Source organism: Pelodiscus sinensis, chromosome 6 (assembly GCF_049634645.1).
Source record: "Pelodiscus sinensis isolate JC-2024 chromosome 6, ASM4963464v1, whole genome shotgun sequence".
In the NCBI taxonomy this organism is placed as follows: domain Eukaryota; kingdom Metazoa; phylum Chordata; order Testudines; family Trionychidae; genus Pelodiscus; species Pelodiscus sinensis.
In genome coordinates, this window is record NC_134716.1 from 109,470,028 (window position 1) to 109,709,581 (window position 239,554).

At 43.1% G+C, this 239,554-nt stretch overlaps 3 protein-coding genes across 17 annotated transcripts; all 3 read right to left on the bottom strand.

Annotated features, from left to right (window-relative positions):
* Positions 1 to 14,474: 14,474 nt before the first annotated feature.
* On the bottom strand, positions 14,475 to 28,129 carry SEC11C (SEC11 homolog C, signal peptidase complex subunit). Of its 2 annotated transcripts, XM_006116530.4 has the most exons (6): positions 27,578 to 28,061; positions 23,390 to 23,499; positions 20,794 to 20,943; positions 16,792 to 16,911; positions 15,204 to 15,261; positions 14,475 to 14,690 (listed from the first exon to the last, which is right to left on the bottom strand). In XM_006116530.4, exons 1-6 carry the CDS (start codon positions 27,617 to 27,619, stop codon positions 14,637 to 14,639), a joined length of 534 nt encoding a protein of 177 aa, XP_006116592.1. In that variant the 5' UTR covers positions 27,620 to 28,061; the 3' UTR covers positions 14,475 to 14,636. The 2 variants fall into 2 exon arrangements, with proteins under 2 accessions (XP_006116592.1, XP_006116593.1); XM_006116531.4 differs by lacking the exon at positions 20,794 to 20,943 and having other exon boundaries at positions 27,578 to 28,129.
* Positions 28,130 to 78,528: 50,399 nt separating this feature from the next.
* LOC102450315 (O-acyltransferase like protein) lies at positions 78,529 to 113,270 on the bottom strand. The gene is made up of 15 exons (XM_006116608.3): positions 113,123 to 113,270; positions 111,350 to 111,489; positions 105,924 to 106,002; positions 102,647 to 102,785; positions 102,317 to 102,555; positions 100,149 to 100,328; positions 97,205 to 97,307; positions 95,852 to 95,953; positions 93,797 to 93,962; positions 90,687 to 90,766; positions 87,770 to 87,883; positions 84,205 to 84,334; positions 81,066 to 81,252; positions 80,277 to 80,419; positions 78,529 to 78,870 (listed from the first exon to the last, which is right to left on the bottom strand). Exons 1-15 carry the CDS (start codon positions 113,268 to 113,270, stop codon positions 78,763 to 78,765), a joined length of 2,058 nt encoding a protein of 685 aa, XP_006116670.2. The 3' UTR covers positions 78,529 to 78,762.
* Positions 113,271 to 123,613: 10,343 nt separating this feature from the next.
* On the bottom strand, positions 123,614 to 220,879 carry ZNF532 (zinc finger protein 532). 14 transcript variants are annotated; one of them, XM_075932610.1, is made up of 10 exons: positions 220,660 to 220,879; positions 203,168 to 203,309; positions 173,877 to 175,654; positions 165,639 to 165,820; positions 160,961 to 161,137; positions 145,828 to 145,990; positions 142,846 to 143,124; positions 138,279 to 138,391; positions 129,730 to 129,877; positions 123,614 to 125,922 (listed from the first exon to the last, which is right to left on the bottom strand). In XM_075932610.1, the coding sequence occupies exons 2-10, from the start codon at positions 203,247 to 203,249 to the stop codon at positions 125,428 to 125,430; spliced, it is 3,417 nt and encodes a 1,138-aa protein (XP_075788725.1). In that variant the 5' UTR covers positions 203,250 to 203,309; positions 220,660 to 220,879; the 3' UTR covers positions 123,614 to 125,427. The 14 variants fall into 14 exon arrangements, with proteins under 14 accessions (XP_075788725.1, XP_075788724.1, XP_075788720.1 ...); XM_075932609.1 differs by lacking the exon at positions 203,168 to 203,309 and adding an exon at positions 190,341 to 190,411 and having other exon boundaries at positions 123,615 to 125,922; positions 173,292 to 175,654; positions 220,660 to 220,877; XM_075932605.1 differs by having other exon boundaries at positions 123,615 to 125,922; positions 173,292 to 175,654; positions 220,660 to 220,877.
* Between the last annotated feature and the right edge of the window lie 18,675 nt (positions 220,880 to 239,554).

Genomic DNA, 239,554 nt, shown 5'->3' on the forward strand with positions numbered 1-239,554 from the left:
ACCTAGCCACAAGTACCAAACTTGCTTTTGAAACTCTGAGTTGGTCTTCTAAGTCACTTAAGCAACATCTCCACTTATGGCGTGTACAGTGCAGGCGCTACACAGGTCACTACCCAGTGCAGTGGCAGAGAAGCTACATCCATCTACAACCACATGCATAAGAAGGGCAGGGCAAGAGGGGTGCTTGCTCTGGGCACATCAGAATCAGGGGCGCAAAGACGCAATAAGTAAAAGTAATAAGCTTCAAAAGTAAAGAGCTCAACGCGTGCTAACCTCGGGAGAGGGGACACAAAATTAATATTTTGCCCCCCGCACAAAAATACTTAGTTACGGCACTGTCCACCGTGAAAGACTCCAGCTGTATCCCCACCCCACTGCCAGAGCCCTTCCCTTTTCTCAGAGCCTTTCGTTGCAGTAGGGAAAGGTTCTGGCAGCCGGACATGACGTTATTAAAAATAGCAGTGTATACATGGGCACGTTGAGAGCTGTGTAGGGTGTATACCCTGGGGGCTGTGGTGTGCAGGGCACTCAGTTCTATTCTACCAGTCTCTGCTGTGCCTCCCATCGCTCCTGCTATTTAAACCTATGCTAGCTGCATGTCTGTATTCTACATAGATGTACCTTTAGACATGTCTGAAAGTGTTACCCTAGAGTTCAATATAATGGTCACATCTGGCTTTAAAAATCTCTGAAATTAGACAAATATCCTTGTCAGTTAAATAGGCACCTTCCAATCTCTTATTACTATTGTTTATTGTTTGTATTATTATGTGCCTAACAGCCCCAATCACAGACCAATACGCCACTGCATTGATGCTGTACACAGAGCAAACTAACATCATGTCCTGAATAGTTATCAAGACTCACAATAGACTCAGAAAATCACTATCTGAAAAAGGAGCCAGTCATACATTCATGAAGACAGTGCAGGGAACAATGATGGTAGAGGTAGGACAAAGAACATTTGACTTATTTCCCCAAAGAAGATGCAGAAAGAAATTATGCTAAACACTCCATTTCCCTTCAAACAAATATCCCCTGTCCACCTGCAAGTGAGGCTGAGGTTATTTTACTCGCATTTTACTGGTGTACAGCCCACTAAAACTTTTGAAAAGCCGTCTTTTCCTTTGTTTCAAGCTTTTAAAAATATTTGTAGCAGCACCAGCAAAAATGGCATAAAATAGAAGAAAACTTGCACCATCAATGGATTTATTGTACCTACTCATTTTATGACAACTGGAATGATTAATTGTTCTTTCTTCTCTGCTAGATGATTGGCATAACTTCAGGTAGGAATAGCCAGTGGCAGTCTACAGAGCACGCTGCTGAACGTAAAATGTCAGAAGCCAAATGCCACTGACAAAACATCACTAACAAAAATGCCATGCAACAAGTTGGGTAAGCCAGCACCCCTCCCTCCCAATACACTCTTTTAAGTGTGATCAGACTTCTGTGTTGGAATGATTATTATTTAGAATGGGATGAACTCATTCCTCTGTGCGCTGTTTTATGTCTTAATATTATTCCTTTTATCTCTGATCACACTAACATCAGAAAAAGTGGGAAAATAAATCTAGTCAAAATCATGTTTTTAAAAACAGGCCCTCTAGTGAACTTAGCCAAAGGACAATACATGAAGCAGCAAGCATTGCCCAAATCCTTTTCTTGTCTCATGGTTCTTTTTCATTCATCACTGGCTTGCACTGGTTAATGGTAAGAGAGTCTCCACGTTTCCCCTAGAGATCATTATCAGATTCAGTATTTCCCCCTTCCTCTTGCACCCACGTCTACCTGATACTCAAGGCTACACTTCCCATCATTCTGTAGAAGTGTAGCTAGATGGAAAATAGCTTCAATTAAAGCATTAGGGTTTTTCATTTATCCAATTAAAATGTTCCTTCTGATACCTGTAGTAATCTTGATCACTTTGAACCCCTGTACCCCTTACAATCCAGCTGGAGGCCTTGCTGGAATGGAGTCAGTTGCATTAAAATGATTTCACTCTTTTTTTTTTGATAGATCCTTAATTATCATGATGGAGCGCTATAACACAAAGAAATGGAGCTGCCCACCCTACCAACCTTATTCAACATTTATGTCAGACCACTGGTTGGGCTGTAGGGACTCATACACCATTAACTTCAAAGCTGCTAGAATTCTACTGGCAGGCAGCTCCCCCACCTCCAATCTCTTATATCAAGTGCAGACAATTTTGTCTCTGATCTATCCCAGCTTCTAAGGGAAATTGCAAGTTTGATGAAAAGCCGCCTGTTGGAGACAGAGGTTATGCGAATAGGAAGGAGAAAACACTTTGAGAAACCAAGAGGGCTATGACCTCACCTTTCAATGCAGTCATTTGTCTTCTGACAGTCAAAGTCATGCACACTCTTAGAATTCTAAGAGATTATTGCTACTCCCACATAGCTATGTGTGTGGTATGCACAACGGGGCACTCATCTCTGGATGTTTAGTTGATACTATAACATTATTTTCGGCGTTGGTTGTCTCACTCACTGATTATGGCACAGTGAATTGTAGAAGCACACCTCTGATGATTTTCGCTGTCTAGTAGCTCCCTGTCTAATTTTATATGTTTCAAGATGTTATCTCCAAAGTTGTTAGCTGACCAGGCAAAATTCCTCAGATCTTTAATATCCTGCGCAGAGAGGACCTCCATTGTTAACATGTCATACAATAGACCCCTTCTATTGTAACATAAAGAGAAAAATCTATTTCAGAAGCATGTGCTCTAATAATCTCTGCTAGAACTGGAACCTTTAGTTCTAGAGAATCTTGGTATTTTAACAGTAACAGACTATGATGAAGGTGGGTCAGAGTAGGAGAGGAATGGTACTATCAAACCCAAGGCAGCCAACGGGGTGGGGTGGGGGGAACAGTGTGGGGTAGAGAGGGAAGGGTGCAGCTGCCCTGGGGGGAGGAGAAGGGGAATCAGTGATTTAAAAAGGCTCAGGGATCCCTAAGGTCGCCAACCCTGCTACTTTGGCTTCAGCAGCTGGAGCTCTCAGCCCTTTAGGTTAGCGTTGGAACCCTGGATGGCGTCCACCCCGTAGTGCTGAAGGGCTGGTGGGGGAAGTTAGCCCCCAATTCTGCCCCTTCCACTTGAGGTCCCGCCCCTTCTGGGAGCACAGAGCCAGCTCTCCTCCACACCCCAGACCCTGCAATGTCTGTCCTCAAACCCAGCACAGCATATTTTATGCATATTGGGTGCATCTACACTGCACCATTACTTCAAGATAACTAGTGTTATTTTGAAATAAAATGCGAGCGTCTACACAGCCATTCTGTTATTTTGAAATAATGGACAGCTTCTTCTGAAATCTGTACACCTCATTCTGCAAGGAATAATGTCTCTTACAAAATAGCTATTTCAAAATAAGGTGTGTGTAGACACTCCACTGCTGCTATTTCAAAGATGCGCCTCACCAGAGCCATTCTAAGTTATTCTTCCCCAGTGCCTCCCGGGGCTCCAAATCGAGATAGCACGTCTACATTAGGGAAGCCTGCCTCGGACTAATTTTGGGGCTTGCCTGCAGTGTAGATGTGCTATTTTGAAATATGATATTTTGGAATAACTATTCCGCAATAGCGTATTTCGAAATAAGCGTGTAGTGTAGATGTAGCCATTATGAGCAAAGCTACTTGTCTGTCATGGAGGTTGCAGAAGTCATAGATTCCCTGATTTCCTAAGACCTCCATGACTTTGGCCAGTGTGGCTGTTTCCAGAGCCATCCGAGCAGCTGGCCCCAGGGACCGTGCCAGCACAGACAACTTAAGCAGTCCTTGTATCTCCCTTGGCGTTGTCAAGTGCCAGGAGGTCTCCGGGACTGTCTCCTCCCCCTGGTGGTATCCAGAGAGGCAGCATCACTGAAGGAAAACCCCTCCCCCAGAACAGCTATCCCCAGCAGCTGGTGCCATGGGACTCTCAGCATACTGATTCAGTCAGAGATATTACGATATAAGTGACGGACAAGTCTGGGTTTGTGATTTTTTTCATTCTTGCCTGTGACCTGCGCATGACTTTTTCTAAAAATATTCAAGGAGTACTGCAGAAAGGGATCTAGGGGTCATAGTGGACCACAAGCTAATGTTCTATGATTCTAAGATTCAGTCGGAGCCCTAATTATCAATCTAGTAGGTTGTTTATGAAAAAATTTGCACAGGAACAGTTAAAGCAATGCAAACTCTGTGTGAATGCCCTTCTAGTTGAAGAGTGGCTTCTTGTAGTTTAGTTTAAACCTGTTCCAAAGTGACAATCTAGACTAGGTCTGTTGATTAATCAATTAACGTGAAAAATTGTGATTAATCATAGTTTTAATTGCATTATTAAACAATAGAAGGCCAGTTAAATTTATTTAAATATTTTGGACATTTTTCTACATTTTCAGATACATTGCTTTCAATTACAAACACTGAATACAAGGTATACAGTGGTCACTGTACAATACTAATATTTGCACTGTAAAAATAGTATTTTTCAGTCCACCTCATACAAGTACCGTAGTGCAATCTCTTTCTCATGAAAGATGATTTTTTTTGGTTACATAACTGCACTCAAAAACACAGTGTAAGACTTTAGGGCCTACAGGTCCCCACTCAAGCCTACTTCTTGTTCAGCCAACCGCGAAGACAAACAAGTTTGTTTCATTTACAGGAGGTAATGCTGTGCACTTATTTACAATGTGACCGGATAGTGAGAACAGGCATTTGTGTGGCATGTTTGTAGCCAACATTACAAGCTATTTACTGCCAGATATGCTAAACATTTTTATGGCCCTTCTTGCTTCAGCCACTATTCTAGAGGACGTGATTCCATGCCGAAGATGCTTATTAAAAAGTGCATTCATTAAATTTGTGACTGATCTCCTTGGAGAAGAATGGTAGTCTCCTGCTCTGTGTTTTACCCACATTCTGCCATATATTTCATGTTTTAGCAGTCTTGGATGACCCAGCATGTTGTTCATCCTAAGAACACTTAGTTTTTTCAAATCTGCAGTGAAAGTACCAGTGTGAGAATAAACAGGTGTCAACATGAGTTTGGAATCACTGGCTAGTGGAACATGGGTTTGAAAAAGAGGAGATGGACTAAAGACATCTGAAGATACGGAGAGAAGAGAAAGGTTAGTATTGAGGGCTTCCCCAAGCTACTCCAAACCAGTCCATGTATGTTTCCCGCAAGATCAGTGTTACACTGTTTATGATAGGCAGATGCTATACTTTTCTTACAAAACATATATACAAGTCCACTTTATTAGCCTATCATTCATACTCAGCCTTACTTTTGGGTTTTGTTTTCCCTCACTTTGTGACTGGCAACCGTAGTTGAGATGAGCAGTAACTCGAGACAGAAATGACCAAGTAACCACAAAAGATCAGGGAGACACTTTATTAACTGCAATTTGAGATCCACCACTATTATGGTCACTAAATGATCTAACTTGTAAATGGATCTAGGACATCTTCCAAACTCAAAGCTATGCACAATGGCAAATTAAGCTGCTTTGGGGCCTTGCCTGCTAGACCCCAAACCTGACACCTCTGCATCCTGCTCTCCTTCACTCCAATTGCATGTTTTCAAAACCTAACTCTTAGAATGGTTCCTCCACCTTGCAATACAGTTTCTCCATGATACATATTTTTGGAAGACATAGCTCACAGTGATCTTTTGAACTGGGCAGTGACAGCATAGAATGCAGCTTAGAAGTTGCTACACAGGAAACATTGAAAAGTGGTGGGTGGGCCCGAGAGAGCGTCCTCCATCTTAAATCTTCAGTGTATGACAGAAACTACGGGCAAGTATACACTGAAAACTTGCATTGGCATAACAGCACCCATGCAGCTGCTGTAATGCTTCTGGTGAAGATGATCTAAGTCAATGGGTGAGAGCTCCCCCGGCAACTTAACTCCATGAGGTGATAACTTATGTCACACTTGAGAGTGATGCGGTAATACTGAAGTAAGAGTGTAGTGTAGACCTGGCCTGAATGTCTAAAGACAATATATAGTATGATCAGACAGCACTTAAACCCTGCTCCATCAGCTTCTACTCCAGGAAAGGATTTTCTAGCCTTCTACCTGACATTTCTGCTATATTTTCCTATTCTTCTTTAAGTCTGTAGTTCAAGGGACAAAATCTTCCAAAAAGCAACAAGTTTCAGACTATGGCTTATGAGTAATTGATGTAATATTAACTAATTGCTAACAAAACATAAAATTTAATATTTCCAACGTAAATAATGTGAGTTTCAAGATCATTTTGCCAGGAAAACTTGGTTAACATTTAATTGACCTGTTACCAATTCAAAAGTTACAAGATGCAGAAAATATAAGTAAGAACTGAAATCTTCTATGCTTTCCCTGTTAGAAAAACAAGAGCACACAAGACCTGAATTTCTAATGTGTGGAGGGGAAAAAAAACACCTGCACAAAACCTAACTTCTTTATACATCAGAATGAAACAGCAACAATAAAAAGGGCACAAACTTATTTTTACCCTTGCAAGTCACTTATAAAGGATGACTAGAAACATAGGACTTCACAGCACAGTCCTTATTCAAACAAGACAGACTTCTGTGGAGAGTTTATGTAAGGGCTACATCAGGCCTCTTTTTAAGGATGGCCATTTGAACTCAGTTCACTCCGCGTATGGTGATCATATTTTCTGCCTACACCCCCTGACATCTGTTTACTATGTCACTGACTCTCAGGGTCAAGATGGACACATGACCAGAAGTAAAAGTAACTCTGTCTAAGAACTTTTCCCACCATCCTCCTACCCATACATACTCGAACTCTCTCTTCTCTGGTGCTGGTCTCTGCCCTTCTGCTTCGTCCCCTGAATCCCCTTGCACTGCGCCTTCCCTTACCCCTGAACCCTCCTGATGCTTCCTCCTTCCCTCATTGCCCCGTCCCCTTGCCCTCCTTCTCCATGATGCCCATCCCCTCACCACCCTCTGCTCCAGTTCCTCTCATGCCCCTCTATGCCCACACATGACTTGCTCCATCTCTGCCTTCCTCATGCCCACCCCTCCTTTCAACCCTTCTCCCAGCACCTTCCCCTCCCCTTGCCCCCAATGCCCTTCCTCTCTCCTAGCATCACCTTGTCCCTTCCACCCCCACTAACACCTCCCCTCCCTCTTCCTGCCCTTTTCCTCATTGTCTCCACTTGGCCCTCTGGCATTTGTCACTCCTCCACCGTTCCCTGGTGCCTTCCCCTTTCTTCTCCTGCCCTGCCCTCCTCCCCTCAGCACAAGCCCCTTCATCTCCCACCCTCCTTCCCCCTAGTTCTCTCCGAGCCCCTCCCCCCTTTTGCCTTCCAGTTTGCGGGGCTGGAGTCTGTGGTTGGGCCCCAGAAGTCCCCACAGCCCTGGCCATAGCTGCTTCCAAGGCAGGACTGTGAGCTGGAACCCTAAGTGCAGCATTCCAGTCCCTGCACCAGCTTTGGAGGAGCACAAGGGCGGCAGCCTTGAGGAGCATGGTTTTGGGAGGGGAGGAAGGGCCATGCACAGAGCACACCAGCAGAGCCCGAACGTATTCCACTCTGCAGTGCTCCAGCCAAGCTCTGCACCGTCTCTGCCGGGACTCTGTGCTCCAACCAGCTCCCCTCCCCCTCTGGCAGCAGTGGAGGCCGCCTGTGGATGGAGGAGGCCAGGCTGGCGGCTGTGCACGGCAGAGGCAGTCCCGTAGCGGGAGGGAAGGGCCATGTGGTGGGGGGAGAGGCTTGCCGGACAGTGGTACGTGCTGCATGGGAGCTCAGAGTTCTGGACACTGCGCACCACTGGCTGCGCTTCCGGTTGCCTGCTCAAAGCATCAAGGGAGCCGTTAAGTGCCGGGTGGAGGTGGGGAGTTGCTGCTGCACTGCGCTAGCACTGGGTGTCTCTAAATCCGGGACTATCCCAGAAAAAGAGGGAGGTGAGATCACCATATCTCCATGGCACACCTCCGACTGCCTCGCGGCACACCAGTGTGCCACTGATTATAGTTTAAGAAACACTGCCCTATATGGATTATGGCAAAATTATAATGGACAGATGTGGTTGCAATTTGTGTGTGAATATTTTCCTTGCTTTTTTGTTCTCCACACTTGGCCATCAACCAGTTTTAAAGACATTATACATAATTTTTAAGAGTTTGTGCATGTCTGTCTGTCCATGAGTCCATCCATCCATGAGTCTGTTTGTTCAAGAACGTCTCCTAAATGGTAAGAGCTAAGACCACCAAATTTGACATGCAGCTTCCTCTTATCTTAAAACAAGGGTGGGGCTTGGTTGTGCCAGGAAAACAGGAAGCGCCTATAATGGGATTGTTTTCCATAACACAGAAAGGAGGGAGCTGAGAGCAGGAAAGTTACGTTCCAATGACCCGTAGGGCAGTTAGCACAAGGGACAGTTATACTTCTGAGTGACCACAGGGGGCTGGCTGTACCAGGAAGAAAGTGGACAGTTGGGACCAGAGCTGCATTGGCAGGTACGGGATAGTGGCCCCTCTGCCTCAAACCCTTCACCCTGGCCCTTGGCTACAGCGCCAGATGTGAGCGGGGCACCAATCAGAGGCCCCACTGCCACAGCCCTCCCAGGAACACTGCTAGGGCCAGCTAGCCCCCTGTCCAGACTCCTGTACCCCCCCATGCCGAGCCCCCACAAAGACAGCCTTTGGTCAGTTCTTTGTAGGTCTAAACGAGTGTCTCGTATGGAAGACCAGACTCAATGCTGGTCCCCAGCTGCTCTCTCTCCCATCTGTACTCCATTCATCTACATGTCACTGTCCAGTATTTGTGTTCACTAGAACAAAGAAAGAATGGGGTTTAATGAATGGCCAGGATGTCAAGAGCCCCTTCTAATATCTCACCTTGCATTCCATATTATCAACAACCTGGATTGCCTCTCAAGAAGCAGTCAACTAGATTGCATCTCTTTTCCTCTCGCTAAACAGGAATGTTAAGAATTAGCAGTATAGACATCAGAGAAAAAAATTCTTTTAGTGTTTCTCAAGGCACAACTTTAACCTCAGCATGAGTAAAAGAAACCCCAAGGTGCCATAGGATTTATGAATGTTGTAGTCTATACTTAAATAATGTTGATGCTGTTATAGCAGTGGGATATTCCCTGCACTGAAACACAGTAAGGAGATAAGCTCATCCAAAAGGATGATGCAAGAATCCAAAATATTCAAACCAGATACAAAGTCAAGCAAATGACCATTTTTATGGAAGTTCTTCTTTGACCTTCTGGAGGTGATAATAAATACAACTATGACATTGTTGGCATCACAGAGACTTAGTGGGATAATACACATGATTGGAATATTGGTATAGAAGGGTACAGCTTACTCAGGAAGGACAGGCGGGGAAAAAAGGGAGGAGGTGTTGCCTTATATATTAAAAATGTACACACTTGGACTGAGGTGGAGATGGACGTAGGAGACGGACGTGTTGAGAGTCTTTGGCTTAGGCTAAAAGGGGTAAAAAACAAGGGTGATGTCATGATAGGGGTCTACTACAGGCCACCTACCTAGGTGGAAGAGGTGGATGAGGCTTTTTTTAAACAACTAACAAAATCATCTAAAGCGCAGGATTTGGTGGTGATGGGGAACTTCAACTATCTAGATATATGTTGGGAAACTAACACAGCAGGGCACAGACTATCCAATAAGTTCTTGGATTGCACTGAAGACAACTTTCTATTTCAGAATGTTGAAAAAGCTACTGGGGGGGAGGGAGGAGCTGTTCTAGATTTGATTTTAACAAATAGGAAGGAAATAGTTGAGAATTTGAAAGTGGAAGGCAGATTGGGTGAAAGTGATCATGAAATCATAGAGTTCATGATTCTAAGATATGGTAGAAGGGAGAACAGCAAATTAGAGACAATAGATTTGAGGAAGGTAGATTTTGGTAAGCTCAGAGAGCTGGTAAGTAAGATCCCATGGGAAGTAAGACTGAGGGGAAAAACAACTGAAGAGAGTTGGCAGTTTTTCAAAGGGACATTATTAAGGGCCCAAATGCAAGCTATTCTACTATGTAGGAAAGATAGAAAATATGGCAAAAGACTGCATTGACTTAACCAGGAGATCTTGCATGATCTAAAAATAAAAAAGGAGTCATAAAAAATGGAAACTAGGACAAATTACAAAGAACGAATATAGGCAAACAGTACAGGAATGCAGGGGCAAGATTAGAAAGGCAAAGGCACAAAATAAGCTCAGACTAGCTACAGGCATAAAGGGAAACAAGACGACACTCTATAACTATATTAGAAGCAAGAGGAAGACCAAGGACAGGGTAGGCCCACTGGTCAGTGAGGAGGGAGAAACAGTAACAGGAAACTTGGAAATGGCAGAGATGCTTAATGACTCCTTTGTTTCGGTCTTCACCGAGAAATCTGATGAAAGAATGCCTAATACAGTGAATGCTAGTGGGAGGTAGGTAGGTTTAGGAGATAAAATTAAAAAAGAACAAGTTAAAAATCACTTAGAAAAGTTAGATGTCTGTATGTCACCAGGGCTTGATGAAATGCATCCTAGAATACTCAAGGAGCTGATACAGGAGGTATCTGAACCTTTAGCTATCATCTTTGGAAAATCATGAAAGACAGGAGAGATTCCAGAAGACTGGAAAAGGGCAAATATAGTGCCCATCTATAAAAAGGGAAATAAGCACAACCCAGGAAACTACAGACCAGTCAGTTTAACTTCTGTGCCAGGAAAAATAATGAAGCAAGTAATTAAGGAAATCATCTGCAAACACTTGGATCCGTGTTTCTCAAAGAGCAACTTAGAGGGGGGTTGCGGTATCACAAAGTTTGAGAACCCCTGACTTGGATGATAACAAAGTGATAGGGAAAAACCAGCACGGATTTGTAAAGAACAAATCATGTGAAACCAATCAGATAGCTTTCTGCTATGTACATTGGACAAATGTCTCAGACACTTCACCAAAGGATCAATGCCCACAAGACAGATATTAGACAGGATCACAAAGAAAAAACAGTTTCTTGCCATTTCAACCAGAAAGGACATTGTCTCAACGACTTGATTACCTGCATCCTGCTTCAAAGGCCTTTTAAGAATACACTTGAAAGAGAATCCTCTGAACTGTCATTCATGCTAAATTCGACACTTTACACTTAAGTTTGAATAAAGACTCTAATTATCATACCCATTACAAAGATAGCTTCCCTAATTATCACCTCTAATATCATTAGCTCACAGACATTTACCTCCCCCCACATCCTCCTCCTGTTCTGAAATTTGATTTGTCCTTTTCATGTGTGTTCATTTTTTTAAACTGTATCCTTTGGTATATATGGTTGTGACAAATTTTCTTCCTCTATGTGATCTGAGGAAGTGGGTCTGGCCCACGAAAGCTCATCACCTAATAAACCATCTTGTTAGTCTTTAAAGTGCTACATAGTCCTGTTTTTTTGTTTCAGCTACACCAGACTAACCCGGCTACATTTCTATCACTAGACTTTAGTAAGGCATTTGATACAGTCTTGCATGATATTCTTATAAATAAACTAGGCAAATACAACTTAGATGGTGCTACTATAAGGTGGGTGCATAACTGGCTGGATAACCATTCTCAGAGAGTAGTTATTAATGGTTCACAATCCTGCTGGAAAGGTATAACAAGTGGGATTCCATAGGGGTCTGTTTTGGGACTGGTTCTGTTCAACAGCTTTATCAACATTTTAGATATCGTCATAGAAAGTACGCTCATTAAATTTGCAGATAATACCAAGCTGGGAGAGGTTGCAAGTGCTTTGGAAGATAGGGTCATAATTTAACATGATCTGGACAAATTGGAGAGATGGGCTGAGATAAACAGGATGAAGTTTAATAAGGACAAATGCAAAGTAAGGAAGGAACAATCAGTTTCACACAGACAGAATGGGAAGCAACTGTCTAGGAAGGAGGATGCCAGAAAGGGATCTAGGGATTATAGTGGACCACAAGCTAAATAGGAGTCAACAGTGTGACACTGTTGCAAAAAAAGCAAACATGATTCTAGGATGCATTAACAGGTGTGTTGTAAAACACGATAAATCATTCTTCTGCTCTACACTGCGCTGATTAGGCCTCAGTTGGAGTATTGTGTCCGGTTCTGGGCACCACATGTCAAGAAAGATGTGGAGAAATTGGAGAGGATCCAGAGAAGAGCAACAAGAATGATTAATGGTCTACAGAACATGACCCATGAAAGAAAACTGAAAGAACTGGGCTTGTTTAGTTTGGAAAAGAGAAGATTAAGAGGGGACATAATAGTGGTTTTCAGGTATCTAAAAGGGTGTCACAAGGAGGAGGGAGAAAAAATGTTTTTATTGGCCTCTGAGGATATAACAAGCAGCAATGAGCTTAAACTGCAGCAAGGGAGGTGTAGGTTGGACATTAGGAAAAACTTACTAACTGTCTGGGTGGTTAAACACTGGAATAAATTGCCTAGGGAGGTTGTGGAATCTCCATCTCTGGAGATATTTAAGAGTAGTTTAGATAAATGTCTATCAGGGACGGTCTAGATAGTACTGCCATGAGGGCAGGGGATTGGACTCGATGACCTCTCGAGGTCCCTTCCACTCCAAGTATTCTATGATTGATTCCATTTGAAGAGTTCTGTGTAGTTGAATTTGATCCCATACAAAACTGAAGTTAATAAAAAAAGCCTCACCCATCTTGCTTCTCCCTATTCCACCTAAGCCATTTCAGTACTTCTCAATGAAGGATTTGTTTAAAAAGCTCAAAATGAGGCATCTGCTACAAGAATTAACAATTTCCTTATGGAGTGTTAACTAATGGATATCTTGAAACCCATTATATCCCAGCTCTCTTCCTAATAAGTCCATCCATCTTGTAATGTCCCATGGAACCACTTCACGTTCCCCATCAACACAAAGAGCCCATAACAAAATTTCCCTACATCCAAAATTCAACTTAGAAAATCAGAAGCTAGCACTGAAGACAACTGCATAGCAAAATAAATCCCAAAATACATCAACAAAGTCTTCAATAACCACAGGACTATGTAGCACTTTAAAGACTAACAAGATGGTTTATTAGATGATAAGCTTTCGTGGGCCAGACCCACTTCCTCAGATCAAATAGTGGAAGAAAATAGTCACAACTATATATACCAAAGGATACCATTTGCTGCCTTCAAACACCAAGTTCTTCTAACTTTGAAGACACCCCTTCTGCAAAATAGCATTAAAATATCTGAATTATTCTCATGTACCATTTAACATATGCAATTTTATTTCTACACTATTGTCACAATAGGAAAGCTATAAATTGCAGCATGGGAGGCTGAATATTAAGAAAAACTTCCTGTCAGGATGGTTGAGCCCTGGAATAAATTGCCTAGAGAGGTTGTGGAATCTCCATCACTGGAAATATTTAAGAGCAGGTTAGATAAACATCTGTCAGGGAAGGTTTAGATGATGCTTGGTATTGCTATGAATGTCAGGGACTGGACTTGATGAGCTCTCAAGGTCCCTTCCAGTTCTAATATTCAGATTCTATATTTTAATGTTCAATTTGTTGGGAAAACAGTTTAATGGTTTTGAGGGGCACAAAAGAAATGATACTTAGAAATATTCAGTAATAGACTGCCTTTTAGTATTGTTAATTTCAATAGAAGGAAAGCCATTATTGTTGCAATAGCGTACTTTTAGAGAGACAAGGGATTAAAGCAGAAGTAAAATGCCTGGTGCATGCGGGTTGAGAACCCCATGCTGTTCTCTATTTCCCATGTATTCTTTCTGCAGTTTAATAATAGCTGGTTTATTGAAGACACAACATCAACATTATGAATCAAGGAAAGAAACCCCCCAAAATTGTCACAAAAGATAGGTTTGTAATATTTTTCTGATCGAACTGGATAAGAAGAGAACAATATTGTAGGATAGGAATAGGTAATCTCTCTCAATCCTGTATTTATTAGTAGTGTATAACCAAAGTACCCAGAGTGCTCTTCATTTAGCAATTTATAAATATTAATAAATCCTCACCAGGCCTTTCAAGCTTGAAGGTATTAACACCATTTTACAGATAGGAACACTAAAGCAGAGAAATGAATGGCCTGATTTTCAGAAAGATGGATGCTCAGTACCTCTGAAAATCAGTTTGTGTGTGTCTTGTTGAAGGCCACAATGGCAGTCCATTTTAGAGCCAGGAATAGACTCATAAGCTCTTGGCTCTCAGTCCTTGGACAACTAGACTTTTCCTTATACAAACCAGCAACATTAAGAATTGCTAGCAGAGAGGTCACAAAGTAATTTTTTTCTCCTCTTTAACACTGCTCAGAGCACAACTATGCTAAGTTACTGAGTGAGACTTAACTATTGTTCAAGTCAAATTCTGTAAATAAAACCTATTATTTGGACAGCACTGAGTTCCTTAAGCAGCCAGTTTTACAGTTAAGTTAGCTAGACTCCTCAGTTTATAAATAATTGTTTAGAAGCATATAAACAGCCAACAAGTTTATTAATTAACCATACAATTTAGTTGGACAAAACAAAAAAAATGCACATCTCTGTAACCTTATAAAGAAATTGGAACATTTGAAATATATTAGTTTTTCTAATGGTTTTAACTTCAGTCTTGGGCAAGGCATTTTCCTTCTTGTTTTAGGATTCACGTTTCAGTAATACATATGCTCCCATTACTGCCAAAAGAGCATACTGTAGAGAAAACACACAAAGAATTATTACAGTTCTGCGTTCTAAAAAGATTCAAAACAGATGAACAGATGCTGTTTCAGAGTAAGTCTCTGTTAACTTTTAGACTTGCTAACAACTGTAAGAATTAGAATTGAATATATTTGAGATGCTATTGGCTCATAAAAGAGTTTCAGTTAATAAAGTTTACTCATTTTTATTTCTAAAATGATCAAAAATATAGATTCAAATCTTATCATAATACAAAATATGCATTGTAATTGCACGCTTTATAGACATAAAAGTGAGTCTGTAGGCTAATTGATAAAATGCTATTTAATTGACTGAAAATAAAAAGCCTGCACAAAAACATTCCATAGGGCTATTTTCCCTTCTGGTAACCAAATCCATATACAGTACACAAATATATTATCAATTAACTAGGCATTTTACTTAGGCATAGAAATTGCTCCTTTATCATTTAAAAACAAAATTACAAGCCCTAACAAGTTAATGTTCAAAATAATGTTGACTCACCTTAAATTTTGGATAGTCATTCATTATTATGGTAACCATCCCAACATAAGGCAAAAAGCTAATTGACAAAAGATAAAACAGACAAATGTGAAAATTTCAGAGTTAGACAGATACCTAAATATTGTCCAAAATATACATTAGAGTTAGACATTTAATTTAAAATGTCTGTTTCATACAGTAAGAGCTTTACATTAGGATCACTTCAAAAGGCATGTATTTTAAATAAAACCTAGGAAAGTAACAACCAATAGTCTGGTAGCACTCTATAGACTAACAAAACATGTAGATGGTATCATGAGCTTTTGTGGGAACAGCCCACTTCTTCAGATGACCGGTCATCTGAAGAAGTGGGCTGTACCCACGAAAGCTCATGATACCATCTACATGTTTTGTTAGTCTAGAGTGCTACCAGACCATTTGTTGTTTTTTTCTGTACAGACTAACTCAGCTACCCCCTGAAGCTTCTAAACCTAGGAAAGAGTAATTTGAACATCCCTCAAGTCATCAAACAAAGGCTTCATCCTCCTGCACATTACTCAAAATTTGGTAAGATAATAAAAAAGAAAAGAAAATACAATTGACAAGATATACATGCCCACTTTCTTATACGGTTGCAAAAGCAACATACCATTGTGAGTAATGTAACAAGTTCTAATAGTTCACTTTTTATATTAGGACATTAAAACAAGTGATTTTGAATGCTGAGGAGATGATTGAAAATTTATGCCAATAGCAAAGCCAGTTTCTGGCTATTCTGAATAAGACAAGGCAAACCAATTCAGGAGGATGGGTGACACTTGACATGAGAACTCTACTTTCATCAACAAGTTGCCCTGATGGCCCAAAACAGCCAGAACTCTTGGGCTGGCAGATGCTTAGGAACTGATCAAAAGTTCATAGGAGATCTCCCATTAACATCAGAGAACTTCAGGTCAGGTTCTTAGTAGCTCTAAGCAGGGTTCCAAATAAAAATTGTGAAATGACCAAAAACCTTTATACTCCCCACCACTACAAATTTGTGATTGAATATTAACGGGAAGGAGAATTTTTAAGAGAAGTTTCTTCCACATTTATTATTCTGTCAAGGAGTTAATATGAAACTAATTGAAAGATAACTATTTCTCAAGGTAGGTTTGTGTCTTTATGATCAGAGGATCTGATACACTATTAAAACTGTGCTTCTACCAACAATGATCCTAACTTAGAATTCAAAGTAACTTAGAACATAAGGCTATAAGAATGGACATGAGTCAGACCAAAGGTCCATCTATCCCAGTACGCATTCTGACAGCGGCCAATGCTAGGTGCCCTGAGAGGGAATGAACAGAACATAATCATCAAGCGATACCATCCCTGTCACCCATTCCCACCCTCTGGCAAACAGAGGTTAGGGACACCATTCCATTGATGGACCTGTCCTCCATGAATCTGTCTAGCTGTTTCTTGAATCCTGTTAAAGTCCTAGCCTTCACAACATCCTCCGGTAAGGAGTTCCACAGACTGACTGTGTGTTGCATGAAGTAGTACTTCCTTCTAGCATGTACTTCCTATATTACTGAGGCAGGAAAAACAGAAGAGTACTGCTTACCCTCTCGCTCTTCCAACAACATCTTTCTTTTCAAGCCAGTTCTGACCTTCTTTGTACAAGCCTCTGTCATCAACTTCATTATTATCACCCTTAGTCAGAAATTTGATGTTTCCATTTTCTCTGCAAGGCAACAGTGACAAATTTATTTCTACTTCATTTACAACCTAATTAATTAATATTTGCAATTCTCATTGAAGATGAAAAGTAAAATGCTATAAGATTAGATACCAATCTGTACACCCAGTCCTGCTTGTCCAACCTGTTTAATAAATATAATCAAGGCATTTATGGCTTTCAGTGACAGATTTAGTGGATGTAACAAAGTTTTTACATCAACCATTCAACATTATAGTTGCTTTCCATCAGATACAAAATGTAACTTCTATTATACATATAACTGCTGTTGACACTGTTGGTTTGAAGAACAGAGCCCTACATATTTACAGTAAAGTATACGGTTCTATAATAGTGAAAGTGGCCTTAACAAGAAAGGTCAGAGGTGGAGAGTATGAGAGAGAGAGAAGGATAGAGAATGGAACAACGGCCAGTGAAATATCAGATACACTATTAGGGGATTAATGGATTGTTCTCACTCCAATTAAGTTAACTGAAGTTTAATCATGTGTTCCATTGAAGGCGGGTTGTCAGACCCTGTTATCCTGCCTCGATTGCAGAATTGGCTTAACAGTCTAATGCATTTTAACATCCATGCTTTTGTTTAACTCACAACCATGATTAACACAGATGTTATATGCTATTTCAAAGATACAAATATGATAAAATGGCTCTTTTTGATTAAAAGAAATATTGATGAGCTTTTAAACCCAGGGAAAGGATAACAGATACATAAAAATCAGAACAGTGTTAATAAAATAACAAGACTGCATTGGAAAGAGCCACATAAATGTTTGCTAAGTATTACAATTTTTTCCATCCAGGCTAACAGCTATATAAGATCTGTATAATTTTTTAAATGGTAGGCTAGTATATTGCAATTTTGTTTTGTTTAAAAAAAATAAGCTTATGAAGCACTACCGTGCTATAAGGGGCTTTCACTGTGTTTCATGGAGATAGTGTTCAGATATGCTAGAGACCTTTATGGAACACCCAGGTGCTACAGAAGTTATATTAGCGATTCAGTAGGTGGCACTCTTCCCTCCCAGATAGCACTGAATCAGTGCCAAGCATAATATTACAAAGGACCATAGTGCTACTGATGCCAATTTTCAGACAAGACACAACACCGATGTCCCAATAATCTGTGAGCATCAAAAATCCCTTGATTCTTTTTTGTAAGTGCAGGAGTCTTAAGCACTGTGACGTGGCTAAATTCTATTGTGGTTGATTATACACCTATCTAAATGTTGCCTGTAGTTTCAAATAGAAAAGATATTTTTCATTTTATCCTGCATGTTGCATACTTGCTGTATCCTGTTAAACAGTTGCCATGTTTCACCCTAGAGATGGCTTCATTTCAGCAGTGGGTAAAATGATACCGCATATAGTTGAAGTGTATAAAAGCACTTTGGACCAGGATAAAAACAAATGTAAATGATTACCCTTACAACATTCAATCTTCTTCTATATGGGATTTATAGAGATATTAAGACTGAAAATAAAAGAAAATGTACTACTTTGGGGAATTCTGCGGTCTTCCAGAAAATGGTCTATCATAGAAATGTAGGAATGGAATGGATCATAAAAGGCGATCTAAACCAGGAGTCCTCAATTTTTTTCTTCCTGAGGCCCTCCAACATGCTATAAAAATTCCACACCCCAGCTGTGCCACAAATAGTTTTATGCATACAAAATCCAGGACCAGCATTAGCAAGCAGAGCAATTGCATGTGTCCCCATGAAGCTAAGTTGCTTAGGCTTTGGCTTCAGCTTTGGATGACAGAAGCCTTGCTGTCTTAGGTTATGTCTACACTAGCACTTTTGTTGGTAACACTTGTCAGAAGCATGGAAAAGCCCACACCCCTGACAGACAAAAGTTTCACTGATGAAAGTGCAGTGTGGACAGTGCTAAGTTGGTGGGAGACGCTCACCTGCCAGCATAGAGTGGCTACACAGGAGATCCTAAAGTGGTACCAGTGTGCTGCTCTAAAGTCCATAACAGACATGACCTAAGTGTGTTTAGGGAATAAGGATGTTAAGTATCATGTAACTGACTAATCGAATAGTAGATGCATTTTTGCATCAAATATTCAATTAGTTGATAGGGCAGCGCCGCCCCTTTGAAATGCTGCTGCACCGTTTCAAAGCAGCAGCACTACACGGAGCCCGGGGTCCCCAGCTGACCCCGGGCGCCAAGCAGTGCTGATCCTTTGAAATGCTGCGAGGAGCCAGATGCTGGGTTCCCCACGGCATTCAAAGTGGCAGCACCCCATGGAGCAGCTGACCCTGAGCTTCTTGCCGCACTGCTGCTTTGAAGTACCCTGCTCTTCTCCCCCCGCTTTGTTGCCTCTGATAAAGGCAGCGGGGGATGGGGGGTAGGGAGGAGGGGAGAGGGGAGAGGAATTGACTAGTCAACTATCCTGTACGCATTTGCTTATTGGATAGTCTAGTCTTTAACATCCCTATTAGAGATGTGTGGAATCATCACTTCCATTACCCCATCTCCTTTCCAGCTGGCATCACCCACACTGGTGCTGTGGTTTCTTTTGCCTTCAGAAAACCTCTTATTCTTGCCACTACCAGGATGCCCTCTAAAAGGTAATCCTGAATTTTAGTCAGTTACTCAAAAAGAAGGTGGTTAGATATATGATTATGCATTTAAAAAGGCTAAAGAATAGACCTTTCAACTAGAATCATAAGTTAAATAGATATGACTTGTGTGAAGAACCACCACCATCTCTAGTTCATCTTGTATCAACTAACAGATGGACAACTAGCTCAACACCCGCAGCATCAGTGGAAAATTTCTGCTTTTATGGAGTAATAATATAAACCATGTTAGTTCTTTTAGAAGTAGTTGTCCATCATATACAAGGATATGGGTGTCTGCTTTTTACACATCATTCTTCAGCTATTCCAATAAAATGTGTGAGATAACATTTAAAGGTAAAACACATCCATCTGTCAGTAGTTCAGTTATTGTTTTTAATAATGAATCATCTTTGGGACTGTTTAGTATTGCACAATAGGAAGAATGACAAAAACTTTCTTCATTCACTTTGGGTCAAATTTGTATTCTGACAATCTCCATTTATTGATGGCGATGGATTTGACAGAATTATAAATGGAATTCTTTATATTGCTGCTTTGTACTCTACCATTTTTCAATATTAAAACTTCTGAAAGCTCATGCTGTAAAACTAATTTTTCTGGTAACAAAAGCTCCAGTTCTGCAACAAATACACGTTGAACTTCTCTAGTCCAGCACCCTTGGCTCCTTACCAGTGCTGAACCAGAGAATTTGCGAGACCACTAGAAGTCAATATTGTCTAGCATCATTACCAACGCTTCCACTGCTTACTGGGCTCTTCGAAGACATTAAGGGGTAAATTAGAGCTAAATAACAGCACAGAACACTGTGCACCGAGACTGTTGGGCTGTAACAAACTTTATGGGACTGTGGGAAACTTGGCCACACCCAGGATAAGTGGACATCCAGCTAGCAAAAACCATGCTGGACCACAGATATTGCCGGACTACAGAGTGCCAGATTAGAGAGGTTCAACCAGTACTATGAGGTTGAACTCCTAGTCCCTCACAGAGACCACTGACTTCAAGGATTAGAGCCTCTTATGAGAGTTGTCCTTGGGTATATATGTGTATGTACACTTAATGCAGTGGGAGCTTCACTCAGGTAAAACAGTATGCCTGCAAAGACCTCTTGCAGGATTAGAGCAAAAAGATGTTTCTTTAAATATGAAAAGAAGGTTTCTCTAACAACATACCATATTTGACTTTTTCAGGAGCCAGTATAAAGTTAGAACATAGCTGAAAATACAGCAAAGCAAGAGCATACTTAGAAATAATAAAAACTAAGTTTAATTACTTTTCATGGATTTTGAGTACTCTGTGGACTATAGGAATATCTCTGCCTTCAACTTTAAAAACAACTATTTCACCCGCTCTGATAGGGTCTTCCTGGAAATTTGTTAAGAACAACAGGTCTCCTCTATGAAATGCTGGTTCCATACTGCCACTACAAACAAACAAACAAACAAACAAACAGAGAAAGATTACACTGCAAGTATAATGATGTATGCAAGACAAACTAAAAAGTAAAAATAGTATTTGATACCTATCCAGAAATCTGTAATTTTAATTGATGCCTGAGTTTTACCTTTTCATTAATACTACATTTAAAAACCATAAATGTTACTAGCATCTGATTCAAGTGATGGATCCTGTGAAAAATGAATCCCCAGTCTCAAAGAACAAGCTAACGGACTGTTTTGATTTCATTAAACAGGTTGTATGGAAAAATATTTAGTATAGGCAGTCCCCGGGTTACGTACAAGATAGGGACTGTAGGTTTGTTCTTAAGTTGAATTTGTATGCAAGTCGGAACTGGTACATATTGTAGGGGAAACTCTAGCCAAACATTTCTCCAGAGCTCAGTTTTATTCTCCCACACCTCACTTCCCTCAGTCCTTTATTCTCAAGCTGAGGTGTCTGCTGAGAAAAGCCGCTCCGCGTCTCCCTGGTCTGCTGGGGGGAAGCAGCTAGTGTGGGGTTGCCTCACCCTGTTTGTAAGTAGGGATCCGATGTAAGTCACATCCATGTAACCCAGGGACTGCCTGTACTGTCTGCTATAATGAAGGTCATAGGTTTCACTGTAGTGAATCAAACTTTTGGTCCATCAAATCTGGTTAGTCTGCCACTAGCAAAGCAGTGGCCAATACCTTTTGTGTCAATGACAAGCCAAAAAAATAATAAAAATAAACATAAAAACAACCTTAATAGATTACAAAGCAAAGCTAAACATAGGAACGGATAATTCCTACCAGAAAGTCCCATGGTTATAGGAGCAGGATATCTGATTAAACTTAAATCCTATAATTACACTTTCATAGAATCATAGAATAATAGGACTGGAAGGGACCTCGAGAGGTCATCGAGTCCAGCCCTCCGCCCTCAAGGAAAAGAAAACTTTGGAAAAGTTTGTAGCCATTTTTCAAAGCCAGGCAGTTTCTGACTCCAAGGCAGCAACCTATAGGAGATAAATGTTCCAGATCCCCTTACAAATCTCTTGAACAATGTAGAAACATACATTTTCCAGAATAACTCTAAAATTTACTACAAAAACATGAAGCTCACTGGCTCTGATATGAAAACATTTTGTTTTAAAATATGAGAACAGTTTGTTTTAACTGAAATGCTCCAAAAGCAGGGTCACCTCTTGAATGTTTTGGCTGGGCACTCCAGAAGAAATAAAGGATTCCAACACAAATTTACACAGTTCATAAATTAATATGCTGTTTTACAGTTATATTGCTCCATTAGTCAGGGAAACAGGATCAAAAGCTAAGATGATATGTATGTATAATAAAACTGTACAGGAGAAAACATTTCTCCAGTAAACAAAGAGTCTTTTGAAATATAGCTTAACCTAAAATGGATCTTAAAACATATATAAAACAAATGTTATTTAAGGCTTGTTAAAAGCAAACACAGACATCTGGCTGTACCTAAAGCCTAAAACATTCTCTAATACAAATTTTATTATTGTAAGTTGTCCTTCTTGATGAAATTTTGTAGCACTCAATCTTTGTGTGCTTAACTTTACACATTTGACCAACCCTACTAGGTTTGTAGGATGGGATCCTTATACCATAAAATATTACATTAAATATATGTAGTCCTCCTGAGAGTGGTGGAAGCAGTGCAAACATTTATAAATATGTTGTTCAGAAAAGAAGTTTTTGCCACAATTACTGCCAATCTCATGTAAGAGAGAAAGATGTCATTTTGATGAAAAAAAAGAGAGAGAGTCAATTGACAACTCTGAATATTCACAGCTAATATATACCACCTTTACATATCTTTTCAGCAGGCAAAATATAGCATAATTTAATTAGCTACATAAAAAGGGATGTGAATGTTTACCCAGTAAGTCTCACCGTGAACAGCCAGATTGGAACTCCGCACCCCCGCCGCCTGAAGCTCCTTTAATTGGTTAAACGATATGTTTAACTGGTTAACCAATTAAATAGTATTTTACACATCCCTACTTCATAAGGCATTTTACTACTGAAACAACATTTTCACACCTCATCCCCACAATGCAGTTTGTCCCATCACTAGGGTTCCTAGGCACTATGGAAGTACATAGAAAAGTCAGGCACCTTTTTCCATATTCAGGCATATAAAAACATCTGAACTTTCAAATGTGCTGGGCACCCAGAGCCATTACAAGCATCTGGAAACTCTAAAAATAAGGCCATATTTTATTTACATACACAAATATGGAATGAGAAACCTAACTTTAGGCACCCTAGTTTGAAAATATTGGTCAGGGAGGGTGCTCATTTATCAAGGTGATAGTATTTTATTACTGGATATCAAATAATATGAGATATATTTGTACCACACAAAGATACGGTGTATTGTTATAACAAAACAAGTAGTGATTTAAGTAGACATACCTGAGTACCACAACAATAGGGCTTTCACTTCCAGTGATGACAATCAGACCTTTCCATATCATAAGTGCAGAAGACACAATCATGGCAAAATTTAATACTTGGTAATATAGCTGCAAAAACAAAGATCCCCCCAAAAAATAAAATTGTCCAGTTAACACATTAGATACACAACAGCAGAAATACTTGTAACAAACAGGTTTTCATTAATATTACTGTTTTAATGTAGATTTCTTTCACCAAGGTCATACCTGGACACCGGACACATTTAATCAACTCTTAAACTACTTGATTTTGCAAAACTAAAAGTATGTGATGTATGAAACATGAATATTTAAGGTACACAATAGGGATATAAGCGGCTAGTCGAGTATTCGACTGAGTAACTACTCAACTAATCACTTCCCCTCCCCCTCTTTGCTGCTTCTATCCGGGCAGGAGCCGGTGCTGCGGGAGTTGGCTTAAAAAGCTGGTTCCCCCCAGCACCGTCTCCAGGGGGGAGGAGCGGACAGAGGAGACATAGGGAGAGGCATAGCAGGGGACTGGACATGAGCCAGGAATCAGCTGACCCGGCTTGCGCCCAGTCCCAGACACTGTGCCTCTGCTTTTAAATGCTTTTAAAGCAGTGGCACAGCATCTGGGACAGCTGATTCCCAGCTCACGTCTGATGCCCCACTGCACTTCTGCCTTTTAAATTTAGTAAGAGCCAGGCAGCTGTTACATTTAAAAGGCAGAGCCATAGCAGGGGACTAGCAGGGGGCCAGGAGCTAATCCAGCTGTGGTTCTGCAGTTTCCCCCCTTATCCACTAATCAAGCAGTTGATGGAAATTCCATCAACCATTCGATTAGCTGATTAAACGAAATTTAACACCCCTAATACACAAATACATATGGTAATTTCCAGTATTTGAAGCACCTATAAAACCAGAAAACAAAATTGTTATGCTATATTTTTTAAACAGGCATACAAGAGAGACTAGGGTGAAATCTTGGCCTCACTGAAGTCAAGGTAGAAGACAGCTGCACCGTAGCTTCCTGAGGACCCCCTGCAAACTTTGGAGTAGGGGGCATGTAATGGGCAGGGATAAGAGCTTATCAAAGAAGAGCCTGCAGCACAATGGAAATTCAAGCAGCAAAGTGTTCCACAGAGCAGCCTGGGAAGGCTCCTGGCACTCAGACAAGCCACAGGAACAACAGGAGGGCACGACAGGGTTTAAAACCATTTTAAATACTACCTTGCCCTTGGCTGCAAATTCTGTGCCACACTGTAAAGGAGGAGCACATTCTCAGACCTTCCAATTAAAGCTTGTTTTGCACCTGACAGGTGGACTTCTGAAGCCACACAGACCCCCAGTGAAGTTAAAGAGGCTCCAAGCAAGTCCTACTCCTGAGGGAACTCTTCGTTAAAATGCACAATATTTTGAATTTCAGCATATTTTGTCAAAATAATACAATATAAACTAGGCCAGTTTTAATTATTTTGGTAAGTTATTTCAAAATATCTGTTAAGTATGTCTTTAACAATACAGACAATACAAAAGATTCAAGAAATATTTGTTGACAATAGATACTTTACCAGGAATATTAATACAGAATTGAGTAAGAATTAATGTAAACTACAATAAAAAATGTATTTCTTGCACTCCTTAGAAACGGTGCAAAGACTTGGAGTCACAGGTAATAGAGAAGCTGAAAGAAACAGTTAGGAAGAAGCCTGTGAGTGAACTTGGAGGACTGTTGGGTGTTGGTGGGAGACATATGGAATAGGCTCTTTTTTTTTGGTGAGGGGTTTGTTAAGGAGTTGGGGAGCCTGCCCCATGAAGACCTTCACTGATCCGTACTAAGGATGTTAAAATGTGTTTCTTAGATAACCATGCAACCGCTGAAAATTTAGCGGTTACACAGTTACATGTGGGGCAGCACTCAGCTCCACCTGTCCTCCCTCTCCCCCAACTGCTGCCTCTGATATAGAGGCAGAAGCATGGGACAGCGGGGCACTTCCCCAGGGGCTGGTGTGCACCAGCACATACCGGGAGCCTATGTATAACTGTGAAGGTTAGCCAATGAGCCCAGGCTCATTGGTTAATCAGGTACATGGTTACACTTTCACATCCCTAATACCTAGCTTCTCTAATTCAGTCATGCACAGTAGTCCCTGTCCCCATGTTTCTGCATCCTTCTATCTTCATGTGTCCCTGTACCATCACTCAGCCACCTACCCATCCCAATGTAGCCCTGCAGTCCCTTTTCGCCCCCACCCTAGTCTGTCCCTCCACTAGCTTTCTGAACCCCAGGGTCAGTCTGTGTCACCTATGAGCAGTCCCATGTGCCCTACACGGTCCACCCCCTTCATACCCTGTGCATCCTTCATCTTGCCACATGGGCAGGGCACCGTGTGGAATGCAACCTCCTCTCCTCCCTATCCTCTCTCTGCACCTCCCAAGCAGCTGCTCTCTGTTCTGGCATCATGGCAGCCCCTGGCAGGCAAAAGGCATAACTGCAGCACCTTTCCAATAGAGAAAAAAAAAATCTGCCAGGAACACATGAATCCTGTGTGTGCGCGGGGATGCAGTTCCCACAGTAGTAAAATACAGCTGCCCACCTATGCAGATCACAACGCAGGATCAGGCCTAAGTTTTTTCATATCTTTGCCAATGCACTTCAGTTGTAGCTTACAATACCTCAGTTTACTACTCCATTCCTGGAAATCTCTTGTCAACAATTCCACTGATAATCATGAGGTGCTTTTGTAATGTGTAGTAATGGGGGGGAAAAAATTCTGCTGTTTAAGAAAGTGTTACTGTTCCTGAGAGCTCCTTGCACACATACACAAGAAACTAGGCCCCTTATTTCGAACCATTGTAGTGGTACTTTCATTCTGCAAGAATACTGGAGAGTTGCGTTTATCATTCTCGTACTCATATGTGAAATCTGCATTTGTAAAATATTGAAAACTTTTTTTTTTTTTTGTGCAAATATTAAACCTAAATATGGTTTGGTAGCCTTGGGGCAGAATACTTATTTGTGGGGGAGTGGAAGAGATTCCTCACAGAGTAATTTTACTTAGGGATTCTCTAACTAGAAAGCAGCAGTAACCAGGAGCACACCTCAATATCTACTAGCTTAGTACAAGATACTGATCAAAGGCTAGGCAGGACTCAGGGTTAAGAAGCCCAACATTTCTAATAGGCTCTAAAAAGAGAGCCTGAACTTTGAAATACATACTAGAGACAGCATTGATGTGCATGTGTATTAGCTGTCTCACCACAGTGAATACGTGCAGGGATCCTGTCTTTGTAGCAAGAACAGCAGCATGATGTATTTTCACAAAGTAGAACAAAAGATGGGGCACACTGCCAATCTACCACACAACAAGCACAAAGTAGACTGGCAGGCTGAGAAGTAGATCATCTAGTTATGCTACAAGATAACTATCTAAAAAAAATCAAGGATGTCCTAATTTTTGGTTCTTGTTTGGATACCGTAGGCAGTTTTACAAGAAAACAGGGCTTTGGCCTGATTTTTGGAACCCTCCTCCACAGCTTCTCGATACCACTAATACTGATATCACGTCGTTCATAGGCACATGACAGGAGCACTAGCCCATATTAATACCCAGACTGCCACATTTGCCACTTTACTTTCCACATTCATAAAGGCCTGAGACCTAACTTTTGTCTCATACTTGCTTATTCCGGGGTGGCAGGAAATGCGATACAGATAAGCAACTCTATCAAAGAAGAGACATAGGCACTCTTTCCACCACCAGTTGCCAACAAATACACAACACTCGTTGTGGTGCGACCCTCCCTGTCCGCAGATATTCCAGATGAAAAGTCTGAGAATCCTATACATGGAGGATTTTTGGACCCTCCTTGTTGGACTTCTCGTTGTCTATACTGTTACACGTCTCAGATACCCGGGAAACCCGTGGTTTGACCCTCAGTGGTACGCTGGCCACAGAACACAACAGCAAGCAACGAGCTGCACACTCGCAACACAGGAATGCAGCGCCACACGGGAGAGTGAGTCGCCCACCGACATGCAGCCATCGCTACAAGCAGCACATGCTCCCCCGAGGCCGCAGCCACAGCAGGGCAGGCACACGTCATGGCTAGTGAGGCGCGGGGCTCAACACATACGCTGGCGTGCAACGCGGCGCCAGCAGCTCACTGCGCGCACCCCCTTTACCTGGCGCTTGTTCATTCGCCGCAGGTCTCCGAATATGTCCATCGCCAGCTCCTTCCGCCGTACGGGAACGAGGCACTGGGGAGCGAGGGGCACTGACCCCCACCAGCCGGCGCTACCTAGCAGCTGCGAGGCTGGGGCAGGGTTGAACCCGTCGGGCTGCACCCGAAGAAACAGTGGGGCAAGGCTAAGTCACTCAAGACCCCGCCCCCCCGGAGCAGCGTGAGTGGGGCAAGGCAATGCCCTCCAGGGGCAGCGTGAGCGGGGCAGGGCTATGCCCCCCAAGGTGTCCCTAGCAGCCGAGACAAGGCGGCTGCGGCACCCCCCCAGGCTCAGCTCGGGGTGGCCAGGAGACCCGCCCCCCAAAAAAGCCTGATTGGTCCGAAAAACCGCCAACACCGCCCCCCAAAACGGGGGAGGATGAATTTTGGGGCGCTGTCGTCATGGCGCCGGGCGGGGTTTGCGTCAAACGTCATGACGCTGGGCAGGGTTTGGGATGGGGAAGCCTGCGGGAGACATTAAAAAAAATAAGTGATCCGAAGAAATAGTGGCAAAAGTCTCGGGCCACGACGGCTCTAGGCAGCCCCCCCCCCCCCCCCCCCCCCGATCTCGCCCGCCACCTGGTAACGGCCGGTTGTCCAGGTGGGACGCAGCCATTGGTGGCTCCCTAAGACCCCCTGGGAGTTGTAGTCTAGCTCGTGATCTTCTCTTAGTGCCGCGGAGGGAGCAGCAACTAGCGGGACTACAACTCCCAGAATGCCACCGCGGCAAGCTCCCCGCGGAGCGAGGCCCTCTCTGAGGGGGGCGGGATCTCTCAAACTGCTTAACGGTTGCTTGTGAGACGCGCGCAAAACGGGAACTGGAACCCGACGCGCAACACGCAGCAGCGGCCGCGTGATTTCCGCCCCCGTCTCTGAGAGCAGCTCCGTGTTTGAGCGGCTGCCTCGTGGAGGCTGCTCATTGGCGGGGCTGTGGCGGGAAGCGACGGAGGCTGGAGCGGGGGCAGGGCTGAGTGTCGGAGCGGAGGGCAGTGGAGTTGCGGGTCAGTGAGACCCGGCTGGAACTGTGGGGCCAGCGCCGGGGGCTCTGGGCTTGGGAGCAGGGAGCTCGGCCCAGCAGCCACACACGTACTGCCGGTGGGGGTCCCCGGCCGCAGGGATGGGGTGCAGCCGCCAGGCGCGGTCTCCTGCTTGGCGAGGGAACGTGGGGTCTGGCTCCATCCTGGGGGTGGGTCGGTGGGCGGGAGGAGTAGGGTGGATGGGCTGGGATGGGGAGGACTCTGGGTTGCCCCAGCATTTCATATCTCAGAAGGTGGAGTCCCTGCCTTGTAGCCCACTGTTGGCAGCCGTATCTAGGAATGCGGGGATGGGTGCAGGACTGTGGGCCATTTTTGCGGAAAACAAATCTCAGCTGTTTACAAAATGCAGACTGGCCCTTTTGCCCAAAAGTTTTTCGGAAAAAGACTTTTGCCTGAATGGGAGCAGCATAGTATTTCCGCAAAAGCACTGACAATCTTACATGAGATCGTCAGTGCTTTTGCAGAAATTCAAACTGCTTTTCCGGAAAAAGTGGCCAGTCTAGACACAGCCTGACTGTTCCTTTTCCCATAAAGTACTAAAACAGAAAAGTGGACCCCAATAAAAACATAATCTATGCCTATGTAATTTTGTTCCTAGGACTCACATTTCTGGGACAACAGAACAAACAATCCTTCACAAAATGTAAGAGTTTTCTATGCACATGATTCCTAGTTCAGGTGCTCTTGTGCATAAGATCAGATTCTTTTAACAGCAGTGTTCATTGGCCTGCACTTTCACCATGAATGACCTTCCACATCTCTTCTCCACTTTACCTCAATATGTAGCATATAACAAGAAGCAGGGTTAATGGCCCTTTTGCGCAAAAGGACTTTTGCCCGAACGGGAGCAGCATAGTATTTCCGCAAGAACACTGACAATCTTACATGAGATCGTCAGTGTTCTTGCGGAAATTCAAGTGGCCAGTGTAGACAGCTGGCAAGTTTTTCCGGAAAAGCGGCTGATTTTCCGGAAAAACTGGCCAGTCTAGACACAGTCCCCTAGTATATACAGTAGGCCAAAAGGCTGCTTTCAGAGCTATAACTATTGTCACCGGTATTGATCTGCAAAGGTGCATGGGAAAGCTGATCTGATACAGACAGTGTAGCATGATGGAGCTCCCTTTGTCTGCTGATTTGATACTATCTAGTGATTTCAAGGGCTACACAGGTGTCAAGGTGGAGATTGTTTTGGATGTGATATTTGTTAAGAATTTCAGTCAATTTTTCTTTCCTGCAGCAATCAATTTAAATGATCCATGTAGTTTCATTCATTCTGTGGTGCCAAGTGATTATTTTTCCTTTGATTGTGGGCAGGGACATAGTAATTGGTAGTTGTGTCATCATTGCTGCTAAAGAGAATTCTTTCACAATACCACCACCATTCACATGAAAACCAGACAACAAAAATCATTGTCCTAATAAAGACCACAGATGGACACATTTACAATAGATGTACTATTAGTGTAGTAAATGAAACTCAGAGATTTCGCACTAGTATCTACTGTGTCTGCTTTTATAAAATAGAATTTTAGTACCTAAACCCAGGATCACGATGATCGTTCTTTCCCTATACTCCCAAGAGCACACAATAGGACCGAGTGTGTGTCAGGAGATGGGGTTGGAGCAAGTTGCACTGATAAACTGATGTAGTAGTCATCTAATATTTTACAAGTGTGATGAGCAAAGGAAAATATGGAAGCAAACAAAGAGATATGGGAAGAGAAACTCAAGACAGCCAAGATTACCAGATTTAGTTAGATCCAAGTTAAGGAGTGGGATATGGAACAATGGAAATGACACTGTTAATGAGGGTTTACTATTTAAAGCAGAAAAGGAATACAGAATCAAAATCTGTCTCTTATTTTGTGAAGGCTGTCTGCAATTCTCACAAGACAGGTTCTCTTTACTGAACTGGTTAGAATTCAAAGGGATTTTCCTCCCTTCATTGTGTATGAAATCTTATCCATCTGCTTGAAGAAGTAACAAAATAAAGATTAAAAAAAGTGTTTGTGGCAACTTGATCAGGGAAAACAATCAATAGAAAAGAAGCTGACTTATCACTGTGTCTGTGTTGAATGTTATCAGAATAGTTTGTATCCTCAGCTTGTTTTTCATACATCTTCCAACAGAGTCTTTTTACAGAGTTTAGAGAGAGCACCAAACAAAACAGACGGGGGGGGGGGGGGGGGAGAGAATAGTAAAAGGGAAAACTAGGTAAATATTTGAGATAAGTCCAGACACTCCTGTTGTTTGTTCTGTTCACAATATTGTGATGAATTGTTAATGAGAGGTATATGAGCGATTCAGGTTTCTTCTGAGTTTCATCCTTTACTGTATGAGTAGCTGCTTTTGATTTTCATTCTGCAGAATTTCTCATTGTAAAAGGAGGAACATATGAGAAATGTTTTAAAAGAAATTCTGCAGAATGGTGGTGAGTTACACAGTGATCTATCCATGGTGCACTGCTTTCTCTGTCAATGGAAGAGCACTAATTGTGGACGTGCTCTGCTATCACAAGGAGTCTTGTGTGAACGTGCAAAAGCAGTTTAATTATAGCAGTGAATGATCAATGTAACTTAAATCATCTTATCTTTCCAGTGTAGACATAGTGTAAATTCTGTTTCCTGAATGACTGACTGTTCTCAGGAATACATTTCCCCTCCTGATGATAAAAGGCGGATAACACAGCTATTAAAGTACTACAAAGGTATTCGTATTTCCCAGTTACATTTCTCCGCTGTAAAAAAGATATGGCTCTCAAACATAAATAGGTTAAATAAGTGTGTTCTCATTTTCACTCATGAGAATTTAGAATTCTGTGGATCCTAATTACTATGGTGATACAAACAAAATTAATAAGGCTTGTTACTGATTTACTCTGGTGTAACAGAGCTCCTGTTGAAGTCAGTGGCAGACTCCCAACTTGCATAAAAGAGAGTAGGTTGCAGGCAGGAAGATTAAGAGAACATCAGTTGAAAATTGCTGACTTATTTACTACTATAATTACAAGCAATATTAAGGATTACAGCAATTAAAAGATTAGCAGAGGGAAAAATATTCTCATTGTTTGGTTTTCTCTGTGTATTCGACAGCACATTGTGCATGTGGATGAAACGGCTTTTATAGCTTCCCCTGTATAGTCACTCACAAAATATACTTCAGAGGGGATTAGCATTAAAAATTTTGACAAGTTAATATTGTCCCTTTAAATATTGCTTTTAGAAAAGGTGCTATTTATTAGTGAAAGAAAAGGGTTATTCTTCAAATCTTTCAACATAGTTGCAGCACTTTGGTAAGATTAATGATGCCTCAATCTATACTACCTTTTGGGGGTACAGATGGTATAATATATTTTACAGATGGGTAAACTGAGGCATATAGAAGTTAATGCTTTTAGTGGAAGAATTAGAAATATATAGGAGTCCAGGCTCTGAATCCATATTAATCACTGTTTTCCCTATGTTTCCCCCATTCCCCAATATGATGCATAAAATGAAATATATAACATTTTCAAATAAGCTTTGAATACCTGAGATAAAATAAAAGAACATTTTAAAAATGATGTGTCTTAATGGTCTTGGCTACATGTCACCTTCCGCTTAATAAGAGTAAACATCTCTTGTTCTAATCACCTTTTGGTATTCATGTTTCTCTGGTGATATGAATTGGGTGGAACAGTAATCTCTCTTGTACATTTGTTAAATGAATTTTTGAAGATCTCTCTAGAATGATCTTACTAGTGTGTATGTTTTCTAGTAGTACGGTCAGGTAGTAAATATGGCCCTCGTTCGACCTACACCCACATGTCCTGTTGACTTCAGTGAAAGACAGAGGTCAGGGCAGGGGGCAGTGTGGCATGGCTTGCAATGCAGGCCTGCCCCTTAGTAAAGGGGTGCACTTGCAGTTCCAGGCTAGCCAGACTGCAGAGCCAAGCCATCCACATTATGCTATGCCCATTGTCCCCAGCTGGCCTCTCACTCCAGGGACTATTCCCGCCTGATCCTCCACACCATGCCTCCTTGCTTACATGGGGACCAACAGATGCGTTTGGTGTCAGGCTCACAAAAGGTTAATCAGGCTCCACAATCTTATTTACGTACAAAGAATATACAAAATCCTGAATACAAGGGAATTCAACAGAAGTAGCAGTTTCTTAGCTTATAGCCCACAGCCTCTTTAGCCAAAAGCCCTCTTAGGCTAGGTCTACACAGCTGTGTTATTTCAGAACAACAGACATTATTACAAAATAACTTTACAGCTATATCTACACTGGCATGATTTTGCACAAGAACTTTTTTGCGGAAGAGTTCTTGTGCAAAAACTCTTCCAGAAGAGAGCGTCTACACTGGCATGTGCCTTTGCGCAAGAGACGTGCTTTTGCACAAGAACATCCATGCCAGTGTAGACGCTCTCTTGCGCAAGAAAGCTCCGATGGCCATTTTAATCATAGGGCTTTCTTGCGCAAGAAATTCATGTTGCCTGTCTACACTGGCCTCTTGCGCAAGAACAGTTGCACAAGAGGGATTATTTCTGAGCTGGAGCATCATAGTTCTTGTGCAAGAAGCCCTGATTTCATACATTAGAATGTCAGTGTTCATGCACAAGAACTCACGGCCAGTGTAGACAGACAGCAAGTTTTTGCGCAAAAGCAGCTGATTTTGCACAAAATCATGCCAGTGTAGATGTAGCCTACGAGTGTCTATACAGCAAGCCCATTATTTCAAAATAATTTTGAAATTACAGGCATCTTATTCCAAAACCTGTAACCCTCTGTCAGCCAGGAGGTCATGCTCACCCTGGAGCTGGCACCGCCCCCGTCCCCCCCCGCACACCCAGGATGTATCCTGGGTATTGTCCGAGACTGAGGAAAGTCCCTTAGGTGAGTACCATTACTGTCTCCCCTGCCTTCCCTATGGAACCCCACTCTAGCAGTTCACTGTCCTCCTGGGACAATAGCATGAGAGCACCATACCGGCATGGGCATGGCCCCGACAGTCGATCTCCCCATGCTGAACGGGTTCCTGACAGATCGGTAGCTGTCTGGCATGATGAGCTTCCAGAGGGCAATGGCTACCTGCTTCTGGAGGGGGAAAGTGGGTCTCATATGAGTGTCCCATCACTGGAGGACTGGGGCGAGCTACTCACATAGCTCTAGAAAAGTGTCCTTTCACATATGGAAATTCTGAAGTGACTGTTGGTCATCCCACCACTCCAGGATGCTCTGGTCCCACCAGTTGGAGCTGGTGTCTCTTTGCCAGAAGCGGCCGTGCATGATGTGCAAGGGAGGGTTGGTGGGGTCGAGTTGCATGAGCAGCACCCAGAGAGAGGTAAGGAATCGCCCCACAAGGAGCTGGGGGTTGTGTCTTGCTGCGCCAGGAAGGCAGCTCGCAGAAACTGTAGCAGGATGTGCACCAAGACATATAAAAGCCATTGACTGCTGGGAGGTCAGAGAGGTAAAGCAAAGAAAATCTGCAGAATTTTGAGAAGTTTGAGGGTAACTTTGAATTGGAGACAGAGAAGGATTGAAAGTCAGCTTCTTAGTTTATTCTCACAAAGGTGCAGTGTGTGCCCTGTTTTGGGATACAAAACACACACCTACTGTCCTCTGAGACCGGGTTTTGGGTAGTATATTGCCAGATCACCAGCTGCAAGCTAGAATCATTTTCAAAAAGTATATTTTCTTACACGTGTGACATACTGACAATATCCTGAACAAACCCCATGGAATTAAGGTAAAGTTTATTGAATTAAATTAAACCTTATTGAATTAGGGTTAATACTTTGGTGGGTACATTTTATTAACAATGCAAATGTTTATGTACTATTCTGAGATTATGTGGAATTTCTTTAGCAGGAAGACAAGATTAATGCAATCCCTGGAAGGTATTAGAACTTTAAAGGTCTTTTTGGAACAACGTGTGTGAAGTGGATTTCCTAGGAAGTGCCTTGGGGTAAGGGGAATGTAAATTTTATCATCTGATAAATTTTTAAAGCTCTCCCAAGAGAAAGATCTGTTATGTTCCAGATACCTGCTTTTGAAAACTCCAGATCAAAGACCCCATGAAATATACAAAGGCTGAACTAAATATGTTATAAGTATGCTTGTTCTAAATTGAACCTGTCAACTGGTGACCAAAAGGATCTCCCTTGGGGAAGCGGTTTGAAAGACTGCTGCTGCCAGAATCACTATTAGGGTTCATGTTAAATCTAGTAATCTTATTAGCATGCTGGGGGACATGGATTCAGGGCTACCAATGGGTAGGGGACAAAAGGAGCAGTTGCCCCAGAGGCCAATGATTTAAAAGGGCCTAGAGCTCCAAGTTGCCACCATTACTACTGCAGCAGTGGCCAAAGCCCTGGGCCCTTTAAATTGCTGCTGGAGTCCCATGTAGTGTGGTCCAGATGGTGCTGAGGGCTGGCTGCTTCTAGCCCTGCCCCTTCTGCCTGAGGTCCCTCCCCTTCTAAGACTCCAGAGCCAAACCTCCTCTAGCATTGCCCCAGGCCTGGCAAAGTCTGTCACCAGCCCTGAATGGATCAGTGTTCACGTTACACTCTCAGTCAGTACACAACCCAGGCCAAGGAAGCCAAAGATCCAATCAACCAGAGAACCACACCTGGTGATGAATCCTCATCACATGCCACTTCAGGCATGCTATGCATATGCCAAGAAGATTCGCGTGCATTTAGGCCCTTTTATTGTTTTTTCTCTGTAATGTTCTTTACCTTAAGAATAAAGTAGGTTTGTAGGGGAAGTGCTGCATCGTAACTTGTAACTTGCACCTGTCATCCATATCTACAGAGAAAGCAATCAGGTGTCCTAGGCTACGTCTACACTGCATCCCCCATGCAGTAAAGTCTATGCAAATGAAGTATGGATTAGCATATTGCTGCACTTCATTTGCATAATTAATTAGGGGCCTTTTTTGCGCAAGAGGCTTTTGTGCAAGAGCCGTTCTTCCTGAAATAATGAGGAAGAATGGCTCTTGCACAAGAGGGAGCCTTTTGTGCAAAAAAGGCCCCAAATTATGCAAATGAAGCGTGGCAATATGCTATCCACACGTCATTTGCATAGGCTTTTCTGCATGAGGGATGCAGTGTAGATGTATCCCTAGAGGGCAACATATCTGTGCTTGGAAATATGTAGTGAAGGCAGGGAACTATGTAGTCTGGCAATACTCCAGTGAAAAGGGAGAGGACACACTCTCTGTCTATTAGAGATAACAGCTGGAAGCCTGAGGCTGGGTACCGTTGCTGGACCACTAAGCTGATATATAGGTGTAGCTGCTCTGAATTGTGAGGTGTTATCTTCAGCAAATCAAGACAACCATGTAATGAAAGCTTTTTTCCCCTGTCACAGACATGCTATGGAGCTCTCAGGCTTCTTCCTGTGGGTTTGCTTTCCTGTCTAGGGGCCTGTGTTTTGGATTTTTAAAGGTTACATGTATTTTGAGCTAGGGCTTACATCTAAACATTCGCTAGTTATTAGATTTCACTATTTGTACAGTAGATCTTTCTCAGCACCACAGCTAACACATTATTCTGTTTTTTTAATACATAAAATTATGATTTCTGCTATTCTGTCTGTCTTGCCATGTAGTGGTCTTTGCAAACATCAAGGCTTTATTGCTTTCTATAAAACAAATACATCAATATTTATAGTAGGGCTATTTGCTTTCAAGAAAGCTGTTCATATTCTATTAGCTGCCAGCTTGCTTGTGAGATAAAATGTGTAGGTTAGTAGGCAAAGCTATAGAAATGACAGTTACAGCCTTTTGGCAGCAAAGCAAAGAAAAACAACATTCATAATCACTGGTTTCTCCATCAAGCACCCTCTCAACGCATTGGGAACAATTCTGCTACAGGACACAGGCAGCTTTTGCTAACAATACATCATGTCCTTGATCTCTCAAGTCTTAGGAGGGCCAGGTTTCAACTGTAAACAGATATTACATCTAGGTGCAAATAAAGTTAAACAGGAGGTATAGCCCTCTACCCAGAATAAACGTTGCACCTGTACTCTTAGAAGAGCAGAGTTAAAAGGGATGTGGAGTGTGTGTGTCAGAGAACAGGTATATTTTAGGAGAGAGGAACTTAAGTGTGATTCTCAGCATATAAATAGAAGAAATTTTTTTATGATCTTCCCTTTTAGACCTTACTCTGTCTAGTAGAGAGGTGGCTGTGCAGCAGTCCTCATTAACATAGGTTCAGGTCTCCCTGTGCATTTAGTCCATCATTTTCCCCTTATACCTGTTTGTGCACCACTGAACTCCTGAGTCATACAGGAACAAGTCCCATGACCTCAAAGCAGATTTATCTTTAGCATTTACATGTATAAGACTACAAGCTCCTACTCCAAAACATACCTAACTTTTGTACACCATTGGCATGCCATGGTGCATAGAGCTGATCTAAGGATTTGGGGATGGATTAGCCAGATGATTCTTTGGTATACAACCCAGACTCATTCATTATACATAAAATGATGTTGGGTGGGAAAGATATTAAGGGCTCCACACTTCCGACTGATTTTGCAGAAGAAAAGCCTTAGTCTGTTCCTTTGAGAGCTAGTGACTGAGTAGTATTGTTTTACATTCATTAACTTTCAATAGCTGTATCTTAGCCACATCCACTGATGTCTAATGTGAAATGTCCATTGATGAGCCCAGGGAGTTTTATGTGAAAATATGGAATATCTAGAATATGCCCTAGATGTTGGTTTATATTTTCAAAAGTAACTAGTTATTTCAGAGTCGTCAATTTTTTAAATGTCCAACTGGAAACATCTTAAAGAGATCCAAGCCTCAGAAAGTGCTGAGCACTTTCTGTCTTTAAAATCATCCTTTTAAGGCCTCCAGAGGAGCACCAAAAACCTGACTACACTGTAGTCAGTTTTGAAAATGTAGGTCATAGTGGTTGGGATTTTTAATTGTCTTTACTGGGACAGCATTGTCTTGGTTCAGGCCTTCCAAGAGATATCACTGTTTCTTTCAGAGGCTTTTCCTTCAATTACTGAAAACTGAAATACTAACATTCTCCCTACAGTTTAATGAAGGCCTAATTTTTATTTACTACTTACACAATATATATTGCCATTGGGTATACTTTATTGTCATGGTGTGTCATTTCAGTTTTATGCTGCATTCTAATGTACCTACCTTCCATCTAAATAAACTTCCTTTCTTTGCCTTCAGGATGTTAAACCCTAACTGGAGACCAACATTTTTGCAATTTAAAGCATCTCATTTAAAATTCCTTTGTAACTGGTCTTTGAGGCCTCACCGCTGCATCAAATCAAATACTGTTTTTCACCAGTATTTTGATGTGGTCATCATTCCTTCTAAGCCTATAGCTCACAACTGAAGCATTCTCTTTGAGTCATATTTATCTTTTATAACTTGCATTAATCCAAGCGAGTGCTTGAAAAAACAATGTTATCAGTTAGGCTAGTTCTATATTATTGCTGTTTTTTGGAAAAAGCTATGCAAATTGCGCTCCGCAATTTGTGTAGCTTTTTCTGATTGCTTTTCCAGAAGAGGCTTTTCCGCCATTTGGCCCCATCTAGGTCAAATGGCAGAAAAGCCTCCTCTTTCGGAGGAATGCTTATTCCTCATAGAACAAAGTATACAGGTCTCCCCGAAAGAGCATGTTTGTGGGTTTTTTTTTTTTCAGAAGAACAAAGGCGGAAGAGCAAACACATTCCCTGGATGCACTCTGGTATCCTGGAAAAATCCACCAGTCTAGATGTACCCTTAGAAAGCAGTCTTCACTACCTGAATTGTTTCAGTTTCTATGTGAGAGGCTCTGCTTTATGTATAGCTAGATTTAAATCTTGCAATTCCCTTAGTACAAACCTTCGCTAATTTTAGTTATGACATTGCAGCATGTTCTGACTGCTGCTGTTAGAGGTTTTATTCATTTATCATCTGTTCAGATTTGACCAAGGTCAGCAGCAATACTAAATTACTAACAACAGTTCAGCACCTGACATGATAGTAATTCATGGTTTCAGTCCAAGCTGGAAGCCAAGAACTGCCATACTGAGTTAGGCCAAAGGTCAGTGTAGCCCAGTATTCTACAGTGGTTAGTGGCAGGTGCCCCAGAGGGAATGAACAGAACTGGTAAAATTATCAAGTGATCCCTCCCCTGTCGTTCATTCTCAGCTTCTGGCAAACAGAGGCTAGAGATAAGTTTTAGTGAATGAGCATTCACATCACAGAATTTAACACCTGAATTTGTGTTAATTCACACCTCACTTGGCAGTCTCAGAAAGGAGTGGATAAGGCTTCCGTACCGAAATAGCTACTCATTCCTGCTGCTCCTGGCTGTCCAAGTAGATGGGTTCCTTTATGCTCTCATGGCAGGTTCCATTGCAGGAATTTCTTGTTCTCCCAGGTCTCATGGTTGGGAGAGCAACAGGGGACAGGATTCTGCAGAGGTTCTCCCTTCAAATCCTGTCTCCCGCCAAGAGATCAAAATCTTGGTGTACTCAAGGCAGGAGTTTCCTCCAAACTCACACAAGGAGAAGTTTGGGGAAGCTCCAGAGACCATATTCCTTAAGTGGGAGCCATGTGAAAGGAGATTCTCTGCCTGTCCACATCTGTGGGGTATCCTGGTTGGACCTCACTTTCAGCCTTTGCTGCTGCCTTGACTCCTGGCTCTGCCGGAGAGGAGTCTTTAGACAGTAGTGAATATTAGCAGAGCAGAATTTTAAATAGGAAGCATTCCCTTTCGTCTGCTCTGCAAACCAAGTAGTGGCATAGCTGCTGTAACAGTCACACAGGGATTCCTCTAGCGTGTCAGAATCTGAATGATTCAAGGTGCTAATAAAATACCTTGGAATGGTCCTCAAATGTTTTGCCAGTTGCAGAAGTAACTTACAACGCAAGTGAAACTGATTAATGCTGTACACCAGGGGTGGCCAACCAGTTAGCGATGAAGAGCCAAAATAGCTGTGGATAGAGTGCAAAGAGCCACGTATTGTATATTTATTTCTATCTATCTAGATCTGTCTAGATGGATAGATAGTACACAAAATGTAGTGATAAAAATGACATTACAGGACATTTCGGACAAAAACCAATAAAAAAGTCTCCAGTCACTTAAAAAATTCATGGCCAGAACATAGATCTTCAGAGAAGTTGACAAGGAACAAACATCAAATTTAAAAAAAAAAAAACTCCATCCTTTTAAAATACAATAATATTCTCTCACTAAAAATAAGCATCCCCACCATGTATTTTAAATTTAACACTCCTGCCCTATTATGTCATAAGAGGTTTTTTTTAATTAAATTGAACCGAGAAGTAAATTAGCACAATTTGAAGTGCCTTTTTCACTTCAGCTTGTTGAGCTCTGGTATGGTTTCCCTTTTTTTTTTTTAATACTTATGAAGATTATGGCTTTTTTCTAGTTCTAAAAATTCAGGTCCGTCCCAGACTGCAAATATGAGAGGTTCAAAAACAATAAAGGAGAGACTTATATCTCAGAATAATTGCTTCAGCCTGGCAAACAACAGCCTTTGATTTTTTTAAAAAAGAAATATAGTGTAAATAAGGTACATGCTGATTCTGTTTTGCCCTGGAATTTAAATACGACATCTGTATTGGCTGCCTTACTCTGCATCCATGAAGACTTTGAGTTTAAGGAGCTTCAGCCCCCTCGCTCTAACCCAGGGTTTCCCAACCTATGGGTCAGGACCCAAATATGGGTCACCATTACATTTCAAAAGGGTCGCCAAGTGTCTCCCCAAGTGGTTCTGCCCTCCCTCCTCCCCCCGTTTTTGAATTGCTGTGGGTCACCAAGTCTTCCTGAATTGTTAAAATGGGTCTCCATCTGGAAAAGATTGGGAACCGCTGCTCTAACCCAATGCACCAACCCCTCCTCCAGAGCCAGGCACCCCCAGCTCTCCCTGCTCTAACCCAATGCTCTCCCCCTCCTGCAGAGCCAGGCACTCCCAGCCCCCCGCTCTAACCCAATGTTTTCAAGAGCAGAAGAACTGGCATTGCCCTCCACTGGTCTGGCAAATCCCCTGGTTCCAAACCACTCACGTCCCAAGGGTGCCCGACCAGTGAGGTTCAACCTATGCTAAACTTTGCTTGTTCACCATGTTATCAGACATCTAAGCAGCATGCTTACTCTGGGACCAGACCCAACCCATTGAAATCAGTGGAAAGACACACTGAATAAAATGGGTTTTGGACTGGAACGTAGAGGAGTGTTTAGCAGGGAGGCAAAAGCAAGTTAATATCTATGTGCACTATTCAAATTGTTTTTCTTTGTGATGTAGTGATAGGTGAACTTTATGGGTTTCTTCCAAAATCACATAGCCCATCTCTCCTCCTTTATCCCCTCATATTATTTATCCCACTGCTGTAGGTCTTTCAAGTTCATAATTTATCTGTATAAAATCTTCCCATTGGTTCACTTGCCTCTATAAACTGCATATGGAGCAACCTATCAGCAACTCACTACTGTTTGAGCTCCTTGAACAGATCCAATTATTAGCTTTGTCAAGGCACCCGAAAACCTCTGAGGGTGCCAAAAATTTGTTCCACAAGTGCTCGGAGGGCACAGAGCATACTGTCGCACTATCATCAACTTTACACTAGCCTTCCCCACCCCCCTAAATTTTTTTCCACCATTGCCAGCAATGGTTCATCTCCATGGGTGGAAGAGTTGGTGTAAACAAGGCAGAAGAAACCCTATGGCTGTGTCTAGACTGGCCAGTTTTTCCAGAAAATCAGCCGCTTTTTCAGAAAAACTTGCCAGCTGTCTACACTGGCCGCTTGAATTTCCGCAAAAGCACTAACTTCCTACTGTAAGAAATCAGTGCTTCTTGCGGAAATACTATTCTGCTCCCGTTCAGGCAAAAGGGCCAGTGTAGACAGCTCAGATTTGTTTTGCGCAAAAAAGCCCAGATCACAAAAATGGCGATGGGGGCTTTTTTGCGGAAAAGTGCGTCTAGATTGGCACGTACGCTTTTCCGTAAAAAGCATTTCTGGAAAATCATGGCAGTCTAGATGCAGCCTTCGGGTTTTAACACCTTTACCATCTTGACCTGATATACCAGTGGCTAATCTATTCCCCTGCTCCTAATGTTGTCGTCAATGGTAGGAAATTTTAGGGGAGAAATGTCAAGTGCTGACACATCCTAGCTCTTCCGTTAGTGGGAGTAGCAGAAAAGCATAATTTGCAGATCCGAGTTAAAGGATTAAGGACTCAATCCAATACTGCAGTGAAGTCAATGAGAATACTGCACTTCAGTCAGTACTGGAGGAGGCCAGTTTAATTAGAGGTAGTCCATTGGTGCTGGTATTTTATCTGTTGTATGGGCAAAGCTCTGCATGCTGTACAGCATATCAGGGCTAAATCATGCATGTATCAACTTGGAATCATGCAGGACTTCCCTTTTCCTTCATATTGTTCCCCTCCCCCATTCTCACCAGTGACATATACCCCTTGTACTATTCATTTATTATAAATAGTTCCCACATTTTAAATTTCCACTGTGATGTTGATTATTGAATTTAGGAGGAGTAATTGCTGCAGGGAGCTGTTGGGGAGGTTAACAATTGGTATAGAGCAGGAGAAAGGGGAGAGGGAATGCAGCTGTTTTGCACCCAGGAAGGCATGAGGTTTAATTTGGGGTTTTGATAACAAGGAGGCACTGAGGATATTGAAATTTGGAGGATAGGGGTGTATTTAATACTGTGCATCCCAGCAACCCAGGCAATAACATTGCCCAAATGCATTCTGTCTTAGCACATGTCATGCCTCTGCTGGGGTGATTAAGAGTGAAACAGTATTAGAATTGCAGAGTTGTTATTAATCATATTACTTGATGTGATTAGAAGATCATAGAGGCAAACAGATTTCCATAATAGTTTACATAGTAAGAAACATTGCCAACAGACCATACCAAACCAATGCACCCTGAAGTGGCTAATTTCTCATAGTGGCAGCTGGTAGGGAGCTATTGATGGATAACTACAAGTGGACAATGCTGAATATGTTCTTTGAAGCTTGAAAGTATATTGTTACCTTTATGTGCAGTGCAAAATCCCTCCTACCTGTTGAAATGCTATTTCCCAAAAGTCTGGGAATAATTAAAAGTGAATACAAATATATAGTAATGATTGGTGGCTGAAGCATTTGCTCAGCAAATCGCTTCTTATGTGAAGTCACAGCCTAATTTGTTAGAATTGTAATAAAGAAGAGAATTACCAAACAAACAGATAAATACAATATTTTGGGGAAACATTGACCTGGCTATTGTAAAGGAAAGCATGCCTCACCAATTTATTAGAATTCTTCCAGGGGAGCAAGCACACGGATAAGGCTGATCTAGTGGATATAGTGTCCTTCTATTTTCAAAAAGTCTTTGATAAGGTCCTACTCTAAAGGCTCTTGAGCAAAGCGGGCTGTTATAGGATAAGAGGGAATGTCCTCTTATGGATCAGTAATTGGTCACAATGGAGAGAGGTAAATAGCAAGGTTCCCCACATATCTGTACTGGAATCAACGATTTCATCATTCACTGATGATCTGGAAAAAGGGGTAGATCATGAGATGGCAAAGATGCAGATAACTCAGAATTACTCAAGACAGTCAAGTCGAAAGCTGACTCTGAATTTCATCTGCCATTTTGATGCCCAGTCCTCCAGTTTTCTGAGATTCCTTTGTAACTCTTCAACACAGATAAATTCAGAGTAATGCACATTGGAGAACAATCACAACAAAATATACAAAGTAATGAGGTCTAAATTAGCTGTTACCATGCAATAAAGGTCTGAGTCATTGTGGATAGTTCTCTGAAAACACAGGCTCAGTGTGCAGCAGCAGTCACAAAGCTAACTGAACAATCAAGTCTATTAAGAAAGGGATAGGTAATACAGAAAATATAATGCTACTATATAAATATACCTTGAATACTGTGCATAGTTCTGGCCAGACCTCTTCCCCCATATAAAAAGAAATATATTAGCATTGTCAAAGATAAAGAGAGGAAACAAAACTGGGTAGGGGTATGGAACAACTACCATAGAAGGAGAGATTAAAAAAACCTGGAGCCAGCAACATGGTTGTGAGTGGGACTGGAGAAGAGCTGAGTACAGAGCCAGGCTGGGTGGCTCTCTGTCCCCCTCCTTTTGGGGGCTGGTCTGAGCCCCACTGAGGCTTAAGTGTTCCTCCACTTTGGAGAACTCTGCTTTAATTGTTACATGTTTGGCTTGCTTTAATTTAAGGTTAATTCTGGGTTTCCTGAGTTTGTAATGTTTTTTTGCAGTAATTTCAACTTATTCACTACTTTAACTCTCCCCAGGGAGTATTTTTTCTGGGAATGTCAATGGTCTTACACCAACAGAGAACTTGGCTCATAGGCGGGCAGATTTGCACTTGAATTTTGCTCAATTCCCTTTGAAGATCTTGGGCTAAAACTTTTATTGAAAAAATATAATAAAAATGGTATTATATTATGGTAGCACTATAAGGTCTCAATCTGAATTGAAGCCCTATTGCAGTAGAAGCTATACAAACACAAGATATAACTGTTGACATTGTCACCAAGGTGGTGGAACATCTCATAACGCAGATGTATTTAGTATCTGGTCTTAGGTTTCCCAGTTTGATGCTGCTTATTCCCCAACTTTTCGGAGCATTTGCAGATAAATCTAAAATTTTTAAAAGAGGAAAGCTGTATCTCTGCATCATGTATGGAAACAGATCACATTGCTGCAAAATGCTTTTGGAATCGAAGACACGGTTTTTTGCATACAAACAAAGGCATTGTTCATTCCCTAACAGCAATGGAAGGGGAACATAGCAAGCGAGTGATATTTTGAGAAAGAAAATCCAATTATGGTGAATTAAATTCATCTGAACCTCCTCTGCATTATAAATGTGGAGATAGTGACAGTCACATAAAACAGAAAGTCTTGTTGGCCTTGACCTGGAATACTTATCTGCCATGTACCATGGCACTGTTAGCTAGTCATTAAGCGGAGCTCCAAGCACAGCTCTGCTTATTATGTAGTGCAGCTATAGAAGTCGGATAATATTTGAATCAGTGAATATAAAATATTTGGACTGGAGACTATAAAATAAGCACACTGGAGAGGGACTATTGAATAAGAAAAAAAATCACATTAAAATAACATATTTGAAGATACAAAGCTCATTTTATTTTTCTAATAGACACATTATTACTTATCTCTATCTAAGCACAAAGCAGAGGGTTGGATAAGAAAGATGAAATGGGAATTAAGACTAGTCTTCATGCCTTGGCTTTCCAGTTCTTAAAACTGAATTTGTGCAGCCACAATAAGAGTGTTTGTGCATAGTTTGCACATCTGCTCTCACTCCATCATGGAAGAGGGTTTCCCATAGGCCTCAGTCTTATAAAGTCCCTGAGCTTTTCTGTCTCTGCCAATTTAGGTTCAGTGTCTGAGCAAAAGGAGACTGAGATCTGAAAGATTTCAGGATAGGGGAGGGGGAAGAGACCTTGTTGTTTCCTGCAGTGGAGCGGTACAGAACTATGCTGCTCTGGGAGCTCAACAGACACAACCCTGCTGAGCTCCCTACAATGCAATGGGAGAATGAGCATCAGCAGGAGGATAGAGATATGACCTCTTTTAGGAGAATGCAAAGAGTCCCTGTGCCATCTTGAACACAGGTATCCACACCCTTTTTTCATGGCAGGGATCTATTTGTACCATCTCTCACTGCAGGCCCACATGAATGTCAGGGATAATCTAGCCCTGCAAAAAGACTTTAGGCTTTGGCCCATAAAGATATTTTGGAGATGCTGAGTTAAGGTTTCTGTAAGTTGTCAGTATTTTCTAAGGCTCTATCTCACACTACGGAAACATTCTTAGAGGAAAGGTACAATATCACTGAAGGGGAGATATTTAGTAAGAAGAATAAATGTTGGACAATTCAAAAGTTGGGATCTGAAGAGAGTAGGATAGGGGTGATATTTTCTCTCTGTGGCTCTTTACCACAAGTATTCCAATTACTTCTACCTCCCCATCAACCTTCTTTATATCCAAGCATTCCCTAGTAGAAGTTACTGTTTTGCATAGGAACTGGGTAGCATCTCTTTAAATAAATAGTCTGTGAGCTCTCTATATAGGCCCTCACTGATTTCTGTTTCAGAAGCTAATGAATTTGTACCAGAGCAGCAGCAGCGTAAATACATGAATATGCCTTACGCATTATGGGTGCATCTAGACTGGCAAGATTTTGCACAAAAGCAGCTACTTTTGTGCAAAATCTTGCCACCTGTCTACACTGGCCGCGAGTATTTGCGCAAGAACACTGACTTTATGCTGTACAAAATCAGTGGTTCTTGCACAAATACTCCGACGCTCCCACTCAGGGATAAGCCCTCTTGCGCAAGTATTCTTGTGCAAGAGGGCCAGTGTAGACAGCCAAGTTAATTTCTTGCGCAAGAAAGCCCAATGGCTAAAATGGCCATTGGAGCTTTCTTGCGCAAGAGAGCGTCTACACTGGCATGGATGCTTTTGCGCAAAAGCACATCTCTTGCACAAAGGCACATGCCAGTATAGACGCTCTCTTGCGCAAATACTTTTAACGGAAAAACATTTCAGTTAAAAATATTTTTGCAAACTCATGCCAGTCTAGACGCAGCCTATATGCTTAGTAATCATATTTTTTGCTTCACACTGAGTCAGTCTCATTTCTTTATCTACTATAGATTTGAGTATTTGTCTGTCTGTGCATGAGCCTGTTCATTCAAGAACTCCTAAATGGTAAGAGCTAGGAGCACCAAATTTGGTATGTAGTTTCCTCTTATCATAACTTAAAGGTGAGGATTGTGCCAGGAAAATGGGATGTGCCTGAAATGTGATTGTTCCTCAGAAAACCATACAGAAAAGAGAGAGAATCACCAGGCAGGTGCAAGGTATCCCACCTCATCCAGGACTGCCCCAGTCCTGAGGCTCCCATCCCCCAGGCACACTTGGGGATAATGGGGAGCTGAAACTCACTACCCAATTTGTATGGGGATGTTGCTGGCTGTTCCCCTTTGTTAGGGAGCCTGGGGAAAGTGCACAATTTGCTGCATTCCTCACTCTGGCTGGAGAGTGCAGGGGGCAGACGATCTTGGATCTGGCCTAGCTGAGGGACATGCTTCCTTCCCGGCTTTGCCTGCTGGCACACAGCGTGCAGGTTCCTCTCTCCCTTGGGCAGCCTGCACACTGAACCCTTCATCACCAGCCCCACACCACCACAATTATTTAAATGAAGAAAATAAAAAATTGAGTTGAGTTAAGGACCTGAGCAACACTGGGTACATCTTCTAGTATTATATAGTACGCTATGTAAACAGCAAAAGATAACTGACTATGAAGATGGGATCCTAATCCAAGAATACCGTGAAATGGCGTGCAGACATTTACTAATTGATCACCTCTGCTCTAGGACTCATGTCCTACATAAAATAATTTACACGTGGAGTATGCTCAAGCATTGTGTCACTGCTTTTTCCTCTAGTGGGAAGCTGAACTGAAAGGCCCTAGCCATCTGCTACCTATTGGCAGAGGGACAGTGATGGTGTCAGAATGGGGTAAGAGTATTTTCATTTTGGGAAAGGTTCTAACATAGAAATTGTATATGCCTTCCATTTCCAGCACTCTTCCTTCCTTTGTGGGCATCAATTCCTTCTCCTTTGTAGTAAAATTTACCTTTGTGTAGAGGACCTGGACAAAGCACCTACAAGTAAAGGTGTGACGTAGTGGGGGGTGCTGTCTGCTCTGTAACCCAGGGTCCCCCTGTGCTGTGATGTGTGATTCCAACTGACTCACCCACATGTGTATTAGCCCAGACACCTAGGCCCAGTTTGACCAGATAACAAGGCTCTTCCCCCGGGGAAGAGACAAAGGGAGGGAGGCAGAGATGAACACCCGGTTTGGGGACAGGGTCGGAGAGCGAGGCAATTGCTGACTGGGGAACATGAAGGAAACAGCCTTAGCTGAGGGTCTAGGGGAGACAATGGACTCCCTAATCCAAGGAGTCTGAGGCATCCTGGCTCTGACTCCTAAAACCACATCATGTCTGTGCTGTGCTGTATCCTGGAGAAGCAATAAACCCTCTCTATTCTACTGGCTGGCGGAGTCTGTTCTTGCTGCTACGGGGCTGCAGGATCAGAGGGAACCCCGACTCGCCATCACACAAGGCTCCAGTCTGAGTCAGATTTTAGGGTGGGGGATAAATGTCTACACCGCAGTTAAAAAGGCCCTTAGCCCAAGCCCAAATCGGCTATCCAGGGCAACTGGGAATCTAATTGCAGCGTAGACATACTCTCATCTGAAGTCAGAAGCCTGATCTTCATTATTGTAGAAGAAATGTTAATAAATGACCAGTTCCTATTTGGAAGCAGAAAGGGACTTCAACAATATCAGCTCTAGTAATGTTTTAGTGAGGGAAGGCAGGGAATTAAGCCTTGCATGTTCCTTTCTCCTCTCCTGATCAGTAGCCAGAATGCGCAGCAGACTCCCCAGGAGTGTAGGTCAGCTGCTTTAGGGGCACAGTGTGTTTGCTGCACTATATCCTTGTTTCTCTTTCCGCTCCATTATCCCTTCTTGTTCATTGTGGGAGCTCAGAAAGATAACCTTTTCAATAATCATCTGAAATTCAAATACAGAGAAATTCACTCCTAACATACCCTAATGTTTGAGAAAGGTTTTAGAATAAAGTAGGTGTTTCAGAGTCCTATTATTGCCCTGGCATCTGCGTGTGTACTCTAGGTGCACTGAGGAAAGTAATATTAACAGAATGAAAAGGTCAGAGTTATATAAAAATCCTTTTAAAACTAAACAGGCCTGACATGATGCTTTCCCCACAGACACATTGCTGGCGTTTATGAGCTGATAACATTTGGACCTTTGGGGAAGGTCAAGTTGTACATGTGTAAATGCCCTCAAAACTAAAAAGTCAAGAAGTAAAGAGATAGCTATGAGTCAGATTCTTGCTGAATTGAATCTTATTCCACAAGAGCACTTGGACAAGGCTACTCTCTGATCAGATGCTACTCAACACTGGTAAGAATGGCAGAATCTGGCTTTTTATCCACATCGTGAGGCAAGTCATCATAGAGCGGCTTTTATGCTATCTCTGCTGGAGTTTCTATTTTCTCCTTCATTTTTGCTCTTAAATTTATCCCAGTATGTTCTTCTGCCTCCTCTCTGACAAATAGCCACCACCTCACTTCCTCAGCTGCAGCTGGAAGGTCAGCTACCAATGGTAGTTCATATGACAGCCAGTGAGGGGGATCACAACAGTTGTCTGGCTTCTCTCTCTGTCGTTTGAAGGTCAATTCACCAACCTTTGAATTTGCATAGAGGGTGGAGTCCTGGGTTCCACAACAGGACTTGTGATATGCTTCCAGGCTGGGATGTTCTAATGAGCCCAAATCTTATGGACTTTAAATGGGATTTGGATGCATAATTTTCATCAGATCCTTTGAAACTCCCAGCCCCAGTTAGTCACCGATATAGCACTAATGTAACAGATATCACTAGGGTGCAAGGCTTTTAAAGCATTGTTCTCCGCTTAAAAAATATTACATATTATTATCATAAACAGGCAAATCAGTATCAGAACACCCTGTAAAGGGATCTCTACTGAATAATTTGCTTTTAAATTAATTCATATTTGCAAATGTTAGAAAAGCTGAGAAATTAACATAAGGGGCCGTGCACATGTTTAACAAAACGAGGTACCTCCACAGTGAACACCTGGGACACAATTTTGCTTTTTTCATTGAAAAGTAACAAGTCACTGGAAAAAGTATCTTTTCACATAGCAGCTCAGCTTCCGCTATCTGCGGTTCTGGTTTGGGCCAGATCCTCAGAGGCACTGAACACCTGCAAACCCCAGTGACTTTATATCAGCACTAGAATGGAAGAGACACTAGAAATGTAAATAACACAATGAAGAAGAATGGACTCACTGCTGACATGCCTCCTTGTGGCAGGCTTTCCTAATCTGGCATCCTCTTCAGACAGCCACTCTGGCCCTGCCTCTTCTCATGACTTGGCCAATCATCCATCTCACATTTTGTCCCTCTCCTTCCAGGTGAAGAGTCCAACAGCCTAACACTGACTCTTGGTTCTGTTACCTCAAGGAGGAGAAGGTAATGCTTCAAAGAACTAAGATTCTGGGAGAGGGAAATAGAAATGGGAAACCCCTTTTCTCAGAAGGGCAGACTCGACTTATTCCATTGTCTGTCACCTAGTGGTGACTAATGTGTCCTGCCCCTGCAGTGTGATGCAACAGAAATAAAGAAAAGACTAGCAGTTTGCAAACAAAGGTAAACATATTAGGGATAAAGATACAAAACTGGGTGGAATGGGAGAAAATACAAACATATGTTCAACAGTGAACTGGATCCAGGTGTGTAAAGCTCAGTCCCAAAATAAAATCTCCTATGGATCTGTAAAATAATAAACTGTACCCCAGTGGTCCCCAACCTTCAGAGGATCCCGGGCGCCCGGGAGGTGGGGCCACTCACGTGCCGGGAACCCAGGGGCGGGGCCGCTCGTCCGGGGGCACGCTAGGGGACTGCGATGCCCTTGCACCCGGCGCCGGCATGTGCCCTAGGGCCGGGGCTGGGGCCGCCCGAGCCACGCGCCTGGGGCCGGCACTGCTCGAGCAACGCGCTCCCGAGCGCCTGCATGTGCCCCGGGGCTGGGGCTGGCACAGGTTGTCAGCGGGCGCCCACGAATGCCCCGGCGGGCGCCATGGCGCCCGCGGGCACCGCGTTGGGGACCACGGCTGTACCCCAAAGGGAAACCATTTCCTATATAGTTTCAGGCACAGGTGGAGTGCACAATTGCAAGGTCCAGGACCTTTCACTCTCTGTCTAATTGAAAGTCTTCGAGGAGGAACGCTGGGGAAGCCTGACAAATGGTAGCAGTCATCCGAGGTGAGGAGACCATGCAGATGATGGACACACGGATGACAGGGTCTTCTACAGGCAAGTTGGAAACACTGTACCTGAAATAATGCTGTTGTGGCTAGGCCTCTTCTTCCTCTGTATCACTATGGGAACGATGACATTCTTCTTGGACACGCTGGAACAGCAAGAAGACCCGACTGCACACACTGTCACTCAAATGCATGCCTTATATAGCCTCTCTGGCAGGAAAAGTGCTGAGGTGAGAAATGTTAGGTGTTCGCTCTGGTGGGAAAAATCAGTACTGTCCCACTAGTGTGTATCCAGTTTTTTCGTTGTTTACGGGCAAGATGATAACGTGGAGTCCAGAAGTCAGAAGTCATAGACTCCATGTTGGATCCATAAAAAACAGTGATTTACTTCAGAACCGTATACAAATTTAAAATTAAGTACCAATATTACCTACTATATATTTAAGAGTTTGTCTGTCTGTCCATTTGTTCAAGAACTCCTCCTAAACAGTAAGACCTAGGATCGTCAAATTTAGTATGCCGCTTCCACTTATGATAATTTAAAGCAAGGTAAGGGTTTGGTTGTGCCAGGAAAATGGGATGAGGCTGGAATGCTTTTCATAAAATGGAAAGGGAGGGCTGTGCTTTATAATGATCACATGGGGGCAGTAGGGGATAGGGATGGAAAGCAGGGACAGTTATACTGTATAATGACCATAGGGGGACAGCAAGGGGCCAGAGATGCAATTTGGGACAACTATAACCCCATTGGTACAGCAGGGGACGGGGTGGAGAAAAGGACAGCTATGTACTATATATTTCAGAGAGTTTGTCTATTTGTGTGTCTGTCATCATCTCCCCGCCCTCTCCCCCCCCCCCCCCCCCCGCCCACCCCAGCTAGGGGACATGCACTCCTCCCCTGACTGGGCCCACTAGAGCTGCAGCAGCCATGAAGAGGCTCTTCTTACCTGACCCCAAGCTGCTGTATTGAGAGAGGTCTAGGGTAGTCGTCTGTTACCAGGCAGCCTGCATACTGAGCCCCTCATCCCCTGCCCCACCCAAGAGCAATGATTTAAATAAAGCATCACATTTTCATTTTATTTGCCAAAAAACCCCAACAATCCAAAACTTGACTTACGGACACGAGCAATGCCAGGTAAGCCTTCCTACCTCAGCTTGTCTCAGCAAGCCTCCTACCTCAGCAAGCCTCTTCCTCTGTTCTCCCAGGGCCCACTATGTACCTGCATCCTTCTCAGGTTCATTCAGATTGGGGGTTCCCAGGACTTCTTCCCCCAAGAATCCCAAATGAAAATATAAACGTAAACCACTTCTTCCCTCTTTGGCATTGCCCTCTTAAGTTTCCCCTGCTTATTTTCTCAGCTGATTTCCTCCCAGAGCTTTCTCTATGGTGGTGCCAATTCTTCCATCAGGGTTCACCCACTAGAGCTTTCTTCACCCCATTTTCTTCTCTTCTCTTGACAGAGTTTTCTCCTCAAGGGTGGATCTCAAAACCAACTCTTTCCCTGGGTTTTCACCACACTGAGTCCACGTCATAGAAGGGGGCTCAGGACTAGGGCGGAGGGTCGTGATTGGTGTTGATGTCTCTGACAGTTGTGTACAGACTCTGTGGCCATGGAAGGAGAGTTCAAATGAAGATGTGGGAGGGGCTCAGGGCTGGGGCAGAGAGTTGGGGTTGGGGTAATATTCCCTCTAATTTTTTCCATCCATGTGAGGAATACATTTTGTTACGTACTTCAAAGCATGGGTAGATGTGCACCACCAGTAGAAACACATGCTGCTGGCTACTAATCAGCTGGGCAGCTCCTGAATCTCTCCTGGGAGACTGCCAAAGTGCACAGCTTACAAGGAACGCTGGTCGGGGGGGTGAGGACTCTGGCTTTGGAGCTGGGTATGAGCAGTTCAAACTTCAGGGTGCAGCAGTCAAGCTGCCACAAGGATGGGATCAAAGGGGATGACTCTCCCCAGCCCTCTTTCCTCCTGTCTCCCCACAGCCTCCCTGTCTGAGTCAGGCACTCACCCAAGCCCTAGGAAGGAGTTGCCTGCCGGGGGGAGGGGGAAGGAAGAGGGGACTTCCACGTACCTCCAGAGTGAGTCTTCCCTTCTCGCCTGCTCTGCAGATGCCACTGCCTCAGAGCCAGGCTAGGGGAGAGCAGGCGAAGGAGTGTGTGCAGTGTGGAGCCGCCCGGAACAGCCAACTGCTGCTCAGAGCACAGGTCAGGTGAGGGAGGGAGGACACTGGGGGAAGTCACGTAGGGGGTGGCAGGTGGAAAAGGGGGAAAGACCCAGTCCCAGCATTGGTGGAGCCCAGGCACCACAGCCCCATACAAATCGCTGCCCCGGTCCTTTGTTCACCTCACAGGTTAGAGTATTTCAAAGGCACCATCAGAGAAGGTAATATATGGTTAATTCTAAGCATTTATATAGAGGGTGTCAGATGGTGAATATAGACAGATGAGGTGTCATTTATCCTGGGAGGAAGGAAGTGAGCCAAAAAGGCATGGGGGTGTGGTCGGATTTGGGAGTGGTTGTTTTAAAATAAAATCACATTATAATCAGATTGAAATCCATCTATTTACCTCAATCCTCAGGTGCTGAACGGAAGCTTTTGACTATCAACTGCAATAGATGGTTGAGTTTAATTCCAAACCAAGATGTAACCATGGTTATTAGAGGAAGATGTTGCTAGAGCAAAAGCACAAGATAAGCCACAAAAGTCACTGGGAACACATTGCGCATAGTGATAATAAGCTTTCAGATTTCATCATGGGGAAATAAGCTAATTATTGCAACTATCCTTATTCAAAAGTAAAAAAAAAAAAAAAATTGAATTCCCCTGGATCTCCTCAAACCAGTAAAACACAGAGCCAGCTAGTAACAGATCCATAGATCTCTCATTTACATGGAGTGTCCACCCAGGTAATATCACTGATTTCAGTGTAGTTAGTTCTTATTTACACCAATTTATAGGCAGCAGATTAGTAAGAGTAAAGATAAAGGTGTCTCAGACAGCTCAGAGCTTGAATTGCAGAGAAGGAACTTTGAGATGAGGGAGAAGGAGATTCATTGGGGCAATGGGAAAATCAAACATAACACATTTGGTGAACCAGGAGCTGTTTGCATTTCAAGGGGCAGAGTGGAAGAGAACAAGATCAGGGGAATTGCAAGAGAAGGATAATTACAAGAGAAGGATAATAAAAAAAATGTTGTTGATGAGAGAGACCTGCAAAGAGGGTCTTTCAAGAAAGTGCCTTCACAACATAATGATAACACTGCCAGTGAGACTGTGTGCTATGGTTTACCCCTGTTCTTTCAGACAGCTTAATAAAGACCTCTGTTTGATGTGGACCTGTGGTCAGAAGAGCCAACATGATGTTAGCATGGATGCATAAGGAATAAAACAAAAAAATTCCAGATGAGGCCACCACATTATTATGCCTTTTTATAATTCACCACCCTCAAATCATCAGTTCAGTTTGAGCTGGTTCCTATTTTCCCAGTTGACTCAATTCATTCCTATTCCTGACACACACAACAATGTGTGACACCCAAATAGGGTGACCATATTTCCCTTGACTGAAGACAGCACACCTGGTAAAATGTACTTGTATTCAAGTGAGTTCAATGGCAATCAATCGTGCAAACACTCAAATTTACATTAAGTTAATTGAACCCCTTTAAAAAGAAATAGCACACAGTTGGATTTTTTATTTACCTTCTTATCTTTATGACTTTAGGGTTTACGTGGAGAGGGATGACACACATCCCTATCCCCCACCACACAGAGTTATATATACTCCCATAAACCTCTTTCACATGGAGGCGGGGTATAGATGACTGACTGACCCAAGCCTCCTTGCCTTGCACTTTCCACTCCCTGACTGGCCCTCTGGTACCTGGCACCTCATCTTCCCAAGGCAACATGTAGGCTAGAGGAGTGTAGGGTCACATGCCTTTCCCATCCCTCTCGCCCCCAGATTTCTGCCAGGGTTCTGTTGTGAACATGGCCAGCAGCAGCCTTTCGGTGCTGTGTGGGAGGGAAGGGATGGGAGCTGCTTACAGTTGTAGGGGATAGTGTAGGAAAGTGTTGACCTGGTCTGTGTCTTTGCAGAGCTCCTCTCTCCTTCACCTCCTGGCCTGTGGTGCTGAAAACAGCTTGTCTCTTCCTGCTTGCACAGTGTCAAAAGGCAGCTAACACCCCCAGCCTGTTGCTGACCAGGGACACAACCCAGCTGCCTCCTTCTCTAGTTCATTTTTGAACGCTGTTGTAGTCTTGGTCTTCATAAGAGTTTCATGGGTTGACTGTGATGCAATACAGGCAGTCCCCGAGTTACGCGGATCCGACTTACGTCGGATCTGCAGTTACGAACGGGGCCCTCCCTCTCCCTGGTCTCCAGCAGACCAGGGAGAGGAAGCAAAGCGGCGGAACACGCGGGCAGCAGACAGCCCAGATGCGTCTGGGCTGTCAGCTGGCCGCGTGTTCCGCCGCTTTGCTCTGCTCCCCGTCCCCCTGGTCTGCAGACCAGGAGGACGGGGAGCAGAGCAGAGCAAAGCCGCGGAGCACCAGGGGGACGGGGAGCAAAACAGAGCAAAGCCGTGGAGCACGCGGCAAGCTGACAGCCCAGACACGTCTGGGCTGTCCGCTGCCCGCGTGTTCCGCCGCTTTGCTCCCCGTCCCCCTGGTCTGCAGACCAGGGGGACGGGGAGCAAAGCAGAGCAAAGCCACGGAGCCCGAGGGCAGCAGGATAGCCACGGCGCGTCTGGGCTGTGTCGCTGCCCCCGTGCTCCGCGGCTTTGCTCCGGACGCCTGTGGTACAGCAGCTGGGGTGCTGCCAGTTGGTCCCGTAGAGCCGCTCTGGGCGCCACTAGACCAACCCAGCAGCACCCCAGCTGCTCTGCCCTCGGTGTCCCCAAGTCAGCCGCTGCTGAAACTGACCAGTGGCTGACTACAGGAAGCCCCTGCCCCGGGCTTCCTGGAATCAGCTGCTGATCAGTTTCAGCAGCAGCTGGCTTGGGGATGCCTGGGGTTCTTAAGTTGAATCTGTATGTAAGTCAGAACTGGCCTCCAGATTCAGCCGCTGTTGAAACTGATCAGTTTCAGCAGCGGCTGAATCTGGACACCAGTTCCGACTTACATACAGATTCAACTTAAGAACAAACCTACAGTCCCTATCTTGTACGTAACCCGGGGACTGCTTGTACTTTGGTTCTTTTAATGTGCTGTCTATTAATTTCATTGAGTGAATCCTAGTTCTTGTGTTATTTGAAGGAGTAAAGAACATTTCCTTATTCAATTTTTCCCACACTATTCATGATTTTATAGACCTCTGTTATAGACCCCTCCTAGTCATCTTTTCCAAACTGAGAAGTCTCAGTCTTTTTAATCTGTCCTCATACAGAATGAGTTCAATACTAATAATTTCTGTTGCCCTTCTCTGTACCATTTCCAAATAAAACACATTTTGAGAAAGAGTGACCAAATGGGTACACAGAATTCAATATGTGGCATAGCCTACATTTATAGAGACACAACATGCTTTTTGTCTTATCTATCCCTGTCCTAAAGAGTCTTAATATTCTGCTAGCCTTTTTGATTGACACTGGACATGGAGCAGTTATTTGCAGACAACTAACCACAGTGACTCCAAGATCTCTTTAGTGATGGGTTCAATTTAGACCCCATCTTTTTTTGTATGTATACATAATTTTGTATGTGTATTTGGGATTATAATTTGCCATGTGTATTGCTTTGCATTTGCCAACACTGAATTTAATCTGCCATCGTGTTGCCCAGTCATGGGAAATCCCTTAGTAACACTTTGCAGTTTGTTTTGGACTTAACTATCTTGAATCAATTTTGTATCATCTACAAATTTTGCCAACTCACTGTTTACTCTTTTCCGCCCCCAGATTACTTATGACTATATTGCACACCACTGGTCCCAGTATAGATCTATGGAGAATACTACTATTTACTTCTCTCCATTCCTATCCTTTGTTTCCTATCTTTCAACTTGAATTCCTGACAATGCTTTTGGGATAATCTAATGATCCTTAGTTTAATGGCTAGTCTCTTGTTATCTTTATCACCCCGCCTCTGTTCATAAACAAACTCCCTGCCTCAAAGACTGTGCTGGTCCCAGTTTCCAAGTTCTCCACATATCACACTCTGGCTGTGTTGCACTTAAGAGCTCTGTCCAGGACTATAATGAGTAGACCCTGGTACAAAATTCAGGGGAGGATTAAAGCCCCAGGGGATGCACCCCACCAAGAGGAGATATAGAGGAGCAACAAGGCTGGGAGTGGGGTGTGGGGGGCACGGTAAAGGAGAAAAGCAGAAAGAGGCTACCAAGACGAAGCAAGTAAAGGGCCAATGGGGCCGGGGGGTGGGGGGGCGCAGTAGAGGCAACATGTTACCAGTTGCCCCAGGTCACCTTCACCAGACCAGCGCTGCCTGGAAATGGAATTGGGGGTGGGGACCTCCTGAGAGCTGACCCATAGTGGTGGCTGCAATGACAAGCCAGGAGGGGAAGTAGTGAGCCCAATGTACTGCATCTTTGACCCACAATTAGCCTTACACACCCTCTCCCGTTGTTAGCCACTGGACTCCCACTTACCACTGGTGGGGGGAGGCTGCCAAGTAGGATCCAGTCCGCAGCAGGATACATGATGGAGGAAAACAAAATACAGGGCAATTTGCCCATTTTTAAGGAAAAGTTGGGATCCCTAGAGGAGGGCTAAAATACAAGACTGTGCCTTTTAAAATGGGACTTCTGGTCACCTTACACAAAAATAGAAAGAGATCCCATCAGCTGTATCAAAAACCATAGAACCAAACATGACAGGCCCACAGCTAGCAGCAAAGGAGAAGTAGCCTATGGGGCAAGCATGGGTAGACTATTATGGCATGGCATTAGCGAGGATGACTAAAGCAGTCGTCTTTGAACTAGGCCGTGGCTCCCTTGTGCTTTGTCCTATTTTAATTTCTAAATCATGCAATCTGTCAGCTCAGTAGGAGGAGCACATAGCCTACTAAATGCCTCTCCAAGTCAGAACACCTGTTACTTTATTGTAGTTCTTAGCCAAAAATTTTGCTTCCTATAGCGCTAAATGGCTGATTGCATTAAACAAGGCAACTCTGGATTCTCTTTGTGCCCCACTTCTATTCTCTCCCGTCGTTCTTGAAGCCTTCCTTTTCCATGGGTTCTTTCATTTCCTGCAGATTGAATGTTTTGGAAAGTACATTCATAAATCCATCTGTAAAATGGAAATGTGATTTTGTATTGTTTTCTTGCTGTGCTTTTCTAATTCCACACACTGTCATTTCACATAAACCTGCAAGAGCTCTCTATCACCAAGAAAGGTGCCTTCCAGTAAAAATATATTTACTCAGCATGTTATGAAAGCCTCTGATGGACTCCTTGCCCATACAGTGCTTGTTTTACATGGACAGTGTTCTGTGTTATCCCCACCACTTCATATGATGTCATATGATCAACCATTTGTATTTATACAATGTTTTCAGGATAGCCTGTAAAATCAATCAGTGTTACAAAAAAAGCAGACATTCTGGGATGCATTAACAGGAGTGTTGTAAGCAAGACAATAAGTAGTAATTCTTCGGCTCAGCTCTGAGGAGATTAGGCCTCAGCTGAAGTAGTGTGTCCAATTCTGTACACCACATTTCAAGAAACATGTAGACAAATTGGAGAAGGTCCGGCAAAGAGCAACAAAAATGATTAAAGGTCTAGAAAATATGACCTAAGAAGGAAGATTGCAAGAACTGGGTTTGTTTAGTCTGGAAAAGAGAAGACTGAGAGGGGACAATGACAGCAGTTTTCAAGAGCCTAGAAGAGTGTTACAAGGGGAGGGAGAAAAATTATGCTTTTTGAGGATAGGACAAGAAGCAACGGGGTTAAAATGCAGCATGGGAGGTTTAGGCTGGATCTTAGGAAACTTCCTATCAGGGTGGTTTAGCACTGGAATACATTACCTAGGGAGGTTGTGGACTCTATCAGTAGAGATTTTGAAGAACAAGTTAGACAAACACCTGTCAAGGACGGTCTAGCTCAGTGTTTCTCAATCAGATGTACAAGTACCCTTAAAGGTACCTGAGAGAAGTCTGGGGGGTACATTACTACAACTGAAATTAGTAGAAAACTGAATTTGTGTTAAGTTTTACAGCACTTTATTATTTTAAAAATTTTTTACACCCAAAAATTTCATTGCCCACCCAGCTACAATTAAAAGTTGTTTAAACAAATGTGTTGCAATGGTAGAAAAAAATTGTGTGTGTCTGAAAACTGTAGGTACTGGGGATACTTATTTTTTTTAAAAAGGTGGTACTTATCTTTTTTTTTTTTTAAAGAGGTACTTCATAAAAAAAATTGAGAAATACTGGTCTAGATGGTGTTGGTCCTGCCATGAGTGCAGGGGACTGGACTCACCCTTTTGAGATCCCTTCCAGTTCTATGATTCTATATTCTTTAACCTATTCTTTTCCTCTGACTTGTGTTTCTCCCTTATTAATATTGCATTAAGCACCTGGCTATATTTAACCTTTTAGTGACTATTGAAGCAATATAGGCACTAAACACCTCAGCTTTCTGAGATCCTCCTTTATTAGCTCTCTCCTCACTGAGTACTGGACCTACATATTCTTTCATCTTCCTATCACACCTATTTCAGTCCTTACTCAGGCCAAATTCCCATTAACTTCAGTGATCCAGACCAGGCCCTTCTGATCAGCGTGATGAAAGGTAGACTAACCATCTCTGCAGCAACATCAGTTCTGAACCCTGTGGAGATCACACTGAAGGGGACACAAAAGGAGCTTGGTTAACAAAAAGCGCTGAAGTGATGGATATAAACCCCCTCCCTGCACACAGTGACAATCCCCCCCCCCCCCCAAATGTGATACAGAAAGATGCTAAATAATATTTCCACATCCTCCTTCCTGGGAAACCTGCAGCCAAGCATGGCACTATGGAACTATAGGGCCTCTACATAATTGGTTCTGTTCCACCTTCAGGTTCTCCAACATCCTCCGCATTTGGAGCAATTCATGGGGTTTGAGCCAGACTTGCACTGTCTTACAAGGGGAAAGAGGAGAAACCTGAAGGGAAAAAAAATGTGCCTCAAGGTACCTGACCCAGTGTCCTGCCCATTGTATTACTATTGCCATTGAAAGACCCCAGGATCTGTCCCACAGTGCAGTGCCACCAAGCACGAACTGTGTGTCAGTTTCTGGAAATCATGAGCCCAGCACTTCTGTTTAAGATTCCAGCACGGGCTGGGGTCAGCAGAGGGCCTTTGGTTAGGGCTGGGGTTGTAGCCTGCAAGGGCCTGGGGTTAGAGTGGAACCAGCAGAGAGCTTGAGGCTAGGTTAGGGGTTGGGCCAGCACTGGGATGTGTTTAGGGAATGGGCTGGCAGAGGGCCTGGCAGGGGTTAGGCTTGTGGTGCATTCAGGTTAACATTAGACTCGGGGCCAGCAGAGGGCCCCAGGCTAGGAAAAGGGTGGGTCTGGGGCTGTGTCTAGACTAGAATACTCTAGGGCTGTGTCTAGACTACATGGCTCCATCGACGGAGCCATGTAGATGAGGGTTATAGGCAAAGGGAAATGAAGCGGTGATTTAAATAATCGCCGCTTCATTTAAATTTACACGGCTGCCGCACTGAGCCGACAAACAGCTGATCAGCTGTTTGTCGGCTCAGTGCGCTAGTCTGGACGCTCCCCTGCTGACATCAAAGCCCTTTGTCGGCAGCCCTGTTATTCCTCGTGGGATGAGGTTTACCGGGGAGGTCGACAAAGGGCTTTGATGTCGGCAGGGGAGCGTCCAGACTAGCGCGCTGAGCCGACAAACAGCTGATCAGCTGTTTGTCGGCTCGGCGCGGCAGCCATGTAAATTTAAATGAAGCGGCGATTATTTAAATCGCCGCTTCATTTCCCTTTGCCCAATAAACAAATCTACATGGCTCCGTCGATGGAGCCATGTAGTGTAGACGTACCCTTGGTGAAGATGGCACTGGGGGGAGGAAGAATGTGGGAGGTAGCAGGACAGTTCGCTTTGCAGCAGCCACCACTGACACTAGTCAATATAGTAGAAGCCCAGCATCCCCCGTATCAGTCCCAGTTTCAGAACACCAAACAGTTTATCAAGCACAGTTTGTTTCATAAGCCTGCCTGAAAATCCAAAAGCAATTTCCCTTTCCCTCATGCAGTTTTGAGTTACACCCCAAATGTAACTAACCTGATTTACATAGAAAGTATGGCAGGATGGAGGGAAATTTCAGGTTCCTCTGTTTTCCCCCTGCTGGAGGAAGAGAACCCAGCTCAGTGGTGAACAGCCTGTGGGGCGTATGTGACCACTAGGGTTCTGTGTGTGGTCCGTGAGACATTTTATTTACATTGCTCGTGTGCAGGACTGCCGGATTCCTCTAGTTGCCAGCCGTGTGGTTTATCTCTATAGATCACAAGGGCACATGAAGTGAGGTGCATACTTGGCACACAGCATTGGATGCAGAGGGAGCACACAATTCTCACAGTCAAAGGGCTGCCATGGTTTAATCAGCACACCCTGCAAATTCTAGATACACACGTGCAGTTAGCAAAACTACCCTAAGTCAATCTCTCAGAATTAGTTATGACAATCTTGCAGCCCACTCAGATGGAGGAGGGCGACCAATGCGGCCTACTCACTAGCCTAAGTTGCCCATCGCTTGCCCAGCTGCTTGTTCTGGTCAGCTCTTGCTATCACAGCACATCAGTTTCCAAAGCTCACTAGCTCTCTTCACACTTACAAGGCACCAAGTGCAGCTCCAAGAACGACACGTATTGGTACTGCGTATGATCACCTGCCTATGGCTGACTCTGAAAGGACAAGAGGCCTATTACTAACAGCTTGAGGTAACATTTATTTATTTCAAGTGGGAGAGGCTTCTATTTCTGGTGTTCTTGTCCACAGCTGTGTGAGTAGGCAAGAGACACAGACTGGAGAACTGGCTGTTGGCTTACTTACTAGTATTAGGGACACTGAGGGAGCCTGTTGAATCTGTTTTTTTCCCTCTCAGGTGGAAATATGGTTTCTAAACCATCGTGATAAGATGATTCAGATAATATCACATTGCAAATGGAAACAATCCCTACAAGAACTCAAGCCCATCACCTTCATTGCTTAAAACTTGATCCACTTGGTTAAAAAAAGTTATCTATTTTCACATCCCTAGGGGGAGCTACAGGGGTAGCAGCTCCCATTAATACTAATGGGAGATGCTTTCTAAGCACACCACATATTGAATGAATATAGTCTTAATTTAAAGCTCTGCTATTCAGGTGTTAATCCTGCCACCAGAGGGCACCCAGACAATTCCTTGGATTTTATAACAACAAAGGCAGAGGAAATTATTAGTAAATAGTTTATGCAATGCTTATTTCAAACTGCAACCCCACCTTTTACCAATCTCAGCACATACAAGTGAACAGCACAGCAATATGAGAATTCACTGTCATTTTTGATGCATTAGAAAGAGCAAAATATGCAAAAGTCAGTGCCCCACTTCAATATTGGGCTGTAGCATTGAGAGATGGAGCAGTGGTGACAGAACTGCAGGTTTCTGTTTGTGGAGATGAAACAATCCCTCCCACACAGGTCTGGACCAAAACTGTTTTTAAAATGAAAGGCTGATTTTCCGAACTATGTTCAGGATTTGTTCAAAGCTGAAACTAAGCTGAATTTAGCCCAAATTGGCTCAGTCTCCATACCCAGAAAAAATGTTCAGCAAATGTACTGTGCTAGAAAAAGATTGCCCAGCTCTAATAAGTAGAAGAACTTCAGATTGGGCTGGGTCTGTAGAAAAGAGGTGTAGATCTTGGATTCTGCACAAAGCTCAGGTGCTTCACTTGAATCAGATTCAGGGGTGTGGAATCTTCTCCCACCCAGGTCATGGAAGCTTAGGATAGCTCTCCCACAACTCTACTGCAGCCCCCAAGTAGAATGATATCCCTCAAAAGATACAAGAGCAGATAAGGTGTTGCCTTGGTAAGACAGGATTTACTGTCTGCATCTGACACCCCCCCCCAGCACACCTACACACAGAATGCTCCTCCAGATCTCCTACACTGGCTTCTACCACTTTGTTCTGTAGCCAATTAGTTTAATAACATCACCCAAATGGATAATCAACTAATCACTGGCTGTGTCTAGACTGGCCAGTTTTTCCAGAAAATCAGCCGCTTTTCTGGAAAAGCTTGCCAGCTGTCTACACTGGCCGCTTGAATTTCCGCAAAAGCACTGACTTCCTACTGTAAGAAATCAGTGCTCCTTGTGGAAATGCTATTCTGCTCCCATTCAGGCAAAAGTCCCTTTTGCGCAAAGCTTTTGCTCAGATTTGTTTTCTGCAAAAAAGCCACGATCTCGAAAATGGCAATCGGGGCTTTTTTGCAGAAAAGCATGTCTAGATTTGCACGGACGCTTTTCCACAAAAAGTGCTTCTGCGGAAAAGCGTCCGTGCCAATCTAGATGCTCTATTCCGAAAATGCTTTTAATGGAAAACTTTTCCGTGAAAAGCATTTCCGGAAAATCATGCCAATCTAGACGCAGCCACTATATTTACATATTAGTTAACTTCTATGATTAAAAAGTATGCTTAACATTTAAATGAAACAAGATTAGACATGAGTAAGACAAGATGAAATGCAAAAATTTGTAGGCGGAGGCCTGCAAAAGATGAGCTCTTAGGTCTTAGAGACAAGATATGGTGACATAAGTGACTGGAAAATAACCTGAAGCCCTAAGATTATGGGACAAAAAGTACCAAGTGATAATATTTGTGTAAAAATACTCAGAAGATTAATATAGCAAAAAATACCGTAAGGGTGCATCTCCAACATGTGTCTTAACCATAGGATACAGGTTGTGCATCAATGATAAAACGTAATTGATACAGCCTATAGAAAACTGGAGTCCCGGAAGTTCAGGGCACAGACCAAGAGAAAGGAAGGAGGACACTTTGTAGATATACTCAGAAAGTAGCTAGAGACAGAATTTCATTATAAGAGAGAAGATGCCTACAATGGGGAAGTTAAGCTCCCTATGAGAGACTCCAGTAGGAACCATCCCTCAGTTGATGATCAACCTAAGAGACCCATCAACCCTTGTGCTATTGTTAAGGGTGTGAGTATAGTTATATTTGTAACTTATGCATAGGTCTGTATAAAGCTTCTGTATGTTTGAGTAATCATATCTTTAGTCTGATTTACAACTTTTATTACCTTGTACTTACAAGTGTATTTGTGGTCATACCCTGCATCTATATCAGAAAAACATTAGGGTCGGAAGAGACCTCAAGGCTACATCTACACTGCAGACTTCTTGTGCAAGAACCATTTTGTGCAAGAATTCTTGTGTAAAAGGTCTTCCACAAGAGTGCCTCCACACTGCCATGTGCTTTTGTGGAAGAGATGTGCTTTTGCACAAGAGTACCCATGGGGGTGTGGACGCTCTCTTGTGCAAGAAAGCTCTGATGGTCATTTTAGCCATAGGGCTTTCTTGCCCAAGAAACCCCTGTTGCCTGACTGCACTGCCTTCTTGTGGAAGAGCTCTTGCACAAGAGGGCTTATTCCTCGTGGGGAGAGGAATAGCTCTTGCGTACAAAGCCCTATTTTCTGACGCTTTACTATAAATTTATTTGCACAAGAATGTGTGTGCAATGTAGACACTCTGCAAGTTTTTGCACAAGAACAGCTGTTCTTGCACAAAAAGCCTGCAGCGTAGACATAGCCCAAGAGATCTAGTCCTATATTCTGCTTAAAGCAGGACCAACCTCAACTAAATCATCCCAGGCAGGGCTTTGTCAACTCCAGCTATTAAAACCTCTAAGGCTATGTCAACACTAAGGCTGTGTCTACACTGGCAAGTTATTCTGGAAAATCAGCCGCTTTTCCGGAAAAACTTGCCAGCTGTCTACACTGGCTGCTTGAATTTCCGGAAAAGCACTGACGATCTAATGTAAAATCATCAGTGCTTTTCCAGAAAAACTATGCTGCTCCTGTTCGGGCAAAAGTCAGTCTTTTTCCAGAAAACTGTTCCGGAAAAGGGCCAGTGTAGACAGCACAGTAGTGTTTTCCGCAAAAAAGCCCTGATCGCGAAAATGACGATCGGGGCTTTTTTGCGGAAAAGCATCTGTGGCCAATCTAGACAAGCTTTTCCGAAAATGCTTTTAACGGAAAAGTTTTCCGTTAAAATCATTTCCGGAAAATCATGCCAGTGTAGACATAGCCTAAGGTTTTTGTGCAAAAACCAGCAGAGCATCCACACTTCAAACACATTTTTGCACAAAATAATTGACAGGACAGAGTGCTTTTGCCAGTAGAGTTATTTCTCTCCCCATGGGGAATCCTTTTTGCGCTACAGTTCTTGTGCAAAAAGACAAGTGTGGACTCTCCAGAGGGGTTTTTGCTCAAGAAATCCCTATCAGAAAAAGCACAGGTGCTCTGATGGCCATTCTGTGAATGACCATCAGAGCTTTCTTGCACAAGAATGTCCATGCAGTGTGGACGCTCTCTTGTGCAAAAACACATCACTTTTGCGATGCACTTTGAGGTGCGGATGCGCTTTTGCGCAAGACATTTTTGTGGAATATCTCTTCCAATAAAAGGCTTCTTGTGCAAAAACCCTGCAGTATAGACTAAGCCCAAAGATAGAGATTCCACCACATCCCTAGGCAATCCATTCCACCTTCCTAATGAAATAGTTTTTCCCTAATATACAACCTAGATCTCCCCCACTACAATTTGAGATCACTAAGCCTTGTTCTGTTAACTGCTAATACTGACAATAGCCTGATTCCACCTTCTTTGGAACCCCCTTCAAGTATTTGAAGGCTGCTATCAAATCCCCCCTCACACTTCTCTTCTGCAGACTAAATAAGAACAGTTCCCTTAGTCTCTCTTTGTCGGGTGCCCCAGCCCTCTAATAATTTTCATTGCCATCCATGGGACTCTCTCCAATTCATCCACATCCTTTCTGTAGTGGGGGCCCAAAACTCAATGCAATACTCCAGCGCTGTGTTTAGACTGGCAAGTCTTTCCGCAAAAGCAGCTGCTTTTGCAGAAAAACTTGCCAGCTGTCTACACTGGTCACTTGAATTTCCACAAGAACACTGACGATCTCATGTAAGAAATCAGTGTTCTTGCAGAAATACTATGCTGCTCCCGTTCGGGCAAAAGTCCTTTTGCGCAAAAGCTTTTGTGCAAAAGGGCCAGTGTAGATAGCTCAGTTTTGTTTTGCGCAAAAAAGCCCCGATCGCAAAAATGGCGATCGCGCCTTTTTTGCGCAAAAGCGCATCTAGATTGGCCACGGATGCTTTTCCGCAAAAGCATCCGTGCCAATCTAGACGCTCTTTTCCGCAAATGCTTTTAACGGAAAACTTTTCCGTTAAAAGCATTTGCGGAAAATCATGCCAGTCTAGACGTAGCCCAGATGTGGCCTCACCAGTGCTAAATAAAAGGGAGAATAATCACTTCTCTTTTTTATTTTGCTGGCAACGCTCCTACGAATGCAGCACAATATGTCATTAGCCTTCTTGGCAACAAGGGCACACTATTGACGCATATCCAGCTTCTCATTTGCTGTAATCCCCAGAACTATCACTTAGCCAGTCACTCCCCAGCCTGTAGAAGTGCATGGGATTCTTCCTTCTTAAGTGCAGGACTCTGGAAACAGGCCAGTTGGTGCTGAGAAATTATGCTGGAGATGGGGGCCACGCATGAAGCCTCCCCCCATCAGCACAGAAATCCACACTGAGCAGTCAGCAGCTTTGAGCTGTCTGGGGCTGCTGGCAGTGTCCCACTGGGATGCGGGCCAGGAGCTGCCTAGATAAGCACCTCCCAACCAGAGCCTGCATCTGGCATCCTACCTCCTCTTGTGCCCCAACTCTTTGCACCCTTCCCCTCCCAGGTCACAACTCCCTCTGAGAGCCTGCAGCCCCTCCTACAGGCTAGAATCTGCTCCTTCACCCATATGCCCTCCTAGATCCTGCACTCCAATTCTCTATCCCAGATCACAATCCCATCCTTCACCCAAACTTCCTCAGACTCCACACCCTCTCCTGCACCTTAGTCTCTTATCCTGAGCGCCATTCTATCCCCAGCCTCCACATCCCCTCCATAGAAAAGTGCAGCCCTTAATCACTTACCAAAATCTTGGAATGGCCCCCTACCCCATAAAAAATTATTGCCCACCCCTACTCTAACACAAGTGGCAGAGGTGACTTTCAGTCTGTTAAGCTCAAAACTGTAGTCAGCAGAGCCAAACTCATATTGGTGTAATACTACATTGCAAAATTCACTTCAAACAAAAAAGCTGTAATGTGCAGTTTTGCATAACCTCGTGGTGTCTGCTTCTTGGGAGAGGCAAGGGACCTATGCTACTATGAATAAAGTGAGAGCTTGTTACAGCAATTGTCTAGGTGAGCCTCACGTTTTGATTTTGTTAAGATAGCCAAAGTGATGCTGTTTGTCTGTGCTGGGTAGGTCACTTGTGACAGTCACATGATTTTTAAGGGCAGTGGATTAAAGGCACAGTAGTGTGCTCTGCACACCAGCAGATGGCACCTACTCCTGGCGGTTCTGGGAATTACCTCTGTCAGGCCAATGCACTCCACAAGACTTTCTCTTTCACCATCTACAGCCTCTCTCTCACTCCAGGAGCCGCTGCCTTCTCTTCAGGACTCAGCCCCTCTGTCCAGGTCACTACACAGGATCAGAGTCCTTCAAGCAAACTGTCCCAGGTAGTCTGTGGTCTGCTGCTGGTCTGTGCCACTTCCCCAATGGCTGTGAGAGGAATACAGACCCAACCTCTTCTCCAGATTCCACTCAGGGCCCTCTCTTCAGTAGAGAGGGTCTATGCTATCCTATATATTGCTGCTTTTCCCATTAGCCTTTCTAATTCTACCTTCTCTCCAGGTTTGCCAGACACAAAACTGCCTCCTTCCACGGAACAGCTAGAGGCTTCCTGCCTCTGCAGCTGCTCCTCGCCAAAACACTTCCCTTCTCAGAGCAAGTGACCTTAAACTACTTTCTAGCAGCCCTTCAGCTCCTGTGCTGTATACAGGTCCCTCCTGTTCCTGTTCAGCTGAACTTCATCTTGAATTAGTCTTCATTCCCGGCTTCTCCACCAGGTGCACCCTAGGCAGTTAATTGGCCTGCCTAGCCACCTTAACTTCTTCATACCTTGTTTGGGGTGGACCCCTGTCACTCTCTGGTTTCTACAAAAGCAGATCAGTTTGGCTACGTCTACACTGCAGGCTTTTTGTGCAAGAATGGCTGTTCTCATGCAAAAACTTGTGCAGCGTCTACACTGCACGTGTGTTCTTGTGCAAGTAAATTTACAGTAAAGCATTGGGAAAGAGGGCTTCTTGCGCAAGAGTTATTCCTCGCCCCACGAGGAATAAACTCTCTTGCTCAAGAGCTCTTGCGCAAGAAGGCAGTGGGGATGGGCAACAGGGGTTTCTTGCACAAGAAACCCCTATGGCCATCAGAGCTTTCTTGCGCAAGAGAGTGTCCACACAGCCATGGATGCTCTTGCACAAAAGCACTTCTCTTGTGCAAAAGCACATGGCAGTGTGGACGCACTCTTGCGCAAGTACTTTTGTGCAAGAACTCTTGTGCAAAACAGTTCTTGTGCAAGAAGCCTGCAGTGTAGACTTAGCCTCTGAGTTTGACTGGAAAGTATTTTATCTGTAGGACTCCACAAATGCAGATGTAACCCACACATCTGCTGAGTGTGGTTCCCTGTCCTATCCATTTACTGGCTCTTAGATCACTTACAAAGAAAGAAAGAAAGAAAGAAAGAAAGAAAGAAAGAAAGAGTGTTTCTAAACCTTTTTTATAAAGTACCCCCTTAAAAAAAAAGTACCCCCCTTTAAAGTAAAAATTGTAAGTACTCCCAGTACCTACAGTTCTCAGACACACACAATTTTCTGCCATTGCAACACATTTGTTTAAACAGCTTAATCGTAGCTGGGTGAGCAATGAAATGTTTGGGTGTAAAAAGTTTTACAATAATAAAACGCTGTCAACAAAAATTCAGTTTTCTACAAAATTCAGTTCTGTTGATGTACCCGCCAGACTTCTCTTAAGTACTCCTAAGTATACTTGTGCCACTGGTAGAGAAACACTGCCCTGCAGCCTTAGCTGAGAGCCAGCTGGCTTTTAGCTAACGCTCCAGAAGTCCCTGGTTTGATTCCATCTGTCTGTGTTACACACATGATACTTAAAAAGCCAGGCTGAACTTCTACCTCAAGGAGCCTACATTCAGTCTCATCTGATATCCATCTAAGTATACCGCTTATTTACATTTTATACTCACATAGGTGTAAAAATGTCTATGCATATGACATACGTATCACAGATGTCAGTGTATTGCCAACATGGACATGACAGAACAGAGAAAAATAAATACACCTAATTAAAAATAGCCCATTTGCAAATGTCAGGCAAGGCATGGGTTTCCTTATAGCTCCTGGAAATGTTGATACACAGTTCCTGTCTGTATTTCATGGCACTAGCTGAGCATGGTTTTCAGAGGCATCATTAGATGCAGGCACAGAGCTTTTGAAAGTCTGCAGAGATCAATAAAGTACAACATGAAGGAGAATGAAACAAATCAACTACAGTGCTGGCTTTCTATGCTGACAAGTTTAATTGGGATATTTTGTGGTAGGGGTAAGAATTTGATCAACTGGTGTACCAGGAGCTCCTGTTATTAGTGTATGCCTAAGCTTACTCCAGGTGTGACATTTCAAATGAGTGAAGATCATATTACAAACGTCAGAAATGATAAATTTAAATGTATGGCATTTTATTTACTAGCATCTCTGGGGAGACTGAGTGTTATAACACACTTGGTACTAATCTCATAAACATGTAGGACAACACTGCAATTTCCCTGAAGACTACCATGAACAGAGTGCATTTGACTTAAATGTGGGTCATTTAAGGACAAAAACGTATAGCACCAGATAGGCCAATTAAGTAGCACATTCAGTTTGGCAAGGAGAGCTTCAAGAGCCCCAGAATGCATATTCATCAAAATAAAGCAGTATGTTAAGAAGGATTGCAAAGATCATAGGAGGAAGTTGTTGAATTAGGGTTCTAACTGGAAACTGGATTGTGACAGCACAGTTTGTGTTCCACTCTCACATACAGATATAGACACACACAACTACATTTTAGCCAGGTGCTTCAGTATTGCATTGAACTTCCATTCCCTTGGCCCTTTGCCTACATTTAGAAGTGAACCAAGCCTTTTATTCAATTCTAAATATTTGTTTCTCAATCTCTCTCTCTCTCTATATATATATATGGATATATTTCACCAGCCACTTCTGAAACTAAGAGTTCTGGAAATCTCACAAGCATTTTTTACCTATATATGTGTGTGTGTCCAGTTTTGCAGACTTGGGTGATTCAGATCAATGCATAAAGATTCTCAAAAATACAGTAAAGCAGGGGTTCTCAAGCTTTGTGATACTGCGACCCCCCTCCAAGTTGCTGTAACCCCCCTCTAAGTTGCTCATGACCCCCCTCTAAGTTGCTCATGACCCTCCAGGGGGTTGGGACCCACATTTTGAGAAATGTGGCTGTAAAGGAATTAACTCCAGTCTCCAAACTGTCCCAGGTTTGTTTATCATGGCTACATAGACATGTTTATTGCACCCAACCTATCTGAAAACTATGAATTGCATTCTCTCATGTACACCAGCATAACACCTTTGGCTTCAGTGAAGTTATGATACATACCAATTTTGTGGAGCACAGAATAAGGCCCTCTGTTTTATGACTGAAGTGACTCAGATTATTTTGCTTCTGGGATTTAGGGGAGAGCAAAGCTGTGTGAAAGATCAGACCAATTTTTGAGTCCGCCATGACTGCTTGTACTGCAAGTCAGCTAGACATGCAGTCAACCCAGACCTTGGCTAACGGTGATGGAGCTCAGCTGTAGCAATGCTATGGCAACGTCTTCACTGCACGCCACAGGCAGCAGTGCACAGGGAATGTGTGCACCCATACACTGCAGTGAAAACCAGGCTGCATCCACATTGCAGTCCATACGTCAATGAAAGGCTCTGGTGGGACACAGGCGGTGGGGAAAGGCTCCAGCAGCGGGGAGGCAGCAGGACACGGCATTGCTAAAACAGTAATTCAGTCTAGGGAGTGTGTGGGTGAGTAGAGAGCAATCTTGGGTAGATACCCATGGGGAGATTTTACTCCTCCCACCTAATCAGTGTCTGTCCATCTACGTTGCTATTTGTGCCCTTTCCAGGGGCTGTGCAGGGTATGCACTTTGCACACCAACCTTAGGAGATGCACCCTACATTGCAATCCCACTGCCCCATGCAGGAGCCCTATTCAAAGGGATGAGAGCAGATTCTTGGTGTGGAAGGGTCACTCAGTGGCGCCCCCTTCATCGCCAAGTATGGTCCAGCACCAGCTTCAATTCTAGCACTCCCTGGGAACAGCCTCTCTAGAGCTGTGTCTAGACTGGCCAGTTTTTCCGGAAAATCAGCCGCTTTTCTGGAAAAACTTGCAGTCTAGACACAGCCCAAGAGTCTCTGAAGTCCAGCAACCCAAAAATCACCCAAAGTCCCAAAGGCCAACACCCCAAAAGTCTCTGCCCCGGGACAGTGCTGCCCCAGGGTTCAAAAGTTTACCCAGCAGGGTTTGACCATCCCAACCTGGAGGGAGCGGGGATTGATACACCTTACGTGGTCCGCCGATGGCTCTGCCTCTCCATAGGGTTCTGCACAAGTCACTCCGCCACACTCTACCTGTCATCCAGTGTGCCGCCTCAGCTGTCCCACGAACTGTCCAGCTCCACCAGCCGTCTCAGTCCACGCCCCTGGCCGCCAGCTGGTTGCTCCTGCAGCTGCTCCACTGGCTGTCTGCTGCCACTCCTACCAGTCACAGGTCGTCCCCACCAGCCGTTCTGCTGGCTGCCTGCACCCGCTGGTCGTCCCCGCAAACCGCTCTGCTGTCCGCCTGTGCTTGCTGGTTGTCCCTTCAAGCTGCTCTGCTAGTAGCTCAGCAGCATAGCACCAGGCTCCCCACAGCAATGGTGATTTCAGCTCTTCCACAGCATAGCACCACGCTCCCCACAGCGATTTCAGCTCTTCAGCAAGTTCAGCTCATAATAGAGAAGCCTCAGTGCTAGTGCTCCACTAGCCCACAGTGAAGTCAACTTAACAACTCACAACTAGACTCCTAATGGAATCCAAATTAGTTCATATATTCCACAGTGAAGAGAGGCATGAGTGCAATTGATGTTGTTTAGGCCCTCAGACAAGGCCCCACCACCAGATACAAAGACCTATCCCCAGTCTCTCTCAACTTGACTGGGTTTGGAACCCATGCCCCTTCTCTAACGAGTGCTACTTAGTTTATGGCAAATCCCTCTGTCATAAACAGTTCCACCATTCCATTGTCCTTGATTTACATAATCAGGGTAACAACACTTTTATCCCACCTGCCTCAATAACAGAGAGACTGGGGATCCCACAGTGGCCAAAGTGACCATTTAGGCTGCTGTGAGCACATACTAGATGGGGTGGGTGTGTCTATGCAAATTGGGTGTAGCTATGCAAATGAGATCAGCCCCTGAAGCCTCTTTGCACCACTTGCCACAGTTCACCACTAGATGTCAGGGTAGAGCTTATCCTGACCCTGCTTACGTCTATAAAGATGTTAAATATCGATTAATTTACTAGTCGAGTAGTTGATGGAATTGACTACTTGACTTGTTGATAGGCACTTCCTCATTCTTCCTTTTGAAATGTACAAGAGCCCCAGTGGGGGCTCTTGTGCATTTCAAAGTTGGAACTCTGCATGCAGCCCAGGCCAGCAGGAAGTCCTGCTGACTCTGGGCTCCACATGGGCACTTTCTGCTTTGAAAAAGTCTTGGGGTCTTGTGCATTTCAAAGCAGAAGCACCTGTGTGGATCCCAGAGTCAACAGGACTTCCTGCTGGCCCCAGGATGCATGTGGCAAGCCAGCTTTGAAATGCTACATGAAGCCGGGGTCAGCTGGGAAGCCCCCAGCTGACCCCAGGCTCCATCTGGCGCTTCTGCTTTGAAATGTCGCACAGCTGATCATGGACTCTATGCGGCACTGCCCTTTTGAAATGCCACAACGGGCTGCCTCTAACTAATAGAAGCAGCAAGGGGGAGCGGGGGAGCGACTAGTCGATTTGACTATCCAATAAGCATTTTCTTACTTCTCTAGCCAGGATAGTCCCCAGCCTTGCATGGTAGAGAAGAGTCCATCCAACAAAGATTCTAATGACATGTGCTTCATCCCCATCCTGAGCTCAATAGTCCTTGCTCCCTTGGGTCAGGAGGGCTTTTTACATTCCCTTTTCCTGGTGGCAGGTAGAGTTTATTGTGACATATTGTGATTTTTGGCTAGTCTTTGGATTTTTGGACCCCTTCCCCACCAACTCTAGTGTGTCTGTGACAACTAGTGTGTGTGTGACAACACACCCACATTTATTTGATAAGGGGATTTTGGACCCCACAGCAGGAGCTCTCACACCCACATCAGCATGTCCTCTGTCCAACAATTCATTCTGCCCATCACTCTCATCAGTTCCCCACAGCCTCACCTCTGCTCCACTTGGGGTCCCCTTTGACAGATCTGGTGGGTGGTGGAGGGGTCCATTTCCAGGCTGAGGGATCCAGAGGCTCTTCACGCCCACCCCTGAGTCCTGCAGGACTGAGTGCTGCATTGAGGGAGGGGGAATGAGAAGAGGTGCTTGCATCCCCATTGCTCATATGGGGGTTGGGAGGGAGAAGGAGGTGCTACGGCTTTTTGTTTTTCCAGAATGGCTCTGGAATGCAATGGGGAGAGGGAGAGAGCTCTGCCTGCAGCAGCTCTGATTGATTATTCTGCTCCAGGAGGCAGGAAAGTGGGGCAGGCAGCCAATCAGAGGCTTCATAATTGCTAGTGGGCCAGAGCTTCTCCCATCACTCAGGAGACTGGCTCCGGTCCAGCCAATGTCCTGCCTCCAGGGCAAAATTCTCAAGTTAGCAACTGCCTTTCACAGAGCAGGTCATCCCAGGGCTGTGTCCTTCGGGTTCCAGCTTCCTGAGCTGCTTCCCATCCTGTGTGCGGTCTGCAGAGCCCCTGCCCCCAGCTGCCTGGGCCTCAGCCTCTTATCCCAGCAGTTTGCTGGTCAACAATTAGCCACAGCTGAGCAGGTACCTACTTTGTCCCTCAAACCCATAGGGGCTATGATAGGGCAGGACTTATCCACTCCATCACCCTTGACAATTTTTAGCTGTTGGAATGGGTCCCTGGCCGTGTTACCTGTAAGCTGTATGCTTGTTCAGCTACCCAGGAGAGATTCAGTTGACACCAAGCTAATTAGCAGAGTGCCCATGCCTAGTTTTTTGGGTCTATGGGTGGTGCACATTGGCACATGCCTTGGTGCACATAACATTATTCTGCATATGGATGAGAAAATCCACATATGGACGGAAAAGATTAGAGGGAATATTGATCCTAGGGTCACATTTGGAAGGCATATTAATTACATTATTATCATAATTAGAGTGCCTATAGGAGTCCCAGAGGAGGAACAGGACCTCTCTGTGAAAGGTGCTGAACAAACCCAATTCCTGCCCCCAAAGAGCTTACAAGAAAAATGCAATGTAATTTATGCAGGAGTGTGGACCAACCAGTTTGTCCCAGGGTTGAGGGAATATGATGGGCTTTTAGCAACCTTACTCCTCTCATTACCCAAGGTCCAATAAAGAGCACCATAATATTTAGACTCTTCCTCACTGAACAAATGTTTATGGAAAGGTTAAAAATCTAGGCAATTAAGAATGGATTTTTCAGCAGAAGGTAAATTTCCTGGCAAACCATATGATGGCTGAGATGCATGATGTTACAGACTATAGTCACTGCACAACAATGTCCCCTGTATGGGCAGTAGCCTCTCTCATAAAATGTGGCCTGCCTGTCTGAATCATGAGACTTTAATCAATATGTTAAAAAAGAAACTGTCTGGTTTTGCAGAAACTGTAGAGATTAAATTCCTTCCCCTGAGCAACATCTTTAAGGATGCTAGCTAAACCTAGAAGATTCCTGACTGGTAAACAAGCCACAAACATAGACAAACAGTGGTGCTTTAAAAAATATGCACTCAAGACAGATGCTTAAAAAAGTAAAAACCTTGGAGAGTGATGAATGAGTTTTGCATGTATCTATAAAGCCTTGCAAATTAGTGGATATCTATAAACCATGTTTGGAGATCCCAGATCAGACATGAATATCTCTTTAGGACTCTTTGAGTATGTCTAGACTGCATCCCTCTGTCGGCAGAGGGATGCAGATTAGGCAGGTCGACATTGCAAACGAGGCAGGGATTTAAATATCCCGTGCTTAATTTGCATAAAAATGCCTGTCGTGTTTTGCTGACTCAGCATTTTGTGCAAAAAGTGGCAGAGGGCAATCTGTCGAGAAAGAAAGCCTTTTTCGACAGATCCCTTATGCCTCCTGCACTCTTTAATCCTCACATGAGTATTTTAGCACACTGTAATCTACTGTTATTATCACAGGGAAAATAATGCAAAAGATAAATAAATCAAACAAGAGAACATTCCACATGCAAAGGTATTTCAATAAATTTGCTGTAACCTCCTGAACCATAGTCTACAACATACACAGAGAGGGAAGGAGACATTCACAATGAGCACAAGTGCTTGTACCTGCTGAAGTTAAACTGAATTATTTAATCAGGTATTTGCAAACACCAAATGCAAGCTGGACTATTTACATTTAAGATGTATTTCCATGCTTCCAGATTTCTATACAGCTAACATAAGAGTGGAGATTTGCACAAACCATTCTGATGACACTGAGCCAAAGAAATAATCCAGGCCTGTCCCCTCCCCAAGATGCCATCAGCTTTCAGGGAGCAGGGTCTAACTGCTGCCCACTACCAGTACCAGGGCTTACAGAGAACTAGACAAAATAAATAAATAAGCAAAAATAAATGCTGTTTTGTTCTTCCCTCTCCTGGACACACCCATCACCCCAGCTTCTGAGCACAGGTCTACCTTTACTTCAACTGAGGAGGGCTGGACAGGAGCACTGTTTTCCTTACCCCTTTCGTTATTGACACGGGTCTTCAAACTTTGCCTTTTTTGGCTGCTGGGAAAGTTAAGGCTTTTCCCCTACCCTAAGACACAGTAGCAAAAGTGGAGAGACCATGTAATAAATTAACTTTGTGATATGGTTCCTTAATATGACATGCACTTTGACCACCTCCTCTGCCATCTCCCTCAGGACTTATTCAATGATCTCCATTCCCAAACAGCTTCAAATAGCCACCATTTATACATAAATTATATCAAGCCAAGAGGATAATGCTTCATTCAGCCCACAGAGGTGCAATTTCCATCTTTCACAATTAACTTTAGTCGAAGGTCATTCCTGAGCCAGAGAGAAATGGCTAGAATGGGTGCTTTATCTCAGTGTTTCTCAACCTTTTTTTTTAAAGTGCCTTTAAAAAATTATAAGTTCCCCCAGTGCCTAGTTTTCAGACACACACATTTTTTTTTCTACCATTGCAACACAACTTAATTGTAGCCAGGCGGGCGATGACATTTTTGAGTGTAAAAAGTAAAAAAATAATACAACACTGTAAAATTCAAAACAAAAATTCAGTTTTTTCCAAATTTCAGTTGTGTTGACATACCCCCCCGACTTCTCTCGCGTACCCTGAAGGGTACTCATACCACTGGTTGAGAAACACTGCTCTATCTCACTGTTGGAGGGAGAGTCCCTTCTTTCTGATGAAAGCTAATGCTTACTTCCAGGTGTGGGATAACAGACTTTCAAGTGGTGGGGCCAGAACTTCAGTAGGTGTAAACTGGTGTAGGCCCATTACGTCAAGGGAACTATGCCCGTTCAGTGGAGCTGTGCTGACTTACATTAGCAGAGGATCTAGCCCATGATTTTCTTAAGATTAGAAATGAAATTTTAGGTCATTTGTAAAGGTTTTGATGGCTCTCTCAAAGCCCTTTTACAGGGTTGTATTCATGGTAACTATTGCACTTTGTTTCACAGGCTAATGTAAACAAAAATAGTCCTACTACTTCTAAAAATATAAAACTGTTGTCAAATAGTTTTTTTCCTGTAGTTTATGTGGTATGCATAGAATACATAAGGCCATAATGTGGTGGACAGTTTGATTGCATTTATTTGGGGTGATGTGGATAGTATGTGCTTGGTTTCACCAGTTATGAATAACATGCCACCCCAAATTCAAGCTGATAAAACTTTTGCAAAACACTTACACAAATGCTCAGATAAGAAATCTCCATGGTTCATGGGCCCCAACTTTTATTGTTATATACTACTAATTAGGGCCCTACCAAATTCACAGCCATGAAAAAACACGTGATAAATAGTGAGATCTGGTCTTTTGTGTACTTTTACCCTATAATATAAAAATACTCTACACTATTGTGTAAAATTTTAATGTTGTAAAGGCCAGGACCTTCACAGGTTAAAGAAAAAGAGCTAGATACAGTCATGGAAGTTAGGTCCATTAATGGCTATTAGCTAGGATGAGCAGGAATGGTGTCCCTAGCCTCTGTTTGTCAGGGGCTGGAAATGGATGACAGGAGAGGGATCACATGATGATCACCTGTTCTGTTCACTCCCTTTAGGGCACCTGGCATTGGCCACCATCAGAAGACAGGATACTGGGCTAGATGGGCCTTGGTCGGTCCCAGTATGGCTGTTCTTAAGCTCTTAAAAGTATACGAAAGTACAGAGTGTATTTCAAACTGGGGATCCTGACCCAAAAGGGGGTCACAAGGCTATTTTGGGGAGATCAAGTATTGCCACCCTTTCTTCTGTGCTGTTGCTGGCAACAGTATTGTCATCAGAGCTGAACACCTGGCCAAGCGCATCTGCTCACCCGCTGTCCAGCTCTGAAGGCAGTGCAGAAGTAAAGGTGCAGTACTGTGACACTCCCTCCCCACAATAGCCTTGCATCCCCTGTTTGGGTGGAGATGTCCAGTATGAGAAACATTAAGTCTTAAAAAGCGGCAAGGAGTCCTGAGGCACCTTATAGACTAACCAAAGTGTTGGAGCTGACAAAGTGGGTCTTTGCCCACGAAAGCTTATGCTCCAACACTTCAGTTAGTCTATAAGGTGTCACAGGATCCTCACCGCTTTTGCAGATTCAGACTAACATGGCTACCCCTCTGATAATTGAGTCTTAAAGCTTTACATGTTCATATTTTGCCATTTTAAAATACTTATTCATACTTTTTACACCATGGCTACGTCTACACTGGCCCCTTTTCCGAAAGGGGCATGCTAATTTTACAGGTCGTAATAGGGAAATCCGCGGGGGATTTAAATATCCCCCGCGGCATTTAAATAAAAATGTCCACCGCTTTTTTCCGGCTTTTAGAAAAAGTCCTTCAAAGTAGGAATAAGAGATCCTCCGGAAAAGGGCTTTTTTCCGGAGGATCAGGGCCAGTGTAGACGCTCTTTTCCGGCTTTTCTAAAAGCCGGAAAAAAGCGGCGGACATTTTTATTTAAATGCCGCGAGGGATATTTAAATCCCCCGCGGATTTCCCTATTACGACCTGTAAAATTAGCATGCCCCTTTCGGAAAAGGGGCCAGTGTAGGCGTAGCCCATGACATTTAAGATTTAAGTATCTGAAGCCACGAAATCGAAGATTTGTAAAATGTGATGACTGAAATTTACAAAAAAAAGACTGAATTGGTAGAACCCTATTCATTCCATGTATTTCAGTAGCACTTCCAATCCCCATAGTGCTAGGCACTGTTGCAACACACAAAACAGACCTGCCCCCCAAAGAGCTCACAGTCTTTATTTTAAGACAAGATAGAAGAGGCAGGTGAAGCAAACAACAGCTTGAGGAAACAATTCTTTAAACACGTATTTGCACATGGGTTTCTTTGTTTGTGGAGGAAGAGAACCATCAGTAGTCTCACTTGCTACTTGCCTAGCTATCATGGTAATGGTCAGTCTTGAGGTGGGATCTGAAGTAGGTTGGGCAATGGCCTTGCACATCTTTTTTAGAGCACCCTTCTGCCTTTGTTTTCCCTTCCCAGTGGCATTAACATGCAAGAGACTGCTTTAATTCTTCGAATGGCTTCTCAACCAGCACCGTCAAGGCCAACCCAGTGATGAACGTCATCAGACTGTGTCCGAAAAACAGGTAAAGCTACAGGGAAAAGCATAGGCTTAGTTAGAAGAATTTCATATGGGTTCAAAACTGTAATCTTTCCTTTGATTTGTATGCAGATTGTCAGGTCATTGTAGCCATGGGATGCATTAAGTCAGTAATAAAATATCAGCAGTGTTCAGCCCATACCTAGTCACTATAAAACTGAAGAACAAAATATCTAGAGCAGGGATGGCCAAACTTACTGTCCCTCTGAACTAATTACAACAATCTTTAGAAGTTTGAATGCTGGGGTGCGTCTGCTGGGGCTCAGAGCCTCTGCCCCATAGGGAGAGGAGACTTAGGAGTTCAGCCCCATAGGGGGTACTTGCTAGAGTTCTGGGCTTCGGCCTTGTAAAAAGAAGGGGTCTCATGGCTTCCGTGCCATAGGGCTGAAGCCCCGGCAAGCATACCCTGCAGGCCTGAACCCTGAGCCCCCTTTCCCTGCAACACAGAAGTCTGAGACAATATATGGGGTGGGGACTGTGGGGTGTCATGTGCCCTTGCAGATTTTTGTTAGGGTTTGCTGGCCCCATTGAGTCATATGGTGCCACTGGGCCCACTCCCAGCATGGCAGGGTGCTAGTGCCAGCAGGCTGGGAGCTGAGCCTCTGGCCGTGGGGAGAGGCAGCAGCAAAGAGCTGGAAGCTGCAGGGAGGGGGTCACTGAGGTTGGAGAGGGAACATGACTCAAGCAGTTAGAGGCATTTGTAATTGTGCCCCCACTTGTGCCCTGAGCCTCTAGGCCCACTACCCCGCAGCAGGGCAGAAGCCATGAGCTCTCCTCCCCGCCAGTCTGGTAGGCAGAGAATGGGAGAGGGGCTCCACAAGCCCCTTTAAAAGAGCCACCGTCTAGCCACCCCTACATTACAGCAGCGCAGGAAAGCACACCGGGCCTGGTTCTTCTCTCACAGCTAGGGATGTAAGTACCCATTTAACAAGGGAATCAGTTAAATTATATAATTTAAATCGTTAAACCCATTAACCAAGAGCTGGTGCAGAGTGGCTGGGGTCCCGTGGAGGGGGCTGTTCCAGGCAGGGGCCCCATGGTCCGAGTCCTGCCAGCCTGCCCACTGTCGGGGGCTGCCCTGGCCTGGCTGGCCCTACCACACCACATTGCAGACAGGCGGAGGGCTGCTCTAGCCCCACCGCACCAAAGGGAAGCCCAGCTGCCCCCGCCATACCATGGGCAGGCCAGGGGCTGCATCTGCCATGCTCACTGGCAGTAGTGGGCTGCTCCGACTGGCCTGGCCTCTGGTTAACCAGTTACCCAGTAATATCATTTTCAGCAGAACCACAGAGATTTGATAAAAGCATAAAGGATAATAAATGCTAATAAATCATGTTTCATTTTAACAAGGAAAAAACAGACTGTAACATCACCAAAAGATCGGATAATCCCACTCACCATGTTGATGTCTGAATAGTGCATAAGAGTTTCTTGAAGTCCATTATAAAGTATGATTAATATAGGATGCACCAAATAGCAGGCATAACTAATTTTAGCTAGCAGAGTCCAAATACCCCACGAAAGAACCCAGTTAGCTAAACCTGTTGGGAAAAAAACACAGTATCTGTTTCACTCAGCACCATACTGGCCACTTTTTAAAAGCATTTTTATTAGTTTTTATGCTTAGAATTAAAAAAATCTGTACGAGCTAAACCAAAACTGTACATTTTATAACAAGCACAAAGCAAACGCTAATGCTTAACATAGCAATGTGATGGAGGGAATGAAACAGCTTCCAGGACAATGTGAAGTTTATGCATTCATAGTTTGTTTTCAGCTTTATGCTATTTCCTGGATTGTTTGGTAGGAAAATAATATTTAACCTTATTTTCTAATTATTTTAATACATGTATTTTCAAAAGTTGTCTTAGAGTTTCAGAGGGGAAGGGGGAGGGGAGATCCTACAGATTTACAGCTAGATAGCCTCATAGAATTGAGATTTCCCAGGTATTTTTCAGCACCAAATTGAGACTTTTATGATTCCAAAGCGTCAATCTTCCGGTATATCAAGGCCAAGTTTTTGCTATGTGCTCCTCCTCCATAACAGAGGATCTGGGTCATGTAATAAACTGAGAAAAACACACCAGCAGTAAGAGCACATACACATCAGCCCAACCATTGTTTAAGCCAGTCAGTTTTTTTAAAGAATGCGATTACAGCTAGATCTGTTCACTAACTGGGAAGTACCTCCGTAGCCCTCTTGGCATGCAAAAATGATCCAACCAATTGCTGCAGCCCACAGAGTCCGGTGAAGTGCTTGATAAATCACTGCAGCAGAGGAATAGGAGTTCAAGGAATCTTCTACAGCATATGCCAGGGAGACTACGGCTAGCATGGCAAGCATTGCACAAAGCCACCCCAGAGAAGCCTGCACCTGTAGAGATGGAGAACATCATATTTTGAAACCAATATTCTTAGTGGACTCTCTCAATAACTTTGAATTGGCTCTTCCTTTCCAATGAACTGCCTCACCTAGTTCAGTGCTTTATCCTGGTGCACTGTACTATCTTTTTACTCTATTTCACAGCCAACAAGTTTCAACCTTGTTGTGATGCGTGATGTGACTGCTGTACCTCTTGGTTCTTGGCTCTGTCTTTCTACCTCTTCCCTACTGCCTTCCTGTTTAGTGGCCTGGGTCTTTCATTCTCTGTCATAAGCTTCCTCTTCAGTATGCACCAAAGTGCATCAATCTCTCTTGTCAGATCAAGGCCATTGCTCCTCTTGATGGAGAACGGGGAGCTTCACCCAAGCACAGTCAATGACATTTCACATGTTCTAACCTTTCCCCTGCCCCAAGGGGATTGTCTCTATGTGTGCCAAGCTCTCCATGGCACAAAAAGACAGGAAGAGGCACGGAATCATTGGTTCATCCCAATAGAATTGTTTATTAATGCAATTTCCTGATCAGCCTTGCTGATTACATTGTCTTCCTCCTCCTCTTTACAGAGTGTTGTCTTTTGACTCATTAACCTGGTCTTGTCCTCACACTGAAGCATCTAATTTTTTGCCATTTGATAGAAATGCACTTCACTGTTGTTTCCTTCGAGTCTCAGAGCAAAACCTTCATAAAAATGAGCTGGTAAGTTGAGTCCTTTTACAACAATGCTGCTAGTTTGCTTCGCAGAGCTAACTTGTTCATTGCATGGGATTGGTATATTTACAATCACTTTTCTCCAAGAGAAATAGCAAATTCCTCCCATTGCTCAATCTGGACCATTATGTTTTAACATTTACAAAAACTAACACTGAGAGGTTGGTTTGGGGGCTTTACAGTAGTTCCAAACAGCTGGAATAAGCATTTGTATCTGATTTAAAGGCACTTTTGATTAATCATCTCAATCATCCCAGCGTAAAAAGCAATGAAAAGGCAGCTGTTCAGTTGTGCCTGCTGTTTTAAAGCATCTGTCCTGCACTGGGCCATTTGTATTGCACTGCAGCATGACACTGTCTTATTCTAACAGCAGCCCTCCACAAAATCATGACGTGCATCTCATGAGGCTATTTTCACTGAGTATAAATGCCAATAAGTAAATAAACCCAGTATTCACAACGTTCTTCACCAAATCTTAATAATGCCTGATAATAGGATTTCTATACCATTGACTCTCAGCCTTTCCAGACTGCTGTATCTCTTTCTGGAGTCTGATTTGTCTTGCGTATCCCAAGTTTCACCTCCCTTAAAAACTACTTGATTACAAAACCAAACAAATAAACAGAAGTGTCACAGCACAGTATTGCTGAAACATTGCTTCCTTGCTCATTTTTACCCTATCATTATAAAAGAAATCAGTTGGAATATAAATCTGGTACTTCCATTTCAGCGTGCAGTATGTAGAGCAGTACAAACAAGCCAGTGTCTGTATGAAATGTTAATTTGTACTGACCTTGCTAGTGCTTTTTATATAGACTGTTGTAAAACTAGACCCACATTAGATGAATTGACATGTCCTCAGGAAGACCACTGCTTACCTCTGGTTGAGATATGGTCTAAACAACCATTTCTTTCCAGGGCAAGAGATGGAGAGGACAACCTGACTACACACAATAGCTAAAGTGGCATTGTTACATCGAAATATGAAAGATGTATACAAATGAGTCAGGATAGGGATGATTGATGTCTACCTGATGTTGTGGGAAGGATGATTGATGACGATAAGGACCCTACCAAGTGCATGGCCATACAAAATGTGTCTCAGAGCATGAAATCCAGTCTTCTCCCATGAAATCTGATCTTTTATCTGCTTTTATCCTTATCTAGCAGTGCATGTTGCATGCAGCTCATTACACCTATTGTGATGAAGGGGTGGCGAGTGAGTAATATTTTTTCTGGACATTCCAGCTATTTGGTTAACTAAAGTCTTTCTCACTCTTGGGACCTAGACTTAATTGCCTCGCTTGTAAGGGTTAAAACTATAGATAGTGGGTCCGAGAGAGTCCCCAGGAATGCTAGAGGAGCAGGAAGTGAGTTGGTAGGAGGTCAGGAGTACCAATGGAAACTCAGTGTGGACTTTTGAATTGAAATCAGCAGCCTTCCTGTTCCTGCTGTTGTGTAATTAGAGCAAAACTGCAAGAACATGAATTAAGCCTGGAAGGCAAGCATGGAGTATCCAGCAATATCCATGTGTAGGGAAGGATTTAATCTTGAAACAGATACATGAGAAGTACAAGGAACATTTAGTCAGATGCGATCAGGTTTTAAAATTTTTTATTTTATTTTGGGGTTTGTTAGATTTCTCTGTGCTGAACACATGTAACCACTTCTGCTGTACTTTTCCAAACTGAATCCCAGGGAAACAATTCTCTGTGTCTTAATCCTGGTTTTAGTTGCTCTGTAACACCTAGCGACTAAATAATGATTCACCAAATGTGTTTACTTTGTTAATAAAAACCACCCTTTTAACACCATGATCTGATTCCTGTGTCCTAGAAGGCAGGCGGCTCTGTGCGCACATGCCTAAGTCCGCGAAGTCAAACTTCTATGAGATATGAGTTTTTCAAGCACTCTTCAAGTGGGAGGGTATAAGAGCTTGAGGGTACCACAGGAAGGAATTCCCAAGTGTACCTTCCTGGGATCTCAAAGGGGGTTTTGCATTTGGATGGTGGCAGTGATACCAATCCAAGGCTAGGGAATCTATGACCTTGGGGAGTTTTAACACAAGCCTGTAGTGGAAGGGTATTTTAAAGTCCCTTGCAGGCTCCCACCTTCTGCACTCAAAGTGCCAGAGCGGGGAACAGCCTTGATACTTGTGTCCCAGAGGGAGTTAATGAATAAACCAGAAGAAAACACATATCAACATCATGCTTTACATTGTTTTAGAGACTGTACCTTGTTTCTGAGAATTTGTGCTTTTTGGTGATACATGAAAAGTCCGAGAAGGACGCCAACCAGAAATGGACCATATCGACAGTAAGGTTTTGAATAGTATTCTGTGAAATACATCACTGTGGACATTTCCCTGAAAGGAAATAGGAAATGATTATGCTGAAGTTCTGAGTGAACAAGTAAGATAGTTAATAATTGTTCATAAACAGGCCAACCCTAGTGCATCTGTTCTTCAACTATGGTTCTCCAACCATAACTACTGCAAAAATGGCATCATCTTACTAAACATCTTGATTTAGGGACAAATCTAAACATTAACTACCTGTTACTCCTTTTAAGCAATGCAGAGGCATGGAGCTTTGGGAGAGTGAACAGGGTCCTTTATAATTGTTAGTTTTAAGCTTATATAATTCTCTCTCCCTCCAGCATAAAAATGGAACTAATCATGGTAATGACCATGATTGAAACCATTCCAAACAGGAGAGTAAATTGTTGTCATTGGAGCTGCTCTAAATGTTTCAAATGAAAACCAGACTTTTTTTCCCCTAAAACTAAATTTTTCACGATTTTTATTTTTTTCTACCAATTGGAAAATGGAAAGTTACTCACTTTAAAATTTGTTTGTTTGCTTTCTTCCCTCCTCCCCTCATTTTATCCTCCCTTCCCCTTTTCTCAGGAATATTTTATCATGAGCTTCATGCTATTTTGTTTTCTTAAAGCCCAAGCTCCTAGCGGTATGGGATTAAGACAAAAAATCTTATCTTTCAGTAATAAAAAAGTAGGTTTCTAGCCCTCGTGGTTGCAAAGTAGAGCTTGAAAATGTGACCCAAGTGAATCCTATAAAACCAAAAAGCAAAATAAAAGAACCCCAAGTTTGTTTTAAAACCCACCATACTCATCATTTTAAAAGTGATCCAATCCTTTCAAGGAAGCCTGAGTCATGATTTTTGAAGGGTTGTGGTTGGAAATACTTTTCTTTTCTTTAGTTTTCAGAGTAATGGAAATGTAGGGTTAAAAGGTAACTCAAGAGGTCATCTAATCCTTCACCCTCCAATGACAACATAAGAACAGCCATAATGGGTCAGATCAAAGGTTCATCTAGCCCAGTATCCTGTCTGCTGACAGTGGCCAATGCCAGTTGCCCCAGAGGGAGGGAACACAAGTAGTCATTACGTGATCCCTCCTTAAGGAATCTGTTCCAGTATTTTACCTTCCTTATACAGGTTGAACCTCTCTTAACTGGTACTCTTTGGTCTGGCAGCATCCCTGGTCTGATAGAACCATGGATGTCCTAGGACCAGAGAGTCCTAGTGGTGGGCTGGTGGCTGGGTGTCCTGCAGCAAGGCTGGAGCTCAGTAGCAGGGCTGCCTGTGGCAGCGAAATGGGAGCCTAGTAGTTGGGTTGCTGCCTGGAGCCCAGCAGTGAAACTGCCCAGCAAGACCGGGAGGCAGCAGGACCGTCTGGCAGCACAACCAGGAGCCTGGCAGCCTCGCTACCGCCAAGTGGCACAGCTGCCCGGCAGGACTGGAAAGCAGTGTGGATGTTCCAGTGGGCCAGGAGCCTGACCACCGGGCTGCCTGGCAGTGAGGCCAGGAATCTGGGAGTGGGGCTGTTGCCTGGCAGCACAGGAAAGAGCCTGGCAGCACCACAGCTGCCTGTGGATCTGCTCGGTGAGGTTGGGAAGCAGTGGGACTGCCTACCGAGGCTGGAGCCTAAGTGGGGCTCTCTTCCAGTGGCACAGCTGGGGGGGGGGGGGGGTGCCCCGTGGGGCTGGGAGCCCAGCAGTGGGGCTGTGCATGTTGTGGCCAAGATGCCAAGATGGAGCCAGGAGACCTGAGTGAAGGGGGACCGGTGGCAGCGAGGCCATGGCAGAGGGTATCCGGTGACAGGGGGGCCCAGAAATAACCTTCTCTGGTCCGGCAAAATCCCTCATCTGGGATCAGTCAGGTCCTGAGGGTGCCAGACCAAGGAGGTCCAACCTGTAGTCAGAAAGTTCTTCCTAATATCTAATTAAACCTCCCTTTCTGCTAATTAAACCACTTACTCTAGGTCAGGCCTCACCAGTTCCAAGTGGAACAACTACTCTATTTTACACACAATACTCTGTTAATACAACTGCCCCATGACAACAATCCAGAGTGACATTTACTTTTGCACAGTTGCATCACAGTGTTGACTCACTCAGTTTGTGATCACTAGAACCCCTAACTTCTTTTCTGTGGTATCACTGCGTTGCATTTGCACATTTGATTTTTTCTTCTGAACTCCAGTGTGTCTTTCTTACTATTTGCTATACTGTCAACACTACCCGATACATACCTAAAAAAATGATTTCTCCTTTTACAAAATGTCCATATGTTTTGTTTTTAAACCCCCAAATAGACTACAGAGCTTAGCTACTTGAGACTGAATGCTCTTTGTCTCAGACTGCTTTGGGTGAGTATTACTTGTTATTAAAGCAATGCACTTTGTTTATTCACATTTAAATACTAATTACCTAGTGCTATAATACTGATCTAAAGAGTTAAGATAATAGGAATGACTACATGGACTTGATTGTGATTGAATGTTTGTGTTAGGAAGAACAGGGGTTAAGTAACTGTTGAGTTGGCCATGACTGGCTTAGGGATGTAAGTGATCAGTTGACTATCCGAAAAACATAAGCTTATCAGATAGCCAAGTAGTTACTCAATAGATATATAGATAGAGACTGCAAAATAGGAGAGCAAGAGCCAGTGCTAGGGGGAGTGGGCTTAAAAGTCGGTTTCCCCCAGCACCATCTCTGTGGGGGGAAGGGGAAGCAGAGGCGTAGCATGGGGACTGGGTGCCGTGCCTCTGCTTTTTAAATGTATTAAGAGCCAACAGGCGCTTAATAAATTTAAAAAGCAGAAGAGCAGTGGGGGGACGAGGCATGAGCCAGACCAGCTGATTCCCGGCTCGCACCTGGTCCCCACCACTGCGCTTCAGTCTTTTAGCAGCTCCTAATACATTTAAAAAACAGAGCCACAAACTGAAGACTTGTATATATTGGAAATGTCTTATTGTTATGACTTTGCAGAAACCATCTTTTGAATAGTTATTCATTCTGGCTGCGTCTAGACTGGCAAGCTTTTCTGCAAAAGCAGCTGCTTTTGCGGAAAAACTTGCCAGCTGACTACACTGGCCGCTTGAATTTGCGCAAGAACACTGACGATCTCATGTAAGATTGTCAGTGTTCTTGCGGAAATATTATGTTGCTCCCGTTTGGGCAAAAGCCCTATTGCGCAAATGCTTTTGCGCAAGAAGGCCAGTGTAGACAACGCGGTATTGTTTTGCGCAAAAAAGCCCCAATGGTGAAAATGGCGATTGGGGCTTTTGCGGAAAAGCGTCCATGCCAATCTAGACGCTCTTTTCCTCAAATGCTTTTAACGGAAAAACTTTTCTGTTAAAAGCATTTGCGGAAAATCATGCCAGTCTCTGAGTATCAACGTAGCCACTGAGTATCAACATTTTGACTGAATAGCTATTCAAAAACTAATTTCCATATAAACCTAGCAGTAAGAGATGAAAAGTATTTGTAGACCCTTACCTCATATCTGAAGGAGATGCAACAGGAAGTCTGAAAAGTGCTGACAGCAGGGCTGTAACAGTGAAAGATGCTACGAACAAAGTGGTTCCTAAGAGAATCAATCCACATTTGCTTCTACAAGTGAAATGTGAAGACAAACAGGTTTAAACACCCAATTTTCTGATCTCTTTGCAAACATTTCTTTTATACCATGATTTTTATTCCGTGTATTCCTTTTTCTGAAGTGTCAAAATCATTTCCTATAACTGTGACACACAGTCATTTCAGAGATCCATTATAAAATCTTGGGGCATAAGACTACAAATGTAATAAAATCTGAATATTAATGCCACAGAAGTACAGTTCTAAGACCCCTATGCATTACAATACTCAACCGTTATTCATCATTGATTCAGCGTCATATTGCTTGTCGCTGTTCAATTTATTTACTCAATTTAAAACATCTTCAGAACATGGTACCAGTGATAAAAATGTGGAGATTTATACAGAAAGCTGAACAGACAGATACTAATTTTTATGGTTAGCAATTCAAAACCACAGTTGAACTGAGAGCTTTGGAGGCTGAAACAGAAACAGTGAGTCTTCTGATTAGCCAGAAAACTCAACTGGAGTCACACCTCTGAAAATCAGGTCAAAAGTGTTTCAAGATGGGTACCCCAAACCAGTAGTCACCTATTAAAATTGAACTACAAGCTTATCACATGCTACAGAGCCTATTGGAATAGATGATGGCACGATGTGATTCTCACCTGAAGGATCTGATCAGTGTTTCCACTTCTACAAAGCAATAATGGAAAGCATCTAGCTCATACTTAGCCCAGTTCTCTTGAGATAGATCCTTCTGTGAGATGTTCATAATATCTTAAATCAGATCTTTCATCATTTTCTTTAAGACTCCTCAGAAGCCATATACAATTGAAGCTTATTATATTGTGTTCTTTGGGGGAAATAGAGTGGCCAAGAAAATTAAGAGGATGAGAAATGTGTAGTCTCCAAAGCATTGTTCAAAACATAGAGAATTTGAAATTTTATGAGAAACAGAAATTCTGATGTTTATTGAGTAAGGGTGATTGATTTCAGGGTATTGCTTTCTTAACAAACAACAGGAGTCGATTTTGAACACACAAAAAATACAGTGTCAGGATAAAATATTGGCCTCCTTAAACTCAATAGGAAAAATTCATTTGACTTCAGTGGGGGCCGGATTTGATTCTAAATTTCCAGAGCAGTATATATACTTAGGGGAAATCTGGAGATGTTTATTTTAGCTACTCTTGATGTGCAGACAACAGGCAAGATTCATCTAAACACAACCTTGACAGAGTTTGGGGAGGCTATTTCCTGATGTTAAGATTAAAAATGGAAAAGCAGACAAAATGTTGAAAATACTTTTTTCTTTTCTATACACCATCATGAATCAAAAAAGAACACCAGTCCAATTTTTAAAAAATCAGTATTAGAATTATAACTTAAAATTTAAGGACCTACACTGACACAAAACAGGTAAGGCAATATTTTACTATGCCAACTTCCGTTGGTGGGTGAGAGACGTTTTTAGCCAAACAGAGCTCTACTTCTTGACCTGAAGAATAAAAGATTTTCCCTCACCCACCATGTCTCTTTCATATCCTGGGACTAGCATGGCTACAACTATATAAGACAGCTATTGACATACAACATTTGCAGAAAAGACTTGTCCAGTAACAGTCAACCCTTCAGTTCCTTGCAGTTGTTGTTGTATATTGTGGAAGAATAGATTACCCAGAAGCAACAGTAATGTAAAGGCCACTCCTTCAGTCATAAGTGCTGGAACTAGGGGTGGTAGGGATGCTGCCACACCCCCAGGCTTGAAGTGGTTTCCATTATATACCCGGGTTACAGTTTGGGTCAGTGGATCTCAACATCTCCTCTACACAAAGTTTTCCAGCTCTCCTAACTGCAGTGACAGCACAGGAGCAAACTGTTCATGCCACATAATGCCTGTTTGACTTCAAAACCTGTCTCTTGATTACAGCCAGTCCCCAAGTTGCGAACAGTTGAGTTACGACTGTTCACATTTACGATCAAAGCTCCCATGGAGCAGTCATAAAGGCGGTTCCCGAGTTACGAACGCGACCTGCGCTTACCAACAGCACAATCGCTATGTAACTCAATGGGGTCCGAGTTACAAACAGATCGAGTTACGGCCAAGTGTTTGGTCCGTAACTTGTTTGTAACTCGGGGAGAGGCTGTATACAGATGCAAAGTATTCCAGGTTGTGCCTCTGCAAACCGGGACTCTCTGGTCTGGCAAAATCCAGTGCGTGGCCCAGCTGGGTTGCCTGCAGGGACTGGGAACTGGTGCACGTTTCAGCTGGGCTAAGGGGGAGGGAGAACCAGGAAGGATGGTGTGCGGCCCAGCTGGGCTGGAGGGGAAGCCAGAGAGAGGCAGAAAACCCAGAGTGTGACCCAACTGGGCTGCCAGGAGAGCCAGGCAGCCCGGTAGGTTCACAGGGAAGTGGGTAAGGCCAGGCGCAAGAGAGAAATGACCTCCCTGGTCTGGCAAAATCTCTAATCTGGGACCAATCAGGTCCTGAGGGTGCCAGACCAGGGAGGTCCAACCTGTATTTTTTTTTTTTTTGCTATTAATAAAAATATTCACAGACTAATATCTGTATACAACTCTTTCTCTTATTTTTTCTGTTTCAATCTTCTGTATATACAACGTGCCTACCTCTGAAGTCACCTGACTGCAAAAAACACCCTTGCATAATATTCAAACCTATATTCAGTTTGTAAAAAGAAAGGCATATTACTTTCTCCTGGAGAGAGTGCTTGTCAAGTGCCTTTTAATGAACTGAAGCTTTCTACTGGAAAAATATCCCACATCTACTGTGCCATTTTTATGGTAAAAAAACTTATTGCCAAAGAATACTCACTTAGTGTATAAAAAGATCACCAAAGGTGTTGTAAGATAGAACTGGAAGTCATTAGCAAGATACCATGTCCATCCATTGCACTGAAAATAAAAATGTTCAAGCTTTTATCACACACTGTTTTTTTACAAAAACAGTTTCCCACCAAACAGCTTTCTGATCTGATTTTGTCATTAGTGTCCACTGAAGTACCCAATTGTGCCAGAACACAATTCTTGGATTTGCTTAGTTCTTCTAGAGAGACTGACCACTCTTTTAGACTCCCTAATTAAGGGGAGGAGATAGCTCATTCCAGAGAGATCAAATGCATTGCTTTGTTAGGCCTACAAAGAAAATATTTTTTACAGGGTGTGACTTGCAGAGTAGAGTTAGAGAAGCAATGTGTTTATAGTCCCTCCTTTGGACCCTAAACCCTAAAAACATCTAACGCTTGTATCTTGAACCCTCCTCCAAATCCATAATGAGTTTACATCTTGTCTAAGGTTCAAATATAGAAAGACAAGGCCTTCTTGCTGCTCTCTGACCAGGCTAATCTTTCCATCTATAATCCATCAAAGCCTTTGTATTCCTTGAGGACATGAAAATGCTCTGGGTATGTCTAGACTACACACTCAGCAGGCTCTGACTCAGGTTTCTGACGAACTCTCCCTTCAGTCCACACATAAATCAATCTGATTCAGGTAATCAAACACTCAGGATTTGGGTCCTAGGAATGTGCTAAGTGAGCAGGTCAGAGCCCAGATCTTGCTGTGACCCAGCCGCAGGCCTCTTTTCAGAACCCAGTGCAAAGCCCACCTTTTTACAGATGTGAAACAGTGAGAGACACTGAAGAAAGAGGTTGAAAAGGGAAGAGGAGGAGAAAGGGAAACCTCTCATAAGATTATGTAATTGAGGACTTTATCATAACCTTATTTCTGACATTTCCCAGCTTGTGGTTAATACCACAACTGTACCATTCTTTTCACTGAGTAGTTTTTTTTAACTTTGGATGCATTAGTATCATAAGTGAGTATGACCCATCACAGACAAATAAGACTATCTATTTATCTTTTCAATCTAAAATGGGTAGATAACAAACTGACAAGAAACCATGAAGAGAAGAAAGTCATGGAGCAGGAAGAGCAAATAATGGAAAGGAAATTCAGTTGTTAGGAGACTGGTATTTTCCAAGGACTGTAGCTCATATATATTTCTTTGGGGTAGGGATCATCTTCTGAGACTGTGTTTGTAAAGTGCCTAGCACCATGAGATCCTGATCCATAACTGAGGCTGCTAGAGGGGCTGCTGTATTAATAAATAAAAGAAGAATACATGTCAATGTATAGTTTTTTGTATTATTTCTAATATGGAGGAGGAAGCAGAAATTGGTGTAGAAAGTCAGCAAACAAAAGATTAGTTTGGAGGAGAGCTTTTGAGGAGGGCAAAATCCTTTTGGTTCATGAAAAGAGGGAATGTCAGAGAGAGAGAGCGAGAACATGACTGAGTGTTCTTAAGAGACTTCTAGGCTAGGTTTCTGATTCAAGAGGTTTGGAGAAGCATCCAAACTTTTGGTTGCCTGTCTGAATTGAACACAAACTGTGATCTCCAATTCACCCATGGCTAGCTGACAGTGGTCTTATAGCACCTATGTGCCAGGTTACATTCACTAACTGCAAGTATAGAACCAAAACTTTACCTTCTTTATTCGATTTTTACTGTTTACTTAAGTAAAGCTCCCTGTCATGTCTAACTCTATAATCCTCTATAATCCCTGTGATGTCTTACTCTTTAATCGAGGCTGCAGGTATGAGGTAAGAACTAAAACTTAGAGCTAGAGACCAGACCAATTCACATGTATATTCATTTGCTCAAAATAGGTATTAGTCTTAAAAGGAAAGTTTGTTAAGGGAAGAGTATAGACTTCCTGGCAAAAAAAAAGGGCTAAATGTTTTGCCTTTGGGTGAACTTCCTGTGACTGTGCCTCTGGCTAAAGTCTGCCTTGAGAGGCAGATTTAAGGGTGATGTTATTATAGTTATCAGAAATTTGCTGTTAATAGGTAATAACATTGTAGCCATATCTAAGCAAGCTAGTGTTATAGCACAGTCCAGAGAGAATGTGAACCTAATCTACCTACTTTGTTTGTGAACAGCAAGGAAGTTGGTGAAGAGGAGGGAAATGCCCTCTGTCTGTTGTCTGTTAGGGTGTGTCTAGACTACAGAGTTTTGTCGACAAAAGTGGACTTTTGTCAACAAAACTATACCTGCGTCTACACTACCGCTGAGTTCTGTCGACATAGCGTCGACAGAACTCAGCAGTTTTGTCGACTCTGGTAAACCTCATTTTACGAGGCATAACGCCTTCTGTCGACAGAGTTCTGTTGACAGAAAGTGTTATTTGCATGTAGGGTTGTGTCTAGACTACAGGGTTTTGTCGACAAAGCAGCTTGCTTTGTCGACAGAACTGAATGTAGTCTAGACGCTCTTTGTCGACAGAAGCTTTGTCGACAGTATCTGTCGACAAAGCTTCTGTCGACAAAACCCTGTAGTCTAGACGTAACCTTAGTAGTTGCTGTTTGCCTTCTCAGGTGGAATTTGGAAATCTTTTAGAGTCTGCTCTGAATTTAAGTGAGACTCAAAAGGAGTTTGAGAAGGCTCAGCCAGCTGACTGATCTTTGGACCAAGCTGGGGTTGCAGCTCAGAATAATGCCCTGACTGTGAAAGCAAGAAGTAGCCAATCACTTTTGTGAACCACTCCAGACAGTGCGGCAACTCCCAAAGACATCAATGTCAGTTTTGCCTAAGAAAGGACATCAGGATTTGACCATGTATTACTTGTTATACTGAATCATCTCAAGTGTGATATCCTGCGACAATGGGGAATACTTGATGCTTCAGAGATGACTATCAACAGTTTCATAATTTTTCTAGCTAGTAATAAAATGGCCTTATTTCTTCTTTACCATGTAGCATTACCCATTAGACCAAAAGAGGAGATTTGGTTATTAACTTAGCATACATGACCACAGTTGATTATCATAAAATTATCCACCTTCAGCATTTGACTTCTTGGTATTAGTGAATTTATTGGATTAAATAAATGGTGTGTGAAAAAATATGTTCTTATTTAGACTTACTGATTCTGTTACAGAAATGAAGTTGTTTAGGAGAAAAAGATTGGACCACCACATCCTTCTGCAGTTATCCAGATTAAATTTGGAAATCTCCCATACCGATCCCCAAGGAATAACCGAGTAAAGTGCAACTAAAAGACATATGGAATACATATGGAGTGGCTGAAGTCTGAAAACACAGCAAAAAGAGAGTTGATTAGGTTTTATAAAGGTTCTTTATCTATGATTTAAGTAAGGGTTTCCAAAATTTTAAGGTGATTGCAGTTTCCGGAGACACTGCTATAGAATTATATTACTGTATGTTTGTAAATATAACACAGTCAAAACAGAGCTATTAAAGTGTATACATGGTGGATAAAATTGTTTGGAATAGCTCTGTAATTTCCAAGGTTTTTGCATTTATACTGTGACTCCAGGGACTTTGCAGGTCATATTCCCCGGGGGGTTGTTAACTGTATGTAGAAATGAAACTTCCCATGAGGGTAGCAGACTCAATGATTGCCACTAACTTCAGTGGGAGACTCTTTCACAAAGAGGATTGAATTGAGTCCCTAGCTGTTTAGGTCCTGGCACAGGCACTGAGGAGCAGTTACTGGGGATGGGGGGGGGGGGGGCGCAGAGTGTGATCTATAAATGTTCAGTCCCAGCCTTAGCCATGAGTTGACTAGGAACACCACCAACTCAGCTCCAATGATAAAGCCCTAAAATGCTGTTTCACTAGACTTTCAAGAAAAAAAAAGTCTGAGGAAGTGGATTTTACCCATGAAAACTCATGATTCTGTACATTTTTATTAGTCTCTAAGGTGCCATAGGACTACTCGTTGTTCTTAAATTTACTGACTAACACAGCAACCCTTCTGAGTCTTGAAAAAGAAGGGATTTCAGTTAAAAAAAATATGCAGAGACCAACATACTGTGATAAGTCTACGGGGTGATCTGGAGTAAGGAAGCAAGAGGGGCACTTCCCCAGCTCCACCAACATTATACAGACCCATAAGAAAAATTAGTTGAATTTACATTGCGCTTTCAAAAGATTTAGTGACCCGAAGTCTCTGCTACACCCATGCTGTGCATGAACATAGTGAAGAAGAATGGCCTCACGGAGCCAGATGTGGCTCTCTGATTCAGAGCTGTGGGATCTTCTTCTGATTTATACATCTGATGCAGAGGGTATAAAATCCCTTACACTCAGGCTACGTCTACACTGCAGGCTTTTTGCGCAAGAACAGCTGTTCTTGCACAAAAACTTGCAGAGCGTCTACACTGGACGCACGTTCTTGTGTAAGTAAATTGACAGTAAAGCATCGGAAACCAGGGCTTCTTGTGCAAGAGTTATTCTTCTCCCCATGAGGAATAAGCCCTCTTGTGCAAAAGCACATTTCTTCCACAAAAGCACATGGCAGTGTGGACGCACACTTGCGCAAGAGCTTTTGACAATCACTCTTGCACAAAACAGTTCTTGCGCAAGTAGATGTAGCCTCAGAGATCTGGGATTAGTGTCTTGCCCCAGTCCCAAACTCACATGCCTCCTTCATCTTCCATTAGGGAGCATGCTGGTTGATGTAGAAGGGAGCCATGCTGTCTGCACTATCTCCACACCCACACCTGGAAATCTTTGGCTGGGTGAAGGCCATGTTGAACAGAATGTTCGAAGTACACTGCCACCATGAGTGTGACCTTGTGAGATGTCCATCACCCTCAATACACTTTGAGCATGATTTGCATTCACATTCAGGCCCATTTACACCACTCGGGCATTTCAGGTATTTGACCCCACTTTCAGGGCAAAGAGGCCTCAGTGTATATGAGACTCAGACCAACTGCCTTCATGACAAATTAAAGGCAAAACTCAGTCTGTTAACATTTATTTCTGTTACTATGATTATCTGTAGATAAGCCCTTAAATAATTATTTTAAAAGAAAGCAAAACATCCTCCATATAAGACGCTAACACTTTTTTTCCCCTTTTTGTTTTTTTTTCTTCTTTTCTTGCTTTTATTTTCTAAATTGGGAATTTTTCTTCCGGAAAATTGTAAGAAAAATGTTTGTCAAACATACCTGGCTAGTCGATTACCAAGATATTTCAGTGTGACTTTCAGGGTGATTCCCTTTTCCGAGTGATGAAGCATGTTTAGAAGTGACCTGGAACTCAACCAGCCACTGGAAACAAATGAATATTATGTTTAATATTTCTCCAAATTTTGAAGACAGTCCTTATTAATAGGTTTCTTGTGAAAGTGCTCAGAAGCCCTGTATCCAAAAGGTAGGTACAATGCAGACAGCAGGCATGCAAGTTTTGTTCCACTGCCCCACCGGTGATACAGACATTACCAGATTCTCCATGCCTGCCTGGCCCTATGCTTCTGTTCCAATATTTCTGTCTCTCAGACTTGGACATCTGTCCAACAAGAATTAGATCAAGTACACTAATCCATTGTACAGAGGCATCAAACAGCCTCTAGATATTTTAAAAATACAAAATACAAATATATTTTCTTTTAGCTAGAAATTATTATGGAGGCACTGGATAGAACTCTGTACTCAAGGCTGAGGTCTGGTTTGCACTTAGAGCAGGGAATGGACCTCTTTGGCTTTGTGTGAAAAACAGAACATCCTTCCCAAAATTGCAGCACTTCTGCATATTCTCAGAATGAATCTTCTGAGAATTTACAAATAATGCTGTTAATTAGTTTATGAGTTGCAATTAATTTAAAACTTGGACCCAGATCCTCAAGGAAATTTGCATCCTCCCTTTCATTGATTTCAGAGAAAGTTAGGAGCCTAAACATCTTTGATAATCTGGAGCTAGATCTTTTAAGGCATTCTGTATATGTATCAGACTTTTTTGTATTTATTTTTTTATCCCCAAATGATATTAACAATGAAACAACACAAGCAATTCAAATGTTTCACACAGTTAAAATTAATTGAAATCTTATGCATGGGCTATATTTCCTAAGTTATATTGGTGATGACTGAACTTAATGGTGAAAATGACAGCAGCAAGCCACATGGCCCTACAGCACATGAGAAAGCTGAGCTTTTAGCAGCATAGGTCTTTGACATACAGTTGAGCAACCATGAGACAGCTTATTAATACAAAACAAGGGATATGGGAATACAGAGCTGGATTCACCATTGCTTTGTGTAGTTATCTGTATTTGTGCAGAATGAATCTGAATTTCTGTCAAATTAGACTTTGTCACTCTCATCAATGGAACCATTTGCATTCACTTTGCATAGAAGTAAATGACTATTCAAGGTGCAAGGGAGTGAAGAATTGGACCCATTATTTTTAGAGTCCAATCAACCATGATTGCTAGTAGTTTAAATGTCAAAGCAGCCTTTATCAATTCACTAGGATGCAAACAGTCAGAGCTTAAATAAGCCCAGATAATTTAATCTTTTTACCTGATCAGAAAAAATGTATCAACACTTAGATAAAAAGGTCCACTCCGAGAATAAACATATATGGGATTTTTTAGCACTCGCGCTTTCCATTCCAACACGTTGTCTGCAGTGAAATATAAAATATATAGTAAAAAAGTAAGAAACATAAGTTGTGTTTACATAACATGTACATCACACACGGAAGACAATGTCATCTAGTAGATAGAGAAGCACTAGGATGGGAGTCAGGATTCCTGGCTTTTTTCCCCTGCTCTCTTAGGGTATGTCTACACTACAAAGTTAGTTCGAACTAACGGACGTTAGTTCGAACTAACTTTCCTAGGCGCTACACTAGCGCTCCATTAGTTCGAATTTAATTCGAACTAACGGAGCGCTTAGTTCGAACTAGGTAATCCTCATTCCACGAGGATTAAGCCTAGTTCGAACTGACTAGTTCGAATTAAGGGCTGTGTAGACCCTTAATTCGAACTAGTGGGAGGCTAGCCCTCCCCAGGTTTCCCTGGTGGCCACTCTGGCCAACACCAGGGAAACTCATCTGCCCCCCTTCCCGGCCCCGGACCCCTTAAAGGGGCACAGACTGGCTACGGTGCCCGTGCCAGGTGCAAGCCTGCCAGCACCCAGCCAGCAGACCCTGCACCTGACATGGATCGAGCCACCCACCCGATGCCCCCCAGCCTTTCCCCTCTTCCCGGGACCAGGCTGGCGGCTCCCAGGAGCTTGCCTGGGACCGCAAGAGGCGGGCACCCGCCTGGGCTAGTGCGGACATCGTGGACCTTGTCCACGACCTCCGCACTAGGCACAGGAAAGTGGCCGGCTAGGGCAGAAGAGCTGCCAGCCTGGCCACCCAGGAGCAGGTGTGCATGAAAATCAAGGGGGTCCACTGAGACCCCCGACCCTGAGCCCTGAGCTTACAATGGCCATCCTGGGTCAGACCAAAGGTCCATCTAGCCGAGTAGCCTGTCTGCCGACAGTGGCCAACCCTAGGGACCCTGGAGGGGATGGACCGAAGACAGTGACCAAGCCATTTGTCTCGTGCCATCCCTCTCCAGCCTTCCACAAACCTTGGGCAGGGACACCACTCCTACCCCTTGGCTAATACCACTCCATGGACCCAACCTCCATGACTTGATCTCACTTCCCTTTGAACTCTGTTCTAGTTCTAGCCTTCACAGCCTCCTACAGCAATGAGTTCCACAGGTTGACTCTTTGCTTTGTGAAGAACAACTTTCTGTTATTAGTTAGAAGCCTGCTACCCATTCCTTTCCTTTGGTGTCCTCTAGTCCTTCTTTATGGGAACTAATGAAGAACTTTTCTGTATGTACCCTCTCCACCCCACTCCTGCTTTTAGAGACCTCTATCCTGTCCCCCCTCTGTCTCCTCTTTTCTAAGCTGAAAAGTCCCAGTCTCTTTAGCCTCTCTTCATATGGGACCTGTTCCCAACCCCTGATCATTTTAGTTGCCCTCCCAGCCTCTCTCTTCCCCTCTCCCACCTCCTTTTCCCAGTCTCCCCCAGTTTTGTTCAATAAAGACAGATTCCATTTTTGAAAACAATTGTCCTTTATTTTGTACATCAAGAAGAGGGGCTAGGGAAGGGTAAGTGGAAGGAGGTGAGGGAGGAATGGGGTACGAGCCCCCGATGGGGAGGACTGGGCTGGCTCTGCGGGCTTTTGGGGTGGAACCTCTCCTGCAGCCCCCTGATTGCCCCCTCTCCCCAGATGGCAGCCTGTGGCAAGTGCAGCCGGTCTGATGGCCGAGTGGTGTGATGTGCCCAGTGTGGGTAGTCCGGGCACTCCAAGCCAGGACTGCTTTGCAAGCGGGGCACCCCTGAGAACTGTCTTACCGGGGTGGGGGTTGGGACCCTTTAAGCACAGCCCTCGGTTAGCCTGAGACAGCATCTCCACGCTCTAAGTCCCCCTCTGATGCCCTGCTGTTACTGCTTCCGGCCATCCTTAAGCCTGGTTCAGGGTCCACTTAATGTGGACATGCTAGCTCGAATTAGCAAAACGCTAATTCGAACTAGTTTTTTAGTCTAGATACGTTAGTTCGAATTAGCTTAGTTCGAATTAACTAATTCGAACTAAGTTAGTTCGAATTAACGTTGTAGTGTAGACGTACCCTTATTGATGTGCAGTGCACTCTTGGACTAGTAGCTACCCTGGGCCTCTGTTTCTCTATAGATTAAATGGTGACAATAATGCTTATTGTCTTCTCTAAAGTCCTTTGAAAGCCATGGACAAAAAGCAATACATAAGTGCTAAGCCTTATTATTATCATCCTCTTAGGTTTGTCTATGCATCCATCATCATAGTGTCTAAATACTAAATTACTTATTATAACAAATTATTATGTATTTCCCTGGGAATTCTTGGTTTGACACCAGCCATTCCGATATGACCAATTCCAATTATATTTCTCAAGCTTCTCCATCTCTTTTTTCTTTATTTTTTTTGTCTTTTTTCCTCTTGGATACGTTTATCTGTGACAAATTTCCACCTGAATTACTCCTATCCAGAATATAAGACTTTCTCTATAAACGTCTGTCATGCAGACAAATGTGGAAAATAATCTTCAGTATCTCTATGATCTCTTTGGTGGACCTCTTTGCACTCTGGCTGGTCTAGAAGATCTATAGACTTTCTGTTGGGCATCACCCTTATCACTTCCTTTAAAGAACTTTTTTTACTTCTTTACTAAGGAGTATATAGCCTTTTAGGGTCCCTCTTACCCATACTACTTCCCCATAATTATTTAGGCACCCTAATAAAAAACAATCTGCTGTCAGCAAGTTGTCCTCCTGCTGCCCTGGTAGGATGTCTACAGTATGGAGAATATACCCAACTTCCAAATATGTTATAAAACAGTGATTTGTCTGTGAGCACACAAAATAAACACTAGTCTTTCTTTAAATCCAATAATGTATGCTAATTTGTCACATCACACATACCTAAATTCTGCCAGGCTGTCATCTGACTAGTATGTCCAGAAATTATCCATACAAGACTCAAAACTCGGATACCATTTAGTGCAGAGCAGACACCATTAGAAGATTTTATTGTCCATACAGTTGGAAGATTCTTTTGCAAGGAAAAGCATTTTAGAGTGCGGTCCAACACTCCTAAAAAAGCTATAACAAAGATGAATTCACCTGTAATTTTTAACCAATTAATTTTCTATAATCGATATAAAATGTTTTTTCTTATTTTCTAAGGGTTCTTATTTCCAATGAGTTAATGATGTATTTTGCCGTCAATGAGTGAGTGTTTGACATCTTTAAGGTGCCACGGGACCCCAGGTTGTTTATGCAGATACATGCTAACGCAGCTATCCCTCTGAGACTTATTTTGCTACTGTCTTTGATCCTGATCCCCACACCAGTGTCGTCTTCAAGTCGTCGTTGTCAAGTACAAGTCGAGTCTCAAGTCACTACAGTTCAACTCAAGACGAGTCTCGAATCCCTAAAGTCACTTTCGAGTCAAGTCCCAAGTCGAGTCTTAAGTCTTAATTTAAAAAATGTCAAGTCACTTTTGTACAAGCCATCAATATCGGCATTTTGGGACAATTTTTTCACAAGTCAATTTAACAAAATTAGCAAGTCTCAAGTCAAGTCTCAAGTCACAAACAATGAACCTGAGTTGAGTCTCAAGTAGAGTCACCTACGTGACTTAAGTTGGACTCGAGTTCAATTCGTGGGACTCAAGTCAACAACTCTGCTAAATACCATTAAAATCAATAGAAAGACTTCTACTGACTCATAAGGGATTTGGAGCAGGTCTTGTAGAAAGTGGAGGATTAGACCTAAAAACATCAGGGAGGTGTTATCTAATGACACTATTGTTTTGATAGTTTGGTAACATGTAACTGTCTAAATAATTTGATATGGCATTGTAAAATACAGAGGTATAACTAAAAGCATCAAAGAAGGAATTTCTAGAAATATGGAATAAATTTTTCAAATTATCTAAGAAAATTGGATAGACTTTTCCTGAAAGATAGTTTTAGCCCCAAAATATTACAGATTATAATAATAATCAAACAGTTACAATACTGTCAATGAGTAGTTTCAGTGAGATATTGTTTCACTCAATTTATACAGATTGTCATCAGTATTTTTCCCCACATATCCTTTCTACATGGTACTTCGACTTAGATACTTTATAGTCAAGGCTGATCCAGGAATTAACACACCTTTATTCAAATTACATAACAATTAAACAAAAAACTGTTGCACATTAAAAAATTATGCAAGTGATCACTTGATTTATATAAATATTCCACTAGCCAACAACAATATTCCCAGGGGAAAAAACTTACATATGTGATCAACTACTGTTAGCACTGATACATACAGCACATGGCCTTTCACATTATATACCCCTATGTCTAGTATGATTTTTAAGATGTAATCATATATCCATTAAGAACCAGACTTAGACCACCTAATTTAAGGCCTAATTCTGCAGCCATTATGCATCAGAATTAATCACCTTCTGCAGTTCCACTTACTCCATTAGGACAGCTCATGTGAATAAGAATTCATCCTCTGACATAGCTTAGAGGATTGGGCCCTCATTGATTGTCTTTTTTGATTTTTCTAAAAGCAGACTTCATTGTGGGACTGAGCCAAAGCCCACTGAAAAGTCTGGGAGTCTTTTTATTGACTTGGATCAGGCCTCTTCTGCTTTTAATTTCTTTTTAATATTTGGGCATTGACCTTCTTTTCAAATGAATGTCTGTTATATTTATATATGAACCATTGACATCACCAGAACCCTTGATTTGACTATGGCAATAAACTGACTGTTAGAATATAATAACATTTAGGTATCCACGCTCTAAGGCTAAACAGGTTTTTCTTGCTATGTATCCAAACCTTGCACAGGATTATTTTAAGCCCTTTTTTGTAATATAAAATATGGAAGTCAATATTGAAGCATTTGGTACATTTATGATCCATGTTTGATGGACTCTTTAAAAGAGATATCTCCAGGTGATGTAAAAAAATCAATTCTGGATTTTGTCACAGTCTAAAATGTAGTCTATTATTTCCCAAATGTGTACTATGTAAAGTATGACATGGTATGTATGTGGTCTTCATGTAGAGGAAATACTTACTTTTCGTTGTGTAGTAGACTTCATCAGAAACAACTGGCAGCACTAAATTCATTTTATAATGTTTCCATCTGATATCTCCCTTTGATTCACTGTTATATTTCTCATTTGAAGATGTGCTCCCGTAATTTGCAGAAGGTAAACTATCTGATGGTGATTCATCAAGTTTCCCTTCCCATTTCACAGCAGCAGCATAAACAGTTCCAGTGATTGGTAAGACTATAAACAAAATGCTAACAAACCTGGAGGAAATAAAGTTCATTACCGCAGAGTGACAATCACTTTTATAGGACACGTTTTTAAAACTGATGTCCCAAACCCACCTATACTTACAAACAAATAGCAGCAAATGCATCAATAGAAAAAAGGCCTTTAGCACATCTGGCTACACTCACAGCTGAGATTGTAGAATTCAAAGTGAAGAGAGATGGGAAAGGTGATACAAAAGACATGGTCTTGAATTTAAATATATCTGTCAAGAAAGAATGAATTAATATGACAGTCCCAGATACGACAGCGTTTGAAATTATAGATCTTGGCAGCTTATTTAAGACAGTAAATGGAAAGATTTGTTCCTTAAGGCCCAGACAGTATTTCTGTTTAGTACAAATAGCTTTATTAAACAACTGCCCAAGCTGGAAATGAATTTTCTCTTCCTAGAATATTAAACTTTCAACAATTATTTACTGAGACTTACCGTAGAGAGTAACTGCAAAGGATTCAAGATGAGCATTTGGCTCTTTTTGAGAATTCTCTAAAGAAGGTGAGTGAAACCTGACTATGATACTCCATTTTTACTTACTAGTTCCCACACGTAGAGCTGTCCTTTCCCAAGAGCATGGTCATGTTTTTTTAGCCTGAGTCAGCTGACTCAGACCCGTTGACCCAGGGAAGCTCAATGGGAGCAAAATCAGAACTTTAGTAAATAAGGCTGTGTCCACACTCAGGGGTTCTTTCGAAAAAAGTACCCTTTTTTCGAAAGAACTTCCCCTGCATCCAGACTCAAGCCGCGTTCTTTCGAAATTATTTCGAAAGAACGCGGCTTTTCTTTCGATGGCGGTAAACCTCGTTTCACGAGGAAGAACGCCTTCCTTCGAAAGTTCCTCTTTCGAAGGAAGGCGTTCTTCAATGTAAAGAGGCCGTCTTCGAAAGAGAGCATCCAGACTCGCTGGGTGCTCTCTTTCGAAAAAGTGGATTTCTCTTTCGAAAGATCCGCCTGCAGTCTAGACGCGATCTTTCGAAAGAGGCTCTTTCGAAAGATGCTTTCGAAAGAGCATCTTTCGAAAGAAGCCTGCAGTCTAGACATAGCCTAAGAGACTATGAAAAAAATAAAACCTGTTTAAGACTCACACACCCTTCCTGCCATGTGATTTGATCCTACTGCACAGTGCTCCCTCAGAATACCATATAAGTGTCAGAAATGTATTAGGAATTATTGTTTATCCAGTATGAGTAGACATGGACTCCCCATTGGTGGAATCCAGGTCATTTTAGCTTTTGGAATGTACATTTAAATTCTGAGTTAGCAATATTGGCTCCACTTCAGGAGATACAGCTCAGGAGGAGTTGCTGGAGGGAAAGCTGTCCCTGAGACTAAACTGATTTCTTGTGGCTTTCCACCATTGGCTTCCTGGCTGCATGCTCTGTGGCTGAGCTATACTCCTTCACTTCACCCCCAATCCTCGCTGTCCATCCCTCACAGCAGTGCCCTATTCCATGACTGTCTGAGGAACACTGGCCACAGGGGTATTATCTGGACATGCTTAAACTGGTACAGCAGTCACAGCACAGCAGGTAAGCCACGGAAAACTATAGCTGGTTGAAAAAACAGGAACAAAAAAATCATCAAATACTTGTAATAGTGTTATTAGTAGGTTGGTTTTTTTTTAAATGCTAATGAAATTTCTTGACATCAAAACATTTTCATCATGTGGACTGCCAGGGGGCCACGGCACAGGCTAGAGCAAACCTTTATCTCCAGAAGTTTGTTTTCCTCCAGATAAAGTACTATAATTAATAATTTTTTAAAGAGACAGGAATCATCTGGCTGGATCAGGCCAGTGGACCACCTAGTGCTATTTACTTTCTCTGACGGGTCAGTATCAGTTGCTTCAGAGGAAGAAACCCTGCCTTAGTCCATAATGGAATAATCCACCCTGCTGCCCCAGGAAAATTCCCTTCTACCACTAATAGCTCAAGGGTGGATTATTCCAAAATGCTTATGTTGGCGTTGGTTTAATATTTACTGTAGTAACCCTGGATATTCTTGTTAGCAATATAAATGTCTAGTTCCTCTTTAAGTACAATGTTGTTGTAGTCATGCCTGTCCCCCAAAAGAGCTCCGTGTAGTCCAGAAGCTTGTCTCTCTCACTACCAGGAGCGGGTCCAGTAAAAGATATGACCACCCCCACATTTTCTGTCTAATTCCTCTTTAAACCTTTAACACAATGTTCCAGTGATAATTCCCCATAATGATAGAAAAGTGGCCTAAGTGTACAGAATAGCAGCACAGCTTGATAGTATAAAGTGTCCATTTTCTATGAATATGGAAATGCAGTAATACCAGTAGAACAGTACAATTAAACATAAGGAAGGCCTATTAGGTTATCTAGCCCATCCTCTTCCAGCAGAATCTGAATAGATACACTGTTTGGCATGAAATGTATAGATTATAGGGTGTTGCAGGCTATGTATTTAGTGCTGGAAAGTTTGATTTTTAATTAGATTAAGTAGCAGCTAATGGATTTAGGGCAGGTCGTCAGCTGGCATCAGTCACACAGCTCCATTGTCTTGAGTGGAGTAACACCAATGTGTGCCAGCTGAGGATCTGGCTTGTTATAGAAGGGTGATGAGGGGGCACCCTGGCAAGAGATGTCTTGAATAGAAATTCAGTCTATAACATTTGTTAATAATTATTTGTACTATGATAGTGCCAGAGGCCCCATCAGTATGGAGGCCCTACTGTGTTAGGCACTGTACATATATAACACAAAGATGGTTGTATCTCAAAAAGATTATAACCTAACAACAAGAGTCAATGGTGGAGAAGAAGGGGGAAAGGCAGAGGTTTACAATAAAAATAGTTATCAGTGTATTAAGTAGCGTTCAGAACATACAAGCTATCTAGCCACTCTCCAGTGTTTTGTAGCCATTCTGGAAGAGGTGCTAAACAGTGTGTGTGGTGGGATTATACTCAGTAATAATTGGTTCTTTTGTATGCTGCATATGACAATATTACAAAATGTAGGGGCGAGATTCAAGTTAGATGGGCAGTAAAGACAGGCAGGATTATAATGAGCGAGGAGGGATTATACAGTGGTAGGGATCTGTCTAAGATCCTTTCCCTATTTGCTGCCAGAGGCTGCTGGATGTGATTAGCAAAGCTGCCTAAGGGATATGGACACAAAATCTTCATTACAATTAATGTGAGCTGGATCCCCAGATCTCATAAGTAGTTTTGAAAGATCTCTGAATTTAACACTTGGGATTTTTGTAATTTTTTTAAAGGAAGAATAATATTGTTTCTAGATGTCAGCTGGACTCCACCAAAACATACTCTCAACCTCAACTTTTTGCCTTCTAAAGGTTAATAAAAACATGCTTCTCTTACCTCGTATTGCTAATGTTGTAACGTCTTCATCGTGGCAGGAGTCAGGAACACATACACCAATACTGTAATCAAACCCTTCCTGGAAGACATAACTCTCCTTAGCACTCTTTGCCCAAAATGTTTACAAATAACTTGGGCTGAGAGGTAGTGACCTAGGCAGATGATGGACCCCAAGGAATTTAATTTCCCTAAATTGAGAGAATTGCAATGGAATTTAGTGCACTTTCAAAAAGCCTACTCCTAGTCAATATTTACAAGATATCTGTGGAGATTTAGCTCTTCATATGATTGTGTTTAGTCCTTGGTATGCACGTGAAAAAGGCACAAGGAACTTCCAAACACCATTACAGTGCAGGGGACTGGTCCAAATGCATCCTGGGCCAGTAACACCAGGGCTGCGTCTAGACTGGCATGATTTTCCGCAAATGCTTTTAACGGAAAAGTTTTTCCGTTAAAAGCATTTGCGGAAAAGAGCATCTAGATTGGCACGGATGCTTTTGCGCAAAAGCACTTTTTGAGGAAAAGCATCCATGCCAATCTAGATGTGGTTTTGTGCAAGAAAGCCCTGATCGCCATTTTCGCCATCGGGGCTTTTTTGCGCAAAACAGTCCTCCCCTGTCTACACTGGCTGTCTTGTGCAAATACATTTGCACAAGAGGGCTTATCCCTGAGCGGGAGCATCATAGTATTTGCGCAAGAACACTGACAATCTTACATTAGATCGTCAGTGTTCTTGTGCAAATTCAAGTGGCCAGTGTAAACAGCTGGCAAGTTTTTCCGCAAAAGTGGTTGCTTTTGCGGAAAAACTTGCCAATCTAGATGCAGCCCAAGGGTTCTAGCCACCCCAAAAGGATCAAGGAAAAGGCATAGCCATAGCCTTTCTGTCACTTTTACTGACTAGTGGTGATGGCCTGTAATGGAGAGGGATGCATGTAGTACCCAGGAAAGGCAGGGAAGTGGTGATGCTTCTTAGAGCACTACAACACTCCAGGGCTATGTCTAGACTGCAGGCTTCTTTCGAAAGAGGCTCTTTCGAAAGCATCTTTCGAAAGAGCCTCTTTCGAATGATCGCGTCTAGACTGCAGGCGGATCTTTCGAAAGAGAAATCCGCTTTTTCGAAAGAGAGCACCCAGCGAGTCTGGATGCTCTCTTTTGAAGACGGCCTCTTTACATTGAAGAACGCCTTCCTTCGAAAGAGGAACTTTCAAAGGAAGGCGTTCTTCCTCGTGAAACGAGGTTTACCACCATCGAAAGAAAAGCTGCGTTCTTTCGAAATAATTTCAAAAGAACGCGGCTTGAGTCTGGACGCAGGGGAAGTTTTTTCGGGAAAAGGCTACTTTTCCCGAAAAAACCCCTGAGTCTGGACACGGCCCAGGAGGTGTTATTGTATCTCCCCTAAGGAGAAAGGATCAGGTGATTTCCTATGCCTGTGAAGAGCCAAAGGGATTGATTGGGAGTCTTTATAGCTGGTGACTCTCCCTAGAATAAAAGGTAAAATGAGACAGTAGCCATTTCACCTCTCCAAACGGGCTGGGTGTGAGGGACTGGGGCTCACCACATAGCAGGTGGGGGATTCCTTAAGCAGTTGCCCTACCAACAAGAATAGAGTATAGCAAAAGTAAAGTTTTGGAGTAGCCTGTCCCACAGCCGGGAAAGGAACCGTCACAACTCAAGTTGGCTGATCTGTCTCCTGTACTTAGCCTGATGTTCAGATTTGCTAACATCTAATTTCATCATTGCTGTTGGATGAGTTCAGTGCTCTTGCTAAACGCCAGGCACTGGCCTAATGTTAACTCCAATGTGCTGACCAGATTTCAAAGTAGGTGCCTAAATTCTGCCAATCTAAAGTCTTTCTACCAGTTCAGTTAGTATTTCCTGTTCTAAGTTATTGTCTAGAGTTGATGTGCTGATTCTACCAAAACAGTGACTGTATCACAGTGAGGGGTCAAGTGCTCCCTTGCCTGCCTCTCACATATTTTTGGGAGGCTTAGTTACCTAATGTTAGCTCCTCCGAGGAAAGGTGCTGTAGAAAAGCAAAGTATTAACACAGTCATTACAGTGCACTGTCCGTTTCACAAAAATAATTAAATATAAACAATGCAAATGTCATACAAAGAGCAAAATTGCATTAAAATATTTTCTCAATAATTTATGACAAAACAAAGAAATAATACAATTCTCTTGCTCATGCTAATTGAGGGATATTTCTGTTAAACATAGTGTTTGGCTAGTATTCTGTTTTCCTTCAAAAAGCACTTATCTGATTGAAGACATCAAATATTAGCTGTGCATTTGTTGCTTATTTAAAAAGAATAAATTAATGGATCTACCTCAGCAGATGAGGCTTTGATGATAAATTTGCTGTCTTCTGCTTTTAAAATGCTATGAATCCATTTTGGGTCATATATTTGCATTTACAAAATATTGAAAAGAGTCAACAATTTCTTATCTTTACTATGTTTCTTAAGTTGATCAGAAAATGTATATAATTTTTTCCCTAATGTAACACATTTGAAATGTATGTTGGCAAACAATGCTGGTGGAATATCTCTACATGCAAGTTATGGTTAATGTTGAGATTTCAGTGTCTTCAGTGTTCCTGGAAGTGAGCTGTTTTCAAATAAAGGGTCTAATACTGCTCTTGGAATTCCCACTGAAACCAAGAGGAATTCTACACTGTTCATTTTACTATTACTATTCGGTAAATCTGCCCAACACCTATATTTTGCCTCTCTGGAGAAGGGACTATTATCTTGTTTGTACTGTGCTTAGCACAATAAGGGCTCAGACTTCACTGGGATTCCTGCTCACTACTGTAATAAGTAAATAATGGCAAAAAAGACATAGAACCAGACATCATACATCATACTAGAGGAAACTAGGACAAATTACAAAGGATGAATATAAGCAGACAATATAGGTACGCAGGGGCAAGATTAGAAAGGCAAAAGCACAAAACAAGCTCAAAGAAGCTAGAGACATAAAGCAGAACAAGAACACATTCTATAAATATATTAGAAGCAAGACGAGGACCAAGGACTGAGTAGGCCCATTGCTCAGTGAAGTGGGAAAAACAATAACAGTAAACTAGGAAATGGCAGAGGTGCTTAATGACTTCTTTGTTTCAGTCTTCACCAAGAAGTCTGGTGATGAAGGAATACCTAACATAGTGAATGCTACTGGGAAGATGGTAAGTTTAGAAGATAATATAAAAAAGAACAAGTTAAACATTACTTAGAAAAGTTAGATGTCTGAAAGTCACCAAGGCCTGATGAAATGCATCCTAGAATACTCAAGTAGCTGATAGAAGAGGTATCTGAGCCTTTAGCTATCATCTTTGAAAAATCATGGAAGACAGGAGAGATTCCAGAAGACTGGAAAGGGGCAAATATAGTGCCTATCTATAAAAAGGGAAATGAGAACAACCCAGGAAACCACAGACCAATCAATTTAACTTCTGTGCCAGGGAAGATAATGGAGCAAGTAATTAAGGAAATCATCTGCAAACACTTGGAAGGTGGTAAGGTGATAGGGAACAGCCAGCATGGATTTGTAAAGAACAAATCATTTCAAACCAATCTGATAGCTTTCTTTGATAGGATAACAAGTCTTCTGGATAAGAGAGAAGCAATGGACATGGTGACTTACCTAGACTTTAGTAAGGCATTTGATATGGTTTTGCATGATGGGCTCATCATTAAACTAAGCAAATACAACTTAGATAGGGCTACTATAAGGTGGGCGCATAACTGGCTGGATAACCATTCCCAGAGAGTGGTTATTAACAGTTCACAATCATACTGGAAGGGCATAACAAGTGGGGTTCCTCAGGGGTCTGTTTTGGGGCTGGTTCTCTTCAATATCTTTATCAACGATTTAGATATTGGCATAGCAAGTACACTTATTAAGTTTGCAGATGATGCCAAGCTGGGAGGGGTTGCAAGTGCTTTGGAGGATAGGATCATAATTCAAAATGATCCGGACAAACTGGAGAAATGGTCTGAGGTAAATAGGATGAAGTTTAATAAGGACAAACACAAAGTACTCCACTTAGGAAGGAAAAATCAGTTTCACACATATAAAATGGGAAGTGACTGTCTAGGAAGGAATACCGCAGAAAGGGATCTAGGAGTTATAGCAGATCACAAGCTAAATATGAGTCAACAGTGTAACGCTGTTGCAAAAACAGCAAACATGATTCTGGGATGCATTAACAGGAGAGTTGTGAGCAAGACACGAGAAGTCATTCTTCCGCTCTACTCTGTGCTGATTAGGCCTTACTTCAAGTATTGTGTCCAGTTCTGGGCACCACATTTCAAGAAAGATATGGAGAAATTGGAGAAGGTCAGAGAAGAACAACAAGAATGATTAAAGGTCTAGAGAACATGAGCTATGAGGGAAAACTGAAAGAATTATACTTGTTTAGTTTAGAAAAAAGAAGACTGAGAGAGGACATGATAGCGGTTTTTAAGTACCTAAAAGAGTGTTACAGGGAGAAGGGAGAAAAATTGTTCTCCTTGGCCTCTGAGGATAGGACAAGGAGCAATGGGCTTAAACTGCAGCAAGGGAGGTGTAGGTTGGACATTAAGAAAAACTTCCTGTCAGGGTGGTTAAGCACTGGACTAAATTGCCTAGAGAAGTTGTGGAATTCCATCTATGGCGATATTTAAGAGCAGGTTAGATAGACATCTGTCAGGGATGGTCTAGACGGTGCTTGGTCCTGCTGTGAGGGCCGGGGACTGGACTTGATGACCTCTCAAGGTCCCTTCCAGTGCTAGTATTCTATGATCACACTCTTGCATAAGCTTTTACATTTTTAGCTTGGTTGAAAACTAAATCAAATTTTCAAGTCTTTTTTTTGTACCATAGAGTCCGCTGTACCAATCCTATATGAGTGCAGGAATCCTAACCAGAAACAGCCATTTTCAAAAGACACGAAGGAATGAAGATGAGTTATTACTGAAAGTCAGTCAACTATTTTGTACCAATAAATTATCAGATGAAGACTGAAGGGGCAGTTGAGTTAAAGTTACAGCAATCATATGAATTCTCAGGCAAAATCTATTTATTCAGTAGATTTTATGGCTTTGTAGTTCAGGTAAACTCCAGTTTCTTGTTCTATGTAGATATAGAGCATATAGAGATATAGAGTTTAGCATAACCAGGTCCTGATCCTTGACTGGAGCGCCTGGGTACTATCACAATTCACATAATAAATAATCATGTCCTGAAATTCAGTTTTGTAATCATTTTGCATATCTAAGGGGCAGTGTCTGTATTCCTGGCATACTCAGTTGATGTCAGAGTGGATTTGATGTCATAGCTGATTGCAGGATTAGCACCTAAGCTTTTATGCAACTTTTAGTCAACTGTAGCACTCCAATATAACATCAATCAAAGTGAGACAGTATTTGAAAGAAGTGTACCTGTTGCACTTGCAATTTGCAATATTGTCCTTGGAATTTACCAGAAGACACCTTGGCAGACAGACACTCCGTATAAGATCCCAGTCTGTCTGTATTTCCACCAAGCACATTGCTACCAAGTTTTCCCAAAGAATCATACACTAAAATTCAAAACAAATACACTAAGTAAATAAAGGCTTTAGACAAAGCTGGGGATCTCAAGCCAGCTGAAAAAGCACATTGACTGTCATGCATTCCATAGGAAATTAACACTTCTTTAAAAGTCAAGCTGTCCAATCAGAGAACTCTTTGATAATACAAAGTATAGTTACCAACCTGACCACTGCCTTGCGCTTGAACTAAAATTTTGCCTCAACCAGTTTAATTAGGTATGAAATAAACTCTGTGACAATATTTTTGTTAGTTTCTAAGCCTTGGTCTACACTAGGGAGTTATTTTGAAATCCCACCCCCCTTATTTCAAAATAATAAGTCAAGCTTCCACACTACCAAGTCTGCTATTTCGAAATTACAGGCTGGTTATTTTTAAATCTGTATTCCTGCTTTCCTGCGGAAATAAGCTTATTTCAAAATAGTTATTTTGGAAGTTATTATTTTGAACTTAGTTATTTCAAAATAATTTCCTAGTGTAGACATGCCCTAAGGTGCTACAGGACTACTCGTTTTTAAAGTTACAGACTAACAAGGCTATCCTTCTGAGACTTTTTAACCAGACTTTTGTTTCTTAAGTAGGGTTATCAGGAGAAAAAAAGTTCATCTCCCAATCTAAACTGTTTTGTATTCCTCAGGCCATAAAGCCAGGTGTGTCAGTTACCAGCAGCCCAACCTAAAATAGCTTGAAACAGAATGACATGTTTAAAGCCCAATATCCCAGAATATTTCAGGCCCACCACAGAGAAGCCCACCATGGAGAAGCTAGGATTATCCCATTGCAATAAAGAGCAATTCCCTCTGCCCATTTGCAAGATGCTTCTAATGTGCAGCACAGACAACTGCAAAATAATATATTTCATTTGCCATCTGTTACCTTCTCAGAACTCAGTCCTATAACTAAATACGCTAGGACAAGCCTCCAGCCCCTCCTGGAGTTCCATTTAACTGAATTTGAGAATCTGTGCCAGTTCATTGAACTGCAGGATCAAAGCTTTAGTGAGACAATTGACTTCACTAAGATGCTCATCTGAAGATGGCAAATAAGATTCAATCCTAAATTGAACGGTTTCAAGGTGGTTTAAAGTAAAGCCTCCCATTGAAGACATTCCTTGCTATAGTACTAATGATCCCTGAGAAATAGAGGGTCCTAATGATAGGATGGTCCAATGTTTGGAGCACTAGCCCAGGGCTTAGGAGAACTGAATTCTCTGCTCCACCACAGAGTTCTTGTGTGACCTTGCATAAATCACATAATCTTTCTTTTCCTCAGTGCTCCCATCTGTAAAATGGGAATAGCTTTGGGAAAAGGGAACTACATCTGTACCTCACAGAGGTGTCATGAGAATAAATACCTTAAAGGTGGTGAGATACTCAAATAGTGTGTTAATAGGAGGCGATAGCATAGGGAGCTAGATCACAGTTAAACTCCTAGATCTTGGATTCCGTGTCCCTCAGCTGTTCATACCTGAGACCAAAACTGTATCAATGGGCTCTTAGAAATATCTGTTGTAAATCAAATAATCCTTTCCATTTCCGCTCTTAAGTTTTGCAGTGTAGTCACTAGGTGGCATAGTCCAATTTCACCCATGACAACATACCAGAGGTAGAAAAATTTACTTACTCATTATGGCATACGCTTTTGGTTCCACGGCATTCAGATCAGAAAGAAATTGATTGGTATCTTCCAAACACCTTAGAGAAACATTCCTCACAGGCGAAGCATAAAGTATTAGAGGGATCAGAAGGAGCAATAACGAGGGCACCAACATTTCTCTACTTCTATTTTCCCTAGGCTGTTCTCTTGTGTCCCTTACATAGATCATGAGTTATATGTAAGGGAAATTTAACACAGGTCAGAGGAAAATGTGATATTTCCTTTTTCTTAATATGCATAGACACAACATGCTTCCCAAAACATCTGCAGAGCGACAAAAATGTACAAGCGTGAAAAACTATTTACGCACCTACTATTTCTTGAATAAAACAGCTCTCCAGTTTCCTGTGCCCTTCTGTCCACCTGTCATTCATTAGCTATGCGGATCAAAACTGACATTCAGTCTGGATACTGCTTTTAACCATGTTCATTGTCTCTCTCTCTGTCTCTCTGATTTACCCAGCATTGCTCGGGTCTTTGTGAGGGCTCTGGGCAGAGAGTGGGGGTGCAGGAGTCAAGGCTGGGGACTGAGAAGGCTGGGGGACTAACCAGGGCTGCCCACATGGCAGCAAGAGTGATGCTGCTCCAGCAAAGGTAGCTTCCCTGGGCACCCTGGGCCACATAGCCTGGCTGGCGGCTCCTACTGGGGACTGGGGCTGTGCTGCCTGGCTCCAGCAGGTAGCTCCTCGGGGTGCAGGAGTGGGGGGGGGGGGGGGGGCGGGGAATCAGTTGCACAATCCCTCTGACCTATGTCTCCTCTGGAGGAAGCAGCCAGGGCTGCTCTGCTCGGCTTCCCTGGCCCATGCCTCTTCCAGAGTGGAGGGGGACAGGGCTGCACTGGCTGGTCTCCTGGCCCGTATTTCCTCTGGAGGGGTCTGGGCTCCATTGCTCAGCCTCCCTGGCCCTTGGATGCTCGGGGGAGTGGAGGTCCAGGCTGTCCTTGGCTGGCCCCAGCAGTGTTCCTGCTGGGGAGTGGGGCAGCACTGTGGCTGAGGGCCAGCTTGGGGCAAGGAGGCCACTTACCCATGACTAGTGGTTGGCAATATGGAGAGCTCTGTCCCCAGCTGGCCATGCTCTTCCTGGTGTGGGTTCTTCTATGGTCACTCTGCAATACAGAGCACAGTCAACCTGTGGAACTACTTGCCAGAGGATATGGTGAAGACTAGGACTTTAACACAATTCAAAAAAGAGCTAGATAAATTCATGGAGGTTAGATCCATCAATGGCTGCTAGCCAGGAGGGGTAGAAATGGTGTCCCTAGTCTCTGTTTCTCTGGAAATAGATGACAGGAAAGGGATCACATGATGATTACCTGTTGTGTTTATCCCCACTGGCACTGGCCACTGTCAGGATATTGGGCTAGATGGAACTTTGGTCTGACCCATTCTGGCTGTTTTTATGTAACTGTCCACGGCACTTACTGCCCCGGTGGTCATTGCAGAGCATGAACATCCCTGCTCTCAGCCCCCTCTTTTGCTGTGTTATGTAAAACAATCCCCTTTCTGGCAAATCCCATTTTCTTGGCACAACCAAACCCTGACCTTGCTTTAAGTTAGGATAAAAGGAAGCTATATACCAAATGTGGTGGTCCTAGCTCTTATTGTTTGAGGAGGAATTCTTGGGACAAATGGACTCAAACTCTCTAAAAATCTATCTAATCTATCTATCTATCTATCTATCTATCTATCTATAGCCAATTTAGTGCTTACTAATGTAACTCTCCTACAAAGTGGAGTCAGCAGAAACAAGTGCTGGGTTAAATAACTAGGAGTTCCTCTGAACAATAAGAAATATAAGCAACTCAAGTCCCCACTAACCTGGAAACATTTACTAGGACACCTTGGGTGCCTCTAAAAGACAATACTTTTCAATTTACAATCATTGAGACCAATGTAGAACAAAAGAGAGTTTTTATTAAAAGGGAAAAGGGAGCCCTGCGTTAATTTAGCGAACACTAAACCCCATTCAAAAACATACTACCATAAGCCCAGGTCCTCAAAAGTAGGAGTTAGTTGCCTATATGCCTGTGAAGATTTGGGCCTTTCTATATAGGAAACTCATATGCCCCCCGCATTACCATTGTATCTGAGCACCTCAAAGTTGTAATGTATTTATCTGCAGAACATCCCTGTGCAGTAGGGAAGTATCCCTTTATTTACAGATGAAGGACTAGTGCATAGAGAGGCAAGTGACTTGCCTAAGGTCACACAAGAAGTCTGAGACAAAGCGAGGACTTGAGTTCAAACTTTAGAGTAGTGCACTAGATAAAACCATCCTTGATCTTTGTATTTAGCTTGGTTTTAATTCTTTCTATGAGATATGATAAGATTGCAATGCTCTCATCTCCTGACCCAACGGATGTGGCTAATTAACTGAAATTAGCATTTCTACATCATTTTAGGAATCAGGTTTCACATCAGCAATTTGTGAATGGAGCATCAGTGTGAAATGTGTTGGCAAGGTGAGTTTGTAGCAGCAGTTTTAACCCTTAATCTGCTGCTGAAGGACAACATCTGTGCACAGAAGACCATACATAAATGAAAACATCTATTAGTGGCATATGAAGAGTCAGTGTTGCTACTTGGCTAAGTTAACATGTTACCTATATGTGTTTATATATTCCTAATAAGGGGCTTATCATTCTGCAGCTGTAAGTTTAATTGTTGGAGTGCTAAGGTTTTATATAAGGCATTTATGGTAGTTTAGATCTAAATAAATACATTAAATAAAACTTTTGCAACAGGCCATTGTGAATATCAGTCTGAGGCTCTCTCAATTACTGAAGAGTTGTGTGTGTTAGAACATACTTAAAACTTTACAAACACAAAGTAATAGTTACAACTACTCTGTTGTGGTAGGTGAGTATGCAGAAGGTGCGATCGGCGCCCCTGCCTGCACTGCCGTCAATGGCTGTGACATAATCACGGGGCGCCCGGCTGCCCTGTGATGTCATCATCAGGGCCCGGGCCAGCAGCGCCCTAGGCGACCACCTAGTCTGCCTAGGCTCAAGGGCTGCCCCTGACAACAGATACATATTTACAAACCAAACAAAATGTTTTTACTCCTGTTACTGAAAGATTATATTTCAAATTGAAATGACCTCCACCACTTATATTCTTTGCTTTCATTTTGCATTTCACTTATTGAATAACATATAAAAATTGGCTTTAGTCTCACAATTTGGAAATGGAATTGAACAATTAAGTGGCAAAGTTTGCACAGATATAAAATTACTCAAGATAGTTCAGTCCAAAGCTGACTGCAAAAAGTTACAAAGGGATTTCACAAAGCTGGGTGATTGAGCAATAAAATGGCAGATGAAATTCAGTGGTGATAAGAGCAAAGTAATGGATGTTGGAAAACATAATCCCAACTGCACATATGAAACAATGGAAGTTAAAGTAGTTGTTACCACTCAAGAAAGAGATCTTGGAGTAATCACAAATAATTCTCTGAAAACATCTGCTCAGTGTGCAGTGACAATCAAAAAAGCTAACAGAATGTTAGGAATATAAGGAAAGGGATGAACGATACAGTAAATATTTTAATGTCACCATGTAAATCCATAGTACATCTGTAATATTGCATGCAGTCCTGGTCACCAAATCTCAAAAAAAGACACATTAAAGTTGGAAAAAGTACAGAGACGGGCAAAAAGGAATTGTTAGGTGAACAATTAGAGAAATTAAAGAGACAGTCTGTTCCTTTTCTAAAAAGAGCTGACTAAAAGATAACATAAAATCTTTATAGAGGAAAGATACGGGTTTGTATGAGCTTGATAATGGGACATACTAACAGAATCCCAACAGAGGTCTATAAAATTATGAATAATGTGGAGAAAGTGAATACAAATATTATTTATCCCTTCACATAACACAAGAATCATGGGACACCCAATTAAATTGATAGGCACAAAGTTTAAAACTAGGGCTGTCAATTAACACACATTAATGACTGAGATTAATGCAGAGCAGAATTAACGCACTGAAAAAATTAACATGCGTTAATTGCAGACATTCTCACAGAGCCTGGGATCAGCCGTGCAGCGCTGCCCCTTTGAAACTCCGCCACGGCGTTTCAAAGGGGCAGTGCTGCATGGTGCCCAGGGTCAGTTGAGGACTCCAGCTGACCCCAGGCTCTGCATTGCGCTGCATAGTGCGATTAAATATGATTAAATTTTTTAATCACTTGACAGCCCTATTTAAAACCAACATAAGACTATGCTTCCTCACACAAAGCACAGTCAGACTATTGAACCAATAGCCAGGAGATGTTGTGAAGGCAAATAATAACAGGGTTTAAAAAAATTAGATAGGTTTATGGAGGGTCTGTCCATCAGTGGTTATTTGATTAGATGGTCAGGGATGCAGCCCTATGCTCTGGGTGACCCTAAGAGTCTGTCTGCCAGAAAACATTGTGCTAGAGTAAATGGACCATGGGTCTGACCCAGTATATATGGCCATTTTTAACTTCAGAATATGATGGTCTTGTCTATGGATTTCTGTGGGAGTCGATGAGGGAGATGTCTCTCGACCAGGTCAGAGAGTAGCAATGATGCAATATCTCCATTACTGCTAGTACAGCTCTGAGACTTCATTAATGCCCCACCATTCCTGCTTCCCCAATCCATAGAGGCAATGGCCCAGGGACTTGAATTGCAGTAGAAAGACTGAAAAATGTGCTGTCATCTACAGAGCATTTTCATACTATATCCATTGTGTAGTACATAAGCATAACAAATAAGAGGGGCCCTAATTTCAGAACATCTTGCTCCCGTAGGTTACAAAGCCCATGCATCATGACCAGAAGTAAAAGTCACAGTGACAGGCATGATAAATTCCAAAGTGCTCCCTCATGAAATGTAAAATCAGTAACTGCTCTTTGAGGAACTCTTTATTTTCTTTTTTACCTTTTATGGTTGGAGTTATTGTTGTCACTGGCACATAGAATAAATATTTCCAGTAAAACTGCTTTGGTACATAAAATCTATATAGAGGGAAGTATAAGGATTGTATTGATTATGAGCTTAATAATGGGATACACAAACAGTATCCCAACAAGAGCAGTCATGCCTAATAGTCAGAGGAGAGAGCAGAGCAGCTGAGGCTTCATGTCACAGGTACAGAGCCTGAGGCAGAGTTCAGGGTCCTGGTCAAGAGACAAAGTTCAAGACAAGGTCAAAGCCGAGTGTTCAGAAGCAGAAATGGTCATGGCAGTCCCAGAGTAATCTCTTGTTGCCTAGACACTTCCTGGAACGTCTCTGGGAATTATAAAGGATGGAGAGCCAATCAACAGCTATGAGATCTGGTTACAGCTGCCATTGGGGGAGCCGACAGCTGCACTGGGCCCTGGGCAATTTGGGAGGGGACGGTTCCATGTTCCAAGGAAGGAGAGAGCCCTCAGGCAGAAGGGGTGAAGCGAAGACCAGCCAGCTCTCAGCACTGCCCAGCCAATTTCACCCTCCCTCCAGTGCTGCCTGGAGCGCACTGTATGATGCCCCCACTACCCAGGCAGGCCTAAGAACTGCCCGGTGGCAATTTAAAGGACTTGAGGCTCCAGGTATCACCACTGCTGCAGCAGCAGTGGCCAGAGCCACAGGTCCCTTTGACTCTCCGGGCCAGGGGGTGACTGCTCTCCCCCCCTTCCATTGGCAGGCACTGGATGGCAGCATAGTATTGCTAGCAGCCTGGAAACTCTGCAGGCCTGCATTCTAGACCCGGAGAGCCTAACACCTAAAGCTTTTTCACTGACTTAAATGGGGCCCAAGCTGAAGTTGTTGTTGGATGGAGAACAATGTGCACAATGTGTTTAATAGTGCCAACCCAATTCTCAGTGGACAAGTGTTCACATCACAGAACCACTACCACAAACTAACATTGATTGACAATTTTGCTGCAGCTTCAGAGGGTATGTCTAACACCGCATTGTGGACCTAGGCTTGGAGAGTTTCAGGATGGCTGAATTGGAAGAGCTAAGGGAGAAAGAAAAATACACAGATGAGGCTTTCTGGGACACTGTAGAGCTATCCATCTGTGGGTCAGAGAGCCCATGTGCTGTTGAGGAGGGTGAAAGGCTCAGGGAAGGAGAACATCCAGAGCATGCCCTTTAGTATTGCCAGGCCACAGGGCAGTTGCCCCCTTTCATCACCCCTTCCCCCGAACCTGCATCAGTGGGCCTCATCCTGCGCTGGGTCGCTGAGTATTTTGCCACTGATTGCAATGGATGCAGGAACTGGTATTTAAAGAAACTTAAAAAAACCCAAAAAACTTGATTGCCAGGCAGGCACAGAATCATTTCTGCCAGGGGGTTATATTTGTACATAGTACTGAGGATTCCCTGAAATACTAAATTCACTCCATCTGTCAAATACTGTGATAGTTGCAATGGTGTCATTCCATTCACACAGTTTCCCTGTCACAAACTCATTTAGCATAATTACTTCATCAAACAACGTATCCATGTTAACTGTCGCGTTCAGACATTTCTTCTGCAGTAACTTGCCTGCTATTTCAATGTTAGCTCTTAAAGGAATGTTCTTCAAAGCAGACACTTAAAATCCCTCAAATCATCTGTCTGCTTTCCCCAAGTATGCATTTATTTATGGCTGTATCAGAGAAACATCTTGACAGCTGAAGATAGCACAGACATGTCACAACCCCACTTCTTCTAGGTTTCTATGTACTTTTCTCACTAAAACAGGCACATTTTTTTGTACCTTGCAAGCAGAATCTTTGGGTTTTTTTTAGATTAAGATATCAGCTGTTTCTACTGCCCTGTGACTGTCTTTTTCAAAAATGTGATTGTGTCATAAAGTGCCATGTCTGTATTGATAAAAGCTAGCTGAAGTTCGCTACATGGCTTTGCAAATATTGTGTGAAGAACTACTGAGCACTTTTCTCTCAGAAGAAAAATGACCACAAATGACTCTCAAAAGATTTTCTGTAAAGCAGGTAACATAGACAGCCATCTGACATTACTGTATCCCAGTATATTCTGATATTCTTGTCCCATGTACTCACAAAAACTTTTCAGCAGCTTAAGGTTTAACGGCTTCTTTGTGGTTTTTTATAAATGTTCTGCCTCTACTCAAAATCAGAAATGTTGACTGGCCTAGGGAACATAACACAAAGGTTTCTTTTTTAGTTGATCAGAAATATGGAAAATTCTTTTGAAGCTGGTTGTTAAAGGACATTTATGGTTTTGTTGACAACACCATTTTCACTTTGCCCCAAAATCTCAAATCACACCTGCTTTATGTCATACCCCATTCAGCCAACTATGACAACTGCAATAATGCTGTAGCATCTATGTGTAACCCTTCTGCCAGGTGGAGTTGGCAGAAGCAAGGGCTCGGTTCAATATCTAGGTCTGGTTTAGTCAATAGGTGGAATATGGGCCAAATCCAGACCGCTAGGTGCTTTCCATGCAGGTTGAAGCCGAGCCAGGGCTGGAGCTGTGTGGAGTCATTTCCATCCCCCAGAGGGGGTGGGCAGCTGGATTGCGAGGCACAATTATGTTGCTGGGCAGCCCCACCAGAAGCACCACAAATATGGGGGGGGGCAGTGGCAATGTTTTGGGGTGGTGGTAGTGGCTCCACCTGTTCCCCCGCAGGGAACATAATGTGCCTCCATAACAACCTTCTCCTCCAGTCAGGGAGTGATGAGGTGTCACATGTTCACTCTGTAGCCCTACAGAGGGCAGTGCTGTGGAGCCCCCATTCAAATTTTTTTCTAGTTGCCATGGAGACAGCAGGATCCGCTGTGCCATGGTGTTGTGGGCCCTATGCCTTACCAGGCAACATTCAGACATGCATTTGCAGTTCAGCTCCCCCCCAGGGAAGGAGGAGAGGCACCGTAACTCACTGTGCCGCCAGTTGCTGTGCTGCCACTCAGTTATCCGCTTGGTCCACCATCGCCTGCTCTGCCACTGGCCATTCTGTGGCTGCTCGTTTGCTCATCAGCCAATCCTGTCTTGGCCACTCGCTGTGTGATCAGCCACTACACTGTCATTCACTCCCCTACTGCCCTGTATCCTGCAACTCCCGAAGTATCTTGAGGTCCCACCACGTAACAGCTCAGTGATTTCAGCCCCTCGGTGACTTCAGCTATTAGTGGGGAAGCCTCACTGCTAGTGCGGGCTGGGCAATCTCTTTCACCAGCCACTATCACCCGTTTCAGCTCAAGTGATCTACAACAAAAGTCTTTCCAAGAGTCTCAATCTGCTCTGGTGTGACACAGTGGAGAGCAGGAGGGTCAAACAGTGCCCTCAGGCAGAACCCACATTAGTAGGTGGAAACACCTGTCCCCACCCTCTCTCATCTCCACCGAGCTTTGGCACCCATGCCCCTGGCCTAGTGAGTGCAGTTCCATTGACTTGGGAACCTCATCCAGGGCATGCCAAGCACAGTTCTGCTGCCCTGGATTGACAGAAGGTTAAAAGCCCTTTATTACCTCTGCCCCGACAATAATAAAGTGGCTTACGATCCAACACCTGCCAAAAGTGATCGCTAGGTATAGAGGCTATGTCTATGCAAATCAAGGTCAGTTTCTGAAGCCTTCTCCCCCAGCTCACCACTAGATGTCAAGGGAGAACTCATTCAGATGGCTTGCCTCTATTATAGCTAATAGTAACAATAACAACAATGGAAATGTTCTGGATATTCCTCTCCAACGCATTTATGCATTAAACATATAAACCATCATAAGATTGAAAGTGAGGGTATTCAGGAATTAGTTTTGCGAACTAGAGACTCTTCTGGAGACTATAGTTTGCCCACGCACATAGACCCTCATCCGGGGTTGTGTGATCATCTTATTTACAGAATCTGCCTTTTTCTTGCCAATTTGATTTGATCCACTATTACTTGGGCCAAGTATCCCAGAATGCTTGAAGTGGGACTTTTGCTTAAGGGTGGGTACATCACAGCTGACAATGCGTAATGCAAAAATTCCCTTCTAGAATCACTGTCTATAGAGTGACTGGCCTGTTCTTTGAGCCCCGCAGCGCACCCAGGCGTTTGGATGCGACAGTAGCACAGATGGACCTTTGAAACAGAGAATAAGTTGTGCCCTGGGTAGTTTTGCATCATTGGCCCATTGAAGGAGTGCATGTTTGATGAGGAAGGAAATGTATCTGACAGAGAAGAAAGATGCCATATTTTCAGGATGCGTGATTAGAAGATTTAAGACTATCCTGGCTTGGCTGATCTAGATCACAGAAGGTGGAAAATGCTATGGCCACCATAAGATACACCTCCATGACATTGCACTTATGGGACAGAACATCCTGGAGGGCTAGCTATGAGGCTGTATGTCCCGAGATATGAAAAGTTTTGGTGTAAATTACCATCCTGAGGAGGTGTTTTCCTGTCGGTAAGGAACCCAACCTTTGTTTGTGCTAACATTGCTCTTAATAGGACATCATCTGGCTTATTTCTACCTGAAAAAGGCTGGCCACTTTTCTAGCCTTCTTCCTTCAAAATTGGCCATAAAAGCTGTGGATGGGGGTGGGGGCGGGGGTGGGGGTGGGGCAGGGAAGAAAGAAAGAAAGTTAGTGACGGCTTCAAGGAGTAGGGTGACACAGTGAAATGGGATGATGGGACAGCTATTATGGTATTCAATGTAACTCTTCTTAATGTATATATATTCAGGGATCATAGAAGACAGAAGTCCTATTTATTTAAATAGCATGCACATTACTAACAGTGATAGATTGTATATCCTTTTGCTGCCTTAGCAATGTGTATAAACTCATATCAAAAAGTGCTTCTAGAAGTTAGGGCAGTTGGTAGGCAACCTGCAGCCCATATGTGGCACATCACAGTAATCCGACTGCGGGCCACAAAACATTTTGCTGACATTGACTGTCCACAGGCATAGCCCGCCCCCCCCCTCCCCCCGCAGCTCCCATGGGTTGTGGTTCTCTGCTCCTGGCCAATGGGAGCTGTGGGATATGATGGCCAACACATGGTGACCAGCACATCCTGGTCATCCCTTCACCTACAGGTGCCATTTCCCACTGCTCCCATTGGCTCGGAACAGAGAACCACAACCACTAGGATCTGCAGGTGTTGTTGCCTGCAGACCATCAATGTCAGCAAAATGTCCTGTAGCCTGCAATTAGATAGTTAGGGGCTTGTTCAATGCCAGTCTTTCTTTACACATCTGCTGAAATTACTAATAAGGAGTGCCAATTCTGCCAGCCTGAGGTTTTGACTAGCACCCATTACCAAATACCTGAGTCCCATCCCCCACTTAATCAATTGGCAAAATGAAATTCCTAATGGGTCATTTGTAGCAAATTTTTTGATACACATGTACACTTGGAAATTGGTCTGTGGCCACCAAAGTGATCTCACATAGGTTACCTAAAGACCTGGTGCCACTATTAAGTTAGCAATTTCATAAAACCACTTCAGGGTTTCTTCTTTGTAGGTGTGCAATAATGGAAAGGGAACAGACAACAAAAAGTATGAATAATGCCTGTGCAAATTTAACCTTTATTCTCTGTTCACTGTATACAAAACACCATTGCTGCATAGTGATAACTTATTTGCTGTACAGTTGACAGTGTTCATCAACAAACAAGTGTTAAAGAGGTATACACTTAACAAAAGGGCAAAGATAGCCAGTACACATAACTGACAAAAACATACCAGGAACCTGCAACTTCAGCTATAAGCTTTAGCATATAGAAGTACTGCATAATCACCTAATACTTGAGTATTGTATAAAGGGGATAACAAGCATCTACTAATCAACCAAATTAGGAACATGGATGGAGAGAAAAGGTAGAGCTAAAGTTTCTGATATACAACACAGAGTGGCAAGAGGATTTTTTACATAGCTCAGGTTTCTAATGTTGTTAAAATTTAATTAAATAACAGAATCTCACAAATCTTTAGAGGCAAAATGCTTCACATTTATTTACATATGAAATGTGTTTAATACAGTTATAATGGACATAGTGTATAGTAACATTTGACAGCAGCAAGACTTTTAAAGAACTGAACAATTACTACAGTATATCATGCGGATATCTATATATACACAATTTTTTTTAAAAAAGGTACAAAATTTGTTTAGGGATACATACAAGGTAGAAAATGCAAAAGCAAACAAACAAAAATATAACTCTCACAGAGAACTCTATATGAAAGGGACAGTATGGTACCTTTTCTGTACTTCAAGAAAACATAACCAGTACATTAGGTATATTTTTTGAAATGAGTGAACTAGTTTCAGATGGTCTGTGCTAATGTTGAAAGCCCAACTTTTACTTAAATAGGCTGGTTTATTACCTTCTTGACAGTTGTGGTTTGACATAACATTGAGCACCAGAACATTTGGCATTAGCATACAGAGATGGGAAATACCAACTCATGCAGCCAAGGAATTAAACTGTTTTCTTTCAAAAGCCAGAAAAAAGGAAAATACACAATGCTGTACAATGCTTTGTACTCACTTCTATATAATGTTAAATAATTTATATGATAAAATCCACCATAATTATAAAACATATTTAATTATACCATATTTGTTTGATCACAGCAGCCCAGCCCTTTTGTAACAATTTTAACTTTGTGAGACCTTAAAGACCCCTTTGCAATGCCCAAACAAATTATGTACTGATGTCCAATTGTGCAGTTACATTTTTTCAAAAGTGCAATGACTTCCTATGGAGTGTGCACCTTGAATAGTAAACACCTGCTATTTCTGGTGCTACTGCCTAAAATCAATACTGTATTCTCTATAGTTACACAGACTATTTCTTGGGGACCGATTTTCAAAACCGCTTGTGAGATTTAGAAGCACAAGTCCCATTGCTTTTCAAAATCTTCCCTATACATTAAAGCACTGCTTTCTGGTGCAGTTTCATTAACTAAACTTTCTTTCAGAATAATTTTATATATAAAACAGCTTAACAGAACCCAAGCAACTGCCCCTGTATTAAGAACTCTGTTTTAAAGAAACTTACTACAAAACAAACAAACAAAAACCAAAAAAACTGATTTTCCACTAAATATCAATACAAACACGTAACAAAGAGTATAAAAATTGTTAGTTTAAATATATACAAACTCTTTTCAACTGAAATACTGTTTTAATGCTTATTGAGCGTATAGACAAGGAGGTGAAGAGGATACATTTATGTAGAATATATTGCAACAGCCTGAACCGTACTGTTAACACTATTATATGGAGAACTTTCTGTAACAAAAATGTCATTTATATTCCAATGTGGACAGGGATTTTTGCTTCTCAGATATCTGATCACTTTTCAGCTGAACTCAATCTTTTAGATTTGATGAAGGCCATGCCATGTGTTCGCATATGAGTATTTAAGGCTGCTTCAGTTTCAAATGTCTTTGCGCATACTTTGCATTTTCGGTCTGATGCCATGTTGTCAGATGAATCATCTTCATGATTGGGTTTATTTTCTTGCTGATTATCTTCCCCAGACCCATTTTGTTTTGATACTGGCTGAGGTTCCTTCAGCTTATGTACAATGAAGAGATGCCTGGAGAGAGATACGTGAGAGGTATAGCAGAGGCCACATTCCCTGCACTGATACGAAGAGCCATCAGATTTATGCTGTGGGATATGTTCATGAAACTGAAGAAGATTTTCCGTTGTAAAGCCACAAACAGCACATTTGTGAACTTTAAAAACATTTATCTTCAACTTCTTCAATGGCTGAGTGATTGCTCCTCTTGGAGGCCTGAATTCTGGAACAGGTTCTTCCAACTTACGCTTTGGACTGGGAACCTAAAACCAAGAAAAGTACATTTTTATGCAGTTATAAATAACAGACCTCCTCATGAATGTTCATCTCTTGTAGACTAAACAAACATCCATTGATATGTTTCAATAATTCCCTGCTAAATCCAACCTCTGAAATAACAGAAACAACCATCAGTGTTAACAAGAATCAGTTCCTTAATATATTGTACTAGAGATTGATTTTGCTAGGTCTGGTACAGTAACAGCATTTGGCACATTGTACGAACATTGATAAATGCAATCTAGTAATCACTGTATTAAAATGTAATATTTAATGATAAAGCAATGGACATATTTAGGATGTCATTCTATTAGTACTTTAATGATTGCTTTCACAATCTCAGTCTTAATTTTATTCCATACATGATGATGACGACTATAGATTACCTCCTGATGATTTGTGGCCAGAAGGAGATACTGAAAAAAGATGAATCACTGAGTAAAACTTTTCATTACTACTTTACAAACCACTCTGTTTCTTCGTTTTACTGCCCAAGGTCTGTATTTTTCAAGAATCCTCCACTTACCTGTTTGGCCCAGAGAATCCACATTATATTTCAAGACTATACACCTAACATGACCCCATTTAAAAAAAGATTTTTAAAAGGGGGGAGGGAAATTTCATAGTAACAAAGTTTTGTTAAACAGTCACACAAAAATTCCCTTTAAAAAAATGTGTGCTGGTATCACTGCTATCAGCCTCTGACTCAGAGATGTATATATTTCTTAGTATACAGAATGAGTTTATCATAAAACACTGAACAAGCATCATTTACATTCACCCTGCAACACAACAGTTCTGATAGCACATACAGTCACTTTAGTTTTCTCTTCACTTCTAATATGCTTCACCACACTGAACACTAATTCCAATATACCATTTATTTCTGGCAAACACAAAGAACAATTTATTCAATATGGAAATAAATTTTGATCAAAAAAATTCAAAGATTTGATTGATGTAATTAAAAATGGGGACATTTCCATTGCTTTGAAAGAAATTCCCAGGCATCAAATGGAAAACGAGGCCGGTCTCAATAAAACCAAGATACTTGATATATACCATGAAAACACAGAGCCGTTTTTTGATCAGCCTTCCTCTGGCCAAGGAGGACAGGTCAGTGCTTGTCAACACTGCTCACCCATCCAGCACATAGGAGGACTTGCCTTATTATTCTAAGGATGACTTCAAATTTTTCATTTTTAAGTTACTATTTTAAAGTAAGCCCTAATTTGTATTATTATTGTGAGATGATTGTTCAGTGTCCTATGTGAATTAGTTTGGAGTCGCCTGACTGCCAGTAAATGTGGGGTCCATGTAATAAAACTATCAGTTATCAATAACTTGGCATCAATGTTTGAAGTCCTACCAGGCACACCAAGGACTGGATAATCAAGGGGACTGTACTATTCTCGCACATGCAGTGGTGCTCCCTCTGGCACAGATTGAGCAGTGGTGGGCAGCCAGCAGCCTATGGGCTGCATGCGGCCCATCAGGATTCTGCATGTGACCTGCATGTGTCTCCTCTATCCCCCCATGCCTCTCTCATGCTGGGAGACCTACACTTATCTACTCCTGTCCCTCCCTCCCAGCACTTCTGGGGTGTGAATCAGCTAATTCACGGTGCTCCAGAAGTGATGGGACGGAGAGGGAGGAGAAAGGATGCTTGGGGGAGGAGGCAGGGAAGAGATTGGGTGGAGGTTTGAGGAAAGGGGTGGAGTGGGGACAGAGTGGAGGATCGAGCAGTTCCTGGCAAAATGAGAAGTGACACACATTTAAAGCAAGGGCACATGTGAGGTGCATGCTGATTGCATATAACATTGTGAGAGCCATGTGCTCCCTTCATTTCTTTGTTACTTTTGCTGACAATTTAATATGTCAGTAAGCATGGATCACTTTGTGTTGAAAAGACATGATACAGAAGGAGAAGCAAGTGCGTATTTTGAGGGTTATGTTTAGTGCACATGCCCAATTTCAAAGGTGTAGCCACTGAGATAAAGGAGGCAACTCATGTGGCCCACTCACTAGTCTTGATTTCCCATCGCTGGGATTGAGGAACACAGACAGGGGATTCTGAGGTGTACTTCTAGCTTCTGCTTCTATCTAAGCTGTAGCTGAAAAAACTTAAAAAACAACTAATAGTCTAGCAGCACCTTAAAGACTAACACAACATGTAGATGGTATCATGAGCTTTTGTGAGCACAACCCACTTCTTCATATGAAGTGGGCTGTGCCCATGAAAGCTCATACCATCTACATATTTTGTTAGTCTTTAAGGTGCTGCTGGACTATTAGTTGTTTTTTAAGTTTTTCCAGTTACAGAGTAACTTGGCTACTCCTCTGAAGCTTTTAAGCTATAGCTGTTTGGTTGATAAAGAATTCTGGTTTTCAGGGCTTCCAACACAGCACCTCTGAAAAGGTGCTAGAGAAACAACTCACCAAGATATATGCTGAATTCTCCATCACTTGAAGTCTTTAAATGTCTACATGTCTTTCTAACAAACATGCCCTAGTTTAACCACAAGATAAGGACCTGAAGGATGACCTGATGGAGCGAAATGCTTTGCCTATATTTTACAGGAGATCAGACTAGACCAGAGGTTCTCAAATTTCAATGCACTATGACCCCCTTCTGACAACAAAAAATACTATATGATCCCAAAGCCTGAGCCCCACCGCCCTGGGGAGCGTGGGGGGGGGGGTGTGTGTGCAAAGTCCCGGACTTCAGCCCAAGTCAGGGAGCCCATGTAACCTGAGCCCTGACATTCATGGCTGAAGGCTTTAACTTCATCCCTGGGTGATGGGACTCCTGCTTCAGCTTCAGCCCCCAGCCCCAGCAAGTTTAAGTCAGCCATGGCGACCCCATTAAAATGGTGGTCCACAGCTACAGAATTGCTGGACTAGATAGTCCCTTCCAGCCCAAAAAATTATGTATAGGGCCCTCCAAATTCACAGCCAAGAAAAATGAATCTCAGACTGTGAAATCTGGTGTCCTGCAAGAAATCAAGTATTTTGTGTACTTTTTACTCTACACTGTACAGATTTCAGAGGGAGACCAGAGCTTCTCAAATGGGGGGTCATGGCCTAAAAGGCAGTTGTGGGGGCAGGGGTCACAAGACTATTAAGAGACATTGTGGCATTGCCACCCTTACTTTTGTGCTGTGGTCAGAAAGCAGTGGCTGTTGGCCAGCACCCAGCCCTGAAGGCAGCAGACTGCCATCAGCAGCAACACAGAAATGAGATGGCAATGCCATACCATGCCGCCTTTACTTGTGTGGTGCTGCCTTCAGAGATATCTGGCTGGAGAGTATCGGCTGCTGGCTAAGGGCCCAGTTCTGCAGGCAGCAGGGCAGAAGTAAGGGTAACAATACCTTACCATGCCATCCTTACTTCTGCACTGCTGGTGGTGGCTCTGTGTTCAGAGCTGGGCTCCCAGTCCGTAGCTACTGCTCTCCAGCTACATAGCTCTGAAGGCAGCACCACCACCTGCAGTAGTTCAGAAGTAAAGGTATCAGTACTGCATCTTACCCCACTCCCAATAACCTAGTGATCCTCCCCCTGCCAAAATTCCTTTTTTGGGGTCAGGACCCCTACAATTACAACTACATGAAATTACAGATTTCAATAGCTGAAATAATGAAATTTACTACTTTTAAAATCCTGTGACCATGAAATTGATCAAAATGGACTGGGAATTTGCTAGGGCCTTATCTATAAAAAAGTGTTACTTCACACAAACAAGAACAGAACAAAAAATGCACTGTTGAAAGAAATACTTCTGAAGTGTTTACCTTTGTGTCTTCTTTTACATCACTTTCTTCTATATTAGTTGATTCTGTCATTTCTTTCACATCAGGGTCTTTGATACCATGCATCAACTGAATATGTTTTTCTAACATCAGCCGTTTAGTAAAAGTACGTCGTGAATCTGGGCAGTGTCTGTATAAGTGCAAAGCAGAAATAGAAATGGTCAAATGTTTACCATTTTTATAAACAATCTTTTATTTTTTATTTTTTTTAAAGACAGATATGAAGTACTGTGTTATATACAGGCATCAATGCAATTTGTTAAAAGAAATACTAATATTTTTCTAGCCAAGTTTGCATACACAAGTATTAACACGTAAACAAAATTGCCAAATACCAAATTAGGCAAAAATATGTGAGCAAATTAACCACTCTCTTGCAGTGAATATCTCTGAGGCATCATCTTAGAAACTGGCATATGGGGAGACCAAGTGAAAAAGGACAGTTACTTTTCATAACTGGTGTTCTTTGAAATATGTTGCTCATGTCCATTCCAAGTGAGGCGTGTGAATGACAGACATGTTCACAGTTGCTGAGAGGATTTTACCCTAGCAGGATTCCATAGGTAGGCAAGGGAGACCCCTAGAGTGGCACCAGTATGACTAGGTACATAGCACCCTGCTGACCACCTCCCCCCTCAGGGTACGTCTACACAGCAGAGCTAAACTTGAAATAAGCTACGCAACTAGAGTTACGCTAATTGCGTAGCTCAAGTCGAAATAGCTTATTTTGAATTTGAGCATGTCTACATAGCACTTATTTCAAAACAGAGCACTCTTCCTCCGACTTCCCTTATTCCTCATACAATAAAGTTTAGAGAAGTCGGAGTAAGATGCCCGTTATTTCAAATTTATTTTGAAATAACGGGCATGCTGTGTAGACACTAAATGCATTATTTTGGAATAATGTTCATTATTCAAAAATAATGCTGCTGTGTAGACATACCCCCCAATTCCTTCTTGTAAGTTACTCTGACAGAGAGGAGTCAGGAGGGTTTTAGAACGGACATGAAGAACACATCTCAAAGAACACCAGTTATGAAAAGTAACTGTCTTTTCTTCTCTGAGTGATTGCTCTTGTGCATTCCAAGTTCTCACCAGCAGAGGGTCAGAGATCACCAGTCTGCAACACTACCCTTCCAAATGCAGCATCCTCCCTAGCCTGCCATTGGATGGCACAGTGGGATGTAAATGTATGTACCGAGGACCATGGGGCCGCTCAACATATGTCTTGGACGGGATCATGTGCAAGAAAAGCCATTGACAAGGCCTGACCCCAGGTCGAATGGGCTGACAACTGAGGGGCTGGCACCTTCGCTATGTTGGAACAAGTACGAATATACCCCATGATCCAGGAGGATATCCTCTGGGCAGTGACCGGTAGCTCCTTCATCCTTTCTGCTACTGCAACAAACAATTGATTAGAATTCCTGAACGACTTAGTACATTCAAGGTAAAAAGCTAAGGCATGCCTGACATCCATGGAATGCAGAGACCTAAGGGTACGTCTAGACTACATGCCTCTGGCGACAGAGACATGTAGATTAGGATACCGGACATAGTAAAATGAAGCGACGATTTAAATAATCGCCGCTTCATTTAAATTTACATGGCTGCCGCGCTGAGCCGACAAACAGCTGATCAGCTGTTTGTCAGCTCAGCGCGATAGTCTGGACGCTCCCCTGCCGACATCAAAGGTATTTGTCATTAAAGGTATGGCATACCTGGGTGGTCGACAAATACCTTTGATGTCGACAGGGGAGCGTCCAGACTATCGCGCTGAGCCGACAAACAGCTGATCAGCTGTTTGTCGGCTCAGCGCGGCAGCCATGTAAATTTAAATGAAGCGGCGATTATTTAAATCGCCGCTTCATTTTACTATGTCTGGTACCCTAATCTACATGCCTCTGTCGCCTGAGGCATGTAGTCTAGACTTACCCAAAGTGAGGCTTAGGGTGAAACACCGGTAGGAAAACGTCTTGTGACATATGAAAATGGGAAACCACTTTTGGGAGAAATTAAGGATGAGATTTCCACTGAATCGTATCTTTAAATAAAACTGTATAAGGGGGTTCCAACATTAACACTTTTAGTTCAGAAACTCATCTGGCTGAAGTAATGGGCACCAAAAATACAACTTTAATTGACAAATACAATAAAGAACAAGTAGTTAATGGCTTGAAAGGTGAAGCTATTAGTTTTGACAATAGCAGGTTTAGATCCCACTGGGGCACTAGGTCCCTCATGTGAGTATACAGACTGTCCAATCTTTTAAGGAACTGGCTCACCAAGCAGTCCACAAATGCTGAAATATCCCCTCCTCCCCTGACCCAGGGTAGACCGCTGAAATTGCGGCATATGTACCCTACTGGAGGAAGTGGCCAGCCATCGTTATTTCAAACCCACAAGGTACTCTAGAGTAAGGAGAACTGAAGCCTGCAATGACTGGGTACCCCGCCGTATGGCCCACAAAGCAAAACTTTTCCACCTGGAAGCATATGTGGCCTGCGTAGGTTTCCTACTAACAACACTGCCCTCACTCCCTCTGAGCACTGCTGTTCCAATGTGCTCAATCATGGAGCCTCCAGGCCATCAGGTGTAAAGCCTAGAGGTTGGGGTGCAGCAATGTGCCGTGGTTCTGGGACAGCAAGTCTGGGAGCAAATAGAGGGGGACCAGCGGCCCTACCGACAGCTGATGGAGCCTCGTACACCAATGTTGCTTGGGCCAGGCTGATGCTATCAAAATGAGGTCCACACTGCCCTTGTGAACTTTGGTCAGCACCCTGTGAATTAAGGGGAAGGGGAGGAAACACGTACAGAAGACCCTTCCTCCAGTGGATTTAGAAGGTGTTGTCTAGGGAGCCCTTTCTCCTGCCCAAGTAAGACCAGAAGGCTCGGCATTTCCTGTTTTCACTCATAGTGAAGAGATCCAAATGGAGACAACCCCACTTCTGGAAAAGCCACTGCACAACCTTCCACCTAAGGGACCACGAGTGAGTTTGGAATGAGCAGCTGAGGTTGTCTGCCAGTGAGTTCTGAGACCCCGGCAGGTAAGAGGCCAACAAGTGCATCTTGTTGCGCATGCTCAACTCCCACAGGGACATCGCTTCCTTGCACAGGGAAATAAAATGAGCACCACCCTGTCTGTTGATATATAACACTGCTGTAGTGTTGTCCATGTGAACTGAGACACGCTTTCCCCGATTTTGCCAAAAAGGCTACAGAGGCCAACCCCACTGCCCTGAGCACCTTTACATTGATGTGCACTGCACATTCTGCCTGCAACCAGATGCCCTAAGTCCAGAGACCGCCCAAATGAGCACCCCATCCCAAAGTTGGAGGAGTCGATTACTAAAGTCAGGGTGGGCCATGGGGAGTAAAATGGAACCCCCGGTACATGTTCAGAACATCCAGACATCACTGAAGGACATCTATCACTGACAGCCGGATGGTTAGCATCCTGTCAAGATAGTGCTGAGATGGCTCATACACGCTGGACAGAGATGAAGCCTCATAAAGGGGACAACGTGGGTGCAGAAAACCATGTGTCCCATCACTCATAGGCAAATCCTGACTGTCGTAACAGGATGGGCCCCCAGACCCCAAATCAGTCTGCACGTGCTCTCAAAATGGGGCTGGAGGAGGAATGCCCTGGCTGCCAGAGAGTCCAAATGTGTCCCTGCGAACTCTGTGATCTGCGTGGGCAACAGAGTCAACTTCTGAAGGTTTAGTAAGAGGTCTAAACCAGCTGAACATGGTTGTGGTGAGTTCCACGTGAGCTCGGACCACCAATTTGTAGGGCCCCTTGATCAGTCAGTCATCCAGGTAAGGGAAGACTTGAGCTCCTCTGTGCCATGCACTTTGTGAAGACCCTTGTTATGGCAGACAGGCTGAAAGGTAACACCTTGAACTGACAGTGGGAACCACCCACTGTAAAACAAAGGAACCTTCTGTGAGCCAGAACTATGGCCACATGAAAATACACATATTTCAGATTGAGGGCAGTCTCCCGGATTCAGTGAAGGGATAACTGAGGCCAGAGATACCATACGGAATTTTAACTTTTTCAGGTATTTATTCAGACCGCATAGTAGGTCTAATATGGGACATAACCTGCTCTTGGCCTTACAGATAAGGAAATCATGGGAATAAACCCCAGTGCCCCTGAATGGTAGAGGGACTTCCTCTACTGACCCTATATCGAGAAGCATCTGCAACTCCTATTGCAGGAGTTGCTCATGAGAGGTGTCCCTGAAAAGGGACAGTGCAGGGAAATGGGAAGATGAGGTACCCACAAGCTGGATAGAATATCCCATCTTCACCATGCCTAGAACCCACTTGTCCAATGTGATTCGGGCCCAGGTACGTTAAAAATGGGACAAGCAGTCCCCAAACATAGGAACAAGATCTAAGAAGGAGAAAGGTATAGTGCCCTTGGGTGCACCTTCAAAAGTTCTTCCTAGGCCCTGGAGACTGCCTGGAAGACTAGGCCTGGTTATTGGTGCTCCCACTGCCACTTCTATTAACACATGGGGGGGGGGGGGGAGCTATTCTGCTCCTGTCGCTGATGGGGAGGATAATATCTAGGAGCAGAGTTGGCTTGAAATGTCTTCACTGTGTTGTAGGTGTGTAAAAGCCCAAGGACTTTAATGTAGCCCTTTTGTCCTTCAAAATGTGCAGCCTAGAATCCATTTCTTCTGCAAACAAGCTGGAACCTTCAAAAGGAACGTCCTGTATCATATTCTGAACCTCTGTAGGAATTCTGGACACGTGAAGCCAAGAATTCCGTCTCATAACTATGCCCGTAGATGTAGACTGGACTGCAGAGTCCGCAGCATCAAGAGCTGCCTGAAGGGACATTAGGGATATTACTCTCCCTTCCTCTAGGAAGGACACAAACGCGGATCTAGAGTCCGACGGGAGGAGTTCTTTAAATTTTGCCCATGGTCACCCATATATTATAATTGTAGGCTACCCAGGAAGTAAACTTTCCTCTTCAACAGGTCTAGCCTCTTCGAATCCTTGGTCTTGGGAGTGGGGCCCTGGTTTACCTTGGTATTCCTTAGCATTAGCCACATCTTCCACCAGGGTGCCAGGTTGTGGGTGTGTATACAAGTACTGATGCTCAACCCCTTCAGCAGTCAAAGGGATAGAAGCTGGGGTCTGCCAGAGGGTTTTCATGGTGGAGAAGATAGTCTTCATAAAAGGGAGTAATCCTGGATGACTGCCCCAGAGACAAAATGTCTTCCAAAGGATCCAAATGCTCCACCATCTCCTTGATTTGCAGACCCATACTCTGTATCATGTGCCTCTTGATGCATCCTATTGTCCATAGGGGGTAGCGATGTTGCTGCCTCCACTTCCACCTCATCCAGAGATGATGAAGATGAGGGGTCTTGCAGCACCCCTTCTTTCTGTCTCATATCCAGTACTGGGACTGGTATAGAGGGCACATGCTCTTGGTCATTGGCATTGCAGTGCTATGACGTGGGCAGTACTGGATGCGGCAACACTCCTGGAACCTGGTGCCATTGGTCCTCACCGGAATGGGAAGCCTGTCCTGACTGTGGGCTTGGTACTGAACGGGACTCCACCGGTGTCCTGAAAGGCTGGGTAGCAGGTATCTAAGACCCTGATGTGGTTTGCTGGGACAACTGCAACACTACAGCGTGCTCTCTGCCTAGGACCACTGAGGGAGTGCCCCTGCTGACAGAAACCACTGAAATGGACCTGGGAAATCCCGCTTGCATCTGGTGGTACACCCAAGGAGTCCAGAAAGGCCACTGAGGTGGGACCTACTACTGAGGAGGCCAGTATTAGGCCAGTTCTGGCCTCTTCTCTGGTTGTCTCTGTGCTGAATAGCACTGCCTCTTGGACCCATGGCCATGCAGTTCTGACTCTGACGTGGATGTGAAACATGGAGAGGTACCACGCTGCAATGGCAGCCTCTGTGCAGGTGTGATGTCACCATGAAGATTCCACCTTGATGAATAGGAGCCCTCCCAGAAGCAGTGCCAAAGCGAACAGTGTTGCCCAGGAAGATTCTGCCTTGAACAGGAGCTCACACTGGAGTGGTGCAGAGATTGTTGTTCCCAGCTCCATGACACTTGCTGTGTCAAGGTGATCAATTTTGGCTCTTTTGGGTCAAAATTCACTTAAGACTTGGAGCTGGGAGAATGAAATCTTGTTATCCATATTGTATGATTAAAAGTTAAAAGACCTGAACTTAATATGACCTGACTTAGGGTCTACCATAACTTGAACACTAAGCAGAGGATAGTGAGTTACATCTAACTGAAAGTCACAGAAGATGGAAACAGGTTTTATTTCTGGTGGTGTAGAGTCTATTTGGGACTCAATTGTATCTGACACTTTACATCTAGTGTTTAAAGGAAGAGGTGACTAGAATCAATTGAGTCCTTGTCTTGTCTCAGTGATCACTTGAGCAAAAATCATTGATAAAATCTTGTGTAGACTGACCTTGGACCCAACATGCAGGCAATGTGTTGAAGGGCAGCGCAAAGGAGGCAATGGTGGTGAGGTACCATATTACCTAGTGAAATCAGTGGCGCTGAAATCACTAAGGACTGGAATTTGACCACAGAACTGATACTTTCATAACAAAGACTCCATTTTTACTATTTAAAAAGTAAACCAATGTAACAGAAAACTGCAATGCTCTCTGGTAACTTTTTAAAAATCAAACTTTAAACTTTATTGAAAAGATTGGATAGTTTGCAATTGAAAATATTTGACCTGCACTTAAGGCAACTGATTTAACTTTGTGTAAAATTTTACATAATAAAGGATGGCATTTTTTTGGAAAATGTTCAACTATATTGATATAATTTTGATCAGTGCTACTTCTGACGTGGTATTTGCGTGTGGTTGTGGTTTATTGTGTAGGTCCTTTTTTATTTCTTCTCAACAAAAAATCCAGAGGGGTGAAGGAGGCTGCCAAAACTGTTTGAATTGGGCCTCACACTTCCTAAAGCCGTCCCTGCTTGGAATGTACATGAGCAATCACTCAAAGAAGAACTGAAGTATTTGAGATCCTCCCCCCTCTCATCTTCTGTCCACATCACCAGTGAATAAAATTAGACATACCCATTCTACAACTCCCCCTCAATCCAAGATTTATCTGGGCAACAAACACCTCTCCTACAGTCTGAACTTGGATTCCAATTCATTATTATTATTATTCATTTTACTGTAGTGCCTAGTCTTATTTATAAACCAAGATCCCATTGACCTAGCCACTATTGAAACATCTCAGTCTGACCTTGCCCCTGGCTTCTTGTAAGTCTCCGGGCTTGATTCACTTTCCTCTTTGAACTAAGCATCTATTCTTAGCTCCCTTTTGACATCACTTGCGCTTGCTGTTCTTGGCAAGCATCCAGGATAGTCAAGAGAGCAGTCTTATCTCCCCATCGGGCTTGCTCTCTCAGCTGGCGGTGGTTGTGGGGCTCACGGCCTCCCAAGTGACATTGGATATTATAGGAACTATCTCTATACCCCAAGTGATGTTTTGGTTGGGGATGGGGTATTCTAGAATGGTCCCTGGAAGGGTGTGCCCAGAAGAGTATAGGAGAAAGAGAGAAAATATACTCCAATATTCTCTTTCAAAATATATCTATTTTCAGGAATTAACAGTTTCTATGATAATTACTTTGCTAATTCAGAATAGACCATAATTGTTGTGATTCTGAAATTAAAAAAAGAACATATATTGTCTTTTAAAGGCTATTCAAGTCCAAAACTTGTTCCACTTGTCAAGTTCATCACGTGACGAGTGGAACAAGTGGAACAGTGGCCAACCAGATCACAAAACGAGTGACTAATACAACTCAATACTGTTTAACAGATCAACTGAAATCAGCTTGAAATGGATACGAGTATGGCAGACCCTGCCTAATAACCAATGAGGTGGCAAACCCCATAATATGCTTATTATTTTAAGTCCATAAAGCAATATGCTGTATCAGTAGTTCTCCAGTTTTCCAAATAACTGAACCCCTATTTAGGAGTCTGATTTGTCTTGCCTACCTTCAAGTTTCACTTCACTTAAAAACTACTTGCTTGCAAAATCAGACATAAAAGTACATAAGTGTCACAGTATGCTGTTACTGAAATATTGCTTACTTTCTTGTTTTTACCAGATAATTATAAAATAAATCAATTGGATTATAAATCTTGTACTACATTTCAGTGTGAAGGATATACACTAGTATAAACAAGTCATTGTCTGTTTGAAATTTGAATTTGTACTGACTCTGCTAATGCTTTTTACAGAGCCTGTGGTAAAGCTAGGCAAATGTCTAGATGACTTATACCCCATGAGTTACATTTACCCTGGTTGTGAACCACTGTGCTATATTATACATAAGTGGGACAGCCCAGCCTGGATACTGACTAACCTAATTAGATTCTTGGTTTTGCATATATAAGCAGTGCACATAAACTGACAACAGCCTCTACTTTTCTCTCTACCTTTGTCTCCATTTATCTCAAAGTACATTAAAAGTAGAACTTACGAGCAGGTATAAACTTTCCTAATGCCTTTGTGTTTGATACGATTGTGGCGACATAGACTATGGGATGAACTGAAAGATTTGTCACATTGTCGACAAGGATGTTTCTTCATTTGCTTTAAAGAAGGGAAAATGAATAAAATATTAACTAGCAAGATAATCAAAAGCAGTAAGTAGATATCTTTCAAAAATAACAGAGTAAGGTTACTTACCAAAATCTTTTATTCTTTGAGGATATTGCCTCTCTAAGATAATAATGTAGGAGTCACTGGTCCCAGTTTCTAAACTCCGTGAATATTAAGAGGCATGCACACACTGAGCAGTATTGAAAATATTAACTAAAAAAAGAGGTGCCCTTGCTCCCTTTTCAATTCTTCTCTGCCACCAAAGACAGAGGGGAAAAAAGGAGGATCAGCTTGAATTTACATATTTTTAGAGAATTCCAGTTAATAACCCTTTCACCACTGTGAAATTGCCTCTGCAGATTTTCACTCTGATAGATTAGCAAGTAGCACACAACTACAGGAGGAAGGATGAGGGGCATCTAATTGAAAATAGACTGAAGCACTGGTCTCTCAAATTTGATTGGTGATGATTTCATCGCACAACAATGACCCACAGAAAAGATCCTTAAATAGGGATATGGAAAGAGGGGGTATAGCATGGCATTACACTGTAGGACATAAGACTTCTTCATAATTTTGAAGATCTAATGGTTTTATATTACAGACTACCATGTAGAAGGAAGTGGGATAAACAAAACTGACAATGAAGGAAAGAAGCAGAACAATCTATGTCAGTTCATTCTGAGCTCTCAGGAGATTTTTTTCAGATTTTACTTGCTTGAAATAGATATAACTCTTGAGAGTCTATATGTACAGATCATGGATCTATCTGTAAAAGAGATGAACTGCCTAGGTGACATTTCTAAATTGTTTGGTCCTATCTAAATTAGGGCTGTAGATTAATTGCAGTTAACTCACATGATTAACTCAAAAATTAATTGTAGTTAATCAGACGGTTACATAATAGAATGCTAATTGAAATTAACAACTATTTTGGGATATTTTTCTATATTTTCAAATATATTGATTTCTATTACCACACAGAATATAAAGCAATACAGTGCTCATTTTATTATTTTTGGTTACAAATATCTGCACTATAAAAATATTAAACAAAAGAAATAGTACTTTTCAATTCACCACTTACAAGAACTGGAATGCAATCTCTATCGTGAAAAGTGCAATTTACAAATGCAATGTTTTTCTTGTTGTTACATAACTGCTCTAAAAAACAATGTAAAACTTTAGAGCCTACAAGTCCACTTAGTCCTACTTCTTGTTCAGCCATTCGCTAAGACAAATAAGTTTGTTTACATTTATAGGAAATAAGCTGCCAACTTCTTATTTACAATGTTACCTCAAAATGAGAATTGGTGTTTGCATAGCACTTTTATAGCCAGCATTGCAAAGTATTTACGTGCCAGATATGCTAAACATTCGTATGTCCAGGGCTTGCCAAGCGGTGATGAGCCCCGCTCGCCAGCCGCGCGGTTCGGCATGCTATGCATGTGCTAACTGCGCTGTGCCAGCTTGTAATCTACTTACCACAGGCGAGTAGATTACACTAATTGTCGAGCCCTGCATATGTCCATGCCCATTTAAAAATATTAATTACATTTGTGACTGAGCCCCTTGGGTGAGAACGGTATGTCTCCTGCTCTGTTTTACTCACATTCTGCCATATATTTCATGTTATATCAGTCTTGGATATGACTCAGCACATGTTCAAGACCACATTCACAGCTCACAGACCTAAAGTTTAAGAATATGAAGTGCTGTCCAAACTATGTGAGGGATGAGGGGTGGAACATGGTTTCTTCCACCAGTCTTAAAAGAGCAACACTCCAATGCAAAAACTATAGAACTCAAACCACCAAAAAAGAAAATCAACTTTTTGCTATTGGAATCGGAATCAGATAATGAAAATGAACATGCATTAATCTACTCTACTTTAATCATTCTCAAGCCAAACCCATCATCAGCATGGACGCATACCCCCTGGAACGGTGGCTGAAGCGAGAAGGGACATGTAAATCTTAAGCACAGTTAGCTGGTAAATATTTTGTGACACCAGCTACAACAGTGCATGCAAACACCTGTTCTCACTTGCAGATGACATTGTAAACAAGAAGACAGCATTATCTCCCGCAATTGTAACCAAACTTGTTTGAGCAATTGGCTATACAAGAAGTAGAGTATTGAGCATTGTATACTATGTTGAAATTGAAATGAATATATTTGAAAATGTAGAAAACACCCAAAATGTTTAAATACATGGTATTCCATTATTGTTTCACAGAACAATTAATTGCTCGACTAATTATTTTAATTGTACAATTAATTGTGATTACTATTTTAATCTCTCGACAGCCTTACTCTAAATATAAAGCCAATCTTTCTAACATCCAAGGCATGACAACAGGTATCCTGCAAAGAACTATGCAGAAAAAACACTGGTAGATGAACAGGTTGGTTAATATGAAACTCCAACAGTACCTTAGGTAAAAATTTAGGGTGTGGACATAAATATATTTTATTGTTTGAACACCATAAACTGATGTTCTACCACCAAGGCTTCAATCTCTCTGATTCTACAGGCTGACATTATGGCTATCTAAAAGGTTTCTTTCACAGATAAATGGAGCAGAGAACAGGTTGCCATTGGTTCGAATGAACATCTCATAAGCTAACTGAAATCCTGGTTGAAGTCTGAGGGTGGGCTGGCAGGAAAGGCTTGGTATTTACCAGAGGTGGTTTTTAATCAGGTAAATCATGTTTTTTACCATGCCTAGAAAAACTAGTTAGTCACAGTATGCAAGATTTTCTATTTAAAAAAAGTCTTCATTTACACTTAATACTAGTTACATATTCATAATGTGATTTCATAAAGTAGTGGCTTCAGAGATTAATTTAGGGTTATAGAAAGCAGGAACCTTGGTCTCTCTGCTACAGACAGACAGGTCCTAACTCCATCTGACCTTAAGTAAGGGAATGGTACTGACACAGTACTGAGGATGCTGTAGCCAAGGCATATGGTATTATCAATAGAGAAGGGGAGGCTAACAACCAATGTTCCCTCTAATCTTTTCCATACATGTGTGGAATACAATGTTTATGTGCACCGAGGCATGTGCAAATGTGCATCAATAGAACAGAAACAACAAACAAAAAACCTAGTTTTGGGTGCTCTGCTAATCAGCTAGACGACATTTGAATCTCTACTAAGTGGCCACACAAGCACACAGCTTAAGGGGAAAACTGCTAACAACACAGATGTCTGTGGTGTGTGGCACCATTGTCTGCTTGTTTCTGAGGGTGCTAAATGGGTAGGTACTTGTAAAGGGCTAAGCCCAATTATGTCACATTTGATGCTTATGCATGTGCTCATTGAGCAGTGGCCCTGTCTGAACCATATCTCTCCTTCAAGCTCTGTGACCTTCCAAATCCACCAGTACTAAGCTGAGAGGTTGAGACTTCAGAGACTATACATCTCGGAGGGCATCTGGGCTGTTTTGGAACTGACTTTTTAAGATGAAAGTCTACATGCCTCTTTTTAGAAACCTTAGCAGAAGCTTCCAAAATCTTCCCTTTTTTTAAGGGGAAGTGTTTGCCAAGGCTGAAGCAGTGTTGGATCTGTTCAGGGACAGGTCTACTGGAGGTTCATCTAATCAGACTCAAAAACTGTCAAAGGGAGCATTCCATCATCAACAGTCTGAGTTTAATCTCCCTTTCTTTCACAGAATCATAGGGTTGGAAGAGACCTTAAACTGGATTTGAGAGCCAGGCAGAAGTTGCACTTCTGGGAAATATGGGACTCACCCAAGCAATGGACACACGTACAATCACTATTAATAACAAGTAGAGACTTTTGGCAGGAGGAGGAGCATTTAAAACTTGGTGAGCCAGGTATGCCCTTCCTGGAAAATAAGGTTCCCCAAGGGAAGGGAGAGGAACAAAACAATCCTCTCATTACTATCTCTAACTAACTAAAACTATCACTAATAACTAACCAAAACTAACTAAACAACAACCAGAAGAAAAAAACTGTATTCATGATGAATACAACATGTAACAGAGATCTGTAATTTACAACAATCACACTAATCTGCTCCCCCTCCCTCTGCAAAAAAAAGTAATTGTTTCCTCTACAACCAAACTGTTAAAGAAGTGGGAAGGGAATGGAAAAAGAATCAGAAATCAGTTTAGCTAATAAAAATTTTATAACTTTTTCAATCATTCCCTCTGTGTTGGAACAACCATTGGTATTGACTAAATAATCCTACAAGTAACTGAGGGCTATGAGAGACTTTCAGTAGAAATTTAAAAAGCTAATCAACATAAAAGGAAAAAGGAAATCAATATGAGAAGAGGAAAGAAAAAACAGAGCACAAAATTGAAATAATCAGTAACAGCATTACTCTTTATAAAGCAATATTAAACTGTTTAAAAACAACTGTTTCTACTTTAGCATTCATTCGTTTAATTTTGAAGTTTCAATAATTTACCTTTCCATGTTCTTTCCTCATGTGGGATATGTACACATCTCTCTGAGTGAAGAGTCGATCACATTCCCAACACGTCCAGCCAGGATTGGTTACTTTTTTGGGTTCTGCTTTCTTTGCGGGAGAGGGAGATTTCTTCTCCAGCTTTTCTGTTCCATTTATGGATTTTGTGTCCTCTTTGTTATGACTGGCTGAGTTTTGAGTTGCAGGTTTAATGCTCAGGGGCAAATTTATACCCAAATTTGGGGGGCCTTCAACACTTTTCAATGTTCCATGCATAGACTAAAATATAAAAAATAAAAATATTACAAAACAGTTGAAGCAAAAACAAGGTTGTAAAGCAAACAAGCAACATGAAAAATGCATAGACAAGTGAGAGGTTTAATCTGCTCTTGAGAGGGGATCAGGTAGAAGCTTTCAAAAAAGGCCTTCTTTATCCTGATTAATTTGAATTTTCATTTTACTTGCACAATAAAGTAGGTCAATCTTCCCTAATGTGAATCATCTGATATAATAGTTTAGCTTATGGTTTCCTGTAAACACGTTCGCTTTGACAGAGTTTGGCTAGTAATATGAGGAAAGAGATACAAGTAAAGATATCTTCTGAAAGATCAGATAATTCAATTAATAATCCCTTTCAACTAAGAATTTGCCAATCAGGAGATCAGCTTCACATATGAAAATCTTGCCTTCCAAATGTTAATACTCCCATGATCTCTTATGGTGTACATTACTTTTGCCTTTCTGGTTTGTGTGTTCAGCCATTCCACATATAATCACTCAATCTTAAATCTGGGCTGAGCAAATAGTCAGAAGCCAAAACCATTCAATGTATTGTTGAACCAGAGGAAAGTGATACTCAGATATAATTCTAATACTTTAACAAAGCCAAACTATCTCATATCAGGCTTTTCTTTGCAGGCTAATCATATGATTCCCATGGATTATTTGCCAGGTACTTTGCAAATGTCATACTCAGCTGTGCTGTGGGACAGAACTTTCTGTTTCAAAACCAAAACTGTGACTAAAAAAAGATAAGGTGCTTTCTCTTTACCAATCTGACACCCAAAAAGAATGGTTAACTTCTTTTAGTGCATCTAAATAAAATACTTGTTATGATAATGAAAACTATTCCCACTGTCAGTTGACAAAAATTCTGTGAAAAATAAAAGAGAGACTTAATTTCTGCAGTGTGGAGAAAAGGTATAAAAGACTCATTTTGAATTATTCTTCATATTTTCAATTTAAGATTAGGATGGCAGAGTCAAATGTGTCATTCTTTACATATCATATTATATACCAAAAAACTACTTTAAAGTTTCAAAGTTAAGCACTCAAAAGGATATGTAGGCAACCTTAATTCAGTCTTTTTATTAGTAGGAGCAGGAGGCCAATTGGGCAATGCCCCACCAGTGGGAACACTCCACAGGTGTACACCAGGGCACTGGTGAATTGCACTCTGACTCTCGCTCTTGGGACCTTCGGACAAGGACCATAGTGGGGTCCTGCATGCCTACTTCCCCAAGTCTAAAGTGCGTACACTCTGCACTGTTGAGAACTGGCAGGATGTTCCCCTGGACAAAGAACAGTGCCGCCGAGATGGGAACCTGTGCGTAGGTCCCCAAATGGGTTTTCACTTTAGACCAGGGAACCGCTGACATGGTGGAACTGGACACCGCATGATGGGCAGCTACAATCCTTGGCCGGGACCAAGCGCCGTGGGGAGCCCGGCTGCTGCAGAGCTCAGCAGGGGTGGCATCTGGGCTCCACATGTGCTTGGCCCCAGCTGAGCACCGCAGTAGCTGGGCTCCACGCAACGCTTGGCCCCAGCTGAGCGCTGCAGTAGCTAGACCTCTACTGAGTGCTGCAGCAGCTGGGCTCCACGTGGCTTTTGGCCCTGCCGAGCACTGAAGATGCATTCAGCAGGGGTCCAGCTGCCGCAGTGCTCAGCTGGGGCAAAGTGCCATGTGGAGCCCGGATGCCGCAGTGCTCAGCAGGGGCCCAGCATGTTGCAAGGAAGCGCTCTGCGCTCAGCTGGAAGATAGCGGCAGGACTAGGTGAGGGGGGCAAGACAGGCACAGGGGACTTTGGGGGTGGAAGGCTCTAAGAGGTGGGGGGGCTGACACTGAGGGACACTGTGACATCCAGGATAGGGAGCTGGCACTCAGGAACTCTGGGGGGTGGGACTAGTAGTGAGGAGGTTAGGGGGGCAGGGCTGGCACTGGGGACAGTGCTAATATTGGGGATTGGGGACTGGCATGGGGGGAGGGGGAACCTGGAGGAACTGGGTGCAATGGGGCTCTGGGAACAGGAGGCTGCAACTGAGGAACTCTGAGGATGAGAGGCTGGCACTGGGGGGGCTGGGTGCAGGGGTCTCTGGAGGCAGTGGCTGACACTAGGGGGTAGTGGAGGATGAGGGGCTCTAGGAATCAGGGATGGGAGTGGGGCTTTTTATTCCGGGGACCAGCAAACCCATTCATAAAGTTTTGGCGCACTGGCAAATATTCAAATGTTACTGGTCTGCCAACAGTTTGAGAATGGGTTTGCCAGTCCCCCATATAAAAAGGTTGGGAACCACTGCTGTAATGGGCTGAGCACCATCAATTCCCAACTGACGTCAATGAAAGCTGATAACTTGCTTACACTATAGGAGATGCCAATCACTTAGCAGAATGGGGCCCATAAATCTCACTGTGATCAGTACTATTTTTGTAATATTATATTTTACGTGCAATACACACAGTCACTGGTAATATATAAAATAAGAACATTCACACATAAATCTAGTTAGTGACTAGAATATACAGATTCTATATTTAAAGTGCTTAAGGAGTACTTAGCTGTGAATATCTCTAAGAATGACCACTATCTAGTTCTTTCAGTAGTCTCCTTGTAATTTTGTGCTTTTCCATGATGATTTCATGTAAGGCTTTAAACATGACAAATGCTGTATAAAAATTCAAATAAAAGGAGATGCCCACACACCTTGATATGATCCATCATAAGTTGCTTCTGTGCATATAAAAGAGAACAGTCTGGACACTTGAAAACAGACACCTTCTGGTTTTCAATGTGTTGATCAAAGTGACGATACAGCAAGGGTTGCAGGGTAAACACAGTGTCACACATGGAACATTTATATATTATTCTAAAAACAGAAAAAGTTCAGTAAATAGAAGTCAGTCGTCCTGATCAGATATCAACAGGAATTACTGTGTTAGTTTTCTCCTCATCACGTGTGAAACCAAGTGTATGTTATACATGAACATATTAGTTGGTTGTGGAAAATCGAAAATGATAAACTAATTCAAGAATATTCCTCAGAATGAATGTAAAGCAGCACTCAAACAACACAGTGTTATAATCGAAACTCAGTGCCCCATGTGACTGATGGAAAAACACGGAGCAATGGTCTTAAGTTATAGTGGGGGAGGTCTAGGTTGGATATTAGGAAAAAATATTTCACCAGGAGGGTGGTGAAGCACTGGAATGGGTTACCTAGGGAGGTTGTGGTATCTCCATCCCTAGAGGTGTTTAAGTCTCAGCTTGATAAAGCCCTGGCTGGGTTGATTTAGTTGGGATTGGTCCTGCCTTGGGCAGGGGGCTGGACTTGATGACCTCCTGAGATCTCTTCCAGCTCTATGATTCTATGATTCACACCCATGTAACTATTATGCAGAAAACCAGCAAATGCTTCTGACAAGATTTCCCCAACATACATATCTTTATATCTTTAATTCACATGTATAATAAAAGGGCTGTTGATCTATCTGACTTTGGAATTCAAAGGCACTAACTTGAAGGGGTTACTGATTTGATCAAAAGTGTTAACATGCTTAAAGCAGAGTTCACTTTTGGTTTAGCAGTGTCTTCTCAATTTCTTAAATTATTTGCCCAATATCTCCAATCTCTTTGTAGCTAATATTTTCCTAGAAGACAACCTCTCTATTTGGAAATTTATAATTTTTGAACTGTTACCTATCTATTTCAAAGCATTGTACAGAAATGACCAAAGCACAGCTTCTACAGGCCTGCTGGAAATAGCAAAAGCCAATTGTGTAATGTTGATAGTACATGGATCAACTTCCTTTCTATATTACAGCATTCTAATCAATATGTTAACTACCAACAGAAGCATGTTATAATGAGTTAGCTGACAATTAAGTCATAAATAAATTCATCCACACTGGTGAAGAATCTAATTTGGTAATTAACAAGGACCAAACCAGGCTGAAATAGTAAGGGACATTGTTATAGTTGTTTCTGAAGGCAAGTTAAAATGACAGCATAAAAATGCTTCCTAAACTTAAGGAAAAGTTATAAAATAATCTTGAAATGGATATAATTTCAGCGGAATTCTGTCAACCCATCAATAAGTAATAAAGCAGAATTAAAACTGGGACATGCTAAAGAAATTGAGAGAACAAATAAGTTCACTGAGAGGGTCTAAGTCAGGGATAGGCAAAAGCCTCTAAGCAGGCTAGATCTGGCCTGTGCCGCAATTCCAGGCCCCGCCCCCTAGCGCATTGCCTGTGAGCCAGGGATGCGCGATCCCTTTTAACAGCTTTTATTTAAAGGGCTTGTGCCTTCCCTGGGCCTGTTGGGCAATGTGTTGCCTGGCAGCCATGGGGAAGGCGCGAACCCTTTAAATAGCAGCAGTTGAAAGGGCTTGCGTGTCCTGGCTCCCTGGCAACGCACTAGCGGCACCAGAGCTGTGAGCCTTTTAAATAGAAGCAGTTTAAAGGGCTCATCTTCCAGCCCCGCTGCTAGCGCGTTGCCTGAGAGCCGGGACATGCAAGCCTTTTCAACTGCTTCTATTTAAAAAGCTCATGGCTGCGTTGCCTGGCAGTCATGTGGCAGGCACAAGCTCTTTAAACAGAAGTAGTTGAAAGGGCACTAGCGTCCCCGGCTCCCAGGCAACGCATTAGCAGCGAGGCTGGGAGCAGTGAGCCCTTTAAATAGCAGGAATTGAAAGGGCTTGCAGCACTCAACCCCCACTAACATGATGCCTGGGAGTCGCAGAGGAGGTGTGAGACCTTTCAACTCCTGCTATTTAAAGGCCCACCCCTTCCACCTGAGGTCCTGCCCCTTCGCCCGAGGTCCCACCCCTTCCAGGGCGCCCCACAACCACATCACAAAGTTTTGAAGTGGCCCGTGTTCAAAAACTATTGCCCACCCATGGTCAAAGTAGAGCTAATATCACATAATAATGGTTTGAGATTATGGCATTTTGCCAATGATTCTGCAAACAAAATGAAATAAGTTATGCACTATTTTTTCCTCATGTTTTTGTGTTTGTTTTGACTATTTGTACGTTTGACTCTATATATTATTTTAACTTTTAAATTAAAAAGCACTGTCAAAATTGGTAGGTCCAAAATTTATCCTCTTTTTTTATATACCGTATTTTCCGGCGTATAGGGCGACTGGGCGTACAGGACGACCCCCTATCTTTTTAATTAAAAGATAGGGTTTCATCTTATACCCCAGCGCCCCTCCGCCTCCTTTGCTCCCGGTGTCCCTGGTCTGCTGGAGATGGTCCCCAGCAGACCAGAGGCACCGGGAGCAAACTGCCAGGAGCGCCTGGGCTGCCCCCCCCCCCCCCCCGCCGGAGCCCCTCCGCGGCTTTGAAAGCCTCGGGGGAAGCCGGCGGGGGGGCATCCCAGGCGCGCATGGGCTTCCCCCCCGCCGGAGCCCCTCCGCGGCTTTGAAAGCCGCCGCGGAGGGGCTCCGGCGCGGGGGCAGCCCATGCGCGCCTGGGATGCCCCCCCGCCGGCTTCCCCCGAGGCTTTCAAAGCCGCGGAGGGGCTCCGGCGGGGGGGCAGCCCATGCGCGCCTGGGATGCCCCCCCCGCCGGCTTCCCCCGAGGCTTTCAAAGCCGCGGAGGGGCTCCGGCGGCGGGGCATCCGGCGTACAAGACGACCCCCGATTTTTGGGGGATGTTTTTTAACATCAGAGGTCGTCTTGTACGCCGGAATATACGGTATCTATTTATAAAGCCCATGTAATTCACTTTTATTTCTTCAGAACTGTTATAATTTTTTACAAAAAGAAAAGAAAGTGGCATATGAAAAGGAAAAATCCATATAAGCATAGAAATTGCCATACTTTATCAGACCAGTGATTTAACTAATCTTGTATCCACTGACAATGGTAGTAGTAGCCACTTTACAGAAAAGATAAGTATCAAAATTTCCCTAACAGTTTTCATCGTCAATGATTCTAAATTTTACTTTTAAATGTTAAACATAATTTTCCAATGTTAATAAATATTTAGTTGAATCTTACTGGTGCTGGCCAGGTACCCAGTCAGAACACCTGAGCTGAATATTGGAGAGAGATGCAGAGGAAAGAAATATTTCCCTTGACACATGGCTATTTTGGACATGTTACCTGCACATTATTTATGCCCTATGGATGCAGTAGCCCTGAACACATCATAGGGGAAGGAAAACCCAAAGATTCACATGGCAATGTGTTCACCTTCCACTGTTTGGCACTGTGTAACTTTTATAGGGGGGTCTATGCTCTCAGATGTAGTCCCACTCTGAGCTCAACAGAAATGCAACAGAGAAAGGCAGTTTAAAATGGTAGTATTTCATTCACAGCATTCCTCATTTTAATCCAAGACAATACAGAGCTACTTACTAGCAAGAGTACTTGAATTTTTCATTTATTCATATATTTTGTAAAGATGATGTATATTTTCCATCAGTAAGCACAGGTAGCATGTATCCAATATCTATATTTTGTGATGTGACTTATCTCTGACAAAATGTTTTACAAAGCTAATTGGTAATTATAACCAGGTTTGGAAACTGAGATACAAGAAGGTAAAGAGACTTGAACAGAGTTACACAGCAAGCCATTGGCTCACTAAACAATTGCCATCCATGGCAGCATTAGTGACAGAACACTTGAATCCTGACACCTATCACTAGCCACTTGACTACACTAAGGCCTTGTCTACACTAAAAAGATTGCCGCTTCTCTTACCAATGTTTGCTAAACCAGCTAACATTCATAGAAGAAAATAAGTCAGAGAATCACAATCACTGATAAAGATTTATCTTTAAAAATATCAGATTGTTAATGTACACATTTTAAATAAACATTTAAGTTAATGTTACTTGGCTTTTGCAGAAGTACATAATCTTCCTAATAGGAGTCCATATTCTGAAGTTTAAGTAAACAGGTGAATCCAATTGTTTACAGGAAGTCCCCGGGTTACGTACAAGATAGGGACTGTAGGTTTGTTCTTAAGTTGAATCTGTATGTAAGTCGGAACTGCCGTCCAGATTCAGCCGCTGCTGAAACTGACCGCCAGTTCTGACTTACATACAGATTCAACTTAAGAACCCCAAGTCAGCTGCTGCTGAAACTGATCAGCAGCTGATTCCAGGAAGCCCGGAGCAGAGCAACTGTGCCTTGGGCTTCCTGTAGTCAGCGCTGGTCAGTTTCAGCAATGGCTGACTTGGGGACGTCTGGGGCAGAGCAGCTGGGGTGCTGCTGGGTTGCTCCAGTAGCACCGCTCCTCGGCGCTACTGGACCAACCCAGCAGCACCCCAGCTGCTCTGCCCCAGGAGTCCTGATTCAGCCACTGCTGAAACTGACCAGCAGCGGCTGAATCAGGACGCCTGGGGCAGAGCACTTGGGGTGCTGCCGGGTTGGTCCAGTAGTGCCCAGAGCGGCACTGCGGGACCAACCGGCAGTGCCCCAGTTGCTCTGCCCCAGAGTCCACAACAAAAGCCTGGTCTGCTGGGGGGGGGCACACTAGCTGCGCCCCCCCCCCCAGCAGACCAGAGACACAGGGAGCAAAGCGGCAGCGGGGGGTGCCTCGCCTCTGAGGCTTTGCTGTGGCCGGACCGCTTTGCTCCCGGTGCCCCTGGTTTGCTGTAGACGGTCCCCAGCAGACCAGGGGCACCGGGAGCAAACCCGCAGCTGCGGCGGGGTCCCCGCGCTTCTGAGGCTTTGCCAGAGCAAAGCCTCAGAAGCGCGGGACCCCCCGCTGCTGCGGGTTTGCTCGCGGTGCCTTTGGTCTGCTGGGGACCGTCTCCAGCAGACCAGAGGCACCGCGAGCAAACCCGCAGCAGCGGCGGGTTCCCGCGCTTCTGAGGCTTTGCTCTGGCAAGGCCTCAGAAGCGCGGGACCCCCCCCCCACCCCGCTGCTGCGGGTTTGCTCGCGGTGTCCCTGGTCTGCTGGAGACGGTCCCCAGCAGACCAGAGGCACCGCGAGCAAACCCACAGCAGGAGACGGTCCCCAGCAGACCAGGGGCACCGGGAGCAGCTTTTCTCGCCCCGGAGCTCGAGGTGGCTGATCGCTGCCTGTGAGCTCCGGGGCGAGAAAGCCCCGTCGTAAGTGCGGATCCGACATAAGTCGGATCCGCGTAAGTCGGGGACTGCCTGTACAAATAATTTCAGCCACATTTTCAAAGTTAGGTATATAGAACTAAGCACATATACTTGAGAATCAAACAAACGATGTGAGTCAATACCAAATGTTTCTAGTTAGGGCCCTGATCAAACAAAATACTAAAGCACACTAAAATACTAAAGGGCTATATTTGATCATGACCTAAGTTGCTATTGCCTGTGACAGGGTGTATCAACTCCACAGTGAAGCGGATGGAGTTGCCATGGCCAAGCTGTCTGAGAGGGGCCCACCCCTACAGCCCTGCTGGCTATGCTCCAACTGAAGACTGATTATAAAGCCTTCTGGAACAGCTCAGTTGGGGCTGACTGCTGAAGGGGAAGGAGGCACTGAGGGAGCTCCAGCAGAGGAAACTATGAGAGGTGCTACCAGAGAAGCCACAGGAACAGAGTGAGAGTAGAGAGAGGACATCTGCCAGGATCTGGTAGGAAGTAGCCCAGGGAGGGGAATTGCTCAGCATGTTGTGGCAGGATTCCCCACTGAGAGAGCAGTGGACTGCACCACTGTCAACAGGGCCCTGGGCTGGAACATGGTGGAGAGGGAGGGCCCAGGTTCCCTTACCCCCTCCTTACATATCTCTGCATGCATGGAGCTTCACCAGTGCATATTGACTGAGGCCACTGCATCGTAATACCCAGAGTACAGGGACTACTATATAGACTGAGGCCATGGGTAGGGATGTTAATTAGTTGATTAATCAAAATTTGAGTATTCGATGAAATTTCCATCAACTACTCAATTAGTCAATAAGGGGTGGGGTGGGGCTCTCACTATCTCCGCTGCGCCTCTGCCTTTTAAATGTAATAAGAGCTGTCCACAGCTTCCTACTACATTTAAAAAGCAGAAGAGCAGCGGGGACTCAAGCAGTCGCCACTCAGCTTGGGTTCCGCCTCTCCCTTTCAGATGTAGCAAGAGCCTTGCTGGATAGAGGCAGTAAAGGGTGGGGAGAGCAACTAGTCGAATCGCTACTCGATTACCTGATAGGCATATGCTTATTGGGTAGTCGACTAGTGGCTTACGTCTCTAGCTGTGGGGCTGTAATACCCTGAGTAGAAAGCCTAGTATATTGACTCAGGCCGTGGGGCCGTAATACCCTGAATAGAGTGAATTGTACATGGACTAAGGCTGCTGGGCCATAATACCCTCAGCAAAGGGACTTGTGTATAGACTGAGGCTATTGGGACATTCTAAAAATAGTCTTGGTCTCTCTCAGGCCTCAATCAAAGAGAATAAGTTCGAACACGTGCCTTACTTTAAAGCTCATAAGTAGTCTATTTGAGGTCAGTGAAATGGAGCCTATATGCATGCATGTGCTAAATGTCTCCTTACAAACATTATGTCTCAACATATGTATGCACTTATTTCAATCAGTGAAAATCTGGTCAATAGAAATTCTAAGCTTTTCCTTAGAACAAATAAACCTGGAATCTATAAGTAATACTAAAAGACAATTAGTAATTTTAAAGGTGTCTCTACTAGGATATGGCATTACTCCTTCCAATAATTTATTTCTCTATATAAATGACACTTGTGCAATAATGTACTATATTGTGTACTAACCATCTAATCTGATTAATAAATTTGCTTCATAAATATTAATTTCTCCTATCTTTAAAAGAAGATTAGCAATAAAAAGATCTTACTGCTATTCCTAAGAGCTCATATTAGTTACTAAGAAAAAGTCACACCAGAGCTTCTTTAGCCCATAAAGCAAATTAAGTTATTCCCTGATGAGACAGAGGATTGGGATAGAGAATTCAAATAGAAAAAGCCTTCCTTCTCCCCATATGAAAATAATCTCATTTATACCTATTGAGACCCATGCTTCCTAATTTGGTTTTTCATAAAACAGGTTAAAATGAAATTTAAAAATGAAATCATATCTTATTTGCTACATCTGTTCTGATAAACAGCCATTAGTAATACATTTATAAATCATGCAATTCCACTAAATGCCAAGGGCACACACTGCCTTACTTAATGCTTTATCTCCATTAGTTTGTGAAAACAAAACAGACTATATGAACAGGTGACTGCCCCAGTTGCTCTAAAACATCCCTTTGCATATCCCTTTGTAGTCAAAACTTATCTCCATCGTAGGATTTCACTGATGGATCATGGATAAATGCAGATTCAAATGTTGTATCTATGGCTCTGCAAATTTGCAGATAACTGTTTTATATCCAGGGATCATGTTTTTGGATCAGACATCTCATTCACTTCTATCCCATAGGTGCAAGAATACCTCATGTCTCTTAAACAGCAGGACCTAGCAACTTTGTTCATTTGGCATTCTATCTAGGGGATGCCAGTCGCTACATATTCATGAGCCCCCTCGTTGGCCACTTCCTTGAGGGAATAGACAGATGCCACCTGTCAACCAAATGCCCTGTCCTAGCATGATGAGACCTTAACCTAGTTCTCTCCAGACTTATGGGACCCCATTTGAGCCCTTGGCCATGCGATCCTTGCTATACCTTTCTGGATAGGGGCATTTTTGATAGCCATTACCTCTGCATTGCAAATGTTAGAGTTTTGAGCTCTAATGTCAGAACCTCCAGTTCAACTTAGGCTCCACGCAGCCTTCCTCCTAAAAGTAGTCTCTCGCTTCCACACCAGCCAGGACATATTTCTTCCTGTTTTTTACCCAAAGCCACACAAGACCCTACAGGAGCAGAGACTATACTCCCTCGACTTCAGGAGGGCCCTTGCCTTCTACACTGGTCGTACAAAGCCCTCCCAAAAGTCTTCTTAACTGTTGTGGCAGTGGCTGACTCCACAAAGGGCTTGCCAATATCATCCCAGTGTATCTTCTCCTAGATCGAAGCTTGTAAACAAACGTGTTATGACTTTGGCCAAGGTTTCTGCCTCATTTATCACAGCACACTCCACGTGTGTACAAGCCTTCCTGGCTCATGTTCCTCTCCAGGAGATCTGTAGAACTGCGACATAGTCCTCTGTTTATACCTTCACATCACACTATGCCACTGTACACCAATCGAGATAGGATGAGGTGTTCAGCATCACAATGCTCAAGTCGGCAACTCGTTGACTCTGACCTCTCCTCCCGGACAAAGCTTGTGAATCACCTAATTGGAAAAAGCGGTTACTCACCTTTCGTAATTTTGGTTCCTCAAGGTGGGTTGCTTATATCTATTCCATACTCTCTCTCCTTCCCTCTGTCGGAGTAGCCGGCAAGAAGGAACTGAAGAATTCTGTCCAAGGGAGTTCTGTCAGAGGGAAGCAGCTCCGTGAATTTGGCCAGAGACATTGAAGTGTTGTAGGCGCATTTGCTAACCACAGCCTGCTAATTAGCAATACACAGCTGTAACACACATGCCCCAAGTTGAGTACACCTTCCTCCCAAAGAGGTCTCATAGCCTCTCTATTCATGGGGGAATGTCCCAGAAAATCCTGTCACTCTCGCTAGTTTGCCACATCCATGACAAGGGAGTCCAGAGGAGATGGGCATAAAAGTGTTCATACCCTTTTGCAGGCACAATATAGCACCTTTCATTGCACTTAGCAGTTGGCATAATTAAGGCTGGGGTCTGCCTCAAGGTCTTGTTATTTTCTCTTATGTTTTTAATTAGTAGAAGGGATACCAGGGAGGGACCAGAAGGGGATCAAAATGTCCACCATGGGATCTAACTCTTCTGTCACTTGCTCTGCCTTGATTCCTACACCCTGAGCAACCCTGAAAAGCAGTGTTTCAAGACGTGGGGGAATTGCAGTGGTCACTAATGCCTCGTCAGATGCTGATGAGGAGGACACTAAGACTGGGACATGCTCCTCTTTGTTCGGACCCAATACTTCCCGTTGGTCCTGAGAAATTCAGAGGTGGTCTGGTATAGAGGGAAGAGCTGTTGGTGCCAATGCTGATATCGGCTCTGATGCCTGAATTATCATCAGTGCCTGTGCAAGCTCATGGAGAGATGGCAGTACTGCTGACAATGATGCTGTTTGGTGTCGGTGCCATGGCTACAGGCCTGGGAGGAGGCAACGGTGCCAAGGAAGTTGCCAGGTCTGGACCCATGATCAGTGCTGGAGCGGAGATCGGGATCGGTGCTGGGGATGGTGCCATCTTATATAGCCAGAAGATGTGGTGCCATGGAGGGAGGGACAAATGAGGCCGATGCTACCGATGATGCTGAGTGATGGCCTAGGAACCCATCCCGGCTTGGTGAAATGCCCAGAGGGTTCAGAAGGGGCACTGTGGTGCATTCTGCCACTGAAATGGCCTCGGTACCTGCGGCTGACAGTAGTCACAACTGAATTGAGATCTTCTGCTCGAGCTCCTTCTGGATCACTATGACTTGGTTTCTGATCCTAAGGTTTCTGATAGTGAGGACCAGGGATGTGGCCTACCTTTTGGGTGCCGACCAATTGGAGTTAGGTGAGCGACTGGGTTGCAATGATGCCTAGGAGCTTGGGGAGCAGGTGTGCCTAAACTTCATTGCCAACTTCCCTCAAGACTGTACCAGTGGGCAGGTCAACACCATGGGTGCTGGGAGAGGGGAGGAGAATGGCACCATGAAGTGCATCTAATTGTTTGCCACCTGAAATACTTCTGGTAGTGGTAGGGTTTCACCACAGGGGCCGGAAAACCCTCTGGCTGCGGGCTCAAATTCCCTTCACAGGTAGGAGTCAATGTACACCTTCGTGGTGACTTGGTGGAGTAGCCCTGGGGTTGCACATCTCTGGCCTTCAATGAAGACTGACCTTCAAGTGTCTTTTGTTTCTGAGGCTCCAGCAAATGTGATTAGTGCTTTTTCCGATGCTACTCTCCCTGACCTGTGGTTGTGTCGAGAGGAGTTCTTCTTTGGTGCCGAGGTGGAAGATGGCATTGGGGCACTCCACACTGATGAGGAGGTACTTGGTGCCAGGAGGACACAGAATCTCCTCCAATAAAAGCACCTCAAGCTGCTGTTCTCTGTCCCAGTGGTTCCCAACCTTTTTTATACTGCAAACCGACAAACCCATTCACAAACTTCTGGTGGACCAGTAACATCTTATTTGTATATATATTGTGCAACAAATGAATATACAAATATGTAAATAAAATAAAAACCCCAGTCTGTCAAAAACTCCAGCCCCCAGAGCTACCACGAACAGCTGCCTTCAGCTCCGCCAGCCCCCTGCCCATTAAGGTTTAGGAGCCCCTTACCACCAGACCCTTCCGTGCCAGACTCGTTTCCAGAGTCTCACTGCACCCAACCCCACAAGGGCCTCCCCCCAGTGCCAGCCGCCAGTCCCCAATATTAGCCCCATCCTCAGAGCCCCCCAGTGCCAGCCTTAGGCCCCCCACTACTCGCCCTGCCTCCAGAGCCCCCCAGTGCCAGCTCTCCACCCCAGAAACACCAGTGCCTTCCTGTGTCAGCATTCTGCCTCTTAGAGCCCCCCACCCCTTAAGACAACCCACAATTCAGCAGCCCAAGGGCCAGCACAGAGAGCTGGGAGAGGGAAAGGAGGCTTCTTAGAGTGACTCACATGGGGACTTCGGCAGAAAGTGGCAGGTCTCAGCATGTGGGGCGGTTGCACTGTGATTAACGCCTCTGTATTTGCACAGCTATGGCTCCCAGCAGCAACAGGTTGCACAGGAAAATTGCGCCACCAGTCACGGGTCGCTCCCACCAGTGGCTCCCAGGGCTCTGCTGCTGGCCAGGGCAGGGCATAGACAGGGCAGGTGGAGGATGGAGAGGCCCCTGTCATCCCTTCACAGTGCAGCCTGGCAGGACTGGGATCCACGCTCAATGTGTGCAGGGCTGGCGATGCGGCTCTGGCTTCCTCCTTGGAACTGGCAGTTTGTCCTGTGGCAGCTCCCGCACCACAAGAGCTTCAGGCCACCTGCGTGCTGTGCTCTGCCCCGCTGGCTGACGTGACCCTCTCGCCTCACTTCCCCCCTTGCCTGGCTGCAGCATGATTGGGCTGGCACTGCACGGCACCGCCCACTTGACCTCTACCCAAGCTGCTCTGTGGGAAGGATCTTGCTGGGCTCCACGCAGCCCTCACGCTGCATAGCGAATCACATCCAGGAGGCGACTCCGCCCCTGTCAGGCGCTGGTTGGCTGAGAGGCGAGGCAGGACATGCCCCTCCCAACAGCTGCAGTGGAAGGGGAAGCACTGGGTGGTGTTCCACAGCCCTTGCCCCCAGAACAGCTGTGGCCCAGCAGTCTGTGGATTGGTGGTTGGGAACTGCTGCTCCATCCTTTCATATTCTGGGATGGAATTTGTTACAGATGTGGCAATGATCTCTCCGGTGGTCCTACCCAAGCACATCATGCAGGAGTCAGGGTCACTTTTTGGCATGCACTTAGAGCAAACCTGACAATTTTTAAGTTCTCGAGAATGTGGCATGCCATGACTCTGGATATTCTAAGGAATGAAGTGGGGGCGCCTCCCACAAACAATAACTACAACTACAGCTATCTGCAGGAATGCTAACTAGAACTGCTAAGAAAAAACGATGTCAAAAACTAGAGATACTAAGAAAAGACACCTGCACAAGCAAGAACTACAGGATGTTCCTCCCTACTCTCACTGGTGGTAAGAAGGAACTGAAGAAGGGGCAGGTCGGCAGGGCATTATATTAGGTGCCATGGAGACACCCGCACTGACCCTACGGGAAAATATTGCTGCTATGCGAATACCTTCCAGCCATCATGCATATGTGCATACACATACCTAACTGGAATACACATGAATAAGCACTCAAAGAAGAACCAGCTGCTCTAAGAAGCAGTCATTTAAGTCAAACTTTTTCTCTCCATCTTGTCCTGAGGTGATGTGTATCCAGTGAATATAAAATCCTCCATTATTATTGATTTTTTAAAAAATGTTATAGCCTCTCTAATCTCCTTTAGCATTTTACAGACACTATTACCATTCTGGTCAGGTAGTTGGTAATATATCATAGAATCACAGAACACTAGAACTGGAAGGGACCTTGAGAGATCATCAAGTCCAGTCCCCTGCCCCCACGACAAGACCAAGCACTGTCTAGATCATCCCTGATAGATGTCTAAGTATGTATATCTATGTAGTACTATATCCTTAGTGCTATATTTGTATTGTTAGAGCATGGAATTACTATCTATAGAGATTTTATGGAACAGTTTGGTTCATTTAAGACTTTTAACTTCATTTGATTCTACATTTTCTTTCATGTATGGTGCCAGCCCCCCACCAGCACATGTTCTGTCCTTCCGATGTATTTTATACCCTGGTACTACTGCATCCCATTAATGATCTTCATTCCACCAAGTTTCTGTGATGCCTATTACATCAATATCCTTATTCAATAAGAGGCACTATAGTTCACCAATCTTATTATTTAGACATCACATTTGCATATAAGCACTTTAAAAACTTGTCAATATTTAGCTGTCTGCCATTACATGACGTAACTGAATGGGATTCTTTTTCATTTAACATCTCCTGGAGAAAAAAACAACACATTTTATATAAAATGGCCTTCAGAGTTAGAAGAACTCTAGGCCCCAGACAGTTGTTCCCCGAGGGTGCATCTACACAGCAGGACTTAACTCGAAATAAGCTATGCAAATTGAGCTATGTCAATTGTGTAGCTTATTTCTAAATTGAGAGCATTTACACAGCACTGATTCTGAAACAGAGCACTCTTCCTCTGACTTCCCTTACTCCTCGTACAAAAAGGGACAGTATTTTGGCACTGACACTTTGAAGTACCCCTTATCCCCCCAACTTGCTACCTCTATCTGGGGAGGGAGGGTGGAAAGACTAATTGACTATCCTATCGACTATCAAATAAGCATTTACTTATTGGATAGTCATCTAATCCTTCACATCCCTAGTTTGAAATGCACATAGTTATATAGAGGAGTTTGAGAGAGAAGAACAGAGGCACTAGTTGTCAAAAATTAATGCTATTTGTCTGATACCTCTGAATGTTCGCTGACATGGGTGACAGTTGAGAAAATGTGAACCTAATTATAATCAGACACATATTATGCTACTTTCTGATTTCTTTAAGCCACTAAGGGTATGTCTACACTGCCACCCTAGTTCGAACTAAGGTGGCTAATGTAGATATTCGAACTTGCAAATGAAGCCCGGGATTTAAATATCCCGGGCTTCATTTCTATGTTCCCGGGCGGGCGCCATTTTTAAATGCCCGTAGTTCGAACTACCTGCCCATGGCTACACACGGCATGGACTAGGTAGTTCGAATTAAAGCTCCTAATTCGAACTACTGTTATTCCTCCTGCAAGTGTAGACATACCCTAATTTCTTTAGCCACTCTCATCATTGACATAGCAGGAGGGAAAGGAAGGGGGAAAATCTTAGTCTCTAGTGACCTCTCCAGGCAAAAACTACATTTCTTAACTCAGTTTCTCCCCCTCTAGCAGGGATATACCTTTCTTGGACTTGGGGGGCCAAGGGGCTGTTCCCTGGGCACGGTTCTCTCTGTCCCTCCCCTCTGAACTCGCAATGTTCCTTCCTAGTATCTAACAGCATCTCTACAATTCCTGCTCTCCAGCAGCATGTCTTCCTCCCCCCACTCCTGGATCACCCATAAACTGACTAAAAGGGAAACTTTTAACCATTCCAGGTGGTTCTTGATTGGCTACATGTGCCCCAATCAAACCTTACTGTCTCAACTGGTTCTAGCAGGTTCTAGATTGCCTTCAGGTGTCTTAAAATTAACCTGTGTCCACTGGTTAATGCAAGTTCTTGCTGATTGATTCAGAATCAAATCATCCACGGAAGATAATGTCAATTTATTAATCTTATTGCACTGTAAAAAGTTATGAAAATACATTTATTATATCAAAGCATAAAACTGTAATTAGTAAAATAATTCATGAGCAATAGTATGTTGTAAAAGAAATATCAGTGATCATCATGGTTTCCCAGGTTGTAGGTTTAGGCCTTTCAATAGAATATTAAATGGAAACAGTACTCTGCTTGAATTATAGATGTCTCAACACATTTAAAAAAAACAAATACATTAATAGTTTCAACTGTCACTACTAGTTCTCTAGTTCATGATAAAAAATGCAGCTAATTTAAAATCAATTAGCTTAACAATGAAAAAACCACTGATCAAGACTGAATACAGGTAGCTCATTGGCTGTAGCTGTATCAAGTTTTCTGTGCTAATATGATAAAAAATAATCTTATTGTTATATTCATGGAATTCTTATCTTTGCTAAATAAATGGCCACAGGTTGAATCTCTCCAATCTGGCACTCTCTGGTCTGGCAACATCCATGGTCCAGCATGATTTTAGTTAGCCAGATGTCCACTTATCATGGGTGTGGCCAAGGTTCCTGAAGTCCACCAAATTTATTTACTGCCACCAGTCCTGGCTCTCAGTGTTCTGTGCTGTTATTTAGCTCTAATTTACCCCAAATGTCCTCTTAAAGTCCAGTACACAGTGGAAGTGTTGGTAATGACAATATTGACCTTCCATGGTCCGGCAAATTCTCTGGTTCGGCACAGGTCAGGTCCTGAGTGTGCCGGACTAGAAAGGTTCAACCTGTAGTTAAGAATTCATGAAAATGTGACATGTACTCCACATAGTATCAACAGTATTGCATAACTAGCAAGTTATCATATGTGACACTTAACATTCTCTGTTTTTATAATTTCATTGGTTATTAAACTATAGCATTAGAGTAAGAGCAAAAGATTAGTATTACTTACTTTGGTTCTCCTATCTTGATTCCAGGGTGTTGTGTATAGGCATGGGAATGTGTGCTGGGTGCAGATTTAAATGCCATGGGACAGATAGGACACTTGTAGAAGACTTCACAATGAGAACCCTGAATATGAGACTTGAGTGCAGCCACATCAGAGTACACAACATTGCAATGTACACAGCTGTAAGAGGGGGAAAAAAGAGTCAAACTAACAAACACAAAAGCGTATTAACGTAAGTGGAATCAAAACTGGGTTTTAGGCAGGTCAAGGAGTGAGGGTTATGTATTCTATCTGATAAAATTATATGATTTTTGATTAACAAAGTACAAATCAGAGAGACAATGTGGGTGAGGTAATAGCTTTTACTGGGCAAATTTCTGTTGGCAAGAAAGACAACAGTTTCAATAAAAGAAATTTCCTCACCCATCTTGTCTAATATCCTGGGACCAACATGGCTACAATTATACTGGAAAGTACAAATCACACAGAACACATCCAACAGAAATAAAAGAGTTATAGACCTAAAAAAGAAAAAATAATTAATTTGCAAGCTCTAAAGCCAAAGGACAAGATTTGATAATTGCATTATGCCAACAATAGACTAAATGGCCAATGAAATCTATTCCATCTTTTGATTATAAATAAGAACTTTTTAGACCCTACAGGTCCTACTAAATACATTTTTATTAGTAGTAGAAAATTGCATGAAAAACCATACTGCAATCTAGAAGCTACCAAAAAGGAAATACAACAAGAACATCAACTTGACTATATTTATTTAGGTTTAATTTTAGTGAAAATGTTTTCTTAATTAAGCGATTTTTTTCTTTATGTAGTCAAATCACTATCTGGCAAGAGAAGAGTAAATAAATTCAGGGTGACTAAGTGGGAGCTTTACAATATGTTCTAAAAATCAGGTAGACATTATGAAAACATTTTCCTAAAATATATACCTTTGAAATGCCTTTCCACAATTCACTGTACAGTAAAGCAAGTAACATAAATTGAGTTAATATAAGAACACATGAATTTCTATACTGGATCAAGTATGTGGACTATATAGTCCAGTATCCTCTCTCCAGTACTAGGTACCTCAGAGAAATTCCAAAAATGCCTTGTAGTGGACAATTATAGAATAACTTGCTTTTAGGGAAAGTTTCTTACTATCCCCATTCTTTTGGAAGTTCACTTGAAGGTTTATATCCCTTCCACACTTTATTTCTATCTAATATTATTGATATTCTAGTTAGCTATATGAATGTCTAATCCTTTTGACATCCGCTATTCTGCTGACCTCAATTGTGGCAATGCGTTCCACAGGCCAATTATGCATTGTATTTGAAAACATATTTTATTGATCTTAAATTCACTTCCAATTTCATTAACTGTCCCCTTATTTTTATATTGAGAGAAAGATAAATTCACTCAATTTACCTTCACTATGCCATTTATTACTTTGTATCTATCATGTCTCTATCTGTTCATATCTTCTCTAAACTAAACAGTTCCTACCTTTTAAATCTCTCTTCTTATGGAAGATTTTCATTGCCTCTAATTATTTTCGTTACCCATCTCTGAACTCCTTCTATGTCTGTTATATCCTTTTAGAGATACGGTGATCTTATGGAAGAGAGATAGCATGATGATATAGGAAACAATATGCCGTTTTTCAGATATGGCAAGCCAAAAGAACTAGGAAACTTTTCAAAAAGTGAAAACACAATTTTTGAGCACTCATATCTCACAAACACATTGTCTCTGAGATACCCCAAACTTTCTAAAAAGCCTCTACTTCAGCTTAACAGAATGTATGTGAAATTTCAGGTGATCTGGCTTAAATCTGTTAAAGATGGGAGAAGCTCAAATGAAACATCTAAATGAAAACTACTGTTCATCTTAACTACAGACACACTTTTCTCTACAATACTAAGTTTTAAGTATCATCACTTTTTTTACAGTTAACTTCATATTAGTTCTACTTCAAATGGGCTAGTGGTATCACATTCAAGAGGAATTTTTTTTCTTGCCATGAGGATTTTTTCCCTTGTAAATAAAATAATCCACAAACATAAGCACTCACTGTTGACTACAGTCTACATGTCTCCCTAAATACAGAAGTAGCTCTGCTGAAGATCAGGGTCCTCTCTCGTGGACTCACTGTTGCAGCATCTTTTTCTCCCTCAGCTTGAGAGGTTCCAGCTTGAGTCAGGTGAGCTGAATTTCCTCAGTTTAATTAGCTCATTCAAATAAGTTTAAATCACTGGCATCAAACAGCTTACTTAAATTATTAGATACTGTTATCCACCAGGAGGAAATGCATCCTTCTCCAAGAGAAAGTTTGGTGTTGATGAGGAGATTCTGATGATTCTAAGGAGCAAGAAGATGGATTTTGAATTGTCTGAGATAGTTTTGTTTTAGGCTCATCAAATGAGGAAGAGAAAAGAAACTTTGATACAGACTGTGCTGAGGGCAAGGATCAGATAGTTTTGCATAGGGTTTTAAAGAGAAATCCTGGATAAGTTAACACCATTGACCTGATTCATTGTGGAAAATAGGTGTTTGTTTGGTTTTTTTGGGTTTTTTTTAACTGTGAGGGGAGTCTTCTCACTGCTACGACATAGATAGGTATAATGTTAACTGATGAAACAGTTAGCATTAGTTTTACCAGTTAAGACACTTCAACTGTTAACCTGCAGGCCAGCTGTCCCACTGACCCCAACAGCACCCTGTCAGTCATCCCACTGACCCCAGCCCCAACAGCGCCTGCCCACTAACCTCAGCAGCTCCACTGGACAGACGGTCAAAGCAGCACCTGCCACACTGGCCAACCAACCAACATCAAACCCAGCCCCAGTTGCACTGCCTGGAGCAGCTTCAGCCCCAGCCCTAACTATGCCAGCCTGAACAGACCCAGCCACTTCAATCATCTGGCCAAAGCAGCCCCAGCCACGCTGACCAACCAACCCCAAATCCAACCCTGACCTCACCCAAGGCCTGGGCCAGCTGAAGTAGACCAGCCCCTCTCCCTTTAATTGGTTAACTGTTTAAACAGTATACTTTTAATTGTTTAAACTGTTAACTTTTTAAATGGTCTCTACGCCCTTACTATGGCTATATGAATAGAGGCCAGGTGTCTTTGAAAAAATCCCAGTTGCCTCTGAGTCCCACAGGTGACTGAGTTTATGTCTACACTACAAAGATAAATTGGAAAAAAATGCAATTTGCAATTGTCTTTTTCCAATTTACATCCGAAAGAGGCTTTTCCAAAATTTGGACCATCTATATGGGGCCAAGTTTTAGAAAAAAACCCTCTTTCAGAACATCCCTTCTTCCTCATAAAACGAGACTTACAGGGATGCTAAAAAAAAAGTGTCCGCTTTTCCGACTTTTTTGGGGGAAAAGCGGATGCGTTCCTTGGACGTGGAAGAACTTTTCTGGGATACCTCTGGTATCCCGGAAAAGCTCTGCAGTCTAGACATAGCCTGAGGTACAGGAAGGAAATGGGGATGGAAAACACATCAGAAATCTCCCCTTTCTTCCAAACAAACCTAATTACTCAGAAAGGAAAGAAAGAGAGAGAGAGTAATCCAGAGAGACTTTGGGGCAATGAATATTGGCCTGACCAACCCCGGTCACCAAAAACAGAAAGATTCTACCACAACATCTGCTTAGATACAGTAAAAAGACTTCTTCCTCCACTGAGCATGACCTTAGCAGAAAACATCTTACCCATTCTGATAACTGAATCATGTTTCCTTGAGGGGAAGATGCACTGTCAGCAGGTGGGACTCTAAATCACACCACTCTTATCTTTAGGAAGCCAATTAAGACAGATTGCAAGACTATACTGAAGTGCTATGCAAAAGCCTGCTGTAGGAGTTGGGGAAAGGGAAGCTATTCTGAGTTGTTGTCTTGGTACTGCTCTGAGTTTTGTTGGAATTATAGCAGCAGAGTTTCAAGGCCGCTTAGCGCCTTGATAATCCTCCAATTCTTGTTACTCTACTGACAGTTGCTTCCCAGCACAACATTTAAGGAAATATAGGAATTAAAAACTTTCAACAAAGAGCCAAAATATCAGACTGTTGCACTCTGGGACGGACAATGTGAATTGGTATTAAAAAAGTTTAGTTTGATGGTAAATCCAGCAGTGGGAACCTGGACTTCCCCAAATGGGGAGGAAGAATGAGAAAAAAAGAGAGAGAAAGTCTTCAACAGAGTTGCCTTCTGTATCTGACAGACTGGCAGAATACATCCATCGATGTTTTAAAGATACTCTAGCACTAATTAAAAAATTATTATGATTATTCAACTCAGACGATCTAAAAGTCAGCTTATGTCTTTTTTTTAAAGAAAATAAATTAGTAAAATGTCTGAATGTATTAGCTTAGAAACTGTATGCCTTAAATGTGACATTTCATGGCTGGATGAAATTAGCAGTATTGAGTATCATACATAATCATAGGCCCAAATGTATGGCTGGCATCTAGAAACAATTTTTATCCCAAAATGTGTAGTACAAATAGTACTGTAGCCATAAGAACTTTAAAACAATAAAGCAGCATTTTGTAAGCAACTGTCACAATAAAGGGAAACTATTTCAGTATAAGTTTGAAAAACACAGAAAAAAATTGCATATATATAACAGACATCATATTTAAATTACATGTATAATCATACTGACCGAAAACCAACTCTTCGTGTGTAGTGCAGGCAGTTCTTAGTGACGTGGGTCTGGAAGTGGACTGATCTGCAGATTGCTCCACATTCAGGACACGTATATGGGGATTTATGCTGATGAATTCTCTGGTGTGATGCAAAACTGCACTGATTAGGAAGCAGCATCTGGCAGATATTGCAAGTCTTCTAAATGATAAACCAAAATAGATAAAACAAATAGTTTGGTTTAACTATCTGACAAGCTTTATAATACATTAAAAAAAACATTTACATTTGTTATGGTTGGGATATAAACCAACAAGAGCCAACACATTCAAATGTTGGCTCTAGTTCTGGATCCCTTTGTTTAGAGGCCTTTACATTGGACATTCTGGGACTGATATGAAGGCCACTTTACACACAACTCTGGCACTGTGAAGGAGCCTAAAGGTCCATGTCAAATATATTTGTAGTCTTTAATTCAGAATACCACAGGAAAATATACCCCACCAGTAAACAACTTGGATTGTTGTCTTTACTTTTACATCTCCTTGCTTTCTTTGTTTTTGTTTTTTTTAAATTGTAACATCCAGAGGACCACTTAATTGTGTGTGGAGGCAAAGTTGAGGTTAATTAACTTTCTTTTTTTTAAAGATGAATTAAAACATATTTACGCACAAAATCAGAATATTGTGTAGATATTGCATACATTAATATGAATATGAATATGAATAAGAATGAAATTTATGTAAAATATTTCTAAAGCTTTTCTTTGAAAAGGAGGTTCTATAAGTGCAATAGTCACTTTCTCAATCTCAAACATTTTGGTTTTCAAAATACAAAAAAAAAAAATATTTTAGTACATGCTGATCACATGTCAAGTCAGAATCACTAATACTTTTTGGCTTCTCTGTGCCATTCCAGTGACGAAATGTAAATGATATAAATCAGATGTAAACACACGTTTAAAACGGGTTTATAGCTCCTTCGCATCATTGGAGAGGCACAAAGAACAAGAATGGTACCTGTGAACCAAGCCCATACATTACATAAATGCAAAATAGCATCTCTAAATTACTAGGCTACAAACCTGAACAGACTTACACACAGGCTACGTCTAGACTGGCATGATTTTCTAGAAATGCTTTTAACTGAAAAGCTTTCCGTTAAAAGCATTTTCAGAACAGAGCGTCTAGATTGGCACGGACGCTTTTACGCAAAAGCACTTCTTGTGGAAAAGCGTCCGTGCCAATCTAGATGCGCCTTTCCGCAAAAAAGCCCCGATCGCCATTTTCACGATCAAGGCTTTTTTGCGGAAAACTAATCTCAGCTGTCTGTACTGGCCCTTTTGTGCAAAAGTTTTGCGCAAAAGGACTTTTGCCCGAACGGGAGCAGCACAATATTTCCGCAAGAACACTGACAATCTTACATGAGATCGTCAGTGCTTTTGTGGAAATTCAAGCGGCCAGTGTAGACAGCTGATTTTCCGGAAAAACTGGCCAGTCTAGACACAGCCACACTGTATGTCTTTAATTACACGAGCAGTTCCAATGACTTCATCTGAACTGTTAACATGTTTACAATAGTTTCTGTCTATTAAGACTCCACAGAACAGAATTTCTAATGCCTCTTTTAAATACCTGGTTGGTTGTTTTTTTAAATAATAAGCTGGTTATAATAGACAGATAGATTGATCAATGCAAGGCTGAAGCTACAAGCCCCAAGCTAAATCCTGAAATTAAACTAGCACATCTATTAGTCCTTCATTATAAATCAAGCTATGATAACATAAATAATGGATAGCTCATGACCAGGGCTTCTGATACTTTTTGGCATTTCTATTTTTCTTCACTAAAAATAATTAATTAGAGTATGTAGGTCACTGTCAACAAGAAATGCAAGTGTTAAAATGTTCAATTTCTGTTCTAATGGATTTTAGACTCCATTTTTCAAAAGTGCCCCATGACTTTCAATGGGACTTATGTTCTTGAGTGACTACAGGCACTTATGAAAATAAAATTGATTCTCCTTTGTGATGTAGGTGATTTTGAAAATAGCGCTGTTGAAAACTTAACCTTTAGAGTAGGGATGTGGATGTTTTGCTAAAAAGCAAAATAAAAACTCCTCTGTCAATTTGTATTACAGATTTCCTGAAAATACCAATTAAACAAAATTCTAATTATAAAATACAGGTTGTACCTCCCTTCACCAGGACTCTCTGATCCAGGAACAAACCACAGAGCCCAAGTATAGGGAAGCCTGGCCACAGGACAGGAGCGTGGCAGGGCAGGGCCTATGACTCAGCCAGGAGCTGGTGTGTGGCGAGGGAGTGTGGGTGGCGTAGGGGGAAGTTCTGGTCCCAGCGACCGAGCAGTAGTAGGGGGCCAGTAGAGGCCGTGGAACTTAGGGTTGCCAGATAGTTTCAACAAAAATATCAGACACGCTTGACATAACATCACAATCTACATCACATCTTATTTAGAAAATACTGGACATTTATATTCTCAATTTGTTTCCTGAACAGAGAGCTCAAATATTGGACAGTCTGGTTCAAAACTGGACACCCGGCAACCCTAGTGGAACTCCATCCTTGGCTGTGGCCAGGGAGATCTGGCCCCAGCAGCAGAACTCCAACCCCAGCAACAGCCAGAGAGCTCTGGCCCAGTGGCAGCTAGTGAACTCCAGCCCAGGCAGCCACAGCTGGCCAGGCAGCAGCGGGGCCGGGCTGGAGCCCTAGCTGGAGGGCAGTGGTTCACCATGGGCAAGGGGAGGGACCTCTCCTGGTCCGGTAAATCCCCTCATTCGGAACTGAGGGTGTTGGACCAGGGAGGTACAACCTGTAATATAATAGAGAGTGTTTATTCTTGCTGTAAGAGTCTGTCCCCCTGAAATGGTGTGTACAATATGAAAATCCCTCTAATTCTGGATCATTTTCCATTAAATTATTTTGTGTTTAATAGTAAAGTGCAAAGCCGATTCTTTACAGTATGTTGCAATTATAGTTGTGACAGTAAAATCAAAGCTGTAACTGTAAACACAATAGTAGGAATGTTATAAGTAGTTTTCGTATGATGCAGACTTATCATTATGGTGAAATCCTGGCTTCATTAAATCTAATGGGAATTTTGCCTTTTGACTTCAGTGAGTCCAGAATTTGACCTGCAAAGGAACGCTTTTTTAAAGACACTATTTGTACTACTCTCTAATTTTAGAAACCTGTTAAGAGACAAAGTAAATTCAATTTTATTACTGTTATAATGCAAGATCTCAGCCTAAATGCTTTTGAGGAGTCATGCAAATCCAGAGAAAATTCTATAACATTTTATTTTAAAGAAGTATATTAACATGAAATATCTTGAACTTATCTACACTGAATCAGGGAGTTTATTTTTATGAAGCTCACTCTTTAAAATGCCCTCATTTTACACACACACTTCAACAAGCCAAATATTTGTTCTTAGTTGTCCCAACAAATAACTCTGGAAACACTGAATTATGACTTTAATTACTAATATAAGTAATGTAGGGTTTTAATTTTCTGTTCATCACAGACTTAAGGGCAAAAGCCTTACTAATTATAACTCTTAAAAATGTTCTTGCCAAATTTACTGTACTTCAGTACCACTGCCACAATTTATTTTTGCCATCTACGTATTAACAAGCAGTAACATAACAGTGAAGAATCTAGAGTATTCTTTGATTTCATAAAATGGCAAAACAAAACTTCTTATTCCAATAACAGAAATACATGGATTCTTCATATGCCTTCCAAAGTATCTATAGTTGCAGCAATATAAAAGAAAACTTTTTGTGGATGTTATGCCACAAAAAAGCCATTCACCATTACCAATCCCACTAAGCATTCCTCTGTTTCAGAAGTGACAGCAAGCAGTTTGCAGAATTAGTCTAACACTAATACTTCAGAATGTCACAAAACACCAGCAACACTAGTTGTCAAAGTAGGCAATTCACTACTTTAACAAGTGTAGAAAATATGTGTAATTGTAGCTGCTTACAAGAAGACACTACCAGTGAATTCTACAAGCCAACACTTCTGCTTAACACTTATAGGGCTTTAAAGTACGCCTGAACTTCCATGTCTATCTTTCCAACCAACATAAGAATAAAACATGATTTTTTTCTCAGTGTGACAAGAATTACATGTGTCCACTTAGGATCTAGAAATAAGGAACAAGAGATTTGGTCTGAGGGAAAATGGTGGTGAGGAGAAATAAAAACCCACAAAAGCAGTTAAGTCATAAGAGATATTGGCTACACAGCTTTCATCAGAGGTATGCAGTTACATCTCTTAGCCTAATATACCCAGATATTTTATTACTTCAAGTTCACTATATTTTCTACAAATTTCAATGTCACAATCCTGCACTTACACAAGTAGCCCATTGAGTTTAATGGGACTAGTTCCACGAGTAAAATTAAGGCTTGTCTACACATTGTGGCAAATAATTCTAACCAATTATAATTTGTTAAGCACTCTAACTGCTCCATGTAGGACCTTGGGGCATGCTCTAAAAGGCACCTTCATTAAGTCCTATAATGTTGTGTAGACAAGCTCCGGTTCACATATTTATCTACAGTATTAGACAGTTTATTTCTGCTATGCTTTAAGTGGCTCTTTCACAAAATAACAAGGAAAAGATCTTACAACATATGCAGAAGAACAGACAATTCAGTTAGGCCCATGGGCGGTTGTTTGTTTCTGGGTGTTTTTATGGATCGTTTTTAAAGGAAACCTTCTAACTCTTTCCGGGAAATATTTTTAAACATTGTTATCTACACTTAACCAAAACACACCACATGGTGCTAATTGCATTGCAAGAGTAGTTAAAAGGACAGTGTGATATTTGGGTTTATAAATCAAGTGTTACTTTGCTTTCTATTTGTTTACAAAACCCACGTAATTCCATGTGTGCTTCCCTGCTCTACTGAAATCAATCCACTTTTAACAAATCAGTGCTAGATCCCACATTCTTGAGTAACTTTACAATATCAAGCCAGTGCAAAGTACAAGAAAAACAAAAGTCAACTAAGAAATACTATTTCTCTTTCAAGTTTCTAAAGGGATATTATAACGAGAGAAAAAATTAAAAATTATTAATAAATACCTAGACCATGTCCTCCTTCAACAAACAATATTCCCACAATAATGTTTACAGTGATTGATTACAGGGCACAAACACATATCTTGTCAGGAAAACATGTTATACTGTTACTAAAGTGGTAATGTCCACTGCTTTCATGTTGGGCATTTTATCTCGGTTGTAATACTACTGAATGTAATAATGCACACATAAAAAAAAGTGGGCTGAGAAACAAACCATGTCTGACAAAGGGAAAAAAACACAATAAATAGGAAAAAAATAGTTTTCTAAAGAGGATTTTGCGAAGAACACAGATTTATAACATTTAAAATCTATTGATTATCAATGTTCCTAAAAAATTAAAATTAAAAACTTTCTGCCATTGCAAGAGCTTACTGAAATAAAGGAGGCTAATGTAGCTAAAATGCTTGTATATTTTTCTTTTAAAGAGTATAACATGGCCAAACATTAAGGCCTTGTCAACACAAACTTTTAAAGAGGTTTTGTTATCATTTAGGCACAGCCATGTTGTTCACGTTATAATCAATACATTCAGGTTTGTGCCCCTTGGCAGTTTTTCAGCTCTCACATTTGTATGTCTGCACCTATCATTCTGTCTAATCATGTTTACATTAATGCAGTTTGGGGAAATTGGGAGGAAACAGCACAAATATACTTTGGCTTTTCCGTCCAACCTGGCAAAAAACAACCAACAAAAATGCCAGATGGACCGGCATTTTTCTCATGTGTTTCTGCTCAACTCTTTTCATTTTATCCTTACCTCATCCTCCTAGCCTACCTGCATGCTACATGTACTGTCTAACATATAGTTTCTAAGCTCTCTGGGGATCCTGTTACCTCTTTTTACCGTATCAAGCCCAATGGGGCCTTAATTGGGGTTCCTACACACTACTATAATATCAATAATAATAATGGATTAGGTACAAAAAAAGCCAACTGTATAGCAGGTTAGACCTCTGACAGGATTAGCTGACCAATTATGTGAATTTTAACTAAGTTGTACATGGGCACAAATATATTTAGAGTCAACCAGCAAATAACTGATTAAACACTTGGTTAAAAATTATAGTGGGACCTAACAGAGAAAATTCACCATTCCATCTTCTTCACCCAAAATCTTGAGTAATCAGAATTTATGTAGGGATCTATCTCTACAGCATTCAACGGATAGGAATTCACACTCAGCAACCCACATTAAGACCATGAGATTTCACTGGCGGCCTGTTGTAACTATTATCCCAGTTAATAGCTGGAATGGCCTCTACTACTGTGTCACATAGTTCACACAATCCTGGATTCAGTGTTTCCACGCTCATCTACCTATATATGCAAGACTACTTGAGGTCATGTGTACAAAGTGTTACTTCCCAGATAGCCCAGCCTCACAATAAGTCATAAGTAATATGGAAGCCCTTTTAAAGCTATCTGCATTTGAACAATCAGAGGATTTCATACTACGTGCAAAGGCTCAGCAAGTCTGTCCCTATCCCTGTCAGTGCAAGATGAAAAATATTATACTCACGCTCCTGTCTCTGTTTATCTGAGTGTATTTTACTGGCTTTACATTCCCACATAATAGGAAGTTGCAATATGAAAGACAGACAAATGCTTTGAAATACAGTAGAATCCTTTTTAATTGGCACACCCCAAGGAAAATCCAAATATTCCAATTAAGCAATGGTCTCAATTATCAGAGGCTTATAGAATACACTGTGCATTGGATTGTTTCATTTTTATTTAGTAAGTTTATTTTATTATGCAATGTACACAATATTTAAAAATATTATAGTAGGATAAATTTGATTCATTTTAGCAACTATAAGAGAGAAAGACAGCAGTAACAAGTAAACAAATAGTCACAAGCTGGAATATATGCTAGCTAACACCATTTTATTATATATATGCTAGCTAACACTACTTTAACAACACTCTTATTTTCGGAAGGCCTGCAAAACACAGCGGGCACATCATTTAAATAGTTAGTGTGCCATTTATTCATTGCCTAGAGTCACTGCAGCACCCAACTAAGAGCCTAACACCCTTATGGCACTATAAGTAACAGAAATTGAAATCAAATCAAAGATAGAATCAACCATAAGACAATCATTTCCATTAAGTGAGTGTACTGTTAAGAAGGGTGCCAATTAAATGGATTCCATTGTATATTTAAATTCCAAAGCATAAAAAAGAATCACTACAAATTCTTAGTGAATATCATTACCATTTCAATGTCTCAGAGAACAATACTAAGATATCTAAATTTAAAAAAAATCTTAATTTAAAAAAAACCTCCACCACCCTTTATAGGTATAAACTTTAACATCTGGATTGAATAAAAATTTCCAAATAAAATATACTCTAATTCTGAGAACAATTACATTCTCTATTTTGTGCTTGCAGGGTTTTGTTTTGTTTTTTTCAATTTTTAAAATATTTTTCAACCAATTATTATTTATCTCAAATAAGGTATGAATGCTTAAGAGAAAGCAAAATACACATTCACATCTCCTATTCGTATTGCTGAAACACTGGAATTTAAACATAAGATACTCTACTTGTCCACTTGTGTCTGCAGCCTGCTGGAAATGTGTAGCAAGTGATGTCTCATCTTGGAAAACTTCATTGCACTCCAAACACTTTAGACTATGTCTACAGAGTTTTGATGGGTCTTCATCTAGAGGCATAGCTGGAATGATAGGTGTACTTGCTGGGGCTGATATTACTGTTCCAGTTATGCCAGACTGTATCTTGGTTACAGTATGTGTGCCAATTCCCACAGGGCTTTGAAGAGTAGAAGGTGCAACAGCATTGCTTGAAGGAGAGGCTATCATTTGATCTGCTGGGACTGGTTTTAAAATCAAATGGGAGCACTGCATTACAACTCCTTTCTCCTTATGTCCCCGAGCATGGGAAAGAAGACTACATTTATTATAGAAAACTAAATTTTTTGTACAATGGTTACATGTCACTTCAATTCGCACACTCCGTCTATCGTAATGCTGTGTCAGACTCTTTTCAAGAGCAAACGAATCACCACATTCCAAACACTTGTAACCACGTGTTGGTAATGTTATACCTGCATTAGCAGGAGGACTGAGGTTTGGGACGTAAACTGGGACAGGATTAACACTACTCAGCACCTTATTGAATGCTTCCACTACAGAACTCTGCAGAGAGGATACCACTTGGACTCGTGACACTTTTTTAGAAGGCTGTGTGGCTGCTGCAGAAATTATTGCCTGCTTTATTTGTTGTTGAGGTTTTGTTAGCACTTGGCGGAGTTCAGAGGTGGTTTGAGCACCTTGAGGCAGAAGATTAAGATTGGCAAGATGGACTGTCTTTGGCACAAGTTTAGCACTGGCAAGGCTTGATGCTGGCACCACAACAGTCTGCTGCTGTATAGCATTAGCAGCTTTAATAATGGCACTACTGGCACTTTGCACAGAAGCAGCAGATATTACAGTGGCTTTCACTGTAGTATTGTTAGCAAGCTTCAGATTAATAACTTGTGATCCTGCTGTTTTAACTGCTGAAACTGGGAGAAAGGCCGTAGCCACAGGTTTAATTGTGACCTGTTTGGGTGCAAGTTCTGCAGATGCAACTGCATTGGTGACAACTGCTGACTGGAGAGGTGCCCTCGGAGGAGATGAAAGAACAGCAGCAGAAGTTGGAGAAGACAAGAGAGATGTCATGGAAGCAACCATGGAAGCAGTTTGCTCTGTCTTTTTGCCAGAGTCCAAATCAACTTCTGGCAACACTCTTGTAACTGTTCTCTTGATTTCCCCAGAGGAAGTCTTGATGGTTTTTATGCGAACTTTTGGAATGGCAGGCGTTGACCCTGCAGGAGAAGATGGAGACCCTTTGCTACTGTTTTCACTTGATATACTTCTGGGACTATCAGGTTGTTTTATAGATGGTTTTTTAGCACCATCAATAAGACTCTGAGACTCCGGTGATTTCTCAATAGCTCGGGGACTTTCATTCATGTCTTTTGGTAATGGAGAAGATTCTCTTGAAGTAGTTTGTAATTCATTACTGGTATCTGTAGCTGCCTTTTTAGCACTCAGTGCTGCAATTGCAGCAATACATGAAGAAAGCTTTGCTGATGACTTTGCTTTGGACTGTGAAATGCTGGCAAGATTTGTTTCACCTTTTTCAGTACCTAATTTTCCATCAAGTACTCTGTTTTCAAGCAGCTTTTCAGAACTATCTTTCAGCAACTTGTCCTCTATTTTTCTGGCTTTGAATGGTTCATAGACACTTAAGTTAACAGAGTTTGTTTCTGTGTCTCTTTTAACAACTTTGTTTTTATCTAGATTACTTGAAGCTGGAATTCCAGATTTAATCAAGTTTTCCCCTCCCAGTGTCTTTAGTTTTTCATATTCCTGTTGAGAAACTGATCCTGTTAACACATTTGCTCTGAAATTTGCATGCATCTCTTCTTTATCTGGAGGATCATCCACTTCTATTTTTTCATCATCATCAAATTCTTCAGCACTGGAGATTGGGCTAAACTGGTTGAAAGCTGAGTCTTTCAGAGTAGCCTCAGACACTGATGCCTCTTCTTTCAGACACTTCCCTTCATCTTTACCATAACTTTCAAGAGCAGATACTGTTAGAAAACCATTATGCAAGCCATTGCCTGTAGAATGGTGGCCATCTTTATCCACTCCTTCAGAAGAATCAATATTACGTACATTTTTCACAATGACGCTCACACCAACATCAGATGATGATGGCACATGAGAATCTTCATCTGTATGAGCATTCTGTTTTATGTGGCTTTCATGATCATCATGTCCAGACTCAATAGCTGCTTTAGGATCTACCATGTCTGGGATGTCAAAGGCTGCAAGAAGGTCATCAAAGTCGGGGGTCTTCATATCCCCCATGGTCATGTATTTATTTGGAAGCAAATCTGTAAAAAGAGCAAAAAATATTTGTATCAGTTCTTGACACAGCAAATCAATATTTTAATATATACATATTAATAAAAATAATGTCCCTATACATAGTTGGCTAATGGTTTTGTGATGTATTACAGTCATGGGTGAAATAAGTGTTGTATAGAAATGTTATAAATCAGTTCCTTTTCAGAAGTTAGAAATTATGCAGTAACTCACCAGGTCCAAGCAAGCAAGCCAAATGCTTACAGTGAGACCAGCACAAAAGAAGTCCTTTGGGGTTTATAATTTTTTGTTTTATTTTATTTACACTTTCCTTTCAAAGGCACCCACTCCTGTGCTTAAAGCCACACACCTCTACATTTTGGATCTTAAAAACCTAAATTTCTTGGATATTTGCACTTTTCACTATTAGTTAAACCAGTGAAAATACACAAAGACTATAAATAATATGCACTCTTAAAAATGGTATTGTATCATCACACTATCCTCTATATTACTTGGTTGTATTTTAATACTCCCACTGAACAGAATACTCCATTTTAAGTATAGCTATGAAACAGTTTCCATCAGGATAAATTCCAATTTAGTATATTTAGGTTGGCACGTTCAGCTAAAATGAAATAGGCAAAGTAGAGAGTGAAATGGGTTGCACACTATTTGATTTTTACTGACCGAGACAAAATGTGTGAAATCAAATCTTTTACTGAATCAAACTCCGATTATGAGACAAGCGTCTGTGTGACACAGAGCTCTTCTTCAGGTCTGAAATAGGATGTTAGATATCGATTACAGGCCGTCTCCAGCAGACCAGGGGCACCGGGCGGGTGCCAGAGCAAAGCCTCAGTAGCGCGGGGAACCGCCGCTGCTGCCGCTTCAGTCTGGGTGCCTGTGGTCTGCTAGGGACCGTCCCCAGCAGACCACAGGCACCGGGACTGAAGCCGCAGCCGCGGCGGGGTCCCGCGCCTCTGAGGCTTTGCCAGAGCAAAGCCTCAGAGGCGCGGGGAACCGCCGCTGCTGCCGCTTCAGTCTGGGTGCCTGTGGTCTGCTGGGGACGGTCCCCAGCAGACCACAGGCACCCGGGCTGAAGCCGCAGCCGCGGGGGGGGTCCCGCGCCTCTGAGGCTTTGCCAGACCAAAGCCTCAGAGGCGCGGCACCCCGCTGCCGCTGCGGCTCTGCTCCCCGTGTCCCTGGTCTGCTGGGGCGGGGGGGCGCAGCTAGTGTGCTTCCCCCCCCCCAGCAGACCAGGCTTTTGTTTTGGACTCTGGGGCAGAGCAGCTGGGGCGCTGCCGATTGGTCCTGCAGCGCCGCTCTGGGCACTACTGGACCAACCCGGCAGCACCCCAGCTGCTCTGCCCCAGGTCCTGATTCAGCCGCTGCTGGTCAGTTTCAGCAGCGGCTATATCAGGACGCCTGGGGCAGAGCAGATGGGGTGCTGCTGGGTTGGTCCAGTAGCACCGAGCGGTGCTACTGCAGCAACCCAGCAGCACCCCAGCTGCTCTGCCCCAGGCGTCCCAAGTCAGCTTCTGCTGAAACTGACCAGTGCTGACTACAGGAAGCCCCAGGCAGAGTTGCTCTGCCCCGGGCTTCCTGGAATCAGCTGCTGATCAGTTTCAGCAGCAGCTGACTTGGGGACGCCTGGGGTTCTTAAGTTGATTCTGTATGCAAGTCAGAACTGGCGGTCAGTTTCAGCAGTGTCTGAATCTGGACGCCAGTTCCGACTTACATACAGATTCAACTTAAGAACAAACCTACAGTCCCTATCTTGTACGTAACCCGGGGACTGCCTGTACTTTAATAATCATGTAACTGCATCAAATCTTAGCAGTCACACGATTATTCAATAGTCCCCAGGAGCGGGGCTGGCAGCCAGTGTACTCACAGCTCCACTCCCAGGGAGCCCCGCCACCCCATGCTGCTGCCTCTTTATGAGAGGCAGCAGCTTAGGGTGGCAGGCGGGAACTAGTCTGCAACGGGAGCCAGTTTAAAAACCAGCTCCCTGCGCAGACCAGCTTCTGCCTGCCACCCCACTCGACTGCCTCTGATAGAGAGGCTTCCCTGAGCACCAGCTCCTGCCTGTCTCCCCTCCCGCTGCCTCTGTGGTGGTTCTGCGGAGCTGGCTCCCCTTATATATTGGCTTCCACCTGTCCTCCTCTCCACCCCACGCTGGTACATAGAGGCGCAAGAGCATGAAAGGGCCAGTGGCTCCACGGGAGCGGATACGTGCAGGCAGCTGCTTTGAAAGCTGGCTTCCTGCGTGTACCGGCTCCTGCCTATCAGAGGCAGCAGCACAGGGATGGGATGTGTGGAGGGCAGCTCCATAGGATCCAGCGCTCGTGGGGAGTCAGCTTAAACGCTGGCTCCCCACTGGCACCAGCTTGCACCTCTCCCCCCTTGCTGCCTCTGATACAGCCCAGGCTTATCGGTTAATCATGTAGTCAACTACACGTTGACATCCCTCGTCTAGAAATGGTACTCAGAGTGTAATAGCACAAAACAACATCAAACTATCTGTGAAACTCTGAGTACCTTTCCCAGACCAGAGGCAAAGTGATGTGTAGCTTGGCAGTTTCTCTGTCACCAAGGCTGTGTCCAGACTCAGGGGTTTTTTCGGGAAAAGTAGCCTTTTTCCGAAAAAACTTCACCTGCGTCTAGACTGCAGCCGCGTTCTTTCAAAATTAAATCGAAAGAACGTGGCTTTTCTTTCGACGGCGGTAAACCTCATTTCACGAGGAAGAACGCCTTCTTTCGAAAGTGCTTCTTTCGAAAGAAGGCGTTCTTGAATGTAAATAGGGCTTCTTCGAAAGAGAGCATCCAGACTCACTGGGTGCTTTCTTTCGAAAAAGCGGCTTGCTCTTTCGAAAGTTCCGCGTGCAGTCTAGACGCTCTCTTTCGAAAGAGGCTCTTTCGAAAGAGGCTTGCAGTCTAGACATAGCCCAACAGAAACTGGTGTCAAACACCACCTGGTCTCTCAAATATCTGGGGACCTACATGGCTACAGCAACAAAGCTTATCTAGTGACTGAATCAATTAAGGTTCAGAGAATCTACAGTTTTTGGCATTTCAACTATCTTAACAGTAAGCAGGTAACCTCAGTAAACAATTTCCCAGACTATTTTTCAGTCACCACGTATGGTCCTAATTCTGCAAAGAATTATAACCATGTAACTTTCTGTTTCACCTATGCCCCCCACCCTTGCAGGTTAAAATTCTGTTAGCTGAACTGCTTTTAAATATAGCATACCAACACTCTTTGCTTGACCAGTGGATGTAATGCAGAAATATTTTTCAGAGGACCTTTAAACAAACACATCCTAGACTAAAACACAGTATTGGCCTCATTTGTGAAGTAATGATATCTAGTTAGACAAGCCAGTTTACTCTAATGAAAAAGGAACATTTTTGGCTATAAGGGAGCATACCCTGAGGTTGTAACACAATAGCAAAAACTTTCTAATCTGTTGTTCTTTCTAATCTGTTTGTCCTGTCAATTTCCTCATAAACACAAGTTGTACCTTTCTGAAAACCCTATAAGAAAGAGTGAGGAGCTTGAATTTAGAGGTATGCTTATTTCCTGTTCAGGATAGGCAGAGGGCTCTGTTTGCTATCATTAAATCAGTTGTTTGAAAATATACAATTAAAAGGGAGTATCAAGTCTTGTCATATATAGTTAACAAGAGTTAGGATGATTCAGACAATGCTGCCACATCTACAAGAGGGGTCCACGGCATGGGGCTCCCATCTGAGACAGAATGAAGTACCAGTGACAAGTTTATTTCTTGTGCTTCAGTATTTCCATGGGTTTGCAGAACAGCTGCTACTTACTGAATGAAGGTTCTCCAGTGATACTGCAAGATGCTGAAGTTATTAATGAGTACAATCAATTTATCATTAGGGAAAATCACATATTCTTCTTTATTTCTATTGACTAGAAATCTTCACTCATTACTCGCTACACTACTGTCACAAATACAGGTATCTGGTCTAAACACTGTATCTAGACTTCACTTTCCTTCTTCCCCCTTTCCGCCCCCCTCTCTCCCCATGGTCACAGCATAGATGTCTGAGGTAGAAAGAGGAAAGATGCTTATTTATTGAATTTTGGGCCTTGTAGGTAAGAAGAATAAAATAACGTTGTAGGGGGCCCAGCCTTGTTAGTGTTAACCCCAAACAAAATACTACATCACAGACAGTTGAAATCCAACTGGAAGATGTTGCTGTTGGAAAGCTGCAGTAGCTCTCAACTATTCCACTGATGACCCAACTAGAGAAAAACAGGATGCTGGACACCAAATTCATAGGCTTTCCTAATTATTGGCACCTATTTTCCAGATCACCCAGAAGGGCTCCACAGAACATAGTCAGAAAAGATCAAGGGGCTACAGAATAGGGCTACATTTCATATAGACAAGGTTGAGCTGCAACAGAATTGTTTGCTTGTGACATTTAAACATATGTGTTCAGTTTCTGAAACTCATTTTTATATCAGATAACTCAGCTCCCTGAGAAGTTTTTAAGATGTGCTGAGGTGGAATTTTTACAAATGAACAGACCCCATTCATTAAGTACAAGTGTTTGGGAACAAAACACATTTCTAATAGCTGTGTTTGGTGCACTGATAAACTGGTGATGGACACCTTCAAACCACAGACAGATAATATAAAAGTCTAAAGACAAGGCAAATTGCCAACTTGTCTGTTCAGAGACTTAAGGGTCCAATCTGCCACTTTTGAAACCCACATTTCTACTATTCCACTGACAGCTGCAAGTATCAGGCAGGAAGTTTCCACCCATCTACACTACATATAGGACTGCATATATGTCCAGATATCTTACTAATGTTTGGGTGTTTACATTCCTCTGAAGCAACAAATTCCCCTGAATGCTCTACAGGGCCTAATGCAACTTTAGTTTGATCTAATATAGCACACCTATACAGTGCTGTGAAAGTCAGGAGACAACCTTGTGCAGCTCAGTAATTTAGCTTTCATGTGGCAGGCAGTCATCTGCCAAACACATATGCAAGTCTACTTGTAATAGGGCTCCGTAAGGATTTGGGGAGCCTGGGAACATCAGCACTTCTACTGCACATCACTCTTGAAGAACTAACAACTAATTCCATGTCAAGATCTGGTTGACAGTTTTTGACAATGGATTTTGTTGTTTGGCAGACAACAAAATGAGGCTAGAGGCTTTCCCAGGGATTTAAAAGTAAAGTTTTAATATAAATGAGAATGTTAAATGTTGTAATTTTTTAATCTAAGCAATTTTTATTTTGTACACAAACCATGACAAAACTTTTTAAAAAGAGTAACACTGAAATTCCTCACTACTAAAAAAGCTCAGCCATCACTAAATTAAATTTACTAATCTGTCACTTCAGATCTGTTCAGCTGCCATAGAATTTGCAAATGCTACTGTGGAGATAAATAATCTTTTCTTCACAGTTGCAGTACAGGATTTCAAAAAATCTTTTGGCTCTGATAGAAGAGATTTTGGTCATCCATTTTCGAAACAGTACACAAAGAAGTGAACATAGCTAGAATTGCCAAGGACAGCCTTTAAGGGACCTATAATCCATATTGCAATAGCTATTAGAGGGATAAAAGAGCTAGAAATACAAAAGAATACAGGATACCAGCATTATATTTAAAACATTGGATGACAGACACACGTCAACGAAGAAAACAGTGCAGTGTAAAGAATCAAGATCAGAAAAGTGAAAGGAGTGACTGACCACAATTAGGGGGTAGTTTTGGTGCAAAGAGGAGGCAGGAGATATGAAAATGAATTGAGAATGTTGTAGGAAACAAAGTCATGAAGAAATAAGATCGCAATTTCCTTGCTATGTTGAGAGACTAAGGTACACATAGTTAACTTGGGGATTGGTCATGGTTTTGTTTTGGAGACGAAGAGTGTTATGATGGCTGTAACTTTGAGAATTAACAGTGCACTCAAAAACAGGAATGGTGAATGACAGAGATGGTGATAGAGAACACTGTACAGGATAGAGAGAAGAAATGATCCTCTTTGTAGAAGTGATGTCATGTAATGAGGGCAATGATGCCAGAGAAAGAGGAACAAGTTGTTGATAGCTACAGATATAAGAATTAAAAAGGTTTTCACAAATATATCAGAGGAAGGAGAATACTTCCAGTGAGAAAAAAAAGATTCATATGAAATGAAGATGACTAAAAATTAAGATTAAGATTTAAAAATGGAAAAGCATATGAAACCAGTTTTAATACCTATCTTTAGCAAGAAAAAGAAAGTTTGTGCAATTAGGAAATAATAAAGTTGTAAAAATGCATATAAATAAAAAGCAGAAATCTGGGTGAAAACAGGGTAGATAAAATGGTTTTTTTCCCCCCAATTAAAAAAACCCTGAACTTTTATTTAAATTAAATATGCTGGGGGTTTTAAGCTATTTAAAATTGATTTGCTACTGGGAACCTATATTAAGAACCAGACATATCATATTTAAATCATGTAAATGAAATACAAAAAAATAACATTCAACACCAACTGGAGAAAATTACTGGCTGAGCACCTGGATATCAGATTGCTGAAGTGCTAAATCAACTTTTGACATATGTAGGATATTTTGCAGAAGCAGATAAAATTTCTTTATTTCAATGTATTCAACTAGCTCAACTCAATGACTAGTTCATTCAAAGTTAAGGAACCACTTATTTATTTTCCTTTCCAATGTATTAAAAGAAAAACCCACACACCACTAGGTATGAGAGGATGAGAGCTACTCATTTTCAAATCTTGAAAAACATGATGACCAGAAACAATCAGTTCAATTCACTAACTAGAGAAAATATTCATTTGTTAAATAAATCCGTTAGTTTACAATGTAGACATTTTTTGGTAACCTTTGTTATGTTTTGTTTTGTTTGCACTTTTATTTAACAAAGTTTTAAAATGTTTTTGTGCATTTGTAAGTGAACTGAATTTCTATCCAATTAAAACTTGACACAAATCACGCGATAAAAATCAATCATCTAGTAAATACGAAATGTGTTATTCACCATTTTCTAACACATACAAAATATAAGAAATAAGAATCTGAATAAATATAACTTAAGCTTTCTATAAAAGCTTAATTAATGTGTACATTTTTCTGGTTTGCAAAAAGAAAGATGAAATTGCATATGAAGGCTACAATCAAAAGGTGTCAACAGTTAACAAGTAATGTGAATTAACCTTTCTTTAGGAAAATAAACTAAAAAGTACAAATTCAAAACTGATTAAAATTAATTATTTAAATCACAATTAAAGATCACTGTTTTGAAACTGCTTTCATTTAAATATATCCACCCTTCTTCAAAAGAATGAATATACACTTGTATCTCATTAAGTAATATTTTTCTAATCTGTATTTCTTGATTCAGGATGATTCACCTTCTCACTAAAGACTGGTAGCAGAATACTGTACTCAAAATCAATATTTCCCTATTTGTACAAAACATACTGGTATACTGTGGATTATAAAACACAAATATTCAAAATTAATTTCTGCAAAATTTTAGTTATTCAGTATGAATAACTGAATTCCACCATATTCAAATCTGGTAATCCAAATAACATACTTAAGAGTGTTAAGGAAAGTATAACTTAACTAATCATTGACAGTTATTTCTGAAAAGCCAGAGAACTAGGGAAGCAGTGAATACTGGAAACGTTTGTTTGTCTCGTTGTCCAAAAGATAAGAAATATGACTCTGGTAACTTATTCTGGAAAGTGAGATTTCTGTCCCTAATGAAAGAAAATTGAACAAATACAGTTAAACCTGTAGTAATTGACCACTTAGGCACCCAACAGAAAAAGAAGTCTCTTAAAACAAGTGGACTTTTAATGAAGATGGCTGAGAGTTCTATTAAAAAATGTTTTGCGCTACAAAAATAATTAAATCATATAGATGATATAAAAATAATCTGCCTTTTAAAACATTTAATACAAATGCAATGCTCACATTATTTTAAAAATAGATTTTAATGTTAAAAAGTAACCTGCAGCTGAAGCACTGACTTAACTGTATGTTATCTACACATTCCCTAGGGCTACGTCTAGACTGGCATGATTTTCCGCAAATGCTTTTAATGGAAAAGTTTTTCCGTTAAAAGCATTTGCGGAAAAGAGCATCTAGATTGGCATGGACACTTCTGCGCAAAAGCACTTTTTGTGGAAAAGTGTCCATGCCAATCTAGACGCGGTTTTGCGCAAGAAAGCCCCGATCGCCATTTTTGCCATCAGGGCTTTTTTGCGCAAAACAGTTTTTAGCTGTCTACACTGGCCCTCTTGCACAAATGCAAGAGTGGGAGCAACATAGTATTTGCGCAAGAACACTGACAATCTTACATTAGATCGTCAGTGTTCTTGCGCAAATTCAGGCGGCCAGTGTAGATAGCTGGCAAGTTTTTCCTCAAAAGCGGCTGCTTTTGCAGAAAAACTTGCCAGTCTAGACACAGCCCATATGAAATGTTAAATATCGGTTAACTGAATAGTCAAATAACCTCATGAATTCTTATCAATGAATTGACTATTCTATAGTCCCCGGGAGGCAGAGCTGGCAGCCTCACTCCTGAGGAGCACCCTGCCACTCCACATTGCTGCCTCTGATACAGAGGCAGCAGCACGGGGTGCCAGGCGGGAGCTGGTCCGCAAGGGGAGCAAGTTTAAAAACCATCTTTCTGTGCAGATCAGCTGCCTGCCGCCCTAAGCTGCTGCCTCTGATAAAGGCCATAACTGAGCCGGGCTGTCGCCCACCTGGCTCCTAACACAATTTAAATGCAGAGCTACAGCAGGGGTAGGTCCCGGAACTGGCACAAGCCAGGACTGAGCCAGGCTGCTGGCTGGCCTGCCAAAAAATTTACTGACAGGACGGAAATGCGTGTAGTCTATAGAATTAACCTATAAGCTTTTGTTTATTGATAAATTGGTTAATTGACTATACTATTACAGCCCTAGATGAAATAAATACATAGTTTGCAACAATTAATAGCTGTTTGGGATTTCAGTATAAAAATATAAAGGAATACAACATCTAGCTCAATGGACTTCTAGACAACTATGGTTCCTTGTCACTATTTACAATAAAAATAAACAAACAAATAAACAAAATTGGGCAAAGTGAAGAGCCCTATGCACAAACTATGGTCCCAATCTAGGTATTTTACCCAGTCAGATTTCTGAACTAATGTATAGCTTTGTTGCCTTCACTGGGTCTCCAAGATAGACATACTCTGCACTATGTGGAATACCAAAGGTTGTTTAAAGCATGTTTAAGAACACTGTCAAATACAGTGGCTACCATTACAAAAGGTGGTGGTGTATTGGGACCATTTCTGGCCAGCTCCAAATCACAATGAATGATGGTTTTCTTAATAGAGATAACTGAAAAGTATAAAATGCTTAATGTAGCTACTTAAGAATGTGGCTTTCAAATGCAGGCTTCACAGTAAGAAGACAAAATTAGCAGATAGTTGAATCATCAGCAATAAGCAGCAGCAAAGAAATATTTTACCTTTTTCTAAAAAGAATTACAAAATTTCTAAAGGGAATAAAGCAGGTATAGTATTTCCTTTTTAATAAAAGTTATGATTAAAAATTAAATTAGTTCGGACTGGCTTGGTTATGAATACAGTGATTTGGATTGAAAACTAGCAGACTATAAACCAAACTGGAGTGTAAACGGAGTAATTACAAAATAGGAATTTATCAAGTTCAAGGAAGCTGCTGAGTGGTGTACACTTCAATTGTTGTACATTTTGCTTTGTGCATTATCTTCATGTTAACAAAATATACAGATACTTTTTTATATTAAATTATGATTTGTTATAAACATGTGTCAGGACAGAGAAATAATACACACAAAATACTAGAAGTATGGAAAAGAAAAATACTATGATAAAATCAGTTTTGAAAAATTCAAGTTAATATACTGAAGCAAACATGAAACAGATATCCAAAAAGAGTGAGAAATATGAAAAATGAATGCTTTAGGAGACATAGGATATATCGACACTACAACATAAAGCACAGACTCCTACTCAAGTTCAAGACCAAAGCCCTGTTCTGCCTAGCTTGGGGCTAGGGTCCCACACCTCTACGGAGTGGAAAGCTCAAACCTGAGTTCCTTGGGGAATCTGGGCTTACCTTCAATCTTTTTGTACTGTGGACATAGCTTGGACTTTGGTCCTGAGAGCCGGTCAATTCTATCCCACAATTCCATGGAACAATGTCCTTTGTTCTGCTTATTGTTTAACCCTTCCATTTTGTTCAGACTGCTGAGAAAGCAGCGGAATGAATCTTTTCCTACAATGCTAATGGCCACTAGCACAAAGAAGTCCTTTGCCAAGCACGTGGCATTGCCAGATTTTGATTAATTCCTTGTGCAATGTGAGCAAATAGCTTAACTAAGTTCCAAGAATGACCACACATATCAACTAATAGCAAAGAAGTGGAAGAGTGGATTCACTGGATGAGCAGTGCGGGGAACAGATTAAGCTGCTCAAGACCATGTACCAAAAAAAACCAGGGAGAACTGAAACTCTATGAAGTCACTGTCATCCTTCCCCTTTTGCAAAGAGTTTGACAAGGTGGTTGGTACTGCACTGAGCCATTACTACTTTATGGCAGGGCACCAACCTTCTAATTACTGAATTCAGTACACCACCAGAGAGGAGCCAGCAAGTGCCAGATGAGGCTACAAAAGTGACCTTTGTGCACAAACTTATTCCCAAGGACAAGCTCTATTGCCAGAGCAACTGCAGCACATTCTGGGTCACTCCATGGAGAATTTTTTGATGCTCCACAGCAGGAGCTAATTACCACAGAACTAGCCTCAAAAACATGAAAGGTGGAAGTAGCCCTACACTCCGTTAAGTTCCTGCCTCCATGTTTGGTGTTATTAAAAGGGATGAATTTCTTGTTTATGACCCAGTATAAAATTTATTACAAGCTGTGTGCAGCAGCATATATCTGCTAATGGCTAGCACTGTGGCAAAAGTCCATCTAGATGCACACCATATGGAATTCAAAAAATGGAGACCAGTAAGTACAAAGAACAGTGAAACAAGCATTTATAGCTAAATGTTTAGTAGAAACTTGCACATGCTTACAGAGATGTGGTGGGGTATTTAAAATAAGAACCCTGTACTGGTTTCCCTTTTGGTATACCATGCATACAAATCAAGCATGACACATCATAAGCCGCCTATACACAGAACAACTGTGCATGACAGGGGAGTCTAAGTATAGTCCATGGGTAACAAAATCAATGTCTGGAGTAAAGCCAGGAGGTTGTATGCAGTCCAGAAATATGCCAGGAGCATTGGAGGGGATGGCTGTGCAGTTCTTTGAGAATCCATATTATCACGTGTTTGCATGTAGTCTTGGTAGGTGCATTCATAGCAGCCTACATGAAGTGTTATGCAGATCTGTACGGAGACAATCCATCTGGACACTTGTGCAGCATCCGGTTGATACGCTCATGAATTCTGATCCAATCCTGGGCACTGACAGCAGCATTTTTCCCAATAGTAGGGACACCAGATAGGCAATCAAATTTCAGGGAAGGGTACATATTCCAAACCCTCTTCTCTAGGTCATCAGCCCACTCCAATCATATATGTGCTGCTCTGTTACCATGTTTGAAAGCATCTATCATACACAGCTGTCCTGCCACTAGCACAGTGTTTCCCAATTTTATTTGGCTACAGAACCCTTTTAAACTGGAAAGAATTTTGCAGAACCCCTAATAACAGTCTAATATATGGAGCTGAAAAAGTAGACCACAAATAAGTAAGGATAATAATAAACAAATGCTAAACAAGGTCATGAGATCAACATTTAGTTTAATTGAACATATTTAAAAACAAAAATCACATAATATTAATTAGTATTTTTTAAAGTAATAAAATGTTATTGTAATGGAATTTTCTCGCTGAACCTTTATTTTCACTTTGCGAAATCCCGGGGTTCTGTGGAACACCATTTGGGAAACACTGCACTAGCAGCTTAGAATAAAATCCCCCTTTGTCATACTAGGCCATCTAGGATTGGTGATTTCCTCAATAATGTGCAAATACAGAGAAGGCTTACTTAGAAAGCTGCAACAGCCCTTCCCCAGTCACCAAAAGACCAAGGAGCTCTGCAATTTTGAAACAAAATAATTGTAAACTGAACTTACCATTCTCTATGCTATCTTTTCATTGTGATTAACTAAATTTTGTCTAAGGAGCTTCTTGGAGCTGAGACATTCCTCTCAATCTATACAAACTCAGTTTAAATGTATCATTTTAGCTTAGTATTTCACAAAGCACAGACCCTCTCTGGGAAGCACTGACACAATAATGCATAGTCTGAAATCTGCTTTTAGACCCTTCAAGCTCTGATGGTTCTTCAATCTCTGATGGTCCTGCCACCTTAACAGCATGGGTTCACTCCAACAGGCCCTTGGATGCAGAGTTGTCATAGCCCAGTCCAGGTAGAAGTATTTCTGTGATGAACTCATGGTGGACACTTTGGACAGGGCCAAAAGCAGGTGTAATACCACAGGATGAAAGATTTACGGCAAGTGGAAAGGCATAGATAGGCTGCATGTGAAAGGACAAGAATTTCAGCACACAAAGTAGATCTGAATTACTGTTTCAGGAGCAGAAATATCAGCTAAGGGGAAAAGATAGAGCTCTGTTGAAAGACCTGTTCAAGAAGCTGCTTATATTTATAGCCATCAAAACACAGCCTACAGCTGTTCTTGCACCATGTCCTAACCCCCCCCTCTGTGGTTCCACATGCTACTGACCAGGAACACTTTGGAAAATTCCATGGTTGGCTAGCCCATGCAATCAGGACTTGACTTAGCAGTTGGACAGGGCAAATCTACCCCATGTAGATTTCCACCCATGCTGTCCCCCTTCTCCTTGCATGCATACATATGAACAATCAATTGATGACCTCTGCCCCTGTGAACAGCTTCACCCTGTGGTGCCAAGTGTAGTCCAAATATGGAAGAAAAACAAAAGGAGAATGGGAGACAGATAACAGTAGGAGTTGATAATGCAACCAGTTCCAAACAGTTTGCACTATTTAGGTTTAAGATTTTGGTGCTGGTTTATTGCTGGTGTTTTGGTGTGCTAATATCAACTTGTCTGTCTGGCAATGGTTTAACATTGTGTGTTTCTAATACATCTTCAAAAATAAAGGTTTTTATTTTATTAATAAATTTTATTAGTATCATGTAATGCATACTTCAAATAATAAAAGCTTATCGCATGAAAATGAATAAATAGGAGGTTGTATGTATGCAATTATTATTTCTCAATACATTTCTCTGCATCAAACCATATTCTAAAATCCAGTTCTTGCCACTTCATAAGCAGTCATGTCATTCATAACTAGAATGTAGGGCAATCAACATCCACATACATTACATCATAAGATGTATAGACTGTACAAATACACTCAAACATACTAGTCTCCCTGGTTCATTGGCCCACTGAAGTCTGTGATGTGGGAGTACCATGTACCCCTGATTTGTGTGTCTAAGTACATCTATCCTAGCTGTGGTAGGTGGACTTTTTGGTTGACTATACCTCTTCAACAATCAATTATTGTAATAGTTCTATAGAGGGGCAAATGGCTCACCTTTAACATCACAAATATTATGAAAAGCACAGCAAGCCACAATAATGTGGATAACATTCATGACACAGTCTTGCAAATGTGTCTGTAAACAGGGCCAGTAGGAATACAGTCTGCCAAATGCACATGCAATCACCATTCTGCACCTGCTGAGAATGTAACTAAACATTCTGTTGCCGATTCTGAGATCAGTACAGGCAGTCCCCGGGTTACGTACAAGATAGGGACTATAGGTTTGTTCTTAAATTGAATTTGTATGTAAGTCGGAACTGGCTCCAGATTCAGCCGCTGCTGCTGAAACTGACCAGGGGCTGACTACAGGAAGCTGGAGGCAGAATTGCTCTGCCCCCAGCTTCCTGGAATCAGCCACTGATCAGTTTCAATAGCTCTGGGGCGAGAAAGCCCTGTTCGTAAGTGCGGATCCGACATAAGTGCCTATTTACACAGACATCAACAACTAGAGTAAGAACCACAAGCAGTATCAGCCATTTCCCTTTTTTCCCCATTTCTATCATCCCTCTCTTCCACCTGGTTCATTCGACTAGATGTTACCAGTGGTATCTAATTGATGCTCTGCTCATTTGCTGAAACAGGAATGAAAACAAATGGTGACTCCTCCCAATGTTGCTGACTCCTGTTGCTGGGAGCATACAACCCAAAAGACAGCATGGCAAGAGCTGTTGGGAATTTCCTGTAATATGCACAGTGGATATCAAGTTACCCCAAACTGCACAATAAACCAATAAAGCAGCCACAACTGGAGAAGGAGCTAGGAAACCTGGGATACAATTCTTGGACTCAGGTCTGATTACTGCATTTTGCAACCTGGGCCTGAGGTTTGAAGCCCAGGTACAGAAATTTTAAACCTAAAATCATTATGCACTGGGGATGTTCAAGCCCTGGGCTTGCAAACACAAGATTCACAGATTAAGTCTTGGCTTACATTACAGCATAGATCCACCCTAAGGGTAAACACTAGACTGAAAATTAATCTTGTTTCTGCAATGTAATTTTGTAGCAAAAAAGGACAATATATTTTTATAGTACCTGTTATAGGCAGTCTGTGGTTCCAGGACAAGAAGGCAGGCCTTAGCAGCCGCAGTAGTCACCTGATCACCCTGCAACAATGAGACCCAGTGTTTGACATTTCACCACCCAGTACCAGGTTGCAACCCATAGTTTGAAAAAAGAACAGTTACTTACCTGTAACTGTTGTTTTTCGAGATGCGTTGCTCATGTCCATTCGAATCAGGTGTGTGCACCGCGTGCACTGCATCTTCCAGAGCGTTTTCCCTAGCGGTACCTATAGTGCCAGCAGGGCGCCCCCTGGACTGGTGTCACTATGGTGGGGCATAAGTGCCCCTGCCGGCGCTGCCCGACCTCAGTTCCTTCTTGCCAGACGCTCCGACGAAAGGGAGGTGGGGGGGGGGGGGAATCGAATGGACATGAGCAACACATCTCGAAGAACAACAGTTACAGGTAAGTAACCGTTCTTTTCTTCTTCGAGTGGTTTCTCGTGTCCATTCGAATCAGGTGACTTCCAAGCCAACCCCACTTCAAGGAGGAGGGGTCGGAGCACTCATTGTAAGGAGGCTATCACCTCCGGAGGAACTGTGAAAATCGTGTCCCAGAAACCCCTGGACTGGTTGAATGCCTTTGCCAACCAAGTCTGCAGAGGCCTGAGCCTCATTCGAGCATGGCATACCACATAGGTACACGCTGCCATGTGACCCAGCAACCTCGAGCAGACCCGAGTGGTCGTGATAGGGAACAGAGTTAACTTGGAGACCAGCTCAACTATAGACAGGAACCTGGTTCTGGGCAGGAGTGCTCTTGCCACCCTGACATCCAGGAGGGCACCTCCGAATTCGAGGTGCTGAGAGGGAGTCAACGATGACTTTTCCTTGTTTATCATGAGTCCCAGCCTTACAAAGAGGGCCCTTGTGAGGGAAACATGGGCCTCCACTTGTTCGTAGGAACGACCACGAATTAGCCAGTCATCCAGGTATGGAAAAACGTGTATCCCTTTTTTGTGGAGGAACGCCGCTACGACTGCCATGCATTTTGTAAAGACCCTCAGTGCAGGTCTTTACAAACGGCAGGTCTTGGATCGTAGTTTGGACGTCCAAAGGTATTCCAGACACCTGCAGCCAGGCACCACGGTGCATAACCACACCTGACGCCATGGTGCAGGCTGCAGAGTCAACAGCGTCCAGGGAAGCCTGGAGGGCCGTGCGGGCGATGGTTCTGCCCTCAGAGGTCATGGCCACAAACTCCTGATAGGCCTCGGCAGGCAGCTTGTCCTTAAACTTATCCACGGCCTGCCAGGTATTAAAAGCATAACGACTCAGCATCGCTTACTGGTTAGCAATGCGGAGTTGCACCCCATCAGTGGCATACATCTTACTGCCCATCAGGTCAAGGCGCTTGGGCTCCCAAGCTTTCGGGGACGGCCCCGGCTGGGGAAGCTTCTCCCTTTGGGCCGCAGCCTGAACGACCAAAGACCCCGGAACGGGTTGGGAGTATAGGTGTTCGTGCCCCGACTGGGGAACGTAGTAGCGCCTCTCGACTCCCTTTAAGGTAGGGATCAGCGTCTGCCACTGGTCTTTGGTAATTTTGGCCACGGTTTTATTAAGTGGCAAAGCCAAGCGGGTGGGCGCATCATCCAAAAGGATGTCAATCAGGGGGTCCGTGTCTTCCACTACTGGCTCCACAGGGACACTCAGCTCGGAGTCCAGACACTTAAGCAGCTTCTGATGCGCTCAGGCATCCATAGTAGGCAACGCCGGTGCGGGATCCGCCAAGGCTTCATCGGGAGACTATGATGATGACGATTCCTTGATCGGTGCCGGGCCCAGCATAGGAATCAGTTGAGGCGCCAGTTGGGCAGGCGGTACCGCTTCCGGAAGCGGCTCCAGTACCGAGGCCTATGGCTCAGCCACGGCATCTGAAGCAAGAGACCTCTGGGGGGAAGGAGGGGGTCGCAACAGCGACGCCAATGGTTGCATTCGGCGTCCCGAGGCCCCTGCCACTCGTGGTAAGCCCACGGCGTCCAGAAAGGCCATTGCGGTTGAGGAGGCCAAGTCTGCTGCACCCGCGAACGATCACGTCGGTGTCGGAAACAGGATCTGTGAGCCGAGGAAGCTCCCGAGGACTCTGACCTGAACGATGCCGCATCAGAATCCGACAAGTAGTCAGACTCCGGCCAGGGAGGCGCAGATGACGAATGTCCTGCCACCAATGAAGGGGCAAACCTGGCCATGGACTTGGGTTTGCCCGTGTGCGCCTGATGACGGCGTGCCAGCACCGGAAGACCGGTCCCGGTGCCGGTGCAGTTAGCGGTGCCTCTTGCGGCACAAGGAGAACAGGTCCCGGTGCCATGAGCTGAACCAGCTGAGGCACCGAGAAAACCGGTCCCGGTGCCTGAAGCAGAGTCGGTGCCGTGAGGACAGGTCCCAGTGCTGGAGGTGGAGCTGGTTGCGGCACCCGGAGGACCGGTCCTGGTACCAACACGGAGCATGGTTGCATTGCCGAAGTCGGTACCGGTTGCGAGACGAACCCCGAAGAAGCCGATGTCACCGCTGATGGCGGTACTGGCAAAGCTCACGGGTGATGCCGGTGCCAAAACGTGCACTGGTGCTGAAGAGGCTGATGCTGAAGGGCCTGGTGCCGACAACTGGAATGGCACCCCTGGAAAGCTGCTCAGCGCCGGCGTCAATGATGACGGTACCATAGACGTTGCCACAAGGCCAGAGTGATACGGCACCGGTGCAGCCAAGATGGGGTCTGGGAGAGGTCTCAGCACTAAGGAGGGTCAAGCCCAGTTGGGCACCGAGTGAAGCCTGGCGGCCTGCACCGAGACCAGCACTGATGAGGAGGCAAGCGGTACTGGTCCCACAGGGGACGGTCCCGCTGCATAAGTGGCTGGTGCTGCCTGGTCATGCCAGTGCGGAGGCGAAGCTGGAGCCAACACAGCCTCCAGAGTAGGCGACCTCGACCCTTCCGCCTCAACCAATGACAGACGGGAGATAGTGAGGCTAATGAGGTCATGCGCCGTCTCAAAGGTGTCCGGCGTGGAGGGGAAGTGCGAAGGTAGTTACCCTGGACTGGGCGGACGTCCCGCTCGCTTGCGCCACACCGTGGTGGATGAGGACATGTGCACCGGTGACTCGGCACCGCAGTGTAGGCTTGACTTGGACTTTCAGCTCAGAGACCTACCACGAGACGTTCTTGACCTCTTCGTGCCGGAGAGTGAGACCGGTGCCGGGCCCTTGACGCCGAGGGCAGGCCTCAGGATGGAGCATCTCGCGTGGACGCCTGTGCACTGTGCACCGCAGAGTGCCCCGCCAGTGCCGGCTGTAAAGCTGCCTCCATGAGGAGAAGTTTTAGATGAGAGTCTCTCTCCCTCTTAGTGTGCGGCTTAAAAGACTTGCAGATCTTACAGGCGTCTGTAAGATGGCCCTCACACAGACACTTCAGACAACTGTCGTGAGGGTTTCCTTTGGGCATGAACTTTGTCTTAAAGCCTTGTGGCCCTGGCATTCCTCACCCCCGAAGGTGGAGAAGGAAAAAACAAAGAGACACTAACTATCTAACTAATAACTATTTAGAACTATCTACAATGCTAAGAGAAATGGGAACCTTAACTGATCTAAGAGAGAGAGACACTCCAATGACCATCATGGGCGGTAAGAAGGAACTGAGGTGGGGCAGCGCCGGCAGGGGTACTTATGCCCCGCCATGGCGGCACCACTCCAGAGGGCGCCCTGCCAGCGCTACGGGTACCGCTAGGGAAAACGCTCCGGAAGACGCGGTGCCCACACCTGATTCGAATGGACATGAGCAACCACTCGAAAAAGAACCACTGTACTAGCTTCATGAGAACCAGAACCAGTATATGTAACCAGGGGACTCACACCCTTGTCTTGCAGATATAGACAAAGTCTTCTTTGATACAGTAATGTCTAGAATATTAATTCAGTACTGAATCTTCATTACCAGAAAGATAAAAATACTAGCAATAGTTCACAAAACAAAAATGATCACAGTTAGAAAGACTAAGAGCATAAGAAACTACCATAAAACTACTGTAAACAGAAATACATAGGTGGGTCAAAACCTTTGTTCCCTGTAAACTGGGAACTTGTGCAGATGCTCAGGAGAGATTCCAATGCTGCCCAGCTGAGTAGTAGAGCACCCACAGCTAGGCTTTTGTTTCTACTAGCAGTTTACATGCACATTCCTTGTTGTACATAATATAATTATTCTGCACATGGATTGAAAAGATTAGCAGGAACATCGGTTAAGATGAGCAGTCATGGATACCAAAATAATTTCTCTCTACCTTAACTAAGTATGTCATTTCTAGTAATTGATGTTTCAGAAAGAATTTTCTGCACACCTCTATATATGTTTTTAGTGCTTCCATAAAATTGGGGCTTAAAGGAGGGCTAACACACTGATGTTCAATTCAGATAAAACTAATGTTGGTAAATGCAAGATGCATCCAGAAAAACTGAAGATTATATGCCCATTTGTAATCTAAGGATCTTGCTATACCTTATGCCAGTGGTTTCCAACCTTTTTACACCCAAGATCACTTTTTAAGTGACAGAACAAGCTAAGATCTACTGCCCCGCCCCTTCCTTCAAGCCCCACCCTCTCTATTCTCCTCCTCTCCATCACTTGTTATCCCCAACCCTTATACTGCTGCTTTTTCCCCCAATTCTGCGGTAGGAAGAAGTTTTTCCAACATTTGGCCTGTCTAGACTGGACCAAATGTCAGACCAAAACCCCTTCTTTTGGAAGCCCCCTTATTCCTCGTGGAAAGAGGAATATAGGGGTGATCAAAAGATCATGTTTGCTCTTCCACTAAAAGAAGTGGAAGAACAAACGCATCCTTGGATGCAGAAGAGTTTTTCTGGGATATCTCCAGAATCCTGAAAAACTCCTGCAGTCTAGTCGGACCCTCACTGGGTTGAAACAGGATGTGTAGACTCCAGGGTGGGAATGAGGGACTTGGGTGTGGGAAGGGGTGAGAGGTGCAAGCTCTGGGGGGAAATCTGGATGCAGGAGGAGGTGGATAAGGTAACGCTGGCACCGGGGAGGGGAAGGGGGCGCTCCAGTCTGGGCAGTGTTGAGGTCAGATGTAGGGTTAGTGTACTAAGCAAGCCACAGACTTCTAGATGTGAGGGTTCAGGAATTTGGGTTGGGGTATGTGAGGGGCTCAGGGAAGGGGGTTCCAGTGTATGAAGTCTCAGATGTAGGATCTGGGGGAAAGGGAAGTACAGAAGTGTTATGATACTGTGGCCAGATGGGGGCTTGGCCCCAATTGGGGGTTTGTTGGCCAGGCTTCACGCTAAAAAGTTTCTGCATTGTCTTTATTTCTGAGAAGGGCAAGGAACCAGTTTTGAGTCAGGGGTCACTGACCCACAGAAAAGTCAGTTAGAGACACACAAGTGAGATGCAAAAAAACCTCCTCCAACCCTTCCCCACCCCCAAGCTCCACTAATGTGGCCCCAACTGTGTTGGTGGGAGCAGAGGACATAGTACTGGAAAAGGGTGCTAGAGGGTGCTTCGGCAGGGGACAGGGTGCCAGTGGGGACAGAATTCTGCGGCTGGGGGCGGGAGAGGGGACAGGGTGCCAGGAGGGCAGGGGACAGGGTGCCAGTGAGGACAGGTTTCTGAGGCTGGGGAGTGGGAAGAGACAACAGGAGCCTGGGGAGTAGAGAACAGGGGGGCAGAGAGTCCCCTGCACCTGCCTCCTCCCAGGATTCTACCCCCCGCCCACCCAAGAAAGCTGGCACATGCCTCCCGCGGCACAGCCAAACCCCCCTGGGCGCCTGCTCCAGGGCCAAACCCTCCTCCCGTGGCACAGCCAAATGCCCGTGGGCACCTGCCACGGGTGCCTGCCCCGTGGCCAACCCCCCCTCCTGCGGCGCAGTCAAACCCCTGCGGGCGCCTGCCCCTGGGCCGAGCCCCGCTCCCTAGGTGCAGGGAAACCCTTGCGCTTGACTCACCCTTCCTGCGGCGCCCAGCACACCACAAAGCTGTGGGAGGGATGCAGCCAGTGAACTTCCGGAACCCCCAGAAGTGGTGTGAAGCTACAGGTAGGACTTCCATCCACCCCGCGGGAAGCCGGCACTACGCTGGATGTAGGTAGTGGGGCTTCTCGGGGGTGGGGGAAAAATGGGAGGTGGGGGTGCCTGAACGCCTCGCAATCAACTGGTCGAGGCCTCGTTGGTGACCACGGCCTTAGGCTGATTGGATAGGAGTTAAGTATCAGAGGGGTAGCCATGTTAGTCTGAATCTGTGGCACCTTATAGACTAACTGAAGTGTAGGAGCATAAGCTTTCGTGGGCAAAGACCCATTTGGTCAGATTCATGTAGTGGAAATTTCCAGAGGCAGGTATAAATATGTAGGCCAGAATCAGGCTAGAGATGACAAGGTGGATCCAATCAAGGAGGATGAGGCTCACTTCTAGTAGATAATCTGGAGGTGTGAATTCCAAGAGAGGAGAAGCTGCTTCTGTAGTTAGCTAGCCATTCACAGTCTTTGTTTAATCCAGAGTTGATTGTGACAAACTTGAAGTTCATCTGACAGTTCATCTTCAAGTTCTTTTGTGTGGGCTGTATGGTGGACTTGTGTATACTGATAAGCAGGCCAAGTCGGGAAAAACACTCCCTAGTAGCAGTTGTCATCCCTATAGTTTGTTGACAAGTGGAGCCCTTGATAAGACAATTGCCAAGGTAGGGGAAGATGATGACGTTCTGTCTTCTAAGAAAGGCTGTGACTATGGCTAGCATCTTCAAGAACTCTAGAGAGGTCGTAGAAAGACCAAACGGGAGGACCCTGTATTGGTAATGGTCTTGACCTGTGACGAATCTGAGAAACCTCCTGTGGCCAGGGTAGATGGTTACATAAAAATATGCATCTAGAAGGTCAAGGGCTGAAAACCAGTTCCCTTTGTTCAGTTCGGGTATGACAGTTGCAAGGGTCACCATCTTGAATTTTGTATTGCAGAGGAACTTGTTGAGTTCCTGAGATCCAAGACTGGTCTCCATCCTGTTATTTTGGCTGTTTGGAATTAGTTGGAGAAGAAACCTCTTCTTCAATATTCTGTGGGAACAGGTTCTATTGACCCTATGGTGAGTAACTTTTGTACCACTGCTTGTAATAGGGGCTCATGAGATGGGTTCCTGAAGAGGGACAGGATAGGGGGCTGGGTAGGAGGATGTGAAGGGGCTTGTGTAACCTGATTTGATAATTTCCAGGACCCATTTGTCTGCAATGGGCCCACTGGTGGTAGAAGGGTCTCAGGCGGTGATGGAAGGTGACACTGGAATGACACTGGATCTGTGGGATGGTTGCTCAGACTCCCGACCAAGACCTCAAATTTGTTGCCTGTGTGAAACTGACTGAGTGATGGAGGACTAATTTTGCTGCTTCCTCCTCCTGTTGGGGCACTGCTTGGGCCTGTTGTCATATGGCCTGTGCTGTTGTCTATAATAATTATAATTATATTCCCTTGACCTTTGGTAGGGGGTATATTTGCGCCGCTTATTAAGTGGAGTGTACACTCCCAGGGTATGTCTACACTACAGCACTAATTCGAACTAACTTAATTCGAATTAGTTAATTCGAACTAAGCTAATTCGAACTAGTGCATCTAGACCTAAAAACTAGTTCAAATTAGCATTTTGCTAATTCGAACTTGCATGTCCACATTGAGTGAACCCTGAACAGAGGGTCAGGCTGGCCGGAAGCAGTGCTGGCAGGGCAACAGGTTAGGACTTAGAGTGTGGAGCTGCTGTCTCAGGCTAGCCTAGGGCTGTGCTTAAAGGGTCCCGACCCCCACCTCGGACAGACAGTTCTCAGGGGTGCCCCGCTTGCAAAGCAGTCCTGGCTTGGAGTGCCCTGAGTGCCCACACTCAGCACATCACAGCACTCGGCCATCAGCTATGGGGGGGAATGTGCGGATATGGTTGGGGAGCACATAGTCGTGTGCTGTTGTAATGTAGAAGCTTAGAGTGGTAAGCATGGGAGCAATGTGGCCGGTACTCCTGCCATGGTTCCCAGGGGGACCACTGAGGCTGAAACTGCTGTGGAGGATACATCCACGGCTGGTTGGGCCACAGGGGGATGTTGTTGTAGGGAATGATCCCGATATGAATTCCAGAAAGCCATTGATCCCAACGGAGATGAATGGCCTGATGAAAATCTACTCCTATGTCCGCTGCCATAGTCAGTTCTTGGTGAGAGCAGCGGAGGAGAGTGGGGAGCCTTTTCTGGCATATAAGTGTGCCCCTGGGCACGAGACACCACTGAGAAGCCCGGTGACCAAGCTCCTGATCTGAGCAGTGTGCCTGGCTGAGGAGATTTTTGTAAGTGCCACGTCTTGCACAGCACTTTATTATGTTGTGGTGCCAGAGCGTGGTCAAGTTCGGTCTGACCAGGGATAGTCTGTTCAGGCACTGTAGTGGGGCCCGCGGGAACTGGTGGTGGTAGCACATGTGGCTTTGTAGGTGCCGCTGCCTCAGCAGCACCGACTGGTGCTGTGTGCTGGGGTTCTGACTCTGCTCTCCTGGCTGGTGCAGACTTGTGCTTCTCCATGATGCCAGAGACTGACGGCACCTGGCAACGAGAGACTCTGGACAGCGCTGGTAAGGAGTGTGCCAGGGAAGCCCATGAAGCTTGTGTGCCTTTGTGGGATGGGGAAGCCACCCTGTCAATGGGCTTCTGCTGTCGCCGTGTCTCCTCAGGTTTGTCTCATGGTGGTTGTAGGGACTTGTCCCAGAGAAGGTTTTTGAGACCATTTTGCAGTCTTTTCTGGCTCTGGCTGTCATATTCTGACAGTATGGGCAATCATGTGCTGCATGAGTATCTGTTAGGCATTTAATGCAGAGGCATGGCCATCAGAAATAGGCATCAAGTCCTGACATGAGTCGCATCTTTTAAAGCTGGGGGAACCTGGCATATTGAAGAAAAAGTCACCGTGGCGCTTCTCTTTCTTTTTTTTTTTATAGCAAATGTTGAAAACAGTCTTTAACTGACTAAACTATGAAGAAACTTTAAACTAGAAAAGGAACTGAGAGAGCTCGCACTGTGTGTACACTCAAACAGCTGGAGCACAAGACGCTGGATGCAAAGGCTCGGCACAAGGGGGCTCTGCTCACTAAAAATCTCCAATCAGCAGTGTGAGGGCTCACTGAGACCTGAACGGAGCACCAGTTGAAGAACCACTGACGCATAGTATATTGACAGTGGGGGTTAGTGTAGGCTACAAGTGCTTTGATAAAGGCTGATAAAGCACTTGACTGGAAGCACCTAGACTATAAAATGGTTAAAGCCACAATTAAATCTGAAAAATATTCTGTGCAAACACAAATATGTATGTCAGATTAACAGAAGAGAAAACAATTGCAAGTTAAAGACCACTCATTTCTGCCCAGCCTTAGCATGGAAAACTACTCCACTGAACTGCAATTTCCTTCATGTCTGTTCTCCACAGATTTTGAAGCTCAGAACATAAATGTGTAAATATTTGGGGGTACTGATTTAATTACAAAGCACATCAATTCCTGATTATGAATTGTACCCATCTGTCCAAACTGAAAAGGGGCCATTTAATAGGTTGTGGAATCTGCACCACTGGAGATATTTAAAAGAGCAGGTTGGACAGACATCTCTCAGGGATGATCAAGACCAGTGGTCCCCAACCTTTCGAGGTTGCCGGGCGCCAGGGGGCGTGGCCGTTCGCCCGCCGGGCACCAGGGGGCGTGGCCGTTCACCCACCGGGCGCCAGGGGCGGGGGACACTTGCGCCCCGGGGGCGGCCCCCCCCATAGCTGCATTCCCGGGGGCGGCCCCCCCCATAGCTGCATGCCCGGGGCCAGCGCTCCCCCTGCCAAGCGCCACGCGCCCGGCACTCCCCCCGCCAAGCGCCGCGCGCCCGGGGCCAGCGCGCCCCCCGCCAAGCGCCGCGCGCCCGGGGCCGGCGCCCCCCCCGCCAAGCGCCGCGCGCCCGGGGCCAGCGCCCCCCCACCAAGCGCCGCGCGCCCAGGGCCGGCGCTCCCCTCGCCAAGCGCCGCGCGCCCGGGGCCGGCGCTCCCCCCGCCAAGCGCCGCGCGCCCAGGGCCGGGGCTCCCCCCGCCAAGCGCCGCGCGCCCGGGGCCGGCGCTCCCCCCGCCATGCGCCCGGTGCCAGGCCAGCCCCGAGCACCTGGCGGGCGCATGGAAATGCCTCCGCGGGCGCCATGGCGCCCGCGGGCACCGTGTTGGGGACCACAGATCTAGACGGTGGTTGGTCCTCCCATGAGGGCAGGGGACTGGAGTTGATCTCTCAAGGTCCCTTCTAGTTCTAGTATTCTATTCAGATCACGGGCTCGCTCACTTCAGAGAGGGTGATAAAGAATGAGATCTCTCCTAGCCCAAACGCCTATAGATCTTTTTAATTCCTCTTTTTTATAAAAGTTGTGTACTCTGACTACCCAGATGTCTTCTTGCTTTTGTAAAAGGACCTACATTTCCTTTCATACGGCTTGAATTATGAGAAGTATTTTCTCAGCCTCTCTCAAAATTCAGTCAATACTTTTCTACTGGTCATTCAAATATTTATTTCTCTGGCCTAGTCTGCACTACAGTGGAAGGTCGATTTAATGTAGTGCAACTCCAACTACATTAATTACTCAGCTGGAGTCGATGTATCTTAAATCACATTTCTGCACCATCCACACAACAAGAGGTCAATGGGAGCAAATGAACCTGTTGGCTTCCTCCTGAGGAGCAAGAGTACCAGCACCAACAGGGACGCCCTCTGTGTTTGATTTAGCAGATCTATTCTACATGTTGAAACTCCTCAGGTGGTTTAGTAACAGTAGTTGTTCCTCTGGTATGAGGCTCCGCACTGAGAGGTTAATGAAGGCACTCTGGGTTTACTGAAGGGATTTTCCATCACTCCACACCAAGTTCTGTTGCTGCACTCGTGTGATTTGGAGGTACTCTAGTCCAAAGAATTAAAAAAACAACAACTATCCTTCCAAACACTCTTTCAGGGGAAAGGAACAAGACAAGTATTGTTGCGTCCTAACTTTTTTATTTGTCTGCTATTTCACTTAGCCCTGGTATACAATAGGGAGTTATATCAAAATAACCCCCCTTATTTTGAAGTAAAAAGCAGAGAGTCCACACTGCCAAGCCCATTATTTCAAAAAAACAGGCTGGTTATTTTGAAATCTGTACTCCTGCTTTCCTCGGGGAATAAGTATATTTCAAAACAGTTATTTCGGCAGTTACTATTTCAAATTTAGTTATTTCAAAATAATTTCCTAGTGTAGACATGCCTTTAGAGCTGGAGCAACAGGATTGGTGCTGTGCCTCATACAGGAGACTGGGGGAAAACAGTCTTCCAGGAATGAGGCCAGCAGCTATAAATGAATACTGAAATTGAAAAGGGGTTGTTTTTGTTTTGTTTGTTTTGGCCTGTAAAGGGGAAAACTGAAGCAATCAGTATAAAACAGCCTGATGCCTTGTAGATCTGTCAACACAATGTAAACTATGGAAACAGAATAATCTGTCAGCACCCTTAATTGGTGGGCATAGCACTGTGGTCTGATTCTGCCTTCAGTTACAAGAAAGACATGATAGCAACTTCTGGGGACCTGGTTATGCTAAGTAGTATTTTTCCCTTTCCAATTCTCTCAGTGTTTCTCAAATTATTATTCAATAAATCTAGAACAGGGGTTGGGCTTACTTTGACCCAGCCCATGGCAAGGCTCAGCGCTTTGAGCTGGCAGTCGCACTCCAACTCTGTGGCAAGTCTCTGAACCCTGAGCACAAGTACTGGCAAGCCCTGCCCAGGGTTAAGTATGAGTTAGGGATGTTAGAAATTGTTTATTTAGTAATCATGTAACCACAACAGTTCTTAGCAGCTACATGGTTACTAAAATGCTCCCCCCCGGACGAGGCCAGAGCGAATGCACTCCCGGCCCCGCTCCCAGGGAGCCCCCTGCCACCCTGCACTGCTGCCTCTGATGACAGGCTTGAGCCAGTCCATGAGAGGAGCTAATTTAAAAATTGTCTTCCTATGCAGAGCAGCTCCCACTTACCACCTCTGATACAGAAGCAGCAGCAACCAGTCCACTCGGGGCCCAAAGTTCCCTGTGGGTAGAGGCTGTTCCAGAATCCCACAGAGCAGCCTCTGTTCTCAGTGAACTCACACCCCCCTCCAACAGACGCGGCTGCTGCCTTAATCTTGTCAAGTATAGGCTCTCCCTGCTCCCTTGCTTCCTCTGTATTACAGGTAGTGGAGGGGAGGGGGCAGGGCAGGAGCTGGTGCCCATGAGGAGTGGGCTTTAAGCAGGCTCCGCATGAGCACTGGATCTGCCTGCCCCACCACCATCTTGCGCTACTGCCACTGATAGAGAAGCAGCAGCGCAGAGGGCCAGAGGGGCAGGCTGGAGCCAATATGTGCATTAAGCCATCTTTCAAGCAGCCTATCCCTGCTGGTCCCACCTGTCCTCTGCTCACTGCCTCCTGTGTGTCAGGTTCTGCTGCCACCCTGCACTGCTGCTCTGTATCAGAGGCAGCAGTGCGGGGTGGCGGGCAGCCAGTCTGCGCGGGGAGCTGTTTTTAAACTGGCTCGCCGGGTGGACCGGCTCCTGCCTGCTACCCTATGCTGCTGCCTCTGATAGCATGCTCCAGGATGGGCTAAAGCATTTGGTGTGTAGGAGGGGACTCAGGGTATGAGGTGGGGGTGCATGGTCTTGCTGGGAATTAGTGTGCTGAAGCATGCTCAGGGCTGGAGTGTGGGACCCAAGAAGGAGTTAGGATACAGTCTTAGGGCTAGGGAAGAGGGTTGGGGTGAGGAGCACTTACTTGGGGCAGCTCCACCTTGCTGTAGTAGGGGAAACAGATGACTCAGTATGAACCGTGCTGACCTGTGCTCATCTGCAGGCATCACCTCCTGGAGCTGCCATTGGTTGGGATTTTTAGCCAATGGAAGCTGCACGGGTGGAGCCTGCAGACAAAGGTAGCATGGGGTCAGAGCTTCCTGTGGTGACATGGCTCCAGCCTAGCAGGGAGGATGGCAGTGCAAGGATCTGCCTTCCTCCAACCAGACAGGGATGGATAATACGCAGGGGCTTTAGTGTCTACAGCGAAGGTTCCTGGGCTAAGGCAGCCTAGAAATCTTTTTCCCGTCTTGCCTGTAGTGGGAACAGGCTCGCAGTGGTGGTTTGTCCCAGCCCACACGAGAGTGCCAAGGCTGGAGACTTGCTGTGGACTAGATCAAATTAAGCAGGGTGAAGAAGGGCGAAGGTTCCCCACCCCATCTAGTTTAAAGTTTTGTCACACTGGGAAATTTCCCAGCATAGCTATATCCAATTAGTTATTTTAGTGCAAGTATACAAATAGAGTACCCAGGTGGACATTCTACTTTGGAATAAATTCACTTTTATTAAGTGTCTCCAAAGAGAATTATAACAGAATAATTATTGCCATGTAGCTTTGTCAGGAAATTTTCCCACATAGATGTACCCTCCCACTTAGAAAAACAATAATGGATATCCATTCTTAACACCACCCTGAACAAAAGCAAATATGTTAACTATGATGGCTGATCAATAGTTCTGATGATGGGCTGTTAAAGCTAAATACAGGTTGGACCTCCAAAAACCGTGACTTCCTCTCTGGCAACATCCATGTTCCAGCAGGACCACGGATGTTCCTGGACCAGGAAGTCCCAGTGGCAAGAGGGCTAGAGGCTCAGAGCCACTGGGGCTGGGACCAGGGCCAGAGCCCATGGCATAGCCAGGGCTGTTGCAGCCCCAGTAGTGGGGCCACAGTAGCCCTGGTAGCGGGTCCGGGAATGCAGCAGCTGCAGCAACCCTGGTAGCAGGGTCCGGGCTGTGGGAGTCCAGGCCATCATGACCGCATTAGCATGGCAGCCTGACAGAGAGGGCAGCTAGGGCCAGCAGCTGGGAGGGGAGGCAGGCTGGTAGCAGGGGACCTCCCCAGGTCTTGAAAATTCCCTCATTCGGGACTGGTCAGGTCCTGAGGGTGCTGGAGCAGAGTGGTCCAACCTGTATGTGAAGGCAAAAGAAAAAAAATACACTACTTTTCATGAGCTATCAACGAGCATAACTTCTCCAGGAAATAAGAGTAAAGACAACTCAAAACTGCAACTCAACATGATTTGAAATACTTAGCAGACAACTAGGAAATAGTAGAGGACACTTTAACCTCAATCAGCAATGCCTCTCATTCCCATATAAGACACAAGTCCCTTCTGGCTTATCAAAAAACCCACTATTGGTTACTATGAGACAGCCAGAAGAAATACTGCTTCAGAAACACAACAGTTATAATAAGTAATCTATAGAGCCATAAGTCTAAAAAAAGTTATTTCCCCTTCCCATAATACCAATAATGTGATGAAGTCTTAGTTTCCTCAATATTTCTGATGAAGCACTAGTGTATCTCAGTTTCAGACAACTTTCCACCAAGCAACAGGACCTATTATATTCAACATAAGGAGCAATTATTAAACAAACAAAAAACAAGTTTGTCTCTATGCATAAATTGTAATGAGTAAAAAACAGCTTATCTATTGGCACATATTTTTCAAAAAAGTTGTTTTTCTCTAGAAAATAGAAATTTCAACAAGGAGTCTATTGGCAAAATCTTCCTGATATTAAAAAAAAATTAATGTTCACTACAAAGAAAATAATGAATTTCATTTATGAATTGTAACTATTTAATAGTTAATTATAGTCTAAGACAGTTTAAAAATTTATTATTCCACTCAAAAAATATGTTAAGGATGTTCAGCTACGTTTCCCAAATCACTAAAAATCCATGTCATTTCCAGTTAAGGCAAAATATTCAGACCTGTTTTGTGAAATGATTCACTTCCAATCATCATAATATTCAACTACACTCTGCCTCTTTGTGCCACAGCACACTTCCTAGGCTTTCCAAAATACTGACATGCGCAATGAATATATTCAATTCTTTACCACAGTCATATGCAAGACCTTAGTTTGGACCTCATGATTAAGATGTTACAACAAAAACAACACATCACATAGTTTTACTGGAAACTATTTCTTCTAAAAATTAGAAGGCCAGAATTAGGAATATGCAGACACGACTAGGGATGTTAAGGACTAGCTGACTAACCGATTATCTGATAAGCAAATGCTTATCGGATAGTCGACAGGATAGTCAACTAGTCACTCCCCCCACCCCACTTGCTGCCTCTCTGAGATAGAGAGGGGAAAGAGGGAGGTTATTCAAAGCGGCAACACAGCACGGAGCCCGGGATCAGCAGGGGAGTTCCCAGCTGATCCCAGGCTCCATGCAGCGCTGCTGCTTTGAAACGCCATGGGGAGCCCAATGCCGCAGCATTTCAAGCACTGCAAGGACGTCCCCAGCAAGTTGCTCAACTTCAAAGGGGAAGGCCCCTATTGACTAATCAAACAGTCGATGCAAAAATGCACTGACTATTGGATTAGTCAGTTACCTGATACTTAACATCCTTAGACACAACTACACTATGCACAAAATTTGCATCTGGAAGTAGACAGCACAGCTGGGTATATTTCAACAGTTTTTCCCCCTCCTGAGACAAGACCCAATATGTTCTCAGGTCCCATCCATTTCTGGAGATATTCCATAGCCTTGTTTGTTTCTAGCTATGAAAGTAGTGTACAACTGGAGGTTTATGCTGAAGCAAGGCCAAGATTAGCTATAAGAGTTGCAGTTGATGTGCAGTAATAGGGAAGCTTGTTTGTAACTTACAATGCTAACCTACACTAAACTAATTGTATTTTTTTCTCAAAATGTGTACAAATGTTAGCCATTTTTTAAAAAACTATTTAAGGACAAACTGCACAGGTATACAATCAGCAATTTCATTCAGAGAAATCCTGGAGAGGGAAGTAAGAGTATAAATGAATTTCTACAATGCTATTTAAATACCAGGTTGCTGTGACAACAATAGTATACTTTTGCTTTAGTTAAATGATTTTATGCTAATTTCATGAGTCAGGATACTAAAAGTGAATGATAATAGAAGAAAAAAATGCAATTTCAAACTTCAACATCCATTAATAACATAATGTAATATACTAGGGGATAGGGGTGAACAAATACCAGCCTGGAGGCCGGATCCAGTCTGCCAGGATTAGTTCCTGGCAGGCTCCCAACATTATATTTACCTGCACATTATATTTACCTGTCTCCCAACGTCAGAATGGTGCATCAATTTGAAACTCTCCTTCCATTTACAGTAATTTGCAGGTAATGTTCTTATGTACAGCTGCAGGTACTGGCGATCGCAGCTCCTGTTAGCCATGGATTGCCTTTCTTGGTCAATGGGAGCTGCAGGAAGTGGTGTTCTGGTCCGTGTCACTTCCCAATGGCTAGGAACAGTGATCCTCAGCCAACAGAAGCGGCAATCGCTGGTACTTGTGGCCATGCAGGTAAATATAGTGGTGGGCGCCCACCAGGAACTAACCCTTGCGGACTGGGTCTGACCTGCAGACCACCCCTGTCCCAGAGTATAACACATTATATTATCAATGGATGTTAAAATTTTGAAATGTCATGTTTTTCTTCTATCATCATCCACCACTGTGTTATTGCTCACCCCTGCTCTGGGAGCAAGCCAATGCTAGAAAGGTAGAGGAAGACAAAATTTGATTAATAAAATCCTATATTATAATTTCGGCCATGTTGTCCTCTGCAGCATGGCAGGAGAGATTTTTCGCCCTCCCCCTTCCAGCTTCAAGTCCTCTAGTTGGTGGAAATGTTGATAATATAGTGTCGCTGGACATGGATAGAAAGTTGGATATCATTTGAATGACCTTTCTCCTACGATGGTACCAAACATGAGAAACCTAGAACAATTATTTACTAGTATATACTCAAGAAAATGTTTTTTTTTTTAAATATCAACTTCTAAAAATGATACTGTAATTCAGCCTTCACAAAAAGTTACACTGTGGCTCTCAACCAACAGTAATGTATTATCAGTAAATGCCTAGAACATGATACTCTTGTATTTTTTTTAGTATTTTGGATTACTGTAAATGGAAGGAGAGTTTCAAATTGATACACCATTCTGACGTTGGGAGACACTTTATGTTAATACCAATATTATGAAATTGCGAACAATCTGACCAGATATGCCATGTATCTGTAAAAATATTGTAATTTTCCAATTATGAAAACCTTGTTTATATCACCTTTGAATAGTGCATGATAGGTATGTATGATATATCAGTATTTCAAACTTGTGCTGTGCATCTGAGTGACACCCTCTTATAGACTGGCATCAGCACTGCCTAGCCTGTTCAAAGGCCCATCAAGGGTCATCAACTGTACAATGAACCCATTGGAAAGAACCAAGCAATACACGCTGGGAGTCAGTTAGGCATGTGGTATGCCTGTGGACAGAGAAATCTAATGTTTTTCCATGTGGTGTGCTGGGCAGCTTGAGTTTGGGACAAAGGAAGTACAAGCTTAATGAAAAAAAAGAGTATAAAAAGGTAACTAACTGCATCATCTCCACTTTGTCTTCATTCCTGCTTCTTACCTCTGGAATAACTTTCTACAAGCCTCTGAGGGCTGTATGACCCGAAGCTATAGATGTATTCCAGAGTGACTTTCAAGATGGCAAACCCACTAATACTGCTAAGAACATAATATATCAACTATGAAGTCTTGTGTATGTATTTTGATTGCTTTACCATTTAACTACTTTTTTCTTCTATTTTCTTTATGGTAATCCTTTAATTTTATACTAAAGGACTGGCTAGCAGCATGGTATTTTAGGTAAGATCCAAACAAATATTCACCTGGTAATGTTGTTGACATTTTGGGCTATGTGATATCTTTTTGCAGCATCTTAACCACGGTGGGGGATCAAGAGCACAGTTTGTGATTGGCTGATAAGTTTAACTGCAGTATTAACCACTACTTTTGGGAGAGTCCGTTGTACATTTTACAGCCAGCTCTGATTTGGGCATTTTTAGTAATGATTTCCCAGGCACTTCAGGTCATAGCCTTCATTGGCAAAAAAGAAATGGTTCGGTGACACTAATTATCAGTTTTATTTATTATGCCAAAAGAGTTGTAATGAGACAGGGATTAAGACATCAGCAGCAAGCCATAAATTACTAGAATCCAGCCATACATAGTATGCACGTAATTACATGACATATCTTATATAATCAAAAAATTCTTGTTTTTTACTTTGGCCTTGATTATTTTTAGACATCAATGGGAAGATAGAGGATGGCAAATGGAGAATTTTTGAAGAATACCCCTGTGGCACAACACAACACTCAGCGGCATCCAACATGCTATAAGCAGGTACACACAAACTGAATTTCGCAAGGTTAGAGGAAGTATATCAAGCTTCAGTAAATAGTTGAAGATGCCAGGAAAAAGTGCCAGCTATTCATGAGACCTGTCTTATGCTAGGTCCCAGAACATGTGTTTTGAGGACACCTGTTTATTATGCATTAAGCAGAAAGCTCATAGGTGTCTATTAAGCATTGTTTCAACATGTGACACCAGTGAGAAACTGTATGAAGCAATCACTCTTAAGAAAGAATTTTGCATGGAAAGTAAAGTGATTGCACTGAACCAAATGATGTACACACTGTTCTATGTGTGGATCACATCAAGTACTACAATAAGAATGTATGTAATGTATTGCGTCAAAAGGTAAAATCCAACAGAAACATCTGCTCATTATACTACTGCAAACTGTGCGACTCAGCCAGAGTTCATAAAATGCCTCACAGAGATTCTAATGGATGGGAAAGTGGTGGTGATAACTGATGTAGTGTCTAAGTACAGAGAAATATCTGCTTTGAACTTGACTGAAGAGGAACAGATGCTTGCTTAGCAGAAAGGCTCTTAAAGCACTTACTAAAGATTAACTATGGTATATGGATAGCAACCCTACTCACAGAAATGAATCAGAGAGCTTATCCTTAAAAATGGCAAATGCTATGGTGCTATGAAAAGCAAAAGAAAGTGCTGATGTCAGCTAAATTTTAATGGAAAAGTGTTTGTCCTGCAATACGTGGGAGGTTCAGGGATCCAAAGCTGATGTCAAACCTCAAACAAAACCAAAAAAAAATACTGCATGACTTTAGTTTTTAAGTGGTTGCAGTGACTTCAACACCAGCATGTGTGACAGTAAGCAAATGGAGCCCAAAGCTGTCATTTTATCACAAAAGTTCATGTACACTCATGTACATGTATAGGTTTCCATGACAACTGCATGTCACAGGTGCGTAATCTAGCACTTTAAATGCTGTTGAAAGACACAATTATCTTATTAAAAAGCTTTTGATTCAGCCTCCAGAGATTCTCTCTCCACTCTGAACATACTTGGAATGACTACGACCGTTATCGATGAGGTCATCAATGAAATGGAGATACTCATCTGCTCAGCTTACCATTTGAAGACCAAGATAATGACATTTGCAGTGCTATACTGGTATATGTTTTCAGTATATTGGTGGATGTTTTCCAAGAAGCAGACAAAAAGAAAAATTGCTACCAAGAAAGGCAGCATTTGTACCTGTTATCAAGAAGGCAAATCATTAAAAATGAAATAGCTCCAGGATAATCAATTGCATACAAAACTACTTTCCCTTATTGGACATAGATGCATCTTGAAATAGGGACTGATCACACCAGTTATGTCCAAAATATCATATGCTTCCAAATCAATCAAGTCAATTCAAATCAATTAACTTTTTTAGGTTGGGGCCACACACAAGTAAGCAGAAAAAAACAAAAACAAAAAACAACCAACCCTCACTGACTTGGCCCCCTGAGGAGGAAAAATGAGACACCCACCTCACTCATGAAACTTGGGGCACCAGGGTTCCCTTCACCTTCTAGACCTGCAGGAGGGGATCTAAGCTCAAGTCGTCTCTCCCATGACTGAATTAGCTCTTCTGGAAGTATGGGGATAAATTTTGTGGAGGGCCCTAGGCTCTGGAGTCAGGCCAAAAATGAGGGGCTCAGTTTGTGTGAGGGGGCTGGAGATGTGGAGTCTGGGCAGGCAGAAGAAGTGCAGGCTCCAGGTGGAGGGGTCTGAGTGGGAGGATGCAGGAATGGGCTGGGGGGGGGGGGTATGGGAGGGCAGAGGATTGGGGAATTTACTTGGTGCAGCTCCCAGATCAAGGAAACCAGGGGCTGGATCCAGCCCACAAGCCATAGGTTCCCCGTCCCTGACTTAAGGTAAGTACAAATACCAGACTCATTATCCCTGCTGATGTTTGGCCAATAGCCTACCTTGTATGGAAATGTGCGAGTGTGGGTCAGACAAGTATCAATATGATAATATATCTAGCAGTGGTGCCCTATATGGAGAGAACACTGACACTGAGTGGCTAGCCAGCTGGCTTAATTAGCAGGCCCTCAGGCTGGGGAAAGGGATGAGGAGATGTGAGTGGCTGTGGGTTTGAGTCTTGGAACAGGGGCAGACGAGTGTGAGTGGTGGGCAAGGGGACAGAGCACAGGTAGGGCTTCCACAGTAGGAAGCTGAGCAAGAGAGGACCTCAGGGTGGAGCCATGGTCTGGGCATGATGCCCTGCTTCCCCAAATGGAGAAGCCATCTGTTACCCAAACCCAAACCCTGCTTGTGCCCCTCCTCCCCCCCAGTAATCCCAGACCCACAGTTGAGGGCCACTGCACTGGAGAAATGTCTTTTGAATAAAACCAAATGCTACCCATTATTGACGACCCTGGATTATCAAAATGTTAACCAACTAGAGACATGGAGCTAAGAGTTGGAGGAGGCAGCAAGTCCCTCATGCTATGCTGTGGAAGGTGACACCACTGAAATTATGATTCTATAGAAGTTTACTAATCAAGTAAACACCTCCCTTACCTTTTTTAATCATTAATCTGCCCATAAAATGAGATTTGGACTACATAATACTTCCAGACTACTATTGTTGGGCACTGTAAACTAAAGCCAACCCTAAAACCAAACTATCAAATGTATATAATGGGATACAATTTACTTTAACGAAACTTTAATATCTTTTAAACTCATTTTTGTATTATCCTATTTCTGAAATACAGCAGAACCTTGTTAATTCTCACTAATACCTGGGAATCTGATTGTCAATTACTGACATTTTGTGAACTAGCAAGTACTGTAAAACAAAAAAGACAATGCATTACAAAATATACTTTGTTGATTTTGACAACTGTAGTTTGTTTTTTATTATTTATAATACTTCATAGTATGCTGTGATATATTTTGCAAAAATAATGAAGTCTTGAGCTCAATAATGTGCCAGTTTAAGAAAAAAATTTAGGAATGAAAGAATCTGATGTCTGTAGTTGGGACGATGAAACTATGGAGACTCAAGATATACACAGGTAAGCATGGCAGACAAAATATATCCATAGTATATTTCTATTATTTGACCGAGAGAATAGCCAAGGATGTAGGTCCATACATAATAGCTTCCTCTAGGCCGCACAACTACAATTTGGGTGCTTCAGGAGGCATTGGTCTGCATCGATTTCCTCAGGTAGAAAGCAATAGCAGCTTCAGGCAGGCTTAGCAGAGACTTGAAATAACCATTCTGTTCCCCTAGCTTTCTATCGTTCCTATAGGAAAAGCTCTTTCACGTATTTGCTGCTGGGTTCAGGTTTGGGGCTTTAAGGATACAAAACTTTTGTAAGAATTCTGCTGTGTAACCTTTACTGTGAGGTATGACATGACTGCTACTAACGTATATACCTTAGCTGTGTTTTATAGTTTTGGACTACCAAACACTGGCAAACCAGCAATGGTCTACTGGCAAACTATGTTTTCTTTTGATCTCTGAAGAGAACTTCAGTAGTTTTCCATTTGTCAGCAATTTCCTATGCTTATACTAGGTAACTGGTGTTTTGTACTAATGGTATCTTGGAATTTTTTAATTCTTGATTTCTTGAAAGATTAGTTTTGTTGTTATAACTAAGAGATAAAAAAGCCTTCATCTTTAAAAAAATGAAAATACACACTGGTATTTTCTAGGAATGTACAGTAAACTTCCGATAATCCAGCACCTTTAGGACCCAGGGGGTACTGGATTATCAAATATGCCGGACTATCGGAAGGGGGGGGGCTATGAGAGGTCTGGGGAGGAGAGGGGCGGTGCTACGGGACCAACCTAGCACCCCAGCTGCTTTGCCCTGGGTGTCCCGGAGTCAACCGCTGATCACTACGGCACTACAGAACCAACCCAGCAGCACCCCAGCTGCTCTGTCCCAGGCGTCCCCAAGTCATCCGCTTCTGAAACTGACCAGCGGCTGACTCGGGGAAGCCCGAGGCAGAGCAGCTCCAATTGTCCGGCTGCCTGGAGTACTTCCAGGTTCCAGGTGGTGCTGGACTATCAGGAGTGCCGGACCACTGGATGCCGGACTACTGGAGTTTTACTGTAATAGTGTAGTTGATTAACCGATAAACAAAAGCTTATAGGTTAATGCTATAGACTACACGCATTCCCCCCCCCCCCCACACACACACCAGTAATTTTTCTGTAGCAAGCTGGCCAGCAGCCATGTTCAGTCCTGGCTTATGCTGGGTCTGGGACATATCCCTGCTGTGGGTCTGCATTTAAAATGTATTAGGAACTGGAAGGGCAGGCAGCCCCGCTCAGTTCCACCTCGTGCTAGGTCCAGGACCTCAGCCCCCGCAGGACAGGGGCTGCTGCCAACCTGCACTGCTGCCTCTGTATCAGAGGCAGCAGTGCAGGGCAACAGACAGCAGTGCAGGGCAACAAAGGGAGCTGGTTTTTAAACCACCTGCTCCCACCTGACATCTCATGCTGATGCCTCTGATACAGAGGCAGCAGTGCAGAGTGGCAGGGGGCTACTTAGGAGTGGAGCCGGAGTGCACTGGCTGCCAGCCACACCCCCGGAGACTATAGAATAAGTCGACTATCCGATTAGAATTCATGAGGTTAACTATTCAATTAACCGATATTTAACATCCCTAGTATTTTCTGCTATTTAAATAAAATCACTAGTGGTTTAGGACTCTTTAAAAATTTGAATTCAAAATCTACTTCATCCAATCATCAATTTTCTACAGCATGGGCTGTTATTGTAGAATTTCAGTAGAGGCAGAAGGGAGAGAGAGTGAAAGGAGTTTAGCTGGAGGTCTCACTCCTAAAGGCCTCCTCCTTGCGTTGTGTTTTTTGTTGGGGTTGTTGTTTGTACTTTTTATGAAGGCAAAGTTACAAAAGAACAGTAACACAGTACATTGTACTTCACTTGTTCAGGATCACATTAATATTCAAAGAACCTGGCCAAAGAGCCTCGCTTGCCAGCTGGTGAGCCACCCTCCTCTGAGTTCACTAGGAAGGCTGCCAAATGTCTAAATACCTATCCCTCTTTTTGGTTCTTCTCTTCTATACATGTTTTGTGTGCTCATCTGCCATTCTGGTCAAAAAAGACCCAGCTGCAGTTTTCAAAATGTGTTAATGCCAATCTTTGGTTGGCAAGGAAGAGGGAAGATACTTCACTATCATAATAATAAATAGCATTTACCAGTTAACTCTCAAAGCACTTGACAAAGGAAGTCAGTATCATCATTTTACACATAGAGAAACTGAGGAACAGAGAAAGGGTGTGACCTGCCCAAAGTCTTTCAACATGTCTATGGAAAAGGCAGGAACACAACTCAGCTCTCCATCAAGTGCTCTATCCTCTAAGGTCAGTGTAGGAATGTAAGCAACTAGTCAACTAGTCCAATGTTTCTCAAACTTTTTTTAATATATATATATATATATATATATCTTTTTTTTTCTTCCAAAAAAGGGGTAAGAACCTCCAGTTCTTACCTACAGTTTTCAGACACACCATTTTTTGTTCTACCACTGCAACACGTTTATTTAAACAATTTAATTGTAGCCGGGCAGCAAGGGAGGGGGAGCAGGAGCCAGTGCTGGGGGGAGCCAGCTTAAAAGCCAGTTCCCCCCAGCACTATCTCCACAGAGGGCAGGAGAGGCAGAGGCATCTCTACTGCTGTGCCTCTCTGTTTGAAATGTACAAGAGCTGCCCACAGCCCTAATCCATTTCAATGGGAGAGATGCAGCAGGTTAATGAGTGTCCCCCTTACTGACTAATCGAGTATCTGATGGAAATTCCACCAACTACTCAATTAGTTGATTAATTGAAATTTAACATCCAGAAGCCAGTGATCCCCAAATTTTTCAGGGTCACACTTCCCCTTACTCCTGTCCCCACACACACAGAAGTTGGGGCCAGGAACAGAGACATGGCTGAGGACAGGGCTCGTAGTAGAATCCTGGCAAGAGGCAGAGATGGGACCAGTGCTGAAGCAGGGGGTTGATGCTGAGGACAGGGACAGAGGCAGAAGTGGGGTCAGGAACCATGGCTGCAGCTGGGTTAAGACCAGAGCACAACTGGAGGTGAAGCAAGGGCAGACTGCATTCCCTCCCATGAACTCACCATGCTACCCCAAACATTCCTCCATGACCCCACCCTACTGTTTGGAGTGTGTTGCTCTACGCCACAGTATGACACCGCTTTCCCATATGCCCTCTGAAGCTGAACAGACTACTTCTATAATAAAATAGTGGAGGAAGATGACAGATGTCAAATTGCCTACATTTTGCTAACAAATTTCATTTTAAAAGCTACATCAAGTTTTGGGACTATTAGCAGCCATATTTTCTCTTCAAATTGAAGACAAGTTCCAAAACCATTTAAATCCTAAAAACTTATCTTGTAGTATGTTGTTTTGAAAGACTATTACAAAAATAGCTCTCTCCTGCTCTCATCTCTTTTGTATCTAAAATTTAAGTTACAAACACCAAAATGTAAGAATTTATAATGGGAACTTTACAGTTCTTGATATCCTGAATCCAATGGAAAAAAGGAGAAATGCTCTAATTACACTTTCTTCCATTTACTTCCTCCATTCAGAGTAACAGAGTCTTCTGCATAGTGGATAGCAATTCTTGATCAAAAGCAGCATGAAGCAGTGACAAGGAATCTCAATGAGACCACTCCAAATCAGACATGGCCTGTCTGCGAAACACCAGTGAAGAAAACAGGCCCTGAAAACATTAGGGTCAATATTTTCATATTCAGTTCCAGAAAGCAGTATGCACATGTACATTCTATTTCACAGTCACACTTCCAAGAATCCTGGCTGTTTCAGTCTAAGAAGATCTGGAACCTGATAAATCATTATCCCTCTGTTCAAGATCAAATACCTGAGATAAGCCTCAATCCAAGATGAGCTCATGATTACTGATAGAGTACCAACGCCTCTAACATTAAGAAGCATTTTCAGCTGAAAAGCTGGCCTATGTGGGGGAAAAAAGCCACCAGAAGTACCATATAAACCAGCATCTAATCAGGTTTTTCAAGTTACAGCAGACACTTCCTTGCAAATATAAAATGTGAATAAGAAATCCATTGCAAAAAATAAAAATGCATAATGCAGAACTAGTTCCAAAAGCCAAATAAAAGAGATACATTGAGCTTGGTGAAAATTCAACGACCTACAGTTTTAAAAAAGCTTAATACTCTGATGAGAAAAAATGAAAGGTGCTCTCATGTAACCATATAAATTTTTGCTGACACTTGGAAAAGAGCATACATCATCATCAGCAATAAATACTATTCCTATTATTATGCAACATGGATTCATGTTTGCAAGCATAATTCTGCTACAGATGTCTATAGTCAAATATAGAACCTCTGCACTCAGAAATTATGTAAACTATTAAAAGAAATCATAGCACTGATTTGTTAGACATTTTACTCCATCATGCAAGCTATTTGTTACCCTATCAAATTTGAAAAATACAGTATATTATACCTATATTTAAAACTATACAAAATATTTTCAGGCTAAACATTTCACATGCTACTTTCATTGTATCACAAGCCACTTCCAACCACCGTATGTAATTTACTGCAGTCAGAAATAAAAAGGTTCCTTTATATTTGTCAGTCTTTGATATAGACACCCTGCCTATCAACAGCCACCATTACAACTTACCCAATCCAAAAATTCTCAAGCCTTTTAAGACTGTCTACTTTATTCTGAGGAACACAAAATAAAAAAAACTTATTGCACACTAGATTAAAATACATTTTCAATATTTTTCCTCCATATTTTTCTTCACTGTAGATTTATAAAACCAGCTTACAGCCAGGACTGGTTAGATTTGTGAAAATCATACTGGATAAGATTCAAGAGTTGCTGATTTCCTGTTTTAGGAAGTAACAGTTCTACCAAAAGAATCCCCAAGGCAAAATGTTTAGTGTTCCAGTGTGTAAGCTCTAACAGCCTTTGTTCTTCCCTTTGCTATAATCATTACTGCTTTCTTCTCTCTCCCCCTCTCCCTCTCTCTGAAGCCTCCAGCTTTCAGTATAAGGTGCAAATGCCAGCTCAAATCTAAAGTACACATTTATTTTTTAGATGACAAAAAAAAAATCCTATGCATTGCAGTGAAGCTTTGGTTAAAAGCAGTTATCCCTTAGCAGCTGATGCACTGCCCATCCGGTTTCCTATTCTTATTTCATAACTGCTCAATATAATTTATGTCACTAATAATCTACTGGAACACCATCAAACCTCTAAAATACATCCTTCCACTTGGCTCCAAAATCCTCTTCTTGTAATACAGTTTAAGAAACACAATCAAGTTGGTATATTTTATACATATATTATACACCTATGCATAAAACATATATAAAATACTGGTATAAAATTAAAGTAATTAATTCAGAAATAAGTAAGCTACTTTGATTTGGCCATGCAATCCTTTTATAAATAATTAGAAGGAAAAGTCTAAATGTGTAATGCTGTACTGCAATGCAGAATAGTTCACTGCCATGTGGTCCACAATTTATGATTGTCACTTAGAGGCCTATTCTGTATGACTGAATAGTGAAAAAATCTTCATCTATGAGATATATAAATGAAGAAATTGTATTTAGCCTGAGTATCAGTAAGTCTTTACAAACAATAGCTTTAATCTCATTAAACTTGGATGAGGTTAATAGTATTTCTTCACCTACATTTAAACCATTGTTTCTTCACCATTGTGCCAAGTGTGCAATCAGGAGTCAGATTTAGGTTTTGTATATATGTACCTTCATATTGTTGTTATAGTCGTACTCAAAATACCGTATCTCACCTTGTGAACCTTGACCTTTGAAAGATTTTTTTTTAGCCACTGCTCAGTTATTGTCAGAGATACATTACCTCTGCAAATATGAAAGGGTTAAAGGCAGCCCCAATCAATAGGCCTACAAGAAAAAAAGAAGAGTATGCCTTACAGCATCTTTGCAATGCTTTTATGCACAATTCTACAACATTGTTTCCTTTGGCCTTTAAGAAAGACACAGCACTTCTCCCCCCCCCCCTTTCACATCTTCTAACGAAGAAAACCATAAGACAACACCCTGTAAATAAAACAGCATGCAAAGCAGCATTCTTCAGTCACAAGCATAACTACAATTACAAATCATTCAATCCATTTTTATTTAGTCTAACCAGTGTCCCACCCTAGCAAAGCAAAAATATTTTAATAAGGGTCATAAATCTCAGCTCTTGCCCATTCTTTAAACATAAAAAGGAATGAAAAGCTAACGTAATCTCAGCTACTGCAAATATGTAAATTTATATACAGAATCCTTTATGACTACATTAGCCACATACCAGTGCTGTGTGTCTAAAGTGTGCATTCACATACTGTTTTGGGATGGTATCTTTCTGCAAGCTCCTCTGCTTTTGGCTGCCATGAAGGGAGGAAGCTATCCCACTGTAGTAGCTCAGTGACTGCATTGTGTTCAGGAGCTGATCTGCCTCAAACCAGTCTCAGCCGGTTCTGGTCACCCTACATAAAAAGCTATGGCAACCCTCGCTGAGTTGCCAACAAGTCCCTGAAAATCGCAAGGGCTCTTTTCTTCTTTGGATGTGGGGGTGATTTCAATTATGTCCCCCAATTTCTATCATATCCCCATTGCATACAAACATCCTTACACCCCAACTCCACCCCAAAAACATTCCCTTCCTCTCCTCCCCCACTTACCTCCCACAACCTGGCTGAAAGCTGTGAGCGTGTGTCTGTAGCTAACAAAGAGACTGCAATAAAAATCCTCATAGGATCTCTCTTGCTGCACAAGGCAGACTCGGCCGCAGCACTGGGGTGACTGCTAACCAAGGTCTTCTCTGTCTCCACTCCCTACAGTATAAGGTGGCTGCCGATTAACGTCATGACTGCCCCCTCATGCTGGGAGCTCTGGGGTAGACGCTAACCAAGGTCTTCTCCTTCCCATCCTCCCACCTTTCACAGTACTTGGGGTAATGCTATCAAGCGTTTTTTCCCCATCCACGTGGCATTTTTCTCCCCACCCCACAAGCAATCTCTTCTTTACACCCTCCCCACAGCACTATGGTGGTTTCTTTGCCTCTCAACCTTCTTTAGAGCACCGATTGAAAAGAGTTTTTAAACCAAGGTCTGATCTGCCCCCATACCTCCACAAAGAACAGGGGGTAGGGAGAGGGAGCTGCTAACCAAAGTCTTATCTCCTGAAACCTGCATTCCCAACCTCAGATGTGACTCTACCCTGATCAAGGTCTGCTCAACCCACTCAACTACCCAAAGGTGTAGAATGACTCTTCATCAAGGCCTCTTCTGTACTCGCCCCTCTCAGCACTGGGATATTCCTAACCAAGTTCCCCTTCTCCTCCTACATCCTCCAATCTAGGGCCCACTTCTTCAATTCACAGGTGAGGTGAGGGTGGCTCCAAATTAAAATCTTCTATGCCCCCATTGCTGCCCTGTCCACCCTCTCTTGTATCAGTCTTTTTTGTGCCCTCTCCCATGCTCTCAAAGACATGGCACCTTGACATAATTTTCTCTGCACCACTATAACCTATCCACCCATTGGTATAACTTCTAACTTGTTTCTTCCTTCCACCACTTCCTCTTAAAGAAGCAGCTCCTGACAAAAGTCTTGTCTGTTTCTGCCCTTTATCCCATCTCCTCCTCACACAGAGGTGGTTGGTAACCACAATCTTCTCTACATACCTTATTTTCATCTCCTGCCCCCTCTGGGGTGGCTCCTAACCTCAGTCTTTTCGGCTTCCCTCACTCTCCATCCTTTCCCCCTTTCTGGGGCAAATCAAAACCACAATCTTTTCTGCCCTTACTGCCATCCCCATGTCTCGCTGTTCACTCCCATCTCCTCACTACACTAGGGCAACTCCTAACTCAGTTTTCTCTGTGCCTGTCACTTCGATTGTCTCCATGCACTGGGGGGGAGTTTCCTAACCACAGTCTTTCCCACATCTCTCACACATCCCCTTGCTTGTGCTGGGGGGCTCCTCCTTTGCATCCTTTACAGCCATCCCCTTTCCCACACCGCAGGGCTCCTAATCATGGTCTCCTCCACACCTTTCACTGCGTCCTGTCCCCACATTGGCAGGCTCCTAACCACAGTCTCCTCTACCCTCCTGGCCCCCCAGCCTCTCCCTTCATTGCAGGATGCCCAACCACGATTGCCTGTGCATTCATCAGCCCCATCTCCTTCCCACACTGGCACACTCTCAACCCCCATCCCCATCCCACACTGGCAGGCTCTTAACCACAGTCTGCCCCGCAATCCTCGGCCCCACTCCCTCCCCACATGGGGGGGGGGGGGAAGATTCCTAAACACGGTTTATTCTGCACACCCCCATACCACTGTCTCCTTCACACCCGGGCCCCCAGACCACTCCACACTGGGAGGAAGGCTCCTCACTGAATCCCCACCTATAGCACCAAGCTATAGCCCCTTTCTGTTCAGGGCGTAGCTAGGTCTGGGTGAGGGCTGGACCAGTGCAGGGACCCTTCCGAGACGGGGCTGGGGGCCGCAGGGGCGCTGCACGGCGAGGCCGAGGTGCCTCCTGCCTAACCCCTCCAGCGGCTGGGAGGCCAGGGAGCCGCTAGCCACCCCCCCGCCGTGCTGGACTTTGCAGCCGTCAGGCCCTGGCAGCTGTGCCGCTCGGGTGACCTCGGCCCTGCGCGCTGGCGCCGGCTGCTTCCCCATTACGCAGGGGTCCCCGGGTCCTCTCTGTGGAAGGCAGGGGACCCCCTTCCCGCCAGCGGCCTCGCTGCGGAGCGCGGCCTGGGCGGCGGCGCGGCGGCGCTAGCCGGGCCCGAGCGGAGAGCCGCGGCTGCCGCACTCCAGGCCGCTCTGCCACAGCCCAGCGGGGCCTAGCGCGCCTGGGAGCAGCAGCCAGGCCCGGGGGAGAAAGCGAACCCGCTGCATGCACACGCCGCACCCCCATGCAAACAGACCTGCTGCTGCCCTGCAGGGCCAGCGACCCGCACCCGGGGGGCTGCTCCTGCAAGGGGGGCCTCGGGCAGACAGGGCTCAGGGCTCTCTCACTGCCACTGCAGCCTGCAGAGAGGCCTGGTTAAAAGATGGTTGAACATAATGGCAGAGAGAGAGAGAGAGAGAGACTCTGGCTGGGACTGGAGGAAAAGGTGGGGGTGGGGGTGCCTCTGTGGCTTGTCGAAAGAGGGGAGCGAGATCTCCCGTGTCTCCGATTTTAAGCTTGCTCCTTTGCGTGAGAAGAAGGTTAGGAGCTTTTATAGGTGTGTTGCGAGCATTTCCTTCGACAATCAGGAACTCCTTGGCAAACAGAGTAGAGACAGAGAGAGGGCGAAGGAGTTAAAAGCCAACCATACATGTCTAAATCACAGACAAGGGGAGCTCAAGTGCACTGCTGGTTTAGCAATTTCGGGTGGGTTTTTTTTTTTAAAAACTTGTTCTTTAGGAACTAGATTGAGGAGGCCCATTCAAAGAGTATAGAGAGAGACAGAGAGAAAGAAGTTACCTGCTAAGATCCATGGATTTGTTTTTTCCAAATTGAAGATTGAAAAGGTGTTCACTAAAATACCAATTATTGTACTCTAACATTAATTTTAAAAATACATTTTTAGGAAGACAAACAGAATCTGATTTTTTTCCGAATTATTTTTACAATTGGAAACAACTTTAAAATTCAGAACAGAAAAAAATCTCATTGACTTCAATAGGAAATGAGGAAGGTGGGAGCATGTTCTCTCTTTTCACAATCTTTTCTGGTTTTTTCCATGTTTGCCTATGTTAAAAAGCCTTTACTCTAGCACAATGGTCCATTAGTTGTTACAGCACAGGAATCAGACCTGGGTTTTATTTTCACCTCTTCCACTGACTTGCTATGGCCACAAAGGGAAAACTTCTTTGTACTATTTTCACCACCAACTGTAAAATGGGGACAGTATTTCCTTTCCTCACAGGGACATTGTCCAACTTTGTGAAGGTGTTTGACATGCCTGTCATGGAAGATGCTATGGAAGAATAAATTATTATGATTATTTGCTGTAATACTGGAGAAAGTGGTTTCTTTTTCTGACTCCTGTAGTAATCAATTTACATCCTAAGCACAAGATTTGATTAGACTTATTTTGGCCTGCATAAAGACAAGGCAGGTTGAAATTACATATTTTAAAATCAGATGCCTTATCTGTTTTAGTATCACTGTAGATTAATACACCAAGAATTTAAAATATCTGCACATGCTTTTAACGTTATTACAGATAATTTGCATTCCACTTACTGTGGACCCTAGACAATGAAAACTTTCACTTTTGTTTCTTGTCTGTTTCTCTTTCAGCCTCATAGGAGAACGTTTAAATCTAACCTACACATTGGCTTGAAGAAGCTGGTGCTTACAATCTTCAATAGAGTTTTAAATCTTATCTTTTGTAAACTCCTTGGATTTTTTACTTTTTTTTTTTAACAAAACATAATTTTGTCCTACATTGACTTCAGTGTCCCCCAACTACAAATATTATTGATCATAAAATTATCCAGCCCCTTTAAAAAATTACTCTAAAGCAGTGGTCTCCAACATTTTTAACCACAAAACCACTTTTTGTATTTAAGTGCAATATAAGATCTACCTCAAACCCAAATACCCTTGCCCCACATCCTTCCTTCCCCTTCTTTGAGGTCCTGCCCCTGCTCTACCCTTTCTCCGAGGCCTCACCCTGCTCGCTTCATCCCCCTTCTTGCCCCATCCTCACTTTCACCAGGATGGGGTAGGGTGCAGGGTCTGGTCTTGGGCCAAGGAGTTTGGAGTGTGGGAGGTGCTCCGGGCCTAGCCCAGGGCAGTGGATTCAGGGCTAAGAGGGATTTCAGGGTGAAAACTCTGGGAAGGAGTTTGGGTGCAGGGAGACACGTCTGCAGCAGGAGGTGGTTCAGGGCTAGGGAGAGGAGTTAAGGAAGCAGACTCTGGCTGGGCACCGTATAACTGAGATGGCTTCCAGGTGGTGAAGCAGTGGAGTTAAAGCAGGCTTACTCCTGCCCTGGCTGAGCCCATAGCTTCAACTGGCCAAGTTTACCCAATATTGATCAATGGGAGCTGCAAGAGTTATGTCTGCAGGCAAGTACAGCATGTTGAGGCCCCCTGCTCTGCCTTTCTCAGGGGCTCCAGGGACATGCAAGCCACTTCCCAGAGCAGCAATAACCAGAGGGATAATTACTCCAGCCACAAAAGGTTAGGCATTTTAGAACTCACTACTCAAAGAATTAAATTTAAGCATAAGAGAGAAATGAAAATTATGAAATGCACAGACCAGTCAAAACCAAAAATAACCTGCTTTGCGAGCATTAAAGGAAGTAACAACCGCCCGCCTCCCACACGTATGAGTTGGGTGGGGAGAGGAGAGTAATGGACTGTGTGTTTGTGGAAATGACAGAGACATACAGAGTGTGTGAGAGTGACAGAGATGTGCATTGCCAAGCTCCTTCCATGCCCATCTCTCTGTGTGGAGGTAAAATACAGAAGTGGGGTGAAGAGGGACACCCTGACATCAGTGCCCCCCTTCTTCCTCCCACACCCTGCACAGCAAGCAGGATGCTCCCAGGGGGGCAGCTCCAAGGCAGAGGGCAGGAGCCGCATGACAACGGGTGGAGGGACAACTGAAGTGCCAGCACTTAATAGCTTCCAGGCCAAACCAGTCAGGATCACCTGTCAGAGGCTACAAGATCTACCGATAGATCCTGATCTACTGGTTGATAAGCATTGCTCTATAGCAGGCATGTCCAAAGTCCGGCTCACGGGACAATTGCGGCCCGTGTTCCGGTTTAATACGGCCCCCAGGTAATTTGCCAATATCTATCTTTTATGGCCCCCAACGAATCCATATGTATTGAGATGAATACATTGTAAAATCTCAGTTAATGTCAGTTGGTCTAAATCAGTTATAAATATATTTGGACACAACATGTATACTTGGTGTTATGTTCCTGTTCATATTTTTTGAACTTAAAAGTTGACAGACAACCTTTATTACCAATAATATGTAATGTACTTTACAATGTTCCTGACATATTTCAGCTTCCTGGATTTTTTTTTTCATATGGCCTTCAGATATGAAAGGCAGAGTGATTTAACACCTGTTTAGATTTGTCATCCATGTGACGAAATGAAAAGTATGCCGTTTGCAATAAACTTTGCATAAAATAGTTAATTTGCATTTAATTTTAATGGTTCAAAGAATGTCAGGCAAAATGGCCGGCCCTCACGCATGTTCACTTAATCAAATCTGGCCCTCTTTGAAAAAAGTTTGGACACCCCTGCTCTATAGTATGGCTGATCTCTTGTGGCATGAATTCTGTCAGTTGGCTACAGGCTGCATGTAGACCAGGCGTGGGCAAGAGGTTGCTAGCGTGCCAGATGTGGCCCACCAAGCCGCTGGATCTAGCCCGCGGCTGCCTCGCTGGGACCCTTAAGCACAGTGCAACATCAGCCACTTTAAATGTGTCTGCTCTATTCTGGGAGTAAGGAGGGAGGCTTTGTGCTCTGTCCTGCACCCCTCAGCAAAATCTCTCAGCTCCTATTGGCCAGTTTCCAACCAACAGTAGTTGAGATATTTTGCTGGCGGCAGGGGCAGCCAATGAAGCCTCCACCTTCCCACCACCCCCTTCACCCTGCCCAGAACAGAGCCACATGGAGTAGCTTGCAACGACAGTCTTCAGGTTCCCCCAGGGCTGCTGCCTGGGAGCTGCCTAGATATGCGCCTCCCAACAGAGCCTGCCTCTGGCACCCCCGTTCTCCCCCAACTACCTGCCCCAAGACATCACCCAAACTCTCTGTACCCCTTTCCCGCAGGTCACAACTTCCTCCCACACCCTGTACCCTCTCCTACACCCTTCCCCCAGGCCAGAATCCTCTCTGGCACCCATACCCTCTCCCTGCCATTCCCCTGCCGCAAGCCATCACCCAAACCCTCTGTACTCCCTTCATCCAAGTCACAACTCCCTCACAGACCCTGCACTCCTTCCTAGAGCCCCTCTCCCAGGCCTGAATCCTTTCCTGCATTCATACCCTTTTCAAGCCTCTGCCCCCAGATCACAACCCCCTCCTTCACCCAAACTCCGTCTCAGACTCCACACCCCCTCCTGCACCCCAGTCTCCTACCCCAAGCTTCCTTTTGCACCCAACCTCTGCCCAGACCCCGAACCTCCTTGGTAGAAATGCGGCCCTTGAGCACTTCCCAAAATCTTGGAGTGGCCCCCCCCAATTAAAAATTATTGCCCATCCCGATTAGACATAACCTTTTGTTCATTGTAAATCTGCTTGTCATTAATTTCATTGTTCAATTCTTTTTCTCAGATAATGGGACAGCATAATGTACAAAATGTACAGTGTTAATCTTTGAAATTTTACATATGAATAATTACAGCATCACAATAATAACATTATTACATTTGAAAAAGGTGCTACAATTTTATTCTATATACTTTTTCATGAACTTCTGGCATTTTTTGCAGCTATATAGAAATTTGTCATATGCACACTTGATAATCACAAATGCTACAGTGACATTCCATCCAAGACTGCCAAAACAGCATAGATGCAATAAGCACTACCAAATTATCCTTAAAATATCATCTTGTGGAAGGATGCTTTTATTGGAAGATTTGTTTATATCAGTACTTCAGACTCATTCACTTGGGTCAGATTATCCACTCACATCTATGAATTTGCAGGATCAAGACCTTCACTTGCTTATAGTCTTAATACAAATAATAAATGATCAGCGCAACAAGTTAATTACAGGAACAATTGTAATCCAATGTAGGTATGGCACTTTTTAAAGTAAGTATTCAAATTAATTTGGCAAAATAATAAACTAGTTTGTTTCTACGGGACTCATTTTAATCTATCATCTTTTATCAGCTCTGAACAGACACAAGATTCTGCTTATCCTAAACCAGTTCCAGAATCAGGCCCTAATGTTTATAAAATTCTGTTATCTTCCTAATAACTAGTAAAACATTTTTTCTCTGATGATTTTAACATTAAATCAAAATGAAAACTAGTTTTTCTTCTTTTATATGGGACTCCCATAGACTTCATGTATCCTAAAATAAGCAAGGTGACAGCTGCCAACAGTAGTCCTAGAAATATTAATACTTAAAATGTTCTCTGTAAATACATTTCACAGTATATACACGGGTAAAACAATCTTGAGCGTGTTATCTTCAGAACTGATTAACTTTTTTGCTTCCACCCTGATGTCCTGGACATCTTTGTGTAAGGAAAACTCTGTGTGTATGTCTACACCACATATACACACACACAAACACACACACTTCTCTCTCTCAACTGATACATATACATATGTCTATACTGGCAGCTTCTTGCGCAAGAACAGCTCTTCTTGTGCAAAAACTTGCCTGCTGTCTACACTGCACAAGCGTTCTTACGCAAGTAAATTTACAGTATAGCGTTGTAAAACAGGGCTTCTTCCAGAAGAGTTATTCCTCTCCCCACGAGGAATAAGCCCTCTTGCACAGGAGCTCTTCCACAAGAGGACAGTGTAGACAGGCAACGTGAATTTCTTGCACAAGAAGCCCCTATAGTTAAAATGGCCATCGGAACTTTCTTGTGTGAGAAAGTGTCCACATTGGCATAGATGCTCGTGCACAAAAGCACATCTCTTGCGCAAAAGCACATGGCAGTGTGGATGCGCTCTTGTGGAAGATTTTTTGCACAAGAACTCGTCCGCAAAAGAGTTCTTGCGCAAGAAGCCACCAGTATAGACGTAGCCACACACTTCTCATTTGGGCTGGAGCCTGGGCTTCTTTGAAACTTGGTAACAGGGTTGGGTCTCAGAGCCAGGAATCCATCCCATACGTCCGTATCAGTTGACCAGAGCTCCGAGATTCACTGCCGCAGGTTTGCAGCGTAGACATATCCATAGAGGTCCAGTATTATTTTAAAACATACCTGTTTAGCATTAAGAGAATTTACAGAAGCACTTATGAATTGAGCTAGGCTGACAGTCCTTGAAACAGAAGTTTTCCAGAACAAGAATGTAACTGGCAACATTGCAAACTTCTCCACAACTATTATACTGTACTTCTAATTTTAAAGGACTAAGTAGGATTTCTAGTGGTTTTGACCTTGCCTCCACTGAACAAATTACACCAATAGTAACCTCTCATTTTAAAGAGCACCTTATGTCTAAACATAAAAGTGCTTCAATTGATTGTTGAGGATGCAGCTACTGATGTCACCCCCAGATTATTATAGAGGCAAGAACTGCTATAAATTACATTGGTGCAGATTCAGTTCAACCATAAAATATCCATAAATAACCATAAAATAATAAAAAAACCTATGGCCATTAGTGACTGACGAGTCTAAATCCCATTTCCAAAAATTACTTAGGTACTTGAGGCCAGATTTTCAAAAGAATTTAGGCACCTAAATTTGCAAATAAGCACCTAGCAGGAATTTCCAAAGCCCTGGAGCAGTTTAGCTCCCTAATTCTCATAGGCCCTTTTGAAAAATATCACTGGGTAAATACTACAATTACAGAACTGTATGAATAGCAGCTCATTTCAGCAAATTGCCCAAAATTATTCATCACCTGTCAATTGACTTTCTTGTATATATCCAATTCATGGACAGCTGCAGGCTACAGGGATGGGCAATAATTTTTGGTGGGGGGCCACTCCAAGATTTTGGTTAGTGGTCAAGGACCACACTTTTCTGTGGAGGGGGTGCAGGATCTAGAGTAGAGGTTGGATGCAGAAGGACACACGGGGTAAGGAACTGAGGTACACGAGACAGCGTGAGGTCTCAGAGGGTGTCTGAGTGGAGGAGAGGGTTGTGACCTGGGTCAGGGGATTGGGGTGTAGGGTCAGGGAGGGAGTATGGATGCAGGAGAGGATTCTGGCCTGGGAGGAATATAGGAGGGGGTACTGAGTCTGGGAGGGAATTGTCATCTGGGGCAGGGGTTGCAGAGGGTTTGGTGATCTGTGGGAGGGAGTTGGGGTGCAGGAGGGGTTGGGGTGTCAGAGGCAGGCACTGGCTGGGAGGAGTTTACTTAAGTGTCTCCTGGCCAGCAGCCCCAGTCTGTTTGAAAATACAGGCTGCTCCCCCCACAGTGGCTCTCAACTCCGGCTGCCCCAGTCGCTCAGGCCAATCTCTCAACTCCGATTGGCTGGCTGTTTCCAGCCAATAAGAGTTGAGAGATTGGCCGAGATCAGTTCTTATTGGCTGGTTGTTTCTGGCCAATAGGAGCTGAGGATTGGGCTGGGGGAGATCGCATGAAGCCTCCCCCTCCCTGCAGAGCAGAGAAACGCAGGATCTGTGTTAAACATGGCAGCTGCGTGTGCCTGAGGGTCCCGGCAGCATGGTCCATGGGCTGGATCCTATGGCTCGGCAGGCCGCATCCAGCCCCTGGGCCATATTTTGTCTAGCCCTGAGTAAGACCATGTTTACACTACAGATATTACAGTACTATAGTTATTAGGGTTGCTATGTGTCCGGTTTTGAACCAGACAGTCCAGTATTTGAGCTTTCTGTTCGGGAAAAAATTGAGAAAATATAAATGAGAAAATATAAATGTCCGGTATTTTCTAAATAAGATGTAATGTAGATTGTGATGCAATATCAAGTGTGTCCGGTATTTTTGTTGAAACCATCTGGCAACCCTAATAGTTATGCATCACAGTATGGAAGTTTCCTACAGAAATGGGATGGTTTTGTTTTTTTTACTAAGATGGGACAGGACTACATTTGTGAGTAGAGGCAGGGGGGCTGTGGAGTCCCACAACTGAGGACCCAGGAGTGTAGTCCTGTGGGAGCGCCATCTCCACCCTCCCTTTTCCCCCCGAGTGTCCCCCCAACCCATTCCTCTCCCTCTATTAGCTTGAGCACCACAAATTAGCTATTTATGGTGCTCCCAAAACTCTGGGAAGATAAAAGGAGGGGCTTGACAATAGAACTGAAGCCCGTTAATTCCTGGATCAGCCCCTAGCCTACATGAAAGCTCGAGTAGCAGGCATGGAAAAAGGAAAGTCAAAGCTCTCCTGAAGACCAATAACAGTGGGTCAGACCTACTACTACCCTACAGTGGGCTCTTGTATGAATGGGCCCTGCTACCACCAAACCAAACAAGAGGCCAGGCCACAGTGTGTGGGGAGGTCATTTTAAACCCTAGTGATGGCCTTGCAAAATCCAGACAAGGAGAGCCACTTTTGCTCTGCCAAGGCAAGAGCGCTGCGCTGAAGACCTTTAAATAAGCTAAAGTGTCACCAAAGAAAAGTGTAAAAGGAAGGTCAGGCCTCTCTCACTGAAAAATGTGTAATTTGAAACAAATGATATGTTTCAATCTCAGAAGTTTGGGAGTGCCAGATTTACCTGGAATTACTCCAGCAGCACCAAATTATAGTTGGTAGCACTTATGTCTTCACAGTGGTTTTTAAATAAAACTATTTGATTCAATGTTTATGTATAGTAAAAGATCTGTTATCTGGAATGTTGGAGTTATGGGGGGTGCCAAGTAATAACATATTTTGGTTAACAGAGTTATACTTTACCAATTTTCAAAGATTTGGATATAATAAAATGAATAAAGTATAAAATAGTATAGGTACTCACCAATCCAGTAGTAGCACTGCATTGCAGAGTGGTTGGTTCCTTGAACTGCTTATACAGTTAAGATTTCTAGACAGTAGGTTATCTTCCGACACTACATATCACTATGGACAGCACATGACATATACACAGATCACTAAAACTATACTTAACACTAGAACTGTAGTGAACACATTTTAATCTTTCTTCAATTCAGAAGACACCTCAGGATATTTCAGTGTGTCAGGGTCATCATTATCAGCAATTAGCATTGTAGATGTAGAAGGTGTAGGAGATTGGCCAGAATCTGTGATGACCCTATGATATACCCTGGAGGCTGCTTTTTTGAATAAATCCCTGATTTCACTTTGCCTGCTTGTCTTCTGCCTATTTTACATAAAAGTAGAATGCAGAATATATAATCACATAACACACTGCATAGTATACTAGTCCTGGTTACTACACTGAAGATTTATATTGGGCGATATCGGAAATGCTGGTTGAATGAGCTTTCTGGTTAATTGAGTGCCATATGACAGAGCTTTTACTGTTCTGCTGGGTGGCCTCCAATGTATGTTCTGGGTGACAATAAACCTGATGGCAATGAGGTTACCAATACAGAATATCCTTTTATATTTTCTCAATTGTTGCTGGGGGGTCAGAGGTAAGGTTTTTACTGACAACAGATAGTAGCACTATTTTCTGTGGAGTAGAGGCAGTGAGCCCACCTAGATAAGTAACTCAAAGAACTGTGCCTTATCATTCTGCCTATTTTGTGGCCTCAGGCATATATTCTGAGCTCAGTGGGAAGGCATGCCCTGTAATATGCCATTTGAAGCCAAGGGAAGCTGCAGGAATCAGCAGTCTGTGTTGCACTGCTTCCCCTGGCTCCCCTTGCTGCAAACGGTGAACCATAGTCAATGGGAGCCGTGAGGCTCTGTGGCGGCAGAGCTGGTAAATAAACAAACTGGAGCAGCCTGGTAGCAGCTTTTTCAGAGTGGATCCGCAGATCACTTTGAGAAACATTGCTTTAGGTCCATAATACCTGAACACTTTACCCTCATAACACCCTTGTGAAGCAGGGAATTACTATCTTCTCCATTTTACAGATTGGGAACTATGGCTCAACTAAGGGCTTGGCTTCACTCAGTGCAGGGTTGATAGGAGTTTTCTACACTAGTGCTAATCTAGTGTGGGTGAGGGAGGACACAATGCAAAACAGCATTGGATTTGCATAGTCACTGGATTAGCAGTACATAGTAGCTGAGTCCCCATTGTATTTCTAGCTCAAGCATCTGCAGTACTTGAGTTTCAACCCCTATGCCCTAGCAGGCTTGCTAGTTCAAGTTTAAAGCACACTTACAGCTGGAGATTTTTGTGTATGGACGGGAGTCAGGTTAGGGGCAATCTCCGAGTTACACTTTGAGTTAATACTTAGGTGACAATAAACTATTAATTATTTGCCCAGCATCACACAGGGCATCTATGGAAAACCAGGAAATCAAATCTGGGTCTCCAAAAATCCCAGGCAACTGCCCTGGGCATGGCTTCATCCTTCCTCTAGTACAGTGGTCCCCAAACTTTTGGGGCTGCCAGGCACCTGGGGGCAGGGCTGCTTATGCACCACGCACCTGGGGGCGGGGCCACGCATGTGTCTCGCACCCAGGGCCGGTACTGGCATGTGCCACGACCCCGGGCAGGGGCCAGCCCAGATTGTTCCGTGGGCGCACATAAATGGCACCACGTTGGGGACCACTGCTCTAGTAGTATCACAATCATATGGCTCTAACCACAAAGTATAGAGCTAATGGATCTTCTCCTGGATTCTGTCACTCCTTCTGCTTACTAATGCCTGCAAATTCTGTGTTACAAACACCTAACTCAAACCTCTCCATGGGTATTAGGCATGCACATGATTAATGTCTAATATAACCAAGCTTGTCAGCCTGGGAAATTGAAAAATGCCTTTTTTGTTCCCATAATGTGCCTTATGTATATTTTTGCTTTTCTTAATGTTTATTCAAAGGCACTTGGATTATTGTTAAATTATTCATCATACAATATCTGATTAAACTGTGGCTCATGCTGCTTAATGACTGAGCCATTAGCCTTTTGCAGATGGTGCTATCATCAGCTATTTGATCGCTACATGTTCACCTGCATTTACACAGTCGTGTATAAAGAAGCCTAGAGTTGAAATTTGTATACAGGATTAACTGTTTATTTATTTTAACATCAACTGAGCCATCATGTCACCTACCTAATAATGGCTGACTCACTATCAAGTCTCCCCTGCACTGTTTGGGTAATGTTTCTCGTGGCCACAAAATGCTAGGAGATTAATTCCTCTGAATCCTTTTTCTCTGCTAGTCTGAACTTTTTCTCCTCTCAAAGCTAGAATTCTACAGTTTGAACAAGAGAAATAGAAAATATATTGATGGCACTTGTCTTCTGTTATATTCCGTACTTGATACCTTTTCACTGAAATATGCAATCATTTTGTGTGCAACCATTTGGAAATACTGTTCCTCTCACTTCAAGCAATGAAGCAGGTTAAAAATGGTTATTGTTATAGCACCTTGCAAGCATCATACAAAAACATTCATCCCAAAGGACCCAAAGTGTCTCATTAAAAGTTGGGCTTTTTTCTGGCTTTCAAAGCATTATGGGGCCAGAAGAGGTTACACATTAAATGCAGATTCCATCTGCATTTTGGCTGTTAAGGTAGGCAAAATATCTCCAGGATCATGCTTGGAATGGGTCTAAGCCCTGGTCTTATTTCAAAATAACAAGTGGAAAATCCATACTACCAAGCCCATTATTTTGAAATAATGGGCTGTTTATTTCAAAATAATAGCTCCAGATTTTTCATGAAGATTAATGCTTATTTTGAAATAGCATGAATGTGGATGCTCAGCTGCTGCTATTTCGAAATATTTCCTGGGGCCTTTCACAGCTGCACTTGTGGCAGCTCTGGCCACACCTGACTACTCCAATACTCCCCGTCGCCTGCAGAGCTTAAAGTAGCAGGCAGAAGGGAAAGGGCTTGGGTCATGAAGAGAGCTTTGCCAGCCCCGTGCCAGGTCCGGGTGGGTGAGGAGACTCCTGATCCTCCCCTTTAGGCAGCCAAAGACACACTCCATCACCATCCAGCACTTGCTCAGCCTGGTACTGAAGTGCTCCTTGGTGGGGTCCAGTCTGCCTGTCTAGGGCTTCATGAGCCAGGGGAACAAGAGATAGGTTGTGTCACCCAGGATGCACCAGGGTGATTCACCAGGGCCTGCATTACCATAGAGAAGTACCCCTTCCTGTTGAATAGTCTAAGGCATGGTGGCTGGGGACCAGGATGGGTATGTGAGTGGTATCTATGCCCACCCCTCCACAGTTGGGGAAGCCCATAGTGGCAAAGCCAGCCATGATGGGGTTGATGTTGCCCAGAGTGACAACCCTCCACACTAAGATGTTGTGGATGGCCTTGACTACCCGCAAGAGCACAGCCCCAAATGTGGATTTCCCCATGCTGAACTGGTTCCTGATGGAGCGGTAGCTGTCTGGCATGGCAAGCTTCCATAGGGCAATGGCAACACACTTCTGCATGAGGATGGCAAGTCATAGTCAAGTGTCCTGTCGCCTGAGAGCAGGGGCAAGCCACACACAGAGCTCCAGGAAGGTGGCCTTCCACATGCAGAAGTTCTGGAGCCACTGCTGGTCGTCCCATCACCGCAGGACGATGCGGTCTCACCAGTTGGAACTGGTCTCCCTCTGCCAGAAATGGCATTCCGCAGTGTACAGAGGATTGAGGATCATTTGCTATAGCAGGAACACCAGGCCCTGAATGAAGGGGTCCTGTGGTTCAGGCTGGTTGTTGTGGTGCTGAAGTGGCATGTAGGCAGTTTGAATGAACTGTGCCATGAGGCACAGCACAAGGCCCATGAGCCTGGCACTGCTTTGCAGCAGCTCTAGCTCCATGTCAGAAATTCTGTGGCATCCACAAGGGCAATCAGAGCACAGGGTGTGGGTTTGGTGACCCGTGAGGGGGCAAGCAGTAGAGGAGTGGCGTGTAAGACACAGTTGTAGAGAGGAGCCCCTTTAAGCACGTGTCTCAGCTAGCCTCAGCAAGCAGTCTCAGGAAGTGTCTGCCCTACTGGTACCATTCCCAGAGTGCTTCTGTGGACTTTAAATCCAATGCAGCCTCCAATCAGTGTGAATGTGCTATTTTGAAGTAATTCTGAGCTAGTTCGATGGTGCCTTGTACTGTGGATGCACTATTTCAAAATTATATTATTTATTATTATTATATGTATTATTATTTAAATTATTAAATTTATTTTGGGACTTATTTCAAAATACGTTATTTTAGAATAATTTCCTAGTGTATACCTGCCCTAAGAGGGCTTCTTTGAAAGTGCAGTATGTGTTTCTCCACAAACATGGTTCATTCTGAAAGCCAGTGCCAAAAGAGGGAGCCTCCCTCACCCCTTCCGTCAATTTTTGGAGAGACCAATATCCCTGGCAGAGCTATGACTCCCTTTCCCTTCAACTTAAGTTCAAGGACTGCAACTGGGCCTGGCACTTGTCCAGGTACCCATTTATTGGAGCTGGAATCTTTGTATTGTCCATGTATAAGGCTATGTGCCTTCATTTCTAGTAATCACTTCATTCACAACTGAAAAAGAGCAGCCACCTTTGCAGTGTAATTTGGTGTCTCTAGTAACACTGCACACTAATGGAATGCTGAGCAGTGCATCTTTGGCTTCCGTGGATGTCAGTGGGAGTTATAGGGGCTGAGCATTTTTGAAAATCAGGCCTCATCTTGGGATAGAAGGTGGAAAATGTTTAGTTCTGCCAAATCTCGGGGTTTGTAGGATTTCTTGTCTGCCTCCCTAATCTGAAGACTTTCAGTGCTTTAGCTATGGGATATGGAAATAGATCTTGTTTAAAAAGGCTGCAAAGAAGACACCATTTGAGCTCTTGAAACATGCAATGATCCAGATTCACCCAATGTACATTATATACATTATTTTCCTGATTAGAAAAATACACAAAGAAATACTGGCCTAAAAGAAATGTATGTCTAATGTCAATGAAAAACCATAGGCACAGGTGTCCAGGAACACTCAAGATGAAAACCTCAGGCTTTTCAGTTGCTCCTGTAGATAGATTGAAAAAGCTGCAGTTAATTGAAACTGTAGGGGCATTTGGATTGTACAACTATTATGATCTTAATTTGAATTTGGCCAGGAAACCAAATTCAGGTTCTGCTCCTCCTGTTCTTGCAAAACAATCCATGGGATCTTAAACAGCTACACCTGGATCAGGGCATCTCATCCTAAAATCGAATTTCAACACTCCCTTTACCAATCTACATGAAAACTTGAAGTGTCTGCATCAATTTGGTAGCTGCCTTAAAGCTAATTTGGCAGTAATCAGACCACTGTGCTGTAACAAAAGCTTCGAATTAATTTATTTCATCTTGGAAGCCAGCTGTACTGCTGCTTATTGCAACAAAGCACTGAACACTTCCTCTAAGGCAGAGCAGGAAATGGAACAAGAGTACTGCATGGCCTGATGTCAAAGTGAAATTAATCCTAGAAATGAAACCTAGCAAACCAAAATCCTCTGGCTATGAAGAGAGCTGCCCTTAATCAGAATGAGTAACATTTTTTTGCTAGGACACTCTTTGGAGCAAATGTGTAGCAAACTGGTGATTCATCAAATATAGGGCTGGCCTCTGCTTTTAATGCTTGCATAGGCAGCAGCACAGAGCTATTAGGATGTTGCAGATCATTTTCTCCTGCGTGCCTAGCTCTGCTCCCTTTGCTTCGATGAGTGAGTAGATAAAAGGCCAAAGGTTGAGGCCATGACTCCATTTTCTTCCACCATTTTTGGGAATCTGGCTTCTCCCAGCAAGAAGTAGCAGGAGAACAATGGGACAGGGGGAAGCCTCACCTCTGAGGCCATGCAAGGGCTTCACACATTAGCCTTCGGAGTGTACTACCAGCATGCAGCTCCTGATAATATAAACCACCAACAGACCTAAGAATACACTTGTATTTCCCAAATGCTTTTTATGGCATAAGTCTCACCAGTCAGGAGCCATAATCCAACTGGGAACATGTAAACAAGCAGAATGGACCAACAATGTGGCCTAATTGCACCTGCCTTATCTTTTGAGTAACAAATGGTACAATTAGTTCTCAAATCCAAGTTCCTCCCCACCATTCCCCAAACCTGCTGATCAGTATGGAATGTGTGATGACGTGAATCCTGGGCACATGGACACTCATTATGCAGGACACTTACCTCGCTCAGCACCTAGCATAATGCCTTCTTGTCCATCTCTCTTCTTTCTTCCAGGGCAAGAAACTAGTGAAATACAGAGTCCTGCATAGTGAGTGCATAAATAGCTAGCTTCTTTCTTTCCTACTTTTTCTTTCTTTCAGAGGGGCATGATGATATATGCAAACCCTACGCTTGACCTGAAGAGGTTACAAGGCAATGCTGGGCCTAGGGTGACCAGATGTCCCAATTTTATAAGGATAGTCCTGATATTTGGGGCTTTATTTATAGCCACCTATTACCCTCCACTACTTATGCTGATTTTTTACACTTGCTATCTGGTCCCCTTCGCTGAGTTCAGTTAGCCTTGCCTAGCAGGCTCCAGCTGAAGGAATGGGTTAAAAGGAGCTCAGAAGCTCAGGCAGAAGGTAGTGGACAGTCTGCAGATGAGAGGAAAACTTCTCTGGAAGCTAGGCAGAAGGTGAACCCTGAAAAGGGACCACAGAGCAGATCTGAGGAAGTGGGTCTGGCCCACGAAAGCTCATCATCTAATAAACCATCTTGTTAGTCTTTAAAGTGCTACATTGTCCTGCATTTTGCTTCAACTACCCCAGACTAACACGGCTACATTTCTATCACTACAGAGCAGATGAGATGCTCATGCAGAGCCTTCTCTGAGCACCACAAGAACCAGCAGGGCTTGCAGGGCCCTATTCATTTTGACTTCATGAAGCTATTGACAGTTTGGATTCTAGGGGCAAAGCCCCACCCTGAAGGAGCACATAGGCCGGAAGTAGCACAGGATATATGTATATTCAGCCTTGTAATAAATATAAGAAATATATATTAACTAGGAAATAACCAAAATGAATGGAGAAACCTGAAACAAAACAGTTGGGGTGGAGGGGAAGTGGAGAAGAATGTCACTTTGGTTTTCACTCTTCTTTAAAATCTAAATTGTAGCTATATTGTTACAGTCCAGATGTTTTGTTTCAAAATGGTCAAAACAAAGTGTTTCAACTTTTCCAACAATGTATGGGTTTTTTTCATCTGAAACTATTCACTGAATTTGACTTGAATTATCAAATAGTTTTGATACCCTGAAAAATGCATTTTTGACTGGGTCAGGGAGATGATGACTTACAATTATATCAGGAATGGACACCATTGATAAATAGACACAGAGGCTTAAACTCAGTTACAGTATGAACTCTCCTCGTTGGAGTCTTTTTTTTTAACTGTGCAAAATTTGTGGTGCCAGTAAAGCCTCACTGAACTGAGTATGGTCAGGTAGGTTACTAGCCTGTTTGCACAATTCCATTAGAGATTCCTTCAGAGCTAGCCAGAAAAAGGCTGCCTGGCACAGGCGCTGCCTCTGTGGCTGTGCCAGCCCTGGAGCAGAAAAAAAAAAGTAGGCGTTCAGCACACACTGGCAGCCCTGCCGATCAGCTCCTCCCCCTTACTGCTAGTGCCTCCCACCCATGGTAATCAGCTGTTCAGCTGCATGCAGGAGGTACTGGGTGGGAGGAAGAGGAGTAGAGGCAGAGGCAAAATGGGAGTGGGAAAGAAGCAGGGTGGGAGTTTGGGAAGGGCTGAAGTAAGGGTAGAGTCTTTAGTAGAATGGAAGTTGAGCATCCCTCAGGAACTCAGCACTTCTGCTACCTAGCACAGAAATTGTTAGGATAAGATGGCAACCTAGATACACAGGAGTCATGTCAGTTTCAAGGGGGCTTACTCTGCAGAAAAAAAGCTACATTTATAATTTTGAAGTAAATGCTGTGCCTTTAGCTGTCCTAGGTTTCCCTTAAAGCCTGGAAAAAGCCCGATTTGTTCATATTCAACCTCCATTTTGATAGGTTGTACAGTGTGCGCCTCATGGAAACACTTTGTCATGATTATGAGGGTTAGCCAGCAGCCTGGGGATTAAGGGGTTAACTACACCTAGCCAGGTGGAGTGACCAATAGGAATGTAGGTGGGAGTTTCAAACTGGGACAAAGGAATTTGGGTTTTTTCCTTTCTCCCCTTTTGTCTGAGTGAGTTCTCTGCAGCTACAGAGAGGGACAAACATGTCTCTCTCTCTCTCTCTCTCTCTCCAAGACACCATTCTTCATTTTCTGTAAGTAGGGTAAAGTTTAGGTAGTTTCATTAGGCTTTATTGTTTTAAGGGTTGGGCACGGGACCTGAGATCTGGCACTGTTTAAAAGATGTTTTGGCTTTTCTTTGTAATTAAGTTCTAGGCCCATGGTGTTTCTCCATGAGTATATTTTGTTACCTTCCTATCTAGTCATTATGCTTGCAACAGGAATATGGTTGTAATAATAAAAGTTCTTTCCTTTCTTTTTATTAACCTGGCATTGGTTAATAGTGTGCCCTGATTTTTATTTTAGGGGTGAGATTTCCCAAATGATCTTTCCCCTGGTTTCTTTAGCAACATTTGGGTGGTGGCAGCGGAAGTTTTATTCCCAAGATCTAGGTTTTTAAGATTTTGGGGGAAGTTTTATACCAAAGCCTGGTAGATAAGGCTTTGGGGTACACTTGCTGGCCCTCACTTCTGCATTTATCATGCCAGAGTGGGGAAGGAGCCATGACAACTTTCCTCACAGATGACGATGCCATTAGCAGTTGAGGCTGACTGCAGTCAGTCACTACTTTAAGACTGTGTTCTATTCTTTCTACACTCAAGTAGATTTGAAAAAAAGGGGGCATTGATTTACAGCCAGAACTTCTGTGAAACTCTCAGAGTGATTAGAAAATTTATTTAACCAGCATTATCTAGTGAATTCTGTTAGATGAAGGTCATCTGATTCATCTCCACCAAAGGTTATAAAGGATGACTCATCTAAGCTAAATGGGATTTCTGTAGAAATACATGAATTTTGTATTTGAGGATTTCCTTTTCTGATGCCAAAAAGACACTGCCTGTTTTTTCTAGGGAACCAGAACCTAATTACATAATTTGGCTAAATACCAGCTAAAAAAGAGTAGGAAGAATGTGATAGCCATGTGCATGCATCTGAAGAATTTAAATGCCAAAAAAGGGTCAGTGGTAATTGTTTAGGTGGTATAGGAGGGGGATGTAGCCAGAAATAAAGTGAATTATATTAAGGAAAGGAAAATGTAACCTGAATGTCAGGGAAAACTTCCTGGCAATGAGTTCTATTAGGATGCAGAAGCGCCTTTCAAAGGAAGTAGTAGACACTCGTGCATTTGTAACAATTTAAACCAAATGGAACAAAGCACTGGAGAATGAAGATACTCTTATTCCTGCCTGTTTCGCTCCGAAAATAGTAGAACAGGCCTTTAGATTCATAGGGTCCAGGTAGAGCTGGTTTAAACAATACACTAGGAAATTTGTTCCTGAAATTTTTAGTGAAACAACGTTTGTTCCTTTTTTTAAAATCAAAAGTTTTCAATTTTTTTCAAAGAGCTGTAGGGCCTGGTTTAGTGAGGATGCCTCCCAGAGCAGTCAATGTACAAGAATTGTAACACCAATGGTACAATGAGATTTTGAGTCTGAGATAAGGTGGTCCACATACATTCTATTAACTGTTTCTTTGTAAAAATTTTTACACAGTGCCTGTCACTACTGATCTAAGCATGTGATCCATACTACACAAAATATGGAGAACTCCTGAGCTAAGAGATATAATAAATCTTTCCCATAAAGTTCTATGGTTCAAACAAATGAAAGTGATAACTTTAATAAAAGAAAGTGTTAAATTTGTGTTATTTATTTATATATTACTCAAAGTACATTGATTTAAAGGTAATTTAAGGGTACGTCTACACTTGTCCCCTAGTTCAATCTAGGGAGGCTAATGAGAGTGACTGAAATTGCAAATGAAGCGCGGGATTTAAATATCCCGTGCTTCATTAGCATGTTCCTGGCCAGTCGCCATTTTAGAAATTGACTAGCCCGAAGTAACTGCCCGCGTCTACACGCGGCAGTGAAACAGGATTCTGAATTAAAGCCCTAAATCGAATT

What these genes read in the sequence shown, in the direction of transcription:
- SEC11C (XM_006116530.4), bottom strand. Translation starts at nt 27,619, where the DNA reads ATGGACATATTCGGAGACCTGCGGCGAATGAACAAGCGCCAG. An exon ending in CCTATTGTTGTGGTACTCAG is followed by an intron (nt 20,944 to 23,389) that starts GTATGTCTACTT and finishes GTTTGTTTGTAG; the next exon opens with TGGCAGTATGGAACCAGCAT. An exon ending in GTTGTTGGAAGAGCGAGAGG is followed by an intron (nt 15,262 to 16,791) that starts GTAAGCAGTACT and finishes TTTGTCAATTAG; the next exon opens with CTTTTTGCCTTATGTTGGGA.
- ZNF532 (XM_075932605.1), bottom strand. Translation starts at nt 203,249, where the DNA reads ATGCCTGCAGATGAGCACAGGTCAGCACGGTTCATACTGAGTCATCTG. An exon ending in GCAAGGTGGAGCTGCCCCAA is followed by an intron (nt 175,655 to 203,167) that starts GTAAGTGCTCCT and finishes CTCTTTTTACAG; the next exon opens with ATTTGCTTCCAAATAAATAC. An exon ending in CTGCAGACACAAGTGGACAA is followed by an intron (nt 165,821 to 173,291) that starts GTAGAGTATCTT and finishes TTTATCATTTAG; the next exon opens with AAGACTTGCAATATCTGCCA.
- LOC102450315 (XM_006116608.3), bottom strand. Translation starts at nt 113,270, where the DNA reads ATGTTGGTGCCCTCGTTATTGCTCCTTCTGATCCCTCTAATACTTTAT. An exon ending in GCAAATTGCAAGTGCAACAG is followed by an intron (nt 106,003 to 111,349) that starts GTACACTTCTTT and finishes TATGTCTTCCAG; the next exon opens with GAAGGGTTTGATTACAGTAT. An exon ending in GACAGCCTGGCAGAATTTAG is followed by an intron (nt 97,308 to 100,148) that starts GTATGTGTGATG and finishes ATTTCACTGCAG; the next exon opens with ACAACGTGTTGGAATGGAAA.